A 219,394-nucleotide genomic window follows, 5' to 3' on the forward strand; every position below is an offset into this window, starting at 1 on the left:
CCCTAATATTAGGCCTAACCCCTATCAACCCTCACCCCTAACCCTAAGGCCCCCGCTGATCTAACCATAACCCCTGAACCTAACCCTAGAATCCCTAACCCTAAAAACCCTACGAAACCATACAGCCCTAACCCAATAAAATTTACCACACTAAACCTATAAAGACCTATGCCTAAAACCCCTAACCCAAAAACTTAAGACCCTCAAAACCCTAACCCTGGAGACCTTAACCTGAAAAAAAAATTAAAACCTTAAAACCCTAACCCTAAATACCTGACCACAAATAAAACCCTAAGACCCTAACCCTAAAAACCCTATCACCACTAAAGCCCAAAAAACTCTGAAGCCCTAACACACTAACCCCCCCCAAACCCTAACTATTAAAACTCCAACCCTAACAACCTTAAAATCCTAACCCTAAACCCTGAAAACCCTAACCCTGAAACCCAACCCTACTGCCTTAGCCCTGAACCTTAAAACCCTAACACCTTGTTAGAAACACTCTGTAACCAATAACATAGGCTCAGGCAAGGATCTCAGTGAAGTAGCATTTTTATTCACGATTGCAATGGCAGGCGTCCCACAAGCCACCTACTAGTTCCATAACATAGTTCATATAAATTTTTTTTTCCTCTCGATGATCGGGACCCTCCCAGTTTCCCCATTGTCTGGGTAATCCAGGTTCGCAATCTAGCCGGTGCTTCACAGAAAACACACAGCTGCTGGCGTGTTACAAGTCAATTTTCTTTTTTCTTGACTGTTTTCCTCTTTGAGGTGGGTATGTTTCTTACACTGTGATTTCCACCCAATTGCTCTAAGGATTGTGGTTGTCTGCATTTTACAAGGTTGTCTGTTAAGCTTTCTTATCACTGCAAGCATATCTCAATACCACCTTCCTTCCCTCTACACGATGTAACTCTGTGCAAAACATTTTTATTCCCACAACCTTGATCCCCTTACCCTAAAATCCTTATTCCCTTTAACCCTAACAACTCTAACCACAACCCTAACCCTTCATATCAACCCCCCAACGCTAATGACACTAATGATCCAAACCCCAAACTGCCCCTAACCCCAGACAACTGTTATAAATGACTGAGTCCCAAACAGGTCTGCAATCAAAGTTTACAGTTTATTAAACGAATAGAGGCAAGCAAACAGCGCTGGGTGCGCTGGGAATCTCTGCTCCACCAAGACGCATACCCGTTAGGTAAGACGGCTGATTTTTTATACTCCTAGGCTACTTCATATTTATTACTACTTCAAAAAGAGGCAGGGTTATTAGAATTGGTTTCCTGAATCCAAAGTCCTCCCAAGGGCGCCTGCTTATCAGTCTCTGGTAGTCTCTCGGGGGCCGCTCGGACGGGAGGCTCCTCCTTATCTGGTGGTCTCTTGGCCGGATGTCAGAAGTTACTGCACGTCCGTGCAGAGTCAGCAGTTTTTCTCTAAAGAAATCCCTTTGTTCTCTTATCACCTAAACCCAGGCCTCAATGTTAACCCTTCAAATCCCTTAGTGGCACGAATTGCTGGACCATTCCTTACACAACCAAAGAAACAGACACAAAGCTGAAAACTACAAAAAGGCAAAACCCTGGATACAGACCCCAAATCACAAACATGCGACCAAAATGCTACAGAAAAGCCCCAGACGCAGGCCCCAAGCACATCCCAAAGCCAAAATGCAGGCCCCAAACGCTACAGAAAAGCCCCCAAACACGAGACGCAGGCTGCAGAAGTCTACGAGCAGGCCCCAAACCACCCCCAGACGCAGGCCCCAACCATACCTTGATGCAGACCCCAACTGTCCACAAGCAGCTCCCAACCCCCCCCCCATGAACTGAAACGCCCCCCTCCCCAGATGCAGACACCAAGCACCCCCAGAGGCAGGCCCCAAGGGTGTGCAAGCAGCTCCCAACACCCCCCCCCAGAGGCAGGCCCCAAAGCCCCACAGAGGGAAGCCCCTAGCATCTACAAGCAACTCACAACCCCTCCCAGCTGCAGGCCCCTACAATGTACAAGCAGCTCCCAACTCCCCCAACATGGGCACCTACAGTAGACAAGCACCTCTCACCTCCCCCCAGCTGCAGACCGCAAAGGTGTAGAAGCAGCTCCCAACCACCCCCCCAGATGCAAGCCCCAAAAGGTGTACAAGCAGCTCCCAACCCCCTCCAGATGGAGATCCCTACATTGTACAAGGAGCTCCCAACACCCCCCCAAACTCAAGCCCCTACTGTGTACAAACAGCTCCCAACCAACCCCCCAGATGCAAGCCCCAAAAGGTGTACAAGCAGCTCCCAACCCCCCCCCCAGATGCAAGCCCCAAAAGGTGTGCAAGCAGCTCCACACCCCCCCCCCAGACACTGGCCCCAACCCTCCCCCCAAGACACAGGCCCCAGAAGCCTGCACGTATGCCAAGAAAGTATTAATGCAGGTGCCAAATGCTACAGACAGGCCCAAAAGCACAGGCACAGTCCCCAGATGCTCGAGGCTGAGACGTAACTTGGCTGTCTGAATTACTGGAAAGCAGCTTTCATTCTTAGCGAGGTGTGCGCAGGCTAGACAGGATGGGGCTTCAGGCACCTCTTCACCTGTGGAAACACATTGCCATCAGGCACTGCCATGCCAGACAAGCTTTTGCTGTTAAAACACCCTTCTCAGATGCCCTGCAGCAGTCATGTGACCTGCTTTGCTCCGATTCTGAAGACTAATGTCACAGCCCACCTTGCCTGTGGCACCTGATAAACGGAAGAGAAAACGACCATACCATTTGGAAGCCATCACTGCACGTGCTGCTCCTTGATGCTCTGTAACCTCTTCTCAACTCCTCAGCCACTTGTGTGGAGAGCCTGCCATGGCACCTGCAAAGCAAGATGGATACCCTTCGCAGTCACCTTGCGCTACTTGGCCATTCTGCTCCAACCCCACTCACGACCAGCCTGCCCTTCTCGTGCTGCTCTTCAGGAGTGCAGCTTGTCCCCTCTGACTCTGTGCAAGGCACCTGCGAAAGAAAAAGAAAAGCATAGGCCGCGGCAGCATCCAAAGCCACAGCACAGCTAGGACAGGTACTCTCATCTGCTCCCTTACTCTGCCCCCTCACCTGCCCGAGGCAGATGCTTCCATCTGCTCTCTTAAGCCAGCTACAACACCTCTGGAATATAAACAGGACTTTAACTGTATTTTGTGTAGTTAAGTAAGTGCAGTGACAACAGCAACCCTAAAATAACTGCTACATCTGTTCATCGCTCACCTTGCCAAAAGCAGCTCCGGTCATGAAGTCCTGTGTTGTACACTGTGTTTCAGTTTTAACAAATGAAAACAGTCAGAAGATAATCATTCAGCTGTCAGCATTAACACCCATCCCTCAACAACACAAGGGACCCCATTTCTAATTTTATCATTTCAAAACAGCAGCCCCCTTGCCTCAGCATCTGGAAAGTAGATCAAGCCAGTCACCGGGTTGCCTACCAAGTGCTTGACAGTTCCAGAAGGAGCTCTTTCCTGTGACCGGTTCCTCCTAAGGTTTACCCTCTACTGGGGTGGGGAAAGAAAGAAAAAATTCAAAACCACATATCTGCGAGCCTTCAAGATTCAACAGACCTCCTCCAGCACACTGTTCAAGCACTATGCAAACAGCTGCTCGCAAGCAGCTCGAGTCTCCCCCTCCACATCTGCCAAACACCACTGAGATGACTCTGTGCCAGCTGCCCTTCAGTACGTGCCCAGAGGCAGACCGGATGTCTTTGCCAAAACAGTCCGGACAATGCATTAGTACACCGATGGACCGCCACGTTAGCTACCATCACTAACTGCCAGGCAGGACAGCTCCAGGCCAAACACACACACAGGCACGCTACAAACATTACGAACAAAACACAGAACACAAGGCGCAAAAACAAAAATGACTCCCAGAGGGAAGCCCTACAGCGACAGCAAGTCAGAACAGGTGCTCTGCAGCAGACCCAAGGAGAGACTCAAATGTCACAACATGTGACTGGAAGCAACTGCCAGAACTGGGATGATGGAGGCATAAAAAGCCTGCCTTTAAGACAAGAGACCAGAAGGATGGGGAGTGCAAACCCCATAAGAAAAATGCTTCGGAAATGAACTCCCAAGCAAGAGCTCCTGATGCAACCCAGATGACTTCTGCAAGAGTGAGGATGGAAACAGATGCGATCTGAAACTGAATATGATGCACAAGACCTGAAACAGATCTGCACTTTAGCCTGCAACTGCAAGACAAGAAGTGCTCGGATCAGACCCACGATGACAAAACAAGCGTTTAGGACCTTTGGCGCCGCTACCAAGTTGCCAGTCTAGTCAGTCCAGTGCAAGAGGCAAGGAGGATATCGAGACCCGAGGAGCGCATAACACAGAACACACGCTGCAGAAGCAGCACTACAAGACAGATGGACAGATGGGAACTGTCCTGCCTGGCGCATACACTCACACTACAAAATACCCCCTGCTCCTTCTATTAGCCCGGTGACCCAGCCTCACGCAGCCTAAAGGTGACCCAGCCTGAACCACCCTCACAGTGGCACCAAGTATATTCAGCCAGCTGGCTCCATGCTGCTCTGGCTCCCAGCTCCCATCAGCCACTCCACACATGCAAATACCAGGTGCCCCTCAACTTAGCTCTCAGATTGCTGGATGGTAAATTCCCTCCACCTCAAGAAATGCACAGCCACTGACAGACATCTTAGCCCATTGCCAGGCTTATCATCATCTGCAAAAACAGCGTACCAGCATTCACTAGCACACCGGCCCTGATGCCCACCTCCTCCGCAATGCTGACTATCACTGAAGCAACATACGGTTGTGCTCACCCATTCCTCTCTGAGTCCAAGCTCCAACAGTACAGCCGGCATCACCCACACCACCTGGAAAAACAAAGGGATAAAATGATTGTTGTGTTCTCAAGTAATCACCCGCCACACTGCTCCTCTATCCCACCCAGCTTCACCTCAGACCCTCAGCAGATTCTGAGGAAGGCCTGCCACAGCACCTACTAAAACAGAGGGGAAACACCTCAAAGACTTGCCGCCTTAGGGGTCATTGCTTAGGGACACTGACTGGGCTGACGACCCTCTCGCCTTTTCTCAGCGCTCCACGATGTGGGGATTCACCTCTCCAAGACTGCAGGAAGCACCCACAAAAGAAAAAAAAAAAAGAAAAGGCAGATCCTCAGGCACCTCACAGGCACAGCCTACCTGCTGCAATACCTCTCTTTCGCTAGCTCTTTTTCTTCAGCTGCTCACATGCTCCAACTTGGCCGGGGCGGTACCACACGGCGGCGGGGCAGGCCAAGGCAGCACCACACAGAGAGCCACCCACACCCGCCCCCCCAAACCAGAAACAGTAGTCCAAAACCACAGAACTGGGACCCCAAACCACATGGAGCCAGGCTCCCAAACCGTACATGAACATACACAAGCCCAAGACTGAGGGCCATGATGGCCGCCATCAAGAAACGTAGACTACATCAAGCTCTGGAGAGAGATCAGCCTTTTAAAGTCCCAATGAAAGACAAGAAACACTTCATTACTAGTCCCGTGCCAACCTGACAATACATTTAAGACCCATGATACGGTGCTCAGCAAGCACCGCAGAAGCCAAGAACTATGGGAACAAGACCTGATAAATGGATACTCTAGTACACAGAAACAAACATACACCATAGAACACATGCTGGAACTGCCCTGCCTGGCACACACTAGGCTGAAAAGGATGAACCCAGGGCCTCTTCACCCAGTTGTTACTGGATTCTGTTCCTCTGCTGCACTGATTTAAAAGCCATCCCCATGCACACATCACACAGACACCAAGGTACAACCCCACCCAAGACACAGACAGGGCATTTCAGGCCAAACTTAGCTTTAGGGACTGCTGGAAAGCAGGCTTCATCCTCAAGGCACACGCAGGCTAGATGACATGGGGCTCCAGGCACCTCTTCACCTGCGGAAACACACCGCAATCAGACACCGCCACGCCAGACAAACTTTTCCTGTTAAAACACCCTTCTCAGATGCCCGGCGGCATGCAAGTGATCTCCTTTGCTCCAATTCTAAAGACTGATGTTATAGCCCACCTTGCCTGTGGCACCTGATAAACAGAAGAGAAAGCAACCGCAGCGCTTGGAAACCATCCCTGCACGTGCTGCTCCTTATCACTCTCTGGTCTCATCTCAAGTCCTCAGCCACTTGTGTGGAAAGCCTGCCATGGCACCTGCAAAGCAAGACAGAGACCCTTCAGAGTCACCTCACGCTACTTGGCCATTCCGCTCCAACCCAGCTCATGATGAGCCGCCCTACTTACGCAGCTCTTCAGAATGCAGTTTGCTCCTTTGAACCTCTGTGAGACACCTGTCAAAGAGGAAGAAAAGCATAGGCCGAGGCAGCATCCAAAGCCACAGCACAGCTAGGACAGTTACTCTCATCTGCTGCCTTACCTCTACCCGCTTACCTACCCCGAGGCAGATGCTTCCATCTACCCTCTTAAGCCAGCTACAACACCTCTAAACCAGAAAAGAGGGGACACTTAGAGTGACAGTGAGAACCGCAACCCAACTATAACTGCTCCATCTGTTCATCGCTCACCTTGCCAAAAGCGGCTCTGGTCGTGAAGTCCTGTGTTGTACACTGCGTTTAAGCTTTAACAAATGAAAACAGTCAGAAGATAATCATTCAGCTGTCAGCATTAGCACCCATCCCTCAACAACACAAGGGACCCCATTGCCAATGTTACCGTTTCAAAACGGCAGACAACTTGCCTCGGCACCTCGGAAGTAGACCAAGCCAGTCACCAAGCTGCCAAACGAGAGCTTGACAGCTCCAGAAGGAGCTCTTTCCTTTGACCGGTTCCTCCTAAGGTTTATCTAGGACTGGAGAGAAAAAAAAGAAAAACACACACTCCACATCTGCAAGTCTTCAAGATTCAACGACAGACCTCTCCTCTAGCACTATTCAAGCACTATGCAAATAGCTGCTTGCAAGCAGCTCGAGTCTCCCCCTCCGCATCTGCCAAACACCACTGAGGTGACTCTGTGCCAGCTGCCCTTCAGTACGTGCCCAGAGGCAGACCGGATGTCTTTGCCAAAACAGTCCGGACAATGCATTAGTACACCGATGGACCGCCACGTTAGCTACCATCACTAACTGCCAGGCAGGACAGCTCCAGGCCAAACACACACACACAGGCACGCTACAAACATTACGAACAAAACACAGAACACAAGGCGCAAAAAAAAAAAAAGACTCCCAGAGGGAAGCCCTACAGCGACAGCAAGTCAGAACAGGTGCTCTGCAGCAGACCCAAGGAGAGACTCAAATGTCACAACATGCGACTGGAAGCAACTGCCAGAACTGGGATGATGGAGGCATAAAAAGCCTGCCTTTAAGACAAGAGACCAGAAGGATGGGGAGTGCAAACCCCATAAGAAGAATGCTTCGGAAATGAACTCTCAAGCAAGAGCTCCTGATGCGACCCAGATGACTTCTGCAAGAGTGAGGATGGAAACAGGTGCGATCTGAACCTGAATATGATGCACAAGACCTGAAACATGTCTGCGCTTTAAACTGCGACTGCCAGTCAAGAAGTGCTCAGATCATCCCTACAATGATGAAACAAGCATTTAGGACCTTTGGTGTGGCTACCAAGTTGCCCATCTAATCTATCCAGTGGAAGAAGGCAATGAGGATATCAAGACCTGAGGAGCACGTAACATATGATCACATCAAGAAACATTTGATACAAAAAAAATTACATGCACAGAAGAAATGATCTCTTTAGGCTCCCACTGCAAGACAAGAAATGCTCAGCTTCCAATTGAGCATCAACATTATTCCAGTGAGGTCAAGTGTTCAACACCCTCAGGATGGCTTCCCCAGGGCCCGCCAAGCACCAAGAGCAACAGCACAGCACAGACAACACAGAACACAGACACCAAGCTGGAACTGCCCTGCCTGGCACGTGCTCAAGCTGTACCTGACAGAATCCCACCCCCCACACACACTCTGTCTGACCGTGATCAATCCTAAAAGGCCCCATCCACTGCAATGACTTAAAAGCACAGACCCTCGCCCTGTGTGTGCATTCAAAACCCAAAAGCAAACATAGCACTTGCCCCCCAACTTAGCTTGGGAATGATGGGAGGCAGGTTCCATTCTCATCAAGGAACACAAAGGCTAGCCAGGACATTGCTTCTGGCATGAGGCTCCTCTTCACCCGCAGAAATGAAGTGCCATCAGGCACTGGCACACCAGCCAAACTTCTTCCACTGAAACACCCACTTCAAAAACAAAACAGTAGTCCACTGACCTGCTCTGCTATTGAAGTCAGACAGACAAACACTAGACAACTGCCCGCCTTCCCCTGCCAACCACCCCCAAACACACAGTATTTGCCCCTGGACTTAATTCTCAGGGGTCTGAATCCATCCTCAAGGTGGACCACAGAGGCCAACTAGGATGTTCCCAGTATCTTCTTCGTCCCCGGAAAAAAGGACTCACCCAGAGGTGGGACAAATAGACTACCAAACCAAAACCAATGCCCTTTTTCCAACTTTTCTCCACTCACCTTCCCGATCCAGGCTTAGCGCTTCCATTTACTGTGCTGAGCCAAGGTCACGTAGCTTAGACCAAGGAGAAAGAACAAACAAATGTGACAACCCACAAAACAGTCTATACCCAACTCCTCTTCTTCCCTCCCCTGCCCCAACAGCCAAGAAGCCCCAGACCCACATTCCCCAACCCAGTACCACCGCTTCGCTCACCTAACATACCAATTTGATGCATCACGCTCCCAGCTCCTCTTGCTCTCCGAGCATCTCCAGCATTTCACGAACTGGAACCGCTGACGCCTGGCGCGCCACAGGAACGTGGCAGGAGATGTACTCTGCTGTCGCAAGGTGCTTCCAAAGCCTGCCCAACAGGCAAAGCACACTAACACAATCCACTGACCAACTCAGGGCTCACACTGCCGTCCACTCACCCTCATGCCTCATTCAAGTGTCCATGCCCATGCCCTGGGCTACAAGAAGGTCATATCCGTGATGGACAAGCAACAGTACAGCTCCTCGCAGAGGACTCAAACACAGAGACGAGAGCCAGAAAAATAAAAAAACACCCTCAGGTCCACAAATGCCAAAAGGCTATGAATGCACAGCAGCCCCAACAGGGGTAATCACACACTTATCCTTTACAGATGAAAAAGGTGACCCTGCTCAGTCTCTCCGTAATACTGCGCTTATGCGGTCAAGCCCCTTGCGATGCATACTGAAGCTCTTTGTGAGGCCTCTGGACAGTTACGCAAATGCCTTGATATATCTAGAGATTAAAAGATAACTCAAATAAAAAGGAAGCATACCCCACCATTTCCCAAAAACAAGTTAGCCGGCAACACCTCCTAAACATACCTCTATTACGTGAATTCCAAGCACTTCACATCTACAAGGCTGCAAGGTCTAAAGACTCTACAGCCAGCCAAACCGCAGGCAAGAGCTCCAAAAATAGAACAAACTGTCCCTAACCCTGAAAAAGACTACACCTTACACGCCTACTGCTGCTGTTTTCAGATACATGCTTACACAGGGAGCTTCGATGATACTTATCTCCTAAACCCTGCTCCATCACTTTGCCACCAACGTTATAACTTTGATAATATTTGCCTTAATTCTGCCAAAATCATAAGGGAACCCGAACCACAAAGCAAACACACAAAGTAACATTGCCATCCTATCCGTAAACATGCTGTAACAATTACTCACCTGAAGAAGAGCTGCATGCAATACAGGCACCTATTACTAGATTGGTTTACTCTAACAGATCCTACTAGTTGTTACCTCAAAAAGATGGGCTTACTGCTCTCTACTTGGAAACCCATCAGTCCACAGACTCTGACCCACCTAAAGACCCCTGCAACTGACTGAAGGAAAACCAAAGCACTTACCCCAAAGTGCAGCCCAGGCAGAATGAGCTCTCTGATGGCATGCCTGGGGCTCATATACCATTTGGCCCTGCCCAGCACCCAAACCCAATCACCTGGGAAAGGTGAAAAGGAGGGGCAAAGCACAAGAAAGTAGAAAGAGGAGAAGCAGCAGCTGTGGTTTATTTATTTTTGCTTCAGCTTTGAATATTGAAAGCTTTTCTCCTCTACAACACCTGTCTCAGGAACCAAACAGCATTCAAGTGACCTGCTTTGCTCCTATTCTAAACACTATCACAGCCCACCTTGCCTGTGGCACCTGATGAACAGAAGAGAAAGCAACCACAGCAGCAAAAGCCACAGCACCCTTAGGACAGTTACTCCTCATCTACTCCTTTACCTCAGTTGCTTACCTACCCCACATGGCAGATGCTTCCACCCGTTCTCTGAAGCCACCTAGAGCACCTCTAAAAGAGAAACTGGAATTTTACTCTATTTCATATAGTAAAATAACTGCAGTCACAGCCACAGCCAAAAATAACAGCTACCTCTGTTCACTCACCAGAGTCACTCCAGAGATAGCTCGGGTCTTGATGTCCTGTACTGCACACTGCGTTTCAGCCTGAACAAAGGAAAACACAGAAGATAAACATTCAGCTGCCAGCGTTAGCACCCATCCCTCAACAACATAAGTGACCCCATATTTAATGTTATCATTTCAAAACAGCAGTCCACTTGCCTCTGTACCTGGAAGTTAGATCCAAGCTCGAAAGGAACAGCCAGCATCACCCACGCCACCTGCGAATGCTAAAGGACAAAATGACCACTGTGCTTGCAAGCGACCACCTGCCACACTGCTCCTCTGTCCCAAACAGCCTCACCTCAGACCCTCAGAAGGAAACACCTGAATGTCTTCCCTTCGCTTCGGATAAGGGACGACTAGGCTGACAACACTCTCACCTTCCCTCACTGCTCCGTGACACTAGAATTTCCCTGTCCAAGACTGCACTAGGCACCTTCAGAGACAAGAGAAAAAGCACACCCTGAGGCACCTCATAGGCACAGCATACCTGCTGCAATACCTCCCTCTTCCCAGCTCCTTTACCTCAGCTGCTCGTTAGCTCAATCTGAGATAAAGCGGCCCGGGCGGCGCCGCGCCAAAAGCGGCCCGGGCGGCGCCGCGCCAAAAGCGGCCCGGGCGGCGCCGCGCCAAAAGCGGCCCGGGCGGCGCCGCGCCAAAAGCGGCCCGGGCGGCGCCGCGCCAAAAGCGGCCCGGGCGGCGCCGCGCCAAAAGCGGCCCGGGCGGCGCCGCGCCAAAAGCGGCCCGGGCGGCGCCGCGCCAAAAGCGGCCCGGGCGGCGCCGCGCCAAAAGCGGCCCGGGCGGCGCCGCGCCAAAAGCGGCCCGGGCGGCGCCGCGCCAAAAGCGGCCCGGGCGGCGCCGCGCCAAAAGCGGCCCGGGCGGCGCCGCGCCAAAAGCGGCCCGGGCGGCGCCGCGCCAAAAGCGGCCCGGGCGGCGCCGCGCCAAAAGCGGCCCGGGCGGCGCCGCGCCAAAAGCGGCCCGGGCGGCGCCGCGCCACAAGCGGCCCGGGCGGCGCCGCGCCAAAAGCGGCCCGGGCGGCGCCGCGCCAAAAGCGGCCCGGGCGGCGCCGCGCCAAAAGCGGCCCGGGCGGCGCCGCGCCAAAAGCGGCCCGGGCGGCGCCGCGCCAAAAGCGGCCCGGGCGGCGCCGCGCCAAAAGCGGCCCGGGCGGCGCCGCGCCAAAAGCGGCCCGGGCGGCGCCGCGCCAAAAGCGGCCCGGGCGGCGCCGCGCCAAAAGCGGCCCGGGCGGCGCCGCGCCAAAAGCGGCCCGGGCGGCGCCGCGCCAAAAGCGGCCCGGGCGGCGCCGCGCCAAAAGCGGCCCGGGCGGCGCCGCGCCAAAAGCGGCCCGGGCGGCGCCGCGCCAAAAGCGGCCCGGGCGGCGCCGCGCCAAAAGCGGCCCGGGCGGCGCCGCGCCAAAAGCGGCCCGGGCGGCGCCGCGCCAAAAGCGGCCCGGGCGGCGCCGCGCCAAAAGCGGCCCGGGCGGCGCCGCGCCAAAAGCGGCCCGGGCGGCGCCGCGCCAAAAGCGGCCCGGGCGGCGCCGCGCCAAAAGCGGCCCGGGCGGCGCCGCGCCAAAAGCGGCCCGGGCGGCGCCGCGCCAAAAGCGGCCCGGGCGGCGCCGCGCCAAAAGCGGCCCGGGCGGCGCCGCGCCAAAAGCGGCCCGGGCGGCGCCGCGCCAAAAGCGGCCCGGGCGGCGCCGCGCCAAAAGCGGCCCGGGCGGCGCCGCGCCAAAAGCGGCCCGGGCGGCGCCGCGCCAAAAGCGGCCCGGGCGGCGCCGCGCCAAAAGCGGCCCGGGCGGCGCCGCGCCAAAAGCGGCCCGGGCGGCGCCGCGCCAAAAGCGGCCCGGGCGGCGCCGCGCCAAAAGCGGCCCGGGCGGCGCCGCGCCAAAAGCGGCCCGGGCGGCGCCGCGCCAAAAGCGGCCCGGGCGGCGCCGCGCCAAAAGCGGCCCGGGCGGCGCCGCGCCAAAAGCGGCCCGGGCGGCGCCGCGCCAAAAGCGGCCCGGGCGGCGCCGCGCCAAAAGCGGCCCGGGCGGCGCCGCGCCAAAAGCGGCCCGGGCGGCGCCGCGCCAAAGCGGCCCGGGCGGCGCCGCGCCAAAAGCGTCCGGCGGCGCCGCAGGAGCGGCCCGGAAAAGCTCACCTGAAGAAGAGTTCATGCAATGCAGGCACCTACTACTAGGTTGGTTTACTCTAACAGATCAGAGGGAAACACCTGAATGTCTTCCCTTCACTTCGGATAAGGGACGACTAGGCTGACAACACTCTCACCTTCCCTCACTGCTCCGTGACACGGGGATTTCCCTGTCCAAGACTGCACTAGGCACCTTCAGAGACAAGAGAAAAAGCACACCCTGAGGCACCTCGCAGCCACAGCATACCTGCTGCAATACCTCTCTCTTCCAGGCTCCTTTACCTCAGCTGCTTGTTAGCTCTAACTGAGATTCTTTGCTCACAGCGCCAAGGCAAACTCTGCCCGGGCCTCACAACACACTCGGCACAAGCTACATTGTTTAAGACACACGAGTTGGAACGTTCCTGCCCAACAATCAGTAGCATCGCACAGGAAGGATGCCACACTCCCCTAGAAACCGAACCTACCAGTCCTGAACAGCTCCCTGCCAGACAACTCCCCACCTCCTCCTGCCAACCACGCTCAGCACACACGCTAGTTGGCCCTCAAAAAAAAAAAAAAAAGTAAGAACATACACACACAAAAAAAAAAAAAAAAAAAACTGAGCTCCACAAATGCCAAAAAGCCATGCACACACAGCAGCCCCGGCAGGGGTAATCACAGACTTACCCTTTACAGATGACAAAGGTAACTCCGATACAACCCTGCTCAGTCTCTTAGTAATACTGCACCTATGTGGTCAAGCCTCTTGAAATCTGTACTCAAGCTCTTTTCAGTCCTCTGGAGAGTTACACAAGTGGCTTGATACATCTAGAGATTAAAATAGAACCCAAAAACACAAGCGTACCCCACCAACCCAAAAACAAGTGAGCCAGCAACCTCTGCTAAATATCCCTCTAGTAAGTGATTTCCAAGCACTTAATCTAGAAATCCATAGACTCCAACCTGCCCGAAGAACCCTGCAACTGACTGAAGGAAAAACAAACCACTTACCCCAAAGAGCAACCCAGGCAGAATGAGCTCTCTAATGGCATACCTGGGGCTCATATACCATTTGGCCCCGCCCAGCACCCAAACCCAATCACCTGGGAAAGGGGAGGGGCAAAAAACAAGAAAGTAGAAAGAGAGCAGGAGGAGCGGCAGCTGTTTTGTTTTTGTTTTTTTTTTCTAGCTTAGCTCAACAGCATGCAGACTGCAGACAAGAGAACTGGTGTTTCTCTAGAAGCAACAATCCCCATGCTTTTGCTGCAGCTTTGAATATTGAAAGGACAATCTGACCAAGCAAGTAACTGAATTTTTTTCCAACTGCAAGTAGCTCAAACCGTTGTTTTATACAGGAAGAATAATCTAGGAGCATAACAGATTACACACACAAAAAAAAGATCAATTCCATGTAATAATGTCACTCGCAGCATAAATCATGTACTTGAGTAGGCTATCTGAAAACCAAAAGGCAAGGCTGATGGGTCAAAACACACTACAGGACACTGGATCCTGACCCTCTGCCGCACTGACTTAAAACCCATCCCTACACTCACCAAGGTGCAACCCCAAGCCAAACACAGACACAGCATTTCAGGCTACACGGGATGGGGCTTCAGGCACCTCTTCACCTACAGAGGAAGACTGCCATCAGGAACTGCCACGCCACACAACCTTTTTCCTCTACAACACCTGTCTCAGGAACCAAACAGCATTCAAGTGACCTGCTTTGCTCCTATTCTAAACACTATCACAGCCCACCTTGCCTGTGGCACCTGATAAACAGAAGAGAAAGCAACCACAGCAGCAAAAGCCACAGCACCCCTAGGACAGTTACTCTCAACCGCTCTTTTACTTCACCCACTCACCTAACCCCCGAGGCAGATGTTTCCATCTGCTCTCAAGCCACCTAAAGCACCTCTAAAAGGCAAAATGGATTTTTACTCTACTTTTTGTAATAAATTAACTGCAATGACAACCACACCCCAAAAATAACTGCTACCTCTGTTCATTGCTCACCTTGCCTGAGGTAGCTCGGGTCGCGATGTCCTGTATTGCGCACTGCGTTTCAGCTTGAACAAAGGAAAACACGGTCAAAAGATAAACATTTAGATGCCAGCATTACCACCCAACCTTCAACATCACAAGTGACCCTATATTTAATTTTAACATTTCAAAAGAGCAGTCCACTTACCTCTGTACCTGGAAAGTAGATCCAAGCTCAAACGCGGCCACCCACAAGGCTGGGGGGGGGCATTTGGCAGCCGCCCGCAAGGTGGGGGGGGGCACCTGGCGGCTTTGCTCTAACAGATCCTACTAGTTACCTCAAAAAGATGGGCTTACCGGTCTCAATTTGAAACGCATCAGTCCATAGGCTCTGATCCACTTAAAGAACCCTGCAACTGACTGAAGGAAAAACAATGCCCCTACCCCAAAGAGCAGCCCAGGCAGAATGCCTGCCCTAATCATGTGGAAAATGGGAGGGGCCGTGCATGAGAAGAGGTAAAGAGAGCAGGAGGAACAGCAGCCCTGTTTTTGGTCTGGCTTAGGTCAACAGCATGCAGAGTGCAGCACAGACAACCAGCCTGTTTCTCTTGAAAGACTTACCTTAGCTTTGGTGAAGGAAACTGACCAGGCTGACAACCCCCTCACCTTTTTGCACCACTCCACAACATGGGGAATTCACCTCTCCAAGGCTGCACGAGGGAACAGCAGAAACAAGACTTAAAGCACACCCTGAGGCACCTCATAACCACAGCCTACCTACTGCTATACCTCTGCAATACTTATACCTCTCTTCCCAGCTGCTTTACCTCTGCTGCTCTCCATCTCCAAATCACATTCTTTTAACTGTCACGCAGAGTGGTGGTCCTCCAGGTGCCATAGAGCAGCGCCATGATTTTTTTTCTTTTTTAATTTCAAAACAGCTTCCCTTCAAAACAGCTTTCCGCTTCCCTCTGGAAATGGACAGTAGGTCAAGCCAGTCACCGAGCTGCCAACGCAGAGCTTCACAGTTCCAGAAGGTGCTCTTTCCTTCGACTGATTCCTCATAAGTGTTACCTATCACTGGCAAAAGCAATAAACAGAATGCAAACAGGCTCTGCCACATTTGACAAACTTCATGTTTTTATTTTTATCATTTCAAAACAGCAGTCCACTTGCCTTTACATCTGAAAAGCAGATCAAACCAGTCACCGAGTTGCCGAACAAGAACTTGACAGTTTTTTGCCAAACAGCAACTTGACAGTTGCTGTTTCCTTTGACCGATTCCTCCTAAGGTTTACCTACTGCTGGGAAAAAAAAGAAAAAAGACTCTGTGCCAGCTGCCCTTGAGTACTCGCCCAGAGCTTGAGTATTCGCCCAGAGACAGACCAGATGTCTTTCCCAAAAGAGTCAGGACAATGTATTATTGCACTGTTGGACCACCACGTTAGCTACCATCACTAATTGCCAGGCAGGACAGCTCCAGGCCAAACACACACATAAAAAGGCACACTACAAACATCATGAACAAAACACGGGAAAAGAATTTCTTATACTATAAGAATTACTATAACAATTACTCACCTGAAGAAGAGCTGCATGCAATAAAAGCACCTACTACTATATAGATTAATCTACTTTAGATGATCCTACTAGATGGTACCTTAAATAGATGTACTTATCACTTTCAACTTGGAAACGCATCAGCCCATAGACTCTGACCCACCTAAAAAAAAAAAAAAAAAAAAAAAAACCTGCAACTAACTGAAGGAAAAACAAAGCACTTACCCCCAAAGAGCAGCTCAGGCAGAATGAGCTCTCTAATAGGACACCTGCGGCTCACAGCATTAGGCCCCACCCGGCACCCTGCCCCAATCACCTGGGAAAGAGGAGGGCCAAAGCACAGGAAGGGATAAAGAGAGCAGGAGGAGCAGCAACTGCATTTTTTATTTGGCTTAGCTCGATGGTGTGTGGAGTGTTACTAGAATCAACAATTCCTGTGCTTTTGCTTCAATTCTGATTATTGAGACAACAATATGACCAAGTAGGTAAGTGAAACTTTTTTTTGACTGTAATTAGTTGAAACCTTTCTTTACATAGGTAGAAATAATCTAGGAGTGTAACAGATTACAAACCACAAAAAAAAGCAATTCAATGTAGTACAATAACTCACCGGAGAAGTAACATACCTTAGTAGACTATCTAAAAAAGAAAAGGCTATACAGATGGGTCCAAAAAAGTCAACCCAATCAAGATCTGAAAAGGGTACAGCCATTCTCAAAAGGTGAAAGGAAAAAATAGTGGCACAGTACAAGCCGGAAAGGACACTGCACAGATTTAAAAGATCTGTAGGACCTCAGGAGGGACCTGAGCAGAGCACGTAGGTCCTTGGAAAGTGTGTGTGGCGGGGGGTTAGGCAGGGACTAGGAATACTAAGTAGAGGAGAAAATGAGTATTGTGAGCCTGAAGTGTGTACAAGCATCATAAAGAGGGCTCCTGAGAGGACGGGGAAACAAAGGGAAAGCTGCTTACCTCTGTGAAGTCGTCCTTGATCTTCGTGTCACAGACATTTGTCTCACATGCTCAGCGCATGAGTTTAGGGGCCCCCGTACATTGAAGGCTTCTTATCTCTAAGTCCTACATGGCTCTGCCTGCGTTACTGATTTTTTTCGCCAGCAGGTGGGGGCAGAGGATGCTACCACCCTCATCGTCAGAACAGCTGACACAGCTTCCCAAACTGTTTTCTTAATAATGGAAGCAGTGCAAACCACGTGGAAAACCACACATGAAAACAGCAGAAACATGCACCCCATGTCGTCTCAGGGAGGAAGTAACTGCCCTGAGCAACGTGCCCTTACCCACTACGAAGCTGAGCGGCCATGTGAAAAACTACATTTCCCGGCATGCCATGGAAACCAACATGGCCGACAGGAAGCTCAAAACCCAAAGACCACGACTCCCAGCATGCTGCGGGGCACGAAGCCTGGCGGTTGCTACAGCGCATGCGCATCTCCTCCGTCTGCAGTACCTCCCTTTCGCCAGCAGGTGGGAGCAGAGAGCAACGCGTCACCGCAGCGCGTCTTCGCCTACAGCACCGCTCGCTGTTCGGCCACCAGGTGACACCAGGAGCCGCCGCGCCAGCCTGCTCCATGCATGGGCGGAAGCAGAACGGCAGGCACGGCTTCCCAGGCCGTCTGCTCGTTAAGGGAAGCGGCGGGAGCCGCGTGGAACACCACACAAGAACGGCAAGAAAAAGCACCCCGCTCCAGTGACACGGAGGAAGTAACTGCCCATCCTAAATGGGCCCGTGCTGAGCGGCAACGTGAAACTACAGTTCACAACATGCTCTGGAAACCACTGTGGCCGATTAAACGCCCGGAGCCCAAAGACCACAACTCCCGGCATGCTCTGGGGCAAGACGCTCCCAGCCACCTGACCCAGCTGACGCCCCGCCCCAGAGTCAAATCCATGCTTTCTGATCCACTGCCCACCCTCTGTGGCTTTCCCTACCCCAGCCACCGATCCCGCAGGACCCAGCCTCCCCACACCCTTCCCTCCCCTCTGCCAGGGATGCCCAGGCCCTCCCTCACCTGTTCCTTCACAGCAGCCACAGCCCAGGTCACGCTCACCAATCACTCCCTCCGCACAGACCAGCCCCAGGGAGCAAAGACAGCACAGGCCTACCCCCACCATTGCTGCCCTTGCCCCCCCCGCCTGCAGCCTCCCCAGCAGAGTAGCCCCCCACACCCAGATCGCTTGTCTGTGTCCATTGGCTCCCCCATGGACAATAAACACGGGGCCAACACCCCAGCCCTTGCCCACTCCACACCCAGGAACCTGCACCCAGCAGCACGGCCACGGCCCCTTACACTGTCCACAAACACAGAGGGCAGCACAAGCCAGAAAGCAAACTTTATTAAACTCTTGCGCAGGACTCCTGGGAGGGAGACTGCAGCAGAACTCCCTGCCCAGACATTCTCCCCTTCCCCTGGGGGGCTGTGGGGCTCAGGCATCGAGCAGGTCTGCCCATCTGTCCCAGCATCCATGCCGTGGGGAACAGCTGCCTCCTGCAGAAATGGGCTGTGAGGCACAGAAGGAGGAAGAAAAAGGAAAAGGGCACAAGTGGGATACAAGCAGCAAAAGAGGAACTGGGTGGACAGACAGCAGGGCAGAGGGACAGAAGAACCACCCGGGGGGCAGGGAGCAGGACAGGGGTGATCGACACGGTTGGACAGAGAGTCCAACAGAGGCACAACTGCGACGGCCAGGATGACCAAGAGTGATAGCAATTTTACTGACATCAGACAGCATGGGTTTGGGATGAAATCAGAGTTTTGGTTTTTGGATCAGAGATGACTGTTGAACAGTCTCTGCCTTTACAGTATTTGAAAGGAAAAGGCATGAGGATAAGCACACAAGTATGAAGCTATTATTACCAAGAGAGATGCTGGAAGTAGGCTTCTCAATATCGCTTTTGGTACTTGTGGAGTAATTGCCTTAAGTAACTAGGCAAATTAAACTAATATTCACATTTTAAAGAAAATGTACAGCATTGAAGAAGCTTTCACAGTGGAGGGTAGCTGTGCTACCTAAGCGTTCCCTAGGCCTCCAACTTTACATGGTATTGCACTAGGGGAACTTGGTGTGCTGACTCTAAGGAACAGTACAGAACGTAGAGCGGAGTGGAGACACCACGGATAGGCTCTGTGATGAGACAGGGACCTGATGCTCTTTATGCGCACCGAGACTGATAAGCTGCATGTTTACTATCCTTGTGAGAAAAATCTCAAATAATTTTCTTCAGACAGGATCTTCTGTGAAGCTATTTTATTCGTGATTGCAATGGCTGGCATCCTGTCAGTCAGGAGCGCATTTTAGTAAACAAATCATAACCTTTTATTCCCTATTACCCGACGCCTGATCACCTCCCCTGTTTCCTCATTGGCTGAGTACTACAGGTTCACAAGCTACTCAACACTCCTCTATACCATGTATGTACAATTTTTCTGTTTTTTCAACCCTTTAATTTCTCCTTTCTTATGTTTAGAGAACTTGTGATCTTTGTTTTACTATTCTCACACTGCTCATCTTGTTTTTCTCAAGCTTCTACCTTATTTTGGAACAGTGAGGCCTTTACTATCCACTTATCTACAGGTGACCCATTCAGTGATAAACTGGAGCTGATTGATACGGCAGTGCACTAAGGGTTAAGAAGAAGGTTACTCACGGGCATAGAGTGGTAACCAGGCTAGAATAAGAGGAAGTTATATAATAAGAATTACACTGTATACACCGTATACACTGTATGAAGTTGCTAGGCTCGGACGGGCCTATAGAGGGCTATGCATGATCAAAAGGGATGCACCAATCAGAAGTCTGTAACTACGCACGCTAGCCGCGTGCAGTGCATGTAGCTGGCTCAGAAAGCTATATAATATCTGGCATTGGAACAAAAAGAGCAACTGAAATTAGGACATATCACCCCCACAACTAGTCCTTGGAACTCACCAATATTTGTGATCGAAAAGAAAAGTGGGAAATGGCGACTGCTCCATGTCCTGCGCCAGATAAACAATGTCATGGAAGACATGGGAGCTCTCCAGCCCGGATTGCCTTCCCCTACTATGCTCCCTTGAAATTGGGATATACTAATTATTGACTTGAAGGATTGTTTTTTTTTTTTTTTTTACTATTGATTAAAGAAGTTGAGATAAAGGAGGAATAAAATGCAAACAGACCATTATGTATAGAACAGGAAACAGATTTATGGACAATATATCTCAAACAGGACATTGGAGGACAATATATCTCAAACTGGATATTGGAACATGAGATAAAGAAATAATTAGCAAAAACCAGTCCTTGCGGTTAGGAAGAAAGCAAACTCAGCAGAATCCTGACTAAGGGTGAAAAGTACACTGTGAGGAAGACTTATGGCCTTCCTCTCTGAGACCACCACCCACAGCCCGACGAACACTGCCCAGAATTGATGAGAGGATCTGCGCAGACGCAGGACACAAAAAACTAATTAGCATGAGAAGCAAGAGTAGGCGGGGTTAGATAATGAATATGTATAGGCGTTAATAACATATTCATCACTCTGCTGTATAAATTTGGGATGGCTTTTCACTTCAGGTATGCACGACAGGCGGAGAGATCCCCCGTGCATCCAGCGCTGCAATAAAGAATATACCACTTAAAGAAATTGGACTATCGATCTTTGAATCACTATACCACTTCACTCTGAAGATGCTCCCTGATTTGCCTTTTCAGTCCCAAAAATCAACAGGAGTGAATCCATAGACAGATACCATCAGACTGTACTACCCCAAGGGATGAAAAATTCCCCAACTATATGCCAGACATACGTTGCAGAAGCTTTGTGCCCTGTGCGAAGGCAATTCCCTCACGTGTACATTTATCACTATATGGACGAAACATTGCTCTCCAGCCCATCCGAGAGCTTAGTGCAAGAAGTGTTGCCTGTTCTACAGCAGGAGTTGCAAAAAAGAGGGTTACAAATTGTGCCGGAACAAATCCAGACGGAGGCGCCTTGGAAATATTTAGGCTAGAACATATTACAACAGAGTATTCGACCCCAAAATGTAGCCATCACAACAGAAATCTGCATGCTGAATGATGTCCAGAAACTTATAGGAAATATAAATTGGATACGAACGCTCTGCGGCATTGATAATCAAACCTTAGCACCATTGTCTAAACTTTTGAAAGGGGACATGGACGTTAATGCGCCCCGAAACATGACTAATGCGGCCAGAGTAGCTTTAAGCAACGTTGAAGAAAAAGTTTCAGCCCAACAATGCCAACGACGTGCGAAAAATTTACCCATTCAGCTCTACATATGCAACCAGAATCCGCAACCTTTAGTTATCATCGCGCAATGGGATCCTGCCGCAGCGAATCCACTATTTTTAGTGGAAGGGGTGTTCTTACCTCATCAACCTACTAAGACATTCGCGACTCACATTGAAATGTTTGCAGCCTTAATTAAGAAGGGCAGAGAACGTATCGTAGAGATGGCTGGAGAGGAACCAAAAAGCATTGTTATTCCGATAGTTAAGGACTACCTTGACCGGTGCTTCCAGAATAGCACTGAGCTGCAAGCAGCCCTTTCGGGCTCTGATGGTCAATTAGATATACACCTCCTATCTCATAAAATGTTCACCTTTTATAATACTGTACAACTCGAGGTTAAACCCCTATATAGATGGCACCCTGTCCAAAGACAAACTGTATTCACTGCTGGGTTGGGGCGAACGGGAAAAGCTGTAGTTACATGGGAACAAGGGGGCCAGTGGAACCACATAATGGAAAACATTCAAGGCTCCCCACAAATAGTAGAATTACATGCAACAATATTGGCATTTAAACAATGGCATCAGGTCCCCGTGAATATTGTGTCAGATTAACAATGTGTGGTGGGAGTGGTACAACGAATTGAACAATCTCAAATCAGGCACATTCAGAATGAAGCATTATTTGCAAAATTCAAGGAATTGCTATTCCTTGTTGAGCAATGTACCCATCCATACCGGATAATTCATATTAGGAGTCATACCACCTTACCGGGTTTCTTTACAAAGGGGAATGCCCAAGCCTACCAGCTAGCTAACGTAGCATTGCAAGTCCCGGTACTAAATACACTATCTCAGGCTCGTTTGTCACACCAATTCTTTCACCAGGCAGCGAAAGTATTGTCCAGACAATTTGCAATCCCTATAGGAGAGGCAAAACTCATAGTCCAAACCTGCCCAGATTGTCAACAGCAGACAGGCCCACTGACTACCGTCAATCCTAGGGGCCTCTCCTCCCTCCAGATTTGGCAAACCAACACTACTCACATTCCCAAATTCGGAAAGTTAAAATATGTTCACGTACCCATAGACACATTTTCACACACAATCTGGGCCACGGCAATGGCAGGCGAGACTAGCCATCACATACAAGCACATTTTCGTGCAGCCTTTGCCGCCCTTGGCATCCCAAAAGAAATAAAAACAGATAATGGCCCCGCATATGTCAGCCACTCTACAACGGCATTTTTCCAAACTTGGGGTATCACGCACAAGACAGGCATCCCACACTCACCCTCAGGAAAAGCCATAGTAGAACGAGCACACCGCACAATAAAGGACCTGCTAGCAAAACAAAACCAGGGGGAGACTCAAGAGACACCACAGAACAGGTTAGCTAAAGTAATCTATGTTATGAATCATTTAACACTAGCTTTTCAACACGAAGATGTACCACCCCTTATTAAGCATTTTAAAACAATGGAATCAGGACTAACATCAGTTAAAACAGGGAAGGCGATGGTTATGATGCGAAACTTGGATATCGGGGGGTGGGAAGGACCATACCAGCTAATAACTTGGGGGCGAGGGTATGCTTGTGTCTCCACAGGACAAGGACCACGACAGGTGCCAGCCCATGGCGTGCGGCCTTGGTTGGGACCACCGCCCTCCTCCACCTCTGCAGTTTCAGCGCCACATGGGTCTCAATCCAGCCCAGACAGTATTCAGTTTTTTAAGTTGTTGAAATGAGTCGTCTGATAAGCTAACGACAAGCTCACTGGGATTGGAGTCTTGGCTAAAGGGATTAGGAAAAACCGGGTGACTAACGGAGTTGGTAAAAAGGGTGATTATTTTGTTTATCGCTTTTGTTGCAATTGTAATAGTTATACCGTGCCTGTTGCAATGTTTGCAAAAAATGATTAATCGTTTGTTGCGCACGATTTGGCTTGTAGAAGAAAAAAAAAGGGGGAATTATGGGTGACCCGTTCAGTGATAAACTGGAGCTGATTGGTAAGGCGGTGCACTAAGGGTTAAGAAGAAGGTTACTCACAGGCATAGAGTGGTAACCAGGCTAGAATAAGAGGAAGTGGGAACCAATAAGAAGTTGCTAGACTCGGACGGGCCTATAGAGGGCTATGCATGATCAAAAGGGATGCACCAATCAGAAGTCTGTAACTACGCATGCTAGCCGCGTGCAGTGCATGTAGCTGGCTCAGAAAGCTACATAATATCTGGCATTGGAACAATAAAGGGTCTCCATTTCTCGACTATCTTGGAGTCTGTGTCCTCATTCCCTTCACTTATCTACTTAGCCTTTCTCCTTATTATGACTACACAATTACCTTGGAATACAGAAAAGTAATTCTCTACTGCAAAAACACAACTTTGTTTCTCACACCCTGAGCCAACAACCTGTCATGGTTTTGACAAAACGTTGTACTCTAGTGAACTTTTGCTCATTATATCATTATAATACCAAAACACACCTCCATCTCAAAAGCTCCATGCCTCCAAGCTGCGACCACCCCTCACTGAGCACACGCTCTGAATTTCTCAGTCCCCTATACCTTTAAACGAAAGCAAGAAAACTTTACAAATCATAACCAAGATATGCCTGACTAGAGTCACTCAAGCTCCACCTAAAAGGGACAGAAAATAATCACAGAATCATAGAATATCCTGAATTGGAAGGGACCCACAAGGATGATCAAGCCCAACTCCCGGCACCACACAGGTCAACCCAAAAATTCAGACCACGTGACTAAGTGCACAGTCCAAACGCTTCTTAAACTCCGACAGACTTGGTGAAGTGACTACCGCCCTGGGGAGACTGTTCCAGTGCTCGACAACCCTCTCAGTGAAGAACCTCTTCCTGATGTCTAGCCTGAACCTCTCCTGCCACAGGTTGACACCATTCCCGCGGGTCCTATCACTGGTCACTAAAGAGAATAGATTGGTGGATAATGTAAATTGGCTTAAGTGAAAGGGGATGTTAGGGAAGATACCATCACGAAGGATACCTTTCTGACTTCCAGGATCAGTCGACGGGCTGAGCCTCTCTTCCCCCCGCACTGGGATGTCGTGGGGTAAGATTTGAACGCTTGGTTGTACCAGGTGTCTCCGTAGAAACTTAGAAATTTCTAGAGCCTTTGTGCCTTTTAACATGTTAATAGCCAGGACGAGTACCTGTGTATTTCATGTGTGCTCACTTGCTTTTGCGGACAGTGAATTTATCGCCGGCAATTCTAAAGAACCTGTGTCCCTGTTGCTGTAATAAACTGCCCTTCGTTGCATTGTTCCTAGCCGTGACAGTTCTCATTGAACACAACTAGAGCGAGGGTGTGCTACGTTATTGGTGAATCCGTGACCACGGTAGTTCAGTACCCCAAATCCGACCAGACCCATAACAGTTAGTCAGCTACGCCCCTTAACGCAACAGTATTTCATAGGGAAAAACATTAAGCCTAAGATTTCTCATCCCTAAGGCCCCAGGGGGGCAGGCAGAGAAGGAACCAGAGACGCTTAGTATGTCTTCTGAGAATCGCAGCTTACAGTTACTCCATGTCTTCTGGTCTCACGGGAAGAGGCAGAGGTATAATTAATTCCTTCTCCATCTCTCTGGAAAGAGTTTTTCTCCTATCTGTGACAAAGGAGAAAAAAGTTATGGTCGTGGGAGTCATTACACAAAGCCACACTCGGTGAATTCACTATTATAGTTAAGATCATTTTTAATCGAAAACACCTCAGCAGCAGTGTTACCACTGCAAACATAGCGCTGCCCAAAAATTCAACTCAAGATAAAGAAAAGGGAGAGCTAAAAGGACAAATGACGTGGCCGAAGGCATCTGCAACAACCATCTGGCAGATGGTTGTCCACAGCCCTCGGATTCCATGGTCGTCTTTCCTGCCAAATGAATCCTGGAATAACAAGAAAAGATACACAACATGTCCACAAAAACTTTTGGGGAGGCTACTGGAAAGAAAAAACAAAAAAAATAGAAACAGCATGCGGCTAGTATGTCAGTTTTGTTAACAGAGTATCATTAACATACTAGAAATTTCCACGTTCTTTGTAGCCCCAAGGTGGTGCTGGGTACATCCACTGATATTAATGGGATGGCACAATGTAAGAGATAGTTAATAGACAAGGTACACCTGAGGTGCACAGATTGCATATTCCAGGCAACAAAAAAGGCACAGCTTGGCACCCAGTTTGGATCAGCTCGTGTATGAGTCTGCTGATACGTGAGTATACGCAACAAGCAGAAGAGTCTTTTACTCCACAGACTCAGTTTCATTTATGTATATACATACATATACGTATGTGTGTGTATATATTTTATATATATATAAAAAACGTTTAGAACTTTATAACCACTTGAGTAACAATCATTAGCTACGCCTATGCTTAAAGCCAGGACTACGCTTAAGTGATTAAGTAAACACGGAGCCTTATCTGTGAAACGCTGAAAATGCCCCATAACCACTGGGGGGCTTATGCACAGCATACATAATTTTTGCACAAACATGCATCATAATACACAAAGAGGAGGGGCGAGGCGGACAAAGGTTTTAGAGACACATCAAGACCAGAACAACCACTGGGCAATCGCTCAGATGTGCAAAGCTCAGCTAAAACCTGCACAAAACCACCGAAGGAAGGAGGCTACCTACTTGTCTGCTTAAAATAACCTCTACAAAGAACGTATTACAAAATCAAAAACGAAACCATCATCCAGCAAAGCAAACGTCTGGAATACAATGGGCTAAAACTGACATTTGAGGTTTGATTCTTTAGCAATTTCAAAGGTCTTCAGATCCTACCTGACTTCTCGTGGATGGTGGCGTTGCAGCACAGAAATGAGGGGAGCGGGAAGATCGCAACAGGCCAAACGCAGTGCTGAGCTCCTAAAGGAGCTGGTGGGATAGCACTGACGAGAGTGAGACAGGCTGTCAGCCTTCTGCACGAGCTGAAGAAGAGTAGCGCCAAGTGTCCGAAGAAGCTGTTTCTTCTTATACTTCATTTAATACACACCGTCTTTAAATCCACGGTGTCTTCTTAGGGAAGAGATAAAGAGGTAGAGTTAGCGGATCCAAGGACACTTGAGGATCTTATTTCTTTCTATAGTTAGCTGCTATCCATAAAACCAAACCAGTTAAAATAGAGAGTTATATTAAAAATTCTGGATAATAACAAAAGTATGGGATTTAAAAAAAAAACACGCATGGAAAAAGAGGTTAAATTATCTCATTCATTTCTCAATTCCGCCGCAAACTCTACGCTCAGCTCCTCTTAACTCACTCACCCCACTTACCTATCCAAACACAGGGCAGACGCAGCAGTTCTCATCATTCTTGGTAAAAAGACACCATTTTCATGTTTGCTGTCAAATACCATCTCTTTCCAGCACAATTTCCTGCGAGCTATGCTAATTCCTCCAGGCTTTTTAATATATGCTAGAAACTTCACTGTTTTATCTTAATGACCATCTCGGTGGAAGTCACCGAGCTGCTATCTTTGATTCTGCTGTCTTCACAAATACAAATAAAACAGTACTTCAACAACAATCTATGACAAACTAGGCAATACATGCATCTACCTCCTACATAAGAAAGGAAAGAATTTGTAGACACATCCAGGAAAGAATTTGTAGACAACATCCAGGAAAGAATTACCTTGTTAGATATCAGAGTGGTGGGGCAGAATGACAATGCTACACAAGACTGTACTTACACTCCTGGGATTGCACAGGTTTGCTGGAATACAAAAAAAATAAAGTAAGGTCACTATGCGGAACAAGTTCACTCACTCCATTATTACTGTGAATGACAAGAATACTTTAGTAAGCGTTCTTTTAAACCCATGGAAATTTTCAGATTTATGTCAATTTGGCTTCATGAAAACTGAAACTTGCAGTGCAAAGATCATTTATAAAAGCTGTAGCAGGTGAGCTTTTTAGGCACGGATTTTGTCACCTTTTTGGGTAATGTTCGTCTCTCTCCCCCATTACCCCCCTTCCCCCCCCCCCCAAAAACAAGAAAAAGATTAAAGACCACAAACTGGGACTTCTTGGAGGTATAACTCCATTTTTCACCTTACCTAATACACACAGTTTCTTCGCTATGCTAAACTTTCACAGTGACTGTATAATAGTCTTACTAATATCGTTTCTGTCTGTGAGTTTGATACTACTTCCCCAAATTGGATGAAACAAGCATTTTCCGTTGTGACGGACATCAAAACAAATAATGTCTCTCGTTAGCTTTGGAGTCCTGCTGGCAGTATCACCAGCTCACACAAAATCCCATCTAGTTTTTGGGGCCCACCCCATCTATCCTCAGCAGTGGGAAGTTCTTCCAGAAGCAAACAGACTGTTATTCATTCCTCAATGGAGCTGAGGCTCTGTAAGGCTTTGCTTTTTTCTTCCCTCACTCCCTCTTTTATTTCCAAGCTTAAACTTAAAACATAAGCTTGCGGGGCTGGGGGGAATCCCCAAATCAAATCCCAGCCCCAACATCCCACAGTCACCTACTCTCAGACCCAGCAATCTACAAATGCACACAATGCTACAGACTGTGGTGGCCAGGTCCTTCAGGGCAGGGATGTTGTCATCTTTTCAGGTGACGTTCAGCTCCCTGAAAGGGCTGAAATACCACATCCATACTCACTTTCCCTACTTGATTCGCACAGGTGTAGTCAGAGGAACAGGGCCACACCAGCACTCCCTGCTCACAAAGCTCACTGCCTACCTCCAGGTTTGCATCGTTTCCCTGTATTACTGCTAATTCTGACACATTTCTGCTATAAAAGCATATCTCAGTGACATTAAACAACCAAACGCGTGGACTGTGCTGTCTGCAGTATTTTATCCCACACACTCCAATTATTTAATCAGCTGTTGAGCCTGTGCCTCGAGCAAGCATTTTGCTGGGTAACCATCTCCTAGTCCTGAAGGAACACGTAAGAATAATTTTTTCTTGGATAGTATTTACTTCAAATACTCCTGCCAGGCCAGTTTAAGGAATCCACAAATTCCAAGGGAGGGAGGCTTGCCAAAATTGATTCTGTCTTTCTGACAATTTGCTCAATGGAGCACTTCTCCCTTTGGTATTACTGGGGTAATGACAATGACTTGGATTTCAGAGAAGCAAGGTTTGAAAGGATAGGTAGTATCTTGAAATAGATCAGATTTCAGGAGTACAATCTCAATACATACCAAAACCTAAATTCCACAATGCTGCTTCTGCAATCTGAGGGACAAACTCTTCTGCCACAGATGGGCAGGGATATCAGACCAGCGCATAGGAACACTTCAGGAGTCAGCAGAAGTGGTAACGAGAGAGCTGCATCCCTCTGTGATAGATACCTGTGCCCGAACAAGCTTTCCTTCCGCTCACAGAGGAAAAGAGCTGGCGTCCTACAAAAATTCTCGCGTCTACCACTTTGGAGTGTTCTCAGTCAGCTTGTCTGTACTTCAACTTCCCTTTGAAGGAAGTAGAAAAGTACATAAAAACCTCCTTCCGGTAGCTTGGCACTGACCTGCAAGCCAGCACCAGGAGAAGGGCTCTGTCACACTTCGGCCTGGAGAAGAGAATGCTCTGGGGAGACCTCATTACTACCTTTAAACACGTATAGTGGACTTACAAAAGAGACAGGCAAGGACTTTTTACCAGGGGCTGTAGCGACAGGGCAAGACAAGTTTTAAACTGAAGGAGGATACGTTTAGATTGAACAAAAGGACGAAATTCTTCTCAATGAGGGTAGTAAGACACTGGAACAGGCTGCCCAGAGAAGTTGTAGAGGCCTCATTACTGGAGGTACTCAAAGCTGGGCTGAATGTGGCTTTGAGCAACCTGACCTAGTGAAAGACGCTGCTGATCATGGCAAGGGGGATGGACCAGATGATCTTTAAGCGTCCCTTCCAACCCAAACCACTCTACGATTACGTGAAAGGAATTGCCTCCCAAGTCATTCTTGACTGACTACAATTAGCATTCTGGAAAGCCCTGCAAGCACTTGTTCATTATTTCCAGGATAATTCTTAAAGCTGAAGCAGGACAAAGTTTTGTCAACAAAAGCCTTTCGGGAGACTACTGAAAGGAAAACCAAGCCAAACCAAAAAACTAGAAACAGCAAGTGGCTAATACATCAGTTTTGTTAACAAAGTAACGTTAACGTACTAGGAATTTCCACATTCTTTACTCTCCACCTTCAAAAAGTCACCCAATTCTGTCAGTGTTCACCATTAGCATTCTTTAAAATTTTCACATGGACATCTGAGAAAAACATTTCAAGTCCCTGTCATCGAGGGAGACGAGGAAAAAAAAATAGGGATGAGGGGGGAAGAAGCACAGCCATTCCTTTCCTCGGTAAGGTGAGCAAAAAGCTCAGGCGCTCAGCAAGAACATTCTCTGAAAGATAAAACAGAAGAAACTGCACGTTATTTAACCTCAGCTTGTCCTGGTTTCAGCTAGTATAGAGTTAATTTTCCTCCTAGTAGCTGGTAGGGTGCTATGTTTTGGATTAGGATGAGAAAAGTGTTGATAACATGCTGATGTTTTAATTGTTGCAGAGCAGTGCTTACAAGTAAGCCAAGGACTTTCCAGCTTCTCGTTCTGTCCTGCCAGCAGGTAGGCTGGGGGTGCAGCAGGAGCTGGGAGGGGATAGACCCAGGACAGCTGACCCAAACTGGCCAAAGGGGTATTCCATACCATCTGATGTCATGCTAAACAGTATATAGGGGTGGCTAGCCAGACTGGGGGGACCAGCTGCTTGGGGATAGGCTGGGCATCAGTCAGCAATTGCATTGTGCATCACTTGTTTGTGCACATTATTAGTAGTAGTACTATTATCATTATTATTATTATTATTTTCCTGTTTTATAAGCTGTCTTTATCTCAACCCACAGGCTTCACTTTCCCGTTTCTCTCCCCCATCCCAGAGAGGGAGGGGGGAGGGTGAGCGAATGGCTATGTGGTGCTTAGCTGCCAGCCATGTTAAACCACAACACGGCTATAGAGTCACATGTATTTGTGCCTGCTCATTTATTCATCTGCCAGTTTATTTTGCTACAGACCATAGAAACTGCAAGGTTACCACCTTTTGTAACTGATGGGATCTTTGGTAGGAATAGCTGTCTAAAAGAGCCAACAAAATCCCCTTCATCGACAGCCATCTGAACTTTCATCGTCTAAAAATAGTCCTACAAACATCCCCCGGGATGCTCAACTTCAGAATCTTTCCATTCAACTTGAGGCAGAACAAGCCCTTACCCTGGACATCTTCATCTGGCTCTCCTCTGCTAGCAGAGTAGTACTCTGATACTGACCAGTACGCGCTGCAGCCTACTCGCTTACGTGTATTTACTGCAACCTGGTTCGATATGCTCACTGAGAAACCAAAGAAAAATCCACCCTTTCTTTCAGAAAAAAAAAATAAAATAAAATAAAATAACTACAACACGGTAAGGAAAAAAAGCTGAACATATGGGATGCGGTCCTTTACCAAGGGGCAGATCCAACATCAGCACAAGGAGTTTTTGGTCATGTGTGCGATCATCTACACCAGCCATCAGGACAAGCCAAACGCACGCACACGAAACTCCATTTAAAAAACATGTAAAGTTCCTTTATAGCTTATGGAAGTAACAACCTACAGCTTAGATGCAGTTAGACTGCATCAGTTTAGGGACTGCCTCCTTCCAAAAAAAGAAAAAAAGAAAAAAAAATTTCCTACAATCCGTTCATCCGTTCGCAGTTCTGCAAATTCAATTAAGCCTTTGAGTCTCAGGTGCAGGAAAATTACTAGAGCACACCTAGATTTCACCCGAAAGTCGCTACGACTTACCTGGACAGTCAGGACAGACGGGCTGCTCTTTCTCCTGGGAAACCTGCAACTGCAGCATGCCAGCAGCAGATTTCCTGTTTACACAGTGTGCCACCCTCGCTCAGCAACAAACCCCACAGGGGTCCTAGCGGCGGGGAGCTGCTTCTGCCCTGGTGAACCGCAGAAAAAGGAGAGAGCCAGTTGTCAGAACACATGGGAGAGGAAAACCTCCGAGGCGCAGTCCAACGATCAAGCACCGCAAGAACCTGCGCCCGGCCGCCACACCCCCCACCCCTACCAGCCCGACGCTCCCGGGAGACACCCCCGAAGGCTCTCGCTCGCCTCACCGCCGGCAACCGCGCTCGCAGCCAGCGGCAACCTGCGCCCTCTCGGCGCGCACAGGGCCCGACCCCAGCTCGGGGAAAGACCGGCCGCGCACCGCGGAGCCCGCGTGGCCGCCCGGCACCGCAGAACTACAGCTCCCAGCATGCCTCGGGACGGAGCAGTCCATCCAAGCCAGAGGAGAGTCGACCAAGCGCACACAACCGCCCCCCCCCCACCCCTACGCCCTCCGCCCCACTCCTCCCCCCTCTCCCCCAACCCCCGAAGCCCCGCGCAGTGCAGACCCCCGCCGCACGCCCGGTCCGGTCCGGCGCGGCGCCGCCCCCGCCCCGCACAAGGGCCATTTCCGCAGAAGCCGTCGACCGTGCGGCGCCCCGACCGACCGACCGACCGACCGATCGACCACCGCCTCGCCTCGCCTCGCCCCGGGGCGCACCGACCACCAACCTCGTTGCGGCACCGCGCCTGGGTGTCCCGGCCCGGTCCGAGCCGAGGCCGGCCCGGCGCGGCTCCCGCTCCAGAGAAGGACGCCGCCATTTTGCCGCTGGGCAGGGGGGTCCTGCGGCGGCCGCCCCGCTCCGCCTCCTTAGGCGATCCGGCCGGCTCCGCGCATGCGCGGAGGCAGAGCGACAGCCCGGAGCACCGCTGATGTGCGAGCTAAAAAAAAAAAAAAAAAAAAGCCACTCACAGCTTTATGCGTTTACACAACGTACGGCAGAGAGTGCTCTGCTGCCTTTTTTTTTTTACCTTTTTTTTTTAAAAAAAAAGAAGGTCCGGGTATGCTTGGTCCTCTCATTGCAATGGCAGGTGTCCTGCAAGCAGGAGCGCACAGTAAAAATATATTGTAACCTTACAGTATTGCCTATTACCCGATGCTTGATTCCTCCCTTTTCCTCGTTGGCTGAGTTCTACAGGTTCACAAACTACTCAATGTTTACTACTATACACTATATGTACATTTTATTTGATCAACCGTTAACTTCCCCTTTTCCATTTTTTTCCTTCTTGTGTTGATTCGCGGGAGAACTCGACAACTCAAAGCAAATGAGTTATAAAGTAGGTGTGTGGTTTATTTTGGCACCGGGCACGTGCGGGATAGCTCCGAAAGGCATGCGCACCCTAACGCAGCAACTTGCTTTGGTTATATGCAGTAAAGAGTTACATATGCATGAAGTTTCCCAATACGCTATACATATACATAACCTATCCCCGCTTTGTATTAAAATTAGCTCCAAGAAGTCATTTCCATAAACTCCCATCTGCGCTTGCACAGTGCCTTCTGGTGGTGGTCGTCGGGGGGTTGTGGGGATGAAGGTTGATAACTCTTCTTCATCATCACTAGTTGACCCCTGCCTTGTACAGACTCAGCTGCTCCTTGGCTCTTGTCCAAACCACAAGGTCAGTCCCAGCTGGTTTTTGAGACAGGTTCCCCATTTTGTCAAGAAACATCCTCTGTGAGGGGCCCTGAGACTCCTTGTTTCAGTTAATTTGCACAGTGGTAAGCAAAGACACTCAGCAGTATCTATTTTAATGTGATTAAGCGAGCCCCCATTCTTCTATCCCTGGCTTCGCTGACATGACTAGAAGCCCTGTGATTTTTGTTTTTACTGATTTTGCATTGCTCGTCCTGTTTTTCTTACCTATCCTCCTTATTTTGGGACAGCGGGACCTTCCCCTTATCTTCTTAACATACTCCCTGCTGCTATGCTACTGTGTGCCTGCACAATCACTTTTGAATATGCAACGTTAGTGGAATTTTCCACTGCAAAAACACCTTCTATTGCAAAAACACAACTTTGTTTCTCACAATTCCCCCCTCTTCTTCCTTACTCCTATTGCTGTTTTTGCACCTCTTCACATACCCCACTTTTGATTTTTTCCAAAATTAGGGTGCAGTATTTTCCTTCAGATGTCACGGTGGATGACAGATACACAATGCCATTATTATTATAACAACAATAAATAGTTGTTTGACCCAATTCCATTCAGGAAACCACAAAGTTAGTTCTCCCAAACGTTTCCAAATCCCCAGGAAGTGTCATCTTGAGCCACTCCATGTAGGATGTTTTTTCTTTCTCATTTCTGAGATCAGTCAAATTCGTCCCATTTGATCTACATATATACAGCAACCAGCATTAATTACATGCATTATTTGCATGCTCCTCATTGTGAGGCTAGTAATAAAACTAATACCATTCGATTCTGGAGTACTAATTTTGACAAATTTGTTACCTCCTTTTGTAGTGCCTGGACCGCATCTAGAGTGTTATTTTCTAGTTCTTAAATTAGAGCTTTTTACAATAGCTTTTTCTAATTCATTCACCCCTAATCAAGATAAGTAAAAACCACCTTGCAAAACAGTGAAATGCCCCGATTCTTTTTCCTAGAGGATTATCTGGAGTCCTCTTAATTCTGCATAGGGTTTCAAGGGGGCCTTGGCTTTGTGGGTCTTCAATAATAGTTACATTTGGAATTATTGCTCCCGGGGTGCAAGCTCCCTTCCATCCTAGGGGCAACACCTTCCCAGCTTTATTGCCACATAGCCAATACCACCCTTTGCCATTTGGGATAGGCCATCCCGTTACAGGATTCTCCCATTGTATCTGGTGCATATTATGTATATTAGCATTCCCGTAGCTACCATATTTGTTACAATATAGATTATTCCTCACTTCATGGATATTTCTACACCCAGGGGCAGTACAATTGTCCCGTGAGTTTCTATCAACGGTGTTTAAAAGGCACCTTTGATAACATGCTATATTGTAGCCAGGATTGTAGGGAGCTCAACTTCAAAATCTATTCCTTCCCGGGACTGAATATGATCCCTTGTTTTTAGAAATCTAGGGAATCCAGACACAGTTGCTGCTGGTAATGGTATAGCAGTCAGGGACAAGGCCTTTGCATTCTTTCTAGGCATCTGGGTGCAAATCCAACAATTATTTCAAGATAGAACTCGAGAGATGTTCTGGACTAATTGGGAATGTTGATTTTCCCCCCATCCTGTCAGTAATCCATTACTAAGATAAGCTTAAAATGCATCATCTCTCTCTATATATACCCCTACAATAATTAAGAAAGACAATAAAAGTCACAAACTAATAAGGATTCTTCTGGTGGGGATTAAATACCCTCCCTTCTTTTTCTCCCTTTTCCAGGGAGCGTTCCCTGGAAACACTCTAATTCTATGTAATTCAATCTCTTGTACTCACTAATTCATTAAGAATTCTTCTAAGGAGAAGTTGAAGGTTTACAATAGATAGTTTCAACAGTTTTAACCTTAAAAGTCTTTGTTAAGGCAGTCTCTCAGGTATCAGGGTTAATTGATGCTTTTACCCAGGTATGAGTCCACCCTTTCTCAGATGTTCTTACTGTCATCTCAGTACTCAGAAGCACTTGGAACAGTCTCTCCCACCATGGTGGTTTTTCCTTGCCGGGCAGCTGAACTCCGCCACAACCGCTCTCACTCCCTCTCCTCAGAAGAGGAGGGGAAGAAGTAAAGGAAAGAAACTACTCACGGGTTGAGATAAGAATAATTTAATTAGAGGAAAAATAATTATTAAGGAAAATTATTATCAATTAAACAATTTAACTACAGGGAAAAAAGGGAAATGGGAAAAGGGAGGGGAGAAAAAAACAACAAGTAAAGGCTGTGTGGAAGTGCAGAGGAAAGAAATTACTCTCCTCTTCCCACCAATAAGCGATGCTTGACCATGTCCTTGAAGCAGGGACTCAATGCATGTAGCTGTTGTTTGGCAGGACAGATCTTTTCACAACGAGAGCCCACCCCTCCGCTCTTCTTCCTTTTTCCACCTTTTATTGCTGAGTGTGACATCATATGGTACAGAATGTCCCTTCGGTTGCTTTACGTCAGCTGCCCTGCTGATGTTCCTTTCTCACTTTTTGCTCACCCCCAGCCTGCTGATTCTGGGAGGGTTAGAGAGAGTCCTGATGCTGTGCCAGTATTGCTCAGCAGTAGACACAACACTGGTGTGATACCAGTGCTGTTCTAGCTACGCGTGCAAAGCACAGTACTGTATGGGTTGCTGCAGGGAAAGTTAACATCCCAGCAAGACCCAGTACACCCACTCAGGTTGCAGCTTCGATTCTCTCCATGTCCGCATCAGAACCCAAACTCCTGCTCAGAATGGATGGATCGGGACTTCCAAGGGTGGGGTTTGATTTAATGACCCACAGGTCCTGAGAGATGACAAAGAGGACGACAGCCCAAGTATAGTTCTTAAGAAAAGCATCTTTTGTCTCATATTGAAGTAATTCATTCCCTTTGCCCAGGTACAGCAATCCAAATAATATTTCATATGGTGAAACTCCCACATCTTTCTTAGTGCTGTTTGAATTCAGAGAAGCGCCAAAGGTAAGCACTCTGTTCAGGGAAGCCAACTTTCCAGAACTTAGTCAATTGCTTCTTTACTGTCTGATCCGCTCCACCCTTCCAGAAGAGGAAGGATGCCAAGGAGTGTGAAATTTCCACTTAATTCCTAGAGTCCACATTAGCCCTTGCAATATTTCTGACATAGTGATTTCCTTGATCAGAGCCCATGCAGGAACAGGCCAGACAGGATGGGGCTTCAGACACCTCTTCACCTGCAGAAACAGACTGCCATCAGGCACTGCCATGCCAGACAAATTTCTTCTGCTACAACACCTTCTTGGAAGCCATGTGGCATTTGAGTGACCTGCTTTGCTCCAATTCTAAAGACTGCTGTTACAGCCCACCTCGCCCATGGCAGCTGATAAACAAAAGAGAAAGTGATCGCAGTGCTTGGAAGTGCTGCTGCATGTGCTGCTCCTTTTCGCTCTCTGGCCTCACCTCAAATCCTCAGCCACTTCTGTGGAGAGCCTGCCATGGTACCTGCAAAGCAAGATGGATACCCTTCACCGTCACCTTGCGCTACTTGGCCATTCTGCTCCAACCCAGCTGACAACCAACCCACCTTCCCAGGCTGCTATTCAACATGCAGCTCGACCCCTCCAAGGCTGTGCGAGACACCTGCAAAAGAGGAAGAAAAGCACAGGCCAAGGCTGCATCCAAAGCCACAGCACCCCTAGGACAGTTACTCTCATCCGCTCCCTTACCTCAGCTTCTCACCTGCCCCCAAGGCAGATGCTTCCATCTGCTCTCTTAAGCCAGCTACAGCACCTCTAAAATGCAATCAGGGACGCTTACAACTACAGAGACAACTGCACCCCAAAAATAACTGCTACATCTGTTCATCACTCAACTTGCCAGACACAGCTCTGGTGATAGCAACATCCTGTGTTGTACGCTATGTTTCAGCTCTAACAAAGGAAAACGTATTCAGAAGATAATCACTGAGCTGCCAGCATCAGCACCCATCCCTCAACACCACAACTGACCCCATTTTTATCAGCAGTCATTTTTATCAAAACAGCAGTGTACTTGCCCCAACACCTGGAATGTAGATCAAGCCAATCACCATGCTGCCGACCAAGAGTTTCACAGTTCCAGAGGACAGTGTTTCCTTTGACTGATTCCTCCTAAGTTTTAACTACTCCTCAAAAAAAAAAAAAAAAAATCAAAACCTGCAAGCTTTCAAGGTTCAGAAATAGACCCCCTCAACCATTATGCAAACAGCTGCTCACAAGCAGCTCAAGCCTCCCCCTCCACATTTGCCAAACACCACAGACATGACTCTGCCCAGCTGCCCTTCAGTACTTGCCCAGAGATGGACTTGATATCTTAGCCAAAACACTCCGGACAATGTATTACTGCACTGATGGACTGACACGTTAACTACCATCACTAACTCCCAGTCAGAACAGCTCCAGGCCAAACACACACAGGCACGCTACAAACATTATGAACAAAACACAGAAGACCAGGTGCCAAAAGAATGACTCTCAGAGGGAAGCCCTACAACGACAAGTCGACGCAGATGCTGTGTGGCAGCCCCCAGGGGTAGACTCAAATACCATGATGCTGCAACTGAAAGTAACTGCCAAAACTGGGATGATGGAGGCAAAAAGCCTGGCATTATGACAAAAGACCAGAAGGATGCAGAGTGCAAACCCCATAAGAAAAAGTTTTGGAAATGAATTCCCAAGACAGAGCTCCTGATGTGGCCCAGATGACTTCCGCAAGAGTGAGGATGGAAATGGGTACAAAAAGCTCTGACTGCAAGAGAAGAAGCTCTCAAGCAAGTCTGCAATGATGAAATAAACATTTAGGACCTTTGGCGTAGCTAGCAAGTTGCCTATATAGTCAGTAGAGTGAAAAAAGCAATGGGGATATCAAGACCTGAAGAGCACATAACACAGAACACACGCTGCAGAAGTAACACAAGACAGATCGGAACAGTCCTGCATGGCACGTGCTCTCACACTACAAAACATGCCCTGCTCCTTCTACTAGCCTGAAGGTGACCTAGCATGAACTGCCCTCACAGGGGCTCCAAGTGTAATCAGCCAGCTGGCTCCATGCCACTGTGGCTCCCAGCTTCCATCAACCATCCCAGATATGCAAATACCAGTTGCCCCTCAACTGTGAGATTGCTGGAAGCCAGATTTCCTCACCTCAAGAAATGCACAGGCAGCAACAGACATCCTAGACAATTGCCAGGCTCATCATCATCTGCAAAACCAGAGTGCCAGCAGTCACTGTCCCATCGACCCTGAAATCCACCTCCTCCACAACACTGACTACCACAGAAGCAAAGTGCTGTTGTGCTCACCCGTTCCTCTCTGAGTCCAAACTCGAACTGTGTGGCCAGCATCACCCATATCACCACGGAAAGCAAAGGGACAAAATCTCACTCTCCCAGCTGATGTTGAGCAGCAGTTTTTCTTTTTCCCCTTGCTTAAATATGCTCTCACAGAGGCATAAACAACATCACTTATTGGCTCGGCTCTGAGCAGCGGCAGGTCCCTTTGGAGCAAGCTGAAAATGGCCCTTATCTAACATGGGGCAGCTTCTGGATTCTTCTCAAAGCCCCCCAACTTCCAAAACTTTGCCACGTAAACCCACTACAAATGGTGTCAACCACACCACCTGGGAAATTAGCAGTCACTAGCGGTCCGTCCTGGCTCCCAAAACTGGGATGCAGCGGTAACCTTGGATTTGCTCGATCTACTCCCAAGCTCGCTAGCGGCCGCTCGGTCGGTCAGCAAAACCCCCTTGACCGCTCGGCCGGTCAGCCCGTAGGGTACCCTCCTCCCATACGGGGGCTATGCTGCGCGCCAGACGTCTCTGCGCGATTTACCGGCCGCCCCGGCCACGCGTACGACTTACTTACAGGCCCTTCCTGTACTGTAAAACGTACCGTTTGTCCGCGGCTTCAGGAGGTCTTTGCCTGCTCCCGCGGTGAGCGGCTGGGAGTGGAGGCTCCTCCGAGGAAAATACTCGGGGTGCAGCTAGGGGCGTCCGCTCCGCAGTCGATCCCGCAGCCGAGCAGAGCGTCTCCTGGCTGGCTCGCCAAACTGACTTGTGGAAAACGGAGTCCACAATCAATAAGACTGTAAAGTAGGTATGTTTAGTCAGCGCCGGGCAGCACGGGGGCAGTCCCACCAAAGTCGTGCGCACGTGACGCAGCGATTTGCCATGGTTCTACGCAGCAAAGAGTTACATACGCATGAAGTTTCACAGTACGCCTATACCTATTCATAACCTGTCCCCGCTTCATATTAAAATTGGTTCCGAGGAGTTATTTCCATAAGCTCCTCCCATCTTCGCTTGCGCAGTGTCTCCTGGTGGTGGTCGTCGGGGGGATGAAGGTTGACGACTCTTCCTCGTCACCGCTAGTTGACCTCTTGCCTTTGCGCAGGCTCAGTCGCTCCTTGGCTCTTGTCCGCCCGCAGGACCAGTTTCTGCCAGTTTCTTAAGACAGGCTCACACTCCTATCAAGAGACTAACCTTGGAAAGGGGCCCAAAGCTTCTTGCTTAATTAATTTGCACAATGCACAGTAGTTAGCAAAGACGCTAAGCAGCATCCACTAGTTTAATGCTGTCAGCGCGCTCTCTCTACTCGGTAAGATTCTCCTAACTCCCTCTCTCAAAAGCAGCCCTTCAGAAACATGCCGCCCCCCGCCCGCAGCATGGGACCTGCTGCCCCGGACACTGGAGACGGCCGCTTACCCAGTGCAAAGGGACGGCATGCGCTGCCAGGAGCGCAAGTGAGCAGAGAGCCGTTCCGCCCCGCGGAAGGGGCGGCGAGGGGGGAACCGAGCGCACGCGCTGGGCCGCGACCTGCCCTCCGCGGAGCCAGGAGCCCTGCGGCGTTCCCTCACCCCCTGCGGCGGCCGGGCGGCAGCTGCCGGGGCGCGCTGCCCCGCCCCGCGGCGCGGAAGGGACTCGCTCCCCCGCGGAAGGCCGACCAGCTCTACCTTTGCACACCGACAGTAACCTCCCGAGGGAGGTGCACCGTTCCCGGAGGTACTGCAATACCGGGACGATGCGCGGAGCGGAGGGAGCAAGCTCCGGATCCAACTCCCGAGCCCAAAAATCCGTTTAATATAAAGTCCTCTCATCGAGGACGTATCAGATATTAAACTGATAAGAACAGATACTACACTTGATCTTAGCCAAAAGGCCGAGAAGCGATGCCCAACGCCTTTCCCCCGCGCCACCCGCTCCCGCGCCCACCACCCCGACCTCACGGCCGCTGCTCCACCGCCCGCCCCCGCCCTCCCGGGGCTCAACCCGCCGCCCTCGCCCACCCTCTCGGACGCTCCGGCCGCAGCCGCGACCCCCGAGCGCCCCGCCGCCGCGTCGGGGCCTCCCAGCGGCCCGTTCGGGCCCCCGCGCGCCCGATTAGCTCGGCCCCGCGCCGAATTTGCATGCCCCGCCCCCGGCACCGCCTCTCCCTCCCCACGGCTCACCGGCTGCGTGCCCCGCCCACCAAGCCCCTGCGCCCGACCTTCGCTCCACGCTGATTGGCGCAGCTCGGCCTCCTCTTTGCGTTCGCCCTGCCCCTTCACCTGCCCGCCCTCCCCTCCCCTCCCCCTCCCCTCCCCTCCCCTCCCCTCCCCTCCCTCCCCTCCCCTCCCCTCCCCTCCGGCGTGATTCGCGTGCCCCGCCCATCTCCCCGGAGCCACGCCGCTAGCTGCCGCCTCATTGGCCGGGGCCCCAGGCCGCCCGCCCCGGCGGCACCGAGCAGCGCCGCGGGACCTGCGCGCGGCCGGGTCGGGCCGGGCCGGGCCGGGCAGCTCTCGGCGGGAAGGAAGGCCCGGCCTGCCGGCCGGCCGGCCGGGCGCGCCAGAACGCTGCCGCCGGCGGAGGTCCTCCGACCCTCCGTTCAGCGCCTGCGGACGCCTCCGGAGCGAGGCACGGGGCCGCGGGGCTCGGCCCGGCGCGGCGACCGGGGGAGCGGAGCCGCCGCACGAGGAGGGGCTGCGAGCGCTGAGCGTGCTCGAGCCGGAGGGGAGACGCTTTGTCTGCTCCAGGAGCTGGGAGGAGACGCGACCGGGACAGTGACCCGAGCTGGCCGTGAAGGGGTGTCCGGAACACACGACGTCACGCGGAGCACCAGCTGGGAAGGATGGCCGGGGGGCGGCTGCTGCTCAGGAACTGGCCGGGCAATCGGACGCGCGCGCGGTGAGCGATTGCAGCGTGCAGCGGTAGTTTTGCGTGCGCGTACACGTTGTTGTTATTACTTTCTCTTAATTTTCTGTCCTATTAAACTGTCTTTATCTCAACCCGCACGCTTTACCCACCCCGCCCCACCCCCGATTCTCTCGCCTTTCCCGGAGGGGTGAGACTGAGGCAGCGAGGAAACGGCTGCGCGGTGCTGAGCTGTGCGGCAGGTTGAAGCTCAGCAGCTGGAGAGGCTCCCGCACTGCCCCGGCATCGCGGCCAGACCCCATCGCCTTCCCCTCCCCCGACAGCTGAAGGGCCGCCCCGCTACATAACCTGCTCCCGTAAAGCTGGCAAGCGCCGTGTGCTTGGGGTGCTGGAAGCAGCCACCGCAGGGCTGGAAACATAGCTTTCCACCCGGAACGCCATCCTGGGCTTTGAAAAGCAAGTCTTGTGAGAAAAACCTCAGTGACTTGCTCAGACAGGGTCGTCTGTGAAGCTGTGTTATTCACGATTGCAACGGCAGGGGTCCTGCAAGCGGGAGCAACCAGCCAAAGTCTATCGTAACCTTATATTCCCTCTTACCCAACGCTTGATTCCTCCCGTTTCCTCACTGGCTGAGTACTACAGGTTCACAAGCTACTCAACACTTGTTGCTATACCATATATATCCAATTTTACTTGACCAACTGTTAATTTCTCCTCCCCCCCCCCCCCCCCCCAATCTTCTCTTGTGACCGCAGGGCCCACGATCTCTTGCTTTTACTGATTTTGCACTGCTCGTCCTGTTTTTCTTACCTATCCTCCTTATTTGGGGACAGTGGGACCTTCCCCTTACCTGTTTAATGTCTTCTCCACTGCTGTGCTGCTGTCATGCCCGCACAATCACTTTTGGATACTCAAGGTTAGTGGAATTTTCCACCGCAAAAACACATTCTGCTGCAAAAATGCAACTTTTTCTCACGGTCTCACGGCAACACGGCACGCCAGAAATAATTGAATCAGACAGTGGGACTCATTTCCACAATGACCTCATAAACATCTGGGCCAAACAGCATGGCATTGAATGGGTATACCACATCCCTTCTCCTGCACCAGCATCCAGGAAAACAAACAAACAAAAAAAACACAATACAGCAGACTGATAAAGAATATGCTGAAAGCAATGGGTGCTGAGACATTCAAACGTTGGGATGCTGTACTGGCTCTGGCTGGGATGGAGTTAACTTTCCCTGCGGCAGCCCACACAGTGCTGTGCTCTGCACGCGTAGCTAGAACAGCACTGGTGTCACACCGGTGTTGTGTCTACTGCTGAGCGATGCTGGCACAGCACCCGGACTCCCTCAACCCCCCCCCCCCCCCCGAGCCAGCAGGCTGGGGGTGGGCAAGAGGGGAGGAAGAAACATCAGCAGGGCAGCTGACGTAAAGCAACCGAAGGGATGTTCCGTACCATATGATGTCACACTCAGCAATAAAAGGTGGAAAAAGGAAGAAGAGCGGAGGGGTGGGCTCTCGCTGTGAAAACATCTGTCCTCCCGAACAATGGGTGGGTACGTGCGTTGAGGCCCTGCTTCAAGGACGCGGTCAAGCATCGCCCATTGGTGGGAAGTGGAGAGTGATTTCTTTCCTCTGCACTTCCACACAGCCTTTGTGTTTTTTGGTGTTTTTTTTTTTTTTTTCCCCGCTTTCCCTTTAGTTAAATTATTTAGTAACAATTTTCCCTTAATAATTATTTTTCCTTTTAATTAAATTATCCTTATCTCAACCCGTGAGTTGTTTCTTTCCTTTTCTTCTTCCCCTCCTCTTCTGAGGAGGGGGAGTGTTCCCCTCCTCTTCTGAGGAGGGGGAGTGAAAGAGCAATTGTGGTGGAGTTCAGCTGCCTAGCAAGGTAAAACCACCGCAGATGCACATGTAGCAACAGCCACCTGGTTAGTCTGCCAATCGAGCTAGCCCTGCCCAATCAAAACTCCTACACACATAGAAAGGGATAAAGTCCTTGCAGCGCATATATTAAAAAACAAACAAACAAACAAACAAAAAAACCCAAACATACTGGGGAAGACAGTCTGACTTATTCCTGCCTCAGGCAAAGGCAAAGCCATCCGTGGGATTGCTTTTGCTCAAGGACCTGGGTGCACTTGGCGGGTGATGCAGAAGTATGGGGCAGTCTGAAAACCCTCAAGGGTGTCTGGGGTGAGCATAGGCAGTCCTTTGAGTTGTACAATGTTAGTTGCTGTATAATGCTGTGTGTCATCTGCAGTTGCTATATGTCAACGGCATTACGGTAAGAGTCGCTCAGATTAACGAAGAATGACGGCACATGCACAGACACGCGGGGCTTTCCTTGCATACAGGGATCACTGTGCCTGCGCGCGCGCACACCCACCCCAACTTTCGGCGAGTCCTCCCCCACCCAGCCTCAGCACACAGGCAGCCCTGCTGCCCAGGACTTCCACGATCCTAGGAACTCCTGCTTGCACTCACCTTCTTCCTTGCCGTAGCCCCAGCAACGCTCGGTAACCTCACCATGCTCTAAGGTTTCTCTAAGACCTTTCTGGACCCAGCTTGGCTGCCCCCAGGCAGCAAAGGGGCCGCAAGGCAGACAAACTGCGACTACAGCCTCCTCATCGTCTTCCTCCTCCACCAGCCCTGCAGTTGCCATCCGCACCCAGGTGCGGCCCTTTTACGAGGAGGGGCTGCTGGGCTCACCACCCTCATTAGCCACACCTGGGGCTCCAGTGATGGGGGGGTCCAAGTGACAGGTTTTTAGTTTTTTTTTTTTTTTTTCGTTTTTGTTGTGGGTGTGGTTGGTGGTGGTTTGTGTTTTTTGTGTTTTCTGGGGCCCTGTGGCAGGTTTTTACTATCTTTTCCTAATCTTCTTCCCAAATGTCCCAGTTCTCTGGGATTAAACTCTTCGTTCCACATACAAACTTTACTATTTCAGATTATTAATGAGCCCTGTTCCAATCATAAATCCACAGGACTTCGGGGAAACACTTGAAGCACTCAGCCCTCCGTCTTCCAGACAAACAATACCACCTTTTCCACAAAGTTTACATTTCAACAGGACCGAATTTCAAGCCGAATGCCAATTTTTCTCATGCACTTTGTTAGTAAGCCCACACAAAACAAGGAATCGCTCCTACGTATCCATCAATATGGGGGTTTAAAAAGGTACCGAGGCCTAAATAAATTCGCTCTCCCCCTTCTTACCAAATTCCCGGGGCTCAAGCCCGAACCACCAGAGAAGTGACTCTCCGTTTCTACCGCTTTGATAATCAGTCAGACCCCCTCCCCCCAGTACTTGGGAAACCGACCAAACACCACAGCGAATATACCCAAACTTCTAAACTGTTACTTAGATAATGCTCCCGCCTTTCTTCTCCTTGTCACACTGGAGACATTTAAGAGGATTACGAGATAACACCACCGGGCCCATACATTGGGCACCGCCAGTCAACACTGGGATAAAACAGCACTTCCTTTCGGTCTGTCGTGCGCTTCGTTCGTCTCCGGCCGTTCCCCTCGCGGAGAATACGGAACCGCGGATCGGAACTCCGCGCTCGCTTCGCGGCGATGCTGCGTCTCACTCACACAGCGCAATCACGCAATCACGCAAAGAGGCCCCCTGCACTTCTCGTTCATACCACAAGAATATATCACTTAAAACAACCACCAAACTTGTTTGTAACTCGCTTCACAACAATACTTTGTCTCAAACACATACGCTTACACAAATGCTTTCAACGTGACATACCCAGACAGCTACAAATAAGACATACAATTATTGCCACTCCAGTTAATATCCCTCCAGCAGCTGCAAATATTACCCAGGTAACCTTGTCACAATTTTGAGAGGCCCGCTTACCCTTCTCCTGCTTCTTATACAGTCACTAGCAGGTCCGTCCTGGCTCCCAAAACTGGGATGCAGCGGTAACCTCGGATTTGCTCGATCTACTCCCAAGCTCGCTAGCGGCCGCTCGGTCGGTCAGCAAAACCCCCTTGACCGCTCGGCCGGTCAGCCCGTAGGGTACCCTCCTCCCATACGGGGACTATGCTGCGCGCCAGACGTCTCTGCGCGATTTACCGGCCGCCCCGGCCACGCGTACGACTTACTTACAGGCCCTTCCTGTACTGTAAAACGTACCGTTTGTCCGCGGCTTCAGGAGGTCTTTGCCTGCTCCCGCGGTGAGCGGCTGGGAGTGGAGGCTCCTCCGAGGAAAATACTCGGGGTGCAGCTAGGGGCGTCCGCTCCGCAGTCGATCCCGCAGCCGAGCAGAGCGTCTCCTGGCTGGCTCGCCAAACTGACTTGTGGAAAACGGAGTCCACAATCAATAAGACTGTAAAGTAGGTATGTTTAGTCAGCGCCGGGCAGCACGGGGGGCAGTCCCACCAAAGTCGTGTGCACGTGACGCAGCGATTTGCCATGGTTCTACGCAGCAAAGAGTTACATACGCATGAAGTTTCACAGTACGCCTATACCTATTCATAACCTGTCCCCGCTTCATATTAAAATTGGTTCCGAGGAGTTATTTCCATAAGCTCCTCCCATCTTCGCTTGCGCAGTGTCTCCTGGTGGTGGTCGTCGGGGGGATGAAGGTTGACGACTCTTCCTCGTCACCGCTAGTTGACCTCTTGCCTTTGCGCAGGCTCAGTCGCTCCTTGGCTCTTGTCCGCCCGCAGGACCAGTTTCTGCCAGTTTCTTAAGACAGGCTCACACTCCTATCAAGAGACTAACCTTGGAAAGGGGCCCAAAGCTTCTTGCTTTAATTAATTTGCACAATGCACAGTAGTTAGCAAAGACGCTAAGCAGCATCCACTAGTTTAATGCTGTCAGCGCGCTCTCTCTACTCGGTAAGATTCTCCTAACTCCCTCTCTCAAAAGCAGCCCTTCAGAAACATGCCGCCCCCGCCCGCAGCATGGGACCTGCTGCCCCGGACACTGGAGACGGCCGCTTACCCAGTGCAAAGGGACGGCATGCGCTGCCAGGAGCGCAAGTGAGCAGAGAGCCGTTCCGCCCCGCGGAAGGGGCGGCGAGGGGGGAACCGAGCGCACGCGCTGGGCCGCGACCTGCCCTCCGCGGAGCCAGGAGCCCTGCGGCGTTCCCTCACCCCCTGCGGCGGCCGGGCGGCAGCTGCCGGGGCGCTGCCCCGCCCCGCGGCGCGGAAGGGACTCGCTCCCCCGCGGAAGGCCGACCAGCTCTGCCTTTGCACACCGACAGGAACCTCCCGAGGGAGGTGCACCGTTCCCGGAGGTACTGCAATACCGGGACGATGCGCGGAGCGGAGGGAGCAAGCTCCGGATCCAACTCCCGAGCCCAAAAATCCGTTTAATATAAAGTCCTCTCATCGAGGACGTATCAGATATTAAACTGATAAGAACAGATACTACACTTGATCTTAGCCAAAAGGCCGAGAAGCGATGCCCAACGCCTTTCCCCCGCGCCACCCGCTCCCGCGCCCACCACCCCGACCTCACGGCCGCTGCTCCACCGCCCGCCCCCGCCCTCCCGGGGCTCAACCCGCCGCCCCTCGCCCACCCTCTCGGACGCTCCGGCCGCAGCCGCGACCCCCGAGCGCCCCGCCGCCGCGTCGCCGGGGCCTCCCAGCGGCCCGTTCGGGCCCCCGCGCGCCCGATTAGCTCGGCCCCGCGCCGAATTTGCATGCCCCGCCCCCGGCACCGCCTCTCCCTCCCCACGGCTCACCGGCTGCGTGCCCCGCCCACCAAGCCCCTGCGCCCGACCTTCGCTCCACGCTGATTGGCGCAGCTCGGCCTCCTCTTTGCGTTCGCCCTGCCCCTTCACCTGCCCGCCCTCCCCTCCCCTCCCCTCCCCTCCCCTCCCCTCCCCTCCCCTCCCCTCCCCTCCCCTCCCTCCCCCCTCCCCTCCCCTCCCCTCCGGCGTGATTCGCGTGCCCCGCCCATCTCCCCGGAGCCACGCCGCTAGCTGCCGCCTCATTGGCCGGGGCCCCAGGCCGCCCGCCCCGGCGGCACCGAGCAGCGCCGCGGGACCTGCGCGCGGCCGGGTCGGGCCGGGCCGGGCCGGGCCGGGCCGGGCCGGGCAGCTCTCGGCGGGAAGGAAGGCCCGGCCTGCCGGCCGGCCGGCCGGGCGCGGCAGAACGCTGCCGCCGGCGGAGGTCCTCCGACCCTCCGTTCAGCGCCTGCGGACGCCTCCGGAGCGAGGCACGGGGCCGCGGGGCTCGGCCCGGCGCGGCGACCGGGGGAGCGGAGCCGCCGCACGAGGAGGGGACTGCGAGCGCTGAGCGTGCTCGAGCCGGAGGGGAGACGCTTTGTCTGCTCCAGGAGCTGGGAGGAGACGCGACCGGGACAGTGACCCGAGCTGGCCGTGAAGGGGTGTCCGGAACACACGACGTCACGCGGAGCACCAGCTGGGAAGGATGGCCGGGGGGCGGCTGCTGCTCAGGAACTGGCCGGGCAATCGGACGCGCGCGCGGTGAGCGATTGCAGCGTGCAGCGGTAGTTTTGCGTGCGCGTACACGTTGTTGTTATTACTTCTCTTAATTTTCTGTCCTATTAAACTGTCTTTATCTCAACCCGCACGCTTTACCCACCCCGCCCCACCCCCGATTCTCTCGCCTTTCCCGGAGGGGTGAGACTGAGGCAGCGAGGAAACGGCTGCGCGGTGCTGAGCTGTGCGGCAGGTTGAAGCTCAGCAGCTGGAGAGGCTCCCGCACTGCCCCGGCATCGCGGCCAGACCCCATCGCCTTCCCCTCCCCCGACAGCTGAAGGGCCGCCCCGCTACATAACCTGCTCCCGTAAAGCTGGCAAGCGCCGTGTGCTTGGGGTGCTGGAAGCAGCCACCGCAGGGCTGGAAACATAGCTTTCCACCCGGAACGCCATCCTGGGCTTTGAAAAGCAAGTCTTGTGAGAAAAACCTCAGTGACTTGCTCAGACAGGGTCGTCTGTGAAGCTGTGTTATTCACGATTGCAACGGCGGGGGTCCTGCAAGCGGGAGCAACCAGCCAAAGTCTATCGTAACCTTATATTCCCTCTTACCCAACGCTTGATTCCTCCCGTTTCCTCACTGGCTGAGTACTACAGGTTCACAAGCTACTCAACACTTGTTGCTATACCATATATATCCAATTTTACTTGACCAACTGTTAATTTCTCCTCCCCCCCCCCCCCCCCCCCAATCTTCTCTTGTGACCGCAGGGCCCACGATCTCTTGCTTTTACTGATTTTGCACTGCTCGTCCTGTTTTTCTTACCTATCCTCCTTATTTGGGGACAGTGGGACCTTCCCCTTACCTGTTTAAGGTCTTCTCCACTGCTGTGCTGCTGTCATGCCCGCACAATCACTTTTGGATACTCAAGGTTAGTGGAATTTTCCACCGCAAAAACACATTCTGCTGCAAAAATGCAACTTTTTCTCACGGTCTCACGGCAACACGGCACGCCAGAAATAATTGAATCAGACAGTGGGACTCATTTCCACAATGACCTCATAAACATCTGGGCCAAACAGCATGGCATTGAATGGGTATACCACATCCCTTCTCCTGCACCAGCATCCAGGAAAACAAACAAACAAAAAAAAACACAATACAGCAGACTGATAAAGAATATGCTGAAAGCAATGGGTGCTGAGACATTCAAACGTTGGGATGCTGTACTGGCTCTGGCTGGGATGGAGTTAACTTTCCCTGCGGCAGCCCACACAGTGCTGTGCTCTGCACGCGTAGCTAGAACAGCACTGGTGTCACACCGGTGTTGTGTCTACTGCTGAGCGATGCTGGCACAGCACCCGGACTCCCTCAACCCCCCCCCCCCCCCCGAGCCAGCAGGCTGGGGGTGGGCAAGAGGGGAGGAAGAAACATCAGCAGGGCAGCTGACGTAAAGCAACCGAAGGGATGTTCCGTACCATATGATGTCACACTCAGCAATAAAAGGTGGAAAAAGGAAGAAGAGCGGAGGGGTGGGCTCTCGCTGTGAAAACATCTGTCCTCCCGAACAATGGGTGGGTACGTGCGTTGAGGCCCTGCTTCAAGGACGCGGTCAAGCATCGCCCATTGGTGGGAAGTGGAGAGTGATTTCTTTCCTCTGCACTTCCACACAGCCTTTGTGTTTTTTGGTGTTTTTTTTTTTTTTTTCCCCGCTTTCCCTTTAGTTAAATTATTTAGTAACAATTTTCCCTTAATAATTATTTTTCCTTTTAATTAAATTATCCTTATCTCAACCCGTGAGTTGTTTCTTTCCTTTTCTTCTTCCCCTCCTCTTCTGAGGAGGGGGAGTGAAAGAGCAATTGTGGTGGAGTTCAGCTGCCTAGCAAGGTAAAACCACCGCAGATGCACATGTAGCAACAGCCACCTGGTTAGTCTGCCAATCGAGCTAGCCCTGCCCAATCAAAACTTCTACACACATAGAAAGGGATAAAGTCCTTGCAGCGCATATATTAAAAAACAAACAAACAAACAAACAAACAAACCCAAACATACTGGGGAAGACAGTCTGACTTATTCCTGCCTCAGGCAAAGGCAAAGCCATCCGTGGGATTGCTTTTGCTCAAGGACCTGGGTGCACTTGGCGGGTGATGCAGAAGTATGGGGCAGTCTGAAAACCCTCAAGGGTGTCTGGGGTGAGCATAGGCAGTCCTTTGAGTTGTACAATGTTAGTTGCTGTATAATGCTGTGTGTCATCTGCAGTTGCTATATGTCAACGGCATTACGGTAAGAGTCGCTCAGATTAACGAAGAATGACGGCACATGCACAGACACGCGGGGCTTTCCTTGCATACAGGGATCACTGTGCCTGCGCGCGCGCACACCCACCCCAACTTTCGGCGAGTCCTCCCCCACCCAGCCTCAGCACACAGGCAGCCCTGCTGCCCAGGACTTCCACGATCCTAGGAACTCCTGCTTGCACTCACCTTCTTCCTTGCCGTAGCCCCAGCAACGCTCGGTAACCTCACCATGCTCTAAGGTTTCTCTAAGACCTTTCTGGACCCAGCTTGGCTGCCCCCAGGCAGCAAAGGGGCCGCAAGGCAGACAAACTGCGACTACAGCCTCCTCATCGTCTTCCTCCTCCACCAGCCCTGCAGTTGCCATCCGCACCCAGGTGCGGCCCTTTTACGAGGAGGGGCTGCTGGGCTCACCACCCTCATTAGCCACACCTGGGGCTCCAGTGATGGGGGGGTCCAAGTGACAGGTTTTTAGTTTTTTTTTTTTTTTCTTTGTTGTTGTTGTTGTTGTTGTTGTTGTTTTGTTTTTTTTGTTTTTACTGGGGCCCTGTGGCAGGTTTTTACTATCTTTTCCTAATCTTCTTCCCAAATGTCCCAGTTCTCTGGGATTAAACTCTTCGTTCCACATACAAACTTTACTATTTCAGATTATTAATGAGCCCTGTTCCAATCATAAATCCACAGGACTTCGGGGAAACACTTGAAGCACTCAGCCCTCCGTCTTCCAGACAAACAATACCACCTTTTCCACAAAGTTTACATTTCAACAGGACCGAATTTCAAGCCGAATGCCAATTTTTCTCATGCACTTTGTTAGTAAGCCCACACAAAACAAGGAATCGCTCCTACGTATCCATCAATATGGGGGTTTAAAAAGGTACCGAGGCCTAAATAAATTCGCTCTCCCCCTTCTTACCAAATTCCCGGGGCTCAAGCCCGAACCACCAGAGAAGTGACTCTCCGTTTCTACCGCTTTGATAATCAGTCAGACCCCCTCCCCCCAGTACTTGGGAAACCGACCAAACACCACAGCGAATATACCCAAACTTCTAAACTGTTACTTAGATAATGCTCCCGCCTTTCTTCTCCTTGTCACACTGGAGACATTTAAGAGGATTACGAGATAACACCACCGGGCCCATACATTGGGCACCGCCAGTCAACACTGGGATAAAACAGCACTTCCTTTCGGTCTGTCGTGCGCTTCGTTCGTCTCCGGCCGTTCCCCTCGCGGAGAATACGGAACCGCGGATCGGAACTCCGCGCTCGCTTCGCGGCGATGCTGCGTCTCACTCACACAGCGCAATCACGCAATCACGCAAAGAGGCCCCCTGCACTTCTCGTTCATACCACAAGAATATATCACTTAAAACAACCACCAAACTTGTTTGTAACTCGCTTCACAACAATACTTTGTCTCAAACACATACGCTTACACAAATGCTTTCAACGTGACATACCCAGACAGCTACAAATAAGACATACAATTATTGCCACTCCAGTTAATATCCCTCCAGCAGCTGCAAATATTACCCAGGTAACCTTGTCACAATTTTGAGAGGCCCGCTTACCCTTCTCCTGCTTCTTATACAGTCACTAGCAGGTCCGTCCTGGCTCCCAAAACTGGGATGCAGCGGTAACCTCGGATTTGCTCGATCTACTCCCAAGCTCGCTAGCGGCCGCTCGGTCGGTCAGCAAAACCCCCTTGACCGCTCGGCCGGTCAGCCCGTAGGGTACCCTCCTCCCATACGGGGACTATGCTGCGCGCCAGACGTCTCTGCGCGATTTACCGGCCGCCCCGGCCACGCGTACGACTTACTTACAGGCCCTTCCTGTACTGTAAAACGTACCGTTTGTCCGCGGCTTCAGGAGGTCTTTGCCTGCTCCCGCGGTGAGCGGCTGGGAGTGGAGGCTCCTCCGAGGAAAATACTCGGGGTGCAGCTAGGGGCGTCCGCTCCGCAGTCGATCCCGCAGCCGAGCAGAGCGTCTCCTGGCTGGCTCGCCAAACTGACTTGTGGAAAACGGAGTCCACAATCAATAAGACTGTAAAGTAGGTATGTTTAGTCAGCGCTGGGCAGCACGGGGGGCAGTCCCACCAAAGTCGTGCGCACGTGACGCAGCGATTTGCCATGGTTCTACGCAGCAAAGAGTTACATACGCATGAAGTTTCACAGTACGCCTATACCTATTCATAACCTGTCCCCGCTTCATATTAAAATTGGTTCCGAGGAGTTATTTCCATAAGCTCCTCCCATCTTCGCTTGCGCAGTGTCTCCTGGTGGTGGTCGTCGGGGGGATGAAGGTTGACGACTCTTCCTCGTCACCGCTAGTTGACCTCTTGCCTTTGCGCAGGCTCAGTCGCTCCTTGGCTCTTGTCCGCCCGCAGGACCAGTTTCTGCCAGTTTCTTAAGACAGGCTCACACTCCTATCAAGAGACTAACCTTGGAAAGGGGCCCAAAGCTTCTTGCTTTAATTAATTTGCACAATGCACAGTAGTTAGCAAAGACGCTAAGCAGCATCCACTAGTTTAATGCTGTCAGCGCGCTCTCTCTACTCGGTAAGATTCTCCTAACTCCCTCTCTCAAAAGCAGCCCTTCAGAAACATGCCGCCCCCGCCCGCAGCATGGGACCTGCTGCCCCGGACACTGGAGACGGCCGCTTACCCAGTGCAAAGGGACGGCATGCGCTGCCAGGAGCGCAAGTGAGCAGAGAGCCGTTCCGCCCCGCGGAAGGGGCGGCGAGGGGGGAACCGAGCGCACGCGCTGGGCCGCGACCTGCCCTCCGCGGAGCCAGGAGCCCTGCGGCGTTCCCTCACCCCCTGCGGCGGCCGGGCGGCAGCTGCCGGGGCGCTGCCCCGCCCCGCGGCGCGGAAGGGACTCGCTCCCCCGCGGAAGGCCGACCAGCTCTGCCTTTGCACACCGACAGGAACCTCCCGAAGGATGTGCACCGTTCCCGGAGGTACTGCAATACCGGGACGATGCGCGGAGCGGAGGGAGCAAGCTCCGGATCCAACTCCCGAGCCCAAAAATCCGTTTAATATAAAGTCCTCTCATCGAGGACGTATCAGATATTAAACTGATAAGAACAGATACTACACTTCATCTTAGCCAAAAGGCCGAGAAGCGATGCCCAACGCCTTTCCCCCGCGCCACCCGCTCCCGCGCCCACCACCCCGACCTCACGGCCGCTGCTCCACCGCCCGCCCCCGCCCTCCCGGGGCTCAACCCGCCGCCCTCGCCCACCCTCTCGGACGCTCCGGTCGCAGCCGCGACCCCCGAGCGCCCCGCCGCCGCGTCGCCGGGGCCTCCCAGCGGCCCGTTCGGGCCCCCGCGCGCCCGATTAGCTCGGCCCCGCGCCAAATTTGCATGCCCCGCCCCCGGCACCGCCTCTCCCTCCCCACGGCTCACCGGCTGCGTGCCCCGCCCACCAAGCCCCTGCGCCCGACCTTCGCTCCACGCTGATTGGCGCAGCTCGGCCTCCTCTTTGCGTTCGCCCTGCCCCTTCACCTGCCCGCCCTCCCCTCCCCTCCCCTCCCCTCCCCTCCCTCCCCTCCCCTCCCCTCCCCTCCCCTCCCCTCCCCTCCCCTCCCCTCCCCTCCGGCGTGATTCGCGTGCCCCGCCCATCTCCCCGGAGCCACGCCGCTAGCTGCCGCCTCATTGGCCGGGGCCCCAGGCCGCCCGCCCCGGCGGCACCGAGCAGCGCCGCGGGACCTGCGCGCGGCCGGGTCGGGCCGGGCCGGGCCGGGCAGCTCTCGGCGGGAAGGAAGGCCCGGCCTGCCGGCCGGCCGGCCGGGCGCGGCAGAACGCTGCCGCCGGCGGAGGTCCTCCGACCCTCCGTTCAGCGCCTGCGGACGCCTCCGGAGCGAGGCACGGGGCCGCGGGGCTCGGCCCGGCGCGGCGACCGGGGGAGCGGAGCCGCCGCACGAGGAGGGGACTGCGAGCGCTGAGCGTGCTCGAGCCGGAGGGGAGACGCTTTGTCTGCTCCAGGAGCTGGGAGGAGACGCGACCGGGACAGTGACCCGAGCTGGCCGTGAAGGGGTGTCCGGAACACACGACGTCACGCGGAGCACCAGCTGGGAAGGATGGCCGGGGGGCGGCTGCTGCTCAGGAACTGGCCGGGCAATCGGACGCGCGCGCGGTGAGCGATTGCAGCGTGCAGCGGTAGTTTTGCGTGCGCGTACACGTTGTTGTTATTACTTTCTCTTAATTTTCTGTCCTATTAAACTGTCTTTATCTCAACCCGCACGCTTTACCCACCCCGCCCCACCCCCGATTCTCTCGCCTTTCCCGGAGGGGTGAGACTGAGGCAGCGAGGAAACGGCTGCGCGGTGCTGAGCTGTGCGGCAGGTTGAAGCTCAGCAGCTGGAGAGGCTCCCGCACTGCCCCGGCATCGCGGCCAGACCCCATCGCCTTCCCCTCCCCCGACAGCTGAAGGGCCGCCCCGCTACATAACCTGCTCCCGTAAAGCTGGCAAGCGCCGTGTGCTTGGGGTGCTGGAAGCAGCCACCGCAGGGCTGGAAACATAGCTTTCCACCCGGAACGCCATCCTGGGCTTTGAAAAGCAAGTCTTGTGAGAAAAACCTCAGTGACTTGCTCAGACAGGGTCGTCTGTGAAGCTGTGTTATTCACGATTGCAACGGCGGGGGTCCTGCAAGCGGGAGCAACCAGCCAAAGTCTATCGTAACCTTATATTCCCTCTTACCCAACGCTTGATTCCTCCCGTTTCCTCACTGGCTGAGTACTACAGGTTCACAAGCTACTCAACACTTGTTGCTATACCATATATATCCAATTTTACTTGACCAACTGTTAATTTCTCCTCCCCCCCCCCCCCCCCCCCCCCAATCTTCTCTTGTGACCGCAGGGCCCACGATCTCTTGCTTTTACTGATTTTGCACTGCTCGTCCTGTTTTTCTTACCTATCCTCCTTATTTGGGGACAGTGGGACCTTCCCCTTACCTGTTTAAGGTCTTCTCCACTGCTGTGCTGCTGTCATGCCCGCACAATCACTTTTGGATACTCAAGGTTAGTGGAATTTTCCACCGCAAAAACACATTCTGCTGCAAAAATGCAACTTTTTCTCACGGTCTCACGGCAACACGGCACGCCAGAAATAATTGAATCAGACAGTGGGACTCATTTCCACAATGACCTCATAAACATCTGGGCCAAACAGCATGGCATTGAATGGGTATACCACATCCCTTCTCCTGCACCAGCATCCAGGAAAACAAACAAACAAAAAAAACACAATACAGCAGACTGATAAAGAATATGCTGAAAGCAATGGGTGCTGAGACATTCAAACGTTGGGATGCTGTACTGGCTCTGGCTGGGATGGAGTTAACTTTCCCTGCGGCAGCCCACACAGTGCTGTGCTCTGCACGCGTAGCTAGAACAGCACTGGTGTCACACCGGTGTTGTGTCTACTGCTGAGCGATGCTGGCACAGCACCAGGACTCCCTCAACCCCCCCCCCCCCCCCCAGAGCCAGCAGGCTGGGGGTGGGCAAGAGGGGAGGAAGAAACATCAGCAGGGCAGCTGACGTAAAGCAACCGAAGGGATGTTCCGTACCATATGATGTCACACTCAGCAATAAAAGGTGGAAAAAGGAAGAAGAGCGGAGGGGTGGGCTCTCGCTGTGAAAACATCTGTCCTCCCGAACAATGGGTGGGTACGTGCGTTGAGGCCCTGCTTCAAGGACGCGGTCAAGCATCGCCCATTGGTGGGAAGTGGAGAGTGATTTCTTTCCTCTGCACTTCCACACAGCCTTTGTGTTTTTTGGTGTTTTTTTTTTTTTTTCCCCGCTTTCCCTTTAGTTAAATTATTTAGTAACAATTTTCCCTTAATAATTATTTTTCCTTTTAATTAAATTATCCTTATCTCAACCCGTGAGTTGTTTCTTTCCTTTTCTTCTTCCCCTCCTCTTCTGAGGAGGGGGAGTGAAAGAGCAATTGTGGTGGAGTTCAGCTGCCTAGCAAGGTAAAACCACCGCAGATGCACATGTAGCAACAGCCACCTGGTTAGTCTGCCAATCGAGCTAGCCCTGCCCAATCAAAACTCCTACACACATAGAAAGGGATAAAGTCCTTGCAGCGCATATATTAAAAAACAAACAAACAAAAAAAAAAAAAAAAACCCAAACATACTGGGGAAGACAGTCTGACTTATTCCTGCCTCAGGCAAAGGCAAAGCCATCCGTGGGATTGCTTTTGCTCAAGGACCTGGGTGCACTTGGCGGGTGATGCAGAAGTATGGGGCAGTCTGAAAACCCTCAAGGGTGTCTGGGGTGAGCATAGGCAGTCCTTTGAGTTGTACAATGTTAGTTGCTGTATAATGCTGTGTGTCATCTGCAGTTGCTATATGTCAACGGCATTACGGTAAGAGTCGCTCAGATTAACGAAGAATGACGGCACATGCACAGACACGCGGGGCTTTCCTTGCATACAGGGATCACTGTGCCTGCGCGCGCGCACACCCACCCCAACTTTCGGCGAGTCCTCCCCCACCCAGCCTCAGCACACAGGCAGCCCTGCTGCCCAGGACTTCCACGATCCTAGGAACTCCTGCTTGCACTCACCTTCTTCCTTGCCGTAGCCCCAGCAACGCTCGGTAACCTCACCATGCTCTAAGGTTTCTCTAAGACCTTTCTGGACCCAGCTTGGCTGCCCCCAGGCAGCAAAGGGGCCGCAAGGCAGACAAACTGCGACTACAGCCTCCTCATCGTCTTCCTCCTCCACCAGCCCTGCAGTTGCCATCCGCACCCAGGTGCGGCCCTTTTACGAGGAGGGGCTGCTGGGCTCACCACCCTCATTAGCCACACCTGGGGCTCCAGTGATGGGGGGGTCCAAGTGACAGGTTTTTAGTTTGTTTTTTTTTCTTTGTTGTTGTTGTTGTTGTTGTTTTGTTTTTTTTGTTTTTACTGGGGCCCTGTGGCAGGTTTTTACTATCTTTTCCTAATCTTCTTCCCAAATGTCCCAGTTCTCTGGGATTAAACTCTTCGTTCCACATACAAACTTTACTATTTCAGATTATTAATGAGCCCTGTTCCAATCATAAATCCACAGGACTTCGGGGAAACACTTGAAGCACTCAGCCCTCCGTCTTCCAGACAAACAATACCACCTTTTCCACAAAGTTTACATTTCAACAGGACCGAATTTCAAGCCGAATGCCAATTTTTCTCATGCACTTTGTTAGTAAGCCCACACAAAACAAGGAATCGCTCCTACGTATCCATCAATATGGGGGTTTAAAAAGGTACCGAGGCCTAAATAAATTCGCTCTCCCCCTTCTTACCAAATTCCCGGGGCTCAAGCCCGAACCACCAGAGAAGTGACTCTCCGTTTCTACCGCTTTGATAATCAGTCAGACCCCCTCCCCCCAGTACTTGGGAAACCGACCAAACACCACAGCGAATATACCCAAACTTCTAAACTGTTACTTAGATAATGCTCCCGCCTTTCTTCTCCTTGTCACACTGGAGACATTTAAGAGGATTACGAGATAACACCACCGGGCCCATACATTGGGCACCGCCAGTCAACACTGGGATAAAACAGCACTTCCTTTCGGTCTGTCGTGCGCTTCGTTCGTCTCCGGCCGTTCCCCTCGCGGAGAATACGGAACCGCGGATCGGAACTCCGCACTCGCTTCGCGGCGATGCTGCGTCTCACTCACACAGCGCAATCACGCAATCACGCAAAGAGGCCCCCTGCACTTCTCGTTCATACCACAAGAATATATCACTTAAAACAACCACCAAACTTGTTTGTAACTCGCTTCACAACAATACTTTGTCTCAAACACATACGCTTACACAAATGCTTTCAACGTGACATACCCAGACAGCTACAAATAAGACATACAATTATTGCCACTCCAGTTAATATCCCTCCAGCAGCTGCAAATATTACCCAGGTAACCTTGTCACAATTTTGAGAGGCCCGCTTACCCTTCTCCTGCTTCTTATACAGTCACTAGCAGGTCCGTCCTGGCTCCCAAAACTGGGATGCAGCGGTAACCTCGGATTTGCTCGATCTACTCCCAAGCTCGCTAGCGGCCGCTCGGTCGGTCAGCAAAACCCCCTTGACCGCTCGGCCGGTCAGCCCGTAGGGTACCCTCCTCCCATACGGGGACTATGCTGCGCGCCAGACGTCTCTGCGCGATTTACCGGCCGCCCCGGCCACGCGTACGACTTACTTACAGGCCCTTCCTGTACTGTAAAACGTACCGTTTGTCCGCGGCTTCAGGAGGTCTTTGCCTGCTCCCGCGGTGAGCGGCTGGGAGTGGAGGCTCCTCCGAGGAAAATACTCGGGGTGCAGCTAGGGGCGTCCGCTCCGCAGTCGATCCCGCAGCCGAGCAGAGCGTCTCCTGGCTGGCTCGCCAAACTGACTTGTGGAAAACGGAGTCCACAATCAATAAGACTGTAAAGTAGGTATGTTTAGTCAGCGCTGGGCAGCACGGGGGGCAGTCCCACCAAAGTCGTGCGCACGTGACGCAGCGATTTGCCATGGTTCTACGCAGCAAAGAGTTACATACGCATGAAGTTTCACAGTACGCCTATACCTATTCATAACCTGTCCCCGCTTCATATTAAAATTGGTTCCGAGGAGTTATTTCCATAAGCTCCTCCCATCTTCGCTTGCGCAGTGTCTCCTGGTGGTGGTCGTCGGGGGGATGAAGGTTGACGACTCTTCCTCGTCACCGCTAGTTGACCTCTTGCCTTTGCGCAGGCTCAGTCGCTCCTTGGCTCTTGTCCGCCCGCAGGACCAGTTTCTGCCAGTTTCTTAAGACAGGCTCACACTCCTATCAAGAGACTAACCTTGGAAAGGGGCCCAAAGCTTCTTGCTTTAATTAATTTGCACAATGCACAGTAGTTAGCAAAGACGCTAAGCAGCATCCACTAGTTTAATGCTGTCAGCGCGCTCTCTCTACTCGGTAAGATTCTCCTAACTCCCTCTCTCAAAAGCAGCCCTTCAGAAACATGCCGCCCCCGCCCGCAGCATGGGACCTGCTGCCCCGGACACTGGAGACGGCCGCTTACCCAGTGCAAAGGGACGGCATGCGCTGCCAGGAGCGCAAGTGAGCAGAGAGCCGTTCCGCCCCGCGGAAGGGGCGGCGAGGGGGGAACCGAGCGCACGCGCTGGGCCGCGACCTGCCCTCCGCGGAGCCAGGAGCCCTGCGGCGTTCCCTCACCCCCTGCGGCGGCCGGGCGGCAGCTGCCGGGGCGCGCTGCCCCGCCCCGCGGCGCGGAAGGGACTCGCTCCCCCGCGGAAGGCCGACCAGCTCTGCCTTTGCACACCGACAGGAACCTCCCGAGGGAGGTGCACCGTTCCCGGAGGTACTGCAATACCGGGACGATGCGCGGAGCGGAGGGAGCAAGCTCCGGATCCAACTCCCGAGCCCAAAAATCCGTTTAATATAAAGTCCTCTCATCGAGGACGTATCAGATATTAAACTGATAAGAACAGATACTACACTTGATCTTAGCCAAAAGGCCGAGAAGCGATGCCCAACGCCTTTCCCCCGCGCCACCCGCTCCCGCGCCCACCACCCCGACCTCACGGCCGCTGCTCCACCGCCCGCCCCCGCCCTCCCGGGGCTCAACCCGCCGCCCTCGCCCACCCTCTCGGACGCTCCGGTCGCAGCCGCGACCCCCGAGCGCCCCGCCGCCGCGTCGCCGGGGCCGCCCAGCGGCCCGTTCGGGCCCCCCCGCGCCCGCTTAGCTCGGCCCCCCGCCGAATTTGCATGCCCCGCCCCCGGCACCGCCTCTCCCTCCCCACGGCTCACCGGCTGCGTGCCCCGCCCACCAAGCCCCTGCGCCCGACCTTCGCTCCACGCTGATTGGCGCAGCTCGGCCTCCTCTTTGCGTTCGCCCGGCCCCGTCCCCTGCCCGCCCTCCCCTCCCCTCCCCTCCCCTCCCCTCCCCTCCCCTCCCCTCCCCTCCCCTCCCCTCCCCTCCCCTCCCCTCCCCTCCCCTCCGGCGTGATTCGCGTGCCCCGCCCATCTCCCCGGAGCCACGCCGCTAGCTGCCGCCTCATTGGCCGGGGCCCCAGGCCGCCCGCCCCGGCGGCACCGAGCAGCGCCGCGGGACCTGCGCGCGGCCGGGTCGGGCCGGGCCGGGCCGGGCAGCTCTCGGCGGGAAGGAAGGCCCGGCCTGCCGGCCGGCCGGCCGGGCGCGGCAGAACGCTGCCGCCGGCGGAGGTCCTCCGACCCTCCGTTCAGCGCCTGCGGACGCCTCCGGAGCGAGGCACGGGGCCGCGGGGCTCGGCCCGGCGCGGCGACCGGGGGAGCGGAGCCGCCGCACGAGGAGGGGCTGCGAGCGCTGAGCGTGCTCGAGCCGGAGGGGAGACGCTTTGTCTGCTCCAGGAGCTGGGAGGAGACGCGACCGGGACAGTGATCCGAGCTGGCCGTGAAGGGGTGTCCGGAACACCTCCCCTCCCCTCCCCTCCGACGTGATTTGCATGGCTCTTTGCATTCGCTCCGCTGCTTTACAAGGAGGGGCTGACCCCATCATCTCCCTCATTAGCCACACCTGAGGCTCCAGCCCCAGTTATAAAAAAGAGCAACACTGCAGAAACATGCTCTGTCCCTCCGCAGTATGTGACCTGCTCCCCTGGACTCTGGCGATGGCCACTCACCCAGTGCAAAGGGATGGCATGCGCTGCTAGGAGTGCAAGCGAGAAAAGAACTGTTAATATTAATTCATGCGCATCACTTCTGCGAGGGCCTCAGGGCTCACACCCTCCACCTTCATGTGGGGCATCTTAGAAGCCAGGGCAGGAGCAGCATTTGTATGTACACACCCACGGGGAATGGTTGCTTGCTGTAGCTATGGGCTGCAGGTCAGAAGTGGAGGAATTAAAAACAAGAGCCACAAAATATGGAGCAACAGGTCTTTGCCTGGTGCTGCAATGTGAAGGTGACCAAGGGAGCAGTGCTGCTGTACTGGGGAGGGGCTGTGAGCACTGAGCATGATTGTGCTGGAGGGGAGACACTTCTGGGCACTCATTGCATGCATGGATGCTGGAGGCCTTTGTAGGCATGCGGGCACAGGTCACAATGGAAGCCAGCATGAACTAGTCAGAAAAGGGGTGTTTTTGCCCAACCATGGAGCAGCTCCATATGCTGTCAGACTCCAAGGGTACACATACCATCTGGGATATTGGCTCACATCAATTGCGTCCTGTCTCTGTTTTCTGAAAGGACTCCCACGGAACATGTAGAATGTTTTCATTGACACTATCTCAACAGAACAATACATACAGCTACATAACATGTGCTCTAAATCCAGCTCCTTACCTCCACCATTACATTAACATATAGCCCTCTCACCATCCACTTGCCAGACATTAAAAGCTAAAAAATAATACTCATGCCTCCCTACCCCTCATCTGCATTTAGTCTCTGCGAAGCTGCCAGCTGTGTGGTGTCATCTGCTTCCGGTGCATGGCTGCTTCCTGTTCATGATGTGTCCTGCAGAGATCCAGGTGTCTGATCCTTCTGCTCTCACTGCCATTTGCGTTGTTAACAGCCCTGAGAACAGACCTTGCCATTGCAGTGAGAGAGTTCCTTTGGCAGCACTGTATGTACACCTGGTCTCCAGTTGCTAGGAAGAAACACCACTCTGGATTCATATGGGCCAAGAAGACTTCTTCCATCTGTGAACGACATTTACCAATAAGGGTCACTGAAGTTTGACAGAAGTTACTGAAACACTATAATCAAGATTCACATCTGCTGTTGGCCCAAGATGCAATGTGGATCTCACTGGTTGGCCAGTAAGTACCTCATAGGCATTTCAAGCTGATTGACAGCTGTGGCACATGCTAAGAAAAGGGATGGGAATAACCTCAACCCTACTCCTTCCTGTCCATTAATATAATTTAGCTTTTTTTTTTTTCCTGAATTCCATCAAGTTTTTCCACTTTTTCTGAACTTTGGAGAGACTAGAGACAATGAAAACTCTTAATGCAATAAAACATCATGTTAAATGTTGTATTATTTTCCTCATCAAGTGTGCACCCCTATCCGATCAAACAGTGGCAGGGATCCCCCCAGTGAAAGAAATGGGGGTTGGAAAGCCCCACGAAGGGACAGTCAGCCAGGCAGGTGGACAGAGATAGAAAGAGAGCGCCAGGGCAGTGAAGAAGAGCACAAGAAAGAGATGGAGGCAGGGGCAGGTGGAATGGTGAAGGATGCAGGAGGAAGGAGGGGAGTGGGAATGGGCTGGGCAGTAGGACACTCACCACAGCTCCTGTTCTTGGTTCTGCTGGGGAGAATTTCTAGCTCAAACTCTTCTTTCTCACTCTCTCATGTGGCTTCCTCCTCTGTAAGTATCTGTTGGCTCATCTGTCACCCACTCAAAAGAATACACTGGAGTCTTGCACACCTTACGTGGGCCAAAGTTCTACCAGCCTCAGGCAGGCACAGACAACCGGCAACTGCAGGGGATGAACGGACCTTTCAGCTCTCAGTGCCAGCCGTGGAAAAGAAGGAATAAACTGCTGGTAGTTGCACTTCTTCCCAGAACCTGCCCCGGGCTCACAGCCCTCCTCCAGCTGACTGGGAAGCTATCCAAGTGGTCACTTGGAAACTTCCCTGGGCAGGCAGACCTGGGTCCCAGTCTGCTGTCCCCCTGCCCTGCCCCAGGGCTTCTGCTGCTCCCTGCCCATGAGCACATGGGAAGCAGCCACCCACACCCGGAGTTCACCCCCTCCACTTTCCACCCAGGTGGGACCCAAAAGCTCTGCAGAGTGTAGACCCTACTGCACTGCGCTGTAGTCCAGCGTGACACAGCCCCTGCCACTGCCCCAAGCTGGCACAACGGGCATTTCCCCAGGAGCCATGGATCATGCAGCACCCCCGCCTGCCCAGTGCCTGGCCCCGCACAACGTCCCGAGGTGCCCCAAACCACCAACTTTGTGTCACTATGCCTCAGCCCCCTGTCCCATCACCACCACAGCTAAAAAGAAAAGCACCCACGGTACAACCATGTTGCAGCGAGCAAGGGGCACTGCCGAGCACGCCCCCGACAGCGGTGCTACCGCACTTGTTTGGTGCTGGCACTGCGGGACCGCGCTGCGGCCAGCGGGCGGCAGGGGCCGCGGAGCCACCCCGCACGCCCACACCCGGCAGCGGTACCGCGACCCTCGAGCAGCGGCAGGGCCGCGCGCACACGCGGGGACACCTCGCACGCCCGCGGACGGGCGCTAGTGCGCGTGCGTCGGGGTACACCGCCGCGCGTACTCGTGCGGGGCGCTACCGCACACAGCCGATAGGCGGCGCTACCGCACACGCTCGCGACGGGGTGCTGCCGCGCATGCTCGCGAGGACGGGGCGCTACTGCGCGTGCCCGAACAGACTGGTGCTACGGTGCATTCTCCCGGCGGGGGGGCGCTACCGCGCATGCCCGAACGGCGTCGTCCTCCGTACTGCTTGCAGTACCCCATTTCGGCCAGCAGGAGGCAGCAGAGTGCGAACAGGCGCTACGCTGCCGCTTCTTGCTTGCGTTACCGCCTTGTGGTCAGCAGGCGGCAGCAGAGCGGCCGCGGCGCTGCTGCACCCGACTGCAGTACCAGGCCTGATCTCACGGGCTCGCAGCCCGTTTTCTCATTAAAAGAAGCGGAGAGAACTGCGCAGAAAATCACACGAAACCGGCAGAAAAACGCACGCACCGCCACTGCCGAGGAAATAACTGCTCTTGGCCACGTGACACTCCAGGCCTGGAAGGTGAGCAGCAGTGGAAAACTACATTTCCCGGCGTGCCCCAGAAGCCAACATGGCCGACCAGGAGCCCAGAGCCTGCGGACTGCTGCTCCCACCGCGCTGCGGAACAGGCCTGACCCTGCAGAGACACCCGGCCGGTGGCAGCCAGCAGGCCTCCTCCCACGCACTCTCGCCCTTCTCTGGGGCCAGCCCGCTCACCGCTCCTGTTTCATGGCTCCCCCCTAACCCACGGCTTTCTGTGCCCCAGCTGCCGATTGCATAGCACAGGCCCCCCGAGCCTGACGCTGAGCCTCCCCCTGCACTCTCCCCTTCCCAGGGTCATAGACCTCCAGTCCCAGCCACCCATTCATTCCCCTGTAGCAGCTGCAGCCCTGGCCACGCTTGGCAACCGCTCCCTCATCACAGACCAGCCCCAGCACACCTGCTGCATGCAGCAAAGACTGCTGTCCACCACTGCTGTTGCCCCCCTCCTCCTCCACTGGCCCCACAGCCCACACCCACCCCAGCAGGATAGCACCCATATCCAGAGGGGATGTCCCCATCAGCACCCTCATAGCCTCACCTGGGGCTCCTCCAGCCCCAGCCCACAGCTGCCACCCTTCAGGAACATGGGGCAACCACCCCCCAGCACGTGCCCCCTCCACACACCCTAACACGGAACCTGCACCCACAGAAATGGTGACAGCCACTTACCAAGGGGCCAGGGACTGCAAACACAGCAATACAAGCAAAAAAAAACAAACTCTTACTACCTCATGCGCAGAACTCCCAGGAAGGAGGCTGCAGCAGCGCTCTGTCCCTGTACATTTCCCCCTTCTCCTGGAGGCCAGAGAGATGAGGCATCAAATGGTGTCTGTCCATCTACACATCCGTCCCATGGGGAACAACTGCTTCCTTCACCATTGGGTTGCAAGACAGAGAAAGAGGAAGAAAAAATAAGGAAAATGGTGTAGGGCACAAGCAGTGAGAGAGAAAATTGACAGCCAGAAGGAGAAAAGAAGAACCCATGGGGCAGGGAGCTGGACAGGGATGATCAGAGGGTAGAGCAGGGAGGAGAACAGAGGGACAGAAAGGAGGACAACACCGGAGGAAAAAACAACTGCAACAGGCAGCAGGACAAAGGTTGAGAAAGTAAAACAAAGGCTGGTCGGGGGTTATAGCTAGAAAGATGAGACAGGGAACAGCACAGAAAGACAAAAAAGACAAGGAGAGGAAGCAGAACAGGGTGACAGCAAGAGTAAAAATAGTAATAGGTGTAGTGAGAAACAACAGAATGACAGAGAGAAGCAAGGAAGGGAACAACTGGGTTAGGCTTGGAGGCAAAGACAGATAAGAAAAGGAACAGGAATCAGGACAAAGGGATGGAGAAGGATAAAATAGTGATGGTCACCAGGACAGAGAAAGCAAGAAAGCGGGAGAGAGAAGGAGAATGACAGGGAGGCAGAGAGAGAAAGGCCAGCACAGGGACAGAGGTGGGATTGGGAGAGGAGACAGGGAACACAATGGCTGAACTGAAAGAAAGGGAGGGGTGGAGAGCAAGAAAGCACAATACAGACAGTGGAGCAGAGCAGGATGCAAGAACATGGAAAAGCAGAGGTAGACAAAGTGGTAAAATTTGTCAGAAAGAGAAACTGAGAAATGGGGAGCAGGAAAGACAGACTGAGAAAAATCAAATAGAGATAGGCACCAGAAATGAGAAATGGAGAAGAACTGATGAGAGATAGAGAACCGAAAAGTCCTTAGAGGGGGCAAAACAGCTGAGATCAGAGCGCTGTAATTAAGAGAGAGGTGCAGAATGGGACAGAGATGGAGAAAGGAGAGACAGCAGTGTGGAGCAAGGCTGAGAGAGCAAAAGAGCACAAAGGGAAGGGGAGCAGGACAGAGGCACAGAGAGAAGGATAAGAGACGAGCTGGCTGGACAAGGGGCTAGAACAATGGCAGAGGCAGCAGGACAGAGATGCAGACCAATAGAACAGGGAGTGGAAGGAGGGTGGAGGGACCGCAACAACAAAGAGCAGTGCGGACATGGGGAGTGAAACATTAGGGAGGGAGAAAAATTGAGAAAGCCAGGAAGAAGGACAGAGTGGGGAAAAGAAGGACAAAGAAGGAAAAGCCTGGGATGGGCTGCAAGCAAGAGAGGAAAAGGTGTGTGTGGGGGGGGAGAATGGGGAGCAGGGACGAGCTAGACTGAGAGATCCTGGTGGGGAGCTGGACAGAGGGAGAGTGTGAAAACAAGGATAGGAAGCAGGGCAGTAAGGTGCAGAAAGGGAGGGAGGGATGGGGACAGGACAGGTAGTAAGAGAGAAAACAGACACCAGCATGGCAGGGGGGATGAGTGAAGAGAGAATAATGAGAACAAAGAGATGGAGAAAGGTGAAACAGCAATGGGCTACAGGTTGGAGACAGAGGACAAGCAAGAAGGAACAGGGGAGCAGGACAGGAGCCATACCAGCATGTAACAGAGCTTGTGAGCGTGACAATTGTTGCAGCTGAAGCAAGAAGGCCTTATCAACAGACTCCCCCTGATCAGGTGGCCTGTAGCAGATCCCAACCACTAGATGTCCTTTACTGGACCGGTCCTCGATTTTCACCCACAAGCTCTCAACCTGGTCACAGCTGTTTCTCAGGCATAGCTCTTCACAATCTATCCACTTCCTAACATAGAGGGCAACTTCTCCTCCCCTCCTTCCTCGTCTATCCCTTCTGAACAGTTTGTAGCCATCAATGGCCACACTCCAGTCATGGGAATCATCCCACCAGGTTTCAGTGATGGCAACTACATCATAGTTTCCTACTAGCACAATGGCCTCCAGCTCCTCCTGTTTGCTACCCATACTGCATGCATTAATGTAAATGCACCTCAGCTGGGCCACCTTTTGGGCAGGAGAAGCCCTAATACCCTCTTGACCATACTCAGATGTTTCCATAGTAACCAACCTCTCACCAACCCTTGTGTCCTTCCTGTAAAGTGTTATATCATCCTCCTCCTTCACCAAGACACAAGACTGCAAGGTCTTGCTAGCACATTCCTCAACCAAAAGAACTGGTATGTTACATTCAGGCTCCTTTCTAGCGACCCTGGTTTCACCCCCAACCCCCTTCATAGCTAGTTTGAAGCTCTGTCAATGAACCCTGCCAACTCCCATCCTAAAACCCTTTTCTGCCAGTGGAATAAGCTGTTCCTGTCTGTTTTCAGCAGGCCTGGTCTCCTGTAAATTGAGCCAAGGTCAAAAAACCCAAACCCCTGCCAGTAACACCAGGCTCGGAGCAAAGTATTAATCCGCTGGCTCATCATGTCCAGTCCCACATTATTTCCTATAACTGGAGGGATAGAGGAGAACATGACCTGTGCTCCTGAACCCTTGAACAGTCGCCCCATGGCTCTGAAGTCCTTCTTCATAGTCCTTAGAGACGTTCTTCCTATTTCATCACTGCCTACCTGAAACAGCTAAAGAGGATAATAATCCGAGGGTTGTACTAGCAAAGGAAGTTTCTTCCTTACATCTTTAATTTGGGCCCCCAGGAGGCAGCAGACCTCCCTGTGTAGCGGGTCTAGTCTGCATATCGGGCCTTCATTCCCCTGCTCCTTTTCATGGATAGTGTACAGTATTTTCACTGGTCATGAAGAAACGCATTTTTATGAGTTTTACTATTACTGACTTCAGACATTTTTGGTTTGGGAAAAAAAAATAACACAAACATATCAGAGGTGACTCCATTTAATAGTCTCTGCATTTCCAGTATTTGAAAGGAAAAGTCACAAGGGTAAGTGCAAAAGTATGTAGTTATTACCAAAAGAGGCAGTGTAAGTAGTCTTCTCAATATTGCTTTTGGTATTTAATGGGGGAAAACATTGAGACTAAGATTTCTCATCCATAATATCTTGGGGGTGGAGGGGTGGGGAATCAGGCAGAGGAGGAACCTCATGCTCTTAGTATGTCACCTGACTATCACTGCTCACAGGTACTCAGGTCTCAAAGGATGAGGTGGAGATATAATTGATTTCTTCTCCACATCTCTGGAAAGAGCTTTTCTCATATCTGTGGCAAAAGAAAAAAAATGTTACTATAATGAGAGTCATTGTGCAAAGCCATATTAAGTGAATTCACTATTATGGTAAGTTCATTTTTAACCAAGAACACTTCAGCAGCAATGTTACCAATTTGAATGTAGCACTGCACAAAATTCAACTGAACGTAAAGGAAACAGCAGACTAAAAGGACAAATACATGACTTAAGGCATCTGCAACAATGGTGGATGTCTGTCTACAGCCTTTGTATTTTGTAGCACTCTTTCATACCAAATGAATAATGGAAGAACAGCAAAGATACACAGCATGTCCACAAAAGCCTTTGTGGAGGATATTTAAGGGGAAAAAAAAATCTCAAACAGCAAGCAACTAGTACTTCAGCCTTGTTAACAGAGTAACACTAGCATACATGAAATTTCCATGTTCTTTACCCTTTAAATTGAAAAGGCCACCCAATCCTCTGACACTGTTGACCATTAACATTTTAAAATTTTAATTTGGACCTCTAAGAAAAAAGAAGAAAAAAAGAAAATTCGAGTCCCTGTTATCAAAGGAGAAAAGAAAAAAAGTGGGGGAGGAAAAAAAAGGGCAGGGGAGGGAGTGCAGAAGAGAAGAAAAAAGACAGCACAGCCATTCCTTTCCCCAGTCACATTAACAAAAATCTCACGTACTTGGCAGGAGCATTCTCTGAAAATAAAAATTAAATAAGTAACTGTGTGTTATTTAATCTTATCTATACAGTAACATGTCTTTGTACTTGCTAATTTACTCGTCTTGCAGTTTATTTTGCCACAGATACTACAAAATGTATAAACTGCAAGATTATGTTTTATAACTGATGTAATCTTCAGTAGGAAAAGATAAAAAGAGTAAACAAAATCCCATTCATCAACCACCATCTACAATTTTTTTCATATTAAAAAAATCATTCAAACAATCCCTGGCATGCTCAACACCAGTATCTTTCCATTCAACTTGAGGCAGAACAAGCACTTACCATAAGCATCTTCCTCTGGTTTGCTACTGCTAACAGAGTTGCAGTCTAATACTGTCTGGTACACACTGTAGCCTAGTTGCTTATACATATTTACTGGATCCTGATTTGATACTCTCATGAAGATATCAATAAAAAAATCCACTCTTTATTTAAAAATAAATAAATAAAACACAGCAAGAAAGAGCTGAACATATTTCCAATTAAGAGCCCACGACATGTAATCAGACCAAGAATAGGTCTGATGTGGTCTTATGCTAATCAGACATCTGTCACGCTGCAATAACAGGTGTACTCCTTTACCGAGGCACAAATCCAGTATCACCACAAAAAGTGTTTTAGTCACGTGACCAATCTTCTACACCAGCCAGTGGGTTCAGAATTATTAACAGAAAGAACAGAACAAGCTAAACATTCACACAAGCCTCATTTCCATAAAACATTATTATTATATATTAACAATCCACAGTCCAAATGCATTTAGATTGCATTGGCTGAGGGACTGCCTTAAGGGAATTAAAAAAAATAAATATCAGTCTCTTGGCTGCACGTTTCCCTTTTTGCACTCCTTGCTTTCTTTGTCTCATGCCTGAAATTCTGAGTTTCTCAATACTTTCCATCTCTGTCCCCATCATTCCTTCTTCCTAACAGAGCTGCCATCATAAGAAAAAAGTAGAATTTTCTTTAGCGCTAAGTGTCAGTCTAAACTTTGCAATAAGCAGTTCAGCAGTCAAGCAAGGTATCTACCCACTTAAGTGTCACTTACTGAGTAACTTAGAATCATGAAATGCTACAACATATTCTTCAGTCCCAAACATAATTTGATGTTGCTGACAGACTATGCGAAATGGCTAGTGTTCTCGTTCATAGGGTTGATAAATCTAATCCTCTGCTACAGAAGTAGCATCTGGGATAGGTGCTGTCAAATCCTCTGCATATCTACACGAACGTTTACAAAAAAAACCCTTACCAACTTCCTGAACAGACGCTTCATAAGAACTCTGCTGTAACAGGAAAAGAAACCAAATAAACTTTTAACGAAACACTCTAAAACCAGCAAAAGATTTATTCTTATATATTAAATGTTGAAGTCACATGCATAGTTATATAATAATTTATAGTTAAAAAATATTTGAAAAAAATCAATCCTATTTACATGCAACCGCTATAAAATTTCTAGGCAATATATATATATATATATATATATATATATATATATATATATGTATATATATAATCATGGAGCTTTCCTATAATAATAATAAATTTTTAAAAAGAAAAGAATGCAATCATCCAAGTATTTATGAGTTAACTGATGCCCTTCATCAGACAATTTCGTCGAACTCACAATGGTGAAACAGAACACTTACCAGACAGCTTACGGAAGTATTTGATTTAAATACGTATATGCTACAGAAAGTAGCATTTGTCTAAAGGATGAGCTTAAGGAGATAGGTTTCTGAATGCTACAGGAACAGATTTGCAGAGGCCCACAGTATGCTTCATTTCAAGAATCTGTGGTACAAGCAATTCAGCTTCATGGGCTGTTAACTCAAATACTCTGGCTGAATATTCTCAAAAAATTGACATATGCATGGTTTACATGTGGTTTTGTTTGTTTTGTAAGCAATGCTGTAAGCATCTGCACATTTTACTAAGCATTTATGGCTTAAAACCTGCTTAGACTTTTAGCTCCTATGGCAGGAAACCTAAAGAGAAGTTCTCAGCAGTTAGCAAGCAACAGAAATTAAACTACAAATTACAGCTTTGAAAAGGCAGAGTCGTCATTGTTTTGAAAAATGGCACCATAAAGATTGTTGTTAATGTGCTTGTGGACATCAAAATGTAAATATTGTGAAAGTCATCAGGTGGCGGTAGTGAGCACCATGTCTTTTCCACACACATGCCGATCTAGCTGACAACCACACGTGCACAAAAGCGTATTTGTTTTCCAGACTTGTTAACAAAAGGAGTAGAAACCGTGCAAAAAAATCAAACGAAAGCTGCAGGAAATTGCACATTCCCACACTGCCGCAGAGGGAGGAACTACTCTTTGCTGCGACTCCTTGCCCACAAGCCTAGCGGCAGCAAAATAACTTGAATTTCCCAGCAGGCTTCAAAAAATAATGTGGCCAACTGGAACCCTGGGTCATAAGACCACAACTCTCAGCACGCTGAAGGATGCGACACTCTCCATACTCTTGACACTGGAGGGACACAGTACTCCCTACCACCACCACCACACCACTTTGCTGGAGTGCTGCACACCACATAGCCTGGAGTGCTGCCCTGCCACTGTCTGCCTCCTGCTCCATCATGGTGCCACAGTCCCACTCCACAGCTCCCCACCCAGGACTTTTCCTGCCCTAGCCAACAGACACCAAGTCTCCCTGCTGCCCTCCCAGACACCCCAGCCCCACTCACTTTCTCCCTTGATGAAGCTGCAGCCTTGGTAATACCAGACCAGCCTCCTTGGGGGCAATAAAGGCAGCACAAAGCAACCCACTAGTGACTCCCTGCTCCACTGACCCAACAACCTCTGCTCACCCTCCCTGGGGCAGCTCCTTTATGCAGAGGGGCTGTATCTATCAGCACCCTCACTGCCACACCTGGGCTTCCTCCCACTACACCCCACAGCTGCAGCCCTTCAGCAATACAGGGCCACAACCCACAGCACCGCCGCATACCCCAGTATGGAACTGGCACCACATGAGGTTGTCTGTGGTGGTTTCATACTGATGAGGCAGCTAAATACCATCACACTGCCCTCTCGCCTCTTCCCCTCTTCTCCCCCTTAAAAAGAACAGGGAGGGAAAACATGATGAAAAAAAAGCTGAAGAGTTAAGTACAGAGAAATCACTCACCAGTTATCATCACGAGCGAGATAGAGTCAGCACAGGGAGATTAATGTAATATATTGCCTACTAATAACAGATTAGAGCAATGAGAACCAAAAATACACCAAAAGCACCTTCCCCACAATCACCCTCTTATACCTCCTCCCCCTGAATGGCACAAAGCAACAAAGAATGGGGTTTGCAGTCAGTCCCTAACACTTCATCACTTTCCACTCCTTCATGGTCAGTCTCTTCCCTTGCTCCAGCATGGGGTCCCTCCCACAGGATGCTGTCCTTCCTGAACTGCTCCTATGTGGGCTTCACACAGACTGAGGGTCTTCAAGAACTGCTCCGATATGGGTCTGTACCGTGGGGTCCATCTTTTAGGAGCAGACTGCTCCAGCATGGGTCCTCCACAGATGGCAGTTCCTGCCAGATCACCTGGTCCACTGTGGGCTCCTCTCCACGGGTTGCAGTTTAGAGATCTGGTACACCATGGACTGCAGGGAGACAGCCTGCTCCAGCTTGGTCCTCTTTCAATGGCTGCAGGAGAACTTCTGCTCTAGTGCCTGGAGCATCTCCTCTCCCTCCTTCTTCACTGCCCTTGGTGTCTGTGGGATTGTTTCTCTACATTTTTCACTTCTCTCTCCCAGTTGCCCCTATGCAGCAGGTGGTTTGTTTTTTTTCCCCTTTCTTATGTTCTCACAGCAGCACAACCAGCAGCATTCATGGCTCAGCTTTTGCCAGCAACAGGTTGCTTTTGGAGCCAGCTGTAACTGGCTCTTATCTAATGTGGGTCAGCTTCTGAACTTCCCACGGAGGCTACCCCTGAAGCCCCCACTACCTAAACCTTGCCACATAAACCAAATACACCTCATGACAAAATCTGTGCACCATGCAGACCCTCTCTCACTGTTCCTCCAAGCATTCTTTTGTCTCTCTGGCCTCACCCATCCTCTCCTCTCTGTCACAATGCCTCCTGGAAACTCTCTTAGGTTCCTAGAGTGCTTCTCACTCCACAACCCTCTTTGGCTCTTTCTTGCTCAGCCAGCACCCCTCCTCAGAATCTCTTTGTTCCCCAGAGCACTCTTTTTCCTCTATCTGTTTTAAATGTCTGCCAATTAAAAAAAAAAAAAAAAAAAAAAAAAAAAAAGTGTTTTCATTTTTAATTGGTAAACCCAATACAGGTGATAGCCACTGCCCAAGTGCAGAATGACACAGTGTCAGGGCTCAGTGCCCCTATGCTTCCTGTTCACCTGGGGCACTGCAGACCTTAGGCCTGGAGTAGTGTTCATTCATACATCCCATGGGGAAGTTGCCTCCTGCAGCCATAGGCTGCAGAACAGAGAAGGTGATGTGAGACGGAGGAAGCAAAAAAAAAATACTGAGGAAGAAAGAGTGGAGAAGAGAAAGACAGGGTTTCAGGGTCAGACCTGTCTCTCTGCTGGGCACTGATGGAATATCAGCCATTCACTGTTGGCCATCTTGTGCCCTCTCCCCACTGTCCATTGAGGGCAAGCCCTTGTTCTTCCCCTTGGCAGCCCACGCTACCCATCTCTAGGGGTCTCTGGGGCTATTCTTTGACAACACACGTTGTCCTAGGCCAGTGTATTCCTTGGACAGTATCCCATCATTTGAGGGCTGGACAGGAAGTGGGATTTTTCTGATGGTTCTCCAGGAAACTACTGGGCTCTTCCACTTTCAATTTTATGGTGAACCATGGATAGAAGGATGTCTGAGGAGAGATTAAATCACAAAAGCTCTTAGGCCACCCTTTACTACACCCAGTTGTAATTCTATGGGGGAAGGTAAGGACTGTGTAATAACGCACAGCCCTGACCTACAAGGATGAGAAGCCTACTCCCTCACAACCATCTATCATTGTCTATGTGCCAGCATTGGACATCCTGCAATTAAAATTTTGGCCAGGGCCACTGCTTCAGCACAGGTCTTAAGGCTGCACTCCCATGCACAGTACTGCATCTCCAGGGACAGGATGCTCAAGAACTGCTCCAGCATCAGCTACTTCTTGGTGTGTCACAGGGATGGCAGACAGCATCAGTGCAGTGCCTGCACAGCTATGCACCTTCTTTGGCTTCTCAGGCTTCCAAAATCCTATACCTTGCCTTCTCAATTCAAATCCTAAATTAATTCTATCCCTTATCTGTAATCTGAATTCTTAATTAACCCCAACTCCCAATTTAAAGCCTAACTTGAACCCTATTCCAACTCTAAATCCTAACCCTTTTTCTAAATTTAACTACTCCTCAATCTGTTTTAATCCTTAACCCTTTACATTAAGCCCAAAATTTCCATCATTGCAGCCTTCCTCACTGATTTCTTCTCATGCTCGAATCTGCCTCATGTAGGGTATAAGAAACTGGTCTTACAGAATCACAGAATCATCCAGGTTGGGAGAGACCTCCAGGATCACCTAGTCCAACCTCTGACCTAACACTAACAAGTCCTCCGCTAAACCATATCACTAAGCTCTACATCTAAATGTCTTTTAAAGACCTCCAGGGACGGTGACTCAACCACTTCCCTGGGCAGTCCATTTCAATGCCTAACAACCCTTTCGGTAAAGTTTTTCCTAATATCCAACCTAAACCTTCCCTGGCGCAACTTTAGCCCATTCCCCCTTGTCCTATCACCAGGCACGTGGGAGAATAGACCAACCCCTACCTCGCTACAGCCTCCTTTAAGGTACCTGTAGAGAGCGATAAGGTCGCCCCTGAGCCTCCTCTTCTCCAGGCTAAACAACCCCAGCTCCCTCAGCCGCTCCTCGTAAGACACGTTCTCCAGACCCCTCACCAGCTTCGTAGCCCTTCTCTGGACATGCTTGAGCACCTCGATGTCCTTCCTGTAGCGAGGGGCCCAAAACTAACCACAGTACTTGAGGTAAACAAGTACCTCTGTCCCTTCACAGCCTTATCAAATATTCATTTGTTTTACTACTTCCTTCCCACTGTCATTTCTTGTTCTACTTCTAGAAAGGCACTTTGTCCTAGATTACAGAATTAAAGTAAGAAAGGAGCAGATTGCTGAATTAATTAGTTGTCCTGGAGTGGAACTAGACATGTGTCCTGGTTTCAGCTAGGATAGAGTTAATTTTCCTCCCAGTAGCTGGTATGGTGCTGTGTTTGTGATTTAGGATGACAATAATGTTGATATCACACTTATGTTTTAATTGTTGCAGAGCAGTGCTTACACTAAGCCAAGGACTTTCCAGCTTCTCACACTGTCCTGCAAGTGGGCAGGCTGGGGGTACAGCAGGAGCTGGGAGGGGACAGACCCAGGACAGCTGACCCGAACTGGCCAAAGGGGTATTCCATACCATCTGGTGTCATGCTAAACAATATATAGGGGTGGCTAGCTGGGGTGGGGGAGCCGGCTGCTTGGGGATAGGCTGGGCATCGGTCAGCAGGTGGTGAGCAATTGCATTGTGCATCACTTGTTTGTGCACATTATTATTATTATTATTATTATTATTATTATTTTCCTTTCTTTCCTGTCCTAATAAACTCTCTTTATCTCAACCCACAGGTTTTCATTTCTTTCTAATTCTCTCCCCCATCACAGAGAGGGAGGGGGGAGGGCAAGCGAATGGCTGTGTGGTGCTTAGCTGCCAGCTGGGTTAAACCATAACAACGTATCTAAAGTCTAAGCACACTCTAAAGGGAAAAAAAAAAAAAGAAAAAAAAATAATTGGGGAAGAACAGCTGAAGCATGAATACATGGCAGGAACAGCACATTGTTTCGAAGTCCAGTTAGGTGACTGAAATGAAAGATGATAAAGACAGTGTTCAGGTAGAATAGGTACAACATTTGGAAAGGGAACATACTATTTAAAACCTATAGAGCTATATGAAATGCATGGAAGATTGCCTGCAAATGGCACAGCACACATAAGACAGGAGGATAAAGACACAGCGGCTGTCAGGGAGCAGTAAGAGGTGGGTGACTGGTCCCTAGGACACACAGTCAGCAGCAGAGCATGGTAGCATGCCTGACAAGGCACAGTCCTCCCTGACCAACGGCCAGCCAAGCAGTACTAAAACAAGGCAAGCAAAACAAACCTGGAGCAGGTAGCCATCTTCAACCAAGAGTCCAACACATCAAACAAACTCATGGGTATAAGGCACATCTAAAGTCAAGCCTTGAAGTCGGTCTACCTGACAGGAGTAACATGCCCCTCAGCAAGGCATTGTTACAGCCAAGCAGGAAACAGGCACAACTGCGATATAACCTGTACAGGAGCCAGATGACCAGGCCTACCTGAGCTTACATTGAGATCCCGGACCCATGGGCAAGGTATATAGGTTTGACAGTGACTAGTATGCACCCAGCTGTGCTGGGAGAAGGGAGACCAAAATAAAGGGTAACAATCAGCCTCAAGTTTTAGAAGGCATGTAGTACGAATCACTGCTCATGAAGACAAAAATTTTGTAGATGTACACGAACTAGGTGTTAAAGCTTGCAAGCTGGTCAAGGGAATTTTGACAGCAAAGTACCTCAACCTGAAGTAGTTATATTCAAGCTACCCAGTTGTGTCATGCCCTAAAATTTGTCTACTTTGATTAGCTCTGCCTTGACTATGGCTTAACTTTGAGTTGAACCCAATTTTTGTAACAGAATTACTCTATCTAAGTTTATCTATCTTCTGCCTTCCAACTCCTCTTGCAAAGAGCAACTATCATATGATCATTCTAATCTCTCTTTCTGCATTTATCCACATTCTTCGCATTGTACTCAGTAGTGCTCAGTTTACTCTGAGAAAACTCAAAAAGTGTCAGGATACTAAACTGTAAATCTTCATTCCTCCTCTGAGTCCTGGAAAAACAGCCTGCCTGTTGCTGCTCTAAAACGAAGGGGATAAAAATGCATAGGACTGTTGTTACTGTAAGATATGATTGCTGTTATTGCTACTTGCTTTTCCACAGATTCACAGAATCATCTAGGTTGGAAGAGACCTCCAAGATCACTCAGTCCAACCTCTGACCTAACACTAACAAGTCCTCCACTAAACTCCCTTTCCAGGAATTGTGTAGACGCTTTTTTTTTTTTCAAGTGCAAAATTAAATTTTGTCTCAGGTACTGAAATTTCCTACACAAACTTCCAAATAGAACTTTCCCCACTGTAGGTGGAATATCTAGATAGCCATTTATGAGTTTTTATCATCTGTTTGCTTTCTTCTCAAAAAAAGGTTACTACTTCTGCTTCCCATTTCACTCAGTTGCTGAAATAATTCTAGGCCTTCCTTTCCTTTTTTACATTTGCTCTTCTTTTTAGTCTTCACCCACCCCACTTCTTGATATTGTTCTCTCTTGACAGTCTATTGGGCTAAGAAATTTTAACCCTGAAAACAAACAAACAAACAAAAACTCTTCATTGAGCTGGTGAATTGCAGCTTGTTCATCCTGTCAAATGTTTCTAATATTATTGGCTGTTTGTATGGAACCTCTGTTGGAAGTCTGCTAGCTGTTTGCATAGCTTACTCCAGTCTCCCCTCAGCATCCAAGCTCTAGCCCCAGCTGCAACTTCTTTATTAATTAAAACTAACAATAATGGTGCTAAGTGTACACCGAATGACCAAGCAAGAAACTGGACCTCTCCAATGTTAAGGATTTCCCATCTTCATTACTTATTCATTATGGAAACAGCACCAGACGATTAAACTTGGTGAGACAGCTCTCATTGTTGTCAAGTCCATTTAAAATCTGTATGTGTATGCCCCTCCTTATGTGTGTGCACATACATGTGGACAGAAATCCAAAAACTTGAGACCATTAGAGTTTTTATCAGGAGTAAGAAGAAACCAAGTGTACCAAATTATCCCTCATATCAGTAGCAGAGCCCTGAGAGTATCATCTCATGTATCACTTCCACACCATGGACTGGTGTAAATGTGTGTCATTAATTGGCCTTGGATTGATCTGTAGTTCCCAGGTCTCTAAGCAGTTTCACATAGAAAGTGATCTCTTCCTAATCCTTAGGTAAAATTTTCTGTAAAAGAAGTGTGTGAAAAAAATCCTACAGCATTACTTTTACACAAAAGAAATGAAGGAGTTTTCTTTAAGAGGCGTAAGGTAAGTGCAAGAGGTACAAAGAAACAAAGTATTTATTGTTAAAAGCTTTTCTACGACTCACTCAGCATCCAACAGTGAAGATATGGTGACTACGGAGTAGAGGGTGTCTCTCCCCCACCTCTCCTTACGCATGTATTTGCTCACTCCCAAACCCACAGTTGTATCTTTTTAATGGAGTACCTTTCTTCAGTGAGATCAGAAAAGGTGTTTATCATACAGGATCTGGCAGAACAGATACAGCCTATTAAACAACAGAGCAGTTACAGAAAGGAGACCTCCTTATTCAGGAAGAAAGGAGCCTTTTTTTTTTCCCACTCATCTCTTTGCACTGCCATTAAAAGGGCTCTCAACACAAGGAGGTTAAAAAAAAAGAAAAAAGAAAAGAAAGAAAAAGAAAGAAACCACCACCTGACTACATTTTAAGCAAAATTTGAAGCCCTAGGATATACACCAATAATTTCACTCAGCTTCATCAGAATAAATTCTAAACAGTGTGGTGTAAAAAAGCTGTCAGCTGAAACCATGCGTGCACTAGAACTGCCAATGCTGATAAGTGAAATAGCTGAATCCCTACTGATAATGGTGGGAAAAGTTTTGGCAATGTGTCTCAAAACTTAAATGCAGAACATTTGGCTGTACTCTGCGTGCCCATTTCCTGAGCTGTATACCAGTTGAGACTGACTCCTGCTCCTGCCCCTCTATATGTATACATATACACATGCACACAAAATATACAAAATCACGTAGACTGTGCTAGTTCCAACATTAATCTGCATGTTATCCTGTGCTTTGACTTAATGGCACTTCAGTGGCACTCTGCTCCCATCTTTCTCTTTCCTTTTACCACTGCTGTATTCTTCTCTCTATTCTGGCACTTTGCTTCCACAATCAAACATTTGTTTTTCCTTTAACTGCCATGTCAACGCTTCAGCTCCAAGATATATTTCCCTTCTACTGGTACTCCAGGAATTGTTTTAACCTTGTCCTAGTTTTATGCTATATTTTCTAACAATCATCTATATTATCATCTATAAATTAACTACATCTATGCACATATATATATATATTTTATTGCAGTATGCACAGATTTGTATTGTACCGTGGCAGAAACCAAAGACCACAAATAATAGTCTTGTCATCTTTTACACCCAAAAAAAACCCACCAGCCTGAAATTAAAATAAATTTATCATTCAAAATCTGCCGGAATTACATGCCTGTTCAGTACTACCGACTTTCCACATGTCCAAGCTGCATTTGGTCCAGTTCCTCCCAGAATTGTCCCATTGTTTCTCCTCAAATATAATGTCTGTTTTTACTAAAAGCAAGCTCCTGGCTACACTCCTGGAATGGAAGATAACATTTCTCTCTCTGTCTCTTCAGTAAGAGGCTCAAACTGCTCCTGAGCACAGAATAAAAGAATCAAAATCTCAAACACCATTTTAAACAAAAGGAAGACACCTGACAGCTATTCCTAAGAGTCTTCTTTGGTGACCAGTCTTTTTATGGGCAGGAAGAATATGTACAGTGAGATTTAAGAATTTAGATTTCGGATTGCTATGTACAGTGGCCAAATCATGCACGTGCACAAACATGCATGTGTGTGCACACTTCAGCATAGCATTGGTGCTTAACATTGCTTCACCTTCCAGTGGTGCTACTTGGAATCCACTGGTCAGCAACACGTAGTTTCATTAATTTGTTCTGAAAGAGGCTTAGAAACAGACCCATCCAATTATTTTTAAAGAGAGATTCTAAAAGCAGACTGGGCTCCATTATTTTGTCAGCTGTGGCAAATGACTGGAATTTTTCCGTACAAATATTTGCCATTCAAATGGCAAAGTTCTCAAAAATAAAATTTGCTGGCAGACATCCTGCAGGCATCTATCCCACCCCATCCCCTTCTCATATCCTCGTTTATTTTTCTCGGCATTTATTACTCCTGGAGATTTGAATGCATCCCCTGAATGTAGCTGCTCTGTTTACCACATACAGAAAAAGTTTTATACACTGGACAGCATGCACACAACTGACACAGCAGCATAACAAATACGGAAGCACAGTAGCAGATGATCCCCACTGTTTTCCCTCACAATGTTTGCTGGAAGTCCAATTAGCAGAGTCCTACAGCACATAAGATTTTAAGTTGTTAACTGTCTGGCAACCTCTCAGTCTGTACCAGTTTAAGACTGCAGGATTTCAGGTTTTAGTGTAAAAAGAGGTTATAACACACACACAAAAAATCCAAACCAAGCCATTCCCAAGAAAAGGCCTTGGGCAAAGAGGTACAGCTGTGCTTTTTCTTACACCAGTGGTTTTGCATGGTCGTACTGCCATCATATGACCAATCAATTGTAAATTTTTCAAGACACCTCTGAACACAATGGACAGAGTAAAAGCTATGGCACTGGTAATGTGAAAGCAGAGGTATTAAATAAAGGGGTGGGAGGGAAGACTCTCTCTTCTGTGACTAGACAGAAGAAACTTTTCTTTCAAATATGAAATAAATCAGCAAAGACAGCAGAAGAGGAACGGACAATACTATAGCAAAATTAATTACTTAGAAGAGCTGCCTCCCTTCCTTAACACATGTGAACTTGACTCTCTTTCCAGGAAAATGAAAGAAAGGAGATGAAGAGGAGAAGCCTAGAAAAGGATTTTGAGTGCTACATTATCAGGACACAGTTATACTTTGGCAACTGCTTTTTGGACTAGAAATCATGCTGGATCATTAATTACAAACCAATCTATGCACTACAAAAAGTGGAATGGGGGGAAAGATTTAATGAAGATGTCCCTGGTTCCAACTAAATGTGTTGTAATTCCCATAGTCTGAATTTGTCATATATTTGCAAAGAAGGTGATTTCCAAGGGATAGTTCCTCTATGCTATTTAAGGCTTCAAAACTCAACAGCATCTTATACAACTAGCACATATCATGTATAGGGGAACTGAATAGGAAGAGGCAGTTTACCTATGATCAAAATGTGAGACCAATCCAGGGACTCTGTTGACATCTTGAAGTAAAGAGAAAACTGCCATGTTATATGAAGTTAAGCCTCTTGGATTCTAAATCAACTTAACAATTAGGAAAGTGTTTTTCAGTCCTGATCCCTATGGCACACAAGGATAGAAATGTTTAAGAAATCTCATATTTTACCTATAGACTTATTGTTAATATCCACTGTGTTCAAGGCAGGTATCAGCAAAGCACCATTAGGTTATCTGCATTTTCTAAGAATGCCTTTTTTCTTGCTTCAACTTCAGCTTTTCTAACCCCACTGATACTGAGAATGCCTAAGAGGCTCTCATTCTGGAGATAATTTTCTTCCTCTCAGTACTGCACATTGATCACACCCATGAGACTGTCTAGTGATATACAATTCAGTCTACCTTTCACTGCAGGGGCAAGGGAAAGAGGGAGTATTAGAGTTTGCAGAAGAAATGTCCTGACTATATTTTTTCCTTCCAGAGAGGCTCTTCATTCTAGGATTGAAAATCGTCCTGGTTTGTTATTTCACACGATGCGATGGCTTCTTGCACTGGTCCAGCTGAAGTGAAAACTGTTCAGGAATGTAAAGCATTCCACAGCTATCAGGACTATCTTGTCTTATTCCAGAGAAGTTACTATTTGAGAATTTTAGGTAACAGAATGAGAATTACTTTTATTTCTCTAAATCTGTAGTCTCCTATAACACCCAACTCAACCTCCCCCATCAATACCACCCATGATTCTATGCATAGCCCATAAGGATTTGCTGTGTAGTGTCTGAACTTTCCACTGGAACTCGATGCAAGTTTATGAATGAATTTTTAATCTTCTTTAACATTGACACCTGTATGGAGCACAGGAATCTTCTGCTGTCTATGGCCTGGAATGGTTTGAGACACCTCCCATGGGCAGTTTTTTCAAAGGTCACTCTAAAGCTGGTGTTCTGACTGGTTTGTTGATGGTACATTCCCATCCAGTCAGGAAGCAGGTCCATGTGTAACAGTGAGCTAAGTAACACTGAGAAGTCCACTCGTTCTGTGGTCATGATGCCAATGGGATCTTTTGAGCAATACTTATGTGTTGCGCACTCCCAGAGACTGTTCCAGTTCCTGCCGGCGTTGCTGAATCTGAAAGAAAAAGAGAAACTGTACAGTTCAGCAGATTCAATTGTTCAGTGGCAGGATGATTCATTTATGAACTATCCGTGTGGCTAATTCCTTCACACCTTGCAGTAGAAATATCTGCTCACAGCCTCTTGAGACCACGGCTCATGATAAAATTCAGCTCTGCGTTCTTCCTCTGGGTTTCCAACTACATCAGTCATCACCTGTGACAAAAATAAAAATAGTTTTCACTATAGCTATTCTACCACATGGAGAAACATTTACATTTACCTAGAGTCAAAATTTAATTACACTACTACATTAAAAAATTCAGGATTGATCTCTACACCCAAGGCAAATGGACAATGGCATGCATTGGACATGGCCTTGAAGAGGAAAGGGACCTGGGAGTGTTGATCGATGCTCAGCTGAATATGAGCCAGCAGTGTGCCCAGGTGGCCAAGAAGACCAACAGCATCCTGGCTTGTATTAGAAATACTGTAGCCAGCAGGAGCAGAGAGGTGATCATCCCCCTGTACTCAGCTTTGGTGAGGCCGCACTTTGAGTACTGTGTTCAGTTTTGGGCCCCTCACTACAAGACGGACATTGAGGCCCTGGAGTGTGTCCAGAGAAGGTCAACAAAACTGGTGAGGGTTCTGGAGAATAAGTCTTATGAGGACTGGCTGAGGGAGCTGGGATTGTTTAGCCTGGGGAAGAGGAGGCTCAGGGGAGACCTCATTGCACTCTACAACTTCCTGAAGGGAGGTTGTGATGAGGAGCGGGTCAGCCTCTTCTCTCAGATTAATGATAGGACTCGAGGAAATGGCCACAAGTTGCACCTGGGGAGATTTAGATTAGACATCAGGAAAAACTTTTTCTCTCAAAGAGTGGTCAAGCGCTGAAATGGCCTGCCCAGGGAGGTGGTGGAGTCACTGTCCCTCATGGTGTTCAAGAAGCACCTGGACAAGGTGCTACGAGATATGATTTAGTAGCTTAGTGAGTGGTATTGGTGATAGGAGGACGGTTGGACTAGATGATCTTGTAGGTCCTTTCCAACATTGTGTTTCTATGATTCTATGGTTCTATGATTCATGGTTACTGCCAAAACAAGATGGCCACATCTGAACTGTGAACAGCTCCTAACATTTGCTTCTGGGCTGTGCTAAGGAGTCATTCAGGACTGGCCAGGCTAAACGCCATAGATCTCTAACATTTTAACAGCATTGACAGTTTAGTTCCAGGGTCCCAGGAAAAGTACTCCAGCACTGTGTATTTCACTTGCAGATATATCCAAAGAACCTTGGCACAACTGTGAACAACATGAAATTGTTAAGGTATTCATGTCAGACTGAAATGTAAAATTATTAGCATATTCTGCAGGGTAGTGTTTTACAATGACAGTTCTGATGCCAGCAGGGCAGAGTATTACCAAAAAGGCCCTTTTGGAACTGAATGTCAGTCAGAGAGAGCATTGAACAACTGTTCCATATATGCAACTAGAGAAGCACCACCACCACACTTTAGTTTGTAAGCTCTTCAAGCTACAGGTATATTTAAACGTTCTTTTAGATGTCCATTCCCTTTCTGAATATAAATAACAACAATCATGATCTTAACAGTAAATCTTTGCAAGATTATTTATTAACAAACAAGACATTTATATTTGAAAGATAATTATTACATTAAAATAATTTCCTGACTTCATTAAAATAATGGGTTTTGAGGTGTCTGATTTAAAGATACAAAGTGTGAAACTTTATGAGAAAAATTATTCTTTTTGGCTGGCAAACAACTGAACTTCCTTACATTACATATCTTGGGTTTCTCAAAGCTAAACTCAAAGGCATCTGATATTTAATCGGCTATTTCTTAAATAAGATTACATTATGAAAACTAACAAAACACCCAAATAGTGTTATTTTGCTATAGGAGCCTCCTGATGAGTTTTATATAGCTTTAATTTTACAGAGTACACCAACACATCCCTGCACTTTGATCTTACTGTCTAACCACAAGTTCACCTACAATCCCCATTATGCACTGCTAATCCACTGGAAGAGAAATACAGCCTAACCAGTCTTTCCTGCATACTTTCTGCTCTGGGATAGTAGTATTACACTCATCGTTTTTTCCACCAATTTTCCATCCTGGATATTTTAGCTATACATGCTGTACACATTTAACTATTGTTCTTACATTCTGGTTCCACTTCTTCATTCTTCTTCAAACCTTAGCTCACCTTAAGATCCCTACTTTGGGATCGAAGAAGGTCTTGGATGTATCCTTTAGGATCTTTGGAGAAACTCAGCATGAAATCACGTTGTATTTTTAACTGATTTATGGATTCGATTGTCTCATGAATCTGAAGAAAAAAATAAAGCAGATGTTCCTTAATTCCTCTCATGTTTCTGCAACCCTGAGGTCAGTCCTGTTAATGTCTTTGTAGTTCTTTGTAATATACAAAGGTGACAGTTCTACACCAAAGACTCATCCCATGGAATTTTCTCTTCAAAGTGGGAGTTAACCCTAGTCTTGCAATTACATTTTGGTTTCACACGTATTTTTGCAACATAGGCACATACAGTTCTTCTTCACTTCCTGCACTGAACTGCTGGATGGCATGCTATATGCAATACTGAAGAGCTAAGTCATGTCACTGTATAATGTAATGATTTCCTGTGTATAAGCAGTCTTTTTGAGAAGTCAGAGATTTTTCTGGAAAGGTGATATATAATGTCTTTACACATTGCCCAATGCAAGAAAGCAGTTACTCCCTTGGTTAGTCAACATTATACCTTCAATATCCTGTGGTGATGCCTAAACTTTGTTCTAGTGATTGCCCAATCAAATCCATGTTAAATAAACTTACATAACAGCCATGACTTCTAGAATTTTTCTTGTAAGAAAGACTATTAACATCACCATGGCTACAAAAAGAAGAGTGTGAACAATGAGAAACTGTGAGTATGGAAGGTTTATAGAAAATGAGTCATATCATCAAAAATATTATGAAAGAAGTGGACATTAACTAGCAGGGAAGAACATACACTACAAAGAGGTAGTTTAAGTAACAAGGTATGTTAATAACAAGGTATGTTAGTAACAAGGTATGTTAATCAACCTGGATAACAAAATCAATTGTGATCAATGGGAGGACAACTAATGAATCATTTGCACATACCCAAACAGAAAAGCAAACTCTTACTATCCTGTTTCTCTAAAATTCTGTTTTGAGATTGCAAACCCATCTTGTTAAATCTCCTGTCCACATCTGTTTTGCCCTAACAGCTACTGTGGCCAGACAAAGAGGGAGAAAAATAATTCTCCCCCGATCTGGCTATGCCACTAAGGGCATTACTGTAGGCACAACTGTATGGTATGTTAACAGAAGAGAGCTGCTGTCAACTTAAAACATTCCTCATGTGGGAAAATGATGTAGCCAATACTAGAGAGAAATCTCCTATTGGTGTGCACCAGGTTTCCACTAGATGACTTACCCAGAAGTGACTTCAGTAACTTCACTAATCACACCTTGCACTCTGCTGCAGAAAATGCTCAATAAAAAGGTGATAAAGACATGGTAAAGGGGGAGCTGGGCTGGAAACATAATAATCCTTTGCATGCTGCATGAAAGCCCATATAGGCTGGAAACTAACTGGCTGAGCAGCTGCTCTGCTGAAACCTTCTGCTTTGACCTTTTCCAAGAACCACAGAACGACAGATCTTGCAATGGTTACCGAAAATCCTCAGGACTGCTGGTATTCAAACTCTCTTTAAAACAGTATGAAGACAACAGTTTAACAAATTTGTGTTAGAGGTAAACAAACAGAAACTGAGCATGACTCTGTATCACATGAATCCGGTCCATGAGATCACACTTCTTCCCTTGGTTTGTGGAGCCACTTTTATTTATCCCTTAACAGGGCAAATCAGCCATTTACACTTGTGCAAGAAACTGGCTAACGGTCCCCTTGCCTTAACATGAATCCCTAATGCAGCCTGCAGAGCTCACCACTGCTATAAGAGAGGTATGACTATTTTAAGCGCGCATAATCTTTGTTCAATAAACCAGGAAACAATTCTGCAAAACGGTTCCAAGTGATTTTTCTACTATTCATTTTCTGCAGTTGCAACTAGTGTAGTGCTCTGCAGCAGTGCATGCCCAGCACACTAAAAGAATATGAGATTCTCTTAGCTTTCCCTCATAGCAATATAGCAAGACACTATGACCTCTCAATAAAATGTTACAGTCTAGGGACCTTCTAGGGACCTATAGTCTTGAAGGTACCTTCAAGATCATCTACTTCCAATCCCACTGCCATGGCAGGGGCACCTTCCACCAGACCAGGTTGCTCAAAGCTCCATCCAACCTGGCATTCATCACTTCCAGGGATGGGGCAGATAGGATGGATGCAGACTTCTCAATTTGGACTTCCGCAAAAAACATTGCTCCTGTTATTCTTCCACAGCTAATCTTTCTTCATAACTCCAAGTCTCTTGAGTATCAAAACTTTCCCACTACTTCTCTAACTCAGCCTAAGCAACATTGTTGTCATCTTCAATTTTTTAGCATCTCTGGTTCCCATATCCAAATAATGTCTGACTTTAATTTTTTTTCTCATATTTTTTCTAAGATAGAGATTTTCATATCCGAAGATACAGAAGTTAAAATTCCTGTAATACATTTTAATTACAATTACATTTTTCTCTTTGGTCTTGCTAACTGTAATCCCACCTTATTTATATCCAGAAGAAGGCTGCTACTCTCTCTGTTTACCAAGCACCTTCTTTGACTTTCCTCAGTTGCTTCTGCTTCTCAGCATAACAACAACAAAAAAAATCTGTGATGCCAGTCTTAATTGTCTACTTCTTACATTTTCAAAGCTGCATCTTTTTGTTTTATGTCAGATTAGAAGAAAGTAAGATCTGGGTGTAAAATATTAGGTGGTGATTTGACTGTGTTAACTAAGGAGCCTCAGAAAAAAAAAGAGTAAAGAGTCTCTTGTGCGCTGAGGACAAACTCTAAGGTTAGGAAGTCAAACTCTGCCCATTTATACAAATTTGAAGAGCAGGCATGATTATATAAAGACATCTTGAACATAAAATGTTCTGCAAAACTGAAGTTAAAAAAGTTAAAATCTGCAGCTCCATCTTAAAATATACCGAATATCCACCTAGGTGAGCTAAATGATTCCTATTGGAATATTGAACTTCATGGAGCAATCCAACAACAATATCCACAAAGTCTGAACACCAGAGCATTTTTGGAGGGTTTCTGCCTATGGGTTATGGGACACATTATGGGATGTAGGGGAAGAGCATCTTGGGATTGCACTTAACGTGGCACATTTAGGGAATTAATCAAATGTGGGAAAAGGGATGGATCTACGTGATTCAGGAACAACTCTGGGAAAATAGATAGATTAAGGGCTAAAAATCACTGGTTGTGTGTAAATGATTTGCTCATTGATATGCTTGTCCAGCTATCTCTATGCCTGACCAGAGCTATCTGTCCTACCATGTTACCAGATTCCATTTTTAACTCTTTTCCTGAGTGAGGAACTTTATTTTTTATGCATGGGGGGAGGTCTATGTGCCAGCAACTGCAGCAAGACCATGGTTTGGAGGCCCATGTGCCTGGGTGCTGGCACCTGCAGCAGTGCAGGTGCGTGAATGTGTGAGCACTGGCAAAGATCAATCTGAACTAGTCAACAAGTAGGTAAGGTGGTCTGGTAGCCATGGTGGGGTGTGTGTCTGTAAGGATGAGACCACAGGAGAAGCTGGCAGTCAGACAGACCAAAGGAATCTCAGCCAGCCGCTGGAGGGACCGTGGGGTCTGAGGGTCGCTAGGGACAAGACCCACTGGTGTTTTTGTGTGTGTACACATCTAACGGTAAGACCACAGGGAAGTGGCAACTGGGGGACCAGGAGACTCCCAGCCAGCTGCGAATGTATGTGTGTGTATATGTGTATGTTTGCGCCTCTGTGTGGACGTGTATGCCTGTGTGCATGTGCCTGTGTATGTATGAACATTGGGAGAGGGGCTGCAGCCTCTGGGGCTTGTATGGCCAAGTGCCAGCAACTGGGAGACTGGGATCCAGAGGCAGCTAGTGGGTAGACAAAGTGTCCAAGACCAGCTGCCAGAGGGACATACCCCCACTAGCAGCCCTCCACGGTGCTCAGCCAGAGAGAGGATCAGGATGAGATTATTGGTGATCTTTGTGTTCATGTGAGGTCTCTGTGTATCCTGACTGTGTTGATCTGTGTGGCTGGCCATGTATATATATGTATGTATATATATGTATATGTGGCATATACACACACACGTGTGCATGTGTGTGTGCGCATGCCTACTGGGAATACATGCTCAGCCTCGTTGTTGGTTGGATCTGGGATAATGGAGCTGTGGCAGCCTTGCCTCTCTCAGGCTGTAAGATCCAGCCTAATTCTCCTAACACATACCTTGGAAGACCATGCTTGATCCACATCGCCTGCTCTAACATGTCTTCAGTTGCAAACAAGACATGTTAGTTTTCCACAGAGCACAATAGGTTTACTAACTAGTTCAGAGAGATCTGAAATCCTGCAGCACCTAGAGTGGCACACACTTTACGTTGCCTGCCAGGGTACTCATTATGCTGCCTGTGAAACTCTGCTTCTATCACCTTTATAACTATATCAGGCCCCGGATTAAATCCTAACAGCAAACCCCACCCACCCCACTGTATTTCCATTGCATGTGACTTATTCATCCCTTGAAAGCACATCCAAATGAGCAATCCCCTTCTCACTTTAGTCCCTTTGATGTATGGCACCAAGCCCTCAGGAAGTTACAAAATGTGTATTATATGCCACGTGATACTTTACTCCTGGGTCAGTACCTTATTGTCCAATGCTGTAATCTCCTGTTGATTAGCTGTTGAGAGAAGAAAACTACTCATCTGTCCCTTTAACGGGTCTTCAACTTCTACATCTATGTCATAACAAGCCGTCTTCTTCTGATCATTGGGGTCAACACTATGGAGAGGATAACAGAAGATTGTGAAAACTGGCATAATGAGTCAGAGTAAATAGCCATCCAGCCCAGAAAATACTCTTTCAAAAAGACTGTTGCAGATGCCGTGAGAAGAGTTTAAGAACAGGGTACCTTTACATATATTATGTATACATGCATCATATATATATACATATCAGTGGTGGTGAACTGGCTGGGTGATGAACTGGTTAAACGCTAGAGTTCAAAGTGTTGTAGTGATGTGTGGCTACATCTCTCTGGCAGACGGTCACTAGCAGTGTTTCCCAGGGCTCAGTTCTAGGGCAAATTCTGTTCAACATTTTTATCAATGATCTGGATGCAGGAGCTAAAGGTATCCTCAGCAAGTTTGGTGATGATACTAAACTGGGAGGTGCTGTTGACTCTCTCTAGGAACAAGAGGCCTTGCAGAGGGATCTAAATAGACTGAAGCATTGAGCAATCAGCAATGAAATTCAGCAAGGGTAAATGCTGGGTTCTGCACCTGGGACTGAGGAATCATAGAATCATCTAGGCTGGCAAGGACCTCCAAGATCATCTGGCGCAACCATCCCCCTACCACCAGTATCACCTACTAAACCACATCCCTAAGCACTAGGTCCAACTCTTCCTTAAACACTCCCTTAAACACCCCCTTAAACACCACTCCACCACCTCCCTGGTCAACCCGTTCCAATGCCTAACTGCTCTTTCTGAAAAGAAATGTCTCCTAATTTCCAACCTAAACCTCCCCTGGCGCAACTTTAGCCCATTCCCCCTTGTCCTATCACCGGGCACGTGGGAGAATAGACCAATCCCCACCTCGCTACAGCCTCCTTTAAGGTACCTATAGAGAGCGATAAGGTTGCCCCCGAGCCTCCTCTTCTCCAGGCTAAACAACCCCAGCTCCCTCAGCCGTTCCTTGTAAGACTTGTTCTCCAGACCCCTCACCAGCTTTGTAGTCCTTCTCTGGACGTGCTTGAGCACCTCGATGTCCTTCTTGTAGTGAGGGGCCCAAAGCTGAACACAGTACTCGAGGTGCGGCCTCACCAGAGCTGAGGGAGACAATCACCTTCCTGGTCCTGCTGGCTGCACTATTCCTGATACAAGCCAGAATGCCGTTGGCCTTCTTGGCCACCTGGGCACACTGCTGGCTCATGTTCAGCTGAGCATCAATCAGCACCCCCAGATCCTTTTCCTCTGCACAGCTTCCCAGCCACTCTGCCCCAAGCCTGTAGCACTGCATGGGGTTATTATGGCTGAAGTGCAGGACCTGGCACTTAGCCATGTTGAACCTCATCCTATTGGCCCTTACCCATCGACTCAATTTTTCCAGGTCCCTCTGCAGGGCATTCCTACCCTCTGGCAGATCAACACGTCCCCCCAACTTGGTGTCATCTGCAAACTTACTGAGGGTGCACTCAATTCCCTCATCCAAATAATTAATAAAGATATTAAAGAGGATGGGCCCCAACACTGACCCCTGGGGAACACCACTCGTGACTGGTCACCAGCTGGATTTCACTCCATTCACCACCACTCTCTGGGTCCGGCTGTCCAGCCAGTTTTTAACCCAGCAAAGCGTGTACCTGTCTGAGCAACGGGCTGCCAGCTTCTCCAGGAGAATACTGTGGGAGACTGTGTCAACGGCCTTGCTGAAGTCTAGGTAGACCACGTCAACAGCCTTTCCCTCATTCACCAGGCAGGTGACCCAGTCATAGAAGGAGATGAGGCTGGTCAGGCAGGATCTGCCTTTCAGGAACCCATGTTGACTGTGCCTGATCCCCGGGTTGTCTTGCACATGCTGTGTGATTACACTCAAGATGACCTGTTCCATCACCTTCCCTGGCACCAACATCAGGCTGACAGGCCTGTAGTTGCCCAGGTCCTCCTTACAACTCTTCTTATAGATGGATGTCACGTTAGCAAGTCTCCGGTCATCTGGGAGCTCTCCGGATGACCAAGACCACTGATAGATGATGGAAAGCAGCCCAGCAATCACATCCACAAAGTCCCTCAGCACCCTCGGGATCCCATCTGGCCCCATGGACTTGTGACAGTCCAGGTGGAGCAGCAGGTCTCTATTTCCACCTGAACTTTGAGGGAGTTCTTCTGCTCCTCATCTCGGACTTCCAGGTTGGGAGGTGGAGTACCCCATGGACTGGGGTTTAGGCTTTAACCCCAAGGACTGTGTTAGGCTTTAACTTGTTGGGTTTTAGGCTTAATTGCCATTTTCTCTTTAGCTTTAAGCTGAAATTTCTTAGCAAGAAAACTTTGTCAACCCAGTAGCTGATATATCAAACTTCAGTCATTGTCACTTGTAATATAAAAATGCTCCTTCAGAACACTATTTTTGAAATATCTCGGTCGTGTGCACCTGCTGCAGGAAGTAAGAAAAAAAAAAAAAAGGACTCAGGATCTAATTGAACTTGTTAGACCTTGGGGAGAAGGAGGTCTTGCATGGATGGCTTTGGATTACAAGTGTTTCCAGCAGGTCGAGAGGAGTAATCCTCCCCCTCTGTATTCAGCACAGGTGAGTCCACACCTGGAATCCTGTGCCCAGTTCTAGGCTCCTTAGCACAAGAGAGACATGGACATACTGGACAGAGTGTAGAAAAGAGCCACGAGGATGATGAAGGGACTGGAGCAGCTCTGCTAAAAGAAAAGGCTGAGAGCTGGGACTGTTCAGTCTGGAGAAGAGAAAGCTCAGGGGGATCTTACCCTTGTATATATAAATACCTGAAGACAGGATGCAAAGAGGACAGAACCAGGCTCTTTTCAATGGTCTGTAGTGGACAGGACGAGTGGCAATATGCACAAACTCGAGTACAGAAGGTTCCCCCTGAACATCAGGAAGCACATCTTTACTGTGAGAAGTGACCAAGCACTGGCATAGGTTTCTCACAGATGTCGTGGAATCTCCCTCTTTGGAGATCTTCAAAAGCTGCCTGGACGTAGTCCTGGGCAACTTGCTTTAGGGAGCCCTGCTTGAGCCAGGGAGGCGGTTGGACTTAAGATAACCTCCAGGGGTTAGAAGACATGGAAAAGGGCAAGGTGCTCAATGCTGTTTTTGCCTCCATTTGTCCTGGTAAGTTGTGTTCTCAGGCCTCCCTCGCCCCTGAGCCTGGGACGGAGTTGGGGGAGCAGGGCTATTGCGAAAAACCTTGACAAGTTGCAGAAAGAGGACAGTAGTTCAACATCATGAAGTTCAACACAGGCAAATACAAAGTTCTGCTCTGAACAACCACATGCACTCGTACAGGTGGGCATCAACTGATTAGAAATCAGCTCTGGAAAGGAAAGAAGCTATTCCCTGCTATGCCACACTTGTGCATCTTGACTTCTGGGCGCAGGACCAGGAAGACATGACATACTGTAGTGAGCCCCACATCAGGCCATGAGGATGGCTGGGGGCTGGAGCACATGGAATCACAGAATGGTTTGGGTTTGAAAGGACCTTAAAGATCATCTAATTCCAACCCCCCTGCCATGTGAAGGGACACATCCTGCTAGATCAGGTTGCTCAAGGCCCCATCCAACCTGACCTTGAACACTTCCAGGGATGGGGCATCCACATCTTCCCTGGGCAACCTGTTCAACTCTTTGTCAGGGAGTGTAGTGATAGGACAAGGAATAATGGCTTTAAACTAAAAAAGGGTTGGTTTAGATTAGATGTAAGAAGGAAATTCTTTACTCAGAGGGTGGTGAGGCACTGGAACAGGTTGCCCAGTGAAGTGGTTGGAATTAGATGATCTTTAAGATCCTTTCTAACCCAAACTATTCTGTGATTCTATGACTTCTTCAGCACTTCTTCCTCCAGGGCTTTGTCCCATGGTACTCTACCAAGTAGATCCCTGAAGAGGAAAAAGTCTGCCCTCCCAAATTCCAGGGTAGCAAGTTTGCTGTGCTCCCTCCTTGCTGCATTCAGAATCCCAAACTGCACCATTTCACGATCACTGCAGCTAAGGCTGCCTTTGAGTTTCACATTCCCCACTAGTCCCTCCTTGTTGGTGAGAATGAGATCCAGCATAGCACCTCTCCTTGTTGGCTTCTCTATCACTTGGAGAGGATGTTGTCAACAGCGCATTCCAGGAACTTCCTGGATTGCCTAGGCCCTACTGTGCTGTCCCTCCAACAGATATCAGGGGGGCTGAAGTCCCCCATGAGAACCAGGGCTTGCGAATGTGAGGCTTCTATCTGTTATGTGCATTAGCATACAGACATTTAAGTTGGGCCCATGATGAAGCTGACTTACTGGCTGGAGTGGTGGACTTCTTTTGTGCTGGTCTTCAGGTTCTCTTCTGCTGACCTGTGACCCTCCTCCAGACTCTGGGCATCTGTCACTGACACTGGCATCAAACTGGGAGTAGAGGGATGGATTGAGGTTCCCCTCCCCTGGCAACTATAGTTTAAACCCTCTTCACCAGCTTGGCAAGCCTATGATCAAAGACGCTTTTTCCCCTTCTCTGACAGGTGGACCCCCATCAGCCCCCAGCAGACCAGGTTTCTCAAAGAGAGTCCCATGGTCTAACTAGCTGAACCCCTGCCTGTGGCACCAGTCACGCAACCATCTGTTGATTTGCCAGATTCAACTGCTCTTTTCAATCCCCTCCCCTTTGACTGGCAGGACTGATGAAAAATCTACCTGTGCTCCTGAGTCCTTTACCGCTGCTTTCAGGGCTCTGTAATACCTAATGCCTACCATGACAAGCTGCAAGAGCTGGGTTTGTCCAGCCTTGAGAAGAGACAGAGAAGAGGAGAGCCTATTGCTGAGTGCAACTGCCCTATGGGAGGTACAGTGAAGACAGAGCAAGGCTCTTCTTGGAGGTGCACAGCAACAGGCAACAGATACCCCTTGTAACATGGGATACTGACTCAATGTAAGGAATTTTTTAAATTTTTATATAAATCATGATGGTAATCAAAAGGGAGGAATCAAATAATAACTTGTTTGCAATATGAGAATATTGGAGACCTACACTTTGTAGTATTCTTGTGCAATGTTAAGAGTGCGGGAGATGGCTTGCTTCTTTGCAGAAATGGGAAATGCCATGTGTTTCTCTTTCTACCTCTGATTTTAAGTGTGTCAGCAACAATGAGGAGTAGAATTCAAGAAAAGCTCCAGCTCTAGATTGAACTCAGGTAAGAATATTTTACTTCTATGAGTTTTAAATCTGGTGCACTCGGTATTGCAGAGATAAAAAACTGCTATCCACTCTATTTTCTACTGCATCCTCTTTCAGTCTATCTACCATTTAAAGTATTTACCCACATTAACAGCTTTCTGTTCAACTCTATTTAATTTCCATTGCATTTTTGTTATTTTCTTTTTCAAAAAGCATGGATGGTGTCTGAAGAGCAGGACTAAAATGCTGTTGGGAGGGGAGAAGCCTCAGATGACCACGAATGATACCTTCTACTCTACATTATTCTGTTACTTTAGCAGTCTGACAATTTACTTACTCCCATTACATTCAGTGCCAGACTTCCAGATTTCTATTTGCTTTGCCTGAGACTGTAAAGACTCTATTGCAAAAGTATCACCTACTCTCAGCACATTAATACGTTCCCCTATCCACAGCATTATGTCACTGCAGAGTAATACTGCCAGGTGCTGCATGATGCACACAGTATATCAGAGAAGCTACTATACACAAGGTCCTCTTCTTTAGCTTCTATCTAACAGACATGATCTTGCCTCCAGGACTTCTTTGCATTTTAAGCATGTTCAGGAATATTTGTTGTCAATATTCTGTATGAAATCAAATCCCTAAGCTCAGTTAATGATACTGTTTAAATACTCACAATCGGAGTTTTGACCAAGACCCCAAGGAAATTAGGAAAGACTGAAATATCCAAAAGCATATTTGCAATCTCCAAGAGTCTCTTCCCTCCTTCCAAGCTGTCAGTTAAATATGGAATGTGCTGGAAGTGTCCTAAGATATCTGAAAATTGCATATTAGCTACACCAGAAATATACGTTTTTTGACAAGGATGACAGGAAGCTCAGTATCTTGGTCACAATGACCTTCTCTGAATCTAGGCATTTTTTTAGCTTAACTCTCCTGAGGATCTCTGTTTAGCTGTCATTCTTAGAGTAGGACTAGCACCCAAAGAGCCGATCCAATCCCAACAAAGCATGCATGCAGTAGCCACTGTATTTGAAATGTTATACTGTTGTACATTTTACATAATAACTCAGCAGTTAGAATGATTCCCCTTGATGTACAATACCGTAATTCAATTCCCCTTTTTTTTTCCTCTGAGTGGATTCGAACTCTTTTTTCTCCCTTTAAGAAAGAAACCTGGCCCACTCTCCCAATGCTATTTTAGTATGGATAAAAGATGTAGGAAATATTGCATTTTCCTAGAGAATTGGTGCCACTCTATTGAAAATAATTCATAACTATACAGACATAGAGAATTAACACACAAAGTCCAAGGCACTCACTTGGATGTTAGAAAACCTGGATTCTGGTCCCGGCAACCATAGCAGTTTCTGTGTTTTAGATAGTGTATGATTTGCATGTGACAGTGCTGAGCTGACTGACCAGCTTACCTGATGATATGGTTTATCACTATAGGGTCTGGTGGCAGCAGTAGGTTAGTGAGTCTCTGAGGAATTTCAGAAAACTTTAGCCGTGGACAGTCAAAGATCTGGAATATAATAAAGCATATTATCCTTGTCCAAAACCTAATTTGCAATTAAACAAGTAAATCAATGATTCAAAAGTAATGGGATTCTGCAAGCTATCGTTCTGTCTGCTTGCACAGTATCAGTTTTTGGTCACTTCTGTCCCTGTAAATTGATACTGCCCTTACAATCTGGGCTAGCTGGCAGCAGCAACAGATGCTAACGCTTTTGGGTGTCCCACTTTTAGTTTAGCTGCGTGAATGGTACAGCCTGATTTAATGGGTCATCAGGATCAACTACATCAAAACCATTCACTGAGGGTTTGTGGAAGCTTATCATAAAGAAAACATTTTTTTTCCCAGAATAAACTTAAAAGCAGTCTGCTTTATTCTCCAAAGTATGTTTCCTGCAGCATTTTCTGCTAAAGAAAAATACAATAAAATATTTTAGGATTTTAAAATCATTTGCAGTTTTTTCAGTTGTTGTTGGTTTGTTTGTTTAAGAAAAAAAACTCAGCATGTTTTTTCTAAAACAAACAAACAAACAAACAAACAAAAACAAAAAACAACCCTCAACGTGGTTGTATTTATTTTAAACCAAAACCCAAACAGCATCTTGGAAGGGAACCACTCCCTTCCCAGTAACTCAGCATCTTATGGCTTCCTTCTCTTTACTATGTTTCTGAAGCTAAATATATGTTGAATTGTGGAAAAAAAAAATCTTTTGAAAACGATCAAAATCTGCAGTCTATGGAAATTTTCTGTGAGTGACTGCAGTGTCTTGCCATGAATCTAGAACCACTTCTTACACTTTAAGTTTTCAGAAATATAATTACTACATTTTTTTACCGAAAGTTTTAATGCTCTGAGTAGGTGAATAGGCTTTTCCCTAAAGGTACTCCATTTAAACTGTTTTTTAAAAAAAGCTATCTAGATACTATTATTTGCCTTAACATATAAAATTGTATGGAGACAATTTGGAAAAATGTTGAGGCCAATGGAAAGGAAAATGGAAATGCCTCAGGAAAAATATATCCTCCTGACAGAAGAGAGATGCTACTTTTATTATTGTATCCTGTAGTGGGTCTGGCTGAGATGGAGTTAACTTTCCCTGCAGCAGCCCATACAGTGCTGTGCTCTGCACTTGTAGCCAGAACAGCAATGTTTTGTCTATTGCTGAGAAGTGCTGGCACAGCATCAAGACTCTCTCCAAACCCCCCTAGAACCGGCAGGCTGTGGGTGGACAAGAACTGTGGAGGGGACATCACCAGGGCAGCTGACCTAAATCAATCAAAGGGATATTCCATACCATATGATGTCAGACTCAGCAATAAAAGGTGGGAAAGGGGAAGGAGAGGGGAGGCTCTCGTTATGAAGATGTCTGTCCCAAACAACTGCTACGTGTATTGAGGCCCTGCTTCCCAGGACATGGCCAAACATTGCTCGTTGATGGGAAATAGAGAATATATCTATCTTTTTCTCTCTCTGTGCTTTTGCATGGCTTTTATTAGTTTTTTTCCTCTTACTTTTCCCTTTAATTAAATTATCCTTATCTCAACCCCTGAGCTTGTGGTTTTTTTTTTTTTCTTTCCAGCATACTTTCTCCTCCCTCTCTTCTTCTTCTGAAGGGGAGTGAGAGAGAGGTTGTGGTGGAGTTTAGCTGCCCAGCAAGGTAAAACCATAATTGCTGAACATGCCCGCATCCATGAATTTAGCCACTTAGTTTCTAAAGAGTGATGAATCTACCAAATCTACCAAATCTGAGTCTGCAATTCACTATTTGATAGAATCATAGAATATCCTGAGTTGGAAGGGACGCACAAGGATACATAAAGTATGAACTGCTGTACTGGATCAGACAAAGGATCTATCTGCTACACTATCCTCTTGATAGCCATCAAAAGTAGATGCTTGAGAAAAAACTATAAGAGAAAAAACATAATAAGAAACATACATTGGTCCTTCCTCCCCACCCCCAAAAAAATACCTCTCCTAGTCTCACAGCTTTGCAATTACCTGGGGCACACAAACAGGGACAGGGAAGGCGTGGTAGTTTGCATGTCAGTTCCAGTTGAAGGGCATGTGGGAAAGGCTGTGTACCTTGCTCACTGACACTGCAAGCTCCAATAATAGTTGCCTAGACAGGCAAACCCAAGTTGGACAGGGCTTTGAGCAAGATGGTCTAGTGGAAGATGACCCTGCCCATGGCAAAGGGGTTGGAATTAGATGATCTTTAAGGTCCCTTCCAACACAAACCATTCTATGATTCTATGATTCTACGACAGGACGGTGGGCACTCATTTTATAGGCTGTAGCTCCAGATGGGGTGTCTACTACACCTACCCAAGGGCTGTCTGACACTTCCACCCAGACAGAGCTGCTGAAGGGAGAGGCTGCAGTGCAGACCTCAGGCTGCACAAAATCTAGACCTTTCTCTTGTGGCAGGGACAGGCAGCAAACCTGCCTGCAAAAGGTGTGCCCAGGTGGAGGACCTCCTGCAGCAGGTGGCTGAGCTGCATGAGGTGGCGAGAAGGCTGTGCAGTATCTGGAAGGCTGAGGAGGAGTTAGACAGGTGGTTTCATGCACAGTGGACCTACAGCCAGAAATTCCCCCTTAAGACTACACAGAAGGGAGTGATACCAAAAACAGAAGAATGGAAGCTTGTTACAGCAAGGACCAGCAGGAGGAAGAGAGACTTCCCCCATTGCTTGAGGTGCCCTTGCAGAACCATTTCACTGCTCTGGGGACTGCAGAAGAAGGACCTGTCACGTGAGGGGAGATGCTGGTATCGACTGAGCCAACTCAGCCTGTTCCACATATAATGACCAGCCTAACCAAGAAACAGCGAAGGTTGATAGTAGTAGGGGAGTCTCTTCTGGAGGGAGTAGAAGTGTCCATTTGCTGACCTGATCTACTCTCAAGAGTGATTTGTTGCCTACCAGGGGCTCGTATTAGGGATGTTGCCAAGAGACTACCAAACCCTGTACAGCCCACAAACTACTACCCACTGCTGTTATTTCATGTAGGCATCAAGGACACTGTCAAGACCAGCTGAAGGCATATCATGAAGGACTACAGAGCCCTTGGAGTATCCATAAGAGGCTCTGGAACACAGGTAGTCTTCTCTTTGATCCTACTGGTTAAAGAAAAGTGCTTTGAAACGACCACGTGAATACTGTGGATCAATGCATTGTTGCAGGATTAGTGATATAAGCAGGGATTTGGCTTTTTAGCCATGGGACTCTTTTTGAGAAACTGGGTCTACTGGGGACTGATGGGGCCTGTCTGTTGGAGGAGGGGAAGATCATCTTTAGTTACAGACTTATCAACTGGTGGAGAGCTTTCAGCTGATTTTGCCGGGGGAGGGAACCTCAGTCTACCCAACATTTATTGGTTCTATGCCAGCATCAGCAATAGAGGTGCATAGCCAAGAAAGGAACCAGAGGTCAACGGGAGAACACCTGAACAACACCACAAAGGCATTCCAGACACTTCATCCAATAAAACAGTTTCATTAGGAGCCCAAATTAAATGCCTCTACGTGAATTCATGCAGCAAGGAAAATAAACAAGGGTTAGTGGAAGCTTTACTTAAGTCTCAGGGATGTGATATCATTGGCTTCATTGCTGGGATAGATTGTTACAGGTTCTTCAGTAGAGATGGAGGTGAGAGGAAGGAGAAGAGGTGTAGTAGTTCTTTGTGTTTTGGAATGCCTTGACTGCATGGAGCTGGGCAATAGTGATGAAAGTGTTGACTGTCTCTGGGGTAAAAGTCAGTGAAAGGCCAATAAGGCAGATACGATGGTTGGAAGCTGTTACAAACAACCCAATCAGGATGAACATGGAGATGAAATAATTTACAAGCAACTAGGAAAAGTCTCACAAACACTAGTGCTTCTTTTCAAGAGGGACATCAACTTCTCAGATATGTGCTGGAAATACAGTACAGCAGAGAGGAAACAGTCTAAGAGATTCCTGGAGTGTGTATGGAAGATAACTTCCTGACACAGGCAGTGAGTGAGCAAACTAGAGAAGGTGCCCCACCTGACCTGTTTACAAACAGGGAAGGACTTGTGAATGATGTGATTGGTGGAGGCTGTCTTGGGCACTGCAATCACAAAATGATGGAGTTTTTTGATCTTTGGTGAAGAAAAGAAGGTGGTTAATAGAACTGCTACCTTGGATTTCCAGAGGGCAGACTTTGGCCTGTTTAGAGACCTGGTTGATAGAGTCCTTTGGGAGGTGATTCTGAAAGGTAAAGGAGTCTAGGAATAAACTTCTTCAGGAATGAAATCTTAAAGGTGCAGGAGTAGGCCATCTCAATGCACCAAAAGTTTAGCCAGTGGGGGAGAAGACCAGCCTGTCTGAATAGAGAGCTTCTTCAGGAATTTGGGAAGAAAATGAGAGTTTATGAACTCTGGAAGAAGGGGCGGGCAATGCAGGAGAACTACAGAGCTGTTGTCAAGTTGAGCAGAGAGAAAATTAGCTAAAGACCAACTGGAATTCAATTTGACTAAATTTTTTACTTTGCAGTAAAAGACAATAAAAATGCTTTTATAAATGTATCACCAGAAAATGAAGGATTAATGAGAACCTCCATCCTTTATTGGATGTGAGGAGAAATGTAGCGATGAAAGATGAGGATAAGGCTGACGTGCTCAATGCTTTTTTTGCCTCAGTCTTTATTACTAAGACCCAGGGTACCCATCCCCTGAGTTGGAAGACAGTGACAAGGAGCATGCTGAAGCATCTATAATCCAATGGGAACCTGCAGATGACTTACTACATCACTCGAATGTTCGTAGGTCTATGAGGCCAGATGGGACTCATCCAAGAATACCAAAGGAGCTGGCAGAAGTGCTCACCAAGCTGCTTCCCATAATTTACCAGCAGTCCTGACTAACTGGAGAGGTCCCTGTTTATTGGAGGTTAGCAAATGTGACTCCAAGCTGCTACAAGAAGGGCAGGAAGGAGGATCCAGGGAATTACAGGCCTTCCAAGAAGTCCAATGGCATCCTGGCCTGCATCAGAAACAGTGGACCCAGCAGGACTATGGAAGCGATTGTCCCATTGTATACAAGGCACTGGTGAGACCACACCTCAAATACTATGTTCAGTTTTGGGCCCCTCACTACAAGAAGTGTGTTAGGTTGCTAGAAAGCAAGACATGAGGAGCAACTGAGGGAACTGGGGCTGTTTAGTCTGAAGAAGGAGAGGCTGAAGGGAGACCTCATCGCTCTATACAACTACTTGAAAGGAGGGTGCAGCAAGGAGGGTGTCACACTCCTTCCTTAGGTAACAAGAGAGAGGATGCGAGGAAATGGTCTCAAGCTGTGCCAGGGGAGGTTTAGATTGGGTATTAGGTAGAATTTCTTCACTGAAAGGGTGATCAAGCATTGGAACAGGCTACCCAGGGAAGTGATGGAGTACCCATCCCTGGAGGTATTGAAAAGATGTCTGGACATGCCACTAGGGGACGTGGTTTAGTGATGGGACTCTAGGTCAGGTTGATGGTTGGACTTGATGATCTTAAAGGTCTTTTCCAACCTAGGTGATTCTATGATTCTATGTTGCATTTATAACAGTGCAAGATTTTTTTTCCATTGATTCCAGTGATTAATCACTTTGAGAACTACATATATTTTTAGCATCTGTAAAGTCCTTTGGGTTGTTTTTATTTTGCTACCCTCCAGATTTAGTCAATGACCTCTAATTCTTCACCAAAATAAAAAATAATTACTTCTTGTTCACATTTTCCATTCTGCTCATGAGTTTTCAAATCTTTTTAATTCCCCTTTTCCATCTCCTCTTCAGGATGGCACAAACAAAACTGAGTCTTAATTGGTTATAGAAAAATTGAGAATGGAAATTAAATCATCTAAGCATCAGAGTGAACAGCCCTGTAATTTTGACAAAAAAAAAATAAGGTTTTAGGATGGAATTTTCACTATATACGAAAAAGAATGCAAGACAGCATGCTGTAATTCTCAAGAACAAAACAAACAAACAAACAAACACACAAAAACAACCTGCAGGAGAATGACTATATAATCCAGATCACTTTGGTTCTATACTCCCAAAAATACCCACAAAATCTCATGATTATTTTGTTGTATTTTGTATTCTCAAATGTGGAAAAAAACATTCTGCCTTTACATGACAGTGAAACAGTTAGACCCTTTCTTCTTGGAAAGGCTATGACTTTTTTAGGAGTGATGAACCACCTTGATGTATTTTTTGACAACACTGCACATGGAGGCGTTTACTATATTTGTTACAGTGTCTGTTGAAAGCCATTCAGCATTGAAGAAACTGCAAATTATTAAGGGAAAGCAAAATTCAGTAATTTCTGTCCATCCAAAATTTGCAGATGGATATTATAGATTGCCTCTGAATAGCTGTGTCCAAAAAGGAGTTACCTGCTGGAAGTACTTGTCACAATTAATGTATTCCTTGTCATGGGAGTCTTGCAGCTTATTTGTTTTGATGTACTGCCAGAGAGCCTGGATGATGGCAGATCGGGTCTGTGTGTGTATCCCCAGCAAACGTGCTAATCGTGGGTCCAGTTTAAACTGTGGAGGCTGCAACAGAAAGACAAGAAGAGAGAGATGGCAACGGAGAAAAAAGTAGATGCATGCACTGATAGAGATTTTCAGCTTCAATTCTCTGGGGACTTTATTCCTCAGGTGAAATACCCCATTCAGTGGTAGAGGTTATAGAAATATAAATTGCCTAGATGTGTACCACGGTCATGCTCTGGAACAGCTACGTCTAGCATTTGAAAAAGAAAGAGGGACATTGTACATGTGCTATGCACAAAGACTACCTGAATCACATGCTTTAGATAATGAGTTGCTTGCAGAGTCAGAAAATAATTTTCCTGTTTACCGTTGATGCATAATCTGACTTTAGGAAGCAGGAGATGAAGAAGAATGGTCCTTCCTCTGAACTACTGGAGATTAACCACAGACAGGGAGCATGAAGTCAGGATGATGCTTTTGCTGTTCCTAAGAATTGAACAGCTGCCTCCCGCCAACAAATTCCCTTGGAACTCTGTTTTTCCAGCATGTTCCCAACATTCTGCTGCAAACCAGAAAATTTACCTGACCACAACTACTCAATGGAATGTATTTCTTCTGACCTCTGTGGTACAACTCTTCAATTAGTCTGTTTTATATCTCTAATTCCTTAGATACCTTAGAGTCTGGTGCCTCTTCAGGTGTACCCATGGTCATGTTTAATATTTGTCACATTCTTCAGCAAGGATTACCTTGTTGGGTGCCTGGACACCCAAAGCCAGATTTATAACAAGACGAGACTTCAGAATAAGAGAACATCTATTTAAAAGCATAAATTTATAATAATGGTGAACATAAACTCTAATGGTATTTTCCTAGCCATAAGGATTCTCACTGGCTCTATCAGTATCTCAGTTAGCTCACATACTCCCTAAGATAAGTAAAATTTTCTATAAACATAAAATGTAGTGTCTTTATTCTGGATAGATGCCATTTGCATGGGGCAGGGGGGAAGTGAATGGCACAAAATGAATTCTTAAAGTTATGCAGTAAAAATGTATCTAAGACTGAACTGCCATTGAAAAGGGAGATCCTATCTCTTCACAGCAGTGCATTTTTATCCTTTTCCTTAAGACAGTGACCTTTCCTTTCCTTTCCTTTCCTTTTTTTCCTTTTTTTCCTTTCCTTTCCTTTCCTTTCCTTTCTCCCCTTTCCTTTCCTTTCCTTTTTTCCTTTCCTTTCTTCCTTTCCTTTCCTTTTTTCCTTTTTCCTTTCCTTTCCTTTCCTTTCTTTCCTTTCCTTTCCTTTCCTTTCCTTTCCTTTCCTTTTTCCTTTCCTTTCCTTTCTTTCCTTTCCTTTTCCTTTCCTTTCTTTCCTTTCCTTTCCTTTCCTTTCCTTTCCTTTCCTTTCCTTTCCTTTTTCCTCTCCTCTCCCTTCCTTTCCTTTCCTTTTTCCTCTCCTCTCCCTTTCCACTTCCCTTTCCCTTTCCTTTTCTGTTTCCATTTCCTTTATTTCCCTTCTCGCAGAATATCGCTAACTCTGAAATGAATCCATTCCCTGACTTTTTTTGTGTTCAGCCCACAAATATTACTAATACAATCAAACTAGTACTGACAAAAGAGAGGAAGAAGAAATGCCTGGACTTGAGAATAATGTCAAGTCTATCCCTTCCAGGGCAACGTTTATACCAGATTACAGTGACAATGTAACCAAAGTTTAATAACCCCAGAAATCCGTGTGGTCTGCTCTGAGAAAAATGCTGCCACAGCTACACAGCTGGTTCAGGCATCACTAGCAATAGCCACTCTTTTGAACTGCAACATGTAGGACACCCCCCACCCCGCCATGTGCATCTTATCTGACTATTTTGTAAGAAGCCTGAGGAGGAAATGCATATTCTTTCTGCAGGTGTTACTAATCATCATCATGCCAAGGATAACATTTTGGTAGACTACAACAGAAACTTACTTTATGTGTCCCCTCAATATTTTAAATCATCTGGCAGTTTGGTATCATTCTAACCTCTTTCAACCATGTGAAGTTTTGTTTCCAAATATATTATCTTTTGAGGTATGTAAGGGGATGAATTTGCTTTGTTGCTCTATGCCCCAATGGATGTATTTTCCATAGCAAAAGCAACACACTGACCTGGTAATCCAACATGAGGAGTAATGTGCACCGCACACTGACATCACCAGGTCTTTTCACCTGGAAGCCATCAGTCTCCTGAGTTGTGGGAGTTCTGTGCCACTGCCAAAGGAAATAAAATTAACATGGTCAGTCTTTTTTTCATTGATACGGGAAACTCTGTATGTGAATCTTGCACAGCGCTCCAAGCAAGAATAAAACAAGTAACAAGACTCCTTAAGATCTTGCAATTAGAAAAAAAAACAAATGAGCAAAATCTTCACGATTTCTTGCTCCGCTCTTACAGTACAGCCTGTTGTGATGCTAGTATGCTTTACTTGTCAGGAGAAATGTGCACAAATGTTTTAATTACATACATTCTTCTTCTAAGAGATACCCTACATCACTACTACATCTGTAATTCTGAAACCTTTGAAAACACCTTAAATGAGTCAGTGAATGCAAGGTAACTTAAACAAGGCAGATAACAGGCACATAGCTGTTCATCTGTTATAGTACTGGGTTTGTATGCAAAGGTGCATTAACTTCTTACCTCCACAAGGTGGTTGTCAGGTCCATAAAGATCTTTGTCCAGTTCAATGACTAGACTCTTAAAAAATGATGAAAACTTCCGTTTCTGTTTGCTGAGCTGTACAATCAAAAGAAACAGAAATGTTTAAGACTGCATATATTACCCCATGTTCTGTGCTTCCTTTTCAAGCTTTCTCTTTCTCTTGAACTTTAACTCCCATATAGATCACAAGAGTGAACAATCTAATTGAGATTTCCCTCTGATAGATGCAGGGAAATATGCAAAAATCTAGAAGTGGTGGAACAGTATGCACTGAAGGAAAGATTTCCCTGACTGTCTTAATGTTATCATAAAGGACTGTCTTTTGATGTGAACAAGGTAATTGTATGCCTTTTATTTTAAGTTTGTATTTTTTTAATAAATGCTAAATTCTTGTTCTGACTTATCAGAGAGCAGTAAGTTTTACAGATTAGTCATACCCTAAGTAAAAGTATTTTCTTTACATTTTGCCTTTTCATTTAATTATTAGTATTCACCATTTACTATGCAGTTCATATTGTCTAAATTAAAAGCTGGGTGGTCTATGTCATATATTCTGACTTTCTGGAGAATACAGTCCACAGCATTTGAACGGATTTCTTACCTAATGCAGAAGATATTTTGGAAGTACATACTTCTTTGATTTAAAATTTGCCAGTAATTGAAGAGCCATGATAAAAATTGGCAAGTTGATCCAATAAAGATTTTTTTTGTTGTTAAAATCTATGCTCTAATTTCTAATCTGAATTTGTCTAACTTCAGTTTCCAGATGCTGCAGTTTGTTTACCCTTCATTTTCTAGCACGATTCTGATCCTGATTCATGTATTGTTATCTCCAGAAAGATAGACATGTCTTAAACGTTTTGCTTTCTCCACACATGTACAATCTCCATCTGTTCATCTTATCAAATACTTTTCTTGTAAAGTCTATTCGAATAAGTGACACTTTTATTAGGAAAGTTCAGCCTTCCCAGAGGAAAGTGAAATCCATCACAGGGGTTTCTGATCACTTAGTTAACAAAACCTTTCTTCCATCCTTGCTCTGACCATCCATACATCCTCTTGCACTCACCAGATGCAATGGCCTGCTCTAGACCTGACTTATCACTCCTATCGTGGCCTGAAACCTGCCATATCATTCAAGCAGTATTCTCTCCATCTCATCCTACCTGTTCTGTCCTTAAGTCTGCTCTATTTCCTGCTGCCCTCCCCATCTCTCCCCAACATTCCCACTATGTTTGTATCCTTCACTCCTTCTGTTGGACATGGTGTCTTCCCAGCAAAAACAAGCCAATGCTGCCATTCAGAGATGTCTGAGTTAAAGACCCCAGTAAAGTCCATCATAACCCTACAGGACAATCTCTAGATCCTTGCCAGCCCCACTGAAGCACGGTCTTACATCATCCAGGAGCTTCCCCTCCACTCGAAGCTCCCATGATGCGATGCTGCCATCAGAGTCATCAGCGTCAGATTTTGCAGGATTAAATGTGTTGGAGATATAAAGTCTCAGTTTCCGCTTTTGCTGTTATACAAATAGAGAAAAGAAAAGTACATATCCAGGTTAAGTACAGAACCTGAGGCAGCCACATGAAATATCACACTGTTAGTACAAAATCTGCATGTTTAGTACAGTTGGACCAGGTTATATAAGAATTTAAGGTTTGGTTATGCATCAGAAAATTCACTGAAGAGCTGAATCTGATAGTTCTTTTCAAAACCAATTGGTAATATAAACACACTAAGAATTTGCTGTAAGTGGAGAAAGGCAGGAGTTTGCAGGGCCAAGCCCCTGAGGGCTATATAACCTGTACTTCTGGTTTAGATATTTGAGAAATCATTCTAAGAAAAGCACCACATGATGCCCTTTCTTTCTGGATACTAGCTAGACTGATAAAATTCAGCTGCACACCTTTTGCTATGTGAATGTCTTTCACAGCTGTACCAGTTCAGATCTGTAAATGGCATTCACAAATCCAGCTAATGCTTCATATTACATGCTCTGCACATCTCTGTCCATCTTAATTCCACCATCATGTAGAGCTTGGTATAGTCTTCCACACCCTCTTGCCCCCATGTTGACATTGACACATCCCTGCTTCCTAACCTTCCCTTTTAACTCTCTTTCACTCTAATCAAACAGATAGCAGCTCCAACATGCTGTGAGACCTGTGTGGAGGAAGGCACTGTGCTTCATCTCTAAGCCAGGTGCTCTAGTCTTTGAGAGAGAGAATCATGCCTACCTACTGTCATTTTTACAGCTTATCTAAGAGAGTTTCCCAGTCACTGTACTGTCTTATGGCTACCTTATTCTTCAGTGCCCTTCTCTCCAAGCACTACGTGGAAAACTTGGCCATGGATTGATGCATGGATTCCAGAAGAGATATCACCAAAATTCATTTGAGATTCTAATCTCAAATATCTGTCTATAATATCATAGCAAAAAGGCTGAAGTCATCAAATTAATGCAGTCAAAACAACCTTCACCTAACATAAAAAAGGAGCAGTCTTGTAAAGCTCTCACACATACACACACGCACACAGAGGTAGACACACACAAAGAGGTACAGGAGAGATGTAAGTCTATAGAACAGAAGATGCAAATTATATATGTGAGGTCAGAGAACTGTAAATCTGATACAGCACAGAGAAATATGGGAGGCAGGGCTGTATGGCCCACATGGAACAAGAAAATGACTACAAATCTAGAGACCACAGTGACAGAAAGGTTTGATTAAAATGGAGCGTCAATAGTATGCAGCAAGAGAGAATAGGATTTTCAGAAGTGCCAAGAGTCTAGAAAATGATGGGTTGACCCAGGTAAGAACAGGCAGGTAGGTTTAAAAAAATCCTGGAAATCCATATTCTTTCTGCATCCTTTCCTATAGGATTTCTGTTGCTGAAGTACTCTTACACTATATAAAATGTTTTTTTCTTTTTTAAATAGCCCAGAATCTTTCTTTGCTGTGAAGGACTAGTGAAAGACTTCACATTTCTAAATTCACAATTCTTCATATTAACCTGCAAATTTTATGTTTTTCTTAAATTTTATCCCCACCTGGATTATTTGCAAAACTGTACCTATGTACATAAGCAGTTTTTTTTTTTTTTTTTCCCCCTTAATAGTTCCTTCTGGATGCTCTACTGATATTTCAGTTTTATATCACTGATTCTATTTCCTCTTCTTTTGATTTCCAATGCATTATCTCCATTACTCCTTTTACTCTGGCAACTCACCCTCTCCTCATACCTCTCCATGTCCAGGTAGGAACTGTATCTGTTTCCTCAAAAGCCTGACATCTCATCCTCTGCAATAACATTCTTGTTCACATCTGAGTATTTTAGATGTCTTCCTTTCTCCTGGCTTTCAGGTTCTAGGTTCCTTAGTTCACCTGAGTTAGCAATAATGGCTAATTCCACTATAAAATACAAAAATCTCTCCTTTAATACTTTCCACTGTTATCATTTTTTTCAAGTCACGCACAAGTCAGGTGCAGCTTACATTTCAGGACTGGTCTCCTGCTGTGTTCCCAGTACTTTCCCTGCTCTGCCAAAGTCAGAGTCAGCTTATCATTTATTTCTCCTACATCTCTCTCTTCAATTTACGGTCTTTCCTTCTACGCAACAAGTTCTCTTTCTCAAGTTTAACAACATAATCCTTTCCTCACCGTAACCCCAATAAGTCAGTCCACTTCTTCTACACCACCATCAGAAAGGAACTTAGAATAATTATGAATAAAAATCCTAAGTAATGGCTATCTTTAAAGTTGTAGGCACTACTGCCAACCAGTGAATGTGGTGGAAAGCTGAGCCTTTAGTCTCTACTAAGCAAAGATATTCCATCTGATAAGCAAAATGTGTAACCCGCACCCTGTGGGTTGTCTTCAGCGTTTGATCAAAAAGATACTGCAAATTTGCAACACTATTAAAACAGTGATTATCTCTTATATGCAACACAAAGAAATATCCTTGATCCTGACTCATAACAAACACCTAAGGAATCAAACAGAGCAACTGCACAGCTGCAATAGAACACCAACAGCAAAGGGGCTTTAAATTTAATTTAAAAAATTTATTAGAACCTGAAGTGGCATAAGGGATCATAAAGAAAGAAAACTCACATTTTTGGTGTGTTTTTTTTTTAAATACTTTTAAAAATTAATAATAATAATAATAATTTCTTCAGGCTTGCCCTTAGTCTAGCAACTCTCAGTGACTTGCTGGGTTGCAGAAAACTCTGTAGAGTCACTTCTGAGGAGACGCAGAGAATTCTATCTTTTTATTCTCTAAGATCCAGCTGTGCTTCTGCTACTTCTTTCTGTCTCAAGCGTCTCCAAATTTCTGTGTGTGCTTCAGCCTTCTTCTATGTGGCAGCTCTTTACCCTTTTTCCTCTCTGACTACCCTCCCCTGCAATCCATATGGAACAATCTCCCCCTCCCTCTGAGGGCTCTAGCAGGCCAAATTCACCTTAGGACATGGCAAACACCAGCTTTCCTCTGTGCAGCTGTGCTACCACCCTTTAAAGAGAATTTACATAATGAACTGCAAACGTGTCAGCCATGACAATTGCCACAATCAAAAACTCTAGACCTGACCTGCAGAATGCAGCCAGATCTGCCAAAGACATTCTGGTAAGCAGCCTAAAAAAATGTGAAAAAGGTATTTGGGCAATTAACATTGCTTGAACAGCCAAACACATCCTTCTCTGTGCAGCACTGTACTGACTTGGAAATGTTCCAGCCTCCGCAACTACCTCCCTGAGGCTGCAGCCAACATGTTCACCTCCTGTTTGTTACTTTACAAGTTACTGCTCCATCTTTTCCTTCTTTCTGCCCTTCTCAGAATTCCCTCTACCACCTCCTCCGTATTCATGTCTAGCATTGCCAGTACCATTGGCCCTTCATAAAAGCTACTTGGAAGAGCTCTTCTCAAGAAATTCTGAGACGACCATCTTGGCACAATACCTTCAAGTTTGAGGAACTAGACAAAGACACCTAAACTTGTCCTGCATACGTTTATCACCAACAGTGGTAATACTTATACTTTGAGCAGTGGCATGTAAAGAAAATACATTCAGAAATCTCTAGCAAAACATCAGAATCATAGCCCTACAAAGATGTTATTTGGATCAGTAGGCTCCTTCTCCTCTGTCACGACTTTCTCCTGCCAATTCTGAGGCACTACTGTCTCACCTGATGAAGCAAGATCCTTTTATACTTTTATAAACAAAGGTTTAGTATGAATCCTTCCTGAGGGATCTACCCAATGAGATAAGACTTCAGTGCTTAAAGCAATACTCCTATCATAAGGATGTCCAGTCTTGGAAGAAAACTGAATTCAAGAAAGAAGAATATGAAGACGGCACAGGCTGGGGTTCTACAGACACTGTACAGATCATAATGTCTGCTATGTTCAAGACATGGACCCAGAATCATTGCACTCAAATTCACTTCTTGACAGTACTCTGAGGTTCCACAATAATGTCAAGTGCAAATCCAGAAGGCTCTGAGAATGACATATTCTTCCATCTCCAGCTAAGCAACTCCATCTCATCCAGGCAAGAAATGATATGTCAGTTATGTACAATTGGTTATTTTGCAGTTCAAATACAGCAGTGCAATATTCTTGGGCAAGAAGCTACTTTCCTTCCTACAGAAGGGAATTCTGCAGAAATTCCAAGCAATGCATACTCTGCCAAAGACCTAAAATCTTCCTTCCCTCTGTATGGAGGCTTCTCAGAGAACAGAAAAACAAAAAACAAACTGTGGCCTTGTTTTTTACAGGTAGGACTCTCAGTACTTTGTAACAAAAACTAGAGGGAAAACATACTGCTGTAGAGCAAGAAGAAAGCATCACATTTCACCTCTTCAAACACACTGAAGTTTTACCATCCACAAAGACAAAGCTAAACGAGAAGGGAACTTCATGTAGACTTGATCAATGTTATGAATCAAATAACCTCTTGACCAAAAATCAATAAATGCTTAATCTGCTTATTCTTTTAAGATACACATCTTTTAACATACTTTTTTGACTTGTATTCAGCAAAATGAATTTAAATTGCAGTCATATTAAAAAGAAAAAAGAACTCCCCAAAGCATTGTATTTTACTTATAATTTCTCCTTGTGAAATAGAAAAGGAAAAAAGAGCCACCAGTGACAGAAGATTGGTCAGCCATGAACTGCTGCAAAGGTCTCACCTGTGACAGCAGCACAAATGGCAGGAGAGGTCATGTGGAATTAAACAGATCTAAACAAGAGGCTGACAGAAATGCTGGAGCAGCAGGACTACAGGTTCTTCTCTGTCTTAACACAGTCATAAGCAGGCTATCTATTGTTGACTGAATTAAAGAAATCTGGCTGCCAAGCCCCTGGGTAGTATTGTCTTGAGCTCTATGCACATCTTAAGCTTGAATTTCCATGTACCTCAACACAGCATAAAAAAATCTGTATTTCTTTCTTTGCATAGAGACTGTTTGGTGGTCTCACAAACTTTTTAGGAAGCAAAAAAACAAGAAAACAGTGGAAGATAAAGTAGCATGGAGAATTGAAGTCAGATGAGACAAAAAGAACAATGGCCACTAGTTACAAGTGTTCTTCAACAACAAAAACTCCAAAAGGGTAAAAAAAAATATTATTGAGGAATAAAATGGAGAATATTATGACCAATAGCCTGCAAAAGCAATTATAGCAGCTTATTTTGCAGTTGTCTACTGTACTCGCTGAGGAAGAGAAACACAATGTGTATCCTCGCAGGTGATAAGAATGACCAGGAGTACAGAAAAACTCTTTCTGTACAGTGATTGGGAAGACTTAATTTTTTCACCTAAAAAAAAGAATATTGAAGAACCTGAAAGATATATTTGAAATACAGGCTGATCTGAAGAAGAAGATTAGATGTTTGCATTTTCCTTATCCCGCAACACAAAACAGCAGAACACATTAAATTATGCCAAAAGACAGTAAATTCAAACCTGGCTGATGGAGGAATGTTTCATGATAGCTATACAAAGCCTAATGAACCGTAATTAAGCTGTAGAACTAACTGTCACATGAACATAGATTTAAAACTTGCAGATTTTTAAGCCAGAAGACTTTGTCTAGTTGAATTTCTTGTGCAACAGACTCTCATCATCCATCGAACAGGACAGCTCTCTTTAAAGGACATCCAGTGTTGACTTAAAGACTTGATGCAATGAAAAATCTATTATGTCTCTGATATCTTGCTCTAACAGTCATAAATATACTCACTTATCAGTCTCAACCAGTCTATTTTTGAACTAACAGATGTTGGACTGAAGACAAAGCTTTTTGGAAAAAGAAAAGGAAACGAAAAAGAAAAAAAGAGAGAAGAAGGAGAGAAAGAGAAAAAGAAAAAAGAGAAAAAGGAAAAAAAAAAAAGAGAAAACGAGAATGGGAGAGAAAGGGAAGGTGCTGGAGTGGCTTTGTATGTACAGATCCCAAGAACATCCAGTCATACCAGTATATGAAAATTTTAAAAGAGACATCAAACCTTTTTGTGTCTTAATATAAACTGATCTCTGATTACTGGAATTTAGGTGGAGCTGTTACCTACAGTTGCAGGGTTTCTGGCACCTTCCTTTGAAGTATTTAGCACTGGCACAAGTTGGCCAGAGAGGCTGTGGAGTCTCCTCCTTGGAGATATTCAAAAGCTGTTTGGACATGGTTCTGGGCAACCTGCTCTAGGTGGTCCTGTTTGAGCAGGGGAGGGAGCTGGACAAGATGACCTCCAGAGGGCCCTTCCAACCTCTCCCACTCTGTGATTCTATGATTGGTCACTACTAGTAAGGAGCTTGGATCCACACCAGCCTTATAATTCCTGTTGTCACTGTAGCTGAGAGAAGAGGGGTGAGTAAGAAAGATTTAAGCTTAAAGATTTAAGATTTAAGATTTTATTTGATTTCTCATCAAATACTTAAGTTAGCATGTGATGGATTTAGAATGCATGCACACTGTGCCTTTTTTTTGAGAATGATAAGCTTTTTACCCCAGTGGCTTGATTCAGTCCTAGCTAGTTGAAAGCAGTATAGAATGGTAAGGCTGTGGGCAGTTTCTGACAGTGTGTAACTACCCAGCCAAGAATCCAATCAGTAATGCAGTAACACATTGGTGTGGTACCGTTGGCAACACAGTCCTCTCAATAACAACGTGTAAGAATCACCAGATAGGACTAGGGAAGACAACTGGGAATTCTTCGGGCCAAATTTAGGGGTACCCAAAAGGAGGTGGATTCACCCAAAACCCTCTGACTCCAAGGTGACCCTCAAAGGTTGGGTGATTGAAGATCAAAATACATGTTAAGGCTAGGGATGGGAAGACAACCACAAGCCATAAGCCAACTCTTCCAATGTATGACCACCTACTAATCAAGAGGATCTGTTGCCAGACTGATCTTCTGACACTAGGGAAACTGCACGCTCTTTAGCTTTTTTTAATTTGAAAATTTTATGGTTGATAAGTAAAGATGAAACTGCCATAAATTCTGTTTCGCCTACAATGTATTTCTACTTTAAATGTCTTGTACAGATATTTCTCTTAAAGTGTACTAACATACCTTATCAAAACCAATGTAGTACTTGATGGAGTACACCAATGAGCCCTAGGGTCACTGAGCTGAGGGCAACAGTGAAGTCTGGGTGACATGTCATTATCACGCAATGCCTTTCAGAAAATCATGAAGATACAATTTAAAAAACAAGGTCTTTGTTACTCCTCCCTGACTTAGAGGAATTTTGCTCCTCTGAAAAGTACAAGCTCTTTCTAAATTCAAGCCTAACATTTATTCACAGTCACCTTTTCCCCATTTGTTCTTGTGTCAGCATTGTCCTTTAGCCTAAATGGCAATACTTTTCTCCCCCTCTACCAATATCATTCCCGGTCATTCCCAGTCCTTCACAACCTTCTTTGTGACACCCAAGTGACATTCATGAAGTGTCTTCCTTTCCCTAAGTGATTCCAGAAGCTTTTTTTTTTTTTTCCCCACAATCACTCTAGTGTGAACTGTTCATTTTGAACGTTTATGTCATTTTGAACATTGATGGCAATGTATTCCAGCTTCAACAATCAGGTGGGCTGTCATTAGGGTCTTCTGCAGTAATATCAAAACTTTTCTGTTGATACTGGAAATTCTAACTAGTAACTTAAGATTTTTGTTTCCCAGTTAGTCACATCATATTAAGTACAAGACTTTTATAATCAAAATAGGACCCGCAGGAATGGTCTCAAGCTGCGACAGGGGAGGTTCAGGCTGGATATCAGGAAGAGGTTCTTCACTGAGAAAGCTGTCGTGCACTGGAATAGGCTCCTCAGGAGCGTAGTCACAGCACCAAGCCTGTCGGAGTTTAAGAAACATTTGGACTGCGTACTTAGTCATATGGTCTGAATTGTTGGGTAGACCTGTGTGGTGCCAGGAGTTGGACTCGATGATCCATGTGGGTCCCTTCCAACTCAGGATATTCTATGATTCTATGAAAATAATAACCCTCACTTTTAATGATATTTCAAATAAATTGGCAACTATTTTATAGCAGAAATTCCTTCATGCATAACATGCCTTCCACAATTCTTTTTCTTTAGCATTGACAATGCCTCCCATTTTGGGGTCATCAGCAAATTTCACCATCAAACTTCAGAATTACCCTCCTAAATTCTGATGTCAAAGACCTTCATGAAAATATTGCAAAACAGTGTTCTAGCTTTTAAATATTAAATAAAAATTGGTTTAAATGCAGCCCAACAATTACTCCTCTAATAGAACAAGACTGTTTTCAACATTCTCTGCTTCAAATAGTTGTTCACCCAGTTGCAGCTCTTTTGATAATGATAGGGTATGTCCCATTGGAACCTCACAGAGAGTCACCTTGATAAGGCCCTCCCAGATTAACCTCTATATTAAGCACAGCGGGTGGCAGACATATTAGAACCAAGACCAACGTGACAATCACAGAAAAGGCAGTATACTGCCCATGCACTGAAGACCTCAATGTACAGATGGGAATCCCCAAGAACTAAAAAGCATTAAAGCTGTCACTACTCTACATTAACATTATATTTTTTTTATTTTTTTTTTTAGTAATCCCACCTTCTTTCTCCATAACATCCCATGAAGAACCAATAAAAAGCTTTCCTCAGGCTGGGATAAATGACACTTACTGCATTTGTTGATTGAAGTGAGTGGAGGTTTGATTCTAGCAGGTCAATGACAGTAGGGTTCAGAGTGTGACATAAAAATCTCCACAAATTATTTGTTCTTCTTCCCCTAAGAGTATCCATTGGATGCTCTACATTTAGAACCCAGCAGGAGGAAAACATGGGACTTTCTTAGAATGACTGAACTACAAAGTTCAGATATGAGATGCTGTGTACACAAGGCATTCTGAGGAAAACAAAAACAAACAAGCAAACAAACAAAAATTCTCTCCTGAGAGGACAGAGGGATGTGCAGAAACCTTAGAGTTTCAGAAAAAATTGTACATTCCCTTCTGCCAGCAATCCAAGAGCAATTCCTTAGTCATCTTAAAATCTGAAAATGAGGAAAGAATTTCAACGTACAAAACCGGGGGGACACACTTAGATCCTGTGACTATACTCAGACACTTCTTTTCAGGTTCTTTTTGAACCTAAGAATGGAGAATCTCGGAGCACATCACTTAGTTTGAGGTACTGCAACTGCATACAGGTATGGTAAACTCAAACTCCCCCACCAGTTCACCATGAAAGAGTGACAGTCTCTGGTTTGGGTGAGAAATCAAACTATTGTCTGTGGCCTGTTTTGGAGTGGAAGCCTTGCTTCTGCAACTGACTAGTTATCCTAGGCTTAGACAATGGAGAGAAACAGGCACTTTTTAGGGCACAATTTTTCTATTTTATTTTAAATATCTACTTCTATATTTATAATTATATACTTCTATATGTACTTCTATATGAGAGGAACTGTGCCTACACTGACTAAATCTGACTGTAAAGGAAGCCCAAAGTGATTAACTTGCATACAAATAAATGCAGTGTAGATGGCTACATTTGGCCCAGTAAATCCCACTCCTAATGTTCACTGTGGCCCAAGCTGTCCATATTTTCACTAACTCATTCTTCTTTAATGATATCCACTCGTTTTGAGTTGAACAATATGGTTTCTGCTTCCTTCAGGCCATGGAGCTTGCTGTATCTGTACATCAATTCACGCTGCAGTCCATAACTCAAGAAGTCTCATCTGCCTAACTCCCTCCTCCAACATCCTTTCTGGAATTCTGAACACATTAACAGGTGGCTCTTTCATATTGTCAGCGCAGGGACTCTTGCCACAAGTGGCATGAAGCAAATGCTGCTTTGTGGATGAGGAATTGGGAGATGGACTCGATGATCCTTGTGGGTCCCTTCCAACTTGGGATATTCTATGATTCAATGATTCTATTATTAGGAATTCTGAGACTCTTGTGATAGGTGTAGTCCGAGAACGTAATACAAACATAGGAAGAGTAGAGTACCTAAGAGGTAGAAAAAAGGTAAGACAGGAACTGGACTGGAAAAACTGGCAGCTGAGAGGGGCTGTTAACAGTGGTAAAGTGAGCTAGCAGTGGCTTAAGGCCATCACCCCCCCTTAGCCAACCTCAAAAACAAAACAAAAAAATAAGGTCTCCTCCTTACTTTGTGAGCAAACCCACAGCTGTCATCTATTTCAACAGTGCAGCTGTTCACACAAGATCAAGGAAATACAGACAGGTACAGCATATTTTATGCACTGTCCTCAATCAAAAATGTTTGAACCATCTCCGTCCCAAATCTCTACAGGATAAGTAATCTACCAACATAGAGGGAAAAAAAAAAAAAACACAAAAAAACCATCCAGAGCAACACAGGCCATCTTTGGTTTCCAAAGACTTTTCCTAGCTACAACCCAATCACTGTGACCAATATAATTATTGCACTTAAAATTGATAATTCTGAGCAGTCCTGCATATTTCCTACATATTATCACATATCTCAGACAAGTTTAAATTTTTTCCATGATTACAATCCCAGTTTGGGAACCTTTGTTCTAACAAAAATGTTTCAAAATTGTGAGAGCTTTGATAAGGATGGAAATGCAGATATAAGTTTTATTGCTGTTACCAATGCTCGAACTACAATAAAATGAAAACACTCAACTTCAGAACAACCCAAATTTATCTAGGCTTAGCTCTATTTTGACAGATCTTGAATTTTGCAACTGCTACACTCAAAATCTAGACACAAATTTAAGAAACATCTGTATGATTATTCCTTAGAAACAGATCCATATGTAACCTAGATCAATAGCTCATATTTAAAATGCATTTGCTGAGCTCTGGATAGAAACAGGATTTTTTGTATATGTTTTCTTTATTGTTGTGCCTCCTATACTCTTCCCCATTATAGGCCCTGAAAATCTCCACTGTCCAGCTTACAGCTGGAGTCACATGCACTGTTCAATTCCATGGGTAAAGAGTTTGCCACTGAGTAAATATCCTCCTGCAAGTCTAAGTCTTCAACTACTTTTAAACATGGTCAGGTTCCTAACTGTTTTAAAATAGTGGTGCTTTATGCACATTAAGCTAACACAAGTTATTCCTGCTGAGAGTCCAATCTACTATATGGAACCATTTTGGACTACAAACTTGTGATTTAAACCATCCAAACTTCAGTTTTCTATTTGTAAAATATGTATGTTAATAGAACTTTATTTTTCCATTTTTTTTTCTGATTCGTAAATTTCAATTGGAAAAACATTAGATGTAAAAGCCTTCCACATCTTACAACTGTACATTGACGAACAGAATGGAATCTTAATTGGGCTAACACCCATCACAGACAAGGAAGACAGCTTTACTTCACAGTAGGTATACAACCATGAAACTCTTCATGCTACAGGATTTACTATGTGAATGAGTATGTGCATTCAACAGCGATAAGAACTCAATTAAGACATATGAAAAGAAATTCTTCACCATGAGAGTGGCCAAACATTCAGGTTGCCTGAAGAAGCTGTTAAACCTCTGTCCTTAGATATAATCAAAACTCAACAAGGCCTTGAACCCTTATTTGAGCAGGAGGTTGAACTAGATGACTAGAAGAAGGTAGGTTTAGATTAGATACAAGGAGAAAATTCTTCACTCAGAGGGTGGTGAGACACTGGAACAGGTTGCCCAGAGAAGCTGTGGATGCCACATCCCCGGAAGTGTTTAAGGCCAGGCTGGATGGGGCTTTGAGCAACAAGGTCTAGTAGGAGGTGTCTCTGCCCAGGGCAGGGGGGTTGGAACTAGATGATCTTTAAGGTCCCTTCCAACCCAAACCATTATATGATTCTGTGATTTCCACAGTTCCTTCCTAACCCATTTTTTTAAACGATTCAGTGGAACAGCATCAGAATGCTGAGGAAAATACCTTTTCAGTAGGATACATGAACAGGGAAGTTCTGGACTTGATCTAAAAGAAATTGCAGAAAATTTCACCCATCCTTTTCTTATATGAATCATCCTTTTTTTATAGACTATGTAAATGTATATACTTTTGCAAGAACTTTAACAACCTTTCTGTAATTCTCCCCATTGTTTTGTTATTCCACGACTTTAGATTTTGACTGAATTCTAATATGAAATTTAATACATCTCTTCAGCACACACCTCTAAACTCTTATTTTCTCCTTTCTAATCATTCAAATACAAAATTTATCCAGCAGTATTTACTTATCTAGAAGCTATTATTCCATTTATTAAAGGCTTTGAGAAGCTATAGCTAGTAATATCCACAGAATTTTCTCCATCATTTTTCCATACATACTGCTCCCAGATGCTTATTCTTAGGAGCTTTGTGTGATCCATTTAAAAATGTCTCTGTTAACAGGACATTTACTGGAAAGATCATTCCACCATTTAAGACAAAGAGTAATTTTTTCCCCTAACTCAATCTAGAAATTTTTCATGACATACCTTCATTGGCCTCTTCAGCGCTTCCTGAATATCCACACGCTTCCGCATAATGGTCTGGTCTAGTTTGCGTTCAAAGGCCAACAGATCCATGTAGGCCTGGGACTCAGGAACCAGCTCCCGGATCTGAGAATGAAGCAAGGAATATCCAAGCACTGGAAGCAAGAATCTGCTATGTTCCTGAGCAGTAATACTGACACTTTCCCAGCTGTTAGACAGATGTGCTCAGAAGGCATTATCTCTAAGATGGTAGTACCCAACTAGTGGGACAGGTCTCAGTGGCATGGTAGAAGCATATGACTGAAAAGCTGAAGCATGGAATTAGAGCTAATGAACTTTGGAAGACCTCAGATGGATCCACAAGTCCTGAGCTACTGCTGATTTTTTTTCAAGTGAGGCTTAGCTACAAAATGCCTGGAAACCACTGCTGGAAATGTAAAGTACTTTAAATTTGTCCTGTTTAAGCTAAAAAAGTGCTGTATCTCTCTAGACTAAAAATAAAGTGGTGGATGTTCATGTTGTTTGTGTTTCTTTAAACAAAGAAACAAAAACCCCCACAAGTGTTACCCATCATAAGACCAAACTGCAATTTAGGAAGGCAACCTTTGTTACTATATCTTCTTGGCTGAGGTGGAATTGACCTTCAAATTTAATTTTCAACATGACTAGCTATGCATTAACTTACAATCTTGCTAACTTTTATTAGTATTTAATATATTGGCTAAACCATACTACCTCTATTAATAAAACCCCATTTTACATTCCTTATTCCAGAAAAGTTAGCAGAAGAGGTGATAGGAAGTAGGTTAGGAGGAAGAAAGAGACAGAAATTTCTACTCAGTACAAGACAGCCAGGGACGTACTGGAGAAAGTCCAGCAAAAAGTCACAAAGATGATGAAGGGACTGGAGTACCTCTCTTACAAGAGAGGCTGAGAAAGGTGTGACTGTTCAGTCTGGAGAAGAGAAAGTTCAGGGAGATCCCATCAATGTCTGCAAATACCTGAAAGGAAGGTGCAAAGAGGACAGAACCATGCTTTTCTCAGTGGGGTGCCCATTGCCAGGACAAGAGGGAATGGGCACAAACTGGAATACACGAAGTTCCCCCTGAACATAAGGAAGCACTTTTTTACAGTGAGACTGACCAAGCACTGGCCCAGGTTTCTCATAGAGGTTGTGGAGTCTTCCTCCTCAGTGATACTCAAAAGCTGTCTGGACATGGTCCCGGGGAACCTCCCCTAGGGGGCCTTGCTTGAGTAAGGGAGGGGGCTGGACCAGATGACCTCCAGTGGTCCCTTCCTACCTCAACCATTTTGTGACTCTATATAAATAGAAAGACCTAAAGAAGACCTGAGCTTAGAAATGGACAAATATAACCTTACATGAAAAGGTTAGTTCTTAATTGGGAATAACTCAGGAAAGCAAACCATAAAAAGGGAACTCTAAGTAAGTATAAAAAACTCTACTTGACTGCCTTGTCTATTTTTATGATACTCCAGCTTTCATTTGTATAATTAAAATATTTAACTGTTGCAATGGTATAAGAACAACTGCACCAAGTCATTCTAAGAATTCATCTGTCCTAATGTTGACGTTTTGAAAAGTTGAAAGTTGATGTTCTTCAGCACCTACAGTAGCCTCAGGCATAGTGTTCCAGAACCTCTACAGACAGTGCGTGAAATATTCTTTTTGCTCGTTTTGAACCTGCCATTTGTTTGCTTCATTTGATGCCATCTTCTTGTAGAGCTGGAGCAGCAGTGAGCAGGTATTCTCTGTGCACCTTCTCCATACTGCTCATACATTTTTCATGAGTTGATAGTTTCTGTCATCACTTCCTTTTTTCCAGGGTGAAGAGGAACAATCACTCCCTAATGTATTTAGACTGATCAAGACTACCAAATAAATGTCTCTTTCAACATTAATTATTTGTTTGTTTGATCTGAGATGCTAGAACACCTGTACTATTTGCAGCAAGACTGGCACTTTGGAAAAACAGAAGCCATGAGCCAAATAAATGCTTTGCTTTTATTCCATGAAATTCTGTTCAGCTTTAGCTGAACCACTGTATTTTTAACTGCTTGTATTCTTCCACAAACTCTTACTATCAACAGAATAATAAAAGAACACAAACATTTTTAGAAGAAAAGCACAAAGAGCAAGCATTGCTGTAGAAACATCAAGGAGTTGCCAGAGAGCTTGCAGAACAGACAGCTAGGCAATACTTCCTCTTCCTCCCCACAGTGAATACAAATCTCGGGATGCAAGAAAATACCCCATGACTCTATCCCACAGAGAACAAAAGATTCCTCAGCTCCTTCAATGCTGTATGTACTGCTGTCACTTAAAAAGTCTGGACCCAGTTTCAGCCTTTTACTTCTGAGTCATGGCACAGTCAGTTCATGAACTCCTAGGCACACAATGAAGCAGGGAGCTGGCCTACATAGCCCTCAAGATCAAGCATATACTACAGCTGTGATACAACTTCAATGATTCTTAAGGTACTGGACCCAGGACATGAAGAAATTTCTAGTAAGTTTGTAGAAACAGCAGTAATCATCAATAAATATTTCTATTCTACACTTCTACATCTCTTACCATGTGAAAGCAAAAGGGTATTTCCTATTTCCTATTCTGTCTATAACCAAACTGGATGTTAAACATCATTTATGAAAGCATAAGCACTCTAAAATTAGCCAACAAAGTTAATATTGCTTGTAATTCCCTGAACTGCAAATGGCTGTGGGTTGGGAAAGTATTTGGGAGAAGAATTATACATACTTGCCCATGTTTGTAGCCTCTCGTAGGTATGTGTTATATCCACAGTGAAGACGGGATACTGAACTAGAACAAAGGTTCATTCAGCTCAGTTTTGGCTGCTCTGACAGTCTTTTGCTTGCTCAGCCTAGTATTCAAATAATTTTGGGGTAGCATGATAATGGTCCAATCCCATACTCTTTCCCAATTTCCCCTCAAGAATTAGAGGACAATTAAAGGCAAGCTCCAGCAGTAACCTGTCACAAATAATATTTTTCTTTGTTTCTCCTAGATATTAGCTCAAAAAGTTAAAGATATTTTTGCACTCCATCCAGTAGTACATAATTCATTTTTCTGTTTTCTTCATAGGATCTGTGCAGCCTACAAAAGTTTCTTCTTGCATTGTTTCCCATAATTGAAAAGCTCATAGCTACATGCAAGTCTCCTCTCTTTTTTTTAAAAAAACAAAAGTTATAAGTATAAATGTGTAAAGAGTATTTCAAGAGCAGAATTCTCCATTCTGGCCTTTATCTATTTCAAGAAGCGACAAAAATCACCTAGCAGCAGCATCTCATCATCTGAGGTCGTGAAGCATGTATGTTAAACCTTCTCTTAGAATTATATGGATAACTGGAGCAAAGTCTTATTAACATTAGTAAGATAGGGTCTTTCTTGGGTCTGGAGTTCTTTTTCTCCTACTGTGAAAATTCAATGTAAAAATTTAAAAATTAGAAATAAAATAATGCTATTAATTTCCACTCATTTATCCTTTATTACCATGGATTTATTTTTTTTTTTTACTGATGGTGACCAAAGAATGCAAAAAGTACAAGAATGGGGGCAGTGAGGATACGGAGCAGTGAACATCATGATGGGGAAGGGCTCTCACACCTTCCTTGTAAAAGCGGCTCAGTGTGGAGCCCCACCACATTTACCTGCAAACAAAATCACACAGCTTGTGAAACAAACAAACAGATGGAACTGGAATCAGTGAACAACTGCAATGCTACAGTCTCTTGGATATGAGAAACATCATGGGATAGCTTCTACGACTGGCAGAATATGATGTCTTGGAAGGCAATGACAACCAGTTGCACACTACGCAAAGACTTCATCTGAATGCTAAGAGTTGCATTGAAACAGCTGATACTGTGGAATGCATCTCCTACAAACCACCTGATCAAGGAGGAGACAAAGCATTTTAGACATCTGGAGGAAGTCCCATTGTTATAGGCCCTCATGCTCATGCGGGACTAACCACCTTGAGATCCACTTAGTGATAGCACTGGGCATGAACACTATAGGAGATTCCTGAATTGGATTGATAACAATTTATTGACAGAGGTTATAAGCAAGCTGACTGCTGAACCTGTTACAAGCAAGGAAGGAAGAACTGTTTGTGGATGTGAAGATTAAGGACAGCCCTGGCTACAGTAAAAATGAGATAGTGGAGTTTGGGATCCTTTGAGAAGGAAGCAAGATTAGGACTTCAGGAGGGCAGGTTTTAACATGTTAAGGTATCTGCCCGGAAAGATTCCACAAGATGATAGGGATCCCCGAAGGACATAGGGGCTTAGGGAAGTCAACTGAACTTCAACGACAACATTTTCAAAGCAAAGGGGAATGATCCAGACCAATGCACATAGAGTTCAGCAGGCCTGGCAGAAGGCCAGGAGAATTAAGCACTGGATTCCTGACTGGCCTCAAGTGCAAAAAAGGCGTGCATGGAGGTGGGAGTAAGGATATCCTACCCAGCAGAAACAGAATGGCAGTGCCCAAGCATAGAAACAGGAAAATTAGGAAAGCCAAAGCTCAGCTGGAATTGAACCCAGCAAGATATGTTTCAGGCAGGAAGAAAGCCTTCTGCAAGTGAGTCAGCAGGAGAAGGAAGACTAAGGAAGACCTGGGTCTGCTGCTCAAGTCAAAAGCTATGGAAAAGGGCGAGGTGCTCAGTGCTGTTTTTGCCTCCATTTCTGCTGGCAGGTTGTGCCCTCAGGCCTCCCTGGCCCCTGAGCCTGGGACAGAGCTGGGGGACCAGGGCTATTGGGAGAGACCTTGACAAGTTGCAGAAAGAGGATGGCAGTTCAACATCATGAAGTTCAACACAGGCAAATACAAAGTTCTGCTCCTGGGCTAGAATAACCCCATGCACTGGTACAGGTGGGCGTCAATTGAGTAGAAAACAACTTTGCAGGAGAGGACCTGGGGGTCCTCATGGACGGTAAGTGGAGAATGAGTCTGTGAGGTAACCTGGCTGGGATAAAGGCTGACCACAAAATGGGCAGTATTAGCCTGAGTGATGCCATCAAGCCAAGGAAAGAGACTATGCCAAACTTGGAAAACTGCGTCTGGACTTCTGCACACAGGACCAGAAAGACTTGTGATGTACTGGAGTGAGCCCCGTAGCAGGCCACGAGGATGACTGGGGCTGGAGCACATGCCTGCCAAGAGAAGCTGCAAGAGCTGGGTTTGTCCAGCCTTGAGAAGAGGCAGGGAAGAGGAGAGCCTATTGCTGAGTGCAACTGCCTTATGGGAAGGTGCAGAGAAGACGGAGCAAGGCTCTTCTTGGAGGTGCACAGCAACAGGATGAAAGGCAACAGATACACCTTGCAACATGGGAAACTGACTCAGTGTAAGGAACCATGATGATACTAAAACACTGGAACAGGTTGCCAAAAGATTCCGTGGCATGTCCAGCCTTGGAGGTATTCGGAACCGACTAGACGTTTTCCTGAACAATGTCACTTGAACCTTTCTTTTTTGAGAAACAGTTGCTCTGCATGACCTCCAGAGGTTCGGCTGATCCAAATTATTTTGTGATTACTGAGGTTTGAACAATTATCAATCCAAATCATGTTTTTGCTTGATATTCAGTGAATCTTTTTTGTCTTTAAGGACTAGTCTGCATGACCTCCACTGGTCACTCTCAGCTTACATTTTTCTGTATGTAACAGAGACTAAATTACAGTTAATTTTTACTTCATACTACACAACTGTGAATGCATGTTATATATAAAACATTTAATTTCAAGTAAAATGCACAGGTAATACGTATAGTACATATGCATACAAGGCTTACAGTTCCTCAGGAGAGTTCTGAAGGAATCATTGGAAAAAGATAAACTACCATTAATGTATTTATGTATATCACTGAATCAAAAAACATGGAGGACATTAACAATGACAGAAAGTAAATGAGAATAGAGGATCCATACAGCAATAAGGACTCTCAATAAAGTTCGTTTACTGAAGCAATTTATCTTTTTATACAGCTAGATGTAGCTATGAATCTGTACAAACCATTTTTGATGGATAGAATTTATGTGATCCAATCTGCTCATTTTTTCTTGTATCAAGAGATTTGTCAATAACCCCATGCTGGAATTCTGAGGAAGGTTTTGATCAGAAACATGATTTTCTTGAACAGCCCTCCAGCAGGTTCTTGCCCACAGTACCTTGAATTCATGTTTAAGATAGAGCCTTGCTGGTTATGACAAAGTTTACACAATTTGATTCATTGTAGTAGTAGTACTCTGTTCATCACCAAGAGATCCTTCTAGTCCTATGTTTTATCTATGAGCAAATAAATCAGGATCCCAGTATAGACAAACAGCTCTTGAAAGTAAAAGTTCAGAAATGATTAAGAAGTCTTTGTGGGCAGGCAAAGCAAACGCTTAAGTTCATGAGTGTACTGGAAAGGGCAGTTACACCTCTGGTTGAATAAAGTGGGACTTAATTAAAAACTGTGTTTTGGTGGCCTTAAAATCTTTCTAAATCAAGATAGGAATAATATGGACTGGAGTGTCAATTTTAAAAAGGCTTTAGAAAAACTGTGAGAATACAGGAACAAGCCAAGATAATTCATCATAGAGGGGTGAAAATGACTTTCAATGACTTTATAAGGAATTGAGTAAGGCACCTTATGAATCACTGTGCATGGAACTGTGGATGAAGAGGATAGGGTGTTTAGTACAAGAGTTACACAGTACATAGTACCTCTCTAAAGAGGCCAGGATGAGGAACTGAGCTGAGAAGTATCAGCCTACAGCTGTCACTGGAGTTCAATAAAGACTGATCATGGGGCCAACTTAGTACCAACCTTGCAAAGAAAAAGAAGGAAAACCCCCAAAAGTGAGCTAATGGAATATGCTGATAACAGACTTTGGATGCGCTGCCAATTTAGGAAAATAACTGTAATGTAATATAAACAAGGAATGTAATAGAGAGAAAGAATTTGATAGTGTGAACTGTGAGAGCATGTTCTTCAAAACAAAACCAGAACCACTGTGACAAACTGAGGAATGAAATCTAAAAAGTCATAGCTTCAAGCACTTCTTTTAGGGTACACACACACTTCCTCTCACCAGTGTTATGGCAGACTTCCCCTCCTCCACCCCTATGGATAGATGGTCACAGACACCAACACACAGACACAGACAGACACACAGACACAAAATTTTCTGTCAACCCATCCCCACCCCTTCCCAAGAACCATATTCTTGGTTCATTCTAAGATGCAGATCACCAGAGTGAAATCTCACCAGTGATCCTCGGCACAAAGTCCCCATTGCACTGTAAAACACATTAGTGTCATAAAAACTTTCCCAGAAAGTTATGACTTTCACTGGCTGCCTTTCCTACTCAATAAATAATGAAAAAAATTATTTTCTCGGGGCTTCCAAGGCTTGGAGAAGAAGTGTTGAGTTGCATGCTTGTGTGTTTTATACTGCAGATGCAGGCTATATATATATATACCTTCTACCCATGCTGTAAACTACTATTTGGCAAGCCAGGAGAATGTGAGTCACATGGCAATTCTGATTTCAAGTTTCAAAAGAATTAAAAGTTTTCTTTGATCTCAGAAACAAAAATGATTTTAAGCTAAAGATGTGCTATTCCAAGAAGAAGTGAATTTAAGCTGAACATTGATTAATTAAGATTTTAAATCTGAAAAGTTTCTAAGCATCAAAGTGTTGAGATTCTGGATTAGACTACTGGGAAGCAGGGGTAACACGTAGTATCGTCTTTCAAGACAGTATAGTCAGACAAAGCAGAGGTGAGGCTGCCCCGTAATGAAAGTGCAGCAGAGTGTAATCTAATCCAGCAATCCTTAGCACAGAGGTGGAATCCCCAGTCTACACTTCCCAACTCTCAAAAAATAGCGTTCTAATTCGAAAAACTTTTTCCTCTGCTTTTGCTTTGCCATTTCCTTAACTCTTATTTCTGTTCCTTACTTACCCCCCAACTCCATCATAATCATCATCATCCTAATATGCAATCATATTGGGGCACAATGCATTTGTAATTTTATTTAGAATATTACCTTTAGACTGGCTATCTCATTATCAAAAATAGAAAACAAAACATTAGCTAAAGAAAAAGAATTTGACAAGAAAAAGTATTTAGCTGTTTATAATCACAGAATTATAGGAATAAAACCAAAAAGATGAATTGTATTTTGATTTAAAGTAAAGAAGAACCATGGAATCAGGACAGATATGCCTGTTATGCGCAGCTAAAACATACATGTAAGGTTTAAAGAGATTTACTCTAATTCGCCTACAATATTTTGAGCAGAACATCATGAACATTTCCCAGTTACGAAATAAAGAGTCACAGGCATCTAAATCTAGGCTAAACTTTCTCAAGCACAACAAAGAAACAACTCCGCTCTAGTCTGCCAGGCTAGAGAAAAAGATACACATTATGTCAAGACTGATCTAATATGTCCATTCCAAGCTCATTACTGCTGTGGCTGGAGGAGTACTTGAAAGCACCATATGAATTTCAAATTTATTCTTCTAAGTATCAACAGATTGAGCTGTGTCACTTTGCAAGAAAATTTTGTCCCACCCATTCCTTGAAGATATCAAAATGAATAAAGGAAAAAAAAAAGGTATTTTAGGCTTACAAGTGTTGCTTAGAGATACGGTCCTTCACAACAACATTTTAAGGAGTTCAGTGAGACAAAGATAAAAAACAATTAATGGCCATGGGTTCCCTGAAGAAATAAGAAAAAAAAAAAAAAAAAAGCAGTAGGACAATGATTCAGTTTTCATCGTGGCCAAATGATATATGAAAGCTTAAGTCTTTCAACATATTTGACTTGGTATTTTTATTTAAATGATTCAGGAAAGCATAAAAGAGAGATGCAAATGCATTAACGTTTTACGTTAATACTGACCTGAAAAGACTGCAACACACTTGCAGAAAAGACTGTTTCTGAGTTTGCTGACTGGGCTGCAGAAGAGTTGCAGTACTGAACAAATACAATGAAATGCACAATAAAGCAAGCAGTTATTTATCTATACTGGGGGATGCTAATGAGACCATGGCTTCTGATGGAAGTGACCAAAACTCACTGTGGGTAAATTAATCAAGTCATCTGCATGATGAGCAGCAATAAGCAGACAAACAAAATGACAGATATAAAGAAGAGGAATGGTTCTGGGGCTTTTATAACTTAATGTAATGAACAGAATCTACAAGTGAAACTCAATGGCAACATTGGAAATAGAGAACAGAGCACTATGGATCTATACCATGGTGATCTGGGAGAAGACAACACAAATTATTAAATGTATTTGAACAGTCAAAATATTAGAAGCAAAGAATGTAAGACATGGGGACACAATAGTCCAGAACACCATTGTAGCTCAACAGGCCTGTGCATTTCTTAAATACATGAGCAGGAAAACATCGAGAACAGCTAAATATTTTACAATTAGTACCATCATTGGTAATAACATAATCACTACAAGAACGCCAGAGGCACAAATTAAGAAATCCACTAACAAATTGAAGAAAATTTTGAGAAAAGTTATTGAGATGTTTAACAGACAGGAAAGCATGCTCAATAATAGGAGGTCCCATGAAGCCAATTCATTTAGCTTTGCTTATGAGTATATATCTATCTACAAGAAAAGAAAAAAAGTTTCTTTGACTATCAAAGTGACAACACTTTGAGAACATCCAAGGAAACAGAACTTGAAATTTTTTAAATTCAGATTAGAAATAAAGTGAAAATTCTTCAGAGTGAGTGCAGCCAGATGCTGAAACAATTGGCCAGCCACTGCAAAGAATATTTAATCACTAGTGATTTGTCATACATAAGCTCTCAATTACAGGTAAATCCTCAGGCCTGCCTTCTAGTAGGTCAACAAAACCAAAACAAACTAGTAGTAAGTTCTCAAGGTAGGATCAGGCTTCAGATTATTTGTCTAGTTGTATGATATGAAAAAATAAATTAAGCTTTTCTTCTCCCAGAAGATCAAATATGTGCTTTCTTTTTAAAGTCTTCCATAAGAATGTTTGCCACCCTCTAGTAAAATTGAACAGATTTCTTAATACAACTATTAGGTGTTCATATCCAAACTTATAGACCATAAGGAACACTACTCATATGTAAAGTTTGGCTTTATACCAAACACCGTGAGAGAATACTGATAGGAAATGACAGGAAAACAATCAGCATTAGTGATGGAAATCCTGAGCTCAAGACAGAGGTAGAGGTTTTTGTGAGTTGTACTGGTCATTACTATTGACGTGTAATATCAGAGACATAAGGAGAAACATGTTTGGGATTTCCTGTATCTGCAAAGAAGCAAGCCACCTCCCACATTCACAGTCACTAAAAAACATACGTCTCCAGTATTCTCTATTCTCCTACTGCAAACAGGTTAGATCTTGATCCCTCCCTTTTGAAAAAAACAAAACAAAACAAAAACATTATTAATTTCTGTGATTTCTGTCATCAGGAAACAAAAGATCTCACAAATGCATTTTCAGCATTGACTCTTTTATGAACATAGTTGTTTGGGTTTTGATTAGTATCCCTAGGTGAAGTGTGGACACTAGGAAACCCTAGTGATGTATCCCTGTCAGCCTTACTGACTTCCAACATCAGATGTATGTATAAAATCTTTCCTGATGACAGAGTATAACCACCTCAGCCGTGATCTTAACTTTGTATGATACTGAAAAATTTTGGTTCCTAAGTAGAGCCCTGATAGGAGTACTTCTGGCTAAAACATGCCTAGCTGCAACTAAGCCTGCCTTGATCTCCACAGGTGTTTAATAACAAGGCAGTCCTTTGCTGGTCAGATCATATCAAAAGCAACCACCGTACCTGCTTCCAACAGAAGACAAACACCACTCATCCACATGCTGGGAGCAATTCGTTTTGAAACTACAAAAGCAAAGGTACTGAGCTGAACTTCATGACATGCGTTTATGAACAGTCCTCAAACACAAAGGATTCACTGAATATCAAGCAAAAACATGATTTGGATTGATAATTGTTCAAACCTCAGTAATCACAAAATAATTTGGATCAGCCGAACCTCTGGAGGTCATGCAGAGCAACTGTTTCTCAAAAAAGAAAGGTTCAAGTGACATTGTTCAGGAAAACGTCTAGTCGGTTCCGAATACCTCCAAGGCTGGACATGCCACGGAATCTTTTGGCAACCTGTTCCAGTGTTTTAGTATCATCATGGTTCCTTACACTGAGTCAGTTTCCCATGTTGCAAGGTGTATCTGTTGCCTTTCATCCTGTTGCTGTGCACCTCCAAGAAGAGCCTTGCTCCGTCTTCTCTGCACCTTCCCATAAGGCAGTTGCACTCAGCAATAGGCTCTCCTCTTCCCTGCCTCTTCTCAAGGCTGGACAAACCCAGCTCTTGCAGCTTCTCTTGGCAGGCATGTGCTCCAGCCCCAGTCATCCTCGTGGCCTGCTACGGGGCTCACTCCAGTACATCACAAGTCTTTCTGGTCCTGTGTGCAGAAGTCCAGACGCAGTTTTCCAAGTTTGGCATAGTCTCTTTCCTTGGCTTGATGGCATCACTCAGGCTAATACTGCCCATTTTGTGGTCAGCCTTTATCCCAGCCAGGTTACCTCACAGACTCATTCTCCACTTACCGTCCATGAGGACCCCCAGGTCCTCTCCTGCAAAGTTGTTTTCTACTCAATTGACGCCCACCTGTACCAGTGCATGGGGTTATTCTAGCCCAGGAGCAGAACTTTGTATTTGCCTGTGTTGAACTTCATGATGTTGAACTGCCATCCTCTTTCTGCAACTTGTCAAGGTCTCTCCCAATAGCCCTGGTCCCCCAGCTCTGTCCCAGGCTCAGGGGCCAGGGAGGCCTGAGGGCACAACCTGCCAGCAGAAATGGAGGCAAAAACAGCACTGAGCACCTCGCCCTTTTCCATAGCTTTTGACTTGAGCAGCAGACCCAGGTCTTCCTTAGTCTTCCTTCTCCTGCTGACTCACTTGCAGAAGGCTTTCTTCCTGCCTGAAACATATCTTGCTAGGTTCAATTCCTGCTGAGCTTTAGCTCAGAGCCACCCTTTCTCCAGGCTGAACAAGCCCAGTTCTCCCTGCCTCTCCTGAAAGCACGTGTTGTTCCAGCCTTCTGACCCTTGTGAAGACGCTCAGCTGAACTCACTCCAGTTTGCCAATGTCTTTCTCAAATTAGGGTTCCAAAAAACAGAAATGGTATTCTAGCTGTGAGGGGTAATCATATCTCTCAGTCTCTTGCCTGTGCTCTTGCTCATACAGCCCAGAATGTCATTAGTTGTCTTAGCTGCCAGGGCACACTGCTCGTTTATGCTCAGCTCACTGTCCACCAGGGCCTCTAGGGCCTTTCCTGCAGAGATGCTCCCCTGACTGGCAGTCCCAGCAAAAGCTTATTCCTTTCTCAGGGCAGAACTTTATGTTTGACCTTGTGAAATTTCATGATGTTCCTGTCGGCCCATTCCTCCAGCCTGTCCAGCTTCCTGTGGATAGCAGCCTGCCTTCAAGGGTATCAACTGCTGCCCCCCCCGCCCCCCCTTGTCATCTGCAAATACTCTGAGCAAGCATATCAACTGCCTCCTCCAGGTCATTGATAAAGATGCTAAACAGAACAGCTGTCAGGATGTATCACTGCAGTACTCAGCTTGTCACTGTCTTCCTGGTAGTGTGACCCATTAGCCACTACCCTCTAAGTCCAATCATCCAGCCATATTTTTACCTGTCTGGTTGTCCACCCATCTAGATCAAAATGTAACAACTTGGACATATGAATATTGTTGCAGACAATGTTGAAAACTTTTCAAAAGACAAGGTAAATGATATCCATTACTATCTCTTGCTCACAGATTCAGTCATTTTAACAGAAGATGCAATCAGGTTGGTCAAGCATGATTTACCCTTGCTAAATCCATGCTCACTGCTCCCAGTTAGCACCTTCTCCTTCACATGCCCAAAAATGTGTTTCAAAGAGGACCTGCTCAACAATTTTCCCAGGGACCAAGGTGAGAGTGATTAGCCAGCAGTTCCCTGGGCTGTTCTTTCAATCTTCTGTGAAGATGGGTGCAAAAACTGCCCTTCTCTAGTCATCAAGGACCTGTCCTGATTTCCGCAATACTTCAAAGGTGATAGAGAACAACCTTGCAAGGACATTGGACAGTTCCTTTAGCACTGTGGATGCAGCCTGTTGATGGGCTTGTATGGGTTGAGTTATCTCATATAATCCCTGGCTCAATCCCTGTCCATTACTTTTGAACATGTTATCTGATCACAGAGGTATGGGAGACATTTTAAATGCAGGCTGAGACAAAGAAGGATTTGAGTAACTCAGCCTTATCTGTGTCTGTCATCCCTATATCACCTACCCCACTCAGCACCAGGCCCACATTTTCCTTGGTCAGCTTTTTATTACTAATGTGCCAGTGAAAGCTCTTCTTGTTGTCCTTGATGCTGCCTGCAAGTCTCAACTACAGCTGAGCTTTGACTTTTCTGATACCAATCCCTACTTGCCTAGGCAATGTTTCTAAATTCCTCCTTTAGCCTGTCCCTGCTTCCACTTTCTGTATACTGCCATTTGATACCGGGTGCTGCACTCCGAGTTCCCTGCTTATCAACCTGGGCTTCTCATAAATCTACACATTTTCTTGTATATCAGGATGGACTGCTCTTGAGCGTGAAGGAGGCTGCCCTTAAAGACCTCCCAGATCTCCTGAGCTACTTTGCCCTTCAGAGTTGCCTCCCATGGGATCACACCTACCGGTTCCCTGAATAATGCAAGCTCTGCTTGTCTGAAATACCGGGTCTACACTTCACTTGTTCTCTTTCTCATTCCCTTCAGGATCTTGAACTTCATTATTTCACAGTTGCTAAAGCTAAGGCTGCCACTGATTATCACATTCCTCACCATTTTTTCCTTATGAATGAATAGCAGCAGATTCACATATGCTTCACTTCTAGTTGACACAGATGGAGAAAAAGGTGGACAACAGACATACAGTGAATAAACAACAACAGGACAGCTATTATGGTATGAGAGTTCAGCAGAGGAATCCTATATGGTGGTCAGTGGACAGCAGCAGGAGTTGACTGATTATCTTTATAAAGGTGAAGAAGAGAGGATGAAAATTGAAGGACGGGTGTACGAAAACCCATCAACACAAATAGACAAGAAGTCCTCAGAGGGAAGCACTGAGAAAGAGTAGCCAATAGTAAGAGGCAAGCATCCCACTGAAGGAGACATGGCTTGCTGTTTGAAAGTTGCGCTCCACTCAGCAAACTTAATGGGTGAAAGCAAAGAGATGGATAGCTGTGGAGTCAGAATAATTTTCAGTAGAGCTTCTTGCATTGGAAAGTAGGCATGGAAGCTGAAGAAACAGAACAGTCAATCACAGTCATAGAGCCTGGAAAACAAGCAATGACTCAGAACTAAGAGAAAGACATACATTGACCAGCAGTAATGAGGAAGAATGGCCTGGAGAAAGAAGAGGAGCAATATGGTGTGTGGTCATGTTTCTCTAAAGGCAGATGTGGCCTGAGGTAGAAACCAAGACACAAGATTAGAAGTATGTTAACAAAACTTAATAATGACAAATTTGGTGGTATTGTCAATACAAGGCAGAGGATAGCACAAAGAGTATAAGGAAGCTGAGAACTGTATAATAGAAATGGGATGAACTATAACATTACAAAACACAAGATCATGTTCCTCATAGTCTATACCAACAATTCCTGCTCTAATATGGGAAATCACCAGTTGCAAAGAAAAGGAAGTAGAAATACTTATGAGTATTAGTCAGTCATAGAATGACTGTATGCTATATCAATGCAGGAAGGCTGTAATAAAGAAAATCTGATCGTAATGGGGTATCACTAGCTCTTTCCAGTAGACACAAAAATGCATTAATGTTATTCAAGTATCGGTGGTACTGGTAATCTAGAATACTATGTATAGTTCTGGTCTCCTGAGAGGTAAAATTAAAGAAGTTCAAAAGGTGTGAAATTAGCGTGGAATAGATACAACGAAGGACTGTGAGGATTAGAATCATAGGGAGGCACTCTTACTTGGAAAACTGAAACCACTTGCTTTGCTGAGCCTAACCAAAAAAAGCGTGGGAGCTGCCAAATCTAAAATATTTCAGAGGTAAGGAAGCTAACTAGTCTTGAGGCAGCAATTGTGTGACATGGCTTCTATGGCAGGGTGAATCAAACTGGATGTGCCAGGAGGTCCCCTGCGGTTGGATAATCCTATCTTCCTATACGTAATAGTTTGCTAGGCTGAACTGTTCTTGTACAATTATATCTATGCAAAACTAAATCCTTGTCAAATAGCTAAACTGTAGCATATGTGCAACCCTACCCAGCTAGAAACATGCTGCAATGTGAAGCACAAGCTTGATCAGAGTCTGGAAGTCCACTAGCAGGGTAACCATGCAATTTCCTGACTAGGACAGCAACCAACACTGAGAACTCACCTCATTTTCCATTTTCTATTACGTAAGCTGGTTCTCAAGAGTAAAATGTGTTTAATATCAACACCTCTTTCCATCACGGTTACCAGAAAACACAAGCAGGAGACTGCAAAAAGCTTGTGGAAACAGATGCCCATTGGCTGGAAAATACTCTAGAACTAGCTCTGGAAAGCTGGAAGTTTTACCCTGTGTTTTGCTTGCTTTCCATTCCCACCAGTGCAAATCTTCCACTTGACAGGACACTAATGTACACAGCACTTCCCCATCTCATGAATAGTGAAAGTTAGGAGGTTCTGATACACAGACTGCAGCCTAATGGAGTACCTTAATTCAGACACAAAATCATATCATTGATACCATCACTTCAACTGCACTCATAAAACTCTATTGCAGACAGGACTCTAGCAATTTGTGTTGTCTAATCATTGCATCAGTTAAAATTATTGGCTGACAGCAACAAAGATACTGAAAGGCAGAAAGACTTGGTAACAGCATGGTTCTGAAAGGTGCTAGTATCTGTGTGTAGCTTTTTGACATATCTGAAGGTATGCTCTACCTATTAAAAATTATCATGGATTTGATAAAGAGGCGTAAGACTTCCGTTGCCAAAGAATTTTGGTTACCTCTGTTCTGAGACCTTTTCATCTTACAGAAGCACCAGGACAGAAAAAAAAAAAAAAAAAAAAGAAAAAGCCTTCAAATGGACATGTTTAAAATGATAGTTTCACCATACAGGATATATAATTGTCTCTGAAAACAATTTGTGAGACAGAATGACAGCTACATTTCTTGTCTAAGAAAGTACAGACTCCAAGCAAAGCAGGAATGAAACTTTCAACACAAACAGCATGGAGACTGCAAGTAGTTCAAAGGTCTGAATTTCATGGTAGCTTAGTTCTTTCAAGACAGCAGCATGAAAAAACTAATGGGTAACCTACTAAAGACTGCTTTCAGAGGGTAGCAGGAGTTACAACACGAGAAGTGATAATTTGATATCAGGAGTACCAAAGTGGGCTCACCTTCAGTTGGTTGTAACTAGGTACCTTTGGAATGTCACAGAAGAGAATCTGAAGGTTGTCATCAAGTTTGGGTTTACGCTAGTAGTTGAAAGGTAGATTTGAAGAGGAAGTGGAGATCCACATACCTATGAAAGGAATTCTGAGCCCAGAAAGAGCACCAGAAGCCAAAGAAACTGGGACTACAGTGCAATGAGTGTGTGTGTTTAGAAGACTAAAGAACCTTGCTTTTTGGGAGCATGTATGTTTTAGGGGAACTGTACTAAAGAGGGTACAGGAACAGAAAAGTCTGGGAATAATGAAAGAGAAGGACAGCAGAGAGAAATGCTGATGTTTGAAAAGGAAGTAGAACATTTAAACATCGAGGATCAAGCATAGACACCCACTAAAAGCTAGACGTATCTGCAAGGATAAGAGAATTATTATCTGTCTGAACAACACAGGCCCCTTGAACTCTGTTGTTTATGTGGATTCAGTCGTACTAAGACACAACCGTGAAAATTAGAACCTGTCAGGTCTACTGGGCCAGAGAGACCTAAGAACAAGTTCATCTCCTGCAGGAACATCTGCACTCCGAACCAATTTTTGGCCAGCCTCAAAAATTGATCAAAAACATCTTTAAGATCCAGAGGGCCCCAGCATCATCAAGTCATGTACCTCACAGACCAGCACCACTGTCCATCCAGCAAGTGGCAGTGCTGGCACAGCTAACCCAATGCAAGAGGATGACACAGGCCGGGTTGCACTCCACACTCCCAGCCCCCAGCCCTAGCCCCAGCCTTGCTCTCTAGACTTTCACCCACTGCCTACTTACTTTTTAATTAGATTTTTAAACAAAAAGTGAAAGTATTTTCTAAAATCCCTCTAATTACACTGAGATGCTGAACTGATTGTGAAGGGAATAGGAAATGAAAGCGACTCACCCTCTGAGGGAGAATTTTGTCAGCCATCTTCCTCCTCTTGGCACTGTACATTTTTTAAAGAAAAAAACACGTTACCATGGTGACAGATCTAGGAGTAACGAGGCCACCTGCTAAATTATCCTGACATCTCCACATGCTGGTGCACAGCTGTGCATGCATCAGCAAAAGGGTCTCACCCATGCCCAGGACCTAGGACCCCTTCTCTCAGCAGCCTGGGGAGGTAGTTAGCTAAGAACAAATCAGAGCTGTCTGTTATGCATCTTGGAAAGAAGTGCACAAGTTCTTTGATCACAGCATCTTCTATGGTGCAGGGCGGCAATGTATGCAAGTGCATGTGCACGTCGTCTATAGATACAGACAGCATGGAGACAGACACTGCACATGTGTGGAAGTGTGCATAGACATACCTATGCGCACACACAAGTAAGAGGTGAGTGCCTGTAAACTGAAAACATGAACTTGTTCAAACTGATCTGAGTATGTATTCATTCATGCCCAAAATTGAGTGCTGATGTTCATTTGCATATGAAAACACAAATATATATGCACCCTTCCCTACATATACACAATTGTTTTATTGAAGTGAGTGATCTACAAAGGTAAGTGACTTTATGTCTCCATGCTTGTTCATCTTTATGAACATGTATGTGGGAAGATATGTGTTCCTCTAGAGCATATGCATGTGTCCATACCCAGACACAAGCACATTTACGTATGTATGCTTTTAAAAACGCTCCTGTGTTCATATGCATACAGCCAAATTTATATAAGCCTAAGAAATGGTATTGTTAGGAAGACTGCCAAATATATCGTCTTTTGAATTCTTCAGATTCTAAAAAGCATTTGTTCCCATCAAACTGTCACCTAGCTTTCTCTAGCAAGGCCAAGAGAGAATTCAGGCCCTACTCTTCACCTCTGTAATTTGTGAGGCCTTTATCTTAAGGAGGAGATGAATCACTCCATCTGTGACAGAAAAATGGGAGAAAGACAACTGCCTGCTGCCAGTCTGCCATGTCACAAGGATGCCCTTCCTTACTGTTTTCATCTTGAAAGTCTGTCATCAGCCATGTCCACATAAAGGCTGTTTCCACACACATCAGCGCAGCATACTCCCTTCCTGCATTTGCTAAGAGTAATCCTGGCCTGAAATAACAGATTCTTCTTCCTCTCCACCTAAGCCAACCCTGAGAAACTCTCTATGCTTGGAGGTGCAAACTACATCCTCTCTTGGGGTAGAAAATTCATTTACACAGTTGCACCCACTTTCACAGGTGAACTATGTCCCTTTTTAAAAGTACAGGAATAACGGGACTAGAATGTTACATGGTTTAAATCTCCAAGACCTTTCACAACTGACAAAAATCAAATCTGCACTGAACTGTTCAGATTCTGGAAGCAATGCATGAGCAAACTGCATCCTCCCAAAGGAAGTGGAATATGCACCTGCAGCAACCCCGAAGGCTTTCAGTTATAAAGAAATTAACAAACAAGGCAACCCCACAAAAAACATGGTTCTCAGAAGTTCTCCAGAGTCTGTTACAGAAAGATTTACCTGCTTTTAGTCTTATAAACCTGCCAAGAAAGGAAGATTACACCATCCCTTTTGTGCACCCTTTTGTGCCATACAATATAGGGCTCAATTAATCCGAGAATTGGGACCCAAGGTGCCAGAAAAGTTTGCCTGAAAAACTAGGAAAGTTTCAATGGGAAATGACAGGGAGGTAGAAATGAACAAGGGGAAAACACTGAAAACATTATCTGGAGGAAAGGCATGGCAGAAGAAACAGAGAAACTTTTCTGAGTACCTAACAAGCACTGGTGTAAGCTGGACTCACTACAGTAGTGATTAGTGCTGTGTTAAAATTAAGAACTGGGAGGGGGAACTGCTTCCTTCTGTGGCTTCTGACATCAACTTTTAGGTAACAAACTATTCTTCTTTAATGATCCCTGCAAACTGGTGACTGAAGTTTAATCCAATTATCCAGTTGTGGCAATTTTTCAAGTTGTATATTTAAAGGCTAGGCATTATTTTGTGCAGTTTCCTGAAGAATCTCCTGGGAAGTGCTGTGGAATGTGCATTTTGGCTAGTACTGGGCAAGGCCTCCATGACGTACATGTATCTCTTGTGCTCACATGCTGCACCCACACACATTCCTTCTGTATTTAATCTTATTCAATCTTAATATATTAATACTCTCAGGATTGGAGTCCTTTCCAGATGCATCCCAGATACAAACATTCCCAAGGCTGGCTTGCTGACCCAAGGCATATACCCCTGACAGAGCAGGGCTCCTGAAGCACTGAGCATAGGAAGTCACATTTACCTACAACCAGATATGATGACACCACCAGAACAATGTCTGAATCTATATATACCTATAATGATTTTGCAAAAGGCAGACAGCCCAGATGACTGCACCCTACCTGTTTATTGGGAACTGGCTCACACTTGGGAACTCCTGTCTGATAAGGTCTAATAAGTTGCAAAAAGAAATTGGAGAACTGCTATTTAAGAGAGAGTGCACTCAGCACTGTACAAAGTGGACATAAATTAAAAAGAAAGCTCATTTTAGAACTCCCTCTAATTCTGGGAAATTATTTCCCATGATTAGCTCTCTACTTTATATGTAGCAATGCCTAGGAAAACTGCAAGTGTTATGAACAGTCTGCTTAGTGACCATAATACAAGAGTTCACATCACCAATCAAAAATCTTTTCCACGTGTCTCTTGTTTACAAACCGTTTTCTTAGCCAGTCAGAAATCAGAGAAACTATAAAAAACAGACAAATTATAAAATCGTTGTAATATATTAGAAAAGAATTATTCATTAACTTTACAAGCTAAATGTAATGGCCAGATTTATAGCCCGATACACTTGCAAGGTAAAAGCATTTTAACTGCAAAACAAGAAATTAGTAATGGTCAACTTGTTCAGAGACCATTCACAAAGTACAGAGTAAAATTTACCTTTTTTTTTTTCTTTTTTTTTTTTTCCAGTTTTAAGAAACTGACACTATATAAACCTTCTGGTCTGTCTCATTCAATCTTAACGGTCTTACCTACTGCTAAAAAGAGATCAGTTTTTCTTCCTCAAATTGTTTTCCATTGCTTCCTTCCTGGAATACTCACCTCCTAGTTCGGTTCTGAGTAGCTTGCTGCTGCTGTTGCACTTGCTGCTGCACCTGTTGTTGCTGGACCTGCTGTGGCGCAGTGCGTTTTCTTGTTGTTTCCATCACAGTCTGGGGCATCCCAGGTCTCACTGAGGGGCTTCCAACATATGGGGGACCTGGGGGACCCATGGGAGCCCCCTGATGGGGCATTCGAGCTCCTGATGGCATCCCAGGTCGCTAGAGAAGAAGAAAAACAGAAAGAAGAGCCAGTTTGGTCCCTGCTTCCTCAGCTGCAACAACATTTGTACATAACCAGACACTAGCTCCAGCAAGTTCCCAATTTTTACCATCCTTTTAAGCACTATGCAGTAATGCAGACTGCAAGAGATCTGAATAGGAATTTCCTGGACACGGTAAAGAGGAACTCTGTGATAAAGTAGACAGGAAACAGGGATGAGAAATTCTAGGCTAGGGAAAACACTCAGTGGTCAGTAACACCCAGGCCAGCTTACAGTATATAGCTCTACCTTCAGACTGAAGCTGACATGACATGCTACACACAGTTCAAATTGGTGCAGTCCACACACTAAACAAAGCCATAAGCAAGCTCACATCCACAGCACTTCAGATTTTGCAATAACTACCAGGTTGCTTTGCTCAATAGGGACGTTGTAACAAGCAAAGCTGAACTATGGAAATACTATGCTAAAACATTTTCCATTAAGAGCCCTTGCCTCCACCTACACTGGAGAGCACCATAAGCTCATGAAGTGACAAGAATTCTTTAAGAAAAGGTCATCTTTCCAATCAAGGCTCTATAATTAAAAAAAAAAAAAAAGAAAAAAAAAGCTAGAGAGAGAGAGAGACAGCGACAGTTTGCCAGCAGCTCCTTTAGGCATTTGAAAGTCCTGACATTTATGTTGACTTCAGCATGCTCTGGAACAGACACTTTAGGTGAGACCACAAGCTTAATGATGTACTAGACATATAGCAAAGTCAATGGTAAATCCTAGTTTATATTCCTCAAGGTAAAAGACCATTAAAATAACTGCCACTCATAAAACTTAACTTAAAACAGAGAGAACTTAGTTTCATTCTAAGAATTACCAAAATTATAAATATTATTATATTTATATTATTATTATTTATATTATTATAAATATTTACATATTTGTGAAAATACAGACAGACACACACACACACACACTATATGCATTTGAACCAACATATGAAAAAGAATGATCATACATAAAAGTCTTTTGAAATTCTAAACTCCCTCCAAAAAGTCTTTCAAGGAAACCAAAAGGCCATGGCATCCGTTATAGACAAGTAGTTGGTTAAAGTATAGAAATGGGGAAAAAGTAAATGCTTCTGACAATACAAGGAGTTTTTCTGGGATCCATGCTTTTCAGCATACTCAGAAGCAACCTGAAAAAAAAAAAAAAGAAAGAAAAAAAGGGAAAAAGTAAAGAAGCAAAAAAATTGTAGATGATGTTAAGTTATTCAGGCTGGCAAGGATGAAGACCAGCTTCAAAGAACTGCAGGAGGACTTAAGGAGACTGACTGCACAAGTAAAAGGAGGATGAAAATGGATTTCAATACATATGACAAGTGATTTACTTGAAATCAATCCAAATCAACACATACAAAACAATGTACTCTGAGCTGACTGTTGCCCAACAGAAGCAAGATTTTTAAACAGATACCTCTATAAAAAAACATCAGCCATTAAACAATAGAAATGACAAGGAAAAGAACGGAGAACATCACTGCACCATTGTTCATGGTTTGCCAGCACAGTGAATACTGTGTGCAGTTCTGTTTTCTGCTGATGGTAGATTAGACATGAAAAAAATACAAAGAATGGTATGGAAAAAATAAGATATGGAATAGTACCTACATAGGTAAAATCAAATGTACTATGACTCTTCCACCTGGAAACAGATGACCGAAGGTAATCTAAGGTGGCTTTTGCAAGAACTCTGCAAAATCACAAGTGGCCTGGAGAGGGCAGATGGGGATTGACTGTTCACTGCCCCTACTAGTACATAAATCTTGGCCATCAGAGAAACACATGAGGAGTCAGGCTCACAGACAAACAAAACGGTGTTTTGCCACACAGCAGGTAGTGAACCCGTGGAACTACTTTTCAAAGGGATGCTAAAGACATGGAAAACAGGTTTGGCTCAGAAACTTCTCTGAGTTATCAACAGTCAAAGACTGAGAAAGTATATAGGAGAAGTGTTCTAGTGCTCTCTAAAGTGTAATGTGTGCACCCCAGAGGGTGCACAAGACAATCCACTGGGGTGCAAGAAGTAAAGATTTTTTTGTACCATTAACATTTTTTTAAACAGAGTTCTCATCTGTATCTTTTTTTTTTTTTAATTTCTGTTTGTTTTATAATGTGCATAGTAGTACGGGAGTTCATGTATAGAATTTATAAATAAATACACACATATGGAGGGTGCATGCTCAAGAATTTTTTACTGATAAGGGTGCACAATCAAAAAATTTTGAAGACTGATGTTCTACACACCTGCCCTTCTCTCTGTCTATTGTAGCCATCTGTTATGGTTGCTGTTAGGGATAGCATTGCAGGCCTAGAGGGACCTTTCCTCTGAGCCAGAAAAGCAGCTCTTACATTATGCTCTGTTACATTTTACAGTAACAAAGCACCTATTCTGGCTGAAAGCCCTAAGCAACAGTGCTTAGCTGCCTCTCCAGATTACCCACCCAAGTTCTCTGTAGTCCCCAAAGCTCCAATTCAGTGCCCTCCCTGATCATCACAAGTCTTAAATATTCCTTGTGCTTGGATGCACGAAGAAAAAGGAAGAAAGAAAGAAGGGAAACAATCAGTAAAGAAGCAATGGCTATAACTGGTTTGGACAGAGAGGGAATGTTGAGGTAGGAGAGAGACCAGCAACGTCAGCCAAACAGGTGGATTCAGGAAGTATTTATGTAGGAGACTGATTGTGGGTATGGCCACTGAGCAGAGCAGTAGCAAGAGACAGCAAACAGGCAAAATTGAGGCTCTGTGCAGAGCTGAAAACATTGTCTCCCATAAACACTGAGCTATGAAGACTGCTGGAACAGAGCAACTCTCTTCTTTCCCACTCCCTGACCCAAGCAGAGTCTGCAGAAACAAATGGCCCAGAATGGGCTTCACACTTGAGACTGTATTTAAGATCTTTCTGTTGTCTGTCAATCTACAAATTGTGGCCTTCTTCCAGCAAAGAACAGACCATTAGGCCTGCTGTTGCCTGTCATTCATCCTGGGACATTTGACAGTCATTCAGAAGAGTCAAGATCCTGGACATAGTCATCTCATGTTCATCTCCCCTGGAGACTGTCTAGCCACAAGGACCAGACTGCAAACCCACTCTTCTGATTCTATAAAGAACACCTTAAAGCCTGGAGAACAAGATCAGCAAGCCAGATCTAGTCTTGATCTAAATTTGAGATCTTTGAACTTTCTTCAGTTCCCTTTGTTAAGCATTAAAACAGAGAAAGGTAGAGAAAGCATGAAACAGAAAAACGAGACAGCTCTAGCAAGAGCAGCAACATTTTGGACAGCATATTCAATCTCACCCATTTATGTGCCTCACTCTTTCCCTTAACTTCTCATACTCTTATCTCCTATATCATATGCAGATAAAATGTTACTCACTATGCAGCTGCCATCTCACTGACATAAGCCCACCAGATTCCCAACAGATATAGAACTGCTTTCCCTAGCTAAACTTTTGTAAAAGGAGAACACACAAGTAATATCTTACCTAACAGTTTATTTTGCTCTCAAGCACATGTGCGAAAGAAGACAGTGGCAGAAAAAAACACAATTTTTCACAATCGTACCACAAAAAAAAACTTGCCACGACACTAAAGAGTATTACAGTACAATTACATCTTTTGAAAGAGATCTGTGAAGTGCCACCGGCTACAGCTTAGGATCTCTCTCTCCCCTCTTCCTCATGTTATGAGGAATGGAAGCTGTCCTGAACAAATATCATCCACGGTGAAGGCTGCAGAGCAGAACAGTACTAACACATTCTTTTTCCTAGGAGATCATCTATCTCAGATGTTCCTACTCAACCTCTGTTCACACACACAGACCTACCCCCTTTTTTCCTCTATTGATTCCATATACATATGTGTTACTCTGCACTACTTCAAACATTACTGGAAAGAGGGCAAAAACACTGTGGGGCATAACAAACGAGGAAGACCACAGTATGTCCCCGGCCGAAGGAACCACTCTTACAGCTCTCAGCAGATGAAGCAATGAGTTGAGTACGTCTGCTCGCAAAGCAGCTAGACAAGGCCAAACAGTACAGCACACAGAAAAAGGTAAACAACCAATATTTAATGCATGCATACTGGTCCCTAAGAATTCTGCCGATTGCCTGCATTCCTCACTGATTCTGCATCTTTAAACAGTCCATCATTGGCCTAGGCTACATCTTTCCAAAGCTGAGCACACTGTCATTGCAAAAAGAACACCACCTCCCCAACAACTGCTGCTAAATCTCTTTCACTACCTTCTACTGCACAGCTGCTTAAGCCACACATTTGGCTTTTCTACTTTCTTCCCCTCCTAAACATCCTGTTACATTAGGGGATTGCCTTTCCCCGCTTTTTCTTCGTCATTCTTCAAGCAAACTTGTCATTTCTGATGGAAGAAGTGAAACAGCAGTGGAGAGGTGTCCTTCTATATATTTCCACTGCAGACGTTTTTCAAGAGACATCAACATCACAGCAGCCAAAATGCTGAAGCAGATAAAAAGAGGGCTCCTGCCTCAACATACCAGGTAGAGGACGATAACCTGGAGAACTGACAGGTACAAAGAAAATAAAGTATTAGGAAAAGCAAAGATACCTACAGGAGGCTTAGAAATGGACTGAACAGAGAGTTTGGAGTTGTTGCAATGCAGCATTGAGCTGTACCTACACACTTCCCGTTCTAAAAGGCAAAGCTCTATCCATCTTGGCAGCACGTAGCATGATTCTGATGGCAAGCAGTGAACAGCTATGGGCTTCTTGTTAATAAAGAAATTGATACATTTTCAGAAGAACAACAAAAAATACCAACTATCCAAACAGTATATTTTGGGAACTAAAACCTGAGCTACCTTGGGTAGACAAGGTTTACAACATAGCATTACAATATCTGCTAATTTCTGTAAGGTATAAACATAAGCAAGAGGTATGTCAGATGCTGTCTTAAAGAACAGGTCACAAGAAGTATACGGAACCATTAAGAAATTTAGCCAAGCTAATATTGCCTGGTGGCAACAGGCTCCTGACTGCACAAATGGTTTCCCAATAGTGAAATAGATTCTTTTAAGTACAAGAAACGAACTTGTAGACATCTTCTCTTCTCTCCTCTAATAACTGCAGGTATGACCTCATATGGCTTCCTGTTTTTAAATGTCTCTAAATCTTTTAAAGACTTAGTTAGCAGAAATATCAGTATTTCCATTCTTACTGCTCATCTACTATATTTACCTTCCTCCATTTCCCCAAAGCACCCATATCCTAGAATCAGGGTCCAAGTGTTCCACAGCTGTGACTTCCAAGTTCCACCCATTTTGAAAAATGTTCATAACAATCCAAAAATCTTTAACTTGGAAAACACTACATTTACAAAACTGTGAATTGTAACTTGAGACAAAGGTCAGCGACCACCTTTCTATTTCAGGCATGTCCATCCAGAACTCTGAACAAGTAGATACCAAACCCCAAACTAAGCACCTCAATGTACACAGTTAGAACTAAACAAAACCAGCCTTTGGAACTGAAACTGACAAAGCCAATATACTAGCTTTGAGTTCCATCAGCTTGCTGGTTTTAGTAGATCTGATCACACCCACTACAGTGATCTAATGTGATATGGAGTGGATTTTGTGGGAAGAACAACTAGGAGAATATGCCTCTTCATTCTGTAAACGAGTTTGGGAGGGTCTTGGGAAGGGAGAGAGATCACAGCTCTGCTACATCATGGCTAGAACCAAGAAAAGACTGATCAGGTTATCATAGAATCACAGAATGGTTTGAACTGAAATGGACCTCAAAGCCAATCTAGTTCCAACCCCACTGCCATGCACAGACACCTCCCACCAGCCCAGGCTGCCGCCAGCCCCATCCAGTCTGGCCTTGGGCACTGCCAGGGATGGGGCACCCACAGCTCCTCAGGGCAACTTCCTGCAGTGCCTCACTGCTCTCAGCGTGAAGAATTTATTCCTAATATCCAATCTAAACTACCCTCTTTTAGTTTAAAGCCATTACTCCTGGTCCTATCAGTACACTCCCTGACAAAGAGTCCCTCCCTCCCCAGCTTTCCTGCAGGTCCACCTCAGATACTGGAAGGCCACTACAAGGTCTCCCCGCAGCCTTCTCTTCTCCAGGCTGAACAACCCCAACTCTCTCAGCCTGTCTTTATAGGAGAGGTGCTCCAGCCCCTTGATCATCTTTGTGGACTTCCTCTGGACTTGTTTTAATACTTCCGTGTCTTTCCTGTGCTGGGGGCCCCAGAGCTGAACGCAGGGATCCTGGTGGGGGTCTCATGAGAGCAGAGCAGAGGGGGACAATCACCTCCCTTGCCCTGCTGGCCACCCCTCTGTTAATGCAGCCCAGGATACTGTTGTCTTCTTGGACTGCAAGTGCACATTGCCAGCCCGTGTAGAGCTTCTTGTCAACCAGCACCCCCAGGTCCTTTTCATCAGGTCTGCTCTCCTCACTGTCTTTCCTTACAAGAATTAGACAACAGCTAGCAGCTGGCAATATCAGGTATACTTTTATGTACGATTAACTGCAAAAATTTCCAGACACAGAACACTGTGACTGCTGAAAGTTTATGTGGGTTCAATAAATTATCAGCAAACTAAGTTAGATAAATAAAATCCGCACAAGTACTAAACATACAGGGCACCTCTGGGTCGGAAAGCTACAAAGCACAGAGTATTTGGAGGAAGTATTACTTTTTGCCTTGCTCTGATACTTCCATGAAGCCTTCTGCTACTCCCCACAGTTGGGGACACTGGGCTAAGTGATCCAGTGAGACCGTTTTCATGTTCCTACAGCGTTTCTTTTTTAAAAAATAAAAGAGCAATTCAAATATCTCACAGATAATTACATCTGTGCACCTGTATTTATCAGCAAATCCAACTTTTCTCAATGAGCAACACAATTTTGTGTAACAAGCCCATTTCACAAAGTCCCGTCAATCTCTATTAAAACTTTAGCTAAAATTAATGCGATTTGCTTTTCTTAACTGTGTGTGAACTTTTCTGTCTTTGTTAGCATGCAACTAGTTCGTGGCTATGAAAGGACAAATCTTCTGTTCCTAACAGGCAGCTTGCTTACACTTTTGAATGCTGTACGATGTTTTTACTCCACCAGACTTTTTAAGTACCATCTCCCAATCACGTTTTTTCACTGTGGTAACATCACTTGAATTCCCCAGGCTGCCCTGCACACACCCCAAGCATCTCCTTGCTGAACAAAACAGAAAATACATATGCAGTAAACCAGTGACTTCGTTCCAGAAACTGTTCTCTGAAAATGCCCTAGCACGGAGAGACGTACAGACCACTCTGTATTAGGAAAGTGGAACAAACTGTCCAATGATGACGGTTCATGAGGCTTTCTTCTACCCTTTCTAGTGTTCATACTCTGACAAGATAGTATTTATATCCACAATAATATAAAAATTAGTAAGATATTTTTCATTAATGAAGTTCAATTTTTTCAAACCTAATAATCTCTTCACCTCACTACTTCTGGTAGTGATCTCTACAGACTGATGACTAGCTGAAAGAAAACAAACCACTGTTCAATTTGGGGAAAGCATCTCTAGTTCTTCCCATTATAACAAAACAAATACCATAACATACTGAAATATGAGTCCTTGAGGTCATCCAGTCCTTCCTTGTTTGAATAAAGTGCCACCAGTATCTCGATCATCTTTGACAGATGTTTACTCCTTTAACCAGTTCCTAAGAGCCTCCAGTGACAGAAATTTCACAACTTTCCTAATCAATCTCTATCCTTAGATATTATGACCAAAAATAAATAAATAATGATTTCCTACAAGGCCTAACCACCCCCAATTTCCCATTCTCTTACTGATGAAGTCTTCACAGGCCTCCCACTATCACTGCTCTCTGAGTTACCCCTCCGTTTGCTTATTTGTCACACAAATGAGCATGGTTCTACATGACCAAAATGAAAAAAAATAAATCTTATAAGTATGCGCCAACAGATTGGCAATGCCTTCTGTATTACTCTCTGCCCCATTTCTTAATGAAGCAAACATTTTACTTGCTTTTTTAGTAGCAGTGGCTGCTGCTACATACTAGGCAGCCCACAATAACATCTGAGACTTCTTCCTGCATGGTTATAGTTCATTTATGCATGAGGAGATGCAAAATTTGTTTATGAAATTCACTCCTCATCCCCTTTTCCATAACAGTGGTGAATCTATTAAACACTCCATACACATCTTTGGAAAACCAGACCCGTCCTTTAATCTATTTTTAATGCGTAACTAGTATTAGTTTTTACGCAGAAACTATGTAAAAGCACATATTAGCAGAAAATAAATACATATAAGGACTTATTTTAAGAGCTTCCCAAGCACAGCACAGGGGGCAAAGAATAAGAATAACTAAGGGAAGAAAGTGATTTGAATTGACAAGTATATTGTAAATACAGATATGACTTGATAGTTTAAAAAAGGAACATAGACCTTTATAGGTATATCTTGTGTATAACAGGAAAGAAGATTGGTTTTGGAAGGAAGATAAAGTGGGAACAGAAAAGAACACAGAAGCAAATTAAAAAGGTCAGAACAACCAGACAAGAAAACGAACTTCTCAGCAGCTTCTTGTGGGAAGATGACACCGGCAAGGTCAACAATACAAGGTACCAAAGAGGAGAAGATTGCTGCAATTGAGTCACAAAAGGACAGATGTCTGGACAAGAGCTTTGACAAGATCTGCACCATGGATCTTTTCAAGCCTATATGTGAAGATACTTATTTGAGAAAGAAAGGAAAAAAATAAAATAAAAAAAAAGGAGACAAGGATAACATCCAGTGAAGGGATCCAGACAACAGGGCGGCCTATGATAGGATCTGAAGGATAGAAGAAACTGAGAAGAGGAATGGCCTGCGGAGATTAATATCTTGGTTTTGGTCAACAGAATTTAAAGCAAAAGCTGGACACCCAGAGGGAAATGTCAAAGAAAGCCTGAAACGTACTACTGGACAGTAGAAAACACATCAAGAAAAAGATAAATCAGCATAAATGTAGTCATTAAAGCTGTATATATCCATAAACGTGCTAGAAATAGGGCAGAGAGGAGAAAAAAAATGACAAAGTGAGGAATGAAACCTTTGAGAAAATCCCTTTCTCTCTTCCCACAGAAACAATGTGCAGGACCCTGATGCCACAGACCAAGAGTTAGAAAATTGTAAAAATAAATAACTGAAAGAAATCTACCCTTTTTAAAAGAACTGCTAAGCAGAGGTGTAACAAACTATCAAGAATTTAAGCAGGATAGAGTATTGCACTTAAGATTTTTAACCATTAAGAGATCTTACATTACAGAGACATCCTATTTGAATGACACAAACAGGGAAGAAGACATCTTCTAAGCTAGCAATATGGAAAAGAACAAAGGCAAGATGAAATGCACAAGAGCAAAGGGCAAAGTGACCTCAGCAAAAGAACATATGTTTCCAGAAAGATCAAACGAATCCAAAATCTAACTGTCCTTAGGAAATACCACAAAATTCTCCTTTCCATTTAAGTATTCACATAGCAGAATTTTTCTCACAACTTTCAACCCCTATTTACATACCCCCACTTTTGCAAAATAATAATAACGCCTTTAATAACCAAATAAATAATTTTATTGAAGATAAAATATAAAATAAATAATTTGAAGAGGAGTTTTTCCCCTGAAATGGGGGCATAATCTGATTCCAAAGAATTCTGGAAAAGTTTGCTATTCATTTTGAATTTTCAATTAATTCATTCAGATGCAGACATACTGTATGTGGTAACCAGACTCTGCAATATGTGAACTCAGGGTAATGGCTGTGATGGCTCATTCTCTTTGGTAGGATACTGGACCTGAAGAGATAACATGAAGTTAAAACATTTTTTAATCTTTTGTAAGTAATGGAAGACTGACTACCTCAACCTGTTTTGATCAAATTGATCCTGAGATCTGGAAGAAACTAGAGGTGAAGAACAAACACAGAAGCAAAAGCAGAACTAAAGGAGAAGAGGGTCCTAGAAGAGGTGTTCCAGCAAGAGAATAACAGACAAGAATCCCTAGGCTCGCTAAGAGGTAATGAAAAGATGACAAACAAAAGCAGTTATGCAAGGTAATACACGTATACAAGTAAGATGCCACTAGTAGCTAAACACCCAGTGCTGACAAGTCTGACTCTTCTAGCATCCAGGTAAATAATGGAAACAAGTTCTACTATATTTATTCTGGTGTAAATTAAAAATTCCCATGCTTAAGAGGCTAACATGCTTCTTTCACACGTACATGGGAAAGAAGCAAATTCACCCAACTAACTCAGCAACTCTTCCTGTTACTGAAGGGAGACCACCGGTGTGCAAATGCCAACAGAAGCCCTGGAAAAGGAAAAATATGCATACGCCTCCCACCTTGCCTACGGTTCTGCCCAACTATAGTCATCTTAAGAAACTCACAAGTCCACAATGAAACCACCATTACAGACCTGCACACCTGCTATTCAATCATTCCTGCACATCTGCCCATCTAGCAATGCAGACTAAACTGCTCCTGTACACTGGTACCACATCACCTGTTCACTGTTCTCACACAAACAGAATGCCTCCTAAAAGTCCTTAGCCTCGCAAGTCTCACCGTATCCAGGATCTGCAGGACACAAGCTGGATTCAACACATCTGGGGTAAGCCTGAATTATGGAGATAACTTAGAGGCCTGCAGCGAGCTCCCCAGATTTCTATGATCTTTGCACAAGACTGTCCAGCTGATGTCTTCAAAAAGGTCTCACAGAAGGTGCTAGAATCCTCAAGAGAAAACACACTATCTCTGTCCAAACAATATCTGCATCCGTTGGGTCTTATTTTTGTTAAATGTATATCAATACAAGAAATCCAAATGCTATAAATGGCGATTGCTTTCAACCATTAGAGAGACATTTAAAGAACATCATTTCCAATGGCAGAAAAACAGGATTAGCATTTCCCCTTAAATGGAGATCGAAGCCTTAATTCTTTAAACAAAAGCAGGACATCTTTTTAAAGACATTAAGTATTCATTTAATAAGCATGGCACCCTGAAATTCTCTCATGGGTGAGTGCCCATAGACTGTTACAGATCTGCAAGCTAATCTCTTCAAGCCCCTGAAAGTCACCTGTTAAGTAGCCAGAGGATACATTAGAGCCCAGACTGAAGACAAGAACCAGAGCGCAGTACCACAAGACTTCGTCAGGCTTGCATCAGAATTGTTTTTCAAAACACAAGTTTGATTACAGAACAAAGTGTCCTACAAGCCCATTTGGGTCAGATCCAGTGCAGATTCTGCACCATGGTCAGGCTCAATAGCATGCCATTCACCAGTCATGGAGAATCAAAGCAAAAATCACAGCACACAACCCCCCAGACACAAGCCTGTATTATCAATGAATCAGTGCATATTCTGGGGGTTTTACAGACCCCAGTGCTCTGCTGGCAAGGCAGTTACCACCGCCCCAAGAGCACACAGCAGGAGCCGATCCAGCCCAGCACAGAGCCTCCAGTTTCCACTCATCCCTCTATTCAGAGCCAGCCAGCTCACTAACTTTCCCGACTCACCACCCCATGGACCAGAAACTCAAAAAGTTTGCTTTTCGTAGCTTTGCGAGCCCCTCCTGTAACTTCGTCTGTAGCCATCAGGGTCTGCTCAGCCTCTCTCACTCTCTCTCTTCCTCTTTCTTTCCCTTTTCTGCCTTTTTCTCCAACTCTCCCCTCTGAGTCCTGCTGGGCTCTCACACTTCTAATAGCGCGGAGTGGGGAGGGGGCCCCTTCAGGGCCTTCCTGACGGCCCACTCGCACTAAGCCTCAGCTGCTGCATTCCTCCACTGATAAGCCAGAAATAGTTTGTGCTGCCGGGTTCTGTGTGTTTACTCTGCAGGGACAGAAAATCCAGCTTTTTAAACCTCTCTGTCCAAACACCAGAGATAAGCAGGAGGCAAAGTGAAAACACGCCTCAGCTTTTTCGCAGTAGTGCTGCAGCCTCTCCTCCTCAGCGCGAGGGGATGGTAAATTCTGGGGCAAGGGGGAGGGGGCAGCCTCACAGCGACATAAACTCGGTACCTCGCGGAGGGAGTTTTCCCATTAGAAAATGCAGCAGGCGAGCAGTGAGAAACAATGGCTTTCCCTTGCTCCCACTGCTCCTCCCGCGCTGCATTTCCAGGCCTTTTCCCCAGGGACCTGGCAGGCAGCACACAGAAACATTCACTGGCAGCGTTTCCAGCATGCGAGGCTGAGAACTATCCCCTTCGGACAAGGCAGAAACAGCAGGAGGCAGAGAGCTGGGAACAGAGAAGGACAGCGTGTGAGAACCAAGGGGAAAGAAAGAGTGTGAGAAGAGCGGGAGGCAGGGGGCGGGGGGGGCAGCATGGCGACGGCACAGCGCCTGCCTCGCTTCCTCGCTCCCAGCCTCACTGGTGGGGTGGCCGCCCTCAGGATGCTTTGATACAGCTGTGACGGATCCATTAGAGACCCCCAGGTGACTGACAGATGCAGACAAATTATTAACACCACAGCTGCCATAAGACATCAGCAGCTCGCTGCTTATCACACAAAGCCCTGCACAGCAACGCATGTCATCCTGGAACACTGCTGGGAATGTGGAGCCCACCTGCCACCCGGGGGAAGGGGCTGCCTCCATGACCGCTTGCTGCTCCAGTGGCCCTGGACTTGAGCTAGTATGGCACCGGGTGCTGGCAGCACAGCGGCCATTCCGCAAGCAGCAGCGCTGGCTCCTTCATCATGGCAGAGCAGGCAGCAGTGGCCTGGGGCATGATCTGCTTACCGACAGCTCCATGTGTGTCTGCAGCTTGCAAAGGGCTGATGTTTCCCAGTCTGCCTGACACAGCAATAGAGGAGATGTTGCCAGGTTACGAGAGGGGTTTATTCTATTCCTCTGCTTGAAATTCTTGTCTAGGGGCTGTGAATTTTCTGGCAAGACTGCAAACAGAGGAGAATCAGATCTGAAACAAATAAATAAATTGCTGCCTTCCACCAGTAATAAAAACAAGCTCAGGAAAGGCACCATATTAGCTAGCAGCGAAGAGCAGATCATGAAGATCATATGGCCTTTTGAACATGGGGATGAAGACAACAATCTCCACTGATTTTCAGGGTGACCCCAGCCCAGGCACTGCTATGTTGGGATACCCACAGGAATTACAGAAATTTCGGGAGAGTGGGTGTTACATCTCCCCTCCCCCTCCCAGTCCTTCAGAAGCAGTATGCCTTGCAAAGGAGCACAACCTTATTCAGGACATGAACTAAATGGTTCCTGAGGTTCTGGTTGACTGGAACTGATGGCACTAGTGATCTGGAACCAAACTGTTACGTGTCAGCATGCTTGGCAAGGTGGCACTGGGACTGTGTATTCAAGTTTTTTTTAGACCACAAAAGCTCACAGGTAACACTGGCTCCCATCTTGTGAGCCCTTTCTCAACCTCCCTGCAAGACGACATGCTTTTTCTTTAAAGTCCACACCAACAGTCGGCTGCTGCACTTGGTAGGGAAGCAGCAGCTTTCCCTGCGCTGGGGCTACTGACCCGAGCCTGTGCAGAGCCTGCTATTCCCATTCCTGGCGAGGAACCCCGTTACCACGTTACTTCACGAAATGGCACCGTGTAGCTCGAGGCACGTTCAAGTAGCGGTTTGCTCGAGAAGGCTTCAGGCAAACGACTCCGAGAAGCCGTGAGGGCCTGGGAGCCGCAGCGCCGCCCGGCCCGCGCCGCACCCCGCGGCTCGGGCCCTGCGCTCCCGCGCACCCCAAGGCCCTGCCCGCCCCCCAACGAGGCGCCGCGGCGCAGGACGAGGCCGGCGGCCGAGGCCGCCGCCACCCCCCCGCCCCCGGCCACGGCTGTAGCGGGGCGCGGCTGCCGGCTGCGGCGCGGCGCGCAGTCCCCCCTCGCGTCCCCCCGCGCTCCTCCGCCAGCACCATCGGCACCGAATGGCAACGGCGCGCCCGGCACGGGCAGGGCGTCCGCCAGCCGCGGTCCCGAGCGCGCCGTGGTCGGGCGCCGAGCCGAGCCGGGCCGGGCCGGGCCGCCCGCCCAGGGCCGTGCCGAACCCAAGCGGGCCCCGGCCGGGCCGCCCGCGGCTGCCCGCAGGCCCCGAGCGCGGCGGCGCGCATGCCCGGCGCGGCTGCCGTGAAGGTCAGCCGTGGCCTAGCGGGGGACGCGCGGGCGGAGGCGGCCGGGCGCGCGGGAGGGAGCGGCTTTAACCCCCTCCGCGCCGCGCAGCAGCCGCCGCCGCACCGGCGCCCCGGGACCCGGCGACCGGGAGCGAGAGCGAGCCCGCCCCGGGGCGGCCGGTGCGCGGAGCGAGGTGCGGGTCCGCGTGGCTCGGGGCCGAGCCGGCCCGGCGCGGGGGGGTGGCGACGCTGCTCGGGCCGGGGACGGCTCCGCCGGTCCGCGCCCCCGCTGGGGACGGAGCTCGGGGCCGCGGGGCTCGGCGCCGCTCGGCGGCAGGGAGCCACCCCCGAGAAGGCGCCGCCGAAGCCGGGCTTCCCGGGCTGCGGGGAGCAGACGGAGCCGAGGCAGGCGCTTCGCGGACATGTTGCGAGCCCCGGTCCCGCGCTCGCCTTCCGAGGCAGGCACCGGGCGCGGCCGGCAGCGCTGCGGGACCCCGCGCCCTCTGCACGGGCTCCGGTCCCCGGCCCGTTCGTCGTGGCCAGCGCTGCGTAGTCAAGACGGTTTGCGCTAGGAATGCAGGTTTTAGGTTTTTTTGTTTAATATATTACACACAGATATCTAATCATTTAGGATAATAAGGTACAGCTGCTCCCCTCCCCATTAATAACCGGCGCCTTTACTGCATTATGAAGCACGAGGATCTATTAGGAAGTGTTACTGAATTTCAGTAGAATACAATAGAATATGTAGTGCATTCTATCTGGACGTTCTTAGCAGGAATTATAGAAAGAGATTTCTTGAATATCAGATTACAAGGTCAGCCATTTGACAGTTAGGGAATGGCAGATTCATTGCAGCCACAGACTGAATGAATAAAAGTCCTGAAGGAAGAATCAATTATGTAAGGATAAGACTCATCTCTTTCTTAGTACTATTGCAGTTCTCAAAGTACTTTAGAAAACAGTATAACTAGGTTGTTGTTTTTTTTTTCATTGTCGTTGTTGTTGTTTGTTTTTTAAAGTGGAAACTAAGATACATATGGATGGAATTGCCTTGACCAACATTACCCAGCTAAGAATTAATTATTTCCTGTGTTCTTCCACTCACCGCAATACTGTGAAGGACAATGAGTGTGTAATACCTCTACACAAAAGGATGAAGCTTACAGTGCAAGAACGGCTTCTTCCAATTTTTCATACAATTTTATTTTAAATCATTTATTTTTCTCTTTTCCCCACATTTTCTCATAAAAGCATAGAAAACTTTATCTTCAGGTCTTTATCTTTTTATCTTTAGTCTTTATTGGACTATATCAGGAAGTGTAGTAATAGGACAAGGAGTAATGGCTTTAAACTAAAAGAGGGTAGGTTTAGACTAGATATTTGGAAGAAACAGGGGGTAGTGAGACTGGAACAGATTGCCCAGAGAAGTTGTAGATGTCCCATCCCTGGAAGTGTTCAAGGCCACATTGGATGGAGCTTTGAGCAACCTGGTCTAATGGAAGGTGTGGCCCATGGGACCATGCCCAGGGGGGCTGGAACTAGATGATCTTTAAGGTCTCTTCCAACCCAAACCATACTGTGATTCTATGAAAACAACTGTGTTCTAAAAAAAAGTGCATGGTTCAACCCCAGTATCATTCTCTTCCCCAGCTGCTACGGCTATCCTGGCAGCTCCCAGCCATTTGTGGTCTACATGACAGTGGCATAGGACTGACTCTGCAGTGCCTGTGTAGTGCCTTTACTAGTTCTTGGAGGCTGAGCACGCTGTGGGGACCTCCTTCCATCCCTCCATTGCTCTCTCCAACCTCACTTTGTACTATATTCCTAACACATTTCATTTCAAGGAAAGCCTGACATTCTTCCTCCTTACTTGAGGTTTAGGAGGCCACCTTTTCTCCCACAAATTTGCTTTTTTTTTCTACTTCTATGCTAGTATTCAAGCTTTTAAAACTGTTAAACTACGCTGGTCAGGCTACAAAAGATAAGGTACAAGTTGGTTTGGGATATGTTTGCAGCTGCTTTCATTTTTTTTTAATCTACATACAGATGATTAAAGAAGTACATGAAAATATTTGCTACAGAGGGGCATGGTTTGCTACGTGGTTTGCTACAAAGGGGCATACAGTTTTCACTTAAGTCAACAAGGCTCAGAAAGTTAAACTATTCTCAACAGTTTTGAAATTTATGCAATATGGCATAGAAAATGTACTGAGAAACAGATGGAAAATGTCCCTAGATTGAGGCTCTCCTTATTCTAAAGAAATGACAATATGTACTTGAGTTCAGAATTATTTAGTATTCTCATTAACAATACAGATAATGAACTAGAGAACATGCTTATTAAATTTCCTAGCAACATACAGTTTGGAGGGGTTTGAGGTATGCTGTAAGAGAGGATCAAAAAATCCTGAGAAGCTGGTGACATGGTTTGAAGGAATGGGATAAATTCAGTCAGAAACGGCACAAGTTTCCACATCAAGATAGGAATCAATAACTACGTAAACAGAGGAAGGAGAACAACTGACTATTTTTTTCAGAAAAAAATGCCTGGTGGTATAACATCATAAGTTGAATGTGAATTAACAGTACTACGCTGACACAAAGTAAAGAGACAAAAAAAAAAAAAAGCCAGAAGAACAGTAACAGTGAATGCTGCCCCACTTGTCTCATCCCCTTGGTGGCAATATAAGCAGTGACAATGGGTTCTAGATTCATATTCTTCTTCTCCACATTTTGTCTGTATTCTTCCCCATCCCTCTTCCTCCTCTGCAGGGCACAAACGGTCACAGCTCAAGATTTCCCTAAGGCTGCAAAATTAAATTTTTCAAATATTGCTGAGAAACCCCTCCGAAGTAATTCTTCTGCTATCTGAATTGTTGTCTCAACCAGACTATTCTTTGCAATTTGGGGCTCTGTGTGTCAAAGAAAATCTGTGTGGGAGAAATCAAGATGGTTCAGGGGAGAACAGTAAGTGTGACAAGAACTGTAAAGCCTAAGGAGGGAAAGAGAAAATTACAGCCAAAAGGCTGCTGCAAATTGAAAAAGAGCTACTCTCCATATCCATAGTACAAGAACTAATGGATTGAAATTTTCCCCAGGAAGATTTAGATTAGATATTAAGGAAGAGTACAGCAGGAAAGGTACAGATGTTTCATAGAATCACAGAATAGTTTGGGTTGGAAGAGACCTAAAGATCATCTAGTTCCAACCCCCCTGGGCATGGTCCCATGGGTAGGGAGACTTTCCACTAGATCAGGTTGCTCAAAGCTTCATCCAGCCTGGCCTTGAACACTTCAGGGATGGGAATCTCCATCACTGAAGGTCTTTAGGAACAGGTTAGAAAAGTATCTGCTCAGAGTGATGTAGTTGGTGTTGATTCTAACTTGGGTCAGGACAAATAATAACTCCCAAAGGTCCCTTTTGCCCTGTTTGCCTCCATGAACTGTATGGAATGTCACAGGACAAAGATACGGCTTTTCTCTAGCCGGAATGTTTTTTCTTGGCAGACTTTGCAGATCTGCTGCAAACAAGCTTAAGCTGATCAAAAAGGGTCTCTTAATTTTTTTCTATTTCGGAAAAAGAATACATATCTGATTGCTATAACAATATAGGAATAAGGAATTTGCATATGCAAATTGCTGCAAGTTCCCCTTTGAAACTTACCAAGTATCATACAGCTTTTATACTCTAGCCTTTTACATTCTCCTTGACTCATGTATCTTCAACTACTATTTTACATAACTGTCTCATAGACATACCCTTTTAAATTAGATCTTTCCACTAACCATTTTTTCAAATCTATCTGGAATGAAGAAATACTATAAGTGATTTGTAGCATGCATAAAGAAAGAAGATTTGACATAAAGGCAATAAAGAATAAATAAAGGCAAAGTGTTGTCTCCAGAGGTTCCAAATAATATTCTGCAGAGATAGACATAATTAAAAACTTATGTCCTGACTACTTTAAAAGCAATCACAGGCAACAGCAGGGACACCAAAAGATGGAGGAAGAGATATGTAATACTATAGGATGCAAATATCAACTATACTTTCATTTTACTCAACCCTGCACAGTCCTGTGACCTCACAGTAAGCTACTTAGCCCCGCTGTGCCTCTGCCTTCACTTTTCCATCCTCCCAAAACACATTTTCCACAGCTTGTCCAGTGACATCTGTACCTGATTTTTCACATCCTCTTAGCAGAGAAGCAAAGTGGTACAGGCAGTCCACGCTAATCCTTTCATTTTCAAGCCAAGGGCCAAAGCAGAGCTGCAACGTATTATACATTAGTAGGAAGACTTTGGTTCTGGAAGGAGAATAGAGAGGAGACTGTTGGGGGTATGGATTTCTGTTTTTCAAAAGTGGACAAAACAAAGGAATCCTTGGTGGGGAATCCTTGGGAACCAGAGAAAAAGACCAGCCAACAGCCCCCCTACACACATACATCTACTGCCCCCTAGACCAAAAAGGGGTAGTTGATAGTTGATAGTTGATCAACTTTGTGATAGTTGATCAGAATGATCAGTTTGGAGTATGTCTGGTAGCAGCATCATGAAGAACTCACCTGCCATCACTAATGGACAGAACACAGACGGGGGAACCACTGGGTCAAAAAGTCTAGCACTGTATAATCAATAGCAGCCATGTAGTATATAATCTTTTCAGACATAAAGTTGTCACATTGCACTTTAAGGCTTGGTATCCATATAGGACATCTGCTAAAAAATTTCTTTGAATTACCTTTAAGTACATCTAGCTATTCTCATTTGTTCTTCTACCAACTTTGTCCCTAGCGGTTCTTCTTTATGTCTAATGTTTATGTTTTGAAGCATTTACAGACAGCAGTCATACCCACACTCAGCCATCCTTTTGCTAGGTTAAACAAGTGAAACTCGTATTTGGTCTCTTCAAATAAAAATGCCAATTTCTCATCATTCCATTGGGTTTTTCTCTGTCAACCCCAGTTAACCTGTCAAGAACATGGATAAACAGGATTGTAATCTGAAAGGCCAGGTACTGGTATGGTATTAATACTTCTCTCACCAGCAGAACACTCAGTCAAACTTTCCTAGGTTCCCAGCTACCTTCCACCATATTATTGATGGTAATAACCACAAATTCTCCTGCAAGTGGGCTCATACACTAGGCTTTTTCTCCTTCTTAATTCACTGTCATTAGGTAAGCCTCCAGCTTACAGTGCTGATTCCTGTTACAAGTCCCTGAGAGCATGACTATGCACTGTACTGTCATCAGAGGTTGGAACTAGATGATCGTTAAGGTCCCTTCAAACCATTTTATGATTCTGTGATTCAGAGTTATTTCTAGATGAAATCAGACAATGATTTCATCATATTGAACATCCAGTTCAATATGATAACTTACTCTCTTCTGATTCAATGATACCTGTCTGATTTGCATCATCAACAAATTTCATTATTACACTTCCTATTTTTTGTGCCATAGGCATTAGCGAAAATATCAAATAGCATCAATCCCAAGGTAATCCTGAAGAAACTACAATCTGTCTTCTGTGTCATCTTTCCTCACCTGCCTTGCAATTCTTCCGTTATTGTCTGTTTTCTGAATCCGAACTAAATTTTTAGATAGCACTGCATCAAAGGCTTCGCCAAAGTCTAGATAAATAAGACATATACTGTTTCCTTTGCTTAGAAAATTAGCTGAGAAAACTATTAGGTTAGTAAACGTTCACTGTTTTTTTTTATCCTATCTAGCATTTATATCCTCCTCACTCTCAGTTATTTTCCCTTTCAAAATTTATCCTTGAGCCTCGTATGAACTTAGGATCACACTAATGCAACTGTCTGGAGTACACTTGTCCTTCTGTAATATAGGAAAACCAACAGGATTTCCTATTTCTGTATCAGGAAAAAAGATTTTTTGAAAGCCCGTTTTGATTAATATTAATAATGATACAATTACATCTTGGTCTCAGTGAAAATCATTTGAAAAGTATCTATAGTTTGAGCAAATCAATAATAAGTAAATACTGACTGAAGGATGTATTAATAAACAAAGCTATATAAGACGTGAGAAACGGTCTCAGAAAAAGCACTAGGAGAGTGGAGAAAGCACATAACCAAAGAAGGAAAACAGAGCAGTCTTGGCATAGACCAGCTAATAAATTCACCTCTCATTTCAACTAAACTAGTAGAACAATTATTAAGTGAATAAAACCACAACAGACTTAGAGCACAATGGAACTGAAAGTGGTAAGTAATATTGTTGATCATATATATTAAAAAAAAAAATGCATTGCCAGACAAGGCCCAAGTGTCTTTTTAAATGATTTTATTTGGCAGAGTAATTACAACAATTACAGATTACCCCCAAGAAAAGTCAATGTTAATCTCAAACGGTACATAATTACAGCAAACATCAATGACTTTGGAAAATGGCAGCCAGTGGTAAAATGGCAAATGTAACTTAAATGTAATGTAGTAGAACATATGTCTGAAATTCTTAACATGAACATAATTTGTATGTTACTTCTAAGCAAAATAAAAATTGGCTGAGAGGTTATAAACAAAATGTTGCAAACATGATAAAAATAAGTGGAAGAAAAATTAGCTACTAAAGACTCTGACAATGGTTGTTATACACAAGAGAGTATTTTGTTTTGTGTTTTTTGTTATTTTGTTTGTTTGTTTTTACCATCTTCAGAGATCTAAACAAGGGAATAAAAGACATGATTAAATTCTCGAAAGATTTTGGGGAAGTTTCACAGCGAGTAAGGGCAGAGGATTAAAAAAAAAAAGCAAGTGGGCCTAAAATGTTGGAAGATTTAGGCTGGAAAAACACAAGCAGGCAGTGGAAGATAAATCCTGAGGTGAAAGAATTATATGTCTACAGTAGAAGGTAAGACAGTTTTCTAACCTTTTCAGCTTTCCATTCTCCTAGTACATAAATACATACATGAAATCACAAGAATATGGAAATGCTAGGCACAGCAACTGATGGCACAGGGACATGATTACAGTGCTCAGGCTTCAGCTGGACAATTAAGTTTTCAAACAAGCTCTTTTTCAGCAACTGAGTGTTGCGAAACTGGAAAACATCCATCTCTAGCACAATACAGTGTTTTCCCTCCTCGTCTCTCACCATACTATAGACACAGCAAGTTGACAGAGGACAGCTCAGAGCAACAAACTGCATTTGGCAATAAGGTCATGAAACTGTACAATATGCACAGTAACATACTGCCTATACTCCCAGAGAAAGAAAAACAAATAAATCTAAATGACAAGGGACATGAATGGTGGCACAAGTGACTTGTTAACTGCACCTTAAAAATGCAGAGGGTAGAAGAAACTTAAGTTGAATCATTATGGTGTTCAGTGTTTAAAAAAAATAATTTGCAGGAATATGCTGGTAAGACTCAAATAGCGGAGAGGTGTGTTCGTGTGTGGATGTGAACTGTGACAGGGAAAAGAGTTACTCAGTGCATGTTATATGATATTACCTGTCACATTCCACAGTCCTTCCCATTCTTGGTACTCGGTTGTGTCTAGGACCCAAGAGCACTAGGCGGTACAGATAAAAGTATATGGTCTTTGGCCTTTACAGTTTAGAAGTGAAGTTAACAGATGGAAATAGAAAGGGTGCACAGGAACAGAGAGAGCACTAATCATCATGATAGGCAGTGGACTTGGCACACCAGCTGTCTAGCCTTGCTTATTTTGAATAGCCACCAAATTCCTACTCTCTGCACCCCATCATCAGCACCTGTTTCCTGACCAATTTATACTCAGCCTGCAACTTGAAACCATAGAAACAATGTTCTTGTAGGAAATTTTACTCTGTTCTCTTTTAGGAAGCAAATGTGCTTCATTCTTCAAAGAGATTCCCTAGCGCTCAGATGCTACAGACAAGCTAGTACATGCACATATGATATAGCAATGCTGAATGTTAGTTATAAAAGTGATGGCAAATAGTAAGGCACAAATCTCTGCTAAGGTTATACAGAGAAAGAATTTCTAAATTTTAGTTGTAAGCCCAAAGATATATATATATATATATATATGTATATATGTATATATATATATATATGTGTATATATATATAAAGATAATTTCTTAAAATTTATGTAGTTAAGATCCCAGATATTAACCTGGACTATGATATTCACCTACTCTAAACAAGCATAAAACAAAGTAAAAAATATAGTGTAAAGTATATGTAATGGAAAGTCAACCACTAATATTTCAGCCATAAGGAATAAGGCAAGCGGAATATAGGAAGAAAAAAGTTACAAAGAAAACACTTGTCATAGTTCTGTCCTTTAGAAAAGCTTCTTTTGTCTATAACATAACGGATTCCTTTGTTACTTCATCTGACTTGTAACAATTCTTCCACTTACCGGATTGTTTTAATGCTTTTTTTCCCCCCAGTTTCTCCACCTCCTTCTGCCATTTGAGTTAATCTTTTTTCTCCCTAATCAAATTCCTGCCATTGTGTATCTCACTACTACAATTCTGTCTGTTCTGAACTTGGCAAGTACTTTTTTACTCTGATAAAATCCACTTTTTCTGCATCCCTCTGTCTTACCATTTGCTGATTTTACCCCACCCTACAACAGCTTTCCCATGTATTTATCATCTCACTTAACTCTGGGATGCTTTGCCTCTATCATGGTGTTGCAAAAAGTCAACAATCACAATTCACATTTAGAAATAGAGAACAATCACTTGAAGGCCTACACCCTTCTCCTTGTTATAGCCATTTTCAAAGGCTTATAATTGTTCTTTCCTATGTCCTCCTTTACACATTAACTCCATTGATCTATGTAAGTACCAATTCTGTGGACCCTCTTGCATGCTTATGGGACACAGCTCTCTGACATTTCAAACCAGACCAAGTCTAGACTACCTTCAGAAAATGACTCCATTCTGTCTGGCAGCTGTTAAAGAATGGACTACATACATCTAAAATAGTTAACAGTCTTTCAGCTTCTAATCCTTTTGCAGTCTCACAAAATAAAAATGCTTAGGAACCTGACTGCAGCAGGGACCCAAAGACAAAGCATGAAAGAGAGCAGGAACCAGTCTTTTAGTCATCTGGCTTTGGCTAAAGGACAACAGACACTTCTTAAGACTTATAAAGATTTAACAAATTCTCTTGATTCCTGTAGCAACAATGCAGTTACCAGCTCCTAAACCTCCTCCCCCTCACAGAAAGCTGCAGGATCACCTACACAGTAACTGTTAGTGCTGCACTGTTTCCTTTCTGGTCCTAAACATTCACTGAATTCTAAAGCAGTGATAGCTCAGGACTGGAGGCTGTGATGGATGAAGAAACTTAAAAACAGAAGAACAAACACTGCTTATTAATGTCTATACATAATATATACAAACACATACAGAATGCTGCTTCTAAAATTTTTGCAGTCACTTTGAATTCACCACTATTCCACTAATGCTTCTGCATTCCACATATTAAAAAAAAAATAAAAAAAAGCAAACTATGCTTGGATCCTGCTTGTCATCCCTGCTAGATCTAAGTCTGCTCCTTTAGAAGAGCATTACAATGGGTTTAGAAGAAGTGGTGCCTGTTACATATAATTTGTATTAACAGTTTCTTATGTGGTAGATCTAGTGCGAGTAGACCTGTCACTGTTTTTACACAGCTCTCCTTTTCTCCCTTCAGGCATAAGAAAGGAGTGCCCAGATAACTCCCTGCATACACTTTGTTTCCTGTTTTTTCATATTTGTCTGTCTACTCTTTTGAAAGAATTAATACTAGAAACTCTGATGCCTCTTCAGCTGCTTTTCTTATGAAAAGTTGCAAACAAGTCTTAAGTAGTTGCAATTTGTGACTGAGGAAGGAACTCTTTAGATGGGAACAATAGTGCACAATTGCCTTGTTTTACACAGGGAGCCAGGTACAGTGCCACACTATTCATAGCTCACTCCCTGTCAGCTGCAGGATCAGAGCACCTGAATGTGCAGACAGCCTCCGTTTCAGGTACAATCAACAAGAAGCCTGGAGCCTGCGCTGTTGAGCTCTGAACAGAATCTTCCCTGTAAAGCCTTCACAGAGTATTTCCATGGGAACAGATACATGCCTTTCCTGTTGCCGAGGAGACACAGTCACTGCTTTTTCAGACTGGTGAACATTGTCCCCAAAGCATTTCAGCATCTTTAAGATCATAAGGAGTTTTGCATAGGCATAAGCACCTCCTTTCCAGTTAAACATGTCCATCATTCTATTTTTCAGAACCTGTTTTAAGCACTTTGATATAATGCAACAGATTATTTCCAATAACTGGCTTTGATTTCAACATTTTAAAGTGACATTGCCAAATTAAACACCTCCATATGCCTGGAAGTCTTTCCTGCTATTGTTCTGGCAATTTTTCGGATTCACTTTCACTGACCTAACATGCAGTAAAAGCAATTCCTTTCTCTCCAGGGGTTTCCTTTGGTATGGATCTGTACTTAGAGAAAAGCTGTGTGGCAATTCCAGCGTTCATCTCGCCTCAATATTCCACCACTTCTGCTATTTTTACATGGAAAACATGTTTGTAAAAATCAAAGGGCTCTCTGTACACTCGAGGCCTCAGGAGGGCAGTAGCGCTGGATGGTAGTGCACACACAAAGAGGCAGATTACTAAAACGTTTCGAAGCTTGCCGTCAGTCGAGTGAAGCCATGGTCAGCACAGATAAGAGTGCCCCATGCAGTTTCCTACTGCCCCTGTGTGGCAGCCTTTAGCAGTTAACTGATGCAAAATTCTGCAGTGCAGGATCTGAGCGGAGGGAGGATCTGCACTGCAACAAGGCAGGAGCAGCGCTGCAAGCTTAGCAGAACGTTTCTCAAGCTTCTGTGGAGGAGCAAAAGGGGCTGCAGGCAAGAAGTGTCCACCTGACTGCCACAGATTCTCTTTTCAGACTCTTTCCTCCCTCATACAAATTTTCCCCCATCCTTTTAGGGAGAAAAACAAACAAACAAAAAACCAACCAACCAAAAGCCTGGTAGTTGAGAATTAGCAGTCTGGGGAGGGAGTGACAACTGATATGGGAATAGCGAGCCCTTGCTCATCTGATGCAGGGAAAGAGGAACAGCTGGAGACTATTGTTCAAAGAAGCAATGGATGGAGTCTCCCATACTGGGGGAGCCTTGAACCTTGGGATTTCTGTCAGCAGAAGGGCGCCTTCTCCACCTGTATATCTGAATTTACAGAAATTTACAGTGCCCTAACAGTCAAAAGGAACAAGCTCCAGGTTCTAAGGAAGATTTCAGAGCCACCTGTGCTGGACCATGCATTAACACCCAGAGAAAAAGGCGCATGACAATTGTTGGACACATTTCTGCAATCATCTGCCAATCATGCTGTCACAAGAGGTTTGTTAAGTACAGACCTTGATCCAGGATGTTGCAGGGACACCACTGAGGCTTGTTCAGGCCTTGAAACATCACCCCTTGCTGCTCATCCAAATGGCACATAACAACACTGCCTAAGGAGTCATGGAACAAATCAAGAGGGACGAGAGTACTGGGGGCAAGAGTGAAGGACATAGGACCCCAGGTAATCTTCCTGATCTTTCAGGTGCAGGGGAAGGTTTAGGTAGAAGCAGATTTATCCTGCAAGTTAATTACTATGTGCTATGTATATCAGACTAGGAATCCATGCCCTCAGATAAAATGACATTGCTATCTTCCTCATTTAGGTTCTTCAAGAACAGGACAAAATCCCTCTATCAAGCTCTGTCGGGTAAACTAAATACAGTGAGTGACCACAAGGACTCAGTCTAAAACAGTTTTAACTACACCTTGTATGTCTCTTCTGAACACATTTTCATATTCCAACAGCCTTTTTAAAGTACAACTACTTTATTACAGTAAAATATAGTGATGTCCCTAGAATGGCATCCTTCTTGGACCATTTCATTCCTTCACTACCACAATCCCAAAGGCCATTTGCAACTATACACACTCATCTTTGTTTCTGACTACACGATCCTTGTATATTGCCACACTAAAAACTACAGGTGTTAAAAGGAACCTAATGTATACATCAACTATATACAGAGTCCAAATTCATAGAATCATAGAATGACTCAGGTTGGAAGTGACTTTAAAGACCACCTAGTTCCAACCCCCATGCCATAGGTAGGGATACCACCCACTAGATCAGGTTGGCCAAGGCCCCAACCAACCTGGCCTTGAACACCTCCAGGGATGGGGCATCCACAGCTTCTCAGAGCAGTCTGTGCTTCACCCTTGCTGTGAAGAATTTCTTCCTAACGTCTAATCTAAATCTATCCTCTTTCAGTTTAAAACCATTCCCCCTCCTCCCCAATATTCATCACTGCATTAATTATATCATCTTACATCTCCTTCCATATATTTCCACCTGCATCCAAAGACTCTACTCTGTAACCTCAGTGCCAGCACAGCTCCAATGCTGGTTCACAGACATAGTCTGTCACAAGTGCTTAAACCAGTCAAGAAATACATCCACCCCTGCACTGCATAGCCCCTGAGGTCTTTGTTGAGTAAACAAAGCAGTAGAGTTCTTCAAGGGAGTTTTGAGCCTCAGAATGAGAATTACCTGAGCCTGTAATATCTAAGAAATCTTACCACTGCCACTGGCTTTACAAAGAAAGATAAAAAACAGAAGTAACGTCAAATAAAAGGTAAAATAAGTGAAAGCTCCAACAAAATGCAAATCTGCAGAGTGTTGTCATGAGGCAGTACTTATATGTAACACTGGAATGAAATGTTGGGCTTTACTCTCTCTACCGCATCTGATTTAGATAAACAAAACAAAAACAAAACAACCAAACAACCCAAAAAACAGAAACAGAAAATAAATAGTTTGCTAAGAAGACAAAAGCTAGTGCCAGACCTGCAGTGCCTCTCAATTATGTTTCTACAGTCACAAATCCTGGAACATAAAATCATTAACTATCACCCCATTGCTGGGTACCCAAATAACTCTGCTTTCAAAGCTAAGATAATATCATTTACCTTCACTACAAAGACGAAAAGTAAACCTGAAGGAATGGATATCTATTTCCAGCCAAAAGAACGGTGTTACCAAAATGAATACACAGCATTATATGAGTCTTAACTCATATTAAGTCTATGTGATGAGAGCTACATTGATTACAGGCATCTAGTTATTAATTTGGCCTTCCTATGAAGTTCAAAGTGAAGGAACTTTTTGTGGGGCTGCAGATGTCAGGAGATGATGGCAAGGAAATGCCTTAAAGAAAAGGATGTACCTGCACCAGGAGAATTATAATACTTCTGTTAGAAAGGACGTACAAAGATCGAGTCTGACTACCTGACCACTTTAAGGCTAACCAAAAGTTAAAGCATATTAATGAAAGCATTATCCAAATGACTCTTGAATACCGACAGGCGGTGGGCATCAACCAACTCACTGGGAAGCCTGTTCCAGTGTTCGACCACCCTCACAGTGAAGAATTTTTTCCTAATGTCTATCCTGAACCTCTCCTGGCACAGCTTTGTACTATTCCCGTGCATCCTATCATTGGTTGCCAGGGAGAAGAGACCAGCACCTCCCTCCCCACTTCCCATCCTCAGGAAGTTGTAGCAAGCAATAAGGTTGTCTCTGAGCCTTCTTTTCTCCAAACTAGACGACCCAACTGTCCTAAGCTTCTCCTCATAGGACTTGCCTTCCAACCCTTTCACCAGCTTTGCTGTCCTCCTCTGCATGTTTTCAAGGACCTTAACATCCTTTTCAGACTGTGGAGCCTAGAACTGAACGCAATGTTCAAGGAGTGGCTGCACCAGCACTACATGTAGTGGGAGAATCACCTCGTTTGACCAGCTGGCTATGATGTGTTTAATGCATCCCAAAACGCAGTTTGCCCTCTTGACTGCCAGAGCACACTGCTGGGTCACATTGAGCCTGCTGTTGACCAGCATTGCCACATCCCTTTCTGCTGAGCTGCTCTCCAGCCACTTGTCTCCCAGTCTGTACCTTTATCTGGCATTCCTCCGTCCCAGGTGCAGAATCCAGCATTTACCTTTGCTGAATTTCATGCCGCTGCTGACTGCCCAATGCTCCAGTCTATTTAGATCCCTCTGCAAGGCCTCTTGTTCCTTGAGAGAGTCAACAGCACCTTCCAGTTTAGTATCATCACCAAACTTGCTGAGGATGCCTTCAGCTCCTGCATCCAGAATGTTGAACAGAACTGGCCCTTGAATTGAGCCCTGGGAAACACTGCTGGTGACCATCTGCCAGAGAGATGTAGCCACACATCATTACAACACTTTGAACTCTAGCGTTCAGCCAGTTCATTGCCCAGCATGGCATGACCCTGTTCAACTCACAGTTGGACAATTTGTCCAGAAGGATGCTGTGAGGGATAGTATCAAAGGCCTTACTAAAATCCAGAAAGGTTAAATCCACTAACTGTGTAACCTTATCATAGGAGATCAAATTGCTAAGGCAGGACTTTTCTTTCATGACCCCATGTTGACCATGCATGATAATAGCTTTGTTCTTTTAAATATCTTTCAGTAGCATCCAGGACAAACTTCTCCATAACTTTTCCAGGTATCGAGGTTAGACTAACAGGTTTGTAGTTTCCTGGGTCTTCTCTCGTGCTCTTGGTAAAACATTAGCTAGTTTCCAGGCAGCTGAGACATCCCCAGTCTCCCAAGACCTTTGGTAAATTCTTGAGTTATAACATATGTTAGCTATAGCATAGTTAGTTAGCTAGCTCTTTTCGTAGTTGAAGGATAAACCTTTGCATTCCTTGGTTGCAGGAACAAGAAGGAACATGACCCACACGCTATCTGCTCAGATGCACTGCTTTGTTTTTACAAGAATAGGGCCTATCCCTAGTTGAATTAATTCAACTATTATTGCCTTAGTTGAATTAATAATCTTTGGTAATAGGAGGAAAACCATCACCAAAACTTCAATCCTGGATTTGAAGAGAGCTGACTTCAGACTGCTCAAGGAACTAGATAGTAAGGTCCCCTGGGAAACTGCTTTTAAAGACATTGGGGTCCATCAGTGCTGGCCAGTTTTTAAGCACCACCTCCTAAGAGCACAGGAACAGGCAATTCCAAAGTGTCAGAAGTCAAGGAGGAGGGGCAGAAGGACAGCTTGGCTGAGCAGGGATCTTCTTCAAGAGCTTTGGTGGAAAAAGAAAGTACATGGCTGCTGGAAGCAAGGTCAGGTAACATGGGAGGACTACAGGGATGCTGCTCTCCTTTGTAGGGAGAGAATGCAGGCTGCCAAAGCTCAATTAGAGTTGAAGCTGTCCAGTAGCGTGGGGGACAATAAAGAAGTCTTTAAGTATGTTAATGCGAAAAGGAGGACCAGAGCAAACATTGGTCTGATACTTGATGAGGATGGTCACCTCACAAACAGGGACACAGATAAAGCAGAGATGTTTAATCCATTTTTCGCCTCTGTCTTCAACACCAGTGATGGGCTCTGGGACCCCAGCCCATGAGTTGAAGGACCATGACTGTAGGAACGATAAACTTCCAGTTAATCCCAAACTTGTGCAGGATTTGCTGCTCCACCTGGATGCATACAAGTCCATGGGGCCTGATGGGATTAATCCGAGAGTACTCAGAGAGCTGGTTGATGTCATCGTGGGACCTCTCAATTATTTTTCAACGGTCTTGGGAATCTGGAGAGGTCCCAGTTGACTGGAAGCTGGCAAGCATGGTCCCAATTTTCAAGAAGGGCAAGAAGGAAGGTCCTGGCAATTACAGGCCTGTCAGTCTCACTTCAGTGCCTGGTATAATTATGGAGATTATTCTGGGACTTTTTGAAAAACACCTAAAGGACAACGCAGTCATTTGTCAGAGCCAACACGCATTCACTAAGGGGAGGTCATGTATAACAAACTTAATTTCCTTCTACAACAAATCATCCATCTAGCTGACTAAGGGAAGCCAGTTGTTGTAATCTTTCTGGATTTCAGTAAAGCTTTCAATACTGTCTCTCACAATATTCTTCTGGACAAAATGACCAGAATACAGTTAGATAAAAGCATAATAAGATGGATGAGCAATTAGCTGGCAGTTTGGGCCCAGGGTGTTCTTCTAAATTGGGTTACATCAGACTGGTGACCTGTCACTAGTGGGGTTCCCCAGGGCTCCATTTTAGGACCAGTCCTCTTCAATGTTTTCATAAATGATTTGGATGAAGGACTTGAAGGTTTTTTGAGCAAATGCGCGGACGATACCAAATTGGGTGGAGCTGTTGACTCCATCGAGGGTGGTGAGGCCTTGCAGAGAGATCTGGACAAATTAGAGAGCTGTGCAATCACCAACAACATAAAGTTTAACAAGAGCAAGCATCAGATTCTGCACCTGGGAAGGGGCAAGCCTGGTTATACAGAGTGGGGGATGAGATGCTGGAGAGCAGCCAGAAGAAAGGGATCTGGGGGTTTTGATCGACAGCAAACTGAGCACGAGCCAGCAGTGTGCCTTGGTGGCCAGGAGGGCCAACCGTAACCTGGGGTGCATCAAGCACGGCATTGCTAACCAGTCAAAGGAAGTGATCGTCCCACTCTGCTCCGTGCTGGTGCGGCCTCACCTCGAGTACTGTGTGCAGTTCTGGGCACGACAGTATAAGAAAGATATAAAACTGTTAGAGAGTGTCCGAAGGAGGGCAACAAAGGTGGTATAGGGTCTAGAGGGGAAGACATATGAGGAGCAGCTGAAGTTGCTTGGATTGTTCAGCGTGGACAAACGGAGGTGAGGGGAGACGCCATCGCAGTCTACAACTTCCTCCCGAGGGGGAGTGGAGAGGCAGGCGCTGAGCTCTGCTCTCTGGGGACCAGCAATAGGACCCAAGGGATCGGCTTGAAGCTGTGACAGGGAGGTTCAGACCGGATATCAGGAGAATGTTCTTCACTGAGAAGGTGGTCAGGCACTGGAACAGGCTCCCCAGGCAAGTGGTCATGGCACCGAGCCTGCCTGAGTTCAAGAAGTGTTTGGACAATGCTCTCAGACATGGTCTGATTTTTTGGGTGGTCTTCTTGAGACCCAGGAGTTGGACTTGATGATCATTGTGGGTCCCTTCCAACTCAGATATTCTATGATTCAATATGTAAGTGTACAAATATAGATTGTAGTACTTGTGCATATGCTCTTTCACTGACCTGAAGTAACATGCCTTCCATGCACACACAAATCCTAAAAATATGAGCAATCATCATGAAAATGTTATAACTCTCTACTCACTGTAAAGGAAACTTATGAGGACTAGTTCAGATACAGACATAGACAGCTAATCAAATAAACCATGTCTTCTTTATGTACTAGTAATGCAGGGTGGCAGAATTTAAACCGAGAAATCACAGAATAAAATGTGTTTTGAGCAACAACTATTTAACAAGTACTGAAATGTACAGTTGCAAAATGACTGGTGTTTGTAAACTGCTACTCTTCAATTAGTTGCTGTGATAAAAAAACTACTGAGCAAACTCCATGAACAATGATTATGTCAAAAGCAGCACTATCTGAAGAACACTGCCTCACTGATTTTAGCTGGGCTACACAGCCCTTGTTCTCCTCATGTTTCAAGATTTTCTTCACAAGTTAGAGGTAACAGAAGTACTGTGAAGGGAGAATACTGTTCAGGTTGAGAACCAGTCTTAACCTCATTTACAGGTCCCACAAGTTGCTACAGCAAAACAGTGAGGGGAGAAAGAAACAAGAAACAGGAATAAGCAGCCAGGACAGATTGGGAACTTATTAAATGGAATTTAGCAATAAAGCTGAATTATGTGAGCCCATAACTTATACGTTTTCAAAGAAAGAAGCAGAGCAGTTGAGAACAATTTTACAAAGAAGGAAGCAGGAAAGCTGAAGAAAATTCACAGTAAGATTCACTTGTAACTAGCTGTGTTTGTAGGCATTTGAAATAAACTAATTTGGGTTAACGTAGCATAATCAGGAAAAGAATAACAGCAAGATTGCTACACGTTGCTAGCTCAGTCCCAGCCCTTCAAAGAGTGAGTTTTCTAAGTATTACACTGAGCTGGCACTGTGACCTCACAGCCCACAAAACCAGCCATACCCTGGGCTGCACCAGCAGCAGCGCAACCAGCAGGCTCTTGTGAGACCCTACCTGGGCACTGCCTTCGTTGTGGGGCCCCCAGCACCGGGATGTGGAGCTGCTGGAGCGAGTCCAGAGGAGGCCACGAGGATGCTCGGAGGCTGGAGCAGCTCAGCTGTGAGGAGACGCCGAGGGAGTTGGGGTTGTTCAGCCTGGAGAAGAGAAGGCTGCGGGGAGACCTCACAGCGGCCTTCAGTGCCTGCAGGGGCTGCAGGAGGGCTGGGGAGGGACTCTTGGGCAGGGGGTGTAGGGATAGGACACGGAGTAACGGCTTTAAACTAAAAGAGGGTAGATTTAGATTAGATGTTTGGAAGATATTCATCATATTGAGGGCAGTGAGGCACTTCAGGAGGCTGACCCCAGGAGCTGTGGGTGCCCCATCGCTGGCAGTGCCCAAGGCCAGGCTGGATGGGGCTGGGGGCAGCCTGGGCTGGTGGGAGGTATCTATGCATGGCAGGGGGGTTGGAACTAGATGGGCTTCGAGTTCCTTCTCAACCCAAACCATTCTGTGATTCTATGATCCAGGCCTACTAGATGATATAATCTGAGACATCTCTGTTCTGCTTCCCTCCAAGGCACCTTCATACTTGCATGAAACTCAAAGAAAACCCTAATCTTACCAACCGCTTCCAGGAACCCCAACTATCCACATCAGACAGAACACCCACAGCACAACTTGCTAAGAAAAACACAATCAGGCTTTTGAAGTTTTGCCCTTATTTTGGTGAAAACTGATTTCCCAAAAAAGTTCTCCCAACTTCACTCCTCTTCCCATCTAATGTACACTCCGTAAACGGAACCAAAGTATTTTTATATTCAGTTTTAAATCAGTCCAGAAGACTTGCATAGGTATGGGAAAACTGTAAGTTCAGAGAGCTAATACACTAAAGAAACCACACAGTCAAAGATGGGGGGAGTTACAGCTATACTGCTTAAACTCTTTATTTTCTTTAAAGCTGCTTAACAAGGACTGACGTTTGGAATAAAAGAAGCATTTATCACTTACTATCCTTGTATTTTTAATGAAGACTGTGGAAAAATACACATTTCTGGCATCAGAACTCATACCAAATGTCCACTTAGCCAATGATTAGTACCAGATGCTCAAAAGAAAGACTATAATAAAATAATAATAAATTTATTTTCACAGAATCATAGAATGGCCTGGGTTGAAAAGAACCTTAAAGATCATCTAGTTTCAATCCCCCTGCTCTGGGCAGGGTTGCCAACCACTAGAGCAGGCTGCCCAGAGCCGCATCCAGCCTGGCCTTGAATGCCTCCAGGGACGGGGCATCCACAGCCTCTCTGGGCAACTTGTTCCAGTGCCTCACCACCCTCCGAGTGAAAAACCCTCTCCTAATTTCTAACCTAAATCTCCCCTGTCTTAGTTTAAAACCATTCCCCCTTGTCCTATCACTACCAACACATGTAAACAGGCATTCCCCCTCCTGTTTATACGCTCCCTTCAAGTACTGGAAGGCTGCAATGAGGTCTCCCCAGAGCCTTCTCTTCTCCAAGCTAAACAAGCCCAGTTCCCTCAACCTTTCTTCATAGATGTGCTCCAGCCCTCTGATCATCTTAGTGGCCCTCCTCTGGACCCATTCCAAGAGCTCCACATCCTTCTTGTGCTGAGGGCCCCAGGCCTGCATGCAGTATTCCAGGTGGGGTCTCACAAGAGCAGAGTATATGGGGACAATCACCTCCCTCTCCCTGCTGGCCACCCCTTTTTTGACGCAGCCCAGGACATAGCTGGCCTTCTGGGCTACAAGCGCGCACTGCTGGCTCATGTCCAGCTTCTCATCCAGCAGGACCCCCAAGTCCTTCTCCGCAGGGCTGCTCTCAAGTTCTTCTTCATCCAGTCTATATAAGTACCTGGGATTGCCCCAGCCCAATTGCAACACCTTGCACTTGGCCTTGTTGAACTTCATTAGGTTCTCATGGGCCCACTTCTCCAGCCTGTCCAGACCGCTCTGGATGGCATCCCTTCCCTCTGTTGTATCGACTGCACTGCTCAACTTGGTGTCATCTGCAAACTTGCTGAGGGTGCACTCGATTTCATCGTCTATGTCATTGATAAAGATGTTGAAGAGCACCGGTCCCAAGACCCACCCCTGAGGGACACCACTTGTGACTGGCCTTTTCTGCAACTACATAAGATATTCAAATAAATATTCATCAGATATTCAAATAACCATACTCCACTGCATTAAAACCTTTGCCTTTTGAATATATGGATAGAGCATCATAGCCACAATACTACTACTATTGCAAGAAACAAGACATACCTATTCCTCTTGTGACCTTCCTTCTTCTAACTGTTATAGTTTATTAACTTCCTGAGCTTGGACTACCAGCAATGGACTTGTCTAACAACTTTGTTTGAATTCATCTATAGTACAGAGTTAAAACATCTTTTAGTAATAAGTGCTATGATCTAATTTGGCATGACATGAAAAATATCCCTTTGTGTTTGTTTTAAGCCTCTTGCCTGATAATTTCATGACATGTCCATATGTTCTATAAATAGCAACTTGCCTTTCCCCCACTGATGGCTGTATAGATCTCTAGCACAGTTGTCTTTGTCTTTTTTTCTAAAGAATTCTCACATACCTCCCCTGATGGAATCTCCCAATTTCTCACTATCCTCATCACCTTTTCTAGAATTCTACAATTTCTACTAGTTAATAAATCTTAAGGGATATAAAACTGCATTCACCATATAGGTAAGTCATGGAGTTTCATAACTCTATAATAAAAAAAATCAGTTTTGTTGATTCTTTTCCTATAATATCTAACATTGGATTTTCCATTTTAATGGCTAACATTAAATTGATATTTGTGGAGATCTATAAAGATGCTAAGATCTCTTTCCTGAGAGAAAGCAGATAGTTTGGACAACAACATGGCTACATTGGTAGACTTATTTTCTCTACACACTTTACATATAAACTCATCAACATTCAGTTCACAGAATCACAGAATTGTAGGCGTTGGAAGGGACCTCAAGAGCTCATCAGGTCCAAGCCCCTGCCAAAGCAGGTCCCCTAGAGCAGGTTGCCCAGGTAGGCATCTAGATATGCCTTGAACATCTCCAGAGAAGGAGACTCCACAACCTTCCTGGGCAGCCTGTCCCAGTGCTCCGTCACCCTCATCGTGAAGAAGTTCTTTTGCATGTTGGTGCAGAACTTCCTGTGCTACATTTTGTGGCCATTGCCCCTTGTCCTATCCCCACAAACCACTGAAAAGAGGTTGGCCAAATCCCACTGTCTCCCACACTTAAGATATGTGTAAACATTGATAAGATCCATGTTCATTCTGCCATATTATCATCAGGTTTGAAAAAACCTCATCCACAGTTCTTAAGAAACAGGTTTAGGCTCTACTACACAGAATAATGTCACATCATCAGCTAATTTTATTGCTTTGTTATTTACCTCTTTAGAAATCATTTATATAATACACTGGCCACCAACGGGACCAAAATGGTAGTCCTTCTGTTACAAGAACTGAACATTTATCCATACTTCTGTTTCCTGTTAAGGGATGCAGCCAATGAGCAGCCACCCCTCAAGCAGCGTCAGGACTCAGAGATTCCAGCCCAGTGTGCCTGAAGACTCAGCGGGCTCTGCCCCAGGCCAATGGACGCAGCTGCTGTTTTCCCATTTGCAGGCTCAGTCACTAATGAGTCCGAGTTTGCATGCACACACTCAGACACAGGGAGAACACTGACACAGCAGTTACACTGAGAAGGCATCTGAAAACTTTTGTGCCTTCAACACATGCACAGTATGCACATGCCAGTTCTCACACAAAACATAAGTACCAGACAGCCAACTCCTCCTCTCCAGCTTACCAGGATTGACATTAACTACTGAAAGCATACATGCTGCCACTCTCTAGATTCACAAGCCCATACATATTCATGGATCCCTTGAGTATCACACACCCCTTCTGCCCACCTGATACCCCAACCTGGATCCCCCATCCTCATACCCACTCCACAGGTCTCCAGCTTGCCAGCCAGTCCTGCTTTTACTTTGCTAGCAAAAAGATGCAGGTAGTCATACACCCATCTCACAGACATCTGTGGCAAGTGTTCTGATTTTGGTTGGGATAGTTAATTTTCTTCATAGAGGCTCATTTGATGCTGCATTTTGGACTTGTGGTGACACTAGGAGTGATGACACACTGACATTTTGGTTGCTGCTGAGCAGTGCTCTCACAGAGCCAAGGACTTTTCTGCTTCTCATGCTGCCTTGCTGTTGAGCAGGCTAGGGGTGCACCAAGACCTGGGGGGGGACACAGCTGGGAGAGCTGACCCAAAGGGACGGCCCATACCACATGGCATCACGCAATAAAAGCTGGGGCAAAGAAGGATGAGTGGGGGACTTTCAGAGTGATGGTGTTTGTCTTCCCAAGAAACCGTAACGCACGATGAGCCCTGCTTTCCTGGACGTGGCCGAACACCTGCCTGCTGATGGGAAGCAGGGAAGGAATTCCTTGGTTTGCTTTGCTTGCAAGCAGCTGTTGCTTTACCAGTTAAACTATCTTTATCTCAACCTGCAAGGTTTTGCACTTCTACCTTTCTGATTCTTTTCCCATCCCACTACGGGGCAGTGAGTGAGCAGTTGTGTGGTGTTCAGCTGCCTGCTTGGGTTAAACCACAACAGCAGGCAAAAAAAAGCCTCCAGTCAGGGAATTTTGCTTAATTTAATTTATTGGCAACTAACAAACCTTTAATTATTGATTCTAGTACTGAGAAATAAAAATAACATGTATGGAAAACACCTCAGCCTCACTCTGGATGTTTCCACTTTCCAGTTTCCAATCCCCCTGCCAGATGTTACATTCAGTCCCTTTGGTGAGGCAGCAGGCAGTGCAGGAGATGGGGGTCACTGCATAGGGGTTCCTTTTCTTTTTTCAGCTCTTTTGTTTCTTATTCATCATTGGTTCTTCAATGGGCCATAGTGCCTTACAGGTACACCTTCTCCTTTTGTGTCCTCACTCCTAATCATTGTCCTCTTGTACACATTTTGTTTCCTCAGGTGTCTCTTCCATTCTGCTCTGGTGTTTCCTCACCCTTCTTGGATATCTTTTCTGCTCTTGCATTTCTCTTGCTCTGCTCCAGCAACACTGCTTGTTCCTGCTTGGGCATCTTCCTTCCAGCATCTCTCCTACCTCTGCTTGTCTCCCCTTGTGCCTGGCAACTACTGCCCTTTCTTAAATATTTTCACAGAGGTGTCCTGTGCTCCTCTGGTTCTAGTTTTGATGTGCGGTGGATCCATTTTGTATGTTGCTGAGCTGGCTGGAAGCAGCTATGACCAACACAGGGCAATTTGTGACCTCCTCCTATACAGTCACTCCTGTAGCATGTCCCCACAAACCCTGCTGATTTTGCCCAATATAGCGCCCCACACTCGCGGACTGCCTGAGTACAGTACAAGCTCTCTGTTCATCTCATAGGCCTGCCCAGACACTGGACCACCTATCTACTGACAAGCCCTCAGTTTGCTTGAGATCTGCCAGCAGATTACACGTGCACCCCCTGCCACACACACCAGGTCTAGGGAAGACACCCACCCATCTTCTGCAGCTGGCACCTGGCACATGGGCTGTGACCTGCAGCTGCTGCTGCTGAGACGCTCGCTCATTTCACTCACCCCAGTCCCCCACAGTAGCTGGCGCTTGGGACACATGCCAGACCCAATGGGAGGACTTGAGATCCTTACCTGCTCTGGCTAGCCCTGAGACTCCCCCTCACTCCAGCTGCTGGCAACAAAGCCCAGGGGTGCCTACACCCCCAGTTGCTGGCCCCAAATTCACTCATGCTGGTCCCCACAGTAGCTGCCATTCCAGACACAAAGTCTTTGAGATCTGTGGAGATGCTCCCAAGAGATATGGGCCCTCTAGCTACTGACACTGAAACAACCACTTGCTCCTGTGGCAGACACCACAGGCAAGGGATGGCTGCACCCCTGGGTCTGACTCCACTTGCTGGTATACACTCACATCAGTCTTGCCCGTTTGTGGCACCTATTCTTTACAGAACTCACACATAGGGTAGAGAGATTACACAGAAAGTTAAGAATGGATTTAATAAAAAGATAGGATAGACTGTGACAATCAGGCACAGGTCTCAGCCAGAGAAATGTACTGACCAGCTACTGTGTGCATGCAAGTGACCCTTTTCATACCCTCTTCTGTCTGTCCTCCCACTTTGCTTCTCCCCACCCCACTACCCATAAACATTTCCTAGTAAGTTTTGCATAATTCCACAGGCCTCTTCAAATATTCCAAACCCTGATGTTCCTCTTGTTTCCCCCTTATTATCAATTACCAAGTCCAGGGGAATCCTCTGCAAAGTTATGCCTGTAGTTTCTTAATGGCTCATCATTAAGTGACTGCAGACATTTGGTCTTTGTCTCCATTATCCCTTAAACTAGCAGTTTGTGTCTTTGTGGTTTTGTTTAGCACTTCCTGTATTTCATTGTTATCCCCTTTGCACCGAAAATATCCTTGACATGATAATCTTAATGAAAGAGAGGTGCACTCTCACCTTTTGTGTACCCTTATATTCCCTACTTATCCTAACTATTTATGTGGAATTTTTCTTGTTGACTATATACGTCCCTTATTAGCCTTTACGTTCTTCGGAAACCTCACTGAGAGCATTTTCAAAAGACTTAAGTACAATGCACTGACAGGCCTGCTCTTATTCACATGATTCTTCAAAGAATTCTAACCCTAATAGAACAAGCGCACAACAGATGATAGAATAAGAACATAATAGACCTGTGGGGCACTGTTTACCTCTGCAGAAGACATTCCGACTCATTCTCTGCAATGGCATACTTATGGCACAAACGGGACACTAATTCTTTGAACAAAAGACAGGACGCAACTAATTACAACTTTGTGTACAATTTACAATGTTAAATACACCAGCACAGAAAGATGGCTGCAATACTTGACGGAAGCATTCACTCAGAATTAAATGTGAAGGATTTATAGACAGCCTGACAGAAGGTATTATAGACAGCAGTTCTCTCTTCCTCTTATCATATTGCAGCCAATGTTGATCACATCTCAAGAAAGTATACGGCAGAATTAATAAAGATACAGATATATGAAAACTAGCTATGAAATAATTCTCTTATGAAGAGGAGCTGAAAAAAAGGGCTTTTTTTTCAGGAAAAAAGGGCCGTACACTTTTTGAGGAGAAAAGTGTACAGATGTAAGACTACTACTGAGACAAAACTAGGAGCACATTACCTTGTTACAGAAGATCTAGGTGACCACCAAAAGAACAGGGGGCAACAAATTCAAGATTAACATAAGCTTTTTCATGCAGCATACAGTTAGCCTATGGCACTTGCCAAGAGACATTGAAGATGTATAAATGGGTCAATTACATATGGAGCATCCAGTTTTCTTGACCCTAAGACCACACAGCAAAAGTTTTACATGCCATACAGCCAGAAGACACACACCACCACATACTTTAGAGGATGACTGAGAGAGGAAGTAGCAAATAGTCCACAGAAAAGCTGTAACAGCAGATGTCTCACATGTTCCACCACACGCAATTGGGACCCAACTGGTCTACACATAATACTGGAGACCTAGTGTTGGCATTCCTGGCAGTCCCTGCTTGTTTGCTTCCTTTCAGAGCTAGATCTGGACTACTAAGAACAAGAATTGCACCAAAATTACTTACAAACTATATATAGACAGCCTTGTACTAGACAATTAGATTCATACATGAATACCCAGAGCTGTAATACTAAGTATTAAGAGGAAAAAAAGAGAAAGTTTGTAAAGAGCAAAGCCCACAGAACAAAAGCCAAACTCTACTGAGAACTAACACAAACCTTCTGTGAGGGGCAGCTTATTGCTTAGCATTAATCATGAGAGATTTGAAAGACCGTTCTAGGGAGTGGCAGGGTATTGGACTATTTTTTTAATAAGCACTATGAAATATCAATAATGTCCCCAATTTGCTGTCACAAAGCAAAGAACAAGTGTCAATTGGGGAATGTAGTTAAAAGCAAAGGTACCTCCACAGGGAAGGATTAGTCAGACAATATTCATCAGTGTCATTCAGCATATGGGAAATTAATACAAAATCACCTCTAATAAACTGGAGTGTAGGACAGATCTATTGTATCAAGACCTAAAAACATCTTATTAAGATAGATTCATTCAAATAATGTGTGTACTTAAATGCAAGGAACAATCTAAGAACAAAGGATAAAGAACATCCCCCTAAAGCAAGAGATTTTATCTTGAAAAGCAGAAACTCTGAAAAGCAGTAACTCTGAACTGGAAGTAGGGACCACAGTGTGAAAACAACTCAAACCACATTACTTACCCTACTGTGGCAAAGAGAGTCAGAGAAACTCTTGGATTTATGGAGAGAAGAAACTAAGGAGAGAGGGATGATTTTCTCCATATGCCTTAGCCACTAGAGAAGTCCATGTGGGAACACTGGATAAAGTAGTGTCATGTACAATTCACAGAAATGTTGAAACAATCCAGAGGTCTGAAACATGTTGACCATGAAAGTCTTAAATAATGCAACATGTTTAATGAACTAAACACAATGTTCTGAGATGGCACCATTGTGCTAAGTACATTCAATGTAAGTACAAACTCACAAAATCTCAGGTACTGAAGGACTTTTAAATTAAATAAGGAAGGTAAAAAAAAAAAGAACAAGAGCCAGTGGCCAAAAGTTGTCATCATACAAACTATGCTACAAAGCATTGCCACATAGCACATGGCAGCTAGGAGCACAGCAAAAAAAAATAAAATAAAAATGACATTCCTCTCAGACAAATACAATGGCACTCCCTTCTACATAAGTAGAACTGGCACTGCTGGAACCTGCACCCCTTGCCTGTAGGACAGACAGAATATAACAGACATCACTAACAGAATACTTACAGAATCAAAGAAAAGTGGTTAGTGTAGTGTGTTTACATGGCAAGGTTTTGGTAGTGGGGGGCTGTAGGGGTGGCCTCTGTGAGAAGAAAGCAGAAGCTGCTCCATGTTAGGTAAGGGACAGTTTCAGACAGCTCCAAAGGGACCCGCTGCTGCCCAGAGCTGGGCCAACAAGCAATGTTGTTTGCACCCCTGGGAAAGCAGAGTTAAGAAAGGGAAAAAACTGCTGCACAACAGCAGCTGGGAGAGCGAGGAGTGAGAAACAGCCTTGCAGACACCAAGGTCAGTGAAGGAGGGGGAGGACATGCTCCATGCACCGGAGCAGAAGTTCCCCTGCGGCCTGTGGAGAGGCCCCTGGTGGAGCAGGCTGTCCCCCTGCACCCATGGGTCCCACACGGAGCAGATCTCCACGCTGCAGCCCGTGGAGGAGCCCCCGGTGGAGCAGGTGGATGTGGCCTGGAGGAGGCTGCGGCCCATGGAGAGCCCCCGCAGGAGCAGGCCCCGGGCCAGAGCTGCAGCCCGTGGAGAGGAGCCCCCGCAGGAGCTGGGGGCCTAGGGGGAGCTGCCGCCCACCCGTGGGGGACCTGTGCTGGAGCAGTTTGCTCCTGGGGGATGGACCCCGTGGTACGGAGCCCTGTGGGAGCGGTTCTTGAAGAGCTGCTGCTGCCTGTGGGCAGCCCCCACAGGCTCAGTTTGGGAAGGACGGCATCCTGTGGGAGAGACCCCATGGGGAGCAGGGGCAGAGAGGGACCAGGAAGGAGCGGCGGAGACAATGAGCCAGGGACTGACCACAGCCCCGCCCCCCCATTCCCCCACACTGCTTGTGGGGAGGACATAGAATAGGGTGGATGGGGGGAAGGTGTTTGTACTTTGCTTTTAGTTTCTCACTGCTCTAGTTTGTTAGTAATAGGTAATAAATTTTATTAATCTCCTTATGCTGAGTCTGTTTTGCCCATGATGATAATTATCGAGTGATCTCCCTTGTCCCTATCTCAACCCTTGAGCTCTTTTCATCATATTTTCTCCCTCACCCTTTCCATTTGAGGAGCAGGAGTGAGAGAGTGGTTGTGGTGGGGCTCAGCTGCCCACCTGAGTAAAACCACCACAGTTAGCGTGGCCATTAGATCTTCCAATTCTTCATTGCCCTAACTCAGTACTGACCTGACAAATCCCTTCTTAACATATTTGTCTAAGTTCTTAAACCCTCAACTGATAGAGCGTCTACAGGCATTACATTCCGTTTTTAATTTACCTAACCAAACTGCAGCTTGTCTTTCTGGAATGTATAGGGCTCACAGTAAGGCCAAATGGAGGCCCATTAGAGCTCCGTAGAACACATATGCCAAATGATACAAAACTCTTTTTTAGCTGTGAGATCTAATAATCTGTAAACAACCAGTAAATTGCATGAGCTTTGTACTTTCTCCTGAAACTACTCATACTGGCCACTATCCACAAAGTAACTGAGCTGGCTGGTATACTGATCTGACTCCACATGGTTATTCCTGTGATCTCAAACAAAAAGTAAGAATTAAAAAAACTTAAGTAGCCTTGCAACTTGTTCTTTTGCTATGACAGAAATGGAAAGATTTAAAAAATTATCTACAAGTAACATTTAAAAATCATTCTCTGCTGACCTAGCAGCTACAAACACAGCTCTTGCCTTCCATCTAGATATCACCTTGTAACTGTAGATTCTCCAGTTTCCATGAATCACACATAATTTGCCGGGGAAAATTATTAAATCTTTAAAACTACTGAATTCATATATTTTGAATGTTATACCTTATTAGGCCTTGCACTTTCTCCAGATCAACTCCAATTTCTTTCACATCATGAAAAGCACATTAAAAAATTAAAGGTCACGTGCATATCAAAAGTCAGGTTTATACAAATTTCCACTTTGGTACAACAGCTGTTCGTATAAATTAAGAATATATGATTGGTAAGCTATATTTTCTTCTCTGTGGTTTAGGATCTTGATAGGAGTTGAACCACCTTTATACAAATTATTTTTAAAATTCATTTACAGGCAGAGAATAAGTGTAATGCCCAAATTTCAGGGTACAAATTAAAAGACACAATGTTGATAGACTCAAACTGATATCCTGCAGGAGGCAAAATCTTCAGTCTAGCTGGAGGCTTCATTTAAAAAATGATGATAGATATATTCAAAGAAAAACAATATCCCTAACTTTGGACAACTACCATAGGCAAATACAGACATCATCTTCATTATGATAACAGTACAAAACAGTAAAGGCTATTGGACTATCAGAGGCTATAAAGGACAGGAAGTTTCTTTCTCAAACATTGGAGCCAATGAACAAAAGGGTTTTTTTGTTTGTTTTTTAAATAGAAAGATGGTGAAAACAGCTTTCCATAAAATTCATGAGATCCTTGTCCAACACTAAGGCGCCAGGGCTATCAATATATCCAGGTATGAGAATGACCGTATTGTCATTGTCTGTATGATTACTTTGTGAATATCAGAAACACTTGACAAGAGCAACTCAGGCTGTCAATTCATGAAAATCAAGCAAACCCCAACTGATGACCTTTGAGTAACACTTCCTGAACAAGACCACTATCTATGTTACAAACACATTCTGGATAACACAGCAATAACTCTGTAAGCCAGAAGAAAAAGCATGAAAGTTGTAGTTATTTGCCTGTTTCTATGCACTTACGATGTTTCTGTATAAATTAAAAACCTGAATAATTCCTGTGGTATAGTGCCAGAACTCTCAATGCTTTATATTTTTAAGTCAGAACCATTCAATTCCTCCAATCCCACCCTTCCAGAAAAACTAAGTTCCTTGAATGCTATTCAGTTTAAGGGGAGATCAGCAAATTCCAGGCGTTAGCTCAAGTACTCTGTTTGGAAACCAATGTGGCAATATCACACTGGAAGAGAAGTGAGCTCCAAGTGATTAAGAGTACCAAAGTTTAAAGTTAACACCTTATCTTTAATTGAGATTAAGATCAATTAAAAGAGTTTTAATACATAAACTCGTCTGATTTCAGACAAGGTTGTGGAGTAAGCTGTCTGCAGAAAGTCAGACTACATTAGCAGGTATACTCTGCATTAACTTTAATATCAATGGCTTCTAACAAGTTAGTCATCATAGAGGACACAGCATTTGACAGTTACAGGAAGGGAAGCAAATGGAATGGTGAATCAGAGCTAAAAAGGAAATAAACTTTCCTAGGCATTAGTTAGAAAAAGCATTTTGCCATATTTGCTGTCTTGCATTCAATAGGTAACCTGAACCCAACACCATCCACAAGTACAAACACAAGTAAGAAAATCACAAATGAGCTTCCTGTGATTAACAGATTATTATTCTCATTGCCTTTACTTACAATTTATTTTGTCAAGGCCCTGCAGTCACACTCCTTTTTGTCTGGTCCCCCCTCCACCAAATCTCCTCAGCCTTCTGTAATTTGGAGCCTGAATGACAGGAACTACCAAACTGCCTTTCTAAAAGGCATACCGTTAACCAGCAACAGCTGTAAGCTGGATTCAAGTGCCCACTACCTTTAAGAAAAGGCCAAAGTGAATGGTCTTATAGTCCTCCCTGGATTCAGAATCCAAGAGAACATTCAGTTGAACAGAAAAGGACAGAATAGTAACAGAAAACATAATCACAGAAAAGTAAATGTACTGAAAATAAAGCTAGATGAGTCTAGACCAGGAAAATGGAACAATTCCTGCCAGTGAAGATAACTTAACATTGAAAAAGCAGACATAAGAATTTGTATGATTTTCTAAGATTATTTAGCCCAAACTATTGATTCCAACTGACTAGAAAAACATTCAGTATTTGCCTTGTTTTCCTGTTCTTTTTTCATATATCTAGCACTAGTCAGAGACAGGATGCTTTGGTGTGACTTAGTGCAATACAGTTCTTAGGTTCATGTAAGTCATGATCAGTAAACTACTAATAGTATCTCTCTGTAACAGACTTTCCTTAGCTCAGCCAGCAGATAAAAAGCCACGTCCAAAGTTCATAACTATGCTGTGGCAGACTAAGCAATATGGTTGTCAACAGGCCAAACAAGATGGCAATAACAAACATAATTTCTCTTAAAATCAAAAGGTTTTACATTAGTCTATTTGTTTCCAATGAAAAATAGGTTTAGTTTTTCTAGTAGGCACTCTACCAGTGAAATGACCTGTGCAGGCTATAAAAGGCAAAAAGGCACTGATCCAGTTGTAGGAAAGAGAAAGTCCCTTACAGATGTATTGTGCATTGGCTGAGAAAAAGATAGGTGGATGAAGCTGGGTATTTACACGAGGATTGGAACTACTGGTAGAAAGTAAAGACTGGAGAGACAGATCTCAGTACCTTATCACAGAGATGACCAATGGATATCCAGCAACAGCAGGCACTAGAGAAGCCTAACAGCTACATGGTAAGAACTAACCATGCTAATTTAAATCTCTGTAAAAAGCAGGGCAACCCTATAAATCAATAACCATCTGGCATGAACTAATCACATTTACTTGTAGCTACTTGGGTAATAAGCCACCAGAGAGAATACCTGCTACTTCATCTTCTTCATTCTTTCCTCTATTAGGCCTGCTCTTAGCAACTGCATTCTCTAACATTACTTGATCTGAACCAGTCTACTCTGCCTAATCATCTGCCTCCCTGACAGTAGTAGTAGAAACTATCAGAAAAGGAATTGACTAGTAAAAGGACCAGATGAGATCAATAGCAGCTAGAAGGCAATTCAGAACTTATTTCACAAAATAACATTTTCCAGATGTCCAAATATTTTCCAGTGTCAATATAAGTCACATTCTTCCCACCTAGAACAGGTCACTTTTCAAAGGGCTAAAACCTACCTGTACCCAACTAGGTAGATGATGAACACCTGGAGTCACCTCTGTATAGACCAAGAGTGAACAGCAAACTTATCCAACAGGATGGGGCACGAAACCAGATATTATGTCATGATGAATTAGCAGCAGATATTCTAATTGACCTGAAGCAGGAACAGCTTTAAGACAGCAGGCTGAAGATGCATTTGGATCCAGGTCTGAAAAAAGAAAATACATACGGAGTGAGAGAGAAGCAATATACAATATAAATAGAACTTCCTAGAACAGACCAACCTACGAGACACTTCAAAGACAGCACAACTCAAAGAAAGAGAAACAGAGAGAGAAAGAAAGATCAAGAAAGGAAAGATGCAACAGACAGTGATTAAGGACTTCCCGTCAGACAACTGCAAACAGGTGCATGTCCATGTTGCCAGTAAGGTACTTTTGCCCAGGCACTGGGCCACATTTACAAACTATTCAACTTTCAGACTGAAGCTGACTTATATTTGGGAAAGTTGGAGAAAATATGGAAGTACAACACTTGCCTATAATCTGTCAACATGTTGAGGCTTACTTTAATAAGAACCACAGAACGGTTAAGACTGGAAGAGATCCCTGGAATTTGTCTAGTCTAACCAAGAAGCAAGGGTACTTTCTCACATGGATGTTCTCAATTACATTTCTGCCATATGACATCCATGGCAACCTTGGGAAAGAAGACCAGCTCAGGAACTTTAACCAAATCAGCTTGCTTTCACTCTTAAAAAATGGTATCTTTAATGGCTGTCAGACTACCATAGCATCTCAGCAGGCACTATCAGCTGCCTTGGTAGGCTGGCGAGAGTGTTGTAGATTAGGATAACTAATGATCCCACAGATCCAGGGTACAGTCAGGCAGCTTCAGTGGCTACATATTCATGACAGGTCCCTGAGCAGATGAGCCGAGGTAAGAAGGAAAAGGCAGCTGCTCCTTGGAAAGAGCTGAGCCAGCTGTACCTGTCCATACAGAATATTGCTCTTTTTGACATCTCTTCACTGTAGTTGATGAAGGACAGAAGCATTACAGCAGAACATGTGAACAACAGCACTCACAGCATTCGTGGGTGTAAGCCCACACCTAGTGATACAGTTAGGAGCAGCTGTTCAAAGAAGAGATAGGCAAGAAAGGGAAATACAAGCATCACAATGCCAGGCTAGGCAGTGCTGGTCAGCATAAGGGCAAACAAATCCATCAGGGACTGTAACAAGGCTCTCAGATCAGCAGGGCCAAAACAAAGGCAGAAAGATTATGGTGAATTCTACTTAGAACAGAGACAAAGTCAAGGAAGGATAGAGTCTCAGAAAGCGGTGGCTGAGTTAGAACACAGCAATGGAGGCAGTGCAAGTAAGAAGGGCTGGGCCAGGAGAGCAAAGTGAGACAGTACATGAGGTACAGAAAGGAACATTGCTGCAGCACTGCAGAAAAGGAGGAAACCAAAGGCTGACGATGCCAGGAATCTCACCCTCACCCTGCCTGATGAGCAGGGCCAGGCTGGGAGTTTCTTCCCCACAGCCGGAAGGCAGGAGATTCTGCCAGGGAAGAAGGGCTGGTTTCTCATGGTGGTGTCCCCATGGTGAACAATAGGTTGTTGATTGTTCCTGAGGCAGCACCAAGGAACTGGTTATTTTCTGAAGCAGCAGGACTCCTCTGGATGTGCAGTGCTATTAAGTCAGTGTCTCCAAGAAGCGCAGTGCTGACAATACCAGGCCACAGCCTGGATGAGGGCTAGTGCTTGGAAATGACCACCTAATCTCCTAGCAAAGTATGCAGCACAGAGCAGCAGCTTCCAAAAAAAAAAAAATGTATCTCCAGCAGCAATTGGCAAAGAGGATATCTGCTCCAGAGTACTTGTCTCTCCTTAGGTGGGTGTCTGTCCTTCTCAAAGGGGAGGAAAGGAGAATCAAAGAAGCTCTTGCTCCCCACCATCCTGAGGAAAGCCAGCAAGGTAGATGTTGTATCGCAGTTTGGACGTGGATCTCTTCTGGAAGGAAGTTCAGGGAGCATGGGCCTTCCTGGAGTATCAATCTGCATAAGGTAGGAGATTATGAAAATCACCAGTCACCCCAGGATATGTGCCAGAAGTCTCCACTTCCGATGAGTGTTTTCCTTTCAAGCGTAGAGGTTGGTTTCATTCAAAAAATGATTTAGCAGTGTTAGTGGGAGACCAGTTCCAGGGGTAGATGCACACAGGGTCCTCCTCCACAGGCCACGCTGAGAGGGGAAATGGAAGAGAGTTCAGGACCCAGGGGACGGGAGAGAGGGAGAAAGCAGCAACCTCCAGCAGCAGGTGGTGCCAAAGTGGGAGTCAAGGAGATGCGGGCCATACAGAGCAGCGGTCTTATTTGGGTCAGTTTGTTTTCAGTAAGTACCTGGGACTGTGTGTTACCCTCTGAAAGAAAAACTGGGGCCAGCTCAAAGGCAGCCTGACAAATAGCTCCTTTTTTATTTGAGTGTATCTCCCGCATGATGAAGGCTGGTTGTTTGTGGAGCGCTGGAGACACCTGTCAGCTGGCTGCAAGGCAGCGCTGGGGCGCAGCGTGTCTCCGGGGCCAGGGTCTGAGGAAGGGGACCCTCTTCCCCAGAGGACCACCCCATGGCGGCCTGAGTGGGTTCAGGCGAGCGTTCGTCTCTCCGATGGGAGGACCAGACCGTGCAGAGGAAAAAGCTCCCGAGCGGGCTCGCGGTCCCCGTTTGGGGGCGGCAGACGAGCGTGGGGCTCCCCCTCTCCACCTGCCTTCCTCAAAGCGATCTGACCGGGTCCCTCCGACACAGCGAAGCCGCCGCAGCTCGTTCCGGGGATGCGGGGGCGCGCGCTAAGGAAACCGGCGGGGGCCAGGCCGGCGGCGACGCCGAGCCCGAGCGCGACGAGCAGGGGCAGCGCGGCGTGCCGGCCGCCCCAGCCCCCGGTCCGCGGCAGAGCCGTGCGGGGGCAGCGGAGCGCCGCGGGAGGCGGCGCGGCCGGGCGGCACACGGCGGCGCGGTCCGCTGCCTCGGGGGCCGCGAGGACTCCGCCGGTCCCCCCGCCGGGAGCGTCCTACGGGCAGCGGCGGGGCGCGGGCAGCGCCAGCGCCCGGGGTCCGTGCCCGGCCCCGGGGTGCCGCCGGCGGGGGGCAGCGGCCGGGCGGAGGCGTCCCGCAGCCGGAGCTCCCCCGGGCGCCCGGGGCAGCGCCGCGGCCAGCGCCGCCGCGGGGTCGAGCCGGACGGATGCCCGGGGCGGGGGGCGGCGGGACCCGGGGCGAGGCTCACCGTCCCGTCCACGCTCCTCCCCGCCGCGCCGCTCTCCCGCTCGCACCGGGGCCGCCGTTCCAGCGCCGGGCGCGGGGCGCCTGCGCGGCGCTGCGGAGAGCGGCGCAGGGACCGTCTGTAAAGTGCGCGGCGCTCGCCCCCCGCGCAGGGCCGGCAGCGCGGCGCCGGGGCAGCCTGCCGGGGGCCGGGGCCGGGGCGGGAGCGGCCGCTCCTCCTGCCCAGCCGCGCTCCGACCTTTCGTGTTTCAGCGCCGCTTCGGCTGCGGGGAGCCGGTGGCTCCGCGGTCCCCGCGACCGCTTTCGAACCCTCCGGGGGGGCGCGGGGCTCCTCCTGCAGACGGGCGGGGACAGCGGCCGCGCTTCTCTCGGCCCCGGGGCGCCGTCGGCCCCGCAGCCGCCGGACAGCGCTCGCCCGCTGCCGGGGCTTGGGGCAGCCTCAGGAAACGGTCGGGCAGCTGCGGGCCCGCCGCCACAGCCCCCCGCCGCCCCTCGCTCGCCAGCACGCCCGTCACTCACCGCCTCAGCCCCGCCGCCACAGCCCCCCTCTCACCGCCCCCCCGTCTCAGCCCCTCTCTCACCGCCCCCGCTCCGCCGCAGCGCCCCTCGCTCACCGCCTCAGCGCCCCTCGCTACCACAGAGCCACCCGCTCGCCGCCACCCGCTCGCCGCCGCAGCGCCCCTCGCCCCGCCGCAGCCCCCTCGCCACGGCAGCCGGCCCCGCCGCCACAGCTCTCGCGCGCACCACAGCGCCTCCGCCCGCCGCCATCCAGGCCGGCAGCGGCAGGAGCGGCCCCGGCGCCGGCCGCGCTCAGTCCCGTCCCCGCCGTCAGGCGGGTCGGGCTCCGCCGCACAGCCGGCTCCGGGCCGTAGCGACCTGCCCCGGCCACCCGGCGGCCGTGCCGCTCGCGGCCTGCTCCGCCCACCCGCCCCGAGCACCCACCTGGCGGCGGGGCCGGGGCCGGCAGCGCCGGGAGGGGTGTGAGGGCCGCGGGGCAGGGCCGGGGGCCGCCGGCTCGGGAGAGGTACCCGGGGGTGCGCTCAGCGCTTCTGCCCCGTGCCGAACGAGGGTGGCCGCGGGCACTGCGAGGGCACCGAGTTACCGAGATGCGGCGAGAAATTTGGTCCTGATATTACCAAAAGTAACCGCGTTTTACAAGTGAACGCGGGAAGAAAAAGGCTTTGAAGCACGTATAACGTTTCAAATTCAAAACTCGTCTCTGCCAAGAATTATTATCCTAAATTTGCATACTTTTTTTTTTTTCTAGCTCTTAAGTGAGGGCACTGGGTTTGGTGGGCTGTGGATCTGGTACAGTATGTCAATAATAATGAGGAAAGACAAGAAACATTAGTGAATATCCGGTGGAAGGCATTTATGAAGTACACTTTCAAAGAATAATTTGAAGAAGCACTGAAGAGAGTCTGACTTAAGTTGAAGAAGCACTGGAAACAATGAGGGATGAGCAGGGGAGTTAGTATAGGATGAGCACTGGGAGTGAGTAATTTTGAGTGATGCTCCAAGGAGCTATGAGAAAGGGGTAAAGGGAAACAACTCAATTTAAAAGGAGTATCAGATGAGCAGAAGCCAAGCAATATTTCCAACTCCAGGCATTCAGAAATGGTGTAAGCCTAAAAACTAAAATAAAATCTTGTAAAGATTATGAGGTGGATTTATATCTTACTGGGTATTTTTAAATTGGGGATATATATTGATGTGCCTTCAGAATGCATTTTTCCTGTGTGTCATATTTTGTGTCATATCCTGTGTGTCATATTTTCACAGCATCACAGAACTGTTGAGGTTGTCAGGGCCCTCTGGGTCCCTCTGGTCCCAGCCGTGCTCCAGCAGCCCCCAGAGCTGGTGCCCAGCCCCACGGGCAGGCGCTGCTGGAGCTGTGCAGGGAGCAGCCCCCAGCCCCTCTCGGGGCAGCCCGGGCCAGGGCTCCGGCACCCGCCCAGCACGGACGTGCTGCTGGGGGGCAGGGGGAGCCTCCCGGGCTCCAGGCTGGGCCCGGGGCCGCTGGGCCTGGCCCTGGGCACCGCTGGGCAGAGCCCGGCTCCGGCCTCTCGGCACCTCCCTGCGGGTGCTGCCGGCCACGGCCGGGATCCCCCGGAGCCTCCTCTGCTCCAGGCTGAGCAGCCCCAGCTCTCCCGGCCTCTCCTCACAGCAGAGGGGCTCTGGGCCCTGCGGCATCTTCCTGGCCCTACATTGGACTCCAGTGTGTCCAGGTCTCTTTTGTACTGAGGTGGCCCAGAACTGGACCCAGCACTCCAGGTGTGGCCTCACCAATGCTGGGAAGGATCACCTCTCTTGAACTGATAGCGATACTTTGCCTAATGCAGCCAATGACACTGTTAGCCGCCTTCTTGCCACAGCTATTTGCACTGGAAACACAGTAGTAAACAGAAAGTTTTTGCATTACCTGTAATCCAGAAACTGCCATCTTTGAGCATCCTGGAAGAAAAGGTTTAGAATGCATATTGAGAAGATATGTAAGGGCTGTGTACATCCAGGAAAGGTAATCTGATATAGGAATGCAAGAGAGGATGACTACCTTTGCCTAAGGTACATGACCCATGAGGGCCCTGAGATGGTGTTGCAAGAAACCCCTTTGGTGGTTCAGGCCAGGACTACTTGCAGGAGACTGTTTAACTGAGCGAGCATGTCTGTGTTTTGAAGTACTGGAAAGTATGTTTCATGAGATATGTGACTAGGTAATTCTCAAAGCTGAATAGTAAAGAGCAAGTTCCTCAGAAAATAAGTCTTCATTCTGGAGTAAAGAATAGAGGACTGTGCTGAGAAAGAATACTTTGATTTTGATAGGGAAATATGTACCTATTGATGAGATTATATTGTTCTCAGTATCTGGTCTTGACTAACTTGAGTAACTCCCAACCTTGCCTATGGAACAGCCTAGACCATCTGCAGGTTATTTTCTTGCATGTTCCAGAGTGCCAACAACTAGCTGTGAACCACTTTGCAGTGGGAAAATTCAGAATGCTGTTGGCTGTGACTGTGATATCTGCAGCCATTCTAGGGATTATATGTACACAACTGAGCTGCTTAGGACTGTCAACGGAGTAGAGTGGCAAACCATGCAGGTTGCCCAGATGAGAGGGGCTGCACATCCCCCTTACCTGGAAGGGTCACATTATTTATATTCCAGAGTCTTGGAGAAGATTGTTGTACACCATGATCAGATACAGTATTTTTCACAACACCTGCATTAATAATAATAATTAAAAAGAAAAGTGTAAGTATCATTAGTTAGGAATAGGGTGACAGCTCCTTCATAGGTGAGGAGATGGTGAGTCTATTTTCACCAATTTTCTGGAGCTAAAAATGCAGCTGGGAAAAAAGCTTCCTGTGTTTGTAACATATTCTGTTCATTTTTCTCTGGGATCAGAAAAAAAAAATAAATCCACAGGATAAGGGTTAAGCAAGCCTGTCTTGCACATCCAGAGGAGCAAGTTACCACTACTACAACTGAAGACAAGAAAGAATATTCAAGTACATGGAGCGTGAAGAAAGTGAAGTATACACAAAAGTACATGTACCTGGAACATAACAGAATAAGCACAGTTGCAGACACAACAGACAGCTAATGAGGGTATGCGTTTTCTGAGTTTTACAAAGTTGAATTTTACACTCATGGTGATTTATCTTCTTGACCAGTCCATGACCCCAGTACAATCCAAGAATTCTGTGTCATGATCTTCATACAGTTCATCATTTCTGGCTGAACTAAAGAGCGTCCTTGAAGAAGATTGTTCCTTCTTTTCAGATAATGACATAAAATGTTGGTACAGGGTCAAATCATAAGTACATCTGACTCATTTATTCTGTTTCTGACAGTAGCCAGTAATGAATGCCTAGAAAAGACCATAAAACAGGGCAGACATATAGCAATAGCTCCTGCCATGCTGTCCTAGCTCACAGTGTTTTTTGATTCAGAGACCTACTGTGACAGAGGTGTTGGCTTTGTACTTAATAGCCTTTGATCGATTTCTCTTTTGCAATTTTCATTCGCTATTTACAGTCATGAAATTTAAGCCCATGAAGGACAAATAATTCTGCCTGTACGTATGACGGGTCACTTCATGTGGGACCCCAATGATCTGTAACAAACCAGACAAATTCAAACTTACTAAAAAATCTACTGCTTTGTAATTTCACTAGTTAATCACATCCCTATAAGCGTATGCCTATTTTCAGCTGAAATTATTTGCTTCAGTTTAAAGCTATTGGTTCTGGTGCTTTTGTTCATACCCCTTAACCCCACCTGATTAAAAACCTCTTTAGTATCCAGCATTTTCAGTCAGTTTATCTACTTATACACTCTAATCAGATCACCTCACAACCTTCTGTGTAATGAAAATTCTGCATCTCGGGGGTATTATTACTGTCTCAAATCAACAACACTTGTTTCCTCAAGATTGTCTACCTGTATAAACCCATTATCTCATGTCTAAATCTTAAACAGTAAACTTTTCAGGGCTGCAAGAGCTCTGTATTTTAGTGCCTAAAATAGTGGGTCCTTGTTAAATTGATGGCAATTAGGTTGCCAATTGGCATTAATACAAATTCTTTTCAGATTTTTCTTTTTGATACATCCTTTCTGGGGAAGTGGCATGCCTTTATTTTCACCAAGCATGTAACTGTATTTGAACGTTTTAAGACAAAATCTGTTTGAATAACCTTACTCTGCTACACACTACTCTCTGTTGTTACCCTTTCTTAATACCTATTTCTGCAGTACACATTTTTTATATCACATGCAGATTTTGTCAATAGAGAACTTACATTTGCTTGCAAATCATCAATTAAAGGATCAAACAACACTGGGTGAAGAGCTGCCCCCCTTTGACATAACTAGAAGTGCCCAAATCAAAAAAATGGCTCTTATTTGATATGCTGAACAATTATTAACTCGATTCATTTGTTGTGTAACTTCACAGATTGGTTGAGGTTAGTAGAATGGTCCAACCCCTGCTCCAGCAGGGCCACCCAGAGCAGGCTGCACAGGACATCTAGGTGGCTTTTGAAGATTGCCAAGAAGTGAGACTCTACAACCTCTCTGAGCATCCTGTGCTAGGGCTCTGTCATCTGTACAGCACAGAAGTCCTTCCTGGTCTATGAGGGGAACCTGTAATCTTACTGTTTAGTAATTAAATAATTGCATTCAAATGATTTTCATGTAACAGTTACCTGGAGTAGGTGCAGGCCTGTGCTGTGCTTGCATGTCCAGCATGGCCTTCAGGCCTGTGTTGTGCTGCACAAAATCCTCAGCCACAGAAAAACCTCAATGGCTCATTGTGACAAGAGAGCCTGGAAGCACCTTCCTCTCACACTGGCAATTACACCACGTGTGCCTTGACTTCATCTAAAATAAATTCTCATACAAATATCCTTTCTGTCTGATGGAGTTGTTTCCTTGTATGAAAATCCTCTAATAGCTCTAATGGACAAAATGGGAGTATCTGTTCTACAGCCAGGATCTGATTGGAGTGCTGCATGTGGATTGGAGCTAATGCTATGCTACTCATGGTTCCCAGTATCTAAAGGGATGTAAGAGAATATCTATACTATTCTCTTTATAGTGTTCTCTTTAACACATAAGATTTTAAATATTACCTTATGCAGTCCAAGTGCCTCTCCTGCTAGGATCACCATAGACCAGCAAAACAGTGGTTGAAGGAACACAGCCACTCGTAACAAGAAAGTTTTACAGCTAGCTTGTTTTCACTCTTCAAAGGTTCCTTTACCTTCCCAGATCACAAAGCAAAATGAATGTTCTGCAGTTGCAGAGGAGGCAAACATAGCAAACTAGAAGTGCACTGAACAGTTTTGTCCAGTAGCAAACTAGACAAACTGTGTTTGTCTCCTTGAAAATGAATGCACGAAGAGACAAACATGACAAGGTAGAACAACAGCACCAAGGGTGGCATAGCCAAGGTAATCTTGCTTCAGTACACATCTCACATTCACCATCTCTGCACTGCTTATCAGAATTGCATAGTTTAAATTAAGATCAACTCTACAGCTCTTTTTCCATCCCTCATCCCAGAGCCTATAAAGTTTAAAACTAAATCACTCTGCTTGGAAAGAAATCTTTATTGATTAAAAAAACAAACAAAACAGTAAAACAACAACAAAAAAACCAAAGGAGTCCACACAAAAAAAATAAAACCCCACAAAAACAGCCTCTCCCCACAGCCCATGCCTGTGCTGCAGAGCAAGGCTGGGAAAGCCTCCCTCCTCCCTTGACCTCACATGCCCTTCACCCATGGCTAGGCCAGGAAGGGGATGGAAAGTGACAAGTGTTAAGGTGCTGAGTAACTCCTGATGTTTCCAGTCTCTCAAGTACTGTTGGCCTGTTCCTGCTCAAAGAGGGCCATGGCTAAGTGCGAGCGTGATGCAAGCCCTTCCAAGTTACTGAGGACACAACGGTGGTATAACTCCTCACTAAGCCGGGGATTGCAGCTCCTCAGTGCATATTTCTGCACTAGCCCTGGCTCCACAGCCCGAAATAAGTGCAAACCAGAATAGTGGAGGAAGACATCAAATACTTCCATGCCCTCCAGCACCTCATCTCGGTCTAGGATATCAGCTGCTAGCTTGGTACGTGCTGTCATGTAGTCAGAGTTGTAAAAGCAGGCCTCAGCAAAGGAATGTCTGTCAAAATGCCCATCCCTCAGGAAGTCTGTGCTGGAGGAAGCAGTCTGCTCACCACGGTATACCAGTGCAGGGTTGAACTCTTGAAAATGCACTGGGAAAAAGACCTGCCAATTGCTGATAGTATTCATTCGGCAGCGGTTCAGGAACTCCATGTTGATTTCTGTCCAGACACTGGCCAAGAAGAACAGAGTGTCTACAGGATGCTTCTTTGAGACTATATCCATGAGTTTCACTTGTGATGGCACCTCAGTTTTGACACTAATCCAGGGGATTTTAACTTCTGCATAGCGTTTCTCCAGTTCTCCTACCATGGTCTTGACTCCAGCAAATACATCCACTTGGCTGACTCGCTGAGCATCGTACGGATGGTAGATGAAAAGCAAAGTCAGCAAGGCATTATCATGTGTGTCCAGTGTGTTCATAGCATACGTATCCAGGAAGTTCGCCACAAAATCCAAGTCCTGTACTGTCAATGGAAGCACCAATTGCACCCGCGTGGCCTCTGTTACATATGGCATGGGAATAATTTCTACCTTACTTAAGGGCCGCACCAAGCTCACTCGTTTGACCAGAACGTGACTGTGGCCCTTTTGGGTCACCGCCTCCAGCAGTAGGTCCAGTGTATACTCCATGCCCCGTGTGGGGTCAAAACGCCGGTAGCCATTCAGCAACTGCCGCTTGCTGAAGCGGAGCAAAGGCTGGTAGCGACTGTTAAGTTGCTCAAGTGCTGACTCAATAATGTCACTGACATCTGCTTTGCTGGCTCCAGAGAGCTCACACTTGGGAGAGCCATCAGGACAGGAGAAGAGGTACTGCTCAGTGAAGTAGTCCCAGCTGATTACCTCAAAACGTGTCTTTGGAAGAAATGGGGCATTAATCCCCACAGGCCACGTCAAGCCTGCCTCACCTGCAGGAGTCAGTGATGTCAGGTTCCTGATCTGCATCTGTGCAAAAAGAACATATACTGACGCTTTCTCAAGGAAGAGTGTCCATTTCCCACCCAGACCTGCCTCACCACCTAGAAGCATATCCTGATAGTATCACATCAGCTTTTGGACAGCATGGTATCAGAAGTGCTACTTCTAAGACACAGGGCTATCTCTTGTGTCTGGCTGATGGCCACCTACAAACAGAAACAATCTTCTTTGACAGAGTTGAAAGAAAAGGAAACCTGTCTGGATGAGCAGTATTTGCAGATACCCCTCACAACATACCTGGAGTTCCTGGATCTCCTGGTAGGCTCTCTCCAGCTGGATCCTGCTGAAGTGCTTGTGCAGACGGTACATCAATGTCACATCAGTAACAGGGTGCACAGCAAGAGCTGCTTGGAACTCCTCTTCTTCCTCCTTTTCTGGCTGAGCATTTTTGGCCAGTTCATAAGTGTGATAATGCTGACCCTGAAGTGAACAAGAGCCAGGAAGACTGGCATGGAACTCTAATGTTCACAGCGAAGCCTTCCCTCACCCAAGACATGCATCCGCCTCTCTCTCTGTGCCGAGTGCAGTACCCAGAGACAAGAACACAACAGTTACCCTCCATACCCTACCTCCATAAATTACATGCCTGTTTACTTCTTAGTACCAATGCATCCTTTATCCAACCTCCAAAAAACAAAGCATGTGCTCTCTCCCCCAACTTCTCAGCTTTCATTATGGGCGTCTCCCTTGTGCTGCCACACCAGACAACCCTTTCCTCCCCTAACCCAGTAGGGTCTCAGAGAAAAGTTCCTTTGCTGAGCAGCAGGGACTAGCAAGAGCATAGGTTCTGTCAGACTTAGCTAACGCAAAACGCTGGGGAGGGAGATAGTACCTGGAGCTGGGAAATACAAGAGATACCCAGGAAATCAATGATGCAACGCCCCAGCCACTCATCTGGGCGCACACTAAGAATCTCGTTGCGGCAGCTGTCCAGGTGAGGATGGAGCTTAAGAAGCAGGCTGCGGGACAGCAGGTAGCCAAAGCCACCGTGGCAATAGCGGGCCTGCTCATCTCCCCCAATGAACTCCTCTGCTCGTCCCAGGTAGACATCTTGGTTAATGCTTAGGTGTGTCACCAGAGCCTTGACCTGTTCAGCCTGTGCATAGGTGTCATCCTGCATGATGTAGAACCAGTCATAGTCAGAACCAAAGTGCTGATGGATATAGTACATGGTCTCATACATCAGCCAGATAGGACGCTCATCTCCATGGGCCACAAGCACCATGCCATGAGGCACCTTGGCACTGCGCAACCCTGTAAAATACAGCAGGCGTGGGAAGTGATGGGCTACAGTCTTGTTCACTGCCACTGCCAACGTATTCAGGGTAGCCTTGGAAGTCAGCACTGCCACAAACAGTCTCTCATGGAATCCCAATTCTGTCTGGATGTAGCGAGTTCTGTAAGGGAAGGATAAAAATTGAAGTACACTAATTTAGCGTTAAAACATCCTCATTACAGTCAAGTTACCTCTGTAACTGCTCAGTCACTTGGGGTAAGACTTTATCTGTTATAGTCTACTGATGGTGAGAACAGTTAAGCCTAAAAGGAGAGCTTTAAGAGCAGATTCACTAGTAAAAAAAATAATCACATTTTTAAAAAACACTTGCTTCCTTCAAGGAACCTACAACCTCACATTACTTATGCAATCTAGGAAACTGTGCAAGTCAAAAAAAAATTAGAGGTAACTACTAACAAGTGATACAAGTTATTACTAATAGCTTAGAACTCTCCTAATGAACATACTGGTTAATATGTTTTCAAGAGTAATTTAACACACTCTATTAGATGCATATATCTCAGTCTGAGACTTCTTTTTAAATTCACTTCCGCGCTCCTTTAAGATAGTGAACTAGGCCACTACATCATGCTGTTACAACTGTGCTTTTTTTTTCTTTAACTGATTTGAAGTTGCAGAACTGAATGCCATTCATACGAAGTTATTTTCCTCGGGAAAAAAAAAAAAAAACGCATTGATTTTACCTGAGCACTTTCTTGTAAGGCTTGTTGGGGTCCCTGTAGTACGGCACAATCCTAGGCCTGAAGTCCTCGTGCCCCTGGCCCGGCCGCCCATCTCCGGCCTCCGGCTGCGCTCCGCCGGCGGGGGGCCCGGCCCGGCCCACCGCCCCCAGGCACGGGTCCTCGCCGCCGCCGTGGCTCCAGGAGGCGCGGAGCAGGCTCAGGCTACAGCCCAGGGAAAGGCCCAGCACGAGCGGCAGCACGGGCCGCAGCGCGGCCAGCAGCGCAGCCAGGCGCATGGCGGCGCCCGGCCGCGGGGGGGGTCGGGTCGGGTCCGGTGCGGGCGAGGGGGCGGCCCCCGGCCCGCTACCGGCGGGACGGGCTCACGGAGCCGCTCCGGCGGCCCTGGGACATCGCCGGCGCGGGGACGCGGGGCGGGCGGCGGCGGGGCCTGCGGGCGGCGGGCGGCACCGGGCACCGGCCCCGGCCTCAGCGCGCGCGGGTCAGCGGCCGCGGGGCGCTCCCAGCGGCGGGCAGGGCGGGCCCGCGGCAGGGCCGGGGCCGTCCCGGAGCTCCGTGCCAGCGGCGCAGGGGGACGCAGCGGCTGCCGCCCGGCCGCGCTCCCGCCGCTGCCACCTCAGCCGCCTCATCGCCGCCCGGCCGCGCTTCCGCTTCCCCTTTCCTCTATGGTGCCGCGGCGGCCGCTCTACCGCCGCCTGCGTCGCCTCTATGGTAGCGCGCGCCTGGGGCGGGGCCCGGGCGGGCGGCGCGGTGCACGCCGGGACGCGCAGTGCCCGGGAGCCGACAGCGCGCTCGGGGCCGGCCGGGGGCGGGAGCGCGGCCCCCCCTCCGCAGCGCGGCGCGGCCGCCCGGCGCGGGTGACGCCTCGCGCTCCGATTGGCCGCTGCGCCGGGGGGCGGGGCGTGCGCACGCGGTGGCAGCTGTCCTGGTGCGACAGAAGGAAAGCGCCGAGCGGCCGGTACGGGCGGCGCGGCCGGGCCTGGCGCGGCGGCGGAGGCGGAGGCGGAGGGGGAGGAGGGGGAGCGGGCTGGGCCGGGCCGGGCCGGGCCGGGCCGGGCCGGGCGGGTGGGGCGGCGCGGGGCGGGCGGCCGGCCCAGAGGGGGGCGGGCGGCCCTCGGCCGGGCCCGGCGGCGCCGCGTGCTCCGGGCCGGGGCGCAGAACTGGGGCGGGGCGGCCCGGTGCGGGCCGGATCGGCGCGGCCTAACGGCCCGTGTCGCCCCGCAGCCGCTCCCCTCCGCCCCGCCATGCCCTCGGACCTGGCCAAGAAGAAGGCGGCCAAGAAGAAGGAGGCGGCTAAGGCCCGGCAGCGGCCCCGCCGCGCCCCGGAGGAGAACGGCGATGCCGGGACGGAGCCGCAGGAGGCCCGGCCCCCGGAGGCCAACGGAACGGCGCTGCCAGGTGAGGGGCGGCCGCGGCGCGTTGCTGCCCGGCCCCGCCGCTCCGGCCGGGACTCCCGAGCGCAGCCGCCGGTGGGTGCCCGGCCTGTGGCGGTGCGCCCCGTGGGGCGGGCGCTGCCCAGGGGCCGCGCTGGGGTCGGCCGGGTAGCGCTGTGGGGAGTGTGCAGCTGGGGCCTGCTCGTGGGCAGCCGCCGTGCGCGTCTGTTCGTGCCCGTGAATCGGTGAATCGGGACGCTTGGTCTTCCTCATGGAGTACCCTGCGGGCTTGCTCTTGTGCTGCACCGAGCCTGCTGCGGGGTCTGCTGTCAGAGCTGCTCTCTCCCTTTAGAGCCAGCAGGACACCTGTAGTCTGTGCGGTGCCTTTGTGCAAAGTGTGTGGCTGAAGCGTTCCCTAGGTTCTCTCTTGAGGTTTGCTGAGTGAAGACAGAGGGTGCTGATAGCATCATCTCCCTCACAAGCAGATACTGTCCTGATCTTCTGGTATTTGATGTCCAGACCTGCCTTTTTTTTTTCTCCCGCTGCAGGAACCACTGTAGGGTCTGGTTTCTTAACTAAAAATAATGATATTGCAATGAACTTCCCCTCATCCGTTTTTCTGGGGTGCATCTGGTTTGCAGAGCCTAACCTCCCTAAAGGAAGTAGGCGAGGTAAAGCTCACTGATAGTTTATTTGTGTCCTTGGTTCAGCTGCCTGGTGACCCGTGGACTGTCGGGCACACCAGTTTTTCTCCAGGCAGCGAAGACTTCAGGCAGTGTCAGCAGTGCGGCGTTTCAGGAGGCGCCGAGCGCGAGATCCGGGGCAGCCCGAGGCCGGGGGGCATGCTGGAAGATGCCGTCTCCAGCATCCAGTTTGTTGCCGGCACCCCCGTGATCCTCCACAGACTCCTGCGTGCTGGTGCCGCCGGCACGGACGCTGTGCGGCCGGGCTCCGACCGCAGGCCCCCCGTCGGTGCCCGAGCGTGACCCCGGCCCGGCGCCCGCGGCCCGGCGGCGCCCGCCCGGTGCCCGCCCCGTGCCGCCGGCTCCGGGCGGGGTCTCGGCGCCCGCCCCGCCCGCTGCCGGACCGAGCCGGCCAATCGCCGTCCGCTCCCCCGGCTCCTTTGCATGTCGCCCTCCTATTGGCGGAGCCTGGGCCGCGCGGCGGCGGCGCGGGACGCGCTTTGAGCGCTCCGAGAGCGGGGGGCGCGGGGGGGCAGCGGGGCTGAGCGGGGGGGGGGCAGCGGGGCTGAGCGGGGGGGGCGCAGCGGGGCTGAGCCGGGGGGGCAGCGGGGCTGAGCGGGGGGGGGCAGCGGGGCTGAGCGGGGGGGGGGGGCAGCGGGGCTGAGCGGGGGGGGGGGGCAGCGGGGCTGAGCGGGAGGGGGGGCAGCGGGGCTGAGCGGGGGGGGGCAGCGGGGCTGAGCGGGGGGGGCGCAGCGGGGCTGAGCCGGGGGGGCAGCGGGGCTGAGCGGGGGGGGGCAGCGGGGCTGAGCCGGGGGGGCAGCGGGGCTGGTGGCTCGAGCAGCCCCGGGGACAGGTCGTTGGGCTGGGCAGGGCAGCGCGCTCCTTGCTGGCTGCTCGCTGTGCAGTAGCTATGTGCCCAGGATGAAACTGCCTCGTGCCTCTTTGCGCCCACCTGCTTTGCTCGTTTGTGTACCTGGTTTACTTGCAGCGCGGGTGCTTTCAAAGGGGGTACCGTGCCGGTGCAGTTTACATCGTTTCTCCTTCTTGGCTAAGTCACGTCCTGCCTTGCTGACCATTGTTTTTGCTGGGCAAGTGGCTTTGCCATTTGTGAGGTGTTGTGTGAGATGTTGGCAGCCAGGCGGTATCCCTTGCTGACCTGAACGCCAACAGTCTGAACACCAGGATTCTGCTCTGAGCAGCTGGAGCATTGCTACGATCCTTAATGCTATTTGCTTCTTCAGATGGCAGGCAGGGTCTCACGAAGTAGTAAAAATCGGGCTGTAACGTGGGGCTGCAAATGGAATGTTAGCAAGACAGGAAATATTTGCTTATACTGTAGGAGGAGAGGAAGAGGGGGGTCTACAAATGGACACATTATCTTAGTAGTTGGTAGGGCCTCTTCTGATGTTGCTGCTTCTCTTCTCACATCTTTCCTGTTGCTTGTTCCCTGCCCAAGTTCTGTTTAGGCCAGCCCCGTCCTTAAACTTGCAACCAGAAGTGTTTAAGCCTTTTCCCTGCCCCAGCCCTTTCTGCATTGAGGGATAGTCCTACCGTGCATGGATAACAGGTTAGCTGTTCTGCCTACTCAACGGGTTTTAATGGTCAGCTATTATTTTTAGAGTGGGTGAAAGTTCCTCTTAGTCCATTTTATATCCATTTGCTGAGCTGAAAAACTGAGTACCATCATCTCTAGGCTTCCTCGATATTTCTGTAGAAAGAGACACTGGTTGTTTTTGTCGTCCTGCTTATATTGGTTTAGGGGCTTATGGAATCATAGAACGGCCTGGGTTGGAAGGGACCTCAAAGATCATCTAGTTCCAGCCCCACCCGCCATGGGGTTCTTATGTATTTGTAATTCAGTAATACTTCTGGTCTGTCTCTACATGTAGAGGTGGATGCTCTTACGAAGGAGATGGAGGACTTTGAATTAAAGAAAGCTGCTGCCCGTGCTGTGACTGGAGTGCTGGCTTCCCATCCCAACAGCACTGATGTGCACATCATTAACCTCTCGCTGACCTTCCATGGCCAGGAACTGCTGAGTGATACAAAACTTGAGCTGAATTCTGGGAGGCGCTACGGCCTGATTGGACTCAATGGAATTGGTAAGCTGTAGGGCACAGAGTCATGGGTTTCTTGGAGCTCGGTGAAGGTTCTGTGCTGCTGAGAAGCTGGACGGATTCGGGTGGTAAATGCTGGAAGCCAGACAAAGGGCTGTTAGACACGATGGTTTCACCTCCCACATCTCCCCACCCAGCAAGACCAGTTGCTACTAGGACTATGAGGTTGCATCCTGCCTTTGGACTAAGCATTTGGACTTCGTTCTGTGGAGACTAGAGTGGGATGCCTGCGCTCTGTGAATGTCTGATTCCTGTATGGAGGCTTTGTTTAACAGTGTCAATAAACTCAGTGATGATGCTACTAGCCAGAGAACTTGCATAGTATGGAAGAGTAGGGAGTGTGTGATCTAGTCTGAATGGGAAAACAGCTGTATAATCTCTGGAGAAGATGGTGCTGTACCTAGAGAGATGCAGAATATGGGTGTAATCGATGAGCTAGTAAGAGTGATGAGGTGATTTCAGGTTCTCTAGTGATGAGGGCGTTACTTTCCTACATGGTAGAAGTCTGTAGAGTCTGGTGCCTTGGTAACAGATGTTAGACCTGGTTAGACAGCAGGAAATACACAGCGAAAATACAGCTCCCTAAGTCTGGGTAAGGGCTGAACTGCAGTGGCTCTGCTAGGTCTCTAATTCCTCATGGGCAAGAAATTCCTAGGGATTTTCTTGGGTTGGAAAAGGAGGGAATCAGCAGGATCTGACTGCATTTTGTCTGTTTCTTTGTGACATATCTTACTGAATACAAATAATTGTGGAGTGTCTGTCTGCACACAGGGAAATCCATGCTTTTGTCAGCTATTGGGAAACGAGAAGTGCCCATTCCAGAGCACATTGACATCTATCACCTGACCCGAGAGATGCCTCCCAGTGACAAGACCCCTCTACAATGTGTGATGGAGGTGGATACAGAGAGAGCCATGTTAGAACGAGAGGCAGAGCGTCTGGCTCATGAGGATGGTAAAGCTTTTCAGAGTCCCTGTGGACAAGGGACATTTCCTCCACTTTCCCTTCCCACTGAAGAAAGGGTCTTACTTGGGTTCCTTGGCAGAGTTTTTACATATTACTTTTTCTCCCAGCTGCCCGGTACTAGTTGAAAAGTCCACTTCTTTAGATGAAATTATCCAATTATCCAGTGTGACTTCTTAAGAAGCGTCTAAGTCATAGGAGTGGATGGGGCTGAATAGTGGTGAAGCAGATGGACTATGAGCTTTCTCAGCTGTATAGATGTGCAGCTGAGAGCCAATTACTGTTAGAAGTGCTGACAGGCTCTTTTTCAGCGGAGTGTGAGAAACTCATGGAGTTGTATGAACGTCTGGAGGAGCTGGACGCTGACAAGGCAGAAGCACGGGCCTCACGTATCCTGCACGGCCTGGGGTTTACACCAGCCATGCAGAGGAAGAAGCTGAAGGACTTTAGTGGTGGCTGGCGAATGAGGGTGGCTCTTGCTAGGTGAGTGGTATACTGCCGGCTGCCTCCTGGGAAAATGCCTGTCTGATCCTGATGCTGCAAAGCCACAAACGCAGTTCTAAGAACTCAGAGGAGAGCAGAGAGACTTTGGGTACCTGCATTTACCCTGTGCTGTCATCTCCCCTCTCCTTTTAGAGCCCTCTTCATTCGTCCATTCATGCTGCTGCTAGATGAACCCACAAACCACCTTGACTTGGATGCCTGTGTGTGGTTGGAAGAAGAGCTGAAAACGTAAGCATGAAGGAGTTTGCAGCTTCCGTAGGTTGTAGTTTTCTGCTGGAACATCTTGTCAGCATGTGAGCAAGTGCTACAGGAGTAACTGTCTATAGTTCTTCTGGCTATGTAACTATACTGCATTACTAATTATACTTACATATTTTTAGTAGCTTAGTGGGTAGTATTGGTGATAGGAGGGCGGTTGGACTTGTAGGTCCTTTCCAACCCTGTGTTTCTATGATTCTATGATACCTTGTGCTTGCTGCTACATGTTTTTGCAGAACGGTTCTTGATGCAAGGGTAATGAATTCAAGATAAGTCTGTCTCTTCCTTAGTGAAAAAAGTGAGAAATACTGGTACAGGTTAAACTTACTTCCTGAAAGCCAGGAGCAGACCTGGGAGGCGTGTACCAGCACCGTGTGCTGTACCAGTAGTGTAAACTTTCTAGACCTGGCCTCCAGCTCAGCTTTTTGCATATTGTTTTTCTCTTCACCAACTGTAGTGTCTGCGTCTGTTGGTTTCATCTTGTTCTAGTATGTGGATGCAACTGGTTTTTATTAAATAAAGTTAAAATGTTAATGCTTAAGGCAAAAGATTTAGGAATAGCTGTGAAGTCTAGGTTATTTGGGTTGTGTGTTAAAAGGACTGTGCATATAAGCACATGAGAAGGGCTTTTCATTTGCAGAGGTTATTCTTTCAGCTGTGTCAGTTGAACATTTTGTCTGTTTTATATATCAGGTGTTTTAGGAAATTTGAATTTGAACCTCTCTCTTTTTGGGAGGAGGCATTAGCCAGTCATTTTACAAACTTGGAAAGGAACCTGTGATAGAGAACCTAAGAGATGGTAGTCTGTAAAAAGGTGAAAATGAGAAGCAAAGGTTGAAACTTCTAAGAAGTGTGACACCAGTGGAGTTCTGCATCAGTAGCAGTAGTAATCCACCACAGAGGTAGCCAGCTCTCGACTCTTCATGAATACGGATGAAGAGTGCCTTATGGTGAAGGATGTATTAGAAAGCTGGTCATCGCTGCTTTACTGCAGATTTCCTAAAGTATCTCTAAGGCTTCTATCTTTTTGTTCTTAATCTGGCTGTAAACAAGAGAGATCTGTTGCATGTAAATCCTTTGTCACCATCAGGGCCAACAAGCAATTCTTTTCCTAGCTTAGTCTCTATTAAGTTTTGTGGTGCCACAGGTTCAAGCGGATCCTTGTGCTGATATCCCACTCCCAGGACTTCTTGAATGGTGTCTGCACCAACATAATCCACATGCACAACCGCAAACTGAAGTACTACACAGTGAGTGAATGGTGTCTTGTGCAACTAACAGAAACAGAGGAGCTGACCTCTGGGGCATGTCTGATGTTTTGTGGTCCCTCTCTTTAGGGAAATTATGATCAGTATGTAAAGACTCGCTTGGAACTAGAAGAAAATCAAATGAAGCGTTTCCACTGGGAACAAGATCAGATTGCTCACATGAAGGTATCTGCCTAGCTGCATGAACATCTTTCTGCCTATGCAGCCATACACCTCTCTAGCCTTTGTATCATGGCTTTTGGCTAACTCTGTATTTTGTTGCAGAATTACATTGCGCGATTTGGTCATGGTAGTGCAAAACTGGCCAGGCAAGCTCAGAGCAAGGAGAAGACCCTTCAAAAAATGATGGCTTCTGGATTGACAGAGAGAGTGGTGAACGATAAGGTGGGATCAAACGTGGGATTGCATCTAGAGATCAGTGTAGGAAACTTGGGCTAGATAAGCAAAATGAACTTTAGCTGTTGGCAGGAATGGCTGACACAGCTGAGAGCAAGAGTAGGATTCGCTTCCAGATTCCTGTACTGAAGATAGGGTACAGCTGAAGAGTGGAAAGAGGAGACTTTTTTTTTTTTTCCAACGAAGAGAAGGGGATTTGTCATACCAGTAAGGCCATTTTGTAGACACAGAAATGAATGTCTGAAAGTTGGAGAAGATCAGGGAGGATGCTCAAAGCAGCTCCTGCTAGTTTGAAGAATATAAGCACCCATTTGCTTCAAAGGAAAAGAAATAGGGAATCATTAGCCAGCAGATAAACCTGTGAGTGAGTTGCCAGAGGGAACAGGGAGTGAAATAAAGGGATTGATCTGTATGTGCTCCAGGGTGTCTAACAAGTGGATATTCTGTGTTGACAGACTTTGTCATTCTATTTCCCTCCCTGTGGAAAAATCCCCCCTCCTGTCATCATGGTGCAGAACGTAAGCTTCAAATACACCAAGGACGGGGTGAGTATAGGGAGTGTGCATGGGTTGTATGGAGTTTACTTGTATCCTCTGCCTTGTAATGGGGGCTTTTGGGTAAGTTTTCTAATCAGGCTGCAGCATATCACCGGTGGATCAGATTTCTTGGCAGTGTTAATGCTGAGTCTGCTGAAGACAGAGCTTTACAGGTGCAGCATGGAGAGTCTAGGTAGTAATGGAAAGGCATAATATGTCATAATTTATGTGGTTTGCAGCCATGGATCTATAATAACTTGGAGTTTGGGATTGACCTGGATACCCGTGTAGCTCTTGTTGGACCCAACGGAGCTGGAAAGTCAACACTGCTGAAACTGCTCACAGGAGAGGTATGCTCCCAGCATTGTCTACCCTGTTCTGGGCCTTTATTCTTTGGGTAGTCTTCAATGAAGCTGCATTTATTTATGAGAACACCCCTATCAGACTTTGGAAATCCTGAAGTCTTGCTGCAGTATAGGGCTTTTTCTGTCATGCTATATGTTCAGACATATAGAGGGCTGGCATACAGTGAAAGAAGGGATTTCATGGTGAAATACTTCTATCTTCTCTTTTTAGCTGCTGCCCACAGATGGGATGATCCGCAAGCACTCACATGTAAAGATTGGTAGATACCACCAGGTACTCCCTATAGCAACTGCCATGGACATGAAATGCTGAGGAAAAAGCTGACAGGAATGGGGAATCTTGTCCCTCTATTTCTGCTTCTAAGGCCCATCCTGCTGCTGCTTTTCTATGCCTTGAGCTTGGGGAGGGAACTGTTCTTTTGGCAGAATGGACTCTAGCCAATGTTCTTGCCCTGAAAAGAGGCTTGCTGTGGTCCTTTTCGTTTAGCCTCTCACCTTTTACTGGAGAGATGGTTGCCCAAGCTTGATGTTGGACAAGCCTGCTATTCTGAAGCAGCACTCCTGCTCCTGAAATGGAGACTGCTTCCATAATGTTTCAGCACAGTGAATGTGCCAGGGGTGGGATTATCATCTCGTGGATTCTGCTGCTTTGCTGGCACCAGAGAGGTATAAGGGGGGAGATGGGTGGCATGCACAGCCTGAAGCTGGCTTTTGTTTTCTGTTAGCACTTGCAAGAGCAATTGGACTTAGACCTCTCACCCTTGGAGTACATGCTGAAATGCTACCCAGAGATCAAGGAGAAGGAGGAGATGAGAAAAATCATTGGCAGATATGGTCTGACAGGGAAGCAGCAGGTCAGTATGAGCTGTTGAGGTTTTCTTCTTATGCATTAGGGAAGTAGAGCTGTTGCATTTTCTGTTGTTCTACAGATACCTGACAGTGTGATGCAGTATACAGCATGGTGCACCACAGCATCTAAATGGTTTTTCCATCTCTGCCTTTAAAATTGGAGAAAAAATAACTCATGGCTCACAGTAACTTACTTTGCGTTGCAGCAATGTGTGGGTTGGAATGGGTGACCTCCTCGGAACCCAGGTGAAGGAAGACAGGTTGTGGCATAGTGCTAGCCTCAATTATATTTCAATTATTACTTGAACTAGCTTGCTTATCTCTATTTCTGAGATGAATGCCAGTCAGAAATGCCAGAACATATTCTCAGCTGGGTGTGGGGAACACATGGTTCAAGCAAATGAGTGTAGAATCTCTAGTGGTGCTCTAACTCTAAACACGCCACGCTCCTGTATATTACATTTTGGTGGGAGTTGTCATTATCATTGCAGTTAGCCTTGATTTTTACACTGTTCTTCTCCATTTGTCACTCAAGAGGTTGAGAGTAGGTTTAGGCTTTTGTCAGGATGCGATGAACATTAGGCAGATCTCAATTAACTTTCCTTTGGAACCTCTAACACAAGCTGAGTCTTGCTATGGACACCCCTTTTTCAGAAGCCTCTGGAATTCACTTGTTTTACTGGTAAAGGAAGCCCAGTCTAGTTGTAAGCCTACGTTTGTCCTCTTGTGTCATGTAGCTGCAGCAAACATAGTTTGAACTGTGAATATTTTGTGGTCAGTGTGGTGTCTAGGAACTGGTGCTATAAGGTACCCTGCAGAGCTGCAAATAGTGTCTGTGTTTGTCAGGTGAGCCCCATTCGGAACCTCTCTGATGGGCAGAAGTGCCGTGTGTGCTTTGCATGGCTGGCCTGGCAGAATCCTCACATGCTTTTCCTCGATGAACCCACCAACCATTTGGACATAGAAACGATAGATGCTCTGGCAGATGCTATCAATGAATTTGAAGGAGGAATGATGCTCGTCAGCCATGACTTCAGACTCATCCAGCAGGTAAGAAGAGTGGTGAATTTTGGCAAACCAACTTTCCAACGCTGAGTAATTAAAGCAAGATGTTTTCAGCTGTTCCTTATCCTGAAAAGATGTGTGAGTGAAAAATAGCACTGCATATGATTCCCTTGCCATGTGCATGTGGAATAATTACCTAGCCTTGGAAAACATTTAGGCATGTGAAAGAAGAAAAAAATGCTAAAAGTGAAGAATAAGTTAAATGGAAATCATGACACATGTGGAGGCTTTAACTAGATTGTTTTAAATGATACTGGAGTAGTTCTAGCAGTTTTCTTTATCACTCAATCTGTACAGGTTAAGGAAGTCACTCCATATACACAGAAATGTCAGGTGCTGATTTATCAACTATAGCTTTGTCTGCAAGTTCAGATACAATTTTATTTTTCAGTGCAGCATATCCAGGTAGTTCATGTCAAGAACTACCTTTTCTAATTCCCACCTTAGCAGGAAGTGAATTTCTTCTTATTCCATGAACAAAAAAAAAAAATGTGGAGGGTTCAAGGACTGTTAGTTCTAAAATCCTGTATAAATTATTCAGAAAACTCCAGGTGGGATATTTCACTGCAGATATCTTTCTTTGGTAGTCAAATGTGTGAAACTTAATAGACTCCTTGCTTAATAGACTCTCCTTCGGAGAGTAGATTTTGGTTATTTTATATTTTCGGTAAAATTATAAAATGCTGCACTATAAACCTCCCTTTCCTTGTGTATTTGCTTCCAGGTTGCGCAGGAGATCTGGGTCTGTGAGAAGCAGACAATCACAAAGTGGCAAGGTGACATCCTCGCCTATAAGGAACATCTCAAGTCAAAGTTGGTGGATGAAGATCCACAGCTCACCAAAAAGACCCACAATGTGTGAGCTCTAGAGCAGTCGGTCAGGTGCTCTCTGTGGAGACTGACAGTGGCCAACATGACTCACTCACCTGCCGACTGGAATGGGACTCTGCTGCTATCTCTGTGGCTGTGTTCTAGGATTGCTGCAATACTGCTTCCCCTTGACTTGCCTTGCACCTCTGTATCTGGACAGATCTCTTCTCTCCTGATCTGGCTGCATTTGGGCAACCATTTCCATATTTAGATGATGTCCCATCTGAGCCAGGCCTTGGAATCTAACGGTCTGGGGTTGTGGCAGTTAGGGTGTCTGAGTTGCAGTGATACAGAAGTGGAGACCCCAGCCCAGCTTACCCTGCCTCCTCCTTCCCAATTTCTGCTTCAGTTTAGATACTTCACTTCAAACTCCTCTGGCCTTGGTTTGTTTTTAACTATTATTTAACAGTGTAATTAACAGATCTGCCTGAGAATCCATCAGTCAATAAAGAGGGAAGAACAGTCTTGTTTTGTGAGCTGTAGTAGTTATTGGGGCATGCTGGGGCAAATCAGCCAGTACTGAGCTTTACGAGTAAGGATGCAGGGCTCTCTAATATGAAGTGAAGGTTTGTTTCTTTACTATTACCAAAGTCCTCTTCTTATGACCAGAATTTGTGATATAAATGAAGGTGTGAGTACTGAGCTCTGGAATTGTACAGAGCAGAGTATGGCGATCCTTGCAGCTAGGAAAACTGCTAATCCACATGTTGAATGCTGGGTTTTCCAGATAATGACAGAAGAGGGAGCAAGCCACACATGCTTTTTTTTTTTTTTTTTTTTTTTTGCTTGTTAATAAATACAACTTTGAAAGGGTTCTGAAGATTGGAAATTAGAGAGTCAATGTAGTTCTGTAGAATACCAGGACTTGTTCTCTACAACAGAGCAACTTAAATGCATGTTTTTTCCTTCACCTTGAATTCTATGGGTCTAATATGAGGCTCTTATTAAATCAGGATTTTTGAACTATGAATTAATTATTTCTTCTTTCCAGGTTTAACTAAACAAAACTAATCAGCTAAAGTTAGTTTAACTTTTTTTTGTTTTTAACATTTTTTTAGAAAAGTTGTTTAAACTGCACTTTGCCACAGCAGCTTGAATAATTTCTTGAATAAAATACTTCTTCATGTGTTTTTAAAACAATGAGAAGACACTTAAGAAAAAAAGTAGCAAATCAAACTAAATACATTCTTAAGATCATGAGTTATCATTTTCATTACTTATGACACATGAGTGTGGCAGCACTGGTCATGTGAAAGGTTCACGTAATCCAATAACCTATTCCAACAGGACATGTTGACAGAGAATTTGAAGAACAAGACAAAAATGTAGTTGTACTTCCTCAGATGCCAACTGTCTGTGGCTCTAGCCTTTTGAGCAAAGTAATTTTGCTCAAAAAAATCTTCCCTGCCCATGAACAGGGGGTTTGGAGCCAGACGATATTTAAGGTGTCCCTTCCAACCCGAGCTATTCTATGAAAGTGTTCCCTTGCTTTTTTCCAAAGGGACCATCCAAGTTGTCGACTGCTGCTGTAGAAGCACTGTGTATCATCCACAGGACAAATGTCCTAGGGGGAGCTGCTTCCAGTAGATACTGCAGAACATCTAGTTTTTTTCAGTGTTTCTAGCAATGATTGGAGATTGAAGGGGGGAAAAAAAGTGTTTTCTAAGAAAATAATGCAGATTAATATAAATGCTGTTTAAGTTAGCTTTGCAGAAAAGTTTAGATTGCACTGAAAGGTCACTTGAATGAATATGTCATAGTGTGGTACCTGGAAGCTAACAGAGGTAGTGATGGAGAAAAAGCAAACTGCACACAAGTAAGTGAGGTAAAGACTGACTGGTAGCACAGAATTTAAAATGAGAATTGATGAATGCAAGTTTTCGTTAGTTCTGCTCTCTAGGTTTTAAAAAGATGTTGGTGAGTTGAAAAGGGTTGCAAAGTAGCTATGAGAATGATGATGTCTGGAAGTCTTGCCTGAGGCTATAGCTGTTCCTTTTGCTGTTGCTTATTCTTAGTAAAGGCTTGGCAGTGACTCTATTACTACATTTCACATCTGTGTAGTCAAGGGCCATGGTGGCAATAATAAATGCAGGTTATAATCTTAGACTGAATTCTCTGGGAGTGGTAAATTCTGAGGAGGGCATAGGAATATTGGGATGAGAGAGCAAGCGTGATGGACAGTAGTTGGAGAACTCTTGTAGGCGATGGAGCAATGTATTGGGTTTACATGACAAGGTTTTGGTAGTTGGGGGCTGCAGGGGTGGCCTCTGTGAGAAGAAAGCAGAAGCTGCTCCATGTTAGGTAAGGGACGGTTCCAGACAGCTCCAAAGGGACTCGCTGCTGCCCAGAGCTGGGCCAACAAGCAATGTTGTTTGCACCCCTGGGAAAGCAGAGTTAAGAAAGGGAAAAAACTGCTGCACAACAGCAGCTGGGAGAGCGAGGAGTGAGAAACAGCCTTGCAGACACCAAGGTCAGTGAAGGAGGGGGAGGACGTGCTCCATGCACCGGAGCAGAAGTTCCCCTGCGGCCTGTGGAGAGGCCCCTGGTGGAGCAGGCTGTCCCCCTGCACCCATGGGTCCCACACGGAGCAGATCTCCACGCTGCAGCCCGTGGAGGAGCCCCCGGTGGAACAGGTGGATGTGGCCTGGAGGAGGCTGCGGCCCATGGAGAGCCCCCGCAGGAGCAGGCCCCGGGCCGGAGCTGCAGCCCGTGGAGAGGAGCCCCCGCAGGAGCAGGGGGCCTGGGGGGAGCTGCCGCCCGTGGGGGACCCATGCTGGAGCAGTTTGCTCCTGGGGGATGGACCCCGTGGTACGGAGCCATGTGGGAGCGGTTCTTGAAGAGCTGCTGCTGCCTGTGGGCAGCCCCCACAGGCTCAGTTTGGGAAGGACGGCATCCTGTGGGAGAGACCCCATGGGGAGCAGGGGCAGGTGAAGGAGCGGCAGAGACAGTGCATCAGGGACTGACCACAGCCCCCACTCAGTTACCCTGTGCCGCTCAGGGGGAGGACATAGAAGAGGTTGGGTGGAGGGAAGACGTTTTTTTAGTTTTTTTTTTTTTTTTTAGTTTCTTGCTGCTCTAGTTTGTTAGTAATAGGTAATAAATTTCATTAATCTCCTTATGCTGCATCTGTTTTGCCTGTGATGATAATTGTTGAGTGATCTCCCTGTCCTTATCTCAATGCTTGAGCCCTTTTCATCGTATTTTCTCCTCCTCTCTTTTCTCCTCCTCCCTTTGAGGAGCAGGAGTGAGAGAGTGGTTGTGGTGGAGCTCAGCTGCCCACCTGAGTAAAAGCATCACAAGCAAATAGGAGAATTATGTTAGCTGTCTGCTGCTACAAAGCAAGAGAATAAATTCTGAGTTGCAGACATTTCTGATTTAGCAAACAAGTCCATAGCTACATGTTCAAAGCAAAAGTAGCTCTAAATGCACTAGAGGTCACAGTATGCCAGGATTTGTAAAATTGAATATCTGTGCATGTTTTAGCAGTCTAGTTTTTCAGCCTTGATTTAAACCTGTTCAGTGCTGACAGTTTGTTAGACTGCACCGAAGCAGCTCTGGCAGACGTATGTCCTGGAGTACTGATTGCTGTGTGAGAGGCAGACACTAGCCAGGGCAATGGCATTTTGCAGTGTTTCAGCTAGGGCTTGTCTAATCATGCACAAAAGCAAAACTATCTAGACAAATTAAGAAAATTGCTCCTTATCTGTTTGAATGGTAACTCCTACAAAAGAACTGTCCTAGAGCCTCTGCACAATTGCTCTTGCCTGTAGTCTAAAAGAGAAGTTGCCTATAACACAGCTACAACTAGAAGTGGCAGATATAACTTCAAGTACAGTTGTGTGATTCCCTCATCACTGTGGTCAATACATACACCACAAAAATAGCACAAGGATAAGTCAAGCCAAACACACAGCTTCCAGAATGGACAGCCACTAGCACATGCAATATAGGGAAACAGATTTGTGTAAAAGTAGTAAGAACGTGTTAATTCCATAAATATGGAAACACAAATTTGACTATACTGGTCAGTGGATGAGCTTCCATCCTTGCTATACGATGGTTCAATGCTGTCACTGATCCACGTCCACCAAAGGGTTTCTTTCTAACTTAAAATTTTCTCAAAAAAAAACCCAATACAATAAAAACAATACAGACAAAAAATACATGTGTATAACTGCCAATGCCAGACACAGCTGCAGCTGGGGACAGGTATCACTTATAACACATAAAAACTTCATTAGCATTGGAGATCTTCTGTGTGCTCTGACTGATGGAAAAGGTGAATAGTTCCAGTCACAGTGAACACTCCGCACCCAGCGAAAGCATCTCTGCCATTTACAGCTTGGTGAATCATTCGGTGGGTAGAACATACATCAGAGGGGGAAGCCCTGTGCTGTACCTAACCAGTGCATGGCCTCTTACAAAAGAAAAGCGGTGATGTTGCTTGCTCCTTACTCCCAGTATGAATCATCCACTATCTCTTGATGTTGACAGACATCAGTGTATATGCTACTTCTATTCCCAGAAGGATCCTGCTACCTCTTACCTTCTGTGCCCAAGCCTCCACATTCCCATTTCTCTCCTCCCATTCCCCTCCACAGATGTGCTGGCATGCATGTCCCACATGTTCATTCACATTTCAGTTGATGAGTGCACGAAACCCCTCTGTCACTGTGACTTCTATTTGCACTAGGGATGGGCCATCAGATGCCTCCCCATGAGGACAGGCCTAGAACAAAACTGAATTCAGTGAAATGCTATTGGCCCTACTGACAGAGTGACTGATGCAGTATGTCTCCCAAACTCAGCCCTTGGAAGATGTCATTTGCTAAAGATTTGTCATGTGAGCAATATAATGTAAGCCCTTGCATAGGAGACAGTGTGCAGGGCATTGCAGAGATATGGACGTCCCCTCAGCTGGAGCTATATTAGTATTAGCTATATTAGTATTGCAGTTTTGCAAAATATATGTTTTGGTGCCTGCTGAGAGAAAGGCTTCATTTTCTCTTCTCTTCAGACTAAAGTAACACAGCTCTACTATGTTGCTGTGCTTTTTGTTTTTCTTTTTTCCCTGGCGCAGCCTAATTTCTGTGTCATAATTATCACCAGTAGTGTGATCATTGGTTTCCAAGACAGATCAAACACACACTCAGGATGTCGGTCCTCTCCTCCCGCTGCTTCCTTTCCGTTCTTCCCCTGAAAGAATCTCTGTTGTGTGAAGCAGGCAGGACTACCCAGGCCAGGCTGGCTGAGATGTTATCTGCAGGTTCGTGCCCAGTGCGCGCCACCAATAAGCACACAGAGTCAGAATCCACTGTGGGAGGAATACTGGCTGTTAGGAGGTTGTTCATAATGCTATCATTCAGTCACTAGACCAATGTTACATTCATTTACTGAGTCTCAACTGGCTGTACCACCTGTTCCACAGCACAGAGGTGGCCCAACACATTTGATTCTGGAGGCAGTACCTTGAGTACTCCAATTTACACCCTTCCACCGAAGCAGGAACCCTCCTTTCACCAGACCCCTGGATGGACCCAGAATTAGCTCTTCTCTGGCACTTCTGCCCCATGTGAATGGGACACTACTGTTCTTATGCATGTCTTTGCCAATGTTACCCTCAAACTTCTCAGGTCTGAAAGTTTAATTGAATCAGTTAATTCCAAGTGCCTTTCAGGCCAGCTGCCCTGTGCTTAGTGCCAAGTGGAATCATCAGCCACAGATGTGCATCCCTCCCGCTCCCTGGGGACTGCACCTGGGGCAGGTGAGGGGCTGCTGCCTTTGCTATATAACCAGCCCCATGGTAACTCATGGTTGCTCTGTTAGAGCTTGCTTGGGGGGAAGGGGCTGAGATGAGTGCAGAGGCTGGGAGGAAGCGTGGTCATGCTTCCACTTCTGGATCTGCTTCTGGAGACAGGAAGTCCAAGAGGAAGCCCAAGAGAAAGGAAACCTATTCAGTCTATATCTACAAAGTACTGAAGCAAGTGAGTAAATGTTTCTTTAGTGTTAAGAACTGTTTCACATGTAAAGTTACTTCTGCTCACTGTATGTTAACTCTGTAAAAAGGAAAAGAGAAAAATGTGCTTTTTAGTGAGATGAAAAAAAATGAGTGAGACAGTATACAACTCCAGCTGAGTCTAAAATGGGGTGTGGCAACAAATCTCTCAGTAGGAGATGAGATGGATCTAGATCAGAAAGGGTTTCATAGGCAGAATGAACTCTACTGTATGGCTCTGTATAAGGAAGTAAATTAGGAGAAATCAGTTATACCTGTCATTGTCCCTATGAGTAAGTATTAAAAACTTCATAATTTCTGGAGATTTTGAGACTTCTCAGCCTATGTTGGAGAGAGGAGAAAAACTTTGGAGAGGTGGCCATAGCTTGGAGCAGTGGGGCACTTACACTCCTTGTAGGGTTGTTTCCCCTGTGGACTTTGCAGAGGCTCCTGGCAGTGCAATGTCACAGTCAATGCAGTACCACAGGGACCTCTTCAGTCCAATGGAACTGGCATGCAACATGAGAACCTGGGGGTGTGGGGTAGGAAGAGGAAGGAGGGCCCATTTCCTGGGAGTGCTGGGTCCCTGCTGCCTGGTGATGGTGATATGATGCAGTGCTTGATTACCATTTCACAGGTGCACCCTGACACCGGCATCTCCTCCAAGGCCATGAGCATCATGAACTCCTTTGTCAATGACATCTTTGAGCGGCTTGCTTCAGAGGCCTCACGCCTGGCCCAGTACAACCACCGCTCCACCATCACCAGCCGTGAGGTGCAGACGGCTGTGCGGCTCCTGCTGCCTGGCGAGCTGGCCAAGCACGCTGTCTCTGAGGGCACCAAGGCCGTCACCAAGTACACCAGCAGCAAGTGACCGCCGTGCCACAATAAAAGCTTTCTGCCTTGGCTGCACCCTATCTGTTATGGCTCTGTGGGGTTGTGTTGGGGGAGGGGGTGTCACTGTTGGGGGCGGGTGCTGCTGGGGCCCGGGTGGGCACTGGTGGGGCCTATGCAGCTTAAATTTAAGGGTTTGGAACATAAGTAATTGAAGTGGTTTATAGAGAGAAGATTGTATCAAATCATCAGCTTAATAGATAATGTCACAGACTTGTCACTTCTAATTTTTAGAAAGAATTGCTTTGGCTTTAATTGGCTCTATATGTTATCTAGAGCATCCAAGTAGCACATAGTAGTTTCTGAGCTATCTAGTTCTCAGCAAGTTGTTAACACAGATCATGGATGGTGACTCTACTTCTTGTGGAGTCCTGTGGGATTTGGTATTCAGTCTGATGCAACAGTAAAAGCAAAATCTGCAAATACACTTTAAAAACACAGATGATGTCTTTGCCTCATAATTTATAATGCAAAGGTTAGTTTGACCTCTGGACATAAGGATTGTTTGGTTGGACTGGATGGACAGCTGTTCTTTTGAAAGTGAACAAAACCAAGTAGAGGCTTCAGGGTTTTCTTGCAGAAAGGTAGGGTCATTCTGTGAAGAGGGTGGGTTCCACCACAGTTCTCTGAACTCCTTTTTTTTAAGTTTTTGGGCTACTGATTGCAAAAATCTTATGTTGCCTTTGAGGTTCCTATTGTTCTTCCTCAAGTGCTTCCTGACTGTGCTGGGCCTCTTTGCACCAGTCCAAGTTATCAGCATTCAGTTTATCTGTTTCTACCAGAGTAGAGACAAAATTCCCTCTGTGTCAGTGGGACAGTTTACAGTGGGTAGAGTCTTTCTTATAAGCAATTTTCAAAAGTCTATTTTGTCCTAGTGAAAAATTTTCCCTTTCAGGTATGGGAAAAAGAAATAGTGCAAAAGGGAGTTGGACTGGCAGGAGACACAAAGGGGATTTTCTTTATGGAACTTCTAAATGTCATCTCTCTTCTTGCTTCCAATGGCTTTAGAGGGAACTTTGTTCAGCGGGGTTATAAACTGGGCTGGGACTGAGGGTCCTGTGCTCTGCCTCAGACCATTATGTTAATGACTGGTCCTGGCCATGTCTCAAGCTGACAAGGAAGTTTGTATTCCCAGGTACTTCCTACCTGAGTGAGCCAAGGCCCTGAAGGGAGCATTAGTGGATTCCGTTTGCTATAGTGGCCTAGATGGGGCTTGTGCAGCCCAAAGGGCTGAGAGTGAGTGCTGTGTCCAGACTAATGGTGATGAGATGACTTACAAAGTTGCCCCCGGGTTTCTACATGGAGCTGTTACCTCTGGGTCTATTGTAGAATAGAGGAAAGATATGGACTATGCGCCGAGCTGAGATGTAGTGGAGGTCCTTTGCCACCTTAATGGTGGGACTGGATGTCCCCATTCCAAGGTCTCCCAGTGGTAGCAAAAATGGGGGTAGGAGTATCAGGAGGAACCAGAGCTGTGGTGGAGTCCAGGTTACCGTATGTGGGGCAGTCTTGGACTTCACAAGGCTTGTGAGATGGTGATGAGTCTCATGAGCTATGGAGCCATGACAGGTGCTTGTCTTTGTGTGATCAGGGTCAGTGTGTCTCAGCAGCGTGGGTCATGGACAAGATGCTCCCAGAGTACAGGAGGTGGCAGAACTGGGACTGAACACATCACCTCTGGTCCCAGCACTATTGCTCCAGTGTGGAGATTGGGGGTGTGTGTGATGAGGTTGTACTGGGTGCTCTGTTTTCTCCTGACTGTAGGACAGCATAGAATAGTGCTCTTTTCCTGTAGTGCCCTGCCACATAAGCTGGAACTGGTCTGGAGCACAAGTGTTAGAGCAGTATCTCACCTGACAGGGCTGTAGTCTTTTTATTCCCTCCAGCAGTTGCAGCCAGTCGTGCTGTGGGATGGCTGTGCAGGTGGTAGAGCAGATGTGCCTGGGGTGCCTGTGAGACAGGTTCATGGGGGAGATTCGATGGGATGTGGAGCGTTGGAAACAGGCCTGGGAGAGTCCAGCCAAAGAGCTGGGTTGTGGGCATGCTGCCATTTTGCATCTGAAAGGTCAGCAGTCCCTCTCCTTGCCTGGGCTGTTCTGTTGCTCCCTATGCCACCGCTTCTGCATCTCCCCAGCGGCACTTTGGTTTCCCCAGCCCCAGATGTGCAGTCATGCTTTTTGTGGGATGGAAGTGCTCATAAAAAGCTTGGGACTGCAGTTCTGCTTCTGCCCTGAAGGTGGTTCTCTCCGACTGCCTGATCTCAAACGTATTTTTTCAGCATGAGCAGGAGCCTGGTGCTGCCTAGCTCGAAGCAGACTGCCTTTGGACCATATAACATTCCTTCTGTGGTAGCCTGGCTACTAGATAGCTGGCACACTGTGTGGGTAAGGTGCTGTTATACTGGGAGACAAGAGTGGCTGTCTCCTGGCAGGTCCAGTAGAGCATCTAGCACTGGGTGAGCCCAAAACGGGTAAGGCTTTAGTGGTGCAGGTGCTTGATTGTCCAATACTGCAATCTGTGTATCCCACTCCTGCTTCATGCCTCCAACACTTTTTTTTTTTTTTTTTTGCTAGGGGCCGAGAAGGATGGAGTTGGTGATTGGCCCCATGTCCCTTCTACATCGCTGTTTCCTCACAGATCTGGAAGGGCCTACAGCACAGATGCATCAGGCTTGGGTGGCAGAAGGAGATGGTTGGTCTTGGAATGGCAATTTCTGCACTGAACCTCTCCAGATTGTCTTTTGTGCATTTCCCCTGCGGGGGCAGGTTCGACTCTCACTGTGCAGGGGTCACGCTACTTGTTTCCCCACAGTATGTCCACATGGAGCTGCTCTGATAAACCTGCATAAGATGTTGTACATGGTCTCCCTCTCTGGAGGGGCCACTCTTTATGCTTCCCTGATGCTTTTGTGAGGACAGCTTCTCAGCTCAGCTTCTTCCAGACTGGAATTGTGGCTCCATGGCAGTTTGTGCCCTGGTGCTCTGTTGGATCATGAGAGGTCTGAATGAAGTTGTTTTGGGAGGAGGGAGTAGGCTGTACCAAACAGCATGGAAATTGGTTGCTGTAAGAATGATCCAGAAGCCAGTAAAA

General features: G+C 46.3%; 6 protein-coding genes, 8 long non-coding RNA genes and 4 other non-coding genes across 50 annotated transcripts; 7 read left to right on the forward strand and 11 right to left on the reverse strand.

The window, feature by feature from the left end:
- Positions 1 to 534: 534 nt before the first annotated feature.
- On the reverse strand, positions 535 to 1,849 carry LOC121066424. The gene is made up of 2 exons (XR_005817763.1): positions 1,548 to 1,849; positions 535 to 1,095 (listed from the first exon to the last, which is right to left on the reverse strand). It is a non-coding gene; the product is annotated as an uncharacterized LOC121066424 (long non-coding RNA).
- Positions 1,850 to 2,407: 558 nt separating this feature from the next.
- LOC121066426 lies at positions 2,408 to 3,294 on the reverse strand. 2 transcript variants are annotated; one of them, XR_005817776.1, is made up of 3 exons: positions 3,248 to 3,262; positions 2,765 to 2,998; positions 2,408 to 2,588 (listed from the first exon to the last, which is right to left on the reverse strand). It is a non-coding gene; the product is annotated as an uncharacterized LOC121066426 (long non-coding RNA). The 2 variants fall into 2 exon arrangements; XR_005817775.1 differs by having other exon boundaries at positions 2,765 to 3,294.
- Positions 3,295 to 3,307: 13 nt separating this feature from the next.
- LOC121066425 lies at positions 3,308 to 6,749 on the reverse strand. 11 transcript variants are annotated; one of them, XR_005817765.1, is made up of 8 exons: positions 6,597 to 6,749; positions 6,316 to 6,514; positions 6,089 to 6,225; positions 5,211 to 5,955; positions 4,964 to 5,005; positions 4,827 to 4,880; positions 4,632 to 4,726; positions 3,308 to 3,531 (listed from the first exon to the last, which is right to left on the reverse strand). It is a non-coding gene; the product is annotated as an uncharacterized LOC121066425 (long non-coding RNA). The 11 variants fall into 11 exon arrangements; XR_005817770.1 differs by lacking the exon at positions 6,316 to 6,514 and having other exon boundaries at positions 6,597 to 6,607; XR_005817766.1 differs by lacking the exon at positions 6,597 to 6,749 and having other exon boundaries at positions 3,308 to 3,528; positions 6,316 to 6,546.
- Positions 6,750 to 17,136: 10,387 nt separating this feature from the next.
- On the forward strand, positions 17,137 to 24,602 carry LOC121066421. 2 transcript variants are annotated; one of them, XR_005817753.1, is made up of 3 exons: positions 17,137 to 18,667; positions 19,024 to 19,106; positions 24,423 to 24,556. XR_005817753.1 is itself a non-coding variant. In XM_040549910.1 (2 exons), the coding sequence occupies exons 1-2, from the start codon at positions 17,741 to 17,743 to the stop codon at positions 24,453 to 24,455; spliced, it is 960 nt and encodes a 319-aa protein (XP_040405844.1). In that variant the 5' UTR covers positions 17,137 to 17,740; the 3' UTR covers positions 24,456 to 24,602. The 2 variants fall into 2 exon arrangements, 1 of the variants encoding a protein (XP_040405844.1); XM_040549910.1 differs by lacking the exon at positions 19,024 to 19,106 and having other exon boundaries at positions 24,423 to 24,602.
- LOC121066423 lies at positions 19,115 to 23,976 on the forward strand. Its single transcript, XR_005817762.1, has 2 exons — positions 19,115 to 19,753; positions 23,418 to 23,976. It is a non-coding gene; the product is annotated as an uncharacterized LOC121066423 (long non-coding RNA).
- Positions 24,603 to 24,815: 213 nt separating the features above from the next.
- Positions 24,816 to 46,609, reverse strand: LOC121066422. 8 transcript variants are annotated; one of them, XR_005817761.1, is made up of 5 exons: positions 46,595 to 46,609; positions 31,250 to 31,398; positions 27,079 to 27,159; positions 26,227 to 26,460; positions 24,816 to 25,042 (listed from the first exon to the last, which is right to left on the reverse strand). It is a non-coding gene; the product is annotated as an uncharacterized LOC121066422 (long non-coding RNA). The 8 variants fall into 8 exon arrangements; XR_005817760.1 differs by lacking the exon at positions 46,595 to 46,609 and adding an exon at positions 40,200 to 40,336; XR_005817754.1 differs by lacking the exon at positions 46,595 to 46,609 and adding an exon at positions 39,684 to 39,864.
- Positions 39,959 to 40,149, reverse strand: LOC121066704. The gene has a single exon (XR_005817924.1). It is a non-coding gene; the product is annotated as a U2 spliceosomal RNA (small nuclear RNA).
- On the forward strand, positions 40,625 to 42,068 carry LOC121066427. Its single transcript, XR_005817777.1, has 2 exons — positions 40,625 to 41,141; positions 41,297 to 42,068. It is a non-coding gene; the product is annotated as an uncharacterized LOC121066427 (long non-coding RNA).
- LOC121066705 lies at positions 46,354 to 46,544 on the reverse strand. The gene has a single exon (XR_005817925.1). It is a non-coding gene; the product is annotated as a U2 spliceosomal RNA (small nuclear RNA).
- Positions 46,610 to 47,173: 564 nt separating the features above from the next.
- LOC121066428 lies at positions 47,174 to 52,916 on the forward strand. Its single transcript, XR_005817778.1, has 2 exons — positions 47,174 to 47,572; positions 47,727 to 52,916. It is a non-coding gene; the product is annotated as an uncharacterized LOC121066428 (long non-coding RNA).
- LOC121066707 lies at positions 52,755 to 52,945 on the reverse strand. The gene has a single exon (XR_005817927.1). It is a non-coding gene; the product is annotated as a U2 spliceosomal RNA (small nuclear RNA).
- Positions 52,946 to 53,556: 611 nt separating this feature from the next.
- LOC121065766 lies at positions 53,557 to 59,299 on the forward strand. Its single transcript, XR_005817299.1, has 2 exons — positions 53,557 to 53,955; positions 54,111 to 59,299. It is a non-coding gene; the product is annotated as an uncharacterized LOC121065766 (long non-coding RNA).
- LOC121066706 lies at positions 59,138 to 59,328 on the reverse strand. Its single transcript, XR_005817926.1, has one exon. It is a non-coding gene; the product is annotated as a U2 spliceosomal RNA (small nuclear RNA).
- A 1,706-nt stretch (positions 59,329 to 61,034) lies between these two features.
- On the reverse strand, positions 61,035 to 66,767 carry LOC121065888. 3 transcript variants are annotated; one of them, XM_040549010.1, is made up of 4 exons: positions 65,484 to 66,767; positions 64,300 to 64,819; positions 62,068 to 62,262; positions 61,035 to 61,479 (listed from the first exon to the last, which is right to left on the reverse strand). In XM_040549010.1, exons 1-2 carry the CDS (start codon positions 66,649 to 66,651, stop codon positions 64,581 to 64,583), a joined length of 1,407 nt encoding a protein of 468 aa, XP_040404944.1. In that variant the 5' UTR covers positions 66,652 to 66,767; the 3' UTR covers positions 61,035 to 61,479; positions 62,068 to 62,262; positions 64,300 to 64,580. The 3 variants fall into 3 exon arrangements, with proteins under 3 accessions (XP_040404944.1, XP_040404945.1, XP_040404947.1); XM_040549011.1 differs by lacking the exon at positions 62,068 to 62,262; XM_040549013.1 differs by having other exon boundaries at positions 64,300 to 66,767.
- A 10,746-nt stretch (positions 66,768 to 77,513) lies between these two features.
- Positions 77,514 to 188,556, reverse strand: SMARCD3 (SWI/SNF related, matrix associated, actin dependent regulator of chromatin, subfamily d, member 3). 12 transcript variants are annotated; one of them, XM_040549874.1, is made up of 17 exons: positions 188,541 to 188,555; positions 186,757 to 187,319; positions 185,276 to 185,469; positions 138,987 to 139,204; positions 135,857 to 135,899; positions 118,415 to 118,537; positions 117,870 to 117,911; positions 105,852 to 105,974; positions 104,435 to 104,530; positions 103,903 to 104,004; positions 101,656 to 101,817; positions 95,164 to 95,261; positions 92,860 to 92,964; positions 88,474 to 88,609; positions 83,832 to 83,954; positions 81,715 to 81,816; positions 77,514 to 81,616 (listed from the first exon to the last, which is right to left on the reverse strand). In XM_040549874.1, exons 4-17 carry the CDS (start codon positions 139,193 to 139,195, stop codon positions 81,563 to 81,565), a joined length of 1,518 nt encoding a protein of 505 aa, XP_040405808.1. In that variant the 5' UTR covers positions 139,196 to 139,204; positions 185,276 to 185,469; positions 186,757 to 187,319; positions 188,541 to 188,555; the 3' UTR covers positions 77,514 to 81,562. The 12 variants fall into 12 exon arrangements, with proteins under 12 accessions (XP_040405808.1, XP_040405812.1, XP_040405799.1 ...); XM_040549878.1 differs by lacking the exon at positions 135,857 to 135,899 and having other exon boundaries at positions 188,541 to 188,556; XM_040549865.1 differs by lacking the exons at positions 185,276 to 185,469; positions 186,757 to 187,319; positions 188,541 to 188,555 and adding an exon at positions 152,052 to 152,984.
- A 6,074-nt stretch (positions 188,557 to 194,630) lies between these two features.
- Positions 194,631 to 198,562, reverse strand: CHPF2 (chondroitin polymerizing factor 2). The gene is made up of 4 exons (XM_040549864.1): positions 198,172 to 198,562; positions 197,024 to 197,588; positions 196,429 to 196,611; positions 194,631 to 196,158 (listed from the first exon to the last, which is right to left on the reverse strand). Exons 1-4 carry the CDS (start codon positions 198,444 to 198,446, stop codon positions 194,896 to 194,898), a joined length of 2,286 nt encoding a protein of 761 aa, XP_040405798.1. The 5' UTR covers positions 198,447 to 198,562; the 3' UTR covers positions 194,631 to 194,895.
- A 419-nt stretch (positions 198,563 to 198,981) lies between these two features.
- On the forward strand, positions 198,982 to 209,880 carry ABCF2 (ATP binding cassette subfamily F member 2). The gene is made up of 15 exons (XM_040549879.1): positions 198,982 to 199,126; positions 199,393 to 199,566; positions 202,114 to 202,326; positions 203,113 to 203,295; positions 203,616 to 203,787; positions 203,941 to 204,036; positions 205,214 to 205,316; positions 205,404 to 205,499; positions 205,599 to 205,718; positions 206,186 to 206,275; positions 206,506 to 206,616; positions 206,843 to 206,905; positions 207,357 to 207,485; positions 208,327 to 208,530; positions 209,270 to 209,880. Exons 2-15 carry the CDS (start codon positions 199,413 to 199,415, stop codon positions 209,405 to 209,407), a joined length of 1,872 nt encoding a protein of 623 aa, XP_040405813.1. The 5' UTR covers positions 198,982 to 199,126; positions 199,393 to 199,412; the 3' UTR covers positions 209,408 to 209,880.
- Positions 209,881 to 215,226: 5,346 nt separating this feature from the next.
- LOC121066401 (late histone H2B.L4) lies at positions 215,227 to 217,124 on the forward strand. Its single transcript, XM_040549880.1, has 2 exons — positions 215,227 to 215,399; positions 216,048 to 217,124. The coding sequence occupies exons 1-2, from the start codon at positions 215,268 to 215,270 to the stop codon at positions 216,282 to 216,284; spliced, it is 369 nt and encodes a 122-aa protein (XP_040405814.1). The 5' UTR covers positions 215,227 to 215,267; the 3' UTR covers positions 216,285 to 217,124.
- Positions 217,125 to 219,394: the final 2,270 nt, after the last annotated feature.

The sequence above is a fragment of the Cygnus olor genome, chromosome 2 (assembly GCF_009769625.2).
Source record: "Cygnus olor isolate bCygOlo1 chromosome 2, bCygOlo1.pri.v2, whole genome shotgun sequence".
Lineage (NCBI taxonomy): Eukaryota > Metazoa > Chordata > Aves > Anseriformes > Anatidae > Cygnus > Cygnus olor.

Excerpts from the sequence above, each read along its gene's own strand:
- LOC121066401 (XM_040549880.1), top strand. The coding sequence starts at position 215,268 with ATGAGTGCAGAGGCTGGGAGGAAGCGTGGTCATGCTTCCACTTCTGGA. Across the intron at positions 215,400-216,047 it reads TCTACAAAGTACTGAAGCAA|GTGCACCCTGACACCGGCAT; the intron begins GTGAGTAAATGT and ends ACCATTTCACAG.
- SMARCD3 (XM_040549865.1), bottom strand. The coding sequence starts at position 152,330 with ATGATCTTCATGATCTGCTCTTCGCTGCTAGCTAATATGGTGCCTTTC. Across the intron at positions 118,538-135,856 it reads ACAAAATTCTCCCTCAGAGG|ATCCGGGAGCTGGTTCCTGA; the intron begins GTGAGTCGCTTT and ends CTTCATTCTCAG. Across the intron at positions 81,817-83,831 it reads CCCAAAGTAGGGATCTTAAG|GTGATGACTGATGTAGTTGG; the intron begins GTGAGCTAAGGT and ends TTTTTGTCACAG.
- LOC121065888 (XM_040549011.1), bottom strand. The coding sequence starts at position 66,651 with ATGAAGGGGGTTGGGGGTGAAACCAGGGTCGCTAGAAAGGAGCCTGAA. Across the intron at positions 64,820-65,483 it reads TCTGTCCTGCTGCCTCTGCC|CTGTTGTTTCTCACTACACC; the intron begins ATTGTTCTAGCC and ends CTCTCTGTCATT.
- CHPF2 (XM_040549864.1), bottom strand. The coding sequence starts at position 198,446 with ATGCGCCTGGCTGCGCTGCTGGCCGCGCTGCGGCCCGTGCTGCCGCTC. Across the intron at positions 197,589-198,171 it reads CCTTACAAGAAAGTGCTCAG|AACTCGCTACATCCAGACAG; the intron begins GTAAAATCAATG and ends CTTCCCTTACAG. Across the intron at positions 196,159-196,428 it reads AGGAGATCCAGGAACTCCAG|ATGCAGATCAGGAACCTGAC; the intron begins GTATGTTGTGAG and ends CTTTTTGCACAG.
- ABCF2 (XM_040549879.1), top strand. The coding sequence starts at position 199,413 with ATGCCCTCGGACCTGGCCAAGAAGAAGGCGGCCAAGAAGAAGGAGGCG. Across the intron at positions 204,037-205,213 it reads TTGGAAGAAGAGCTGAAAAC|GTTCAAGCGGATCCTTGTGC; the intron begins GTAAGCATGAAG and ends GTGGTGCCACAG. Across the intron at positions 205,317-205,403 it reads GCAAACTGAAGTACTACACA|GGAAATTATGATCAGTATGT; the intron begins GTGAGTGAATGG and ends CCCTCTCTTTAG.
- LOC121066421 (XM_040549910.1), top strand. The coding sequence starts at position 17,741 with ATGGGCGGAAGCAGAACGGCAGGCACGGCTTCCCAGGCCGTCTGCTCG. Across the intron at positions 18,668-24,422 it reads CTGCCTCCTGCAGAAATGGG|CTTTCTGACTTCCAGGATCA; the intron begins CTGTGAGGCACA and ends CACGAAGGATAC.